The sequence below is a fragment of the Rhopalosiphum maidis genome, chromosome 4 (genome assembly GCF_003676215.2).
Source record: "Rhopalosiphum maidis isolate BTI-1 chromosome 4, ASM367621v3, whole genome shotgun sequence".
NCBI classification, from domain to species: domain Eukaryota; kingdom Metazoa; phylum Arthropoda; class Insecta; order Hemiptera; family Aphididae; genus Rhopalosiphum; species Rhopalosiphum maidis.
The window spans coordinates 51,569,730-51,806,960 of NC_040880.1; the positions used below are offsets into that span (position 1 = coordinate 51,569,730).

Below are 237,231 nucleotides of genomic sequence, written 5' to 3' on the forward strand. Positions count from 1 at the left end.
ACAATCATATCGAATGTCGGACCGAGACCCGCCGACAAGGTTTCTCGTATTATTTTTTATGTGTCTACCATCGTTACAATAATAGATCGCCAACCGGAGTGTACACATAATATGATGTATACGTATTACACCGACGCAACGAGTGATTTGTATTTTGTCTCATATCGTATCGTATCCTATAGCTGCTGCAGGTTATAGGTTTAGGAAAGTCTACATTTTTTTAACTCAACTTCTTCTACGTTTATATATAAGTGAGGATACTTATAGTTAAAGTGCCTACATAGGTTACAGAAAAATCCATTAGATAACAATATTATATAGGTCTAAAGAGTGGACTTTTAAGTTATTAAAAGTTTAAAATATGATGCCATATAGATAATACCTATATTGGTTCTCAAAAAACAAATCTTAAAATTTTTCTTAAGAACTACTCATAAAATATGCATTCATGATTTGGATTGAATTACTATTATTTAATTATGTACCTAATTAAAGTATTTTATATTACTTCTATATATTACTCCCGGGTTAATCCTGGTTTGAATATTAGGTCGTACATAAACCATTAAGGTAGTCGAAAATTTTATGTATTTCTACAGTCCTGCATGAGTGACAAAGTTTATCGATTTAGTTACAAACTATACAAACCATCGAGATACAGATATACATTAAATATTGATGATTTACCTATACAAGTTATTACTTAGGTTAACCTAACACGGGAAATGAATAATTATGATATAATTTATATAAACAATAATACAATTTAAAATATTACTCATCTGAATCCCGAAATCATACTTAAAGATTATACAAAATAATTTTTTTTTACGAATTCTGTAACAAACAAAGCGTCTACATTTTTTACTTCCACTAAGCTCAATCCCAATAAATATATTATAAGAAAACCTAAAATTCCACAGATACTTTGTGCAATTTAACAAATTTACAATATCTACACCGATTTAATATTTATCGAGTCAATAAAAACATCAGGCTTTAATTAATCAACTGACGACTGCACATAAATGTATTATATATAAGTGTATCTATGTTCATCCTTATTCTTCGCCTACACAGCATACGTCGAAATATAATAACGATTTCGCCCCCTAGACGAAATCGTTATTATTATTATTATTGTTGTACCATGGGTCAGACGCATCGGCGCTAAAGTGCCGATCTCCAGACGGAGGAAATAGAGGGAGCGAGAGAGTGAGAGATGAGACAGATGAGAGAAAATGAGAGCGAAAATGAAAATAAAATTGGATACGACAACCGCAGAGATCGCGTATCACACTACACGCATGCACGCTCCACCCCTAAACCCGCATACCGTATACAGCGGAGGTGAATACCTATATAATATGTACAGGGTGCATCACCCGTCGCCGTGTTCGGAACCGTCTTTTTCGAAATAACATTTTTGAATAACCATGTTTGGACACTTGTGATGTTCGTAATTCCGGAATCTGTATTATAGTATCTGTTAAATTCGTGTAGGTATCTCGAGAATTAAATCGCCGATTTCCGCGAGTAATATTCAAATGACGGTTATAGGCACCCGCAGCAATATTAAAGATTATAAATAAACAGAAAGCGGTTATTGAGTATAGGTATAATCATATAGTAGGTAATGTGCACTAGTGAGGGCGAACTTCCTCTTGAGGCATCCTGTACAAATAATATTTATACCGTTCCCGGGGATCGATCACCGGCGGCGGCGCTTCTTCACCGGATACACCGCCCCGCTGGTGGTTTAATTCGCCCGCCGTGTATATGCGCGATCGCGTATCTTTATCGCTCGCCACCTCTAGACCGCACGCCCGCCGTGCGAGTTTGTTTTTGCCAGTACAATTATTTTACATACATATTATTATTGTCGTGTCGCAAGTACGTGATAAATCGTGTACGGATCGTACTATCTGTAGCAGCATCGGTCCAATCGACCGGCGCAGCCATGGCTTGAACGCATAACGTATAATATTATATATTAGGCACGCCGCGCGGACATCCGTTCCCACTATGGAACAAGAACCGGAAAAGCCGAAAAAAGTGAGTGAACTATTATAATATTAATCATGTGCGTTATGTGCGCGCGTATTCGCAGTGTTATATTATAGGTACGTATACGTATGCGTGTACACGACCATCAGCTGGCGTGTAGGTTATAGGTATATTATATAGGTACTTCATTTGCACAGCGAATGAGCGAAAATCACTACACACTCGATATGATGTTGGACATTCAGCATCGTGTAGCATCCCTTGCGTTGTCGTTATGAATAAATTATGAGAAATGATGAATAACACAGTGTGTATTTAATATTTATGACGAACAGCGTCGGCGCGGACGCGTTTCTATATAGTATAGGGCGTATTCGCGAGAACGACCTACCCATATGTAATGAACGATTTAGGCACCGTTTGTGTATGCGAAGTAATTTAATTAAAATAATTTAAAGTTTTTCAGTTCTGTACATATACGAACGTGTATTAATTGAATTATCGAAATGAAATAGTTATTAATTAACAATACGAATGTTGAATGTACTGCACACGCGTACAATATCATGCGCTTAGGTACACGTCTTGCTATACATTCATTATCATTATACGTATAAGTACTACACAAGCAAAACAATGCATTCTATATTATAGTAGACTCTGTAGTTTATGAAGTAAATTATAGGATCCGATTGGGATAATATTTTATTTTAAGTTTTTTTTTCTTCGCAACTATTACAGAGTTTAAATGTAAGCGATTCTGTTTAAACTTTTAAAGACTATATTATTATGTAGAGTGTTAGTAGAAATAAATATATCGTATTAAAAAATCTTTTTCTTGTTGTGTGGCTATAATAGTAATATGAGTAATCATCACGTATAAAATATATCAATGTATTTGTCATCTCACTATTATTATAGCAATATATGTAGGTACATAATACGCATTATGTAGTACACGGTCTAGTTGGTCTAATGGTCTACCCTTATTATTGCTGTGTTTAAGATATATTATATTTATCCAGACGACATGTATAATATACTATTTTATATACGTGACCTATACTTGTACAAGATGGGTCGTGATTACGCTATTATTAAAATCTGAAAGATTGAAAAACTGCGGTGCTATATATTAAGTACCTATAATATAGGTAGAAAGAGTGGGTTCATTTCTATTGCGGTTTCTCCCTGTTGAAATATCCTGTTCTAGTCGAAATGCCTTTCATTTGTACACGAGAATTGAAGTACTTAACCTACAATCAAATTGGGTAGAATGCAGGATCATTTTATCGAAATCTCAAGTCTGTTTGTTACTGTAAAATCGCGCGTACATGATAGTTGCAGAGTGTGAAAATTAAATTTTGGAGGAGTTTAAAACTGCTGTTTATATTTAAAGATAAATCTTAGTAAGACATAAAGAAAAAAATAATTTAGAATTCAACGGTCGGTAATAAGAACCACTGCAGAGTGGTTTAAACCTATGATACAGTATATAATATATTGTTCTATATATGGCCGCCTCAATTCAAATTGAATGCATAATGTATATAAATGTTTAAATATACATGAAAACAGATGTAGATAATATGGTTTATATACATTATATATACGTATAAGCTTTTATATTGTTTTATATGATTATTATTATATGTTATATAACTTCATCCACTACTGAATTCTTATTATTTTTTTACAAATGTAGAAATGTCAACACGTATACCATACACAGATTGTATTTTTGATTAACTGTTAGATATACTTTATAACATTAAATTTCAAATTATTATTTATTTAAAATATATATCATTACATAATACTACTATGTATTCATCTTATCCAGTGAAATATAATATAATGTGTGTATAGCTAATACAGCTAGTATGGCTATTTGTACACAATTACCTAGGTTAGGTTATAGGTATAGGTATACATTTATTGATAATTATTATTTCATGTAAAGTAATAAGTAATAACTTATAACAATAACATTTACAATGTATTGTTTATTATTGTTTTAAGATTTTAATCGTATATAACGGCATATCGTAACTATATAATACACAATGACGAGTTGGACTGGTTAAGTTAAAATATAGAAGGGGTATAATAAATTAATAAATAATTAAAAAAAAAAATTTGATTTATAATAAATATCTTTAATTTTGTGAGTTTTGTATAAACGACGATTATCCAAGGAATTTTTATTTTATTGACGGCGGTTGAGGAAATTTCGACCATTACGGTTTCATATTATAGTATATCCACGATTGTATATCTAGTTTTGGGATCGGGTAATCGCTCTAATCTTTATTGTACGGTCAAGTCGGTCTTAGGAAAATATGATTGTTTATGTCATTAGTTTTCAAATGAAAAAACAGAAGAATAAAATAATATAGTTATAAAGTTTATAAGTTATAACTCTACACATTGTTCAAGACAAAGTTGAAAAACTATTAACACAATATGTCAATAAAATATTATTATTATAATTGAATTAATGTTAGTTTATAGTTATAGGAAAATCTGTTGATTTTTAACAAAAATAAGTTGAAAAAATAATCATAAAAGTTATGCTGCCGTCTTTTGTAGTTGTGCTTATATTTGTTTAATTCTTTCTTATTACATCCATTTAAAATAATAGCCTAGAAATTATCATTAATATTTGTATCCAATTTAAATTAACTAAGTTTATCAATAGGTATATTGTGTTATATGTATACTGTTTAAGGGGAGGTTATACAAAAATCGTTTGGTCACAATGACAACGCACCGAAAAAATTCACGTCAAAAGACGATGTGTGGAAAAAAGGATCGTTGCAGGTGGCGTCAACGTGAACTAAACAATAAAATAGACAATAGCGAGGGTCGGAAATAATATGTTTTTTTTTTTATTAAAAAAAAAATAATAATAATAAAAATAATAAAAACGAAACGCGCAGACGGCGAGAGACACATCGTACACGTGTACATACGCATACAAACGCAAAATTATTTATATGTATAATACGAGGAGATCGATGTGAAACCGTCAAAGGTAGACTTGACGATGATGAACATGGACCATATTATGTAAGATGTAACAACCAAACGATATGCACGGCCGTAGTCTTAATGACCAATTTCCAATATGTTATTATTCATCTTACATGATTTTGAACTGCATGTATATTGTATATTATTTACCGATGAGATATATATTTAATCATTTATGTATGAATCAAGTTTCAAATTTTGATCAAATGAACTCTGGATATGTTGGAAAATTGACTTCACGTGCAGTATACAAACTATAACAATTCAAATTTTCAGAGATCTTGGCCACATGTAGAAAAATCAAAATTAATTTATCCGAAATCTGCACATCCTGCGGAAAATAATTTAATATCTGCAGCATTGCACTATTGCAGCAAGTAACTTGGCGGCGGAATACAGTCGATTATTAATAATTACTATAATAACAGTATAATAATTAGTTTTATACTATAATATACATCGCGAAAACGAAAGACACAATCGTTATATAGATTGATGCATCAGCTATGGGTAAATTATTTATAAAACTTTTTTGGTCCCACTTTGTCGTTTAGCCTATACTCGCTCGCACGTAGATTAGATGTTATGAAAAGTAAAAGAAATCTGCATTTCGTCCGAATACCTATATATTATAATAAAATATGTATATCTTCTGCGTCTACGTGCATACTATTATAATTGCAGCAATGCAATCTTCGTTTAGGGCCTAGACGGTGACTGCGGCGGTCGGGCACGTTTTCCTTTACGACGTGAACAGGTCCTCGAACACATAAGGTATAAAGTTTATATTTATCGCGACCACGTTTAAACAACTAACAATTTTCAATTTTAATAAAATAAACATTAAAATGTCGTCCTCAAACACCTTTGTGTATACTGTTTTTCGTTTATTTTAATGGCGATCATTCTGAGAGATTGCACGACTGTCATCGTTGTAATTTTCCATTTTTTCGCCGTGGAGCTTATAGATTGCGATGAAAGTGATTTTTGATATAATTGCGTCCACAATAAATCGATTTTTCTCGTCGGCGTCCATAAAAAAGTTGGCGATTGACAATAATTATACTCTTTCAAGCGGGGCACCTAACTATAGCCTCACCATAGTACCTACTACCACCTAAAACTTTATACAGCCATATAGGTATTAGATACTACTTATATATCTATTATTTAATACGCACATCTACAGCAAGGTTTGCGTGCATATAATATTATAATTTATTGTGTTCGTCTCGGCGACGGCCGGACACGTCTTCCTCTCCGACGTGGTCCCCGAATACCTAAGGCGTAAAGTTTATATTTATCGGTCTATTTTTACGGACCTGCGTGCACCAGCGTCGCGCGCGCGCGTTCACGCACACACGGACACGGCTATGTCCGCGCGTACGAATATCAAGGAGAGGAATATCGTCGTTGTACGTGTATATAAAATTATCGTCAAATACGCTTACACGAATCATCTGTCGGACTCCCGAGATTTCCGTCGCCGGACCGACCAAACGATCAAATGCGCATGCCGCGGGTGCGTTGAACGATTGTCGCGAACCACGTAATATTATTTACCATTATTATTTTCGCAGCTAACCTGCAACTGTTATTGATAGTGAATCGGCGAAAAGATTAACGGCGATAAATCGATTCCCGTCGAAAGCGGTTTTGTTCGGTTTTAATTTTTCGTTCCGTTTCGCGTTTTTTCAATCTCAGACCGTCCGCCCTCTTTTCACTGTCACGCGTCGCTCTCTGACGTACATACACCCAATAGTAATAATAATAATAATAATATATACAAGCGCGCTCGGATATACACCACACACGCGGGCGTTGACATTGACCGGGCGATTAAATATTAATAATAATTATTATTATGAGCAACAATAAGAAAATCCCATCCGTTCTCAACGTCAATGTAAGTATACCTACCACAATAATACTTAGCATTAATTCATGATATCGCATCTTTATAGCGCTTAAATATCTAATACTTGTTTTTTACTTAGCCATTTTCACACGAAGTTTACGAAGGGTTTTTGTTGTGATTAGAGTAACCTACCTATATAATGATATTATAATATTATTGTTTATTATGGGTACATGTTTCGCGTATTATAGATCGATTTGATACATTTTTTTAATTTTAATAATTAATATACCTAATATACTATAGTATACTAACCTAACATGTTATACAAGGTGTAACAGCACTATCACAATGTATTACGGTATATTGTGTCTATACGCATTAGTCCGTACGAATATTTTGTCATCACCGAAAACGCGCAACAGTTGAACATTATTATGTATACGGATGTAAAAAATATGTTAAATAAGTAACCTACACATTTAATATGCCCAAGCCCACCGTGCTCGTGTTTTTGTGTTGAGTCGTGTAATTTTAATGCGTTTCGAATTCCGCCGACAATACTCATCGTAGTCACCTGATGATTTTTATTGTGCGTGCACTTGTACGTCGTTGAATATTCGATTTTCACATATCATGTTTCATTGATGTGTACCTACCTCACTTATAATGGCTAATATCTAACGATATTATAATATGTATATATTTGATATATTATACTATGCGTGCAGTAATAAGATATGGCTTAGCAGTCAGCATCTATATGGGATGATTTTGAAATTCTATAATAAATCAAAACATAAATCTATTGATCAATAATAATATTGTAATATTATTAAATTATTAATTTATTTATTAGTCCGTTATGTAGTATACATGTTATGTCGTTGAATTTAACACATTTTATGCATATTTCTATAATAATGTATTCAAATGATTTTTCAAAAGGTTTTAATGTCTTATTTTAATATTTTTCCTATTTACATTATTTTGAATGCATTTATTCAACATAATTAATTGGAAAAAAAAAATATGAATATTAATACATTTCTTGTATATTATGAAACAAACAGAAGGACAAAAACAACGGGAGATAAGCAAAGCGTTTTATTTTTACATATAATATTATACTGATTAACGTAACAAACGTTCAACGGTATAAACATTTTGAAAAAAACAACATTCTCTTACTTGTCGTTCATAGGTAATAATCTTTTGTTTTGGAGTAGGTACTGTTATATAGATTATTGATTGTCACCTGCAATTCGTTAAGGAAAAATTGATTAGATTTGTATTATACAAAAATATGGTTTAGAACGACATGATGCCGAAAATTTTAACAAAATCATATTACTGATATCAAATTGTAAATAGCTTATGAGTCATTATACGTTCTCTAAATACTGTTAACATATTTTCGTCTAATATTCGTAGTGGTTAGATCAACGCGCAATAAGCATTTTATTAAGTAAATATAAAACTACCGTAGAATTGTTTGATGATTTTTTTATAAAAATATATAAAATTATTATTCAAATCGATAAAATTTATTTTAAAACGATTTATTTATGAACAAGAGAAAATTCTTAAATATGTGAAATACAATGATTTAACTATACTTAAATTAAATATATATTATTACAATCTACACTCTACAATATTAAAATTAATAAAATTAATTTTTTTCTGTGGTTTTTTATTAAAATATAAGGTATATGAGGTACACATGAGTATATAATATATATACCTTAATGTGAAGTGTGAGGGAAGTTATAGTTGTTAATTTAATAGTAATGTTTTCAAGTTTTCTTTACAACTTATCAAATTTGTTCCACTTTTTATGTATACACATACCGTACTTTACGAATACAGAGAATTGTTTATTGATACATTTTAGGCATGCATTATATTTATATACTTTTAAATTACACAAAACATACAGGTACTATATCTAGCTATGCAGAGGATATACATATATTATTGTAAACACACCTGACTGTTAATAAGCTCTTCATATAATATTAACTTCAAAATTATTAAAATTTTTATTATAATTTCTTCAAATTTTAATATAATTAATTATAGTTTTATTATTTTTCTATTCTATATAGTTTTAAGAATTTTTTTATTTATATCTATATCAAGTCAAGGTAAACTAGAAAAGTAGATACTACTAAAAATGTTTCTATTAAAAATTGTTATTAACAATTGAGGCGCAATATAACACGATGATAATTTTCGAAAATTGTATTCCAAAAAAATAAATTAAAAAAATTAGGTCCTTAAAATAGATAAACGTTTAGCACATACGTTATATAATATAATAATTATATTAGGTATATTTGTTTTATTATCAATATTCAATATGTTATTTATATATTTTATTAATACTGTACACGAAACAATATATTGATGTCTACTCTATGTACATTTACCAGTCGTCTCTATATAAAATGTATTGATTTATTATCGAGCCGCAGTAGCCTTGATACGTAAGTGTTTGTTGTGTTTTGTTCAAACGATTTTAAGATTCTCACGCAAGATTATATTTACCCTCAAGTAGTGGCAGTTAACCCTATGATATATGTGATACCGTGACGTAGGTACTTATAATAGGTACAAGCTAAATTTTATTGAATTAACTTGGTAACAAAAATACGAAATTCGTGTATTCTCTCATATAGTTGATCGAGAATAATTTTATTACAATATACATATTGACATATTGTACACATTATACATTACGATATAAATATATTTTTTAACTTTGTATAACGATTAGTTTCGACACTTAAGTATTTAGCGAGAAACATAAAGAGTAAAATATTAAATAGAAGTTATTTACAAAAAGAAAGGGAATAATATAGGTAAAAAACTAAATTGCTGTATGATTAAAAAAAGATAATATCTTTGATATTTTTTTGTTGAATATTATAATAATTTAATAATTTATTATTTACATATGTATTTAAATAAACTTATAAGTTATTACTTAATGAAAGTAGTTTAATAATTTACTTTTATAAGTAAGAATATAAGAAATATTATAACAATAACATTCTTACATATTACATTTATATCATTTAAAGATCAATCCAGTTTATATATAATTTATACAAAACTATATTTTAATAGAACATAAGCAGTATTTTAATACACTTTATAATGGTTTCGAGCACGTATGTTTCAAAGTTTAATATAGGTAAATTCTCTGGAGAAATTAAGCACAGAAAACATTAACAAGAAAAAAATGTCGTTAGTTTTAAATTATAATAGAATTGAATGTATTTTACAACCTGAAAACACGAACGCGATTTTTTTTCACAAAAACTACCATGTTACTCAATACTTACACCTAATAATATTATAATTTTATAGTTTATTGTGTTTGAATGTTTGAAATAGTAAATTAATGTTTGTAGATTTCATTTAGATTTTTTGTATATTGTATGTATAATAAAGATCAGTGGCGTATGCAGAATTTTTTAAGGGGGTGTCATATCATAATTATATGCTCGAATTGACCTTTTTTTTTAGTCCTTATTTCATAATTTGAACAGATACTTATTTTTAAGGGGGGTGTCATATCTCCCTGATACCCCCCTCCCCCCTTGCGTACGCCACCGATAAAGATACTATAGTGTACTGTACAATTATAAATATATTATTAAATACAATAATTGCATTATTATAGAAAAACATTAAAATTTAAAACTAATAAAAAATAAATTCTGAATAGTGTCTACAAAACAATTCAACTCATAAGTCAATGAGTTAATGTTTTGATTTGTTTATCATTGATGATCTTATCTAAAATTTGGATAACTTGTATTGATCAGACTAAAAATCTGAATATTGATTTTATACCGTTTTAAAATCATTCGTAGTGTATCTAATTTTGGAATGTAGGAAAACAATTGCCATTTTGGCTTTGAAACACATAACTGTTAATAGGTGACGAATGATGCTGTAGTGACATTTAAGTGAACATTCTCGTATTTTAATAAAGCTCGTTAATCCATGTTATCTATTGACAAAACGCAGTTACTTATTATTATTATGTTTACTCGTAAAATAATATTGTTTATGAAATATTTTTATTTGTTAAAATTTCAATTTTCTCTTTTTTGTATTAATTAAATTTATTTCACAAGTTTTAATATTTCTATACAGTGACCCTGGATCTAATCCAATTGTATCTAGGTACTTACAATATGGGTTTAAATGTAAAACAGAAATATTATATACATAAAAAAATATAAATGGATGTTAGGTATACCGAGACGCAGCTGTAAATTACTGCTCGTATGTCCTATTTGACCTTTATATGTTTTGTTAAGGAAATCAATAGTTTCCACTAAAAGTAAACGCGAGTTTGCCTTAATACACCAATGTAGACAAAAACATTTTAAGTATACTGGCATGAGAGGTGAATAAATAATTTTTTAATAACAGAATATTAAATTTTTAGTTTGCGTTAGATAAACGTGTATTAAGTAAGTTTGAAATTTAAGTACATAACCACTAACCAAAACTTATAATCATAGCCCGTAGATATTATATAGTAATATTATAGTGACTGAAAATCAAAGACTACGCGGGTTGCTAAGTGATATGATTAATTGATATTACATTAACCTTTAATCGAAATTTGTAAATTTAATAGTGTCAACGTCATATAAAAATTTGATTGTGCACATTTATCGCAAAAAATTATTAGTTTATTTTTTTAAAAGGTTAGGTTACCTAATTCTAAAATATCTATAGTTTTTATATTTCTATTATTTCCAAGTGTATTAAAAGTCTTATCTGTGCGTGTTGAGAAAACACCAACTGTCGCCGAAATATATTTTATGATGATATCATGTACATTTTTGCTGTAGTCTGACAGTAAAATGGTATTTTCGATTTGAATTTATAAATAATTTTTTTAGTCATAAGCTTGAATACAGAACTATGAATTTACAGTTATGTTTTAGATTCCAAACTGAACGAAAGAAAAAAATATATTTTAAAAATTATGTGTGATGTCTGTTTTTATACAGATATTATTTTCCAAAATATAGAAAATATATTTTACTTAGCCTCAATTATAGTTTCAAATACAAATGACACTCAAGTGTCAACGACTTATTAAAGACGAGTTAAAAAAATTACAAAACGGTGAAGTGTATCAATAAACTAGATCTTATAAATATATTATTCATTGATTTGTATTATACGATTTTATAAATTTGAATTTTGAATTTAACGCAATATTTTTTATGTACCCATAAAGTAAAATGTAAAGCACTCAAAGCATCACTTTTACAAAAAACACTTAGTTCCTATTTATTACTAATTTATTAGTCAATAATTAATTCACCGATAAAGAAAAACACGTGTTAAAATAAAAGTTGATTTTAATTAGTGTTCGAGCATTAGAAACTTACCTATATCTCATGTCTTGAAATGATATAAAGAAAATATAGTATAATTTATTTTTAACCACATTACATAAATCACAATTTTGGAAAATATTATTTCGACCTCTAGTGTTACTACATATAATATTATAAAATCTAATACCTAGTTCTAATTTTTATATCTTCTCACATACATTTCTCTCATTAAACATCTCTAAAATAGGTTAAAATTGTATATTCGTTAAACGTTAATGGTTATGAATAGAATATATATAATATATTATTTTCATTGTTATTCGAAAACTAAGACTACGTGAAAAATTAAATATACTTCAGGTCTATACTTGACCGTGAATAATTGTAATCCATAGTTAAGATATTTGGCTAACACTTTTTGTCCATCTATTATTAGCGTCTCAATAAGTGTATTTGTTTTTAATAAGTTCCAAGTACTCGCACCAAACAACGACAATATGTAGAATTTTAAATAATACATGAGTTTGTCAAGGTATAATTATTATGCAATACAAATTGCAATAAACAAAATTGAAATTAGTTTAAAATGTGTAAATTGAAAATATAAAATCTAGATTTTTACAAATAAGAACTTAAAAGTTATGTTAAACTAAAAATCACACGAAAATAAAACATGGATATGTATTTATTACATTTATTTTGGTGTCTAGATTTACCGAGAAAAAATCATTATTGTTTAAACAGTTTTACCGATTAACAAATAATTGTATGTAAGTATTGCTCTAGCCGTTTAAACGAAAATACAATACATATACACGTAAATATACAATTTTGAATATTCGAATATTAAAGGGAAAATGCGGTATTTTATATTTATTATTGAATAAATACCTGCAGGTTTCCTGTATGATACGTTTTCTTTTTATATTTATCTTAAATTATCTCAAATTCGTCATGCTTTTATACTAATTTTATTACAAGAACATTATATATTATCTATAATGCAATATTGAATTTCAATGTGAGATTGCGTTGTAAGTAAAATAATCCATGAACATATAATGATTAATGGGACATAAGAAACAAGACTACGATGTTAATTTATCATAATTATTAAGGTCAAATGCCCACAGTCACACGAATCGGATTTTAAAATGGTCACGTCAATATCGTCACAATCGTCAAATTAAATACATATTATGATGTGTGTTTGCCTTCTGTTCATGATTATTCTATACAGGACATATTAGATAGTTGACACAATGAAGAATCATCAGGTAGCGTTCGTTATCGCCGATTATATTACAATGCAATGTAATTTTTCTAAGTGGTGTACCTCCCATTGATATCCTACTGTATCCGATACTGTATACCTCAAAATGTCGAAGCAAAGTGCTAACAATATTTATTTGACACGAGGTGACATTAAACTTATATTTTGTAATTTTGTAAATGGAATAAAATTCAATTTTTTCGGAGCGTTAAGCTGATATTATATTATATAAATCGTACTGAGCTCAAAGTAAGTATTGATGTTTTTCCCTGGACCTCGATTGAAAATATTGCTGGCATTAGAACATTTTGTTATATTGTAAAATTAACTTAAGTATGGGTTTTCGGAAAAATTTCACAACAATCTTTAATATTTTAATATATTAAAAATATAAAAGACTGCGAGACCGTTGTGACGCCATATGTCATAATATTTAATATATCATATTGGACATTGGTACATGGCAGGGGTCACCAATTAATATTTTTGAAGGGCCACATAAGGATTGTGAATATTTTTCGTGGGCCATCAAAATTCTAATTACATATTTACATTATTTAAAAACCAATAATATTTAACAAAAATAATAATTTACAACAATAACACATATATAATATATTATGTCGTATAATAATATGTGTTTTTTCTTCATGGTCTGCGGGCCGAATAAAATGTGTTCGCGGGCCGCAATTTGGTGACCTATGGTATATGTCATATGGTGTTCAAAGGCTTGGCCGACGAACGGGCCATTGCAAAGTATAGATAAGCTATTGTTATGTTTTAACGCGTACCCTAAGCGCCTTCACGGGAATAAACATCGATAAGTATTCGATTCTTGTGTAGGTACTTACAGCTTTAATATTTTTAAAACCACGACGGCAATGAAAATTCAACGTTTTCACAATTTAATGGAGTTTGAAAACTCGTTGTTTATTTATCGCAAGTTATAATATTTATAAGCCATCGCGCACTTTGGTCGTGTGTGTGAAATTACGTATTGTACACACACACATATATATATATATATATATATATATATATACTATATATTTTATGTGTATACATAGCTCATACGCGGGCATCAGAAAAATCGCACTCCGACGTTGCCAGATTTGTGCTAATAAAGAGAGTAGGGTAAGTTTTCGTTCGTTCCCCGGGCCCGGGGGTCTGCCGCCGCACCGGATCTAATCTGCACACCCCTCGCGCGGCTGCAGTGACTGCGGCAGCGGCGACGGCGGCGGCGGCGCGTATTGATTTTGCACAGTCCGCCGCGGCTGGCGGCGCCGCCGTTCGATATACAAACGCCGTGCTACACACACCTACACCCCGACCGTCAACGTCACTGGTTTCGTGTTTTTATTGTACTCTCGCACGCATTACCAACTTAAAAGCACGCGACCTCCACACTGGTATACGGTACACGTATATATACGTATAGCCATACTGGTAAAACGGCGGAAACCGTTTGTCGAATTATTGCACAATTTTACCGACATTGAGATACGGTATATTATTAATTGGTATATACGTGAAGGAGAACGAAAGAAATTATTAAATCGAACTCGCGGTGTTGCAACCTTTGTCGTATCTATAACAGTAATCGTGATAAATTTGATTGCGCATCGTTGCAATATTATAATATGAATTATCATCAAATTTATTATTATTATTATTATTATTATTAATTCCAATATCTTTAACGTTTTGATGTATTAAAAACATATCGGACTGTATGACTGCGGTATGATGACCGTCACGACGTCATCCGACCTAATATACCATACCTGGTAAATGGTGTCAATTATTATTATTATATTAACGTCGTCGTGTCGTCTATGGAATATTTCCGTGTAATAGTAGGTATACCTATGTCCTATACTATGGTCGTATTTGTATATAAGTGTATTATAAGAGCGAAATATTTAATAATATGCAATTCGTATAAGATCATCGTGAAATTGCGAACGTAAAGTTCTCAAGAGTTCAAGTTCGTTTTTATACGAAAATTACAAATTTGTTATTGAAATCTCAAAATTCTTATTGGACATTATTATTAGACCTGTTTAAATAAGCCGTTTTTACATACTATAATTAACAATATTAAATTGCAAGTAGGTTTCTACTCGTAGGTTTATTCCAGTTGAATTACAGGTATTGGTAAGTACCTATTTCATAAATTCTAGCTATTGTGGAAATGAACGGACATTGATTGCGATTGAAATTATTAAGGTTTATTATGAAATTATTTCAGTAAAGTAGACATAATACATTTAAGTGTGTCGCATTCATATCATATTTTTTTTAAAGTTGTTTAATAAGTTTATAATTTTATATTTCTAATATAATTCATGAAAAATGAAAATATTTTTGAACAGATATTAAACGTTTAGTAATTTAAGTTTTTTCTGAGAATTACAATTATTTTTATAAATAATTCGTCATGAGTATTTAGGGGTGAGCTATATCATTTTAAAAATAATTATCTTAAAATTAAGTAAGTTGTTTTAGTGAAACTAAATAAAAATGTATACATAGCTTCCCTGTGTTCACGTTTAAATCGATAAGTTAAACGTTTCAAAAGTGAAGTTTAAAATAATAATAACAATAATAATAATATTTATTTTTTTAATTTCTTCCAAATTGTTTTGTATTATTCTTTGATAGTTTTCTTTTAATTCTTCTAGTTTTTTCATACGTTAGCAATAGGTTAAGCCCGTATATATACATAATAAATATTGTATATTATATTCTTTCCTTATATATGCAGGTCATATATACGCACGCACATACACACACACACACACACACACACACAGGTGTATGTGGCATTTGCAGCAAGTGCGCGCACCAGTTACGCCCGCGGGGGTTGGCAGCATTGACCAGTTAGGGGCTTTTTCAATAATGACATTTGGGTGAGGGCGTCGCACAAGGGAGGTGTTTGCTGTTTCGTCGCCGGCGATAAGCTCGAAGGGGCCAGTTCAGTATCGGTGCCGTACGCGGCAACACCGGCACATAAATGGCGTAATTCTGACACAATTTACTTGTTGTTATAATATTATTAGTATAGTTGCACTAAAACAATTCGTTAAGTAGTTAAGCACCGCGGTCCGCGGCGTGGGTGGACATGGTCACCGAAACCGGACAAGTAAGAGTTTTGATTGTGTATATCTTGTTAAGAGAATATTGACGTAACATTATTATTATTTCTCCATATATTTTATTCACACACACACACTAATATACGAATGTTAAAAACAGCCTTCCGAATTTATAGTACTGTAGCCAAACCATAGGTACAGTAATAGTTACCGTTTACAAACAATTTGTATTAACATATTATTATAGCGGCGTACAGCTAGGCTATTTTTGATATTTGAATTTTTTAAATGATTAACTGATAGATAATGATTATTACAGTGTTTTTATTAATTTGAATATTGAAAGCTCTATTTGAAAGGACAATAATTGCACAATAGTTTTGTATTGACATCCTCATAACATGTTTAATATTTTATTTTATCATCTGATGGTGATACTAGTCGGGTGCGATTTATGTTAAATAACATATAACGTCTTTAAGATTTCGGCATGAAATAAATACGTGCTGATGATGGTCATCAGTCATCACACCCTACATAGCTATATACAAAGCTTAATATTAAATTAGAAACAAAAATCAGAACTACGCGCGTTTAACGACTGCTATAAATCGTTTGGTATTTTATATCGCAGAAATAACTTATACACTATTGTCATTATCATAATTCAGTAAAATAATATATTATTATATATTTAATATCTCGTATAACAATAATAGGACTATTGTGATTAATAGTACTTACCTATCGCTAACAATTAAACTGTTGATAAACATTATTTTTCTTATGTTCATTAATGTTATTATAATACAAGAAATAAATTAATATTACATGGAATTAAAATTTCTCGCTGTTTTTATATGAATGTATTTTTTAATTAATTGGAAAATAAATAAATTATGTATTTGTACATAAGCGATAACTATGTTCAATTTTTAATCAATTGGTATGGAAACATAGACATTTGGAGAAATGTAACGGCTCCAAAAAACATATTCTTGCAAACAAAATTATAATATTTTATTAAAATTGTTTTGAATTATTTATCTATCTATCTATCTATCTATCTATCTTAATTTTATAAGAGGGTTATGTATGATTTACTTTCTTAGTGGGCAGTTATTTCTGAGTCTATTAACTATTCATTTTAAAATAAGTTTTAGCTAGTATTGTCTATTTGTTTATAGAGTTAATAATTTATTCTATATCCTAAACTAATATATAGTTATGTAGTATACTACTAAACAAAATGTTATACTATTTATATAATTGCGTCTAAATGTCTTATTAACAAAATTAATGTTAATACATTTTCTATTGAAGAAATATTTTATAGACCTTTAATTTTTTTTTTATTTATTTATTTAGAGAAAAGTTTATTATTACATTAACACAATAATAAACAAAGTATTAATTAAAATAACAAAAATTATCTACACCTTTAACCTGATCTTGTGGTAGTAGTGTAACGTATTATATATTACACATAAGATTAAATAATTTTACATATAATAATAGTTATTAATTAAATATATAAGTCATACAACATTATATACTTATAGAACTACCAAATTATAAACATTGACTTATTTTACTAAAAATAATATAATTTATACATTTCTTATTATTCGTTTTATCATTAAGAACATTTTTTATAACATTCTATGCATGTTCTATGTTAATTTAATATACCTAAGTAAATTATCCAGTATTTTTTTTTTATGTTTTCACTACTATTATTAGTTACTTTTATCTATTTCATTAATATAAAATGTATAAATGTATATTATACATTTTTGTAGATTGATTTAATAACCCAAATTGAATTTAATATAAACATGAATAGTATGCAAAATATGCAATATTATGTATTATACAATAGGTTATTATACATAATTAAAATATATAACTATTTAATTTCTTTGTAATATTTATATTCGTAGTTATATTCAATTATACGATTTATAAATATATAATGGTGTATATAATTTTACAGGCGGAGGGGAATACCTCTTCGTTTTTAAGAGCGGCACGATCCGGGAACCTTGATAAGGTTATTGAACACTTGAAAAATAAAATCGATATAAATACATCAAACTCTGTAAGTATTTAGAATAATTTGTACCTCTTGTATATTTTAAGACTATAACAATATTGTTTATTTTAAGAACGGTTTGAATGCCCTGCATTTGGCTTCAAAAGATGGTCATTTGGAAATCGTAAAAGAGTTATTGAAAAGGGGCGCTAATGTAAATTCGGCAACAAAAAAAGGAAATACTGCACTTCATATTGCTTCTCTTGGTATATAATAAATATTCCATTTTTTTCAACAATTAACATAAATGATGTATTTTTAGCGGGGCAATATGATGTGGTGGTAACCCTCGTGGAACATGGCGCATTGGTCAATGTGCAGAGTCAAAATGGTTTCACCCCTTTGTACATGGCTGCGCAAGAAAATCATGACAGAGTTGTTAAGTATTTATTAGCAAATGGGGCCAATCAAAATCTGGCAACTGAGGTATGACGTGTAAAAAAGGGTACGAATAAGCTATGTAATAACTGATATACGGTTTTTTTTTTTTAGGATGGATTTACACCATGCGCTGTTGCAATGCAGCAAGGTCATGAAAAGGTAGTAACTGTGTTATTAGAAAATGATACCAAAGGTAAAGTGCGTCTCCCAGCATTGCATATTGCAGCAAAAAAAGACGATTGCAAGGCCGCAGATTTACTCCTTCAAGTAAATATTGATTTAAATTATAAAAGTATTATATAAAATCGAATTAGAATAATAATAATATATTTTTCCGAGCAGAACGATCATAATCCAGACGTAACATCTAAGAGTGGATTTACTCCATTACATATTGCTTCGCATTATGGAAACGACGGTATTGCTAAACTTCTCCTTGCTAAAGGTGCTGACGTCAACTACTCTGCTAAAGTACGATTTCTATTAATTATTTAGGCTCCAATGAATATACATTATACATAAATTAATCATAATTTTATTTTACAATAGCACAACATAACTCCTTTACATGTGGCAGCGAAATGGGGTAAAAGTAACATGGTATCTTTGTTGCTTGAGAGCGGCGCAAATATTGAAGCTAAAACTAGAGATGGTTTAACGGCCTTACATTGTGCTGCAAGATCCGGACACGATCAAGTTATTGACATGCTTTTACAAAGAAATGCTCCAATTAGTTCAAAGACCAAGGTTGGTGTAGATCCTACCCTTTATTACTTATTTTAAATATATTATATTATACAAATTAAGTGCATAATATTATATAAAATAATAATTAAAAATATGTTTTTAGATGATTTTTTATTTAATTTGAAGTATAAATAAAAATTAAAGTTGTATCTATACAATAATTTTTTTTGTTTGTAGAACGGTTTGGCGGCATTGCACATGGCGGCACAGGGAGATCACGTGGAAGCTGCTAAAGTGTTATTGTCCAATAATGCTCCCGTTGACGACGTGACCGTAGATTATTTAACCGGTCTTCACGTAGCCGCCCACTGTGGACACATCAGGGTGGCTAAACTCTTATTGGAGAAACATGCGGATCCCGATGCTAGGGCGTTAAATGGTTTTACACCGTTGCACATCGCATGCAAGAAGAACCGTATTAAAGTTGTGGAATTGTTACTCAAGTACAACGCGAGCTTGGAAGCTACTACGGAAGTGAGTATACACATATGCCTATAAATACTCATTTAATATAAACGGCTGTTTGGTCAACAATAGTCGATTTGACAGATCGAAAATACTAATAAGTATATTATCGATATTTATAACGGTTATTGTTTTTTATTGATAAACAGTCCGGTCTCACTCCGTTGCACGTCGCCAGTTTCATGGGCTGTATGAACATCGTGATATTCCTGTTGCAACATGAAGCCAATCCGGATCTACCTACAGTGAGAGGAGAAACGCCATTGCACCTGGCTGCCAGAGCCAATCAGACGGATATCATACGGATATTGCTCCGTAACGGAGCTCAAGTGGATGCCAGGGCTAGAGTACGTGTGAATCGTATGCTGGTTTCTAATCCCATGAACGTTATTTATATTTGTTTGTTGTGCAGGAAAAACAAACACCGCTTCACATAGCTTCCAGATTGGGTAACGTGGACATCGTAATGTTACTGTTAGCCCACGGCGCGGCAGTCGATTCGACCACGAAAGATCTATACACCGCTCTACATATCGCCTCTAAAGAAGGCCAGGAGGAGGTAAGAGCACTGATTATGAAACGCATTATGGATCACGTGGACACAACATATTTGCTTGATAAGTTTTGGTCTGTTAGAAGAGAATATTTTATTTAAAACAATTAAATATTGTGAGTCTTTCCTTTTAATATCTTTATATCATATTTGGTACTAGAATTCAACGTACGTCATTATAATTGGATCGAGAAAATTTGGTGATATTTAATCGGTAAAATATTTTATCGCCTTCGGAAATACCTAATGTTTTTGTTTAAATTAAATTTTGACCAATCAGTTATTTAGACCATAATAATTTTATCAATATAATTACGTCTAAAAGAATTCTTAAGTTACTCGAGTAATTTTAATATTCGAGTTGAAAATATGCTACAAATTTAATTATTCTAAAATAATTTTACTTTGTAAATTAAAAGCAATTACGTATTCAAATTAAAATTTCGGTGCCAATAATGATTTATGTAAGCTTTAAATACATTTTTTTAATTTTCGTTGGTTATAAGAATATGAATTAAAGTGTCCTTCTAAAATGTCGTCGATTAAGTACTTTGAGTATGACGTAATTTATTTCTGAACAAAGGATTCACTGCCATATTATTTTCATCGAAATGTGTTCGTATTCTTCGTAAATAAAAATAAATAATCTAATTTTTAATACATATAAATTAAAAAGCAATAAGAAATTAGGAAAATATACGTACCTACTGTGCCAAATCAGCCATTTTTTTATTAATTTATGACATTTATAAATCAGTATTATTATATCGTATTAATTGTGTCATAATAATCGTCAATCCTAACCTATTATAACCTTTTTTTTATGTAATAAGAAGGTTTGAGATTCAATATATTTATCATCAAGTCTATATTTCGATGTATAATTTAATACTTTAAAATTTGCTAAAATATTTTAATCCAAATTACAATTAAATGAAACCACCTACATAATTGTATAATATGGTTCAGTGGTTCACTATATTATACGTAGACCCAAAACTAAATTCAAAATAAATATTTTTTTTCTTTTAAGAGTTGTTTATAAATAATTAAACTATATAATATGATTATATTATATTATTAGCAAATTTGCACTTATAAATTATTGAATAATTGTTATACGGTTTAATTATTATTACTATGAATGTTAGAATTTAGAAAATATAATAGATTTACATTTATATCTTTAAAATGTTGTCATATTAGATGATGATGATATATTATAATATATTGAATATAGTGCTGTTAGTTTTTTTTTTAAGTTTCATAAAAGTTTACATGACATAAATGTTATATTATAGCATTATTTTGATCTCTTAATCGTTGTTAAAATTCAAAAGACATCTTTTTATAATAGTTTAATCACCGTTAAAAACAAAACTAGAATATGGATGTGAATATTTTATGCTTAATCATTGTCATTGTTGTTTTCTTAAATTAAAAAAAAAAATTAAATATTTATAAACACGTTTTTTTTCGCTTTGCCTATTTTTTTTTTTGTCAAGCCACCGCAATTAAAATGTTATTTTTCCATTCTAAATTTATTTTACCTTCAAAAATCAAGCAAGTCACTTGGTACTTGGTAAAATTGATATTCATTGATTAGGTAAGTCCTGAAATTATGTTATTCTTATAAATATTTTCCATTTTTCCTACCATATCTAAATGTGGCTAAATATTATTAGCCTAACTATCCTAACGCAATAATATATTTACTATGACTTTATATTGACTTATTGGCTGTAAACTATTTATCATGGGCACAGGCTTTAGCTTCACAACACTGATGCAATGTATAAACATATTTTAAAAGCTTGAATTTATTATAGAAAAAATATCTAACAGCATTAATTATTTTTAACAAGCTTTAACTTTGTAAAATATTGTACAAAAATTAATAAGTTGACATGACTGATAATGAATGAGAAACACTGGACTTTTTTGTTGGCAGGTTGCATCAGTGTTGTTGGAGAATGAAGCCTCAGTGACAGCAACCACTAAAAAGGGGTTTACCCCACTACATTTGGCATCAAAATATGGCAACATTAAAGTCACCAAGTTGCTATTACAAAAACAAGCTCCAGTTGATGCACAAGGAAAGGTTAGTAATGATTTTATAATCAAATTATTTTTAGAATATTTACTTTTGAACTTTTTTGGAAAAATATACTACATTTCAACATATATATATATATATATATTAAAAGTTTCAGTATAAGTTATAAGTACATATTTAATAGAATGTGATTAAGATATCATATGTATAATTTTAAGTATAAAAATGATATTCCTCCATTAAGGTAGCTCGATTTTTATTTATTAATCTAATAACAATTTAAAGAGGCTATAAAGCAGAGGTGGTCAAAATGCGGCTCAAATCTTAAAACAAAGACACAAAACATTCTTATAAAAAATATAAATATTATTTAATACATTTATACATAATATATATTAATATGATGACCTTTTTTCATTTTGGATATTACCTATTTTAGTTATTTATTAATATATTGAGCGACTTGCGTGTCTTTTCTCGCTGACCACCCCTGATATAGATGAGTTATTTATATTTTTCATATAATTTAATGATAAGAACCAATAAATAAAATATATAACTTTATAACATTATTGTTAAAATTAGATTGTTTGGCTTTTGATTAGAATCATATTATAAATTATATATTATGATATTCTAATATGATATAATATGTTCAAGTAGTGTATTTAATAATATTTTTAAGTTTTGTAATTTAAGATGGTAACTAATAAAAATATAATTATTATATTTATCTCAAAAATTAAACTGGATAGTTACACTCAAATTATGTTGTGTTAAAAACACTGGTAAAGTTACAAATATCAAGTTTTGAGCACTCATCGTGCTTGTTACGTTATATTATGATAGCCTCAGCACGTCTTATAGAAGTATATTATGACTATACGATTTTCAGTGCTTCCAGTATAACTGAAATTTAAGATTAAGTACTTAAGACGCTGTTTTTTGTAAAATAGTGACCAATTATAAATGAAAATTTATAAAATAAATTTATTGCCATATTATTATTTTTCCTACTCATTGTCCACCAACAAATAAGCTTATAAAAATATCAAAAATATTTATTATAATGTAACAGAACTATTTAGTATTTAATTGTTATTAAAATAATTATTTAAATCCATTTCACATATTATAATATATTATAAAATATAGTTGTATAGAATTTAATAATCTTAGAAATATCCTATAACTTAATTAAATTATGAATGAAATTTTCGTATAAATTAATTAATGTAAGGAGGTATAAACATTTTATAAATAACTCATTTTGGCGGTTTTGGATGTAATTGATAATCACGTTTATAGATAATTTTATTAACTATAGAAACCCGTAGCTTAAAAAAGTGATAATTTAAAGATTTGGTTAAAAATGTGACTAAATGGAAGTTCCAAGACTGGAGTTTTTATAAATAAAATTTAAAATAATCATATTTTAATTCTTTAGAAATATTATTTTGATTGTTTTGAATTACGTCCACATGATAAGCCTCATTGTTTTATTGTTTTATTTAAGTAACCGTATTATTAAATAAAGTTATAAAACTAATTTTCCATCTTATTTAGTTCGGTACCTATCTAACAAACTTTAAGAAATTATATAGTCTAAAAATGTATTCATATATTTTTAGTTTTATAAGAGATATTGTTCTACGAAGATAATTAATATGTTATACATTTTATTCATTCCACTAATTAGAAATAACATTTAGTTTGAATCGACATTTAAGTAACGACATATATATATACAGTGGATTCCGTTTAATGTGGGTATGTTGGGACCAGCTTTGTTTGCCTACATTAAGCGGTTACCCATAAAAACCGAAATTGGTGAAAAAAAATTATAATATCAAAAAAGTCAACAAAGTCCCTTTTTGCATAATGAATTTTTATTTTTTTTCCGATTAAAATGTTAAAAACACCAGGATGATGGGAAAAATGTTTAAAAAAATATTCAAGTGAAACTACCCTTAAAAATTGATCAAGGGTTAATTTGGGCACAAAATTAGTTTATGATACATTTCAATAAGTATTCTACTTAAAAATCTATACTTATTTTTAAAATATTCCGGACAAAAAGTACTAAAAGATGGTATTTTTTTTTTACCTATGATCAGTAGTATCATTAGTATCAAATTGTTATTGTTGTAACTTAAAGTGGATAGTTTTTCATTTTGAACAACAATAATATTTTCAGTCGTTTATTTTTCATCTGAAGTTCACAATATTACCGTTAGGTAGATGTATCTCACATCAAAATTGTTCGCCTTTTTGTGTCGAATCTACAGTAACGTTGTAACTTTATTTTCAACAATAGAAACTACGAAAAATTAATTTGTGCCGTTTTTGCACAATATGCAGAAAAGGGTTTTAAGGTTTAAATGGTAATGCTTTTTATTACTTTCGATAAACACAATCTCATAGATATGATGAAACCTGACTAAATTAGTCGTTTTTAAATACATATGTGTATATTTTAACACTATGATAAAATAAAAATTTCCCATAAAATCGAATCGAGTGCATATATCACGCGGTTTTTTTTAACTTTGTTAATATAAATATTACATTTATATTGGGACCAGACCAATTTGCCCATATAAGCGGATGCCCACATTAACCTGTGCCCACATTAGGCGGAATCCACTGTATATTATATTGTGTAATAACGTTAATATATTTTTTAAAGGTTATTTTTTTTACAATTCAAAAATTAAGAACATTTTTGCAATTACAAAGAATTGTACTATACATTTTATTATTTAAACTAGATTTACTATTATTAGATTTTATTCCAGTAAGTAATAGATCATAGGTACTAGATAGATATTATGCGTACCCATGTATTATTTTTAATTTTTATTATTTTTCTTATTGTTGATAATGTAAAAAAATTATTCGATGAGTAGATATTGGTGAGCTAAAAGTTGTTCTAAGGACGAAGTCGACTCTTCTATAAACCACCAAATATTTTTATTCTTGTAAAATATTTTACATAAAACCAACATATTATTAATTCTAAAATCCAAAGATAAGTACAAGAAGCTAATTAGTTAATTAACTAATATATATCAATTTTTGAAAGAGAAAGTGAATGTTGAAATTTTACTTGTAAATCAAACACAAATAAGACCTCAAGATGTTTATGTCTTATAGTTATTATTAATTAATTAATAATAATGATAACTATTTAAATATTATAGTTGAATTATTAATAATATCTTAAAGTTTCATTATTCATGAATTTCACTGTTTAATACTTAATAAATTGATCTAAATATATAAATATATACCTAATTAGTTAAATAAGTAATTTGACAAAGTTGGTAGGTATACTCAGTTATAAAAAAGTTTATTTTAACAATAAATATTTATTATCTTAATAAATCATTATATATATATATATATATATTTGAAACAAAAACACTTGTCAACAAATTGAATGCACCTATAAATGTATTCTTTTTTCTGCCAACTAATAATTATTTTAACCAAAGAAAAATAAAGATATAATATTAAATTAGTATGTTAGCTTATATTAGTTTAATTTTCCCCATAATTTTAATCTTTAGAACGGCGTAACACCATTACATGTAGCAAGTCATTATGACAATCAAGCTGTTGCATTAATGTTGCTTGACAAACAGGCATCACCTCATGCCATAGCAAAGAATGGCCACACACCACTTCATATAGCGGCAAAAAAGAATCAGGTAATTTATTACATCACATAGTAATACAAGTATCATACATTTTCATAATTGTATTATAACTAAATTACTATATTATATATCACTGGTAAAATAGTTTTAATATTGAGCTAGTAACAATTGTAAAATATAAAATTGAAAAAGGTGGGTTAATACTTAATACTGCTTTGCTGTACGGTAGGTGTCAACTGGGTCATTTTGGTGGATATATTAAATTTGAATTCAATATGATATATTAGATAGACAAAAAAAAATATGATAACATAATCATTTATTAATGTAATATACATAATTAATTAATTTTAGTATAATGAAGGAATTTTCCGAAATATTTTACAAATAGAAATACATTTTATTATATCTCCAACTGTTCATAAGTTGTATTATTATGACTAGCTATATATAAATAATTTTCTCCACATTCATTAATTAATCAAAATATTTATAACATAGTATGATTTATTTTTTTACCTGCACTTATGGTGTATTAAGTGTATTATACCCATATGGTATTACATACATAGCTACATTTAACTATTATTGTATTAATGAATACATTTATTCTTATGATTTCAAAAAAAATGTTGAGCAAGTGGGTACTTACCTCTCTGCTGTATAATAGGTGTCGAGTGGGTCCTATGATTGATGTGTTAAATTTAAATTTATGTTAAAATATCATTTTATACAAACATAAAACAACGATTCTGAGCGAAGACGGTCAATCAGCCTGTAAATATATTTCATGATAATTTTGTGATATTGATACTAAATCAATTTAATTTCAAATAATTATGAAAATAAATTGTACCTAGGTATTTTAAATATCTACAAAAAAAACGAATGTGAGATTTTGTTTTAAATTTTCAAACTTTTTGAACAAGCCAAATTTTTTTATCAATTTATTATATTAAAAAAAAAATTATCATTAATTATTTGTTTAATTAAACTACAACTCGTATTTTAGTTAATATTAAGAATATTAAAGCTTAAATTATAATAGAAAGTTAAAAAATGCAAAAGTATACTTCAACTTATCATTTTTTATAGTTTTGATAATACTTAATTTGTATTTATATAAATTAGTCAAGTTACATATTACATTAAAAAAAATGTTTTGAAATAGAAACATTTTCTGTCCCACTAAACCCCTTTCAAAGAACTAGTTCAGTTATATAATTTAAATAACTCTGAGCTATTTAATATGAATCAATATTTATTTAGTATTAGGTTGATCGTTCCAAAAATATTTTCTATTTAATAATTAAATATGAAATACATATAATATAAGGGATATGTGTTTTAGATGGATATTGCAGTAACATTATTAGACTATGGAGCAAAAGCAAATGCTGAGTCAAAAGCAGGATTTACTCCTCTTCATCTTAGTTCTCAGGAAGGTAACGTCGAAATGACTACTTTACTTTTGAACCATAATGCCGATCCTAACTATAAATCAAAGGTAAATTATACAGATAATACAATATATGAATAATATAATTATCTTTTTAAACGTAAAATGTATTTAACAGAATGGTTTAACACCAATGCATCTCTCCGCACAAGAAGACAAACATAAAGTTGCTGTTGTGTTGGATAATTATCATGCAGATATCAATCCGGAAACTAAAGTAATAATTTATTAATATGCCTATCCAATTCTGATATAAATATTAGTGTGATCAGCGCGTAAACTAATGAATAAAATAAAATTGTAATATTTTAATACAAATCTATAAATTAATATTTTTTTTTTGTTTTTATAAACTTAAAAAGTCAACTTGTCATTTTGTTTATTCTTTCAGTTATTAATTATGACTAAAAAAAAGTAGTTTACTAAATGTATATAAATATAAAATATTTAAATATTAGGCCGGATTTACTCCCTTACACGTCGCTTGTCATTTTGGTCAATTAAACATGGTTCGATTCATAACTGCTCGCCAAGGAGTCAATATTAACGCGACTACAGCTTCGGGATATACACCACTTCACCAAGCATCTCAACAAGGCCATTCTACCATTGTAAGCCATTTATTGGATAAAGGAGCTGATCCAAATTTATTGACAAGTGTAAGTAAATATATATTATATTTAATGTTGTAATAAACATTTTATTTAATTGGTTATAACTTGTAAGTCACCGAAGAGTAAACGTAGTCCTATGAAAAATGAAAATTATAATTTAAAATACATCTATCTTATAATAAGAGTACAATTTTTGATTTATGAAAAGGATATATCAAAAATGATTATATAATTCAAAATATTCTGAAAAAATTATTTTTTATAAACGAGAGAAAATATTTGGAAAATGAATAAATTAAAGTAATGGTTTAATTAATTAAAAAATGGCTTACTTAAATATATTAAATAATAAATGTCATAAACCGGATTAAAAATCTAATACTTACTTAAGCAAAAGTTCCAAGTATGTCAAATCTCAAATAACTCAAATAATTAAATTCTTGTAACACTTCAACACATTTTTTTAATATATAACGATATAATTTATATAAACATACAGAAATATATAAAATATACAAATATTTCAATATCGAATTTATTTAACTGAAAAAAAGTATTTATATTTCTAAATAATTAAAAAAAGGGTTCAAATACAAATGAATCCAAGACCAAGTAATTAAAAACATATTCTGAACACATTTGAAAACTATTCTTAATAATAATGTTTATTTAGGTAGGTATTTAATTATTAATTTTTAGAACAAGTTATAGAATAAGCTTATTTACTTATATTTTCGATAAAAAGCATCAAAGTAATGCCTGCAGTAAGATAATAGGTAGTGAAAAAATTAATGAAAACAATATTAATTGAATGTTATATACGTGTAATATTATAATTTATAACATACCATAAAATAACAATAACACAACATTTTTAAATTTATTTTTAAGTGTTTTGAAAATGTTTAGAGTTATAAGTATTTTATTATTATTTTATACAGCAAGGACAAACGGCCCTGTCAATTTCTCAGAAATTGGGTTACATAAGTGTAGTAGAGGCTTTGAAGAATGTTACTAAAGCAGTACCTTCATCGACTTCGGACGAAAAATACAAAGTAATTTCTCCAGAAACTATGCAAGAAACATTTATGTCAGACTCAGAAGATGAAGGAGGTACGTAAAAAAAATTATAATAATAATATAAAATCTAAAATTAAATATATTACTGAGGGTGATTTTAACAGGTTATGTATTACTGTATTAATAATTAATAATAATAAAATTAAGAACAAAATAATTCGATTTCACTGTAGAAAAGTACTGCAAGCAATTAAAAAAAAGGCTTTTAATTTGAGAAAATATATATACATTATATTAGGTAAATATCATACGTGTATCAATGTATCAAATATTAACCATAAATCTATTGGCACAAAAATTATAATTGAGGTTTTATAAGAGAAAACCTTTAATAAGATAATAATTCTTTTGAAATTATGTATATCTACATCAGGATACTTGTCATACCATATTATATGTTCGATAAGTATTAAATACGTATTTAAACATAATTCATTTATTTATAGTACATATATTACAATATTAGTGTCACTTAATTACAATAGCAACAATTAAAACACAATTTCATCCTGTATGAATTCATACAAAAGATACAAATCTTACGATACTTTTTAATTTTTAATCAACTATTTTAATTAGAAATTGTCATAAATATATGTATTACAATTTTAAAATGATAGAGAATATATTAAATGTATTGAATACTATTAGAAATTAATGATAAATTAAAGCCCCATATATTATTTATTTTATTAGATATTGTAAAATAATTTGTACATTTATCATTAATGTTACGTATAAATTATTCACCAAAGAAAATAACGAGTATAATAAAATGCAATTATAAAATGAAATTATTCAATATTTTCTTTATGCAAAAATTTCATATACACCGCTATTACTATTGTTTTTAGATAAATTAGGTATACGTAGATAAAAAACAAATACAGTTATTAATTTCAACATAAACATATCTACTAACACAAAAATAAATTGTATACTTCACGCCAGACTACTAAATAATAAAATAGGTAATAAAAAGATAGATAAATAGATAAATAGATCCGGCTAAAATTGAATATACGAGCACAATATTATTTTCAGGATATACTATAATGATAATTTTATCGTTTATATATATTATTGCAATTCAGATGTTGATTCAATAAAAAAATATTTTTCATTGTTATTTCACTTAATTGTATTTGTTTTCATTTAATTTTCTACCATGAAAAGTTAGGTTATAGTATGCTCATTTTTCTATTTAAAAAAATACGAGAAATATTAAGTATTTAAAGAAAAATATTATTTCGGTTTTAACTATAATTAAAATATATGTATAAGTAAAATACATAATATTTATATTGGAGTGTTTTATTTAATAAAAAGGCCAATATATTAATATATTTAAAATAACAAATAATGTAAATATTGTTCAAAAATACTTTAAGGGACAGCTATATTAGCATTTGTTTTCTCTGTCTATCTCCCACATAATATAGGAATAAACATACTCCGTATTTCCATGATTACGACTCTCTGGTTCATTTTAGGGCAAAAGCACATATTATATATTTTATAAAGAAGAATATTTACTGTGCATTTACTAGATAGATTTTTAATATTTACATTTTTTATAAATATAAGTATGTTTTAATTTAAAATAATTTCGATTATTTTTAACCATTAATAATTTATTCAAAATTGTAAATATCAAAAACCTATACGGCCAATGCACAGAAAATACTTTTTTTATAAAATATATAATAGGTGCTTTTGTCCTAAAATAAATCAGAGAGTCGTAATCGTGGAAATACGGAGTATCTTTGTTCCTATATTATGTGGGAGATAGACAGAGAAAACAAATGCTGGTGTAGCGGTCCCTTAAATAAAATATTATTCATATTAACATAAAAATCAAATAAATAATTTATTTTCACGAATTCTTATAACTTTTTAATTTAATTATTTCTACCAATCGAATAAAATTTAAAGTTTTTTTTTCTAAATTTTATTTCCCAAAGTTATTTGTACCAAAATTATAATACAAAAATGTAATATCCATTTGCAATACAAATGATTTTATATGTGTTTTGATTTGCCATTTTCAATGATTATTAATTGTGGAATAAGCCATAGGCGCAACTTGAGTCATAATTTTATTAGGGGTGGGGAACTACAGCCCCAACCAAATAATATATGTGTTGGGCGTTGGCGAACATACTTTGTCTTTAATATATTTTTCGCAACAAAACATTTCCGCCTCCGAGCTATTAATATCAGTTTGAAATAAATGTTAAAATAAAACAACAGTATAAAGTATGAAATAAAAATTCTATGATATCAATAGTAATACCTAATTTATAGCTATATTATGATTTTTTAACAAACAAATATTTTCTTAGTCAACAAGTTTTTACGGCATTGAAAATGTAAATAAAAAAGAATTACAAATATTTCGGAGGGCTCAGCCCTTTTAGACTCACCCCCGCCTCTTAGTTGCGCCACTGGCTACAGCACAATACAATATTAGAAAGTGTGCCCGCTTCCATATATAGTGTTGCGCGAGCGTGGTTTCACTAACAAATGCTTGTAGTATGTGATTGGGATGATGATTGGCACACAGGTGACGTTTTGCAAAGCGGAAGCGTCGAGTATGGTCTCAACACTAGAGCTCAACTAACACAAAATGTTATCGTTTCGTCACGTGAGTTTTGTATAGTAGAAAAATAAATAATAAACAAACAAAATTTGGACCTAAGGTATTAGTCAACATGCATGAATTAATAGCCAAGTTCAAAATTCATGATTGGCTGTCACCCAAAATAAAGCCTCTAGACAGTCACGGTCCATTCGGAATATATTGAACTCGGGTCGTGCAGAAAACGAAATCGTTTCACGCGACCTACTACCCGGTTAACCCGGTGTCAGTATATTATGAACGGGATTCACGTAGACTTACCATCAGTGTGCTTCCATCATCATCAAAGCTATTACCTGTAGTGTTGAAAAACAAACGATAACATTTGCACAGTGTAGAATGAATGTTACGTTGAATGACCATTGCATGCGAGTAATGGTAGTGTGTAGTACACCTATACGCGCACCTAAATATGATTTGTTTTATTATTTTTTTTTTTTTTGTTAAATCCCGTACGTTACATATTATAGAAAGTTTTTTTTAGACCAATCATAAATATGATATTACATTGTATGGATTTAGGGGTCATTAATACTGTATGCCATTACTATATTGAGCGTCGAGTGTCGACTGAGATATTATTATATGCATAAATGTCGAATGTTCCAGTTTTTCCGAGTAATACTTGTAGTGTCCGTTTAAAATTAAATATGACCGGCCATCTGGTCAGTTAACTTACTACTGTTTGGCACTTTGCCGATCGTTTCGTCATTGGCTTTCCTCATTTCGGATTTTTCGCGCTTTGGCTTCACCAGCATCATAATAATGGATCAACTTTAGAGAGGAAAAAATTGATAAAAATAACTTTTAAGTTTTAGTTGTCGGCTGTCTGCCTATTCCGACGGTACCATAACTAGGTCGCTGTATTCGTTTATCTTAAATTTTTCAAATTAATTATAAAATTATAACAATAAATAAGAAACAAAATAATAAAAAAAATTGTCACCATGTGTAAACGGAGATTTTGCTGTTGTTGCTGTTTTAAAAAACAAAAAGAAGAAGAAAATCTTCCAGGTTAGAAAAACACATACATTTATAACGTTTTATAGTTTTGAAAATTCATCATCAAATAAATAAGGAAAACTTTAACATTATTTCCATTTAATAAAGTCATATTTGTATTGACTAAATGTATAACATAATATAATGACTTTAAAATAAAAAACGATGTATAATTTTACATAAAAAACGATAAATAAATTAAAATTTTTATTTTTATGCACTAATTTAATTCATATATTTTTTACAATCAAATAAGTAATATTTATGGCACTTTATTTACTTATTTGATTTATTAGTTTGAGTATGATTCTTCTATTTTGGGTTTCTACAATACTGACTTAATTTATAGTATATCGTAATGGGTTTGTTAAAAGGTGCTTGGTTCTCACTGTTGGTGATAAATTGATACTTGTTATTTAATATTATAGGTACATAATTATTATTACTTTTTTTTCTATTTATTGGTTATTTTAAAATTATTGTCTTAACTATAAGTTATAACCATGATATTATAGAGCCAAAATTATAAATAGAAGCTTAAGCAAAATAAAAAACCAGTTTAAATTACTTTAAAATAATTATATAAATAATAAAAATTGGTGTAATTTATGCAGAATTCAAATTCATGTTAAAAGAGATTTTTTTTTAAGTTTTTATTTTCAATCTATTTTAAGTAACACAATAAGTGAATTTATTCAAAACAGAAGAAAATGATATAAAGATCACATGCATAAAGAAACTATTCTTTAATATAACTTTACAATATATATAATAAATATATATACATAAGTAAAAATAACACTATAGAACAGAATCCAAAAAATATTTATTTTCAAAATTTTAAAAACCAACGAAATTGTGTAAGTAGATTATATTTTAGAAGTGAATCATATTTCTGTATATAATTAATTCCATTGTTTTCATTTAAATAATTTAAAAATACAATTCATACCGTCGTATATCGTTTCATCTGCTTGTTTCTTGGATATTATTCAAATCTAATACTGTGCTGTTCATTTTTGTTATACAATATGAAATAATAAATAATATGTAATTATAAAATTATTATTATTTCATGGACAGTTAAAGCATGTATTTATTTTTAAAAGCATGTGCTTTTATAATTTTTGAAAATTTAAAATTGTAGAAACACTCTTATTTTTATTCATAGAAATGTTGGATTATTTATTTTTTTTTTTATCGTTTTTAACTACATATTTATATGTTGTAATTTAAATCTAATTTTATTGAACAGGCGAAGAAACAATGATAAACGAACAGTCATACAGGTATTTAACAGGAGAGGAAATGAAGGGCTTCGGCGACGAATCAGCTCCTATCGATGTCACACGGGATGAGAGATGTGACGTGAATACTGGTAAGGAAAAACATTAGATTATTTCATTGTATAATAAATGGGTATTGTGTTGGATGAGCGAAAATTGGCGACGGTACACGTGTGACATATTTTATTAATATTTTGTTGTTTATATTTTAGTACCTCCCACATCTATTGACGAAGCTATCAGTCCACAGACTGTCTATGACAGTTACAGCGGCCCTGTGGATAATGTCGAAATCGTTAAATATCCACCTCATGTTGGGTAAGTAGACAGGAAATACACGTTTTTACCGTTTAAGCCGGCTAACAAAACTATCGTCAATTATCTAACAAAATTATTTATTGTTTCTATATGCGTGCTTTCGGACAGACGTTTGCAATGGAAAACGTAAGGCTTTTAAATATCTATATATTATGATGTTATAATACGGTTAAATGTTTTCATGACCATATAGATTTTTACCAGTAGTGTTGTTTTGAATGCTTATAATAAATATTTCAAAGATATAGTAAAGCATCTTAGTTAAATAGAATAATATAGTTTTAGATATAAGGATATAATATAGATGATCCATAATAATTATAAATTAAAACTTGAGAACGGCTATTAGGCTATTATACCAACTAATGCTGCACATCGTTTGATCTATCAATGACACCACACTCTTCACACTGAATGTTTGAAAGATCATCGACGTTGTTCAGTGCTAGTTTTTATTATTGCATAGTTGTTCAAAAGTAATAATTCGATTTAATTAGCATCAATAACGTATTATTTGGAATCATTACAGGTTTTTGGTTAGCTTCTTGGTAGACGCTCGCGGCGGAGCGATGCGCGGATGCCGGCATAGTGGTGTCCGCGTAATCGTTCCACCCCGACGAGCTTCTATGCCTACAAGGGTAACTTGCCGATATTTAAGACGTGAAAAAATGGTGCACCCGCCACCGTTAATGGAAGGCGAATCGTTAGCCAGCAGAATACTCGAACTCGGTCCTGTGGGAGCTAAGTTTTTGGGGTAACTAACCTACACTTCTATAATTAGGGATAGATCTATTTAGTAATGTGGTGATGCTCTACCATTGGATGGTATTTAATGAAACAATATTGCTTATCGTTTGTAGACCTGTTATGATCGAAGTACCGAATTTCGGATCACTCCGAGGATCTGAAAGAGAAATCGTAGTTCTCAGATCGGAAAATGGCGAGACGTGGAGGGAACACACGGTTGAAGTGACCGACGAAATCGTCAAAGACATACTCGGAGCGAACTTTGAAAAAGAAGGTATTTATAAGTTTATAACTCAAAAGTATTTTAAAAATATACGAAATGTCGAGGCAGCTATAGGCATCATTATTGAATTCATAATCAAAGATATATGGCTAGTATCTCAACAATACAAATAATCAAGACTAAAAAACTAAAACTTTGAATGGATAAAATATTGTTTATGAAGATTTTTAAACATTTGTAGAACGTACAAATTTTGATTGAAAACAAAACATTTCAATTCTATAAAATATATTACCTTAACTATAATTATAATAATAAAAAAAATATATAGTCTACGACACACATTTTTACACTTAACTAAGTAACACACTGTAGAGAACTTGGTTGGATTTATGAAAAAACATTATGAGTATATATTTTATAGTATACGAGTATTATATAAATAGAATAGTCTGATAACATACAACTGTATACATGTCGAGTTGAAGAATGAAAAAATTGCACTTTAGTAATAACTAATAATGAATTATGTTCGTTTTTTCAGACCGCGACCCGTGGCATTCCGGTAACCGTCTGACGCGGATCGTGACGACGGAGTTTCCGCATTACTTTGCCATCGTATCCAGAGTCAAGCAAGAAGTACACGCTATCGGTCCGGAGGGTGGAATGGTCTCTTCGACGGTGGTGCCACAGGTGCAGGCGGTATTCCCGCAAGGAGCGCTCACCAAGCGTATTAAAGTCGGCCTACAGGTAAACTTGTTTAAACCGCGAAGAAATGTGGCCAGCACGTGCCTAAAGAAAATCTCCGTTAACCATGTGCCGAAAAAAAAACGGTTCTCGTTAATGTGGTGAATGCACCCTTGACACAATTATTTCGGTGGCGGTGGTGGTTGTGTCTCGTCTTGAAAAAAAAAATGAAAGAACGAGGAATTTACACAAGACTTTACATATTTTTTTTTTACCCAACGCTTCAAACACACTCACATATTGCGCATAACACATTAAAAAAAAAGAAAAAACTGCGATTTCTTGATGTTATTTTTACTATTATTTTTTCTTATTTTTTTATTTGATAATTATTAATTTATATATAATATTATACACATTTCTAACATTTCTAGTCACTAACTAATATCCACATTGATATTCGATAACTAATCTAGTCTTCCCCCTAGTCAATCTTGTTTTATCTCGTTGTACTTACTTATTTTCTCAAGTATATAACGTTATTTACTATATTAATTATAATCAATACTCGATAGAACACGTACCACATTTTACAATCGAATTATTAAAGTATATATAGATGTTATATTATACATTCTATTATTATAAAATATCGATTTTTTTTTAAAAACTAATATTTTATTTTAATAAATTTACAAAAAATCAATATTTTACTATTTATTCTAAGAAATATTTTGTGTTCTATAAGTGTTTGTTCTTGAAATATTTAAATTCTATACAATAAAGTTCAGTTTTTGATGGCACAGTTGGTTTAGTGCCAAGAGTTTCATTACATTTTAACGTGGCTGAAAAGTATATTGTACAGTTACTAAACATCCTATTTGTGTACTCATAATATTATAAAATATTTTTTTTTCATTAAAATTGTAAATGTATTTTTTTAAATTAAGTTATAGCTTATAATATCATTTCACTCACACAGATATTGTATACGATTAGCACGATTTTATTATTATTATTTTAATGTTTTATTTATCATTTGAGAAAAAAATATTTAATTTTAAATGCCCAATAAATATAGTATAAATAATTTTTTTATCAAACTAACATGTTTTTGTCATTTGAATTTGTTTCGAGCTCAGATAGTTTTATTTTTACATAAAGAAAAAATATATGTGTACACTATGTTCAAACATAATGCACTACATAATAATCATTAATCATGTACATGAAATGTCACCAATATATGCTGTTCATGACTATATTTCTATTTCAGTACATTTAAAATTGTTTTGTGGCGGATAAAACTATACGAGTTCAAACCTCATAATCTCAGCTCAGTCCTTTTGTCTTATTAACAATCCAACTAACCAAATATATAAAAATAAGAAATTATATAATAATAATGTTTATAGAATATATTATAGTAAAGTAATTAATCGCTATAATCAAAAAGCTACTATTTATTGGGCCATCATTTTGTTTTAGTTTGTTTTAGTTTTTTTTTTTTTTTTTTACCTAGTAATCTTTTACAATCGATTTTTTTTTATTTTTATTGTTTTGCTTAACCGTCATAATAAAATATTCTGCTTTTGGACACACCGCTTCTGAACACAATTTGCTAACTCACGAATACGACCGACCACACCTATACCGACTACTGCAACGAGTTCACGCGGGCACACGTCCATCACCACCCAGGCGCTAGCTGACGTTATATTTGTTGACATCACGACTGCAGTTGTACTACATTACCTACACGATTATCATTTTATTTTATATTATTATTGATTATTATTTTTTATGTTTTGTGATGGCCCTCGGTAAAACAGTACCTATATATATTATTATAGTGCTGTAGTAGCTATTTGCGTAGTCTACTGGCGCAAATGGTCCGTAATTATTATTGAAAACTAGTGATTGAACAAAACTAAATGTATTGATTCGTCACATTCTCCGATTTCATAGGACTCCCAGATTAAAAATATAAAATACAAATATGGGATATTTGTATTAAGCTTTTAATTATTTAATATAAAAATTGTCTGCTATAACATAACAATGTATGCAAAAAATAATTTAATAGTTATAAAAACATGATTAGAGTATATTATACTTAAATGGTTATTGAGAAAAGTTTAATCATAAAAATATTAGAATTACAATATTTTCAATAAAATAATCCCCCGTTTAACACTTAACACATTATTAAAATATCATACTACAGCGCCGTAAGAAGTGTAACAAAAATTGTAAAATAAATGTATTAGCCTTTTAGTTTATAATACCGTTAATAAAACGTAACGAAAAAACTATAATAGTATCTAAATATATAATAATATTATTGTAATATTTTCAAGTAGAAAAAAAAGTTTATAGGATTTTGTACTTTAAGGCGATTCAAATGTTTATTGTTTCACATAAAGATAAATTAAAACTCAATGTCGATCGATAAGTATGGAAATAACATTTTTTTGGGTGTTGGTATATAGACTGATAAAAAACTTGGAGTGCAGTGCAGTGGTTTGAGCTTTTATATTATTGTGTAAGCATTTAGTTTTGGTTAATTAACTTAATCTATGAAGTATGAATACCTATCCCCAATAAATAAATAAATAAATAATAGCAATCAGACGAATAAAATACGAACAAGTATAATGCGTGCGAAAAACGTCGGCGGCGTCTGAAACCAAACGTCAGTATTTATATGCGTCCGCGGTGATGTTCGATGACGGTTAGTGACTGACGTGCTAATATTAGCAACATTTATCTTTGAAATAACCCTATACGGTCAAACTGTACACATCGCACTGTGATTTTGTCAAGTCCAAAAAATCGCGTTACGAGTAGATTGCACGTTACATCGGTTATATACGTACTGCGTCAACGGTACGAGCGAGGTCGATCCCAAATCTCAATGGATACGCGTTTTATTATCAGATACGTATGTATGACGGATAAGGAAAAACGGTTTTAGATTCTGAGTGGAGCAATGGATGTAATGATTTAACAATTTTGTTTTTAATTTTTTAAATTTTTTTTGTTTAAAGCTATTTTTCTAATAAAAATGCTCCAATCATCAATATTGAGAGAAATTTCTGGTATAGCAATTTGAATCTAGTTGATGCTTTGGTGGGTCGAAACTTAAAAGTAGAAATTTCTCAGTATACTTATTAAAATAATTTACAAAAAAAGTCATTAAGATTCGCTTTGCTATACAATATAAGAGTCGAATGCGGAATGACGAATATACCTTGTCATTGAATAGGCTATAATGGTATGTTAAATTTTAATTCATTGATACATTGTTGTATACGATGAAAAAAATGATTCTAACGAAGGTCTAAGAAGCTCCAACTTTTACCTTGATTACTAATCAATTATTTTAATAATATAATATTAAAATTTTAACAAATCTTTAAAATATTTTTAACTCAATTATTTTAAAAAGTACTTAGAATTTTCAATTTTGACCTACCTAAAGTATTAACTCTATTCAATTTTCTACAAAAAATATTTATAAAAGTTGAGGATCAGAGAATTTTTTAACTAAAAAATATTATCTTTATACACAATTATAAGAAAAATTAAAACACAACACTGTAAAAATCAATACATTTTCGTTCAGTTCAGAGTTTAGGTACGACAATTATTGTTAAAATCTTAATATTATTATTAAAATAATTGACCAATATCACGATATATGTGTGTATATCATTAAATTCAAATTGATTACATCCATAACAGAGACTCAGCAATCAATGATGAAGTACACTTGACACCTACTGTATATCATGCGGAGTGTATATCTGTCGCTCTTTCCTACCCGCTATAAACTTTAATAATATATTGCCTATGCGAATCGATTTTCCCGCGCGTCAAAATTAACGGAATAAAAAACCAACATCCAAAATGTTTATGAATTTTAATAAGAATTATGTTGCTGATAACGCGTTTTTACAACAGAGGATTTATTCGTAGACACTATGCCGGTACCTATGTGAAAACGGTAGGTATACAACATATTATTATGTTACATAATATTATATACGATACCGGAGTAAGTGTAATATCATATTATTACACACGTAAGACGTAACTATATAATAATTCGCGTGTTCCACGCTCTGGTGATCGTGGTGCGAGAATATTATTAAAGACGTAATTGTTTCAAGTGTGGATTTGATCAGAAGAATGTGATTAGTGGTGACTGGCGGTGTACTGCACTTGCCGTTAAAAAAATAAAAATAATCGTTTTAAAGGTACTTAACACGAAATATTTCTATCCAGTGACATCGAAATTGAAGTGGGCCTTTCTGACAAATACAAAAATACACTTTTTTTGACGATTTTCAGGTGTTTAGTTTTTTTCACGTACGAATAGGCAATATAACTTGCATTTTTTTTAACGGGAACACGTATTTTTAATAACAAGTTTGAGTAGACTGTTATTTTTAAAGTTACCTTTAAACTTTAACTGTGACTTGGAAACTAAAATCGAACAAATATTGACCAGCTAAAGTTTGTTTAAAAATACGCAAAATAGCATGGTAATTCGGCAAAATCATAGAATAATAATTCAATAATTTAATCTTTTAAATTGAAACTTATTTACTTATTATAATTTATTTAATTTTGGTTTTAAAACTATGGTTAAAAGGTTAGACTAATTTTAAAAAATTGATCCAAATCTGGTGTTGAAAATACATGTTGCTATTCAAAAAAATGCTTGCTGTATTGTACATGTGCACAATGAAAGGGCTAAAAATGTGTAAGTCGTGAAAAAATGTGTCAATTCACTGAACAGAAATATATTGTTACCTTTGAAAAGAAATGCATAGTACATGAGCGAAAATAAACAAAAATATTTTTAATACTTCAAATGTTAAAGATTTGTGCGAATTATTTGACACGAATGACTAAGGTTATTTTGAATTAAACATATAAGTTGTTTTTAATAAAATAGGCTACAACTTTAAAAATGACTCTAACATCTATTTTTAACTCGCTTACTTCAGTATTGATAATTATAATCGATATTGTATTAAGCAAAGCTTTTGGTTTTAAAGAAGTTTTTTTGAGTGGACGGTCAAAGGATTTTGACTCTGATAATCGACTATTAAATGCTATTTATGTTGTATTCTTTAATGTTAATTGAATAAAAAAATAAAATAAAATGTTTAAGTTTTAAAAACTACATCGACTAATTGGTGATCACTATAATTAATTCTCTCATCGACAAATAAAAAATGTATAAATGCCTTAAATCATCTGCCCAAGATGAGACTATCGAAATAATGTTTGTATTAATAATAGAAACAAAGGTGTCTACTATCTAAAAAAATATATAATATAATATAATAATACATTACAAAATATCAAAAATAAAATAAAATTTTAATGATTAATGTCAAGTATTACAGTATCGATTTACTTGCTAAGTGCACTTGACAAAATTGTTTTATACTAATTTGTTATTAATCAAATAGATGTAATGGAAACCTTTAAAAATTAATTGACAATGTAAAAAGGGACAAGGAGTTATTCGGCTTATTATCCATCATAATGTACACCATACCTAATACCTGTTGAATGTTTGTTTATGTTTCAGTAAACGTATGGAACAAAGCAAATAATATGTTATAATCACATAAATAGTAAATCAATTCCATTAAATTTACCACTAATTAACAAATATTCCAATTAATCCTACATTTAAAACTTTTCAAAATTATGAATCAGAATTTATTTTTTTATACCAATTCTATATCGATCGTGCCTATGCTTGATTGTAAGTTTTTTTTCGACATAATTATGTTTCTAGACTGGGGATCTACGCAGAAAATTTTAAGACATTTTTTATGTAATGCGTCAGTTTAAATTCTATTATCAACAATATATGTTTTTTTTCTTATCTACTGTATGAATTGTTATTCATTAGTAACTTTGTCATTTTTTAACGTTGAAAATATTATTAAAAATAGCAAATTTCCACCCACAAATAAATCAATATCGTCATTATCGTGATACAGTTTAGCAATTTCAGTTCTTTTACTATAATTTTTGCTTTTGATCACATTATTTTCATTTTTTCCGCTCATACGCTTTATGCTAATATGTATATTGTATAGCGATCTTTGCCATGATAATGTAATATGATTAATTTACGATTTACTCATAAATAATCGTAGCGATTTAATTCGAATTTAATGATGTGTAATTTAACACAAAGCATAAAAACATAAACATATTTTCTACGTTTCTAGCTTAAGTTCAAGATTTCTTTGATTTTTTTTTATAGACAACATAGTTGTATATTATAGTTATACTATTCCAAAATATTGGCTTTAAGACAGACAACATTTTTTGTTTATAAGAATTTAAAGTTCAAATGTATACGAAATATATGTCAAAATCACGAAAATTTGCAAGGAATTTTTAAGTTGAAAATTCATAACATTTTTGTGATTTATATCTAAGTTAAAAACCCAATACAAGGTTTTCCTTCAAGTAACTGTAAAAATAGTGTAGGTGTCAATATAAAAAACATTTTATAAAGTATGAAATTTAAATTTTTACGAAATCACGTAAAATAACGATATATCCTAAAACGATTTAAAATATTTGTTGTTATTTAAGAAGTATAAGTCGTAAAAACTTGAAACTTTCACCAGTGTTGAGAAAAATAAATGAAGTGTAAAAAAAAAATATATTACAATTTAAATATATGAAATAATACAATATATCCTAGGATCCTAGAGTCTTAGACTGACAAAATTATCTCCATTCTGAATCGTGTTTCGTATACAATGAAACCTGTCGTTGCATTTAAATTTAACTCATCCATTACAGTAACCTACTAAATCATTGAAAATGTCATTGGATGGCTAAAATTATTTTTTGATGAAAAATGCGTGTTTGAGATACAAAGTATAAATCGTTCAATTCGTGTCTTGGTGAAAAAAATTTAAAATTTATAACATAATTGTACTAAACTGTTATTCAAAATTAACACTATATATTTTTTTTTGATTTAACAAAATAAATGTTTGATTATTTGATAAACTTATAAATGTAACACTAAAATTAAAAAAAGGTGAGCAAGTGGATATCGCACTGCGTATAGTAGAAATGGAGAGTAGGTCACTATAATGGATGTGTTAAATTTGAATGCAATGATAGGTATCATTGTATACGAAAAACGATTCTGAACGGAGATGATTTGTTAGTCTAAGATAATTAGTAGGATATATTTTATTGTTATTTATATTTAAATTGTAATATATTGTTATTTTACTCGATTTCCTAAAAAAATAAATTTCATACGCTCATTAATTTTTTTCTATGTTGACGCTGGAGTTTTTTATAACGGTAATTTGAAGAAAAAGTTATGGAGAACCTTGTGTTGGGTTCTTTAACCTTAGATATAAATTACAAAAATCTTATGAATTTACAACTTTAAAATTTCTTGTAAATATTCGCAGTTTTGACATATTTCGTAAACATTTGAACTTTTATAATGCTTATAAACAAAAATTGTGACTTACAATTTTTGTTTTTTTTTTACTAAAATAAGAACAACTTATAATAAACATTGAATTCAATTTTAAAGATGTTTTGGAAAGCCAAATTTTTTTTTTATCAACATTTCAAGAGAAAAAATTTAGAAAATTTAATCGTAAATAGATAATGCTAATATAAACATTTTGTGAACATTTCAAGTATTTACAATAATTCGTTTTTGAGTTACAGCAAAATCAAAAAAATCGATTTCGTCGAAAAGTGGTTATGCGTAGAAATCCTCGTTTTTCTGTTACGTTTTCAGGAGTTAAAAAAAAATAATAATCAAGTGTGTTATACGCATGATAATTTTTTAGTAAAAAACTAATTAAAGGTATTTTAGTTAGCTGATTTTTACATATATTTTAATTGAGATTGGTTATAATGAATTATCGATTGGAATGGACAAATATGTATAGCCCTTTGAGATCCATTGTAACCGATTTCTTCTTATTATTATTCTTTATCGTTTTTTAATTTTAATCTATAATACGTATATATAGGTAAATAAATAATATAATTATAATTTTTAGTTTGTTCTTCACTAAGTGCACAATTGTTTGTTATAATTGAAATACTCGTTAGAATATATTCTACATTTTTATAAATATATGATATAAATTTTTCAGACAATTTTTGTATAGAATTTGCTTAAATTATAATTATTCATTCTAAATTTACAAACAATAACGATCCTAAAAATGTAAATATAAATTATTTTTTATTAACTTCAAGAAGGAATTAAGGGTTGTTCTAAAATATTGTCATAAAATGGAATATCTTTAAAATTATTACTTAAAAGTTTAAATCATATAATACATACCTATAACCTTTATTAATATTTTATTGGGTACCTACGTTTTAAGGTAGGTTTCGATAAAACATTTAAGAGTTAACATATATTTTCAGTTTAAATGCGTTTTATTTTTTCATCAAACGGTGTTTAGTATAACTTCTCCACTGAGTGAATAGCCAGTACATTCGTTTTTTGCGCGTACTTAACAACAATAACACTTAATTTGCAATAGAGAAAAACAATTTAATTAGTCGTGAGAGAGTTTTCGAAACGTAGCATGAGACAAGTACGCGCTGGAAGTATTCAGTTATACATACACAACCTGAGGCACCAGTTATCAGAAGCATACACAAATACCTATCATTCACCACCCCCCCCTCCCCTAATCACCAAATTGATGGCGTTCAATTCAACAACAGTAAAAAACGATAATATTTCTGCATTTAATAATAAATTAATGTACATTTCTTAAGTTTTTAGTTAGTCATAATTTTTTATTTAACAGACGTAAAGTTTTCGCATAGATATATTCATGCAATTAAAAAAAAAATTTTAATGATAATATAATGACGTATTACAGATATATTAACTAATGATGACGTACCACTAGTCAATTTTTAATCTTATTTAGTGGTTTTGAATTTAACGCACATACGATAAAATAGAATTTAATTTATTAAAGGGTTTTGAATGATCTAAAATTATTCTTTGTGTAAAACACAATTTTACCATTTTTGGTGCCTCTGCTGTACAGATAGTAATGTCATATGATTGAATTTCTTTAAGAAATGGCATTTTTTTACTACAGGCACAACCAATCCCATCTGAGCTGACGGCCAAATTGCTGGGTAATAGAGTGGCCGTATCACCCATTGTCACCGTCGAACCTAGAAGGCGAAAGTTTCACAAGCCTATCACGCTCACGTTGCCCTTACCACAGGCCTCTTCTAAGGGGATGATCAATCACTACACGGGCGATGCGCCCACCCTCAGGCTTTTATGCAGCATCACAGGTGAGCAAAAATAATTTTAAAAATGCGACTAACTAACACGGTTTACTCTCTATATCTCTCTTTATTTCTCTCTCTCTCTCTCTCTCTCTCAGACACACACATGGTATTTCGACGACCAAACTTACCATAACTTTGCACCATAAAATTTTTATGTTAGGTTGAACATTACAATTTATAATTTTACATTTAGTAAAAGTTTGGGTTTCTTTTTAAATTCTAAGTCTAATGATTTGAGTAGTCTGATTAATTACATGATATTTTTAATAATAATATTATATTATTATATCAATTAATATCAATGTTACACTCTTTTATTATATCGGCTGCAAACGAATTGAGTTCCAATAAAACGTTTTAAGACGAATTGAGTCCCAGGTTGTTGTAAGACGTTATACATACTAATTGAGTCTTGCGAAATTTTAAGTATAATATTAATGGAGTGTATGTTTTAATACTAAGTCTTATCAAACTTAAAAACATCTTCCTTTTAGTTTTTACAAATTGTCTGTAACAAAAAATGCTACAATTAGTTAAAAATGTTTTTTTAAATATTTTTTTATAATTTAATAATGTACCTCCTATATGGTTATAATATAATATGAATAATTTAAATGTTACTCGTGTTTAACTAAATTAATTTAAGTGATGATAAAATTACATTTTCTATATTGGTAAAACTGTATGTGATATATATTGTATAATGTATATATATATATATTCGAATCATGTTATTTTCTTTGATTGCACAAAAGCTGCATTTTTTCTTCGATTTATTTTTGTTTGTTTTTGATATCATTTCTTGTATTAGTAAAACAAATATTTCTAATTTTGATAATTTTGGGATGGGTTGAATAAGACATAGCATTAAATTTTGAATGGAAGGATTCACAACTGTTAGTATTTTGTATATATGTATACTAAGGTTGGTTTTATATTTTACTCAAAATAATTCTTGGACTCAATTAGTATATTATTTCTTCTCGTGCAGGTATTGGGACTCAATTAGTATACAGCAATAATCTTTCAAAAAATAATTTTAGTTATTTCTTATTAATTTATATAATATACGGAATTTCAATTTTTTCAAGTTTTAAATCGATATACATTTCTTATTATTTTATTTTTCTTATTTATCGTTATACTTTCCGCTGTTGATCTATATCATCTCTAAATTTCTTTGGTCGTCAAGTATATTATTCTTTCTGTCGTGTACCCATCTGTATTGTGGTGGTACGACACTTATAACTTTATATCAATTAGCAAAATAAAAAAATTGACTTGTTTTATTTTTTACATAACTTTTTATTTTTATAAAATCAACTTTATTTGAATTTTTTCGATTAAAACCGTTTTTTTTTTGGCTCTCACTGTTGCGTAACACAATACTGCACTGTTTTGACAGGGTTGTTTCGGAAAAGATCTCGCAAAGGTAAAGAATTAGAAATCAAATAAATAATAATAAATGATTTCACTTGATCTTTTTTTCTTAATGTCACTCTCGTTTATTTTGTTTATTTCTTCAAGCTGACGCTATTTTATTATTATTATTATTATTATGGTTTAGATTTTTAATTATATAAAAAGTTTATTAAACTCGAGTGTTTTTGATCACGGTAATTTTTCATGTCATTTGGTTATCTATATATACCTATAAATTATACACTTAATCGGCATAGTATATACATTTAAATTTATATTTAATCACACCTATTTTAATTTTGATAGCCGTAGTGGGCACGTGTTTTGTATTTTTTGTACATCTTTTTTTCTTTTTTCTTTTTATTCTACACAACAATTTTTAGATGTGATATTTTTAAAAAAAACTATTCTTTTTGAAAATATATATTTAAAAAAAATATAAAAATAATTTCCGTTTAAATATTTAAGAAACGTGATCTTTTCTGAAACAAATTATTAATAATTTAAGCTTAAACGAATAAACAAATAAAACAATACTAGTTTCTGCTTTGCTTAAAAACTTGTAGTTTCAAGTTCGCTTTGTATATGATGTGGAATGAAGATTTATGTGTGGTAGAAATATTGGCTTTTGTGGACCTCACCCAAATTATCTCATTATTTCTGTGACATCTAACTTCTCTTACTGAATTTCAAAAATTATTTTTCACAATACACAATGCAAATATTCGAGTTTTGGATATTTCTTATCGCGTGCGTACATGTTGCTATTGTAGGCGGAACATCCAGAGCACAATGGGAGGATGTTACGGGCTCGACGCCTCTTACATTTATCAACGATTGCGTATCGTTCACTACAACTGTTTCGGCACGATTTTGGCTGATGGATTGTCGAAACGTGGCGGACGCGTCTAAAATGGCTACCGAACTATACCGGGAAGCTATACACGTACCATTTATGGCCAAGTAACGAAAATCGCTTTTTTCGGGGTGGACAGTGTAATGAATTCGTTTATAATGACCCCCCCCTGTTTTTTTATATTTCAGATTTGTGGTGTTTGCTAAACGAACAGACACGAACGAAGCTAGAATACGATTGTTCTGTATGACGGACGATAGGGAAGACAAAACCTTAGAACACAAAGAACATTTTACCGAGGTCTCAAATAGTAGAGACGTTGAGGTACGTTAATAAATAAAATGTATTATACATACGCGCTTAAGATAAAATATATGCACGTATCACGTATGTAATTGTTATTTTTAGATATATTATTTTAGCATACAATAATAATATAATATATTATTATATAAAATCATTTGAATCTCATATTTTTTTATTATACATGGATAATGTTTGATATCCAACTGACGTGAAATTTTTTTAATATAGGTTCTGGAAGGCAAGCCCGTATACGTGGAATTCGCAGGAAATCTCGTGCCAGTCACTAAGTCCGGCGAACAGCTGAGATTAGTGGTACGGGCGTTCAAAGAAAACAGATTACCATTCACTATGCGCGTAAAAGACCCCAGTGCCGAACCACGTTCGTGGACTATAATAATGAAAGAACCAAAAGTATACAATTTTTTTCGGAAAATAAAATTAACGTTATTTATAATAAAATTACTATACTCATATTATACAGGTTTCTAAAAATGAACCCGCTCAAACGCCAGTTTGTGTTTTACAATTCGGATTGCCCGAAAACATTGTACATGATACAGATGTCAATGTTGATGAACATTACAATTACACATACACCCATGATTCAAGTAAATATTAATACATAATTTTTAAAATAGTTATTAATAATATTGCTTTAATATTTTTTGTCTGCGTATTTTAGACACCGAGACACACAAACGTGCTGAACTGAGAATAACCGATATTAGTAATTTTGTGTCCGATGATTGGATTAATTTGGCACACGAATTGGGTTTCCAATCGACAGATATTGCTCAAATCCAAAGAGAATATCCAGATAGTAGCGGTCAACAGTGTATGAGTATGCTTAACTTATGGATGAACGAAATATCTGGCCAAGATTCCGGTAATTTTTCAATATCTTTATACATTTGTGCATTATACAAATAAATAAAATATTTAGGTTTTAATTTTAACTAAACTGTCCGAGGAAGATTTATGAAATTTTTTTTGCCTTTAAAATATTAAATATACCATTTATAATAACTTATGGACAATTAACGTGCTTAAGTATAAACCTATTAATAAACATAAATGTCTAGATGAACTTAATTTCACTTCAAAATAATTATAATAATAATCTTCTACAATTACAAATAAAATTACTCTCATTCTTATTTTATATAATTATATTATTGTTGAATGTATAATATTATAAACGATTATTGATTGCAAAATGTGATATTATTGCTAATAAAAATACTATTTTAGTATAAGACAAATATTGTTGGTTCTTTTTAGTGATTACACCTAATAATATAAAATATACTGTAAATGAAAATTTTTATGATATCAAAAAATCTTCAGCCTGATCGATAGTTACAATTATATCTTATTTTTATAATAAATTAAAATTTATAGTAGGTTCAATAGGTACATGTGATTGATATTTTATTGATTATATTATTATTTCTATTAATATTAAATAATTTATTTTTATTTGAACAGTCATTGCTTTAGAAAGAGCTTTAAACAATATAGGTAGAGTTGATGTTGTGGAAAAGTGTAATTTTGCGGAGATCGGGCACTATCCTTCGCAAAATGGCGTTTACGTAGAATCAGAGAAACATCAAAGTATTAATAATTATATAACGATTGTAAAATACATCCATATAATTACATGTATATAAATGTGTTACTTAGGCTCTCAATCTCCGAACAACAAATATGCTGCCGAAGAGAAGGCTGTGATTGAAGATGAAATCGTCAAAACCGTGACTGAGAGACGAATGGAAATCGAACAACGGTTGAACGGTGAACCAGTGACCATCGAGAAGAAATATGAACCATACACCAGGGGAGACGACGTGGTCCAAATGACATCCAAACCCACGGAGATGCCCGCTGTTGAACCAATCGAACCCACCGAGGTGTCATTCGAACACAAACGTATGTCATTCGAGAGAGGCGTGTCGATCGAACAGGTACTCCAAGAAGACATCCCGGTTAAAGACAAATTAGTCGTGTTGGAAGAGAAAAAGATGATGTCGATCGATGAAAAACCTATCGATGTAGACATGGATGTAGACGCAACAAGTTTGACGTTTCATGAAAAGCGATTGTCGTTCGAGCAAGGCATACCTGTCAAGGAAATCATTCAAAAAAAGGTGGAGGACACCACCACTGTTTCTGGACACGGAAAAGAATCGACAACGGTAATTGAAACCGAAAAGTCAGTCGTAAAGAGCGATACAACGTTGGCAGAAGGTAATATGATAAAAACTACATGCTGCAGAACAAGCTAATAATTTTAGACGTAAACCGTTAAATTATATACAGATATGATATCTAGTTGCTTATTTTTAATATAAAATAATAAGCGAGAAAAAATATGTAAATATGGCAAATAATTAAGGCGAACATTAAACATGTTTTTAAATCCAAATAGTGTAGGAAATAGTTTAGTAGAAATAATTTCACCGTATAAATTAGAATAATAATAATAAAATCATTTTTATGATATGGCTGTAATTTTCCTTATCACGTATGGTTTAAAAATAACGTATTTGTCAAATTAAAAAAAAAACCAAAGAATTCGCTTTGCTGTATAGTAGGGTCGAGTGGACGTCGTCCTTAAATCAACAGTCTATCGGTCAATATTATTTAGCATATTTTATTATATTATACTATTTATATTGCTATTAGTGATTTATTTAATATAATAATACAGTAAATTAACTAATTTTTGATAAAAACGTCACATTATTACATTTCTTATATGATTAATTATTTTAATACAATATCATGTTATAATTAATAACTTTAAGTCAATATCGACTTACCCCATAGAATAATATAAATAGGTTCGTGGTATAAGTTGGCTATAACTTAAAGTAATTTTAAATATTTTTTAATATCACTGTCATATTTATTTTTATGTATAGTGAAATATAATAAATATTATAAAAAAAAATATGTATATTAATTTACGTTTGAAAATTTTAAGTTTCTATAAGAAATTTTTATAAAATACTTTTTTAATTTTTAATACTCAATTATTAAAATTGAATAATTCATACATTTTTAATTTTCCAATTTTCGTAATTTTGAATGAGCTTTATGAAAATTTAAAAATAAAACAAATTTAACTAGGATGATCCAAAAATAATCGTGCTATTTATTTTTAATAATTTTAAACTAATATAAGAATAATTAATGTAAGATTTTTAAGCTTTTTATCAAAAAAAAAAATACCGATACTAAATTTGACAATACAAATTAAACATATAAATATAATGTAATAATTACATATTTATAATCGTGATTAAATTTTTTTTTAAAGGGTGGGCAAGTGGATATCGCACTGCGTATAGTAGAGATGGAGAGTAGGTCACTATAATGGATGTGTTAAATTTGAATACAATGATAGGTATCATTGTATACGAAAAACGATTCTGAACGGAGATGATTTTTTAGTCTAAAATAATTAGTAGAATACATTTTATTATTATTTATATTTAAATTGTAATATATTGTTATTTTACTCGATTTCCTAAAAAAATAAATTTCATACGCTCATTAATTTTTTTCTATGTTGACGCTGGAGTTTTTTATAACGGTAATTTGAAGAAAAAGTTATGGAGAACCTTGTGTTGGGTTCTTTATCCTTAGATATAAATTACAAAAATCTTATGAATTTACAACTTTAAAATTTCTTGTAAATATTCGCAGTTTTGATATATTTTGTAAACATTTGAACTTTTATAATGCTTATAAACAAAAATTGTGACTTACAATTTTTGTTATTTTTTTACTAAAATAAGAACAACTTATAATAAACATTGAATTCAATTTTAAAGATGTTTTGGAAAGCCAAATTTTTTTTTTATCAACATTTCAAGAGAAAAAATTTAGAAAATTTAATCGTAAAAAGATAATGCTAATATAAACATTTTGTGAACATTTCAAGTATTTACAATAATTCGTTTTTGAGTTACAGCAAAATCAAAAAAATCGATTTTGTCGAAAAGTGGTTATGCGTAGAAATCCTCGTTTTTCCGTTACGTTTTCAGGGGGTTTCCTGACGCTTTTGAAAACTACTGGACATTTTTTAGTTTTGACCAAGGTTAAGTTAAGTACCAACTAGATTCAATTTCTTTTTTAAAGAGGGGCTAAAGTCAAAAATCAAAGCATTATTTCTACTCAAAAACGTGTTGACAGAAAAAAAAATTTGAAATTAAAAAAAAAAAAAAACATTATTGTAAAATCAATACATTCATCACTTCGTTCAGAATCTAAAAACATTTTATGATAGATACACATATTAATTGAAAAAAAATTAAAAAGTCGAAAATTTCAAGTACCTATAAATATAATATAAAAAAAACCAAAATATTTTAAAATCGTGACATTTCTATCTATGAGATATTAATAAAAATCCTAAGCCAACTAGACAAAATTGGTCCCATATGCATGGGAAAGTAGTATTTTCTTACAGTTATTCGTCAATTTTAATTATATATGTATAGCAAATATAAAAATTACAATTTTGAGTAAATATAGAAAAAATAAATATTCAATGTACCTTCATATTTTTTTGTAAATTTTTTGATTTTGATTTAATACACCAATCAGCTTATAAAATAATAAAACTTGTACTGAAAAATAAAAATATTTATAAATATATAATGTTATAATTTTTATAGTACATATTTTTTTAAATTTAATTATTAACAATAATTTAATAATAAATTATGTATTTATAATTTATGTAAAAAAGTCATAGTAATAATAAATTTAAAAAAAATCTAACATATTACATGTTTTATAAGCTAATTACTATAATTGTCTATAATATTTCTATAAATCCCTATAATAATGTTTTTAGACGCAAAACTTTCCGATACAAAAGCAGTACCAAAACCTAGTATTGAATTGACTAAAGACACAGATGAGCAAATAAGACGCGATTCAATATTGTTTGAAGAAGTTTCCCAAGGTTTGGTTAAACTAGATTCAAATGAATCAAAAGTAGAAGACAAATGTAAGTTGTAAAATGAATTATTAGTATCTATCATTAATAATATTATAATATTTAACAATAATTACACAGCCAATATTAATAATTATTTTTCAGCTGAATTATTATCACCTCAATCATCTAAAACTCCTCCACCTAGTCCTGCAGAGTTCAAAGAAATAGAGCAACAAAATGAATCTAAACAACGCCAGACAGAATCTATATCTGCAGAAAAAGAACCGCAAACAGGTTAGTGAAAATTGTTTTGTATTGGACCGTTTTACTGTATTGAAAGTGTACAAAAACGCAAGCCGTAAACGTTTTGGTTTTTTTTTGCCATGGTTACATTATTTTTATATTAGTATTAACAGTGTAAATATACACAAAAATAGGTCGACACGAGTTTAAGGTATCGTTTAAGGTTTCTTCTTAAAACAATGGCTTCATTCTTCGCTAACGAAATAATCACATTACACAGGAACAAATGTTTTAAATAGGGTGGGGAAGCACCAGTCGACCTGTAACGGAGATAGCTACAAATATTACATTTACTTTTTCGAAACAGACTTGAAGCTTAGTTTTGTGTGCCCACAATACAAAAACAATTTAAGTTTGAAATTCATTAATAAAAAGTTGTCAGAAGGCCGTAAGTACCAATTTATATATTGTATTTGTAATTAATTTCAAAACATAAAAATGAGATCAAAGCTATACCACATTATTAAATCACAAATCACAAGATAATAAAAAATGAATAAATAGGTATTCGATTTTATTTATTTTTCGTTAAGTTTTTTACGAATTATAATATATTTTCTATTTCACTTCAAACTGATAACAAGTATAGCTACATAACTAAATTCGTTGAAAGAAAAATTAATTTTTATCTTCCAAAAAACAAAAACTGTACATCGGCTTGCGTTTGTTAGATACACATTTTAATATAGATTGAAGTTTAAACAGTTTCAATTAAAATAATTAATATAGCCTATGTTTTTGTGTATGAGTGACTTGAATATGTGATAAATAATCCTATTTATTATTGCTGCGAACAACGAAACGAGTAAAAACAAATTCTATTAAGTTGTGACACGTGTAATAAGTTAAAGTTATTACTAATAAATGTTTGAATTGTTTTGGATTCATAACAAATCCAGTCAAATAAATTCATTGATCACTCTTTTCTTGTTTAAATTAATTTGTGTTAATATCGTCAGTAGGGTACGATGATAGTTGTTTGCAGCACAATATTTTCCTTTGATCCATTTAATCATCATTCAAATGGGTTTATTTATATCGATCTCATAATAAAATAATAGAATAAATATTTTTATTTTTATGTTTGAATTTATTATTTAAATAATATTTTTTATGGCTTTCGCGGTGATAAGGGTCGTTGGCTTTAATTTTTTTTAAGATACTGAATTTAAGCTTTGTACTAACACTTAAATGACCCACATTGGATTTTATTTTTAAATAAGTCTCCAAATTGTACTAAACCTAACATTAGAGCCCTTCTATAAACCGCTTTTATATTATATATTTTTGTATAACTTTTCTGTTTTAAATATATTTAAACTTTTTTAAGGTGCTTTGATTTTTGTTCTATTGTTTTTAATCGTAAATAATAATAAGCCAATTTCATAAACAACACGCACAAAAAGTTTAACTCTTTAACTGCAGGCTATTCATTGATTAAATAAGCGGCACGTGGTTTAATGGGATAAAATATTTTTACAACATATTTTATAATTTATATCCTTTTTAAATAGATGGACTTAAAATCATGAATAAAGAAATAGTCGTTGATAAAATTAGTTATTTTAGAAAAACTGATTAAAATTAACAATTTATTTTATGTTCATATTTTATTTCATTTGTACAAGAGTAAATATTTAATACATTTAAATGCATGATTATAACCCTATACCTACCATACTATTGTGTAGAATATTAAAACATATCACGGTAAAACAAACATTAAAATAACAGTAGTTAAAATCGATGTTAAAATTTTTTTTCTCCTAATTATTAATTAAAGTGTATAAAAATACGTTATACTCATTTTAGCAATGAATCTATGAATCATTAATATCGGATATAGTCTTGCAATTCAAATATTATTATTTTAAAATAGATACTTAATTCATACAATATTTAACTAAAATTATTTTATTATAATTTAAAATATTAATATTTATTATTTTATAATTTATTTAAATCACTTGAATCATATAAATTTATAAAAGTAATAATATAAGCAAATATTAAATAATATATATTATTTTAACTAAGAAAATAACTTATAATACATAAAACAAATATAAACTCTAGAACTTTTTTAAATTTACCTATGATTTAGTTACAAATGTTAATAATATAAATAAAATAAAACAAAAAAAAATCTAAATTCTAAAACAATTTTATTCAAACTTTAATTTAAAGTGTCAATTATAAATCATAAATCATTGAAAATAAGGTTAATTTCTTAAAAATATAAATTTGGATAATAAAGTTAATTATTTTATTAAAAAAATGTTTGATTTGTTCTAAAAGAAAATAATAAAAAAATGTTCATTTCTTATAAAATACTATTGAAAAACTACTTTAAAATATATAAAACTTACTTTTAGTAAAAAAATAGGTAACTAAGATGTTTAACTTTAAAATATCCAATTTAATATCGTGTTTTGTTTTTCATACATACGATAGGTATCATTAAAATAAAATACTCCCGTTATTTATACAAAATAAGCATTTTAAACTGAAAAAAAAATAAATTCAATTAAATAATTTCTTTAAGAATAAGCGTTAATATGTACAGTAACCCATATACCCTTAGGTATAAGCACCTACACATATGCACAAACAATAAAAATTTAAAAAATATTGAAAATAAGATGATTAAGGTTTTATTTATTTAAAAATTGGAGAATATAAAAACGTAACTATTCATTCAATTGTAAGTAAAGCAGTTTTAAAAAAGTTAAGAATAACATTTGCTATGACAAATTATTTATCTAATACCTATATTCATCGAAATCAAAGCACCACCGGCACACAAGATTACAACAGAAAAGTGAACAAACAAACCACAGTATATTAATTGCACATTCAAAATCGCTGATGCTACATTGTTAAGTAGAACCTTGCTTGGGAATGAAGAGCTATAATACTATATTGTCTCGCTTTTTCGCGGTTTTCTATTTAATTACACAAAAATACACACAAACATCCACACAAACATAAAACTTATATATTTATCATTTCACGTCAAATCCTTTGGAACAATTTGTTATGGACCGACTGACAGTTTAAATGTTAGATAGTTAAAAAAAAAAAAAAAAAAAAAAAAAAATTAGTCATATGTTGATTTTGGTCGTAGCATTGTGGTCACAGGACAATGATGACTTGTTGGACACTCATGGTTTCGGTGAACATCTCAACGGCATTGAAACGCCAAATTTATCGAAGCCAAAAATTCATAAATCGTTGGCGGACATTGATGAGGAATTTGAGGAACGATCGGTTGTATTGCATCCTTTTTTTGATCAACCAAAAAAAGATATTCACGAACAAGTACAATTTGTAAAACATCATGATGATTCACCTGCATTTGAAAGCCCATTAACAGATAAAAGTGTATCTCATCACGATACAGGAATAAGTCTAACTAGAGAATATTCTGATACTTTAACTAGTTCAGGAATAAAAACAAAACCTAAACATACAGATACAGCTTTTGATGAAGAAGCAGAACTCACTGATAATGGATTAAGTCCAATTCAACCTGATGAAGTCGGACTTACAGCTAATGAAATAATAGAAATAAAAAAGAAAATTGGAATGTATGATGCTGGAAATAGCCCAATAATATTTATGGAGTCAATAGCATTATCTCCTTTCGAAACGGTGACAAGTGATGTATCTACTATTACTGATGATGTGAAAAAAATTGATGTAGCAAACAGTCCAATAGAATCAAATAAAATTCAAAGAAACATAGACACAACAGTAGACGTAAAAAAAATGATAATGAAATTAGAAAAATCTGGTGCAGGAGTGGAAGACGCGACGTTCCAACAATCACCAAAAAGAAAACCACCAGTGAAAACACTTTTATCGGGATCAGTACTTCCAGAGGAACATCAAACTTTATACATCGACATTGAAAAAAAGCATAAGAAAAATGATACAAATACAATGAATATACAATCAAAACTAGATGAAGTAATTAAAACTGAAAAATGCGTGTTGGAACATTTAGAAAAAGTTGTAAATCCATCCGAAAATAATTCAGAGCTAGAAAGAAAATTATTGCAAATTGTTAACATAGAAACAAGTATGTTGCATAAGTTCGAAAAAATAATAGATAAAACCGATGAAAGTGTTAATAATTCATGTTTAAAAAACTTAGAAAAAAATATTATACCAATTGAGAAAACTGATGAGAAGCTTAAAAAAGTAGATACTATGTTGGATGCATTACAACAATCACCCAAAAATGTAGTGAAGATAAAATTGAAAAAAAATATATAGATACGGGATATAAAAAAGAAGAAAGTATCATGGAACCAATTAAAGTTACAGGTATTTCTAAAGAATTAAAACAATTAATTGATGATGACGAAGAAGAACAAGAAAGAATGTATAGAGTACTAATGAATGAAAATAATACAGATAAAAATATATATAGCAATAAAACACCTGTAATTGAAGAAATAATAACTCCTAAACGTGTAAAATCAACTACCAAAAAAGATAATACCATAGATGATTCACAAAATATTGAATTTAATAAGATTAACACAAATTCTAAAGATTCGATATTATCAACAAAGGAAAAAATAAACTTTAATAAAAATCTAAATTTAAAAGAGAATGAACAATTAAATACAGAAACATATAAAACTGAAATAAATGAAAGATTAACAAAAGATACAAAAGACCAAAAAATAAAATATTTTATGAAGAAGATGATGAAGAAGAATCAGATATTTTTGAAAATTTACTCGAGAACATTTAAAGAAGTCTATAGATCTATCACATATGGACATTGAAAAGGATGATAAAGATAGAAAACATGATACAAAAGATAAAGATTTTGATATTGTAGATGAAGAAAATGAAATAAATAACACTAAAAAAGATAAATCAATATTATTTATTCCTAAAACAATAGAAAAAGGTTTAAAAGATATAACGATGACACTAACAAGTATTGTAAAAAAAATGGATGTAAATGATATGTCAGGAAAGAAAAATGAGAGTGAAGGAGGAGATAAAGAAACTAAAGTAATAATTGAAAGTACAAAGCAAGAGGGTGGAGAAATAGAGTCAAATAAACATAAAAATACTAAAAAAACTAATACTAAAAAAGATCTAAAATCTAATATAACCCCACAAACTCCAATTTTAAAAAGAGATATCTTAGCAATAGGCAAAATAAAAGTGATAATTTAAAAAATGACAGTATAGAATCTTGTAAATATAATATAGAAAAAGACATTAAAAAAGAACTAGTTGATAAGGAAACCGACAATAATGAACAATTAAAGATAAATAAAGATATAATTGAAAATAATCAACTTGTAACTTCGGCTAATAACACGGTAAAAGAAATAAACAAAAACATACTAAAAACAGACGACTCTAACATAAATAAAAACTATAAAACAAAAAATAATGAAACAGACATAGATATTGACAAAACTCTAACTGATAAAAATAAAGAATTAAAAACTGATAAAAAAAAAATTATAAAAAAATTACCATTAAATTCAAAAGAAAAACAAATTCTAAATCAAAATGAAGTAGAACAAAACTATGATTTAAATATCAATAATTCGAAAACACAAATATTTGAGCAAAAACATAGTGAAAATTTAAATGACAAATTAGACATTGGTACAAATATAAAAATTGAAAATAAAACAAAAAGTACATCTTCATGTTCCTATGAAAAGTACGAAACAACTGAAACAAATGCAAAAACATTCATACACAAAACAGAAATTGAACATACGGAAACAAAAACAACAAATAATAATCACAAAACCCACCACAAGGAAAAATTAATAAAGGTTCAACCTACGGATTTCGAAAACATCAAAATAAATGAGGGAGGTGGGATAATTACACAGGAAAATGAAAAACTTAAAATACCAGAAGAAAAATCTATACTACAACAAAATGAAAGAGAAGACGAACAATCAAAAACAGAAAGCAACAAATCAAAACTATACATGGAAGGTATTGAAAGCGACAAAATACATTTTGATGAGTTTTATAAATGGGTAGATAAATTGGTAGAAGAAAAAAATGAAAATGTAACGAATAAAGAAAACGAAGGCATAAAAAAAGAATATTTAAAACACTTAGAACAGCATCCATTGACAAGGAACATATAGAAGACGAATCAAATACAGTTAAAGAATTTATATCAAAACAAATCATTACAAATACTCAAATGAAGAGCAAAAAGATATACTAACACAACTAACCAAAAACAAAACAAACAATAACAGAAACTGCTACCATATTGAAAACAAAAAGTAAAGTGATCACCGAAAACAAAAAAGCAGGCAATTTAAAAAAAATGTTGAAACAATTAAAGACGGATCAAAAACGGAACAAAATAAAACAGATAGCGAAAGCCAAAACCTAGGTAATACAACAATGAAAAACAATGTGGTTCATAGAAATGAATATATATAAATGTAAAAGATGATCCTATGAAAGTAAACAATTGAACCAATGATACTACCAAAATACTAATAATTCGAAATAGTTCAACAGATAAACATAGAGTCAAAACCAGAATCATACACAAGTGAGAAGACATGAAAGGAATTATTTAACTGACGATAATCATACAAAAAAAACTATTAGATAACAAAGAATTGACTAAATCTACCCAAAAGAAACAATTAAATTAACACCCGTTGAAAAGGACATCGGTGTGAAAGTCTAAAACTGATTTAGTTCTAGATAAACTAAGAATCGAAAAATCTGATACTATAAAGACAATATAAAAACAGAATCACAAAAAAAAATAAATATTGAATCTAAAACTACCGAAATTATCAAACATGAAATAATAACTGATAAACCAAAAACTGATAAAATAGAATTGACTAAAACTGACTCAAAGAAACATTAAATTAACACCCATTGAAAAGGAAATCCCTGAAAGTCTAAAAACTGATTCAATACTAGATAAACTTACAATCGAAAAATCTGATACTGTTAAAGACGATACAAAAACAGAATCACAAAAAAAAATAAATATTGAATCTAAAACTACCGAAATTATCAAACATGAAATAATAACTGATAAACCAAAAACTGATAAAAATAGAATTGACTAAATCTGACTCAAAAGATTCGATTAATCAATAGCTAGTGCAAAAGACGTGAAGGTATTATTAACTGACGATAAAGATCAAAAAGAACCTACAACTGATAAATAAAATTGACTAAATCTGACTCGAAAGATCAATTACATCGTTATAGTAGTGAACTTGACCTGAAAGGAATATTAACTGACGATAAAGATCAAACAATACCAAAAACTGATAAAATAGAATTAACTAAATCTGACTCTTTAGTTCGAACAAATCAATAACTAGAGAAAAGACGTGAAGGTATTATTAACTGATGATAAAGATCAAAGAGAACCTAAAACTGATAATATAGAATTGACTAAATCTGACTCGAAAGAAATTATTAAATTAACACCCGTTGAAAAAGACATACCTGAAAAGTCTAAAAACTGATTCAGTCTAGATAAACATCAATCGAAAAATCTGATACTATTATAGACGATATGAAAACAGTATCCAAAACATAATAAATATTGAATCTAAAACTACTGAAATTATCAAACTGAACTAATAACTGATAAAATAGAAGTGACTAAATCTGACTCGAAAGATTCGATTAAATCAATAGCTAGTGAAAAGACGTGAAGGTATTATTAACTGACGATAAGATCGAAAATATCCTACACGGATAAAGTAGAATTGGACTAAATCTGACTCAAAAGAAACAATTAAATTAACACCCGTTGAAAAGGACATCCCTGAAAGTCTAAAACTGATTCAGTTCTAGATAAAATACATCGAAAAATCTGATACTGTAAAGACGATATTAAAACAGAATCACAAAAAATAATAAATATTGAATCTAAAACTACCGAAATTATCAACATGAAACTAATAACTGATTTACCAAAACAGATAAAATAGAATTGACTAAATCTGACTCTTTAGATTCGAACAAATCAATAACTAGAGAAAAAGACGTGAAGGTATTATTAACTGATGATAAAGCTCAAAGAGAACCTACAAACTGATAAAATAGAATTGACTAAATCTGACTCGAAAGATTCGATTAAATCTATAGCTAGTGAAAAAGACGTGAAGGTATTATTAACTGACGATAAAGATCAAAAAGAAACATACAACTAATAAAATAGAATTGACTAAATCTGACTCAAAAAAACAATTAAATTAACACCCGTTGAAAAGGACATCTCTGAAAGTCTAAAAACTGATTCAGTTCTAGATAAAATTACAATCGAAAAATCTGATACTGTTATAAGACGATATTAAAACAGATCACAAAAAATAATAAATATTGAATCTAAAACTACCGAAATTATCAAACATGAAATAATACTGATGTTCCAATAACAGATAAAATAGAATTGACTAAATCTGACTCAAAAGATTCCATTAAATCAATAGCTAGTGAACTGACCTGAAAGGATTATTAACTGATGATAAAGATCACAAAATACCCAAACTGATAAAATAGAATTGACTAAATCTGACTCGAAAGATTCGATTAAATCTATAGCTAGTGAAAAAGACGTGAAGGTATTATTAACTGACGATAAAACATCAAAAAGAAACTATAACTGATAAAGTAAAATTGACTAAATCCGACTCAAAAGAAACAATTAAATTAACACCCGTTGAAATGGACATCCCTGAAAGTTTAAAAACTGATTCAGTTTTAGATAAAATTACAATCGAAAAATCTGATACTATTATAGACGATATGAAAACAGTATCCCAAAACATAATAAATATTGAATCTAAAACTACTGAAATTATCAAACATGAACTAATAACTGATAAAATAGAATTGACTAAATCTGACTCGAAAGATTCGATTAAATCAATAGCTAGTGAAAAAGACGTGAAGGTATTATTAACTGACGATAGAGATCAAAAAGAAACTATAACTGATAAAATAAAATTGAGTAAATCTGGCTCGAAAGATTCAATTACATCGTATAGTAGTGAACTTGACCTGAAAGGATTATTAACTGACGATAAAGATCACACAATACCAAAAACTGAAAAATAGAATTGACTAAATCTGACTCGAAAGATTCGATTAAATCAATAGCTAGTGAAAAGACGTGAAGGTAATATTAACTGACGATAAAGATCAAAAAGATCCTACAACTGATAAAATAAAATTGAGTAAATCTGTCTCGAAAGATTCAATTACATTGTATAGTAGTGAACTTGACCTGAAAAGATTATTAACTGACGATAAAGATCACACAATACCAAAAACTGATAAAATAGAATTGACTAAATCTGACTCAAAAGATTCGATTAAATCAATAGCTAGTGAAAAAGACGGGAAGGTATTATTAACTGACGATAGAGATCAAAAAGAAACTATAACTGATAAAATAAAATTGAGTAAATCTGACTCGAAAGATTCAATTACATCGTATAGTAGTGAACTTGACCTGAAAGGATTATTAACTGACGATAAAGATCACACAATACCAAAAACTGATAAAAGGAATTGACTAAATCTGACTCGAAAGATTCGATTAAATCAATAGCTAGTGAAAAAGACGTGAAGGTATTATTAACTGACGATAAAGATCGAAAAATATCCTACAACTGATAAAGTAGAATTGACTAAATCTGACTCAAATGAAACAATTAAATTAACACCCGTTGAAAAGGACATCCCTGAAAGTCTAAAAACTGATTCAGTTCTAGATAAAATTACAATCGAAAAATCTGATACTGTTAAAGACGATATTAAAACAAATCACAAAAAATAATAAATATTGAATCTAAAACTACCGAAATTATCAAACATGAAATAATAACTGATGTTCCAATAACAGATAAAATAGAATTGACTAAATCTGACTCAAAAGATTCCATTAAATCAATAGCTAGTGAACTTGACCTGAAAGGATTGTTAACTGATGATAAAGATCACAAAATACCCAAAACTGATAAATAGAATTGACTAAATCTGACTCGAAAGATTCGATTAAATCAATAGCTAGTGAAAAAGACGGGAAGGTATTATTAACTGACGATAAAGATCAAAAAGAAACTATAACTGATAAAGTAAAATTGACTAAATCCTCTCAAAAGAAACAATTAAATTAACACCCGTTGAAATGGACATCCCTGAAAGTCTAAAAACTGATTCAGTTCTAGATAAATTACAATCAAAAAATCTGATACTATTATAGACGATATTAAAACAGAATCACAAAAATAATAAATATTGAATCCAAAACTACCGAAATTATCAACATGAAATAATAACTGATTTACCAAAAACAGATAAAATAGAATTGACTAAATCTGACTCAAAGATTTTATTAAATCAATAGCTAGTGAACTTGACCTGATAGGATTATTAACTGATGATAAAGATCACAAAATACCCAAAACTGATAAAATAGAATTGACTAAATCTGACTCGAAAGATTCGATTAAAACTATAGCTAGTGAAAAAGACGTGAAGGTATTATTAACTGACGATAAACATCAAAAAGAAACTATAACTGATAAAGTAAAATTGACTAAATCCGACTCAAAAGAAACAATTAAATTAACACCCGTTGAAATGGACATCCCTGAAAGTTAAAAACTGATTCAGTTTTAGATAAAATTACAATCGAAAATCTGATACTATTATAGACGATATGAAAACAGTATCCCAAAACATAATAAATATTGAATCTAAAACTACTGAAATTATCAAACATGAACTAATAACTGATAAAATAGAATTGACTAAATCTGACTCGAAAGATTCGATTAAATCAATAGCTAGTGAAAAAGACGTGAAGGTATTATTAACTGACGATAGAGATCAAAAAGAAACTATAACTGATAAAATAAATTGAGTAAATCTGGCTCGAAAGATTCAATTACATCGTATAGTAGTGAACTTGACCTGAAAGGATTATTAACTGACGATAAAGATCACACAATACCAAAAACTGATAAAATAGAATTGACTAAATCTGACTCGAAAGATTCGATTAAATCAATAGCTAGTGAAAAAGACGTGAAGGTAATATTAACTGACGATAAAGATCAAAAAGATCCTACAACTGATAAAATAAAATAAAATTGAGTAAATCTGTCTCGAAAGATTCAATTACATTGTATAGTAGTGAACTTGACCTGAAAAGATTATTAACTGACGATAAAGATCACACAATACCAAAAACTGATAAAATAGAATTGACTAAATCTGACTCAAAAGATTCGATTAAATCAATAGCTAGTGAAAAAGACGGGAAGGTATTATTAACTGACGATAGAGATCAAAAAGAAACTATAACTGATAAAATAAAATTGAGTAAATCTGACTGACTCGAAAGATTCAATTACATCGTATAGTAGTGAACTTGACCTGAAAGGATTATTAACTGACGATAAAGATCACACAATACCAAAAACTGATAAAATAGAATTGACTAAATCTGACTCGAAAGATTCGATTAAATCAATAGCTAGTGAAAAAGACGTGAAGGTATTATTAACTGACGATAAAGATCGAAAATATCCTACAACTGATAAAGTAGAATTGACTAAATCTGACTCAAATGAAACAATTAAATTAACACCCGTTGAAAAGGACATCCCTGAAAGTCTAAAAACTGATTCAGTTCTAGATAAAATTACAATCGAAAAATCTGATACTGTTAAAGACGATATTAAAACAGAATCACAAAAAATAATAAATATTGAATCTAAAACTACCGAAATTATCAAACATGAAATAATAACTGATTTACAAAAACAGATAAAATAGAATTGACTAAATCTGACTCGAAAGATTCGATTAAATCAATAGCTAGTGAAAAGACGTGAAGGTATTATTAACTGACGATAAAGAACAAAAAGATCCTACAACTGATAAAATAAAATTGAGTAAATCTGACTCGAAAGATTCAATTACATCGTATAGTAGTGAACTTGACCTGAAGGATTATTAACTGACGATAAAGATCGAAAATATCCTACAACTGATAAAGTAGAATTGACTAAATCTGACTCAAAAGAAACAATTAAATTAACACCCGTTGAAAAGGACATCCCTGAAAGTCTAAAAACTGATTCAGTTCTAGATAAAATTACAATCGAAAAATCTGATACTGTTAAAGACGATATTAAAACAGAATCACAAAAAATAATAAATATTGAATCTAAAACTACCGAAATTATCAAACATGAAATAATAACTGATTTACCAAAACAGATAAAATAGAATTGATTAAATCTGACTCGAAAGATTCGATTAAATCAATAGCTAGTGAACTTGACCTGAAAGGATTATTAACTGACGATAAAGATCACAAAATACCCAAAACTGATAAAATAGAATTGACTAAATCTGACTCGAAAGATTCGATTAAATCAATAGCTAGTGAAAAAGACGTGAAGGTATTATTAACTGACGATAAAGATCGAAAATATCCTACAACTGATAAAGTAGAATTGACTAAATCTGACTCAAAAGAAACAATTAAATTAACCCCGTTGAACCCGTTGAAAAGGACATCCCTGAAAGTCTAAAAACTGATTCAGTTCTAGATAAATTACAATCAAAAAATCTGATACTATTATAGACGATATTAAAACAGAATCACAAAAAATAATAAATATTGAATCCAAAACTACCGAAATTATCAAACATGAAATAATAACTGATGTACCAAAAAACAGATAAAATAGAATTGACTAAATCTGACTCTTTAGATACGAACAAATCAATAACTAGAGAAAAAGACGTGAAGGTATTATTAACTGATGATAAAGATCAAAGAGAACCTACAACTGATAAAATAGAATTGACTAAATCTGACTCAAAAGATTTTATTAAATCAATAGCTAGTGAACTTGACCTGAAAGGATTATTAACTGACGATAAAGATCACAAAATACCCAAAACTGATAAAATAGAATTGACTAAATCTGACTCGAAAGATTCGATTAAATCTATAGCTAGTGAAAAGACGTGAAGGTATTATTAACTGACGATAAACATCAAAAGAAACTATAACTGATAAAATAAAATTGAGTAAATCTGACTCGAAAGATTCAATTACATCGTATAGTAGTGAACTTGACCTGAAGGATTATATTAACTGACGATAAAGATCACACAATACCAAAAACTGATAAAATAGAATTGACTAAATCTGACTCGAAAGATTCGATTAAATCAATAGCTAGTGAAAAAGACGTGAAGGTATTATTAACTGACGATAAAGATCGAAAATATCCTACAACTGATAAAGTAGAATTGACTAAATCTGACTCAAAAGAAACAATTAAATTAACACCCGTTGAAAAGGACATCCTGAAAGTCTAAAAACTGATTCAGTTCTAGATAAATTACAATCGAAAAATCTGATACTGTTAAAGACGATATTAAAACAGAATCACAAAAAATAAATATTGAATCTAAAACTACCGAAATTATCAAACATGAAATAATAACTGATTTACCAAAAACAGATAAAATAGAATTGATTAAATCTGACTCGAAAGATTCGATTAAATCAATAGCTAGTGAACTTGACCTGAAAGGATTATTAACTGATGATAAAGATCACAAATACCCAAAACTGATAAAATAGAATTGACTAAATCTGACTCGAAAGATTCGATTAATCTATAGCTAGTGAAAAAGACGTGAAGGTATATTAACTGACGATAAACATCAAAAAGAAACTATAACTGATAAAGTAAAATTGACTAAATCCGACTCAAAAGAAACAATTAAATTAACACCCGTTGAAATGGACATCCCTGAAAGTCTAAAAACTGATTCAGTTTTAGATAAATTACAATCGAAAATCTGATACTATTATAGACGATATGAAAACAGTATCCAAAACATAATAAATATTGAATCTAAAACTACTGAAATTATCAAACATGAACTAATAACTGATAAAATAGAATTGACTAAATCTGACTCGAAAGATTCGATTAAATCAATAGCTAGTGAAAAAGACGTGAAGGTAATATTAACTGACGATAAAGATCAAAAAGATCCTACAACTGATAAAATAAAATTGAGTAAATCTGACTCGAAAGATTCAAATACATTGTATAGTAGTGAACTTGACCTGAAGGATTATTAACTGACGATAAAGATCACACAATACCAAAAACTGATAAAATAGAATTGACTAAATCTGACTCAAAAGATTCGATTATATCAATAGCTAGTGAAAAAGACGGGAAGGTATTACTAACTGACGATAGAGATCAAAAAGAGACTATAACTGATAAAATAAATTGAGTAAATCTGACTCGAAAGATTCAATTACATCGTATAGTAGTGAACTTGACCTGAAAGGATTATTAACTGAGGATAAAGATCACACAATACCAAAAAACTGATATAAAATAGAATTGACTAAATCTGACTCGAAAGATTCGATTAAATCAATAGCTAGTGAAAAAGACGTGAAGGTAATATTAACTGACGATAAAGCAAAAAAGATCCTACAACTGATAAAATAAATTGAGTAAATCTGTCTCGAAAGATTCAATTACATTATAGTAGTGAACTTGACCTGAAAGATTATTAACTGACGATAAATCACACAATACCAAAAACTGATAAAATAGAATTGACTAAATCTGACTCAAAAGATTCGATTAAATCAATAGCTAGTGAAAAAGACGGGAAGGTATTATTAACTGACGAAAGATCAAAAAGAAACTATAACTGATAAAATAAAATTGAGTAAATCTGACTCGAAAGATTCAATTACATCGTATAGTAGTGAACTTGACCTGAAAGGATTATTAACTGACGATAAAGATCACACAAAAACCAAACTGATAAAATAGAATTGACTAAATCTGACTCGAAAGATTCGATTAAATCAATAGCTAGTGAAAAAGACGTGAAGGTATTATTAACTGACGATAAAGATCGAAAATATCCTACAACTGATAAAGTAGAATTGACTAAATCTGACTCAAATGAAACAATTAAATTAACACCCGTTGAAAAGGACATCCCTGAAAGTCTAAAAACTGATTCAGTTCTAGATAAAATTACAATCGAAAAATCTGATACTGTTAAGACGATATTAAAACAGAATCACAAAAAATAATAAATATTGAATCTAAAACTACCGAAATTATCAAACATGAAATAATAACTGATTTACCAAAAACAGATAAAATAGAATTGACTAAATCTGACTCGAAAGATTCGATTAAATCAATAGCTAGTGAAAAAGACGTGAAGGTATTATTAACTGACGATAAAGATCAAAAAGATCCTACAACTGATAAAATAAATTGAGTAAATCTGACTCGAAAGATTCAATTACATCGTATAGTAGTGAACTTGACCTGAAAGGATTATTAACTGACGATAAAGATCGAAAAATATCCTACAACTGATAAAGTAGAATTGACTAAATCTGACTCAAAAGAAACAATTAAATTAACACCCGTTGAAAAGGACATCCCTGAAAGTCTAAAAACTGATTCAGTTCTAGATAAAATTACAATCGAAAATCTGATACTGTTAAAGACGATATTAAAACAGAATCACAAAATAATAAATATTGAATCTAAAACTACCGAAATTATCAAACATGAATATAACTGATTTACCAAAACAGATAAAATAGAATTGATTAAATCTGACTCGAAAGATTCGATTAAATCAATAGCTAGTGAACTTGACCTGAAAGGATTATTAACTGACGATAAAGATCACAAAATACCAAAACTGATAAAAGAATTGACTAAATCTGACTCGAAAGATTCGATTAAATCAATAGCTAGTGAAAAAGACGTGAAGGTATTATTAACTGACGATAAAGATCGAAAATATCCTACAACTGATAAAGTAGAATTGACTAAATCTGACTCAAAAGAAACAATTAAATTAACACCCGTTGAAAAGGACATCCCTGAAAGTCTAAAAACTGATTCAGTTCTAGATAAAATTACAATCAAAAATCTGATACTATTATAGACGATATTAAAACAGAATCACAAAAATAATAAATATTGAATCCAAAACTACCGAAATTATCAAACATGAAATAATAACTGATGTACCAAAACAGATAAAATAGAATTGACTAAATCTGACTCTTAGATTCGAACAAATCAATAACTAGTGAAAAAGACGTGAAGGTATTATTAACTGATGATAAAGATCAAAGAGAACCTACAACTGATAAAATAGAATTGACTAAATCTGACTCAAAAGATTTTATTAATCAATAGCTAGTGAACTTGACCTGAAAGGATTATTAACTGATGATAAAGATCACAAAATACCCAAAACTGATAAAATAGAATTGACTAAATCTGACTCGAAAGATTCGATTAAATCTATAGCTAGTGAAAAAGACGTGAAGGTATTATTAAACTGACGATAAATCAAAAAACTATAACTGATAAAGTAAATTGACTAAATCCGACTCAAAAGAAACAATTAAATTAACACCCGTTGAAATGGACATCCCTGAAAGTCTAAAAACTGATTCAGTTTTAGATAAATTACAATCGAAAAATCTGATACTATTATAGACGATATGAAAACAGTATCCCAAAACATAATAAATATTGAATCTAAAACTACTGAAATTATCAAACATGAACTAATAACTGATAAAATAGAATTGACTAAATCTGACTCGAAAGATTCGATTAAATCAATAGCTATTGAAAAAGACGTGAAGGTATTATTAACTGACGATAGAGATCAAAAAGAAACTATAACTGATAAAATAAAATTGAGTAAATCTGACTCGAAAGATTCAATTACATCGTATAGTAGTGAACTTGACCTGAAAGGATTATTAACTGACGATAAAGATCACACAATACCAAAAACTGATAAAATAGAATTGACTAAATCTGACTCGAAAGATTCGATTAAATCAATAGCTAGTGAAAAAGACGTGAAGGTATTATTAACTGACGATAAAGATCGAAAATATCCTACAACTGATAAAGTAGAATTGACTAAATCTGACTCAAAAGAAACAATTAAATTAACACCCGTTGAAAAGGACATCCCTGAAAGTCTAAAAACTGATTCAGTTCTAGATAAAATTACAATCGAAAAATCTGATACTGTTAAAGACGATATTAAAACAGAATCACAAAAATAATAAATATTGAATCTAAAACTACCGAAATTATCAAACATGAAATAATAACTGATTTACCAAAAACAGATAAAATAGAATTGATTAAATCTGACTCGAAAGATTCGATTAAATCAATAGCTAGTGAACTTGACCTGAAGGATTATTAACTGACGATAAAGATCACAAAATACCCAAAACTGATAAAATAGAATTGACTAAATCTGACTCGAAAGATTCGATTAAATCTATAGCTAGTGAAAAAGACGTGAAGGTATTATTAACTGACGATAAACATCAAAAAGAAACTATAACTGATAAAGTAAAATTGACTAAATCCGACTCAAAAGAAACAATTAAATTAACACCCGTTGAAATGGACATCCCTGAAAGTCTAAAAACTGATTCAGTTTTAGATAAAATTACAATCGAAAAATCTGATACTATTATAGACGATATGAAAACAGTATCCCAAAACATAATAAATATTGAATCTAAAACTACTGAAATTATCAAACATGAACTAATAACTGATAAAATAGAATTGACTAAATCTGACTCGAAAGATTCGATTAAATCAATAGCTAGTGAAAAAGACGTGAAGGTAATATTAACTGATGATAAAGATCAAAAAGACTACAACTGATAAAATAAAATTGAGTAAATCTGACTCGAAAGATTCAAATACATTGTATAGTAGTGAACTTGACCTGAAAGGATTATTAACTGACGATAAAGATCACACAATACCAAAACTGATAAAATAGAATTGACTAAATCTGACTCAAAAGATTCGATTATATCAATAGCTAGTGAAAAAGACGGGAAGGTATTACTAACTGACGATAGAGATCAAAAAGAGACTATAACTGATAAAATAAAATTGAGAAAATCTGACTCGAAAGATTCAATTACATCGTATAGTAGTGAACTTGACCTGAAAGGATTATTAACTGAGGATAAAGATCACACAATACCAAAAACTGATAAAATAGAATTGACTAAATCTGACTCAAAAGATTCGATTAAATCAATAGCTAGTGAAAAAGACGTGAAGGTATTATTAACTGACGATAAAGATCGAAAATCCTACAACTGATAAAGTAGAATTGACTAAATCTGACTCAAAAGAAACAATTAAATTAACACCCGTTGAAAAGGACATCCCTGAAAGTCTAAAAACTGATTCAGTTCTAGATAAAATTACAATCGAAAAATCTGATACTGTTAAAGACGATATTAAAACAGAATCACAAAAAATAATAAATATTGAATCTAAAACTACCGAAATTATCAAACATGAAATAATAACTGATTTACCAAAAACAGATAAATAGAATTGATTAAATCTGACTCGAAAGATTCGATTAAATCAATAGCTAGTGAACTTGACCTGAAAGGATTATTAACTGATGATAAAGATCACAAAATACCCAAAACTGATAAAATAGAATTGACTAAACTGACTCGAAAGATTCGATTAAATCTATAGCTAGTGAAAAAGACGTGAAGGTATTATTAACTGACGATAAACATCAAAAAGAAACTATAACTGATAAAGTAAAATTGACTAAATCCGACTCAAAAGAAACAATTAAATTACACCCGTTGAAATGGACATCCCTGAAAGTCTAAAAACTGATTCAGTTTTAGATAAAATTACAATCGAAAAATCTGATACTATTATAGACGATATGAAAACAGTATCCCAAAAATAATAAATATTGAATCTAAAACTACTGAAATTATCAAACATGAACTAATAACTGATAAAATAGAATTGACTAAATCTGACTCGAAAGATTCGATTAAATCAATAGCTAGTGAAAAAGACGTGAAGGTAATATTAACTGACGATAAAGATCAAAAAGATCCTACAACTGATAAAATAAAATTGAGTAAATCTGACTCGAAAGATTCAATTACATTGTATAGTAGTGAACTTGACCTGAAAGGATTATTAACTGACGATAAAGATCACACAATACCAAAAACTGATAAAATAGAATTGACTAAATCTGACTCAAAAGATTCGATTAAATCAATAGCTAGTGAAAAGACGGGAAGGTATTATTAACTGACGATAGAGATCAAAAAGAAACTATAACTGATAAAATAAAATTGAGTAAATCTGACTCGAAAGATTCAATTACATCGTATAGTAGTGAACTTGACCTGAAAGGATTATTAACTGACGATAAAGATCACACAATACCAAAACTGATAAAATAGAATTGACTAAATCTGACTCAAAAGATTCGATTAAATCAATAGCTAGTGAAAAAGACGTGAAGGTATTATTAACTGACGATAAAGATCGAAAATATCCTACAACTGATAAAGTAGAATTGACTAAATCTGACTCAAAAGAAACAATTAAATTAACACCCGTTGAAAAGGACATCCCTGAAAGTCTAAAAACTGATTCAGTTCTAGATAAAATTACAATCGAAAAATCTGATACTGTTAAAGACGATATTAAAACAGAATCACAAAATAATAAATATTGAATCTAAAACTACCGAAATTATCAAACATGAAATAATAACTGATTTACCAAAACAGATAAAATAGAATTGATTAAATCTGACTCGAAAGATTCGATTAAATCAATAGCTAGTGAACTTGACCTGAAAGGATTATTAACTGACGATAAAGATCACAAAATACCCAAACTGATAAAATAGAATTGACTAAATCTGACTCGAAAGATTCGATTAAATCAATAGCTAGTGAAAAAGACGTGAAGGTATTATTAACTGACGATAAAGATCGAAAAATATCCTACAACTGATAAAGTAGAATTGACTAAATCTGACTCAAAAAACAATTAAATTAACACCCGTTGAAAAGGACATCCCTGAAAGTCTAAAAACTGATTCGGTTCTAAATAAAATTACAATCGAAAACTGATACTGTTAAAGACGATATTAAAAAACAGATCACAAAAAATAATAAATTGAATCTAAAACTACCGAAATTATCAAACATGAAATAATAACTGATTTACCAAAAACAGATAAAATAGAATTGACTAAATCTGACTCGAAAATTCGATTAAATCAATAGCTAGTGAAAAAGACGTGAAGGTATTATTAACTGACGATAAAGATCAAAAAGATCCTACAACTGATAAAATAAATTGAGTAAATCTGACTCGAAAGATTCAATTACATCGTATAGTAGTGAACTTGACTTGAAAGGATTATTACTGACGATAAAGATCAAAAATATCCTACAACTGATAAAGTAGAATTGACTAAATCTGACTCAAAGAAACAATTAAATAAAACCCGTTGAAAAGGACATCCCTGAAAGTCTAAAAACTGATTCAGTTCTAGATAAAATTACAATCGAAAAATCTGATACTATTAAAGACGATATTAAAACAAATCACAAAAAATGATAATATTGAATCTAAAACTACCGAAATTATCAAACATGAATTAATAACTGATAAAATAGAATTGACTAAATCTGACTCGAAAGATTCGATTAAATCTATAGCTAGTGAAAAAGACGTGAAGGTATTATTAACGGACGATAAAGATCAAAAGAACATACAACTGATAAAATAGAATTGACTAATCTGACTCAAAAGAAACAATTAAATTAACACCCGATTGAAAAGGACATCCTGAAAGTCTAAAAACTGATTCAGTTCTAGATAAAATTACAATCAAAAAATCTGATACTGTTAAGAAAGCGATATGTAAAACCGAATCACAAAAAATAATAAATATTGAATCTAAAACTCACCGAAATTATCAACATGATGAAATAAACTGATGATACCAAAAACAGATAAAATAGAATTGACTAAATCTGACTCGAAAGATTCGAGATAAATCAATAGCTAGAAAAAGACGGGAAGGTATTATTAACTGACGATAAAGATCAGAAAAGATACCTACAAACTGATAAAGTAGAATTGACTAAATCCGACTCAAAGAAAAATTAAATTAACACCCGTTGAAAGGACATCCCTGAAAAGTCTAAAAACTGATTCAGTTCTAGATAAAATTACAATCAAAAATCTGATAGTATTATAGACGATATTAAAACAGAATCACAAAAAATAATAAATATTGAATCCAAAACTACCGAAATTATCAAACATGAAATAATAACTGATGTACCAAAAACAGATAAAATAGAATTGACTAAATCTGACTCTTTAGATTCGAACAAATCAATAACTAGAAAAAGACGTGAAGGTATTATTAACTGATGATAAGATCAAGAGAACCTACAACTGATAAAATAAATTGACTAAATCTGACTCAAAAGATTTTATTAAATCATAGCTAGTGAACTTGACCTGAAAGGATTATTAACTGATGATAAAGATCACAAATACACAAACTGATAAAATAGAATTGACTAAATCTGACTCGAAAGATTCGATTAAATCTATAGCTAGTGAAAAAGACGTGAAGGTATTATTAACTGACGATAAAGATCAAAAAGAAGTACAACTGATAAAATAGAATTGACTAAATCTGACTCAAAAGAAACAATTAAATTAACACCCGTTGAAAAGGACATCCCTGAAAGTCTAAAAACTGATTCAGTTCTAGATAAAATTACAATCGAAAAATCTGATACTGTTAAAGACGATATTAAAACAGAATCACAAAAAAATAATAAATATTGAATTTAAAACTACCGAAATTATCAAACATGAAATAATAACTGATTTACCAAAAACAGATAAAATAGAATTGACTAAATCTGACTCGAAAGATTCGATTAAATCAATAGCTAGTGAAAAAGACGTGAAGGTATTATTAACTGACGATAAAGATCAAAAAGATCCTACAACTGATAAAATAAAATTGAGTAAATCTGACTCGAAAGATTCAATTACATCGTATAGTAGTGAACTTGACCTGAAAGGATTATTAACTGACGATAAAGATCACACAATACCAAAACTGATAAAATAGAATTGACTAAATCTGACTCGAAAGATTCGATAAAATCAATAGCTAGTGAAAAAGACGTGAAGGTATTATTAACTGACGATAATGATCAAAAAGAACATACAACTGATAAAATAGAATTGACTAAATCTGACTCAAAAGAAACAATAAATTAACACCGTTTGAAAAGGACATCCTGAAAGTCTAAAAACTGATTCAGTTCTAGATAAAATTACAATCGAAAAAATCTGATACTGTTAAAGACGATATTAAAACAGAATCACAAAAAATAATAAATATTGAATCTAAAACTACCGAAATTATCAAACAATGAAATAATAACTGATGTACCAAAAACAGATAAAATAGAATTGACTAAATCTGACTCGAAAGATTCGATATAAATCAATAGCTAGTGAAAAAGACGGAAAAGTAATTATTAACTGACGATAAAGATCAAAAAAGATCCTACAACTGATAAAATAAAATTGAGTAAATCTGACTCGAAAGATTCAATTACATTGTATAGTAGTGAACTTGACTTGAAAGGATTATTAACTGACGATAAAAGATCACACAATACCAAAAACTGATAAAATAGAATTGACTAAATCTGACTCAAAAGATTCGATTAAATCAATAGCTAGTGAAAAAGACGGGAAGGTAATTATTAACTGACGATAGAGGATCAAAAAGAAACTATAACTGATAAATAAAATGAGTAAATCTGACTCGAAAGATTCAATTACATCGTATAGTAGTGAACTTGACCTGAAAGGATTATTAACTGACGATAAAGATCACACAATACCAAAACTGATAAAATAGAATTGACTAAATCTGACTCGAAAAGATTCGATTAAATCAATAGCTAGTGAAAAGACGTGAAGGTATTATAACTGACGATAAAGATCGAAAATATCCTACAACTGATAAAGTAGAATTGACTAAATCTGACTCAAAAGAAACAATTAAATTAACACCCGTTGAAAAGGACATCCCTGAAAGTCTAAAAACTAATTCAGTTCTAGATAAAATTACAATCGAAAAATCTGATACCTGTTAAAGACGATATTAAAACAGAATCACAAAAAATAATAAATATTGAATATTAAAACTACCGAAATTATCAAACATGAAATAATAACTGATTTACCAAAAAGCAGATAAATAGAATTAACTAAATCTGACTCGAAGATTCGATTAAATCAATAGCTAGTGAAAAAGACGTGAAGGTATTATTAACTGACGATAAAGATCAAAAAGATCATACAACTGATAAAATAGAATTGACTAAATCTGACTCAAAGATTCGATTTAAATCAATAGCTAGTGAAAAAAGACGGGAAGGTATTATTAACTGACGATAGAGATCAAAAAGAAACTATAACTGATAAAATAAAATTGAGTAAATCTGACTCGAAAGATTCAATTACATCGTATAGTAGTGAACTTGACCTGAAAGGATTATTAACTGACGATTAAAGATCACACAATACCAAAAACTGATAAAATAGAATTGACTAAATCTGACTCGAAAGATTCGATTAAATCTATAACTAGTGAAAAAGACGTGAAGGTATTATTAACTGACGATAAAGATCAAAAATATCCTACAACTGATAAAGTAGAATTGACTAAATCTGACTCAAAAGAAACAATTAAATTAACACCCGTTGAAAAGGACATCCCTGAAAGTCTAAAAACTGATTCAGTTCTAGATAAAATTACAATCGAAAAATCTGATACTGTTAAAGACGATATTAAAACAGAATCACAAAAAATAAAAATATTGAATCTAAAACTACCGAAATTATCAAACATGAAATAATAACTGATTTACCAAAAACAGATAAAATAGAATTGACTAATCTGACTCGAAAGATTCGATTAAATCAATAGCTAGTGAAAAAGACGTGAAGGTATTATTAACTGACGATAAAGATCAAAAAGATCCTACAACTGATAAATAAAATTGAGTAAATCTGACTCGAAAGATTCAATTACATCGTATAGTAGTGAACTTGACCTGAAAGGATTATTAACTGACGATAAAGATCACACAATACCAAAAACTGATAAAATAGAATTGACTAAATCTGACTCAAAAGATTCGATTAAATCAATAGCTAGTGAAAAAGACGGAAGTATTATTAACTGACGATAGAGATCAAAAAGAAACTATAACTGATAAAATAAAATTGAGTAAATCTGACTCGAAAGATTCAATTACATCGTATAGTAGTGAACTTGACCTGAAGGATTATTAACTGACGATAAAGATCACACAATACCAAAAACGATAAATAGAATTGACTAAATCTGACTCGAAAGATTCGATTAAATCAATAGCTAGTGAAAAAGACGTGAAGGTATTATTAACTGACGATAAAGATCAAAAATATCCGACAACTGATTTAAGTAGAATTGACTAAATCTGACCTCAAAAGAAACAATTAAATTAACACCGTTGAAAAAGGACATCCCTGAAAGTCTAAAAACTGATTCAGTTCTAGATAAAATTACAATCGAAAATCTGATACTGTTAAAGACGATATTAAAACAGAATCACAAAAAATAATAAATATTGAATCTAAAACTACCGAAATAAATGACTAATACATGAATTAACTGATTTACCAAAAACAGATAAAATAGAATTGACTAAATCTGACTCGAAAGATTCGATTAAATCAATAGCTAGTGAAAAAGACGTGAAGGTATTATTAACTGACGATAAAGATCAAAAATCCTACAACTGATAAAATAGAATTGACTAAATCTGACTCAAAAGAAACAATTAAATTAACAACCGTTGAAAAGGACATCCCTGAAAGTCTAAAAACTGATTCAGTTCTAGATGAAATTACAATCGAAAAATCTGATACCATTAAAGACGATATTAAAACAGAATCACAAAAAAAATAAATATTGAATCTAAAACTACCGAAATTATCAAACATGAAATAATAACTGATTTACCAAAAACTGATAAAATAGAATTGACTAAATCTGACTCGAAAGATTCGATTAAATCAATAGCTAGTGAAAAAGACGTGAATGTATTATTAACTGATGATAAAGATCAAAAAGATCCTACAACTGATAAAATAAAATTGAGGGAAATCTGACTCGAAAGATTCAATTACATCGTAAGTTAGTGAACGTGACCTGAAAGTATTATTAACTGACGATAAAGCATCACACAATACAAAATGATAAAATAGAATTGATAAATCTGACTCGAAAGATTCGATAAATCTATAGCTATTGAAAAAGACGTGAAGGTATTATTAAATGACGATAATGATCAAAAGAACATACAACTGATAAAATAAAATTGACTAAATCTGACTCAAAAGAAACAACTAAATAACACCCGTGTGAAAAGGACATCCTTTGAAAGTCTAAAAACTGATTCAGCTCTAGATAAAATTACAATCGAAAAGTCTGATAGTGTTAAAGACGATATTAAAACAGAATCACCAAAAAATAATAATATTGAATACTAAAACTACCGAAATTAAAAAAATGAAATAATAACTGATTTACCAAAAACAGATAAAATAGAATTGACTAAATCTGACTCGAAAGATTCGATTAAATCAAAAGCTAGTGAAAAAGACGGAAAGTTATTATTAACTGACGATAAAGATCAAAAAGATCCTACAACAGATAAAATAGAATTGACTAAATCTGACTCGAAAGATTCGATTAAATCAATAGCTAGTGAAAAAGACGTGAAGGTATTATTAACTGACGATAAAGATCAAAAAGATCCTACAACTGATAAAATAGAATTGACTAAATCTGACTCGAAAGATTCGATTAAATCAATAACTAGTGAAAAAGACGTGAAGGTATTATTAACTGACGATAAAGATCGAAAATATCCTACAACTGATAAAGTAGAATTGACTAAATCTGACTCAAAAGAAACAATTAAATTAACACCCGTTGAAAAGGACATCCCTGAAAGTCTAAAAACTAATTCAGTTCTACATAAAATTACAATCGAAAAATGTGATACTGTTAAAGACGATATTAAAACAGAATCACAAAAAATAATAAATATTGAATCCAAAACTACCGAAATTATCAAACATGAACTAATAACTGATAAAATAGAATTGACTAAATCAGACTCGAAAGATTCGATTAAATCTATAGCTAGTGAAAAAGACGTGAAGGTATTATTAACTGACGATAAAGATCAAAAAGAAACTATAACTGATAAAATTAAATTGAGTAAATCTGACTCGAAAGATTCAATTACATCGTATAGTAGTGAACTTGACCTGAAAGTATTATTAACTGACGATAAAGATCACACAATACCAAAAACTGATAAAATAGAATTGACTAAATCTGACTCGAAAGATTCGATTAAATCAATAGCTAGTGAAAAAGACGTGAAGGTATTATTAACTGACGATAAAGATCAAAAATATCCTACAACTGATAAAGTAGAATTGACTAAATCTGACTCAAAAGAAACAATTAAATTAACACCCGTTGAAAAGGACATCTCTGAAAGTCTAAAAACTGATTCAGTTCTAGATAAAATTACAATCGAAAAATCTGATACTGTTAAAGACGATATTAAAACAGAATCACAAAACATATTAAATATTGAATCTAAAACTACTGAAATTATCAAACATGAACTAATAACTGATAAAATAGAATTGACTAAATCTGACTCGAAAGATTCGATTAAATCTATAGCTATTGAAAAAGACGTGAAGGTATTATTAACTGACGATAGAGATCAAAAAGAACATACAACTGATAAAATAGAATTGACTAAATCTGACTCGAAAGATTCGATTAAATCAATAGCTAGTGAAGAAGACGTGAATGTATTATTAACTGATGATAAAGATCAAAAAGATCCTACAACTGATAAAATAAAATTGAGTAAATCTGACTCGAAAGATTCAATTACATCGTATAGTAGTGAACTTGACCTGACAGGATTTTTAACTGACGATAAAGATCACACAATACCAAAAACTGATAAAATAGAATTGACTAAATCTGACTCAAAAGATTCGATTAAATCAATAGCTAGTGAAAAAGACGTGAAGGTATTATTATCTGACGATAAAGATCAAAAAGATTCTACAACTGATAAAATAGAATTGACTAAATCTGACTCAAAAGAAACAATTAAATTAACACCCGTTGAAAAGGACATCTCTGAAAGTCTAAAAACTGATTCAGTTCTAGATAAAATTACAATCGAAAAATCTGATACTATTAAAGACGATATTAAAACAGAATCACAAAAAATAATAAATATTGAATCTAAAACTACCGAAATTATCAAACATGAAATAATAACTGATGTACCAAAAACAGATAAAATAGAATTGACTAAATCTGACTCGAAAGATTCGATTAAATCAATAGCTAGTGAAAAAGACGTGAAGGTATTATTAACTGACAATAAAGATCAAAAAGATCCTACAACTGATAAAATAAAATTGAGGAAATCTGACTCGAAAGATTCAATTACATCGTATAGTAGTGAACTTGACCTGAAAGTATTATTAACTGACGATAAAGATCACACAATACCAAAAACTGATAAAATAGAATTGATTAAATCTGACTCGAAAGATTCGATTAAATCTATAGCTATTGAAAAAGACGTGAAGGTATTATTAACTGACGATAATGATCAAAAAGAACATACAACTGATAAAATAAAATTGACTAAATCTGACTCAAAAGAAACAACTAAATTAACACCCGTTGAAAAGGACATCCTTGAAAGTCTAAAAACTGATTCAGCTCTAGATAAAATTACAATCGAAAAGTCTGATAGTGTTAAAGACGATATTAAAACAGAATCACAAAAAATAATAAATATTGAATCTAAAACTACCGAAATTAAAAAACATGAAAAATAACTGATTACCAAAAACAGATAAAATAGAATTGACTAAATCTGACTCGAAAGATTCGATATTAATCGATAAAGCTAGTGAAAAGAACGGAAAGTTATTATAACTGACGATAAAGATCAAAAGATCATACAACTGATAAATAACATTGAGTACACATCTGACTCGAAAGATTCAATTACATCGTATAGTAGTGAACTGACTCTGAAAGGATTATAACTGACGATAAAGATCCACACAATACCAAAAACTAATAAAATAGAATACTAAACTGATCAAAGATAGATTAAATCAATAGACTAGTAAAAGATTCGATTAACGAGAGTCAAAAAAGAAAATATAACTGATAAAGTAGAATGAATAAATCGACTCAAAAGAAACAAGTAAAATTAAACACCCGTTGAAAAGGACATCCCTGAAAGTCTAAAAAACTGATTCAGTTCTAGATAAAATTACAATCGAAAAAATCTGATACTTTTATAGACGATATGAAAACAGTATCCAAAACATATTAAATATTGAATCTAAAACTACTGAAAATTATCAAACATGAACTAATAAATGATAAAATAGAATTGACTAAAATCTGACTCGAAAGATTCGATTAAATCTATAGCTAGTGAAAAGACGTGAAGGTATTATTAAATGACGATAAAGATCAAGAAATATCCTACAACTGATAAAATAGAATTGACTAAATCTGACTCAAAAGAAACAATTAAATTAACAACCGTTGAAAAGGACATCCCTGAAAGTCTAAAAACTGATTCAGTTCTAGATGAAATTACAATCGAAAAATCTGATACCATTAAAGACGATATTAAAACAGAATCACAAAAATAATAAATATTGAATCTAAAACCCGAAATTATCAAACATGAATAATAACTGATTTACCAAAAACTGATAAAATAGAATTGACTAAATCTGACTCGAAAGATTCGATTAAATCAATAGCTAGTGAAAAAGACGTGAATGTATTATAACTGATGATAAAGATCAAAAAGATCCTACAACTGATAAAATAAAATTGAGTAAATCTGACTCGAAAGATTCAATTACATCGTATAGTAGTGAACTTGACCTGAAAGGATTTTTAACTGACGATAAAGATCACACAATACCAAAAAATGATAAAATAGAATTGACTAAATCTGACTCAAAATTATTAACTGACAATAAAGATCAAAAAGATCCTAAAACTGATAAATAAAATTGAGGAAATCTGACTCGAAAGATTCAATTACATCGTATAGTAGTGAACTTGACCTGAAAGTATTATTAACTGACGATAAAGATCACACAATACCAAAAACTGATAAAATAGAATTGATTAAATCTGACTCGAAAGATTCGATTAAATCTATAGCTATTGAAAAAGACGTGAAGGTATTATTAACTGACGATAATGATCAAAAAGAACATACAACTGATAAAATAAATGACTAAATCGGACTCAAAAGAAACAACTAAATTAACACCCGTTGAAAGGACATCCCTGAAAGTCTAAAAACTGATTCAGCTCTAGATAAAATTACAATCGAAAAGTCTGATAGTGTTAAAGACGATATTAAAACAGAATCACAAAAAATAATAAATATTGAATCTAAAACTACCGAAATTAAAAAACATGAAATAATAACTGATTTACCAAAAACAGATAAAATAGAATTGACTAAATCTGACTCGAAAGATTCGATTAAATCAAAAGCTAGTGAAAAGACGGAAAGTTATTATTAACTGACGATAAAGATCAAAAAGATCCTACAACTGATAAAATAAAATTGAGTAAATCTGACTCGAAAGATTCAATTACATCATATAGTAGTGAACTTGACTTGAAAGGATTATTAACTGACGATAAAGATCACACAATACCAAAAACTGATAAAATAGAATTGACTAAATCTGACTCAAAAGATTCGATTAAATCAATAGCTAGTGAAAAAGACGGGAAGGTATTATTAACTGACGATAGAGATCAAAAAGAAACTATAACTGATAAAGTAGAATTGACTAAATCCGACTCAAAAGAAACAATTAAATTAACACCCGTTGAAAAGGACATCCCTGAAAGTCTAAAAACTGATTCAGTTCTAGATAAAATTACAATCGAAAAATCTGATACTTTTATAGACGATATGAAAACAGTATCCCAAAACATATTAAATATTGAATCTAAAACTACTGAAATTATCAAACATGAACTAATAACTGATAAAATAGAATTGACTAAATCTGACTCGAAAGATTCGATTAAATCTATAGCTAGTGAAAAAGACGTGAAGGTATTATTAAATGACGATAAAGATCAAGAAGAACATACAACTGATAAAATAGAATTGACTAAATCTGATTCAAAAGAAACAATTAAATTAACACCCGTTGAAAAGGACATCCCTGAAAGTCTAAAAACTGATTCAGTTCTAGATAAAATTACAATCAAAAAATCTGATACTGTTAAAGACGATATTAAAACAGAATCACAAAAAATAATAAATATTGAATCTAAAACTACCGAAATTATCAAACATGAAATAATAACTGATGTACCAAAAACAGATAAAATAGAATTGACTAAAACTGACTCAAAAGATTCGATTAAATCAATAGCTAGTGAAAAAGACGTGAAGGTATTATTAACTGACGATAAAGATCAAAAAGATCCTACAACTGATAAAGTAGAATTGACTAAATCCGACTCAAAAGAAACAATTAAATTAACACCCGTTGAAAAGGACATCCCTGAAAGTCTAAAAACTGATTCAGTTCTAGATAAAATTACAATCGAAAAATCTGATTTTATTATAGACGATATGAAAACAGTATCCCAAAACATATTAAATATTGAATCTAAAACTACTGAAATTATCAAACATGAACTAATAACTGATAAAATAGAATTGACTAAATCTGACTCGAAAGATTCGATTAAATCTATAGCTAGTGAAAAAGACGTGAAGGTATTATTAACTGACGATAAAGATCACACAATACCAAAAACTGATAAAATAGAATTGATTAAATCTGACTCGAAAGATTCGATTAAATCTATAGCTATTGAAAAAGACGTGAAGGTATTATTAACTGACGATAATGATCAAAAAGAACATACAACTGATAAAATAAAATTGACTAAATCTGACTCAAAAGAAACAACTAAATTAACACCCGTTGAAAAGGACATCCCTGAAAGTCTAAAAACTGATTCAGCTCTAGATAAAATTACAATCGAAAAGTCTGATAGTGTTAAAGACGATATTAAAACAGAATCACAAAAAATAATAAATATTGAATCTAAAACTACCGAAATTAAAAAACATGAAATAATAACTGATTTACCAAAAACAGATAAAATAGAATTGACTAAATCTGACTCGAAAGATTCGATTAAATCAAAAGCTAGTGAAAAAGACGGAAAGTTATTATTAACTGACGATAAAGATCAAAAAGATCCTACAACTGATAAAATAAAATTGAGTAAATCTGACTCGAAAGATTCAATTACATCATATAGTAGTGAACTTGACTTGAAAGGATTATTAACTGACGATAAAGATCACACAATACCAAAAACTGATAAAATAGAATTGACTAAATCTGACTCAAAAGATTCGATTAAATCAATAGCTAGTGAAAAAGACGGGAAGGTATTATTAACTGACGATAGAGATCAAAAAGAAACTATAACTGATAAAGTAGAATTGACTAAATCCGACTCAAAAGAAACAATTAAATTAACACCCGTTGAAAAGGACATCCCTGAAAGTCTAAAAACTGATTCAGTTCTAGATAAAATTACAATCGAAAAATCTGATACTTTTATAGACGATATGAAAACAGTATCCCAAAACATATTAAATATTGAATCTAAAACTACTGAAATTATCAAACATGAACTAATAACTGATAAAATAGAATTGACTAAATCTGACTCGAAAGATTCGATTAAATCTATAGCTAGTGAAAAAGACGTGAAGGTATTATTAAATGACGATAAAGATCAAGAAGAACATACAACTGATAAAATAGAATTGACTAAATCTGATTCAAAAGAAACAATTAAATTAACACCCGTTGAAAAGGACATCCCTGAAAGTCTAAAAACTGATTCAGTTCTAGATAAAATTACAATCAAAAAATCTGATACTGTTAAAGACGATATTAAAACAGAATCACAAAAATAATAAATATTGAATCTAAAACTACCGAAATTATCAAACATGAAATAATAACTGATGTACCAAAAACAGATAAAATAGAATTGACTAAAACTGACTCAAAAGATTCGATTAAATCAATAGCTAGTGAAAAAGACGTGAAGGTATTATTAACTGACGATAAAGATCAAAAAGATCCTACAACTGATAAAGTAGAATTGACTAAATCCGACTCAAAAGAAACAATTAAATTAACACCCGTTGAAAAGGACATCCCTGAAAGTCTAAAAACTGATTCAGTTCTAGATAAAATTACAATCGAAAAATCTGATTTTATTATAGACGATATGAAAACAGTATCCCAAAACATATTAAATATTGAATCTAAAACTACTGAAATTATCAAACATGAACTAATAACTGATAAAATAGAATTGACTAAATCTGACTCGAAAGATTCGATTAAATCTATAGCTAGTGAAAAAGACGTGAAGGTATTATTAACTGACGATAATGATAAAGAAGAACATACAACTGATAAAATAGAATTGACTAAATCTGACTTAAAAGAAACAATTAAATTAACACCCGTTGAAAAGGACATCCCTGAAAGTCTAAAAACTGATTCAGTTCTAGATAAAATTACAATCAAAAAATCTGATACTGTTAAAGACGATATTAAAACAGAATCACAAAAAATAATAAATATTGAATCTAATACTACTGAAATTATCAAACATGAAATAATAACTGATAAAATAGAATTGACTAAATCTGACTCAAAAGATTCCCTTAAATCAATAGCTAGTGAACTTGACCTGAAAGTATTATTAACTGACGATAAATATCACAAAATACCTAAAACTGATAAAATAGAATTGACTAAATCTGACTTGAATGATTCGACTAAGTCAATAACTAGTGAAAAAGAATTAATAGGATTATTAACTGACGATAATGATCGAAAAGAACCAACAACTGACAAAATAAAATTTAGTAAATCTGACTTGAAAGATTCGACTAAATCAATAGCTAGTGAAAAAGACTTGAAAGGATTATCAAAAATAATAACTGTTGATAAATTTGATTTATGTAAACCTGATTCAAAAGAATTAATTAAATTTAATCCTGTTGAAAAGAATTTACCTAAAACTTTATTAGACGACGCTACGATGATTAAACCCACACTCGAAAAATCTGACACTTCTAAACTTGATACTTCTGATATGTCTCAAAAATTGATTAATAATGAAACCAAAAGTTCAGAAATCTTTACACGTGAAATATTTACCAGTAAACCTTTATCTGAATCTACTGTTGTAACAAAATTCGTCTCTAATGATTTAATCTGTAGTGAAAATAATTTTGATGAAATCGTAATAAGCAATCCTGAGAATTTTTCGAATTCTAATCTCAAATTATGTGATTCTTTAGACCCAGACATATCACTTGATATTCATAGGAATAAATTTGATGTTTCTTACTTTGATAATGTAGCTACTTCGTCAAATTCTTACCAATTTGACACTAAGACTATTTCTGAAACTAAAAACACAACTCTTTTGTCTGAGATCAATAATTCCGTTTCATCTCATTTATCTTCTAATGAATATAATAATGATTCCTTTGTAATTAATGATGACCATGGTAGTACTGAGATAAGTTGCTTGGATAATTTAGAAGTTTCCACATCAACATCTGTAGGAAGAGATATATCCTTAAATAATTTAAGAGATACATTATTCGAAAAGTCAAGTATTGAATTAAGTGATAATCTTTGTGAGTTTATGAACGTAACATCTACAACTTTAGATCATTTTGAATTTGATCATAGTTTGAATGATTCCGAGAATGGTGAAAATAGAAGTGTAAAGCTTAAAACAGAGGAAAAAACTGGTTTTTATAATTCCAACGTTAGTAATGAATTTATAGAAAATACTTTATTACATCATAAATTGAAAAATGTTGACTTTCTTGAAAAGTCCTCCGACAGTAGTACTAAACCTGAAACTGATAGTACTCTATCAAATAATTCAGTTGATGTTATTCATAGTAATACAAAAGCGAAAAATGTAAGTAAAAAATCGTATGGACTTCGAAAATCAGATATTACAATGTCAGGCTTCAGTTCTTCTAAAAAAGCAAAAGATTTAGATAGTCTTAAAAATGAATATATTAAAAAGAATACTAAATCAAAAGAAATTGTCAAACCCGAAAGTATTGGAGTTACACGTAGTTCTTCATTACGTTCTTATACATCTACAATATCCAAATCATCTATGGCATCTAATAAATCAAAAGTTACGAGATCTGAAAGTACAAAAACTATTCGTTCATCTTTTGAATCCAAAACATCGATGCATAATGTTAGTGTATCGAGTCAAAAAAGATTTGCTAGTTCCAAATCCAATTTAATAAAATCTTCAAGTACTTTAAGAACAAAAACTGATACTGAATTGACAGATTTCAAATCATTTAACTCTTCTAAAAAAATAACACAAAATATTTTATCATCTCTTGGATCTGAAATTGAAACGGTAGATAACAGTGAATGCAAATCTTCAACTTTCATATCTAAGAACCAAACTTTAAATCAGTCATTTACAAAGAAATCAAATATTCGTCAAGAATTTAATCCTGAAAGTAAAAACAATCAAAAATTACGTGAAAATGTAACTTCAATAAAAGTTGCAACTTCAACTAAAATATCAAACGAATCATCAACAAAATCAATTAATACCGTAAATAAAAAAAACTATTCAAAAATTAATCAACTTTCAAATACTAAACTATTAGATTCAAAACGTTCAACAAGTAATATTTTAACAAATGTTTTACATCCACCACTTGAATCACAAGGTACATATAATAAATTACCAGTCACAAATAAAATGTTAAATAAAAAATTTAATAAACCAGAAATAGAAAAATATCGTAAAACAACTGTAAATGAAAAATTAAAAAATAAACAAGTGTTGGAAGTACCCGAAACTTCTCCCAAATCTAAACTAAAAAGTTATATGGCGTCTACTGAATCTCGCAATAGAAAACTTGAAAATATTTCTCATGTTCACAGTAAAACATCTGATGTTTCAACAAAATATCAGCGTATAATATTTGATAAGCAAAAAAAAGTTCCCACGTCTCCATCAAGAATACCTATTAAAGATAATTCAAATAAAATTACAACTAAAAAGAATTTGTCACTTTTGGATACACGATCAGCATCTGTTTCGGACCCAAGAGTCTTAAGTGCTCCGTCACAAAGAAGTGGTTTTGACTTTATGTCTTCACCTAGAAAAATAAGTCCAACATCATTACCAGTAAGTCCGGCTCACAGGTGTTTAAAGGCTGATAAAAAAATCAGTTCAGTATTAATTACATCAGAAGTCTTCTCAAGCTCCTCGGATCGAGTTTCATCGGTAGAATTAGTATATGAGCAACCAAAACGTTCTTCTTGTTCATCAATGTCCGAACAACAACCTGCTTCTATAACAGAATCAGTATCATTAGATGATGAGGAAACTACTCATTCTTCAACCTCAGACACCAATCGAGATTCCGAGGTATATACACAATTAATTTTAAAATAAATCAACAAGTAAACACAATTACTACAAAATGTTCAATTCACATAAATATACAATTAAAATGATTTTTTTTTAAAAATTGTAATTTAAAAATTTACAATACGTAAAAACTTGTAGTTATGTAATTATTAATTAAGTTAGGTTTAAATACATAATTTAGAGTTGTACACTATATAATGTGTACAAAACTGCTGTAAACATTAAAATTAGTGGAGTATACAAATTTGCAACTTCCTCTATCATCAACTTCCATCCCCTATTGTTCATACTACGATATATGTATTTTTTAAAGCACAATAACTTATTGTACAAATTGTGTGTATAGAATGTTTTTCTTTTCTCTAATAATAAAAAAATGTTGCATATTCATACATACATACATACATACATACATACATACATACATACATACATACATACATACATACATACATACATACATACATACATACATACATACATATATACATACATACATACATACATACATACATATATACATACATTAATAGGAATTGAAAACTTCCTTATTTTTATATAGCTATACATTTTAAATTTCCAAATAATTATAACCTAATATAATAATGCCACTAATTATAAAACAATCTCTAGTGTACAAATATTTACATATTTTATACTTTATGTATTTAAAGATATAACAGCAGTATTGTACATTTCTAAAATAGTAAAATGTATAATTGGAGATGTATTAGTAATCAATAATATTTTAAGTTTAGAAGAGCAGAATATAAATAAAAAGTTCAGGGTTAATAAAATATTTTGACTTCTACATCAGTCCTCTGTAAACTAATATATCACAATTTTCAACATATGGGTACTTTCTTCTTTAATATGTAAGATAAAAAATTCTGTGCCAAGTGTAAATCGTACAAGTACTTCCAGTTTATAGGAACTGCTTACTGCTTAATTGCTATTGTTTTCAAGGCAATAAAAATCACAAAAAAATAATATAACCTTAATGTATTGACAAATGGCTATTTTTCTAACTTGTTTTAAAAAGAACCTAGTACTAAGTTGGGATTACTTTCGCATCACTTCGCCTCGACCCCTATCGGTTTTTTAAAAGAATGAAATTGCACGCCACTTAATTGACTTTCGTAGGCGCAGATTTTAAAAATTACTAAGGTTAATAAATGGCTATTTAAATGGACAATCATATTCGTATTAATATTATGATTATTATTTTATGTCTTTACCGTATATGTGTTAAGAACAAAATGCAATTTAATATACCATTTTAAAAATATGTTGGTTAAATACATAAAATTGGATTTTATTATTCCTAAAAAGTATGTACAGAGAATTGTTTTTAAATCAAGTATTAAATCTCAAATCTTCAAAAATGTGAAAAAATGACTCAAAAGATCATTCATATGTCGTATATATTGTATATTAAAAATGATGTGATACATAATAAAGTATCATATTCGCAGACAATGTATAATGAATACATTTGAAAAATGCAAAATTATAAGTAGTACAGAATATTAAATAGAAAGAAGCAAACAAAAAAATACTTTAAAAATCTATATATTTTCAACATATTATTTAATGTATGATTTATTTTTATAAACTACCCTGAACCTATATTTTAGTATTTCTTTGCATTTTATCTGTAAATGATTAACATTGATTGAAAAAGAAATATAATATATACACAAAATATCTAAAAAAAATATATTATTGCCCTAATATATTAATTACGCAATAAAAATTTTGTAGAAATATGTATTTATTTGATTTATTTTTAAAAACTGAATAAGTATTTCTTGAATATTAAATAACATTTCTTTAGAAAAAAATCCTAACAAAACCAAATTTATTTAGATCCACATTTTCAAAATCTTCTAAATGTTTTATTCCTATCTTCTCCAAACAATTATAAGCTTAGCCTTTTCTTAATTGTATAACTTATACGTGACAATAATATTAACAATTACGGCTCTATGATGGCCGATAGGAACCAATTAAAAAAAAAAATAAATTTTTAGAATGTGGTAAAGTTTTAAAATCTCTTTTGATAATTCCAAGTGTTTTTTTTAAACTCATGATTTCATTTAACCTCACATTATTTCCACAGATAAACTCAAACATTTTTGACGATTCATCAATAGAATTGAATTTAGTTTTGAACAATTCAACTCAATTTTCATTATTTAATGAAATGTCAGAAGAAAGCAAAAAAAACTTACCCCAGATTGCAATAACTGCATATGAGTCTAATGAGGAAGATATTGAAGTGACAAATCTATTAAATGGAGCTAATGAGCAAAATAATATTAAGATACAAGAACCACGATCAGTTTCTCCTAAACCGACCAGACATAAATCAAGAATTATATTGAAATCACCCATTACAACACATTTACAAAAGTCACTTTCTCCTTGTTTGTCAGATTTGAATAGCTATACAGATGTTGAAGTAATATCAGATTCAGATGATGAAAAGTATTATATTCGAACTCCTAATCTTTCGCCAGGACCTATAGATTATTTCATTCTGACAGATGTCGAAGACTTAAGTGAAGATGAAGGATATGAAAAAAACAATAAGGTTATAGATGAACTTACTGATATTGAACATTTCACTGATGATAAAGGTATAATCAATGAAGTCGAACACACAGCACCTTCTTTAGAATCAATACCTTATTTTCCACAGCCACACAGAGAAATTTTGTTTCACTCAAAAGATGGGACAATAAGTGCATTATCATCAACGGAACAATCAAACCCTATTTGGCTCAAATCCCCAAACGAAGAAGTTAAAGGTTTTGAATCCGAAGAAGAAATTATAACAGTTGAAGAACACGGAGACACAGAATCATGTTTCAATAACAATAATACATATTACCATGATATAGATGTAGGCGTAGTGGAATCTATAGAAACTGTCAAACAAGATCGATGTAAACATAAATATAGAAATCGAGTAATGGCATCAAAAAAAAATATAACACCTGAAGCAGAATTTGGTAAAAAACGATATCGATTAAAAAATCGATGTAATTCAGAGATAGAAGAAAGTTTTGAAAAACGTTCGGAAGAAAATAAAAAAAAAACATTATCAAAATACATGTCTGAACCCACTCTAAGCAATGTGGCGATTCCTAAACAAGATCAAAATATTAAGACAAATAAAATCAAAAACCAAGAAAATAATACATTTATAATACATGACAACAGAAATGGTTTTAGTATTTCTATTGATTTTCAAAGTCAAAATTCGGTATTATTAAGCGTTGGTAGGGATTACGGAAATTTATCAATGAGATGGTTTAATGATGGAATAATGACAGGTAGGACTATATCGGATTATAATAATGAAAATATTTTAGAGCCATTAGAACCCGGTTATTTTATTAAGAGTAGCTCATATGATCCAATACGACAATTTGAAGTAGATTTATTCACGTATGGAACAACTAAAACCTTTCAAAATAAATATTTTACGTATATTGCTGTATATCTATTGTTCAACCTGTAAACATAGTACAGTTATATATAAATAGACCATTTCAAACACAAATAATAATGGTCAAAAAACCTCTGGTAAAAGTATACTCCCTAAAAGACAAATTTACAAGTACAGAAAGATTATACCCTTCCCCTATAACACGACTATCGGCGTTCAAAATATTTAATCAAAAAGAAACGAAAAAACAACCAGAGCAGAAGAAAATTGAATTTGAACCTATAAAACATGTCTCTGACGTAATAAATATTTTTGAAAGTATGTGCGGTAGTCCAAAATTGAAACGAAAATTCAATTTCAAACCATCATCAACTTTGGATAGTAACATAAAATTATATGATTTAAATCAAAAAAATAACTGTAAATGTATCAAAAAAAAATCCCATATAGGTAATTACCAACTAAAGTATATTAAAGGTGACGGTCAAAACTAACATTTAAATAAATATTATGTAAGACACAAAATAAAAAATAATTAAGTCACAAAATAATCAAAAATGTATGAAAAGCATTTATAAATTTAATAATAAATGTTTTAATAAAAATTAATAATAATAAAATAGTTAGTCTACTAATAATGGGTTGTACAAAATTTAATACATATTTAATTGTCAATAAAAATGTATAACTACTTTGTATATTTTAATGAAATTTTAAATGTTTAAATGTTTATTAAATCATTGTGCGACCCAACATAATTACATTCATTTACCACAGTAATATACTAATATTATTTAATAAAAAACCATTTTTGTTTTTATATTTTGATTTTCGTAAATATTAATTAGTTTTAATTATTTTGTAGGGAATGAAGCTAATCAAATCCAACAACAAAATGCAAAGTCTATAAATAATTCTGGTAAGCAATGAATTAATTTAATATAATTTTTAGTATAAAGAAAATTAGATACCACACACTGATTACACAGTTTTAATGTAAACTTACAAAAAAGATAATACAAACTTTATTTCCAAGTGATACTAACTAACCGCCAATTCCCTGCTTTGCTCATTTTACTGGTATTTATTTAATATAATCAAAAGGCTTTTTTAGAATAAAAAACACTATTAATGCTTAAAAATAAATATTAAAAATGTAAAATTTTGCACTAATACGTTTTGTTATACGTTGTTTTAACAATAGAAAATAATAAAAACATTAATAAAACAAAATAACAAATTATGTTTACACAATACTTGGAATTATTTTTTAACTGAATTGAATTAAATTTCGATTTTAATGAAATATATTTTATTTGTATTTAGATAATAATATATAATAATAAAAATATTTTATATAATGGTAAAATTATATAATTAATAATTATGTATAAATGGTTTGATTTTTGTTTTTTTTGTTATGTAAATAATTTAATGAACATAACATGACCCATAGATTATATTTCAAATGAATTATTCAGTCAAAAAAAGTCAGATTATTTTGACAATTTATTGATCAATACCGCAATTAGCGATAGCAGAGAAGAACTAGCAAAATTGGTAAAAGCTGTGGAAATTTTGGAAAATAAAGTAGAAAAACAAGAAAAATTAACAAATAGTTTACAAGCCGAAGTATCAGAATCAGAAAGCTCGTCTAATGGAGTTGGTAGCATAGACAATGTACAAAAAAGAATCTATCGACTATTAAATGATGTTCAAAATCAAGAAAACCAAATACGACATTCGTTAAATGACATTATGCAAACAATAAATCATTGTGGATTTCCAAAATCCGATAACATACAAGAAGTTCAAGGACCAAGTTTCCGTAGTAATTTTAATACCGCGAGCTTGCCTTATAGATGGTGGAATAGGTCTATGCCTTGCTTGCCATTGTCAGAACGACATATATTTTTATCAGGTTCGCAAGAATCATTGACTGAATCATTTCAAATATGCTATTTTACTCCTAAGAAGAATAAAAAATCAGTATCAAAAATGTCAAAGAATCAGAATTCTGGTTATTGTATATGGCTACCACATAATAAAACAGGTGAGGTGTGTTGTTTTCGAGTATTATACTGGATTGTTTTTTATAACAATAAGCTACTAACTGCTAATTCCCTATTTCCTTTAAAATTCCTCACATTAAAAAAATAAAATAGAAAATAAAAATAAGAAAATTGATATATAATTAATGTATAACTTTTTTGAGAAATAATCGTTTTCAGAAAACGATCGTACTCAAATAAGACCATTAATGGTTAGAACCCCTTCAGAAAATACTGTACCTGACGATTATGAACACTTAGATGAATGGAAATCTGTTGATTATTCAAAAATATCTCCAGATACTGTACAAGAAAAGTTAAAGACAATGTTGAGTGATCCTGGTAACCACGATGAAACTCTTACTAATTTGCTCATAGATATGTTAATTGAACAAGAAACTGCTAAATTAGCAGCTTCTGGAGAATTATCTTCCGGGTCCTCTGATTCAGATCCTCATGAAACTCTAGAAGTCGAACAATTATCAGATTGCCCTTCTCCTATCCCAATAATATCCTCTCCGAAAATTCGAAGAAATGGAGTCGGTGGTTCTCAAAGATTATCAACACATCAAAGACCAACATTTAGAGAAATTCACAAAGATGATAGTGAATCTGATAATGATTATGAATACATAGTAACTGAACCTCCAGAGAAATTACCGGGTAGAAAAGTTACATTTCGTTTGGAATCAGAAGATGATGAAATTGTTTATCCGGGACAAAGTGACAGTGATAATGACATAGACGACTGTAATATGTCAATATCTGCTATTAATCAAACAAGTGTCATAGAAGAAATGAAATTTGAAATGGATACAGATGTTGGAGAAAAAACTTTAAAAAGGGTAGAGAGAAGATTTGAACGCATGGCTTCAGAAACATTAGAAGATAGCCCAATCGCCAAACAAGCAGTCGAAGGCGAATATCATAGAATAATTTCTCAGTTATCAAATGAAGAGGTCGATGTTGCCAATCAAATATGGGATGGAGCTGGTAAATTTAATATCACTTAGAAGCTAAATAGAATAATAACGCTTCTTTCAATACTAACAATAAAAAAAAATAAAGGTATATTAAACTTGGCAGTAAAATGTATCTTATGGTACTACGATTTCTATGAAATAAATTAATTTATGTATTTGTTTTATTTTATATTATAATATAAACCAACGTATAACAAAACAAAATAAAGCACTATAAATTCAGGCTTCTTTGTAGACAAACATCTACAAACAATTTTTTTTTTAATTTAAATAGAAATCCATAATACATAAATATCCTAGGACTTGATCTTTTTGGCGAGTTTGTATTAGTTAGTTAACCGTTGTATAAATAACCAATATTCTAATCCTGTATTTTGTTTGATTGTATTGTGTGTACAGAGCGCAGCCCAGAATTAACAACTAACGCCAGCAACTTAGCACTACAAAACTCCATAGATAAAATCCCACCTAAACCAAATCCTAGACATTCCATTGACAGTAGTGTTACGGCTTCTTTAGATGAAGATGATGTAAACTATACAACAAAAAAACTATTTTGGGAAGAAATAACCAAAACTAATCAACCTCCGCTACCAAAACCTAGATATAGTATTTCATTACCAATAAAAGATTCAAAAATATCTGTAACGAACAATGCTTCTTTAGAACTCTTCGAACATTCATTCGGTGCTTCTGATAATACAGAAGTGCCTGAAATGATCAAAAAACCAATGACAAGTAACCAAACTACAGAAAAAACTGTAGTTTCTGAGTTCACTTGTCTGAAGTCGGAATTACTCGATGAACATATACCACAACTAGAAACAAATGATGTTAAAGAAAATAAACGATTAGATTCTGAAACTGAATATATTATTAAATATGGAGAAGAATCATTAGCATTTGAAAATGAAGGGTTTCAAGAAGATGTTTTTGATGATAAAATTACCGCTAAAACGGAATATTCTCAGGGTTCAAATAAAAAAAAAATAGACACAAAAAATAGATCAATGTCATTACCATCTCATCAAATTGAACATATTTCCTCTAAAAAGTATATTCAGCAAATTAAACCACAAATGGAAGGTATACAAATGGAACAAGAATCCTCACCTGAACATAAATCTTTGAAATCTACAACACATCAACAATCTCCAAGCCAAGAAGTTCTTATTAATCGCCAAATTCATAAACACATTTTTTCTAATGAATTAGACGAGCAAATAGATTCATTAATACCAGAAGAAAAATATTTAGGTTTAAAATGTGAAAAAAGTATTTCAATAAACTCAATACATTCGTCATCTGATAAAATTTCTGGAAGTACAAGTGAAAAATCAATTACAAAAACCGAATCTGCTGAATCATCTGTTCTTGATGATTTACCAGAAGAAATTAAATTAAACAAAGTAATTTCGAAACAATCAAAAGACAAAAATTCATCAAGTTTAACTCACGATCATATTGATGAAATTCCTTCTGACACTTGTTCGTATATTGAAGAAAAAGAAAAATCCATTTTACAAACTGAATCAATTGACTCTTCAATGATTGATGACGAATTACATCATGAAATAGAAAACGAAAAAAAAATGAGTTCACAAATCATACCAGATCGTATTATTCACACTCCAGAAGAACACATTCCAGATACAATATGGGAAGTTACACAGCTCGGAACAGATGAACAAGATTTAGAGAACATTGATGTCAAAGATCAATGTCTTTTCCATCAAAATTTTGTTCAACAAGTTAATTCTATAGAATCTCTTGAAAACACAAAAAAAGAAATGACTGGAGAATTGGCAAGAACTATAGCTGAACAATTAATTAATGAAATTGAAGTTGAGCTTACAAAACGTCACGATGTGTTGGCCAATTTACATCATTTAATGATGTCACCTGATCAATTTCAACAACTAGAAAACAGTGGTTATTTAGATATGGAAGCAGAAGATTTGAAATTAAAAATTATGGAATCAGTATTAGCAAAAAAATCCAGGGACCAATTAAAAAGTATATCAAAACATGATACAATTACTTCAAGCATTGAAATTACAGATGAAGATTTAAAAAGTAGTGGTTTTGAAATCGAATACGAAGGATTATTAAAATCGCATATCACTGAGCATACTATTCCAGAAAGTGATTACGAAAAATCTAAAACAAATCCCTCCAATAAAGACCCGGGTATATTTAATGAATATGGACAATCTTCACATGATGAAAAAGAAGATTATTATAAAGAGGCAAACGATAATTTAATTATTGAAGCATATATAAAAGAACAACAAAATGAAAATGATAAACGAATAGAATCTCAACAAAAAGATTATTTTTCGGGTGGACAGGTTGATCATAAATTAATGTCTCGTAATTACTACAAAGATACTAAAACTGATGTTCTTGAAAATAAAATAATTAATGATAATGATCAAAAAATAGAAACACAAGAACTTGGGTCATATTACAATTCCAGTGATGATAATAGTGTACACGATATTCTTAATTCGAGTAAAACGTCAGATACTGAAAAGGGAAAAATAGTCAATGAACATTTTGTAGAAAATGATAGTCATAAATTTCACTCTAAAGAATGTTTTGAAGTGAAAAATAAACAAGTCATAAATGGGAAGACTGGAAATATTATTAACAATGAAAAACACGTTGATACATTGATAAAAGATTTCGATGATGAATTGATAAAAGAAAAACAACACTCGACACAAATCACAGATGATGGATTGGAAATCTGTAATATAGACAGAAAAGAATACCGAGCAACATCTTGTATTTTGAAAGAAACTGTGAACGATTATAAAAACGAAGTAACATTAATAAAAGAATTCGAGCCATGTTCATCAAAGTCACTGATCAAACAATTAAGCACGGAATCTTCTCCTTCAAAAGAAAATTCTGTACACTCACCAACTTCCCCATCATCATCTTCGGTTGATATTCGTGAAGAAAAACGAGTGAATTTTGACACCGTTGTCCTAAGAAAAGCTGATTCTATTAATATAAATAAATTATCAACAAAAAAACCTACAGATTCCAGTTCAAGTGATAGCCATTATCATTCATTTGATCTCACGTCATCTAGCAGACCATGTTCGTCAGATGTGGATGGGCTTTTAGCTGGATCTTCTGAATATGAATCTGCAATTTCAGTACCATCAAATGAGTATCACACAGCAATAAGTTCACTGAGCTCAAGAGAATCAATGAAATCTCTAGATTCAGAAAGCTCTGGAAACCTTGCTTCAGTGGAAAACAGTGAAGCATCTGAAACACTTATTGCATCAACTGGAGATTTAGATTTTGACCAAGAAGGTACAAACTCAATTTTAGAAGATGAAGATAAAATAGAACCATACGAACAAGAAATACCTATGCATATAATTAGAGGAGAATCCTTACCAATTATAGCAGAGCTAACTGAAATGGAGTACAGTTGCATGTATAAAACTCAACCATTTTCTCAGCCAGCTATTAATAGTGAAAAAAACATGCAAAAAATGAAAAGATCACATGAAATGACTTTTCATCCTATGCCGAAACATATAACTAGTGACAGCTTATCCGATTCGTCATCACATGAAGAAAAATTATTTTCTAGTGAAGATGCTAGTATGAGTATATCAAGTACAGAAGGCCAAGCAATTCAAACTGTTGTTGAAGCAATGAATGGATTTCCTGAATCTGGAACATGCAGTTTTAGTTTCAGCGATGAAAATACAAAATCTGTTGAAACTTTGACTATACAAAATGAAGATGAATGTCATGACAATGACAACAAATGTGTAACAATTCTATCATCCTCAGTACCAACAGAATATGGTATTAGCCATAATGTATGTACTCAAATGACTACAAAGTCAGAAGATGTACAAAAAAAAGGACACCGAAGAAATAGTAGTTCATTTAGTAAAATACTAATGGAAGATTTGGATACTATCGAAAACAAAGAAAGTATAGATACAGATGCATTGAAAGAATTTAAAGTTTATAACCAACATTCAGACCATATTCAAGATGTATCTAAAAAAAAAATTGAAAATATATCATCAAAAGATGCACATGTTTTGGATTTAGAAAAAGAAATTCCTTTAATACATGATAAACACAATTTTGATATGCATGGAAATATATCTGATAAACACAGTTTTGATCATATTGATGATATTGCCGAATCTGATGCCGCTTTTCAAATGGTACCTCATGTATCACCAGCAATACCCGCTTCTTTACCGCCCACAATACCAGAGGATCCCTTTTCAGAAGATGAGGATGATTTAATAGACAATTCTACAGATACGGTTCCTAATATTATGATAACAGAACATATGGCTCCTTTGATTGATCGAGGTTTTCATTACCCTGACTTAGACCTAGAAGCTAAGGAACTCGAAATCAAATCATCAACCCCACAAACTCCTGCATCAATTAGTAGTAAAGAATCATCAGATACAGATCAGGGTAGAGAATACATAATAAATGAAGAGTATGACCCACATGAAGAACCTTCATGGACTGGTGAGGAACAAACAATTCTTGAAAATGTTGAAGAAATAGAAGAAAAAGAATCTGTTTCTTTAAGTGAATCTTTCGAATTAGTTGATAATATTGAAGAAAAACTTGTAGACAGCTCAGAAGATGAATTTGTAGTTATAGAAGAAATAGGAAAAGAAGCTATGGAAGAAGATTCTGAAGGAAAAGCAATACAAATTGAAAGAAAAACTAAAATCATTCATAAAAATGTAAGCATCACTGGTTCACCTCAACATGAATCAGACTCTGAAAGTCCAGGATCAAAAAGTCAACTTGAATTAGAATTTACAAATCAAAAATGGGTGGAACTTCAATTTGAAGATGACAACACTATAAATGAAGTATATGGATATAATATAGAGTATGAAAGACCCCCTCTTGAAGATATCAAAGAAGAAGATACAGACGATTTGCAAAGCAGTAAAGTTGGGAGTATTGGCAGTCAAGTCAGTCATTCAATTGATAGTTTTGGCAGCATGAAAGAATCGTTTAGCAGCACTCCAGAAAGCAAAAAATACTTAGGAAAATCGTTAGAAAATGATAATATATCTGTGAATTCCCTACAAGAATTTGAAAGGTTAGAACAGTTGGTAAGAATCGAATCAATGAAAGCTAAGTCTTCGGGATCTTTAGCATCTACTACAAGTTCTTCTAATAGTAGAAAGGATGATTTATCATTAACTTCTCTCAAAGATTTTGAAACAATAGAAGCAGCTTGTTTTAAAACTGAGTTAATTGAAAACAAGGCTTTAGCTACTGAAAAATCATTAGATGACGAAGAGGGGATGTTTAAAATCAATGAAATAATCAAAGAAGCTGAGATAAACTTAGAACAAAACGAAGATTATTCTGAAAAACATATATCAGAAGATGATAATTTAACTAGTACAGAATCTCTTGACTTAAAAACAATTGTTACTGAAATGAAAGTGTCAGCTTCTCTGGAGCATATGCCAAATATAGGGTGTGTTGAAGGGAAACAAATTGATTATGATGACTGCATGAACTCAAGTGTTTCAAGTCGTGGTTTTAGTAGTCCAATTATGGATGACCATTCTAAAGAGTCATCATACAGAAACAGTTTAATTTTAGGTAGTAATGATTCACTAGGACCAATAAGTTCCACATCGACAAATGCCACTTACCACTGTGAAACTGGATCTAACATGTCTTCTAGTTTCACAAGTGGAGGTTCCAATACTATGGTATCTAGTATGGAAGGCCTAGACAAAACTGAAAACAAACACGATTGGTTTGACGAAAATGAAACTTTCGAAACATATAAAAAGGATTCAGATAGAACAGAATTCACTCACAAAATCATACGATTGCCTGCTGAAATACATAAAGTAACGGCAAAAGGACCCGAAAAAGAAAAAATTATTGAAGATTTTGTAGAATACTTTAAACCTGGTGAATTTCAAGAGGATATAGAACGTACAGACGAGCATGGAAATATATTTGTCACACGAATTGTACAAAAACGAATGGTTTTTAATACTGAAGAACTAGCAAATAAAGGTGTTTCTGAAGACGAATTAAACGAATGTTTGAGAAAACTTTCTAAAGATGCCCCTAGTGGATTTGAAATCAGTAAGAAAACGTCAACACATATTTCAGGTATTATGTGCATTAGATATGTAATATAGGTCATCTTCATCTGTACATAAACTCATTGTATTTTTCTCTACTATTCCAATACTATTTTCTTCATAAACCTATATTTTAATAACCATTGCATGCCTTTAAAACAAAACTTCGATTGAATGTTTGAATTTTTAATAACATCTTTTCAAAAATAAAAAACTTTTATTAATACTTTAAAATATGAATATTTTAGATAAATAATATAATTTAAATGTTATAGGTTCGTCTGAAGAGATAACAGAAGCATCAAATAATGATACAATAAAAGGTAAATAATTTGGCTAATAACAAATGCATGAATCAAAAATAACTCACAAAAAATCTAGTTAATACCCAACAAAAATTAAAGTATATTTTATTTATAATTCATTATGTGTAGCTCACTAAGTTATATAAAAACAGGGGTGTATTCAAGAGAGACAAAGAGATCAGTTGCCTTTCCCAGACATAATAGCTATTTAAAATATTTCCATAATTTCTTAGTTGTTGTTAATAGTTCATTTTTTTGTTACTGAAATGTTTCTTCTTAAATTAATATTAATAAAACTACAAATGAATTATGAATTACTAATAATAAATTAAATGGATAATTTGTGATACATTTATACTAGGTGTATATATTTGATGTCTTAGTAATAAATTAATATGTAACTACATAAATTATTTATCCACAACCTTTTAAAAGGACAACATACCTATTAAAATATGGTCTTTATCTTACTAAAGCATAACACAAAACATTTTACGTTATAATCCATTTAACACTTGCTTTTATTGTTTTATTACTCAATTAATTTGACTTATTATAAAATCTAAATAAGTATATGAATATTATTTTTGACCAACACAATGTTTTTTATGTTTTTTTTTTTTTAAACAAATTATGATAACATTTTAAAATTATAATTTTTTTTATCTTCTATACTCATAATTTGCTTCAAAATTAAAATACATATCAACAAACTCCTACTTAGAATTATCTTTAACTAGAAATTTGATAATACTAAAAGATTAAAATAACGAAGTAAAAGTAAAATGGATTATTATTAACATACAATTTTCCATGTTTTTTGTAAGTAAAACACTTGTGACCTACTTATAAACTTTAATAATTATATTAAAATAACTATAATAACTAATAACTAATAAGCAATTATAAACTAAGTATATGCAAAAACTATGATTAAATCATTACTTTTCGTCTCTCTCTCTCTTCCAAACATACGAATTAATATGGGGGAGCTGTTGTATGATATAATTTTTGAAAAATATCTAGTACAATATAAAATATAAATAGGATTCACATGTGTATATTAAGTTACATAAAATAAAAATATTTAAAAAAACAGTATTAGATAATGAAACTATATAAAATCTAATATAAGTTAGTATTTAGTACTTAGATTTTAGTAATACTTATATTAGTAATTAGATTTAGACGCTTTTTTGTGGTGATTGGTAGAGTTGCAAGTGGCTGCATCAAAACCGGAGTTGAAGTGTGAAATTAGTATGGACGACGATACAGAAATAGATCTACGCGAGCATGACTGGCGCTTTCAACATCAAATAAATACTGGTTAATAATCAAATTATTAAATAATAAGATTTAAAACAAAAAAAATATTTTTAACATTTATTACCTATCCAATTTTCAAACAATACCTAAGTTAATTTTCTTTATGATTAATTATATTATAAAAAACTCAATATCATAAAAGTATAATACTTATCAAGCGCAAACATTTTATATTATCTTAATTAGTAATACGAAAATTCTTAAAAACATAATAGAATATTCTTTGTATAAAGCATACTTACAAATAATATAATTAACCTAAGAGATTAAAAATACTTTTGTATACATAAGGGTTATTTTTTTTTAGAATGCTCAATAGAATGCTCAACCCATTTGTATGCTTAAATTCAGTTCTTACAGAAGTATTTTTTTTTTTTTGTAATTAGTACTTACCTAATTTGAGAATTGTATAGGTTTAAATAGGTATCGATACATAATATTTATAATTGGCATACCGTTTTTATAGGATTTTAAGACATACTGATGATAATACAAACTTCTATTCTCTAAAGATAATAATCTATATCTATGTTAATTGATTTAGTATTTTTATATAAGTTAACTTATATCAGCACTTATAACTTGAATATACTTTATTGTATTTAGCATATAAATATAAGTCATACACATGTACCTATAACCTATAATACCTATACATAGCAGGGGCGGCTTTAGTTCTTTTCCTAGAGGAGGGAGGCCAACATTTTTGATATGTATGTATTTAAACTATAATACAATTAGTCAGTAAGTGTTTATATTATAATATAGCAAAAATTAGTGCATTAAGTTTTTATTTAGAGTAAAAATTAACTGTGTATTTACTATTTATATAATAAATAAAAAAAAATATTTAAATATTAATATTAATGAAATAAAAAATAGGTTTATTATATATGTAACCTTGACTATTGACTATATATTTTTGGAAAGTTCAAATTCTGAAATAAAATGATTAAGAATTGTGATATTACTTTTGTAGTTTTGAACATCATAAGATTTATATTATACATTTAGATTACCTTAATTGTTGTTACTTAGAATATAAAATATAAATTTCTATTTTTCATGCTGGCAAATCGATTAAATATTTGACAAAATAAAGAATAAGATATCTAGGTGGGGGGGATGGCCCTTAGGTGGAAATGCCGCCCCCGTTACATATTATACATACTTATACAACGTATAACATGATTTTAAAATAAATAGCAGCACCATAATCCTTGACTACCTATATTAGGTACATAGGTAGGTAATAAGAAATGTTTTAAAAAAAATTAACTAGTAAATTAACCTTAGTTTAACAAAAAACTATAACAGTTTCTTATTTTCTGTTTTAGAATAATTCTTTATAATCAATAGACCTTGGTACCTCAGACCAGTTACTGCTCTGTACTGCTATTATTATACAATGTAGCTTTTATAAATTAATTATAAAAGAAACGCTATTTTATAATTTTATGTTACCTAGTACCTACTATTATAGGTAGTACTAATCCTGGTTGTAGTTGTAGATAGCTACTATAATCATACATTCTTACTTTACATAGTTATAATTTGTGATACAATTACACCTAGTAATATACAGATAGCTCATAGGAGGTATGCTAAGCTAAAAAAATTGTTCATATGAACATTTTTCAAAAAAATAAAAAGTTCTTAAGTGGTAGGTATATGAACATTTACAAATGGGTAGGAAGTACTTGAGTATAAAAACGTTGAGAATTTCTTATATATAGGTATAGATAAATTAATTTGTTTATGCTAACTACTACTTACTGTGGTACATTGGTACCTGCCAATAAAAGTGCTGAAATATATTACCTATTTACTTAATTAATAAATTAATGAATTAAATTTTAGAATAAAGATACCTATACCTACTTACTAGCAACAACTAATTAAAATAAACTTTTAAGCATTTATTGAAATTATTTAATTATTTATTTATAAATAGATAATTTTTTTTTTTAATCTAACCTTGGTCAGAATATACATATTATATCTACACATTATAATTTGCAGATTTGTTTAATAGTATAGGTCATATATAAACAATTAATACATAAATTTATGTAAAAACTGTAAGCTGAAGATAAATAATTTTTGTTTTAGAAACTGATGATATAACAAAGCCAAGTACATCTGGATGGTATGTATACAAGAATATAATATTACAATATTTAAATTTGTGCCTAGTTAAAATATTACCTAAAATATAAACAATGTTACTTACCATCATATGCATAATATTTAAAATTATAAAAAAAACAAAATTTAAACTCAAGTAAAAAAATTAGATAGATTAAACATTAAACACAAATACACAATTATTGCCCCTTAATAATTGGTAGTACAATTTTTCAACATTTGATGTTCTAATTTCTAAAAAAATTTTCAATTTTTATGTTTAATATTTTTTAATTAAGTAATAAGAAAAAAATAAAGGTTTTATATTATAGTGTTACTTACTAAATACCAGAGTTATACGATTGAGAACGTTTTACTTTTTTAGTAACACGATTGAGAATGATTGTCGACAAATCAAATAAATAATATTTTGTACCTACCTTATATTCAAACGATTTAGAACGATTTTTTGAGCAACGATGTCGTTTATCTGATTGTTTAGCAAGCATCTTCATGTAATGATTTCTGTTTTGAAGGAAACTCAAACACAAACCGTGACAATAATGAATCGATCGAAAACAAAATTATCAAAACCATGGACAGTAATGACTATGATCATATTATTTCTACGATTAATTCTTACTAAGAGTTTGAATGAACTAAAGATATCATGACTTCTTGCAGTATCTAACAATAACTGGAAATAAATACTTGGAAAAAAAATTTAAATTGTATCTTAAACTGACAAATAATTGATATTTGTAGTTTGTACCTATATTTTTTAAATGACTAAAAAATCTATATCAAATATTAATAATAATATATCATATTAAAATTTAATATCAGATATACTATTTTGTATTTTTAATCAATGCGCCAACATTACATAAAAGTTAGCGTTCATAATTGTTCTCAAATCTCAATCGTGTTCTACCCATACAATATATGTCTATGGTTCTACACATAAAAACAGCTTGGCCAGCTTGCATAAAATATTATATTTTATCATTATTATTATTATTATTATTTCCGTGGGATTATTTTTACCAGGATATACTTTTTTATCTGCAGCCTTTTTTACTGAAAATCCCCAGCGCCCAGTACCCTTATAATTAACTTTAAAGCAGACAGCAATAATTCCTTATCTGGGTATTACCACTCGCGACCTATAATAATTATCTACCTATCCTATTTAGAAATTTAGAATCACCAAAATATCACGAATCACGTTACCAATTCGTATAATTGTGTAAGCATTGCAATCTTTCATTTTCACAACAACACCTATATATATTTAAATAATTATGTTAAAACTGAATTCCTACACCAGGCACGCATACAGGGGGGGTCAACCTCCCCACACTTTGTATACGTGCCTGTCCTACACATAATTTTGATACGAGACATAACAGGTGTTCAATATAACGAAATATTTTTAGAATAAACCGCGATGCAACGTCACCGATCAATAGTAGATATTAAATAATATTATTATGTTAAATACAAATAAAATATGAACATGCAAAAATAATTCATAAATAAATGACCATATTCTATGACTTTATGTAAACTTGTTGTATTAACTATATAAAACTTGGTAATGAAAAACGTTTTATTGTTTCAGGACTGGAAAATCAAAACCGAAAGAAAATGTTTCTGAACTGTGAAGACAATGTAATATGATTTTGAATTTTAATAATAAATTGTTCATCACTATTATTATTAGAAAATATTATTAATAATGTAAAAACATTTAGTTGATCAATCTGAAAAATATATATAAATGGAAAGCTACATTCCAATGAATATTTGAATACATGTACTTACTTAAAACATTAATAAATATAATAAGTTATCATCATTTAGGTACCTACTACCAGTACTACCTATACCTAGTAATACCATTTCATTTCATTTTGCAATTTAATTAATTTTAAGAATAGGTACATTCTTGTTTGTAACTACATAATTTGCATATTTTTGAATATTTATTTTTAAAATAATGAATTATTATTTAGATAATTATTATTTTATGTATTCGAGTATTTCATATGACATTGAAATTAACAATTTTTATTTATGTTATATCGCTTAACATTTGTCTCGTTTGTCTTACAAATACTTTACTATATATACTATATATACCTACCTACATGGCTACATATAGAAGTTAGTCAAACCTATTATACCTATACTTAATTTTATATATATATAATAAATATGTATATATAATAATATATATATACATATTATTATTATTCATATTATCCCATTATTATAACTTACTATTGATATTTTTATTTGAACTACAAAATAACTCATTGTTACCTATTTTATGTCATACTTAATAAAATTTTGTCATCTTGTATAAAATTTACTTTTAAATAAAATGACAGCCCATTGCAATTAAAATGAATAGGCAAAAACATATTGTTATTGTATCTATATAGGCTGTGCGTTATTTTTGATGAATGAATATGATGCTTTTAATAATCATTAAATGTGTTTATTTATTTTGTTTAAGCCTATATCCTGTCATCAAAACAATAAAATAGATCAAATGAAAATAATTAAATAAGCTAAATAAATACCAAAAAATTAAGTGGGTAGTATAATATCGGTACGTATGACATAGTCATACACAATAGAAAGTGCAAGAAGTTGCAAGCTACCTCTGATACAAGATCTTTTTTCTTTCGAGTAATTTTATACCTACTAAAATTGTTTTTCTTAATTAATTTAAAAAGATTTTTTCGCAATTTTCCTGTTAAAGTTTATTCCTATATACCTTTTTTTTCTTATAAATCACTACATGAGAGTCGAATTTTTTTTACGTTTTTAGCAGGCGCGGATCCAGAGTAATTATTAGGGGGGGCCATTCGGCCATTACATCATAGGCGCAAATAGTGTTTAAGATTTGGGGGGAGGGCTGAAGTCCTAGCTACTGAATGAAGCATTGAAGCATTTATACAAGTAATTAACACCTAAAAAATTTTTTAGTACAGCATATAGGTATATCATATACTGCTTACTTAATTACAAATATTGCAATACTGAAAGAAAATAAAACTTACTAAACATTTTTTTAAATGTGCTATTTAATCTAGTCATAATAGTTGTCAAAATTATATTTATAATATATAATATACATTATACATTTATACACCACTAACTTTTAGGAAAACAGTAGGAATTATTACTGTAAGTATAACTTTAGAGCAACAAGTAACAACAAAATAATATAATTATAGAACATATTTTTATATAAAAATATGTACCTATACATTTTTAGAACTGTATTCTTCGATTAGATTGAACCTATTAGTTATTATAGTTTAGCTCGTATAATAGGCATACCTATAAAATATGATGTATAATAGCCAAATGGTACATCATTATATCAATATGAGCTGCAACATTAGACTCCTTAATAAGAATGCTTATTATTCTTAGTTCTTGGTAGGTATTATTTTTTATGGCTACAAGTCAACAATGTACAAAAATATTAAAAATAATACCACGATAAATAAAATTTGTTCATTTACGAATTACCTGCATAATCTTAAAAATACAAAAATTAATTTTGCATCATAAACTATAATACTGATAAAGCTAATCTTAAGCTTAATAAAAAAAACTAGGTAGGTGCATTGAAAATAACACTCTTTATTTAAGAACAATTAGTAAAAACTATTAAAAAAACTATTGAATATTAATAAACCAACAATAATTATAAAGCAAAATCTATTTTTTTTTGTTTTTGAAAAATATTCGATATTTGTTAGTATTTATTGATTCGAAATATTCGATGTTTGTTTGAAGACATTTTCATTGTAAATGTTGTCTATACAACTATCTTTGCATTTATAAAATGGAGTAGGTCTCACACTTAATCACTAATGATTCAAAGAGATACAGGCGTTAAATAATAATGAAAAAATTGGTTTGCGCGGCAATAGGTACAACGCGAGTCGCGAACTCAATAATTTTACTAAATTATAATTTTTAATATGTATTCAACAACAAGATATATTTCATTTTAAATCACACCATATTCTTAAGCACATAAATATACTTAGGATTACGAAAAAAAATCCTGATACTTCGTTCGCATCTGTCGTGTTGGCCATCGCTCTCATGCCTGTATCCACGCCTGTTGCTTAGTCCCCATGCAGCATCATTTATTGAAAATTAAAATAATCATACAATTTATACAATATGGTAAACCCTCAAGGGTACTGAAACTACCTTCCTCAGCGAACGCTGGTATGTATATGTAGAACACGGCCCAAGAGAGCGAACAGGAAATTACAACTTAAATGGGGATACACGGGACATGCCCCGCGTTATCCCCTTACAAACAATGACAAAATAAATACATACAACGGCTGCGCAGCAATGTCTTCTCGGGCCGACCTAAGTCCACCGCCCTTGAGATCTCATTCGGAGAGCCTCTTGGCGGACCAGCTTAAGCCAGCCATCTTATAGATGTCTCGTCCTGAGCTCCTCTTCTCGGGTCGGCCTAAACCCGCCACCCTCGACGCACGTTCTGAATCTTCACCGTCCATTGGCCTCGGCGGCTTGTCGCACCCTTTCCTCCTGCTTTTTGAGCAGTCAGGATCTCCACCACCATCTTATAGAAAAACCTGAACGTTTCTTCCGCCTCCCTTAGTGCGAGACACTTCTCCTATTGGTCTACAGCTAGGGAGGTCCTCGAAAACTGGCCCGTAGAGGATGTAGGCCAATGGAACAGGGTGTACTCAGCGGTGTCCGACATGCACCTTGTGCTGGGAGCTTTGCCCATGCAGTGGAGATAGTGTTGGAAGCAACTGTGGTCGAAAGGGCCTGTGTCATCTGGTAAGTCCAGGGCACCTTGAGGACCGTCCGGCTTATCCACTTGGCAACTGGCAAGGTCCGGTATGAGCCGAAGGGTCCACGGCACTTTCCTTGAGCACATTCGCCTACTGTTCCACTCCTTGATTGTGACCTTCCTCTCGGCCTTCTTCATGAAGCACTTTGTAATTGATAGTCAGATAGTCTACCTAAATAGGTACACTACCTACAATGCAATCTTGAATCTAGTAGTAGTAGGTACTCCATGGCAACAGAGCGATGCCGTTAATATTCGCCCCCTATTTTATTTATTATATATATATTATACCTACATTATAAAAAATGTTGACGTCCCTTTTAACCATACGCCCAAGACGCATGCCCCCTAGCCCCCCTCACACACGGCACGGAACTGCATGGCAAATGGAAATCGTCATAATTTGTCGGAGAAGAGAAACAATGAATGTAAATTGAAGTAATTGAAACACTAATAAAAAAAAAAAATAGTACGTTCTGTTCAGTTTTATTTTTTACAAAATATTAAGTTTTTAGTTATAATCTAACTCGTTAGTGGTGAAGTGTTTTTAATACTTTAGAGGCACTGAGCACTGTATGTGCATTTTTCTAAACCTAGCATAAATAATAAATGTAATTAAATTAAATACAGACAAATTTAGAAATACAAAAATTAGTAATCTCTAAATTAAATGACAGTGTGACACACGTTGAAATTTCAGGTACCGATACTGTGAATAAGCTGTAAAAAATAGTTTTAAAGTAATTGTTCTAGCAATCTGAATGTAGTAAATGAGGCAATAGCTAGGTAATTTTTTAATTTTAAATTAGTAATATAATTATTTAAATTTAATTAATTTTGTTAAAATTGATTTTTTTCTTTGACATGCATTCAAATATTAGAAAAGAAATGTTTACTGTTAATTTATTCGTATTACGAAAAGTTCTTTTTCTCTAAAGGTAATTAACATCTTAACAAATAAAAAATTAAAAATTAAAAAACTTTTAAAAATGTTTGCTTAAAAGTTGACGAGACTATAAACTTTTAGATATAACATTTTTCTTTTAAGTACTTTCTTCATTTTCTATTATACGAGACTACCTTATTATTTGACAAATGCGGCTGCGACGTCCTCTTAATATAAATAAAAATAAGATAGTCTGTGATAATAAAAAAGTGTGCAAATTTTGGTAGTCTTAGATAACGGAAGTGGTCTTGGGTGATAGTCGCGATATTGCGATAATAACTGTATTGTCGTATAACCAGAAAGTACCTTCTGTATCTTATGTCATAGTGCACATAATTTTGTACAATTGTAGTCTTATAGATGAATAGTATGGAATATTGAAAAATCAAGAAAGAAAAGGTTAATATTTAATTTGAAGTGGCAAGTTATTTATCACTATTACAAAATGTTGAAGTATGTAGTTGTACCAGCAGCAAAATCGACTTGATATTTTTAAATGGTAACAACTACGTCTAATTTTTTAATGGATACTAATGGATCTTTTTTATCTGAAATTGTTGATAGTGAAACCATAAATTGTGGTTTACTAATTTTATTAATTACAATGCTTTTGAGTTTAGTAAATTCATTAACAGTAACAGTATTAATTAAAACATTTAAAAATTACACGACGTTATGAAAATAATTATAAACTGTACATAAGAAGGTATATCATATATTTATTAAAGTATATCAAAATTAATATAGATTAATATTTATATTAAAAAAAATGTATTTATTAAATATTTAAACAATTACTAAATTATATTAAGATAAATTAATAAAAATTATGTTTTAAAAATAAAAAATATAAATAATTATAGATTAAGAGCAGACATAAATACAAAAATAAAATGTGTATCAATAGTTTGCTTAGCCAATAAAAATGATGATGCTAGTCCTTGTTAAATGTTGAGAAGATTATTGACCAGGAGCAAGCAATGATTTTTCCATAAACTTCTTACGAGCAAAACACAACCACCATTTAGATGGTTTTCCATCGTCAGTTGAAAATACTTTTTCACAAACTCTTCGGCCAGTTTCCTTTCGTAATTGTTCCAAATATTGACGCATAACATCTATTTAAAAATATTAAAAACAATTTTCAAAAATGATTATATTTTGAAAAATAAATGGTTTAACATCAAAGTACCTGCTTCACCAGTTGATGACGGTTTAGCATAAACTGAGTTTAATGGAAACCCAGCCTCTCCAGGTATATCAAATCTATAAAGTGCCAATGAATACATTTCAGACATTCCTTGATCTTTACTTTGACACTTTTGAAGTTTTTTTAAACACTCTGTTATGTATAAAGTAATATAAATCACAACACGATCAGCTTCACTCTAAAATATAATCAAAATCATTAAATAAATAATTGTAATTTATACTATATCAATTCATGTATTTTACCATAAAAATTATAGAATACCTTAACTTCGTAGGATCTGAAAAATACATTTGCTTTAAAAAAAGATAATGCCTCATCAATTATATCCATGTCTGCAATTGTTGGGCTGAGCAAAGGTGCAGGACCTTTGTATTGTGACTTTATTGGAACTATTGCCATATTTCCAGTTAGTTGTTGGTAATCTTTTATACTTGAATGATAGGCCTGATAAAATAAATAACAAATAATTGTACGATTATTTAATTGTATTCTAATCTATTTCAATAATCCTGAATACTTAAAATATTTATAATGGAGTTGATAATCTATTAATGTATAAATAGATAAGGAAACATAGTTACCAATCTTCTTACATAAAACGAAGTTAAAAGTTTATGAACTTTAAACAAATTATATACTTATTGAACAATCTTACTACAATAATATAAATAAAAAATTATTAAAATCCAACAAACATTTTAAAATTTAATTTAACTAATTATTCAATTCATATATAATTAGTATTAAAAACTCTTGACTCTCTTTAGATTAGAAAGCATATTTAATACATAATAATAGTGTAAGCAATATGTGTTTTTTTTTAAGGGACTCACACCAGGATGGGATTTTGTTTTATAAGTAATTAACAGTCATGCTATAAATACCCTGTGTAAAACTTGTTTAGTTAATAATTTGAAAATTCTTTTAAATATTTAATAAGATATTATATAGAATATAATGGTAATCTTTAGAAGACAACCCAAAAGTTAACAGACTCTCTATACTTTATACAATATGTTCAACAATCCACAGCATTAACCTGTCTAGTATAACATTAAGTATCAAAAAAATTATAGATAGCACCTAGGTAAAAATTAATTGGTTATACTTACTGGCATGATGCTACACCGCTTCAAAAACAAATATTATCGGGTGACTATTGATGACGAATAAAAATTAGTTATGACTAACACAAACTATATTTTATGAACATAGCTAATAAATAATTAAATTATTAAGTTAATATTAATATCGATAACATATATATATATATAAGTTAACAGAACTTACAGTTCTCTCTAGAAAATTGTAAATTGTATATTATCTTTAATCTTATCAGTTATCACCAATCACCATTTTTATATACTACTCTATGGACGAAGTTCGTACCACGGTTTAAAATATACCTTAATATCTTTAATAGTGTTTAAAACACATGTTTTTATATGATAACAATTTTCAAATCTGTTATCTCTATATTAATATTTAAAATACCAGAAATATGACACAAATTGATAATTAAGAAATTGTTATCACTGTTTTAAGTACATTTTTTGAAAAAGTAGGAATTATTTTGAACTTTTTACTCTAAAGTGATACAATTATTTAAAATTACAAAATGTTATTAAGAAACATAGTAAGTTCTCAAACATATAACTTACAAAATAACGTATATTTATTTACACAGACATTTTTTACATTAATAGTTTTAATATATTTTTAATAATGTTGTATTTATTATAATATAATATACCTAGTATTATATTTACTATAATTTTGTACATATATTATTTGTTTTTATTTTTTATAGCTGTAGTATTATGTGGAGCAATTACAAAAGATTATTTAATGGATTTAGTGTAAATACAATTATTTGTGTAGCTTACAAAAGTCATTATGAAGCACTTAATATCTCTAAAACTGCCACACACAAAGAAATAAAAGATGCTTATTACAGGCTATCAATGATATATCATCCAGATAAAAATAAAGGAAGTGAAGAAGCTGCAAAAATTTTCCGTGATATAACTTCAGCATATGAAGTCTTGGGAAATGTGCGTCAAAGAAAATTATATGACAGTGGTGCTAACCTAAATCAAAAATCTTCTCAATTCACTACCAAGCAACAACCTTATGAAACAATGAAAACGAAAAATGATATTTATAAAACCAATGTCCGTAGCAGGGACTATAATTTTGAAAAGTGGTCTAAGTTTCATTATACAAATGCATTTAGGCAACAATATGAAACCCGAGAAAGACATATAAGAAATAAAAAGAACGAAGAATATGCTACACGTCTAAATTCTTATAATTTATTAACAATTATGATTTTTTCAAGTCTTTTTATATTAATTACAATGTTTGATCATGTGAAAAAAGTACTAATTGAACGTAAAAGAATAAATGAATATAATAAAAAAGATGAACAAGATGATTAACATAATAATTTATTTTAAATTTCAAATAGTTAAATTAGTTTATTAAATTTGATTGAAGAATCAAGTATAAATTCTGTATACATATTTATTAATATTGTTATGTGATTATTTTGAGTCTTAATTAAATTGTGTGTACCAATCGTATATCTGTTATTCCAGGTTGATTATCTAATAAGTTTCAATCTGTTACTAAAATAATAAATAGTAAATTATTTATCTTAATGCTTTGGGCCCCTTGGAGATATTCATCTGTCAAAAAATTGATGCATTCACTATAAACCTATGAATTTAAATTGTATTTTACAAAATTTTATTGATCTTAAGTAGAATTGATAAATATAACTTGTTTTAGATAATACATCTTATTGCTCAAATTGTCTTCATTATTTACTCCCTAACCTTCTCACAGCTGTTAAATCCATAAAAAAAATATTGATACTTTAATCTTTCTTGGGCAATATCACAGTTTAAGATTCTATCTAAAACCGTGATAAAAATTCACTCTTCTCGAGACTTCAATGGACATTATGATGCTCTCATATACCAGAAACTACTTTTCATTAAACTTTCTGTCTCCAAAGTTATTTAAACTTTAATTTCAAAAATAAAACTTTCTTCGTTTTATTATTAAATTGTTTCTAGATCCACTTAGATACAGAATGCTAAATGGCTTACGACGCAAATCAAGAATAATATCACAGAAACAATTATAAGACAATCATTATTTACATGACAATTATTGTTATGACTATTTATAAGTAATTTTTAATACTAAATGATGATTGATAATTATTATTTTATCATTTCTTTCATTTTCTATAATTCTATTTTTTTTAATGAGTATTATAGATAAATATTATCATGAATTATGATATAAATGGTTTGAATAACAACGTATTATATTATCAAAAAAAAAAAAATGTAATATTTAATATTATCACAGAATAGATTAATAGATATTACAGATAATCTGTACCATTGATTAAATTTAATGAATAACATTACAAAACCGACCAAACACTGATCAAGCAAACAATAACTATAAAAAAATTGTTAACTGTACGTTGTCTGTTAATACTTTAATAGACTTTTATATGCTAAATCTGAGTGAAAAACTTAGTCACCGTTATCATAGAACCAAGTTTGTGTTTACTATTTAGTACTTATAATTATTCAGCAGTACTCATTAACTTAAGTGAAATGAACTATAGAGTGGTTTGAATTATTATTTCTTCATCGTCATTTTATAGCTTATTTTTGAAAATGAATCTTATATTTAATAGATTTAACAAATGTGTTACACATTATTTTAAGTTCACAGCACTGTACTCAACTCAAACACATTTTGGTTTTCAAACAGTCGACGAAGCTGAAAAATCAAAAAAAGGTATTTAAAAATCTTTTCTAAGTGTTAATTCTCACATCATCTAGGTCCAGTTATGAAGAAACATAAGATATTACGTAATAAATGGAAAAAGATTCGTCGTAAACTTCAAAGACAAAAAAAAGCAGTAAAACGAGAAGAATTATTTAAAAAACAAGAACAAAATCGTTTAAATTCTCCAACATACCAAAATTGGCTAAAAAGTCAAGAAGAAGTTGAGGAGTTTGAACGAAATGAAAATGAACGAATTGTTGTTATGCAATATAATAAATGGGTTGAACGAGAGCGTGAAGCTATTGAAGAATGGAAATCTCTACAGAATAAGTTGGAAAAAATCAAACAAGAAAAAGCTCAAAAAGAATTATTAATTAAACTAGAATGGGAAAGAGAACAGAAGAAAATTAAAGAAACAGAAGAAAATAAGAAAAAAGAAGAAGAACTCAGAGAAGAAAAAAATGCTAAATTTATTGAAGAAATTGAAATGTATATCAACAATCTAGGTCCGCTTCCTGAATCTATTAATGTTAGTACAAGTACAAGACCAGATCAACCACTTTGTCCTTTTTTTTCAAAAGTTGCAGCTTGTCGCTTCCGTGAAAATTGTTCCAGAAATCATGTTCGGCCAGGTATTAGTAATACATTGTTAATTCCTGCTTTTTATAAAAATTTTGAATTGAACATGCGCTATGAACGTGAATTTGATATTGATATTAGTTTGGAATGTGATGAAAAAGAGGCATATGAAAAATTTTATGAATTTTTTGAAGATATTTTAGTTGAACTAAGAAGTTATGGACAGATAATTGAACTTAATGTTTGTAGAAATCAAGAAATACATCTAATGGGCAATGTTTATGTCCAATATAGAAGTAGACGGCATTCTTTAAAAGCATATAGAAACTTGTGTGGTCGTTTCTATGGTGGCCGCAAGATAACTGCTGAATTTTGTAATATTCCTTCATGGTCTGAAGCAGTATGTGGGTTATTTTTTAGAAAAATGTGTCCAAAAGGAAAAAATTGTAATTATTTGCATTTATATAAAAATCCTGGGGGTAAATATCAATCAAAACCTCAAAGAAATCGAAATGAAAACTCAAATCATAGAGAAAATAAAAATATTTCTATTAAAACAGAACGAGAACTACAGTTAAGAACAAGTAAAGAAAAAACGAACAGTTCACAAAGAGAGAAGAGGTCAATAGATAATTCATCTCAAAGAGAAAAATTGAATACACCAAAATGGGATAACACTCCAGATCGACAAAATAAAAGCTATAGATCACTTAACTGGGACAGTGATGATGATTAAATAATTTTAATTGATCTATTAATATTGACCAATTTAGTCATATGATAATAAAATTGTTGATCTTACATGTTTCAAATTAGTAAATTTGTGGCGGTCCATTAAAATCTTATTGAATTATGTAACAAGTAATTAAATTAAAGATTATAATAAAATATTTTACATGTGCCTATATTATGTAAGTTATGTATTTAGCTTTTTAAATATATAACAAAGTACCAATAATTTAATAAATTTATTGTAGTATGAATAAAAATTGTATATTTGTGGTTTTAATTATAATCTTAAGTAAATGATTAATATTTGTTGTATTAAAATTCCAATTACCTAATTATAATCTAATATGATCAAATAGACTGATATATATTTTTGATAAAATTTAAATAATATAAAACTACATTTTTTTCATTAGGTACCTTGTAATATACCATGAAACTTGTGTTTTTTTTTTAAATAATAAATTTAAATAAATTATTTTTTATTTATATACGTAAATCATATTTTGTATTTCAATATATTTTATATTTTGATTAAAATGGATGAATAAATAGTTTAGCAAATATTAACTAAACAATTTTATATTAATTATGGAACTTAAAAATCATAATGACGGTTTTAGTGCATCAAGTTTTTAAAAGTGTTGCGGATTCATATGATGCTATGAATGATGTTATGAGTTGTGGTGTACATAGATTATGGAAAGATGAATTGATGAAAACATTGGATCCAAGTCCACGCACACGATTACTGGATGTTGCTGGTGGAACAGGTACTTTATTTACATAATACAAATAGTCTATTTTTATTTTAATAAATGCTAGTACTAACCGAAACCTATTTAGGGAGTTTATATAACCTAAAATTAAACAATTGTTACATTATTAAAACCAATTTTTTCATTTAATATACATTAATTCTTAATATCAGGTTAGATATTGAAAAAAATGTACATGTACAAAAGTTAAAATAAATTAATATACTCTATTTAAAGTATGTTTCTAAACTTAAGTATTAGAGAACAGAAATTTAGTTTAATTTTACAGAAATTAGTTCTTAAGTTAAATAATGTAATTAAAGCTATTTTTATCTTAGTAAACCTGATACATTATTATTTTAGGAGATATTGCTTTTAGATATTTAAAATATATATCTGATATGAAAGGAGATGGACATGTGACAATTGCTGACATTAATGGTTCAATGTTAGAAGAAGGAAAAAAAAGAGCATTAAATTTGAAATTAAACCAAGACAGTATATCATGGGTAGAATGTGATGCAGAAAATTTACCAATGGAATCTGATTCCTATTCTGCTTACACAATAGCATTTGGTATTCGTAATGTGACACACATTGATAGAGCTTTAGATGAAGCATATAGAGTACTTGAACCAGGTGGTAGATTTCTTTGTTTAGAATTCAGTCAAGTTAATCCAGCAGCTTTAAGATGGTAAAATATTCCTTTTTTTGTGTGTGTTTTGACATTATGATTTATAAACATTTTTTTATTAAGGTTATATGATCAATATTCATTCAATGTAATCCCTGTTATGGGCCATGTAGTTGCTGGACAGTGGAAACCTTACCAATACTTAGTGGAAAGCATTAGAAAATTTCCATCTCAGGTAATAATCTGCTTGCACCTTTAGATATTCAAATCATAAAGTATGATTAAAGGTTAGATGTATTAAAATTAATTGAATCCAGTTATTAATCATACATCTCTTAAATTTATGGTTTAATTTTGAAATCAATTATAGACTCAAATATAATACAACACTTCATTATTCATATTTTTTTTTTACAGGAAGATTTCAAATATATGATCGAGTCAGCAGGCTTTAGATGTGTCACATACTCAAATTTAACATTTGGTGTTGTAGCAATTCACTCAGGGTTCAAGTTATAAAACTTATAATTAAATTAAAAACAATATTGAAATAATTAATTATGATACTATAATTAAGTGAGAATATAGAACTGTTAATTTAAAATTTTATTTTAGAATTTATTAATCATTAATGTTAAGACGCTACTTGAAACATTCTTGTTTACACCAGTCAAAGAACACAAAATAATTTCCATATATCTATGTTGCAAAAAAAAAATAATAATAAATAAACCAATTATTTAAAAAAAAAAATTTCAAAGATCTATAAGTATCATAAACATATTAATAAAAAAAAAAAAATTATACATAAGTAAACAATAACAACATAATCGACTTTTTAACTGTTATCTATGTCGGTGACGTGTTCTCATTCCATTGAAAATAATGTTATATTATTATCTTTGTAATGCTGGACTGCATATAATTTACAAAACATTTTAAAAACTGTTTATCTGGTTACAAAAGTTTTCTTAATATTATGAATATACATGCAACCCAACATAATCTAAGTAACTATTTAAATTATACACAATACAGTCCCAAATTTCATTACATATTTGCTTTTTAATGGACTAGAAATAATTACAATAATAATATACTTGAGGACATGAAAATACTAATAAAATATTTGTTTACTGTGTAGTTAACATATTTTTAATAAAATAGTAATGCAAGAATGAGAGTAGCCTGTTATGAAGGGAGTTAAAAACGGCGAGGGGAATAAAAAGAGTATAAGCCATTGTTGATGATGGCACACTCATATATATATAATATATATTAAAAGCTACTCGCACATTTTAGTTAAAAAAAAAAATAATAAAAATAGTTAGTAATGAGAAAAATTGTCAAGCCCTTCCAATAAATATCGTCATTTAACTCTTATAAATAATAAATTTAAAAAATGCACGGGGAATGTTATAAATATTGTATAATTTTGGTAATCAAAAAATAAAAAAAAAATAAAACGAGTGGCTAATGCTCATAAAAATATTTATTTTTGTAAGAGTAGGTGGTGAAATATTTGTTTTATTTTTTAATTAATTTTTGCATATTGGAAGGGGACATGTGCAATAGTCAATTAAAGTTTAACCGCTCTTAAATAGCAGTATGGCCACCTGGCCCAAATAGAAGTATATGAAGTGCCTCGTTTCATGTGTGACGTAACTTCCAAAATTGCGGCCAACGATACAATGCCATGTTGGATTATATTTTTTGTCGAATTCTTTCTTAATATACGCAGCAATGTCCTATTTTAAAAAGAAAGTTTATTATTATTACTATCAAGAAATCACAATCGATTTACCTAAGGAAGAATACTTAAAATTAAATTAAAACATTAATACATCACATCTTAATTATTTACACATTCTACTAAATTGTGTATTTATTGTTATAAATAACTATATTAATTTTGGATTTAAACAGTTTTTACACTTTAAAATTTGTAAGAAATTATATCTATAACTCGGATATGAATTATAATCATTTAATATCTTTATTTTAAAATTTGAATCAGATAATTATCATTTAAAAAGTTCTGATTGTTGAATAGTTTAATAAAAATGGCTAATAAATATAATTTAAATCTACTAACTCTTCATTATATTGTCAATCTGGTTAAGTACAATCATCTATCTAGTGGAAATAAAATTATTAAACATAAATAGATATATTGATAAATTCTATATGCAAACATAAATTACAAATTTCGAGTAGAAATATCAAAATATTTCTTAAATGTATATAAATTCTACCTAACAATAACACAATTACATATATTAACTGAATATTTACCAATAAAATTAATACAGTTTACAAGCTTGTAGTATAAATTATCATAATCAAACACAAAATAAAATTATGTTAATTATATTTTAATTTATTACAATTTAATTATAATAACTACCTAGTTAAAGAAAATTTTTAATTTAAATGATTGATCACTGTCTTTTTATTTAATATGTTCTTAAATAAATATATGTTAGATATCAATCATCATCCAGAACTTGAATTAGTAATTTTGCATTTCAACAAATTTAATAAATATTAAGTAAAGTTCTAGATAAAAACAAATACACTATGATAGGTAAATTGTATTCATAGAAAGCAATATATTTTAACTATTAAAATTTGGTATGTAATTTTAATATATTTAATTTAAAAGTATAGAGTATCAGTATTATGATTTAAGTATGTAAATAATTAAATGATTCAAACTATTTAATAACAAATATCAATTCCAGACTAAAATCAACATCGGTATTTAAACAAAAAAATTAAATATAATTAATACAGTACAGAAAATTAAAACTAATGAAATATCAACAGACATATATCAAATTTTAATTTATATAATAAAATCTTACCTTTTCAATATTGTATTTTTCCAGTGCTTGGGTAGCACAATCAACAGCATCTTGCTGCATCTCTTCAGACATATCAGCATTTTTAATTACTGCCTTACGATCAGACATCTTTAGTATGTATTAGAAATCAACTAAAAAAAAATAATGATTAATTTAAAACTTCAGTGGTGAAAACCATTTCAGACGATTAGCAATTTTAATTATATTATTAGTAACATAAAAAATTAGATAATTTACAAATTAAATTGAACATTCAGAACGCTTAGCAATAACATACCTTTAAACGAAAAAATCAAGGAACTGTTAGGTGCTTTCGCACTAATTCGATGAATTCCTTCAACGGCTGAAAATCCTAGATGAAACTGTTTGCAACACCAATATATTTTATCGTTCGGTTACAATAACTCCCAAATTTCGCCGATAAAATGAATGTCGGAGTAGTAATGTTAACAACTCTGTTTGAGCAAAACTCTCGGCTGTCATTGGTCGGCAGACCGCGGTTTCTATCAGCCATTCTACTATCGTCGAACCATCGACCCAGCGAATCGATAAAGTTTTTTTTCTTCCATGACGCCTCCAAAAAAACAATCTCAATTCTTCTATATGACCATATTATATTATTATCGAATGAATGCACGCATGTCAAAAAAACAAAAAACATGAACTTTGTAAGTTTTAATAATTATCGAATATCGATACACAGTATTATAGTATAGCATTTTCTATCAAATATAATTTTGCCATTTTGGATTAATAAAATTAATAATTGTATTCAAATCTACTGATTACTCTACTATAGTTTGTAGTTTGACACTAATATAGTAATATGCATTTATAATTTAAGTTGTCGTTAAATTTGCTTTATATCCACGAATATTTAATATTTTTACCACGGTTATATATATATTATAAGACCGTAATTTTTACAATAGTAAATAAAATAACTATCAATAGGAAAGCTAGAATCTAGGAATTTCAAACCATTTTAACCACGGAATGAGGTGATCTTAGTTTGTGGTTTTAACGGTAGAATCTTAAGAATCAAATTTTCCCCTTGGTTTTAATTACATGATTTATGAATATTTTTGTTTAAAAATTATTGTAGCTAGATTACACACACACACACACATAAAAAAATTGCCATTTTGCGTTTAGTAAATAAACAATTTAATCTCCATTTATTCTTCATCGATGTTGAAATTATCAGTCATTACCTCACCGGTTACCAGTACAACTTTTAGGCATATCGTTTATTCGTTCAAACTTCAAGCCACAGATTTCTATATACAATTAATAGTGTAATATCTATCGCGGCTAAAAGCTAGAAAAAATAGTAATTACGTATCTACGTTCCAAAGTGAAAACAATAATTATTAATTAATATATTCCTTGAACATGAAATTTTTTTAATGCTAATCTAAATCCTAATAGTGGAAGCGTAAAACGATTATAACATATCGAACGTGATTACACGAGGTCCCTAAAAATTTCATTATGAACATCGATGTTGAAATATCGCCAACGATCGTTATCGATAATTGCTCGAACGTCATAAATAATAAGTAAAGTTGTAGATTGTAATTTATGTAATTGACAATAGTGTATCAAATAGGCCCTATACTTTTATAGTTTTCCTATTGTCGCTATATAATATTAAAACTATTTTCGGAAATTGATTTATTTTTTTAGTATATACTCAGTTTTGCAATTTGCTTTTACGGCATTATCTCTATCAAGTGCACCGCGCACGTTTACTTCGCCTAGTCGCATCACCGACTGCTGCAGTGCTGCTGCTGTCAAGTGTCAATATCAATCGTCTTCTAAAAGGCGTTAAAATTATTATTTTAGTTATTCATAAGGTTATTACATTCCTCCGCGCATAACCAATATCGGAACGGTTTTTATCTAATAAATCGCACAAGGCACGAGTGATACATTTTGATAACTTGTGTTCCATCTTGGGAAAATGTCCAACAACGATTGTAGGATTTACGTGGGAAACCTGCCGCCTGACATACGCACGAAAGACATACAAGATTTATTCTACAAATTCGGTAAAGTGTTGTTTGTGGATTTGAAAAATCAGAGAGGACCACCGTTTGCCTTTGTCGAATTCGATGATCCTAGGTAATATTTCATTGAATTATATAAAATACCTATTTACAGTACAATTTCGGTTTATTGTCAGCATGTACATTTGTATTGCTTATTTTATTATGTTAAAACTAAATTTCCACATTTATCATTATTTTTGTTAAATTTAAAATAAATACCTATTATAACTATTTTACTACTTATTATGTTTTTGATGTTTAAATAAGTTATATCATAATGCTTTGAGTTTTAAATTAAATACTATTTATTCTAATAATTTTTAACTTATTCAACATAATAACATTTTATTAAACTAAAACGTAGAAGATAATACTTTATTATGTGGACAATTTTTCTTAACTACTTATTGTTATTCAAAATAAATTCGTACATACCTATTAAATTCAGAAAAACCAAGAGCTAATTTTTTATGGTATTAGAAGATTTAATAAACTTGATTTTTCTTAAGAAAAAATACCAGGTATTCGCTAATGCCCCCATTTTGGCACTTGAGTGCCAGAAACATTATGCAGGAATTAAGTTTGTTTAAAGATTTGATCTAATATTAATTATAGGCAGTGGTGCCAAAGTTTTTAAAATGTGGTCGGGCAATTTCAAAACTTCTCGGCTTCATTACTCATTGGCTTAAAAAAAATATTCAATTGAGGGAGGGGTGTAAAAATATACATTTACCTGAACATTTACTCATAATAAAGTTATGATGTTAATATAATGTGGCCTACTGGCCACATTTTTCAAAAAAGAGGTCGGGCCATAGCCTGACCTTAACACAGGCTTTGGTGCCACCGATTATAAGCACTTGAGTATAGAAGTTCACACCCTGGCTAAACTAATAAATAGCACCAACATTAAAATTCAAAAATTATTTGAAATGCTTATTTTTGGTACTCATTTTAACTATGATATTTTATAATTAATCTGAAAAAAAATAAAATTGTAAAAGTGTTAATTAACTTATCATAATAAGCATAAATACATGAATATAGATCATTTAATTTAACATTATAAATAGATTTTACTTATTTAAAATGTAAACAAAAATTATTTTATGATTGTATTTATATTATTTTTTCAAAACATTTATTGTTTAATTAGTTATAACGAATTAGAGTTACTCTCAAATGTATCTTATGTTTATAGAGTATTTAACCTAGCTAGTCATCTAGAGTCTTCAGGCGATCATTAGCGTGGTAATAATTAATAAAATGATTATGAAAGAAAAAATGCAATGTTATTTAATCTAACCAAAATAAACTGAAACGTCTGAAAGTAAAATTCTTGATTTTATGGAAATTTTAATGTCTTGCAATTAATCTATTTTGTTCTGTATTTATTATAATAGTAAAGAAGAATTTTTTTATTGAAGTGGTAGAACCTTATCAATACATATGCCACTGGAAAACACTTCTATATTTAATTTATCCTGCATCAGGCACACATTAATGATAACTTTACTTACTATACATAATTAAATTCATACTAATAAATATACTTATACTAGAATATTTATTATTCACAAACCCAAATACTAATCAATTGAGTAAGGATGAATGTATAGATATTACAGTTAATTGTAAGCATTCTTCTTATAGATTTAACTTTCATTCATAATAATTAATCACACTATAAAATAATTTTATAACTTGAATAATTAAATTAAATAAAGTAAAGTTAATATTTGAAAATAATATGCTTTCATATTTTTTTTATTTGTTTATTGAAGTACCTATACTACAAATATTTTTATCAATGGTTTGTGTTTTTAATTTATTCAGTTCTTAAAATATGTTTTACAAAAATCTAACATTTTTATTTAATTTTCTTAAACAGTATTTTTTATTATTAAGTAATATAAAATATTTTTCTAGTAAAATTATTATTGGTATACTTTTTTTTTTATACCTAACCTCCTAACCATAAAAATAATACACCAGATAATTTCAAGATTTTGTTATACATTAAAATAATATATTATATATTATATATATTATACATAACCTTTATCTTTTTGACTAATTAACCTGCTGTGGTTATTAATTACTATCAACAATTTGTAAACTAAATTTTGAATTAAATTTTATTGCATGTGGATGAAAAAATATCTTTCTAACTATTGTTAATTTTATGGTACATAGTTAATACTGGTATATTCTTATTTAAAATGGTATACATACAAAATATAGTATAAATAGTACTTCTACAAATTTTTGGTTTTATGCTGTATTATTGTATTAAGGACGATTATTACTGTAATATAACTTATGTATAATAAAGATACTTCATAGTATATTGAGTATTAAAAAGATTTATTGAAAAATAAATTGTAAACAACCTTTATAATGTCATTATTGTTAAATTGTTTTTAGTGATAATTTAATCTTTTTTAATTAGAGATGCAGAAGATGCAGTTCATGCAAGAGATGGTTATGATTATGATGGCTATAGATTACGTGTAGAGTTTCCACGTGGTAATGGTCCACATAGAAGTGGTGGCAGTAGTAGTGGTGGTGGAGGTTACAATCGAGGAGGTGCTAGTGGTGGAAGTGGAAGAAGCCGAGGTCCACCGGCTAGGCGTTCTCAATATAGAGTACTTGTTACTGGTAAGTATTTAATTTGGATTTTTTTTTCTTAATTTTTATGTGATTAAATTACATTGTGTATATTGACTATTAAAAAAAAAAAACTTATGAACATTTAATGATTTTATTCATTTATTTTAAATTTCCAATTTCTTTTTGAAGAGTAAAACTATTTATTTTTCTTACATAACAACCTGAGTTATTATTTATTAATTTTAAGATATTAAATTATTATTATCTAAACATTTAAAGGATTACCAGCATCAGGAAGTTGGCAAGATTTAAAAGATCATATGCGTGAAGCTGGAGATGTGTGTTATGCAGATGTATACAAAGATGGATCTGGGGTTGTTGAGTTTTTACGTTATGATGATATGAAATATGCAGTTCGTAAGCTTGATGATTCGAGATTCAGATCTCATGAGGTTTGTTTAATAATTATTATTCTAAATATTATTTTACATTTTGTGTGTCAAACCTATTAGACTATTGAAGTATGGTTCTCTGTGACTATGGTTTTTACACATTTACTGTAAATCAATTGTATACAAGTTTACATGTGCTATAAATCTATTTTTTTTTCTTTTGCATTTGTTGGTTCTTAGTAAACTTATTGACATACAACTTACACACATATTAAATAATATTTCTCTGCAACACTATGAAAAAATAAATATTTTATCATAATACTGATTGAGTTACAGTTTGTTTGCTTAAGGTGCAAATGACACCAATTAACATCATCCACAATAAAACATGTTAAAATAATAATTGGTTATTTATTATTTTATTCTATAGAATAATATAATTTATCTATTTATGTACATAGATAAATGTTTGTTTATAATTTTTTTTATTTGACTAGGGTGAAGTAACATATATTCGAGTAAAAGATGATTATGGCGGTGGAAGCAGTCGTCGAAGTCGTGATTATAATAGTCGTAGTCGTAGTCGCTCCGCAAGCTATTCACCTAGAGATCGTGGAACACCAACATATTCTCCAGTTAGAAAAAGTCGTAGTTATTCAAGATCTCGTTCCCGTTCATAATATTGAGGATAACCAAATGGTAAAGCATGCTACAATACATAATTGACCCTCATTCCATTATTATAGTGTTTTTTCTTATTATTTTTTTTTATTTTTGATTAGAAACATTTTTTGACAAATTTTAATACGAGGGTTAAACTAAGTTAAAAGTGTTTTGTCATTTTTTATAACATTAATATTGTAGCTGATTTTAACTGGATTGAAAATTTGACACAAATAAAGGACACATAGCATTAATTACAAAGGATATCTAATTGATTTTATTTGCCACCTATTGTCGTCAAAATTTGGAAAATAGATGCTCATCAAATGGATTTAAATTAGAAAATGTTATTTTATTATGTGAAACAAAATGGACCATTATTATGAGTTTAAAAAACTCCTGTTATGGATAAAAAGACGTATAACTATTGTGAAAAATAACATTTCTATTATAATATTTACCATATTATATGGAATTAGTCCCGTTTGCCTCACATGATGGATGCAAAAGGCATGAATGTGAAGGAAACAACCTTATTTAGGAATACAATGCATACAACACATGTGTGAAACCTTCTATATGTAATACTTGGATTTTGGATTTTCAAATTCAAATTCATCTCCTTATACTAATTATCGTGATAATGATATATGTAGGAATATAAACACACAATATATTTAAAAAAAGATGGATGATATTAAGTACTATGTATTTGTTTTATGAATTAAAAACATTATTCAAATGGACTTTCTACCCTGGATCTTTTGTTAAAAACTGTTGAAAACGAAGACATCCAGGAAACACATTCATGTAGGACACAATCGTAGGATTTATAGTTTTTTTTTAAACTAACAAATGGAATTATTTTATCATTGGTGGATATTCATTATTGATTGGATGGATCAGGATTTGGAACATCTTTTTATTTGGACATCCAGGACCTAGGAAGTATAACTATCGGGGCAGAGCATTATAGTTAAAATGGATTATTCTGAAAGTGCATAAATAATGGATTACGAATGGATTTATTAAAAGGAGAATATTGGACCATAGGACAAAAAGGAATTGTTATGGATTATGTGCTGAAAAATATTCTACGTATAGGCATTACATAGTTCTGCTTAACTAATTGTTAAAATATTTAACCATAATATAATAATTATGTAATGGCATAATTATGAATATTTTATAAAGCTATTATTTAATATTTAAACGCAATTCTAATCAATACAACTAAAGATTTTATTTAAAAAATACTGATACTAGAAATACTAGAAATTCAAAAAGTTAACGTTTCAAAGTGTACCATGTATATTGTATATAATATTAAAAACTGCATATAAATTGTATTATAATGTGATTCAATTTATAAAATATTAATCTAAACATAGCGCTATAAATTAAAAATCACATTTATGATTATAATTTTTCTGGTTTCCAAATTACTAAAAGGATATTGTAACTGCGTGTGTTATCTCCACCTTACTGATACAAAATAATCTTTTAACTGTAATTTTTAATATTAGTATAACTTGTCCCTATAATGATAATATTTTAATTAACAAAGTAAAATGAATTATTCTAAACGTATAATATACTATGTTATAAAATAGTTAAATGGAGATGCATGCAGGTATGACATCTTATTCAAATATTAAATTTTATTTAAATGCAGGAGACTAATTATGTATAAATATTTATGAATTATTAAACAATAAAACAAAAAAATATTAATTACATAATAATAATAAAAAAATTGAAATTGTATGAGTATAAGAACCTATCAATATTAATTTTGTATATTTACTTGTAAAACATTTCAAAATATTAAAACTTATTTTAACTAATAAGCATTGGTAATTGGCTCAGAAAATAATATAATCAATTAAATTCATTATGTTATATTATTTTATGTATAATAATATTATTGTAAGTAAAAAAATTGTAAACTTATATAAAATATATACTAAAGTTGATAATTATTATAAATTAAAACAAAAGACAACATTTGATAAATTTCAGATTCTTAAATAAATAAATAATAAATAATACTATACCTAAAATATAAATCATTAATTTATTGAATTAAAATTCTTCTATATTTTAGGTAAGTTTTGTTATATTTTAAAAATTAAGAAAATTATCCAAAATATTTTTTTAGGTATATAAAAAAAAAAAAAATTTAAATATTCAAACTAAATATTGCTGTTTATACAGTTGAATTTGTTATTTTATTTATATAAATAATATTGGTGTTTAATATAGATGCTAATTAATCAAATTATTGTAATTTTACAAATGAAGAATAAAGTGAAAATAAAATTTAAATATGTTTAAAAAAATTTTGTTATCAGTTATTATTATGATTTATATGCTTTTATAATTGAAAGTAGTGTTGTTTATAAAATGAAATTATACTTAAATTAACAACATCATTAAACATTACATATAATGTGTTTATTTGGTTCTCGTCTATATTATGTAAGTATTATGTAAGTATGTTTTAATTAATGAAATGTGTTTTAGTTTTTAAATAATTAAAATATATTTATGTTATTTTTTTTTTTTATACAATTATGGCAGAATGTGCTAAAATTAATTAATTTTACAAAACCAATATTTATATAAGCTTAATTTCTCTAGTATACAATAAGTTTTAATTTTGTATAAGATTATTTTATTACTAATAATATATTATTATAAATATTATACTGTCAATTTCGGTTATTCAAAATTCAAATGGAATACAACAGAAATTGAATTATAGAACATTTTGATTCAAAGAAAAATCAAGTGTGAAGAAATTGTTTTTATTTTAAGAAATTGAAAATTTCAAGTAATAATATTTAACTTGTAACGAGTCAATTGTTTTATTATTTTGTTACATTAAATTGTAAATAGCATTAATAATTATAATAATATTAATTTATTTTTCAGTTAAAAGATACAAAAATTTACACTATATCAATAATATATCTATTAAAAAATTAAAATCATTGTAAAAGATAATGAAAAAGTACTTCAATTGAATATTTGTTTTTATATGATACCAAAACTCTCAAGTGAAATAAAAATATATTGAATATGTTCTTATAAGTTTAATTGTTTATGGTTAAATTAATTATGTTTCTTTAGACTGCCTGTCTCAATTCATTGGCAAACAATTTTCTGATGATAAAAATGTATTGCTTACTATACTGGACAACATTCTTGTCCTCTTGTTTTTAATTGGTGGACAAAAAGCAATCCATTCACTGTGTCGATGAATATCACTATACACTGGCCATCTGATCAATACATCATAATTTTATTGGTATTTTTCTTTTATAAACATATCTTGCATGATACAATCATTATAAAACCTCCTTTTGAAATAAATAAATTATCAATATTGAATACTGTTATAATCATACAAACCCATTTTTATAAATTTTAATTTACCTAATCTAGACATAATATGTGATATTACTTATACATATTGAAACATACCTTGGGAAACTATAATGAAGATTCATAATTATTTAAATTGTAATACAGAAGTGAACACAAATTATAATTGTAATTGTAGGATAATTAATAGTTATACTAGCATAGTTACCCTTTTATGTTTTTTATTTCACTTATGTTAAAATAATATTAAATAGATTTTAGAATTTAAAATTGTTTACGGGTATTAATAAATAATTATCTATTATAAACTTTGTTGCATCACTAAGTATCATTTTAACTTTTATTATTTGTTCAGATAAAACCCTACAATTAATAGGAAAAACTACAAATTATGTAAACTTTATTAAATTATTTTTGCCTGAAATTGATTAATTCATAGTTGTTCATAATCAAGCAACATTTGATTAGAATATACTACATTCATTATAAATTATAACCAATATTTTCTAAAACTCATTTTTAGTAGATTTATGGTATTATTTGGTCATTCCAACGAGCTATCTAAAAATATATTCCAATGCATTATTTACCTCACTTAAATATTTTAACTCTTATAAAATATTTATATTTATAGATAGTTTCTTATAATGCCGTCAGTGTAATGGGCCTTTCATTTTTTTAGACTATGGATCATTTAAAATATATCTAGCTTCTTTATTCCTGAATCCTGATTCATAGTATAAAAGTATTTGATTATTAAAATTTACATGTTTCAGTATTAAAATTTCAAATATAAAAAATAAAATATATACCTACTTATATATTGTATCATAGGCCTTAACTGTTTGTAATTATCTTCACTATCTTGTTTAAAATTTATTTGTATAAGTTAAAATGACATAATAATTTTATATTTTAAAATATATTAAATTGTTTTACTTATACTTAAAAAACTAAATAGGTATACGTGTGCACACAGGAGAATCATGTACAAGATTTTCTATCAAAATAAATATTTAAAAAATAAATCAAAATGCACTATACAAACTAAATACTAAAATTATATTGTATTATAATATATATATATTTACTAATAACTTGAAAGCTTCACCTGTTTTATTCTGTAAAAATTATGACATACTCAACCATATAAATTATTCAAATACACATATTATACAATTTAAATATCTGAACATTTTTATTTTCTTATTTTTTATGAGATACAATAAAAACTATAGATACTTTAATGTAAACCTAATTGTTTAAATTATATTTAATATATGATAAAAGGTTTAATAAAATTACATCCATGATTTTGTTAGGATTAATTTTATAGGTTGTTTACGCATCAAGATTATAGCAAGGAAAAATTTATAGTTGGCCCAGGGACTCCTATATTCATACCTTCCTTGACAAAAGAACATGTGTAAACTTATATTGTTTGATATTAGATTTTATTAATTATTTTTAAATACTATATGGAATTTAAAATTATTAATTGCAGAAAATATTGTATTTAATAATTACAGACAATTTAGAAGATACTAGCATAAATAATAAAAGAGTAATATTTCTAATAATCTGGATGAAGATTGTAATAATAGATGCTGCAGATTCCTCAATTTTTTTTAAAACTTCTGTTCTCAAAATTATTATTTCATTTGATAAAATATATCTTATTAATATTAAGAACATGAATTTTCGATTATTATTCACATTTCACACATAATATACATACCATAGTACTACTCTTCTATTTCAAATATCCCTATTATTAATCTTATAAATATTTATATATACAAAAGTTTTATTACTGATTTGTTATGCTTCCGCCTTAACCTAATAAATTAAAATATCTTTGATTACTTCTTCTTTTTCTTTGTGAGTTTTAGTATTGGATATTACTTAAAACAAACCAAAAAACATGTTCACCTTTTTTATATAGTTTATTTATTTTTTCAGCTCTGTTGTTACTTGCTACCACAGTACCATCTGGCAAGAACAGAAGAAGCTATCTTCAGACAATATTGATATTCTCAAATTTTATTTTATAAATTTCTTTTTTTTTATACCTTATATATTTTTGAATAAAAATAACTTATTAAAATTGGTTTAATTCTTTCTTTTGACTAAACATTTATTATGTATCATATCAAAATCATCTAGTTTAAAAACAAATGGCTAAGTGTTAACACTGACCTAGAAAACTAAAAGTATCTACCTATTATATGAAAACATCTTAATTATTTACCTTATCTTCAACATTTATAGTAATAAAATAATCTTAGAACTATGAATGTCTTTTTTAATAAAAAAAAAACGGGATTCACTATAAATTCACATATGTACGCTTGAAGTAAGCCGAATATATCACAGCATACTCCATGAAATGTACATCAAATTGAAGACTCTTGTTTAAACACATAATACTTATTTATAGTCTTCAAATAATTACCTCGAAAGACAGAAATAGATACTAAAGAGATGAATTACAAGTTCAAACCGCTATTAATATTTTTTATAAAAATTAACTAACAAAAATGTACACGTATTTTAAATAACAATAGTTTGTAATTAAAATATGGTATTTTTTTTTTAAAGAGGATCCATTTATTTATTTATTTTTAATTTTTGCATATCCTCCAAATAAATACTAAAGTATCACATACCTATGCACACATTGTATAATAAATTGTTTTATATTTTTTACTTCTCAGCATGATAATTAATTTTCAGCTATCACATATACATTCAAATTTTAAGTTGGTTTAAGGTGGACCAACTAGTCCATTCAAATTTATATAGATATTTATTTATTTTAATGGAATCAAATCATTTTAACACTATTATAGACCATAATAGATTTAATATTCACAGTAATACTAAAATTATTGAAAACCTTATACATTTGAACAATGTTAAAAATTTATTTTTTTATGAAAATCGCATACCAATAGAAATTGAATAAGAATTTTAATATTGAACAATGTGTTCTAGATATACATAAAACATTATCAGATGTACATTTTAGATTTAGAACGGAGTGATGAATGTATTGATTTTACGATGTGTTTTTTTTTTTTTGTGTCTGTCATCACGTTTTGGAGTAGTAATAGTGCTTTGATTTTTGACTTCTGCCCCTCTTTGAAAAAAAAATTGAATCTAGTTGGTACTTTGAGGAATCAAAAGTAAAAATTTCCGGTAGTTTTCAAGAAAACCCTTGAAAAAGAAACGAAAAAACAGGAATTTTTACGCATAACCACTTTTTGACAAAATCAATTTTTTGATTTTGCTGTAACTCAAAAACTAATCATTGTAAATACTTTAAATTTTCACCAAATGTTTATATTAGCATTATCTATTTACATTTAAATTTTCAAAATATTTAGAATTTTTTCAAACTATTTTTAGGCCATTGAAATTTTCTTTTTTTTCTTGAAATGCTGATAAAAAAAATTTGGCTATTCCAAAACTCTTTAAAATTTAATACAAGGTTTATTATAAGTTGTTCTTGTTATAGTAAAAAAAATCAAAAATCATTAGTCACAAGATTCTTCATGACTTGATCTTCAAATAACAGTAAAAAAACTCCAGCATCAATATAAAAAAATTTATGAGCGTATGAAATTTATTTTTTTACGAAATTGAATAAAATAACGATATATTACAATTTAAATAATAATATAATACATTATATTAATTATCCTAGACTTACAATCGTTAAAATCGTTTAAATTGTTCGTCGTAGACAATGATACCTGTCATTTCATTCAAATTCAAATTTAACACATCCATTATAGTGACCAACTCATTTCCGTGTCTACTATACAGCAGAGCGATATCCACTTGTCCACCTTTTTAAATTTAAACTTATTTTTTTCTTGAGGTAATCTTAAAAATAATATAAAGACAATTTAAGAAAAATAATTTATTATTTATTACCACTTTGTACTTAAACCATATAAATAAATCTAATTAAGAATAAAAATATAATCTTACATATCATACTTATAGTATACAAAATAGTTTAAGGAACATAGTATATGTAAATTTGAAAAAATATATTTAAACAATACATTTTAGAATATTCTATAATTTGTGTTTTCTTAATAATTAATATTTATTGATTAAATAAATATCTATTTCAATACTCAATATTAAAAACAATGCAAGATTTTATGTTTTATCTATTAAAATAATATACTGATAAATACCATAAAAATATAATATACTCCCAAATACCTAGTTAAAAAATAATGATTAATATCAATTAAAGTTCCAAACATAAATAATTCATATCTATAATTTTACTGAACAATAATTTTTAAGTAAGAATACTGTTAAGCCCACTTTAATACACAAGTTATAATGATTGAAGTTCTAAAGGTAACATTACTTTATTATTAGCAGCAAATCTTTTTAGCATTTCATATTGTCTAACTGTATTTTCAACTTCAGACCTAATCATATTATTTGAATGTTGGAGATCGTCTAACTCTTGATATTCTTGAGATTTCTCTGTTTCTAATTCATCCTTTTGTTCAATTCTCTTGATTCGGCAACTGCAATACATAAGGAAGTAATTGTTATGTCAAAAGTAGGTAACAAAAATCAATACTTAGATAAAGTGTATGACTATTTAATAATAATTTTACAAATGATAGCAAAATATAAAAACTAGACAGATAAACTAACAATGAATTTGTTGAATTTTTTAACAAAGTATGAAATTATATAATGTTATCTTACAAACTTAAAAAAATTTACCTAGCAGCATATCCACGATTTTTTAATGTCCGTCTACGCTGTTTCATACGTACTATCTGATCTCTAGTTAGTCCACGCATCTTTAGTTGACGGTTTAAATCACGTACAGATATTGTGACCAACTCATCGTCGCTTATATCCAAAACTGGACTTGGCGATAGCGGTGGTGGCTGTAAACCAATGCATAAGGTAACAAACTTAGTTTTGCGAATATTATTCAAGTAAAATTTGGATCTGTCAATAAACTCACCAAGTATTCTCTTTTTAAAGGAGACATGTTCATTAAAATTGAAATTAATTCGACCACAAATGATAATAACTAGACAATTAATATACTATTTTCTTTTTAAAAATGACTAACTTAAGCTGAGAGAGGGATATAATTAAACGCAACTACGAAATATTAATAATTTGTTTTTATACTTGCAAGTAGTCCTAATTTTTCCTTTCTATTTTTCGTCTATACATAATTTATAGTCATTATCATTACACACACAATATCGCGGTCTATACCACAGAGTAAGAATTATACTCAATTGTGTATTGTCTATTCCTTATGTGGTTGTAGTCGGAGTGGTGAACACTGAAACAATTTTATAATGGTAAATAGTTAATAATGTTCATGAGTTAATACTACAATAGCTTTATTTGCAAACATAGATAAGGTTTATCTATAATCGTAGTGAGTAGTGACAGGTGACAGTAACTTTACTGCATTAGTGTTAGACGAAGTAAAAAAAAAATAACAAAAAAAATAGAAAGTACAAAATCGCGGACTATCTACCTTTGTTTTATAATAATATTATAATAATAGCTTTTACCGTTTACCACATTCTATTATATTTTATTACCTATCTTTTTAATCAAATGTAAAATAAGGCAATGAGATTACAGATGTTCACAGTAAAACTTACAAGGTCCTTGTGAACTGATGTTAGTAACAATTATTCCGATAATTTCATACCGTCATTTTGTAGTGGGTAGTGCCGTACTGCCGTAGTGTTCAGGTGTTCAAATCCATGAGTCAATCAACTTACTAAACACGAGTTTTTTCCCTATCGAAAAGAGATTTTTAAAATTTATAAACTATTTACAAACATTTTTGAAAATCTACCATGTCTGCTATAAGCTTGTTAAATCCCAAGGCGGAATTTGCTCGTGCCGCTCAAGCGTTGGCGGTGAACATTTCGGCTGCAAGGGGCATACAGGATGTGATGAAAACCAATTTGGGACCAAAAGGAACAATGAAAATGTAAGCCCCTTAAATTTTAAAATTATATGCTAAACATTATGTTTACCTTAAATTTCTCATGGATATCGTTATATTCATATAGTTTTTACAGGTAAAATTTAGTTATAGGTTATTCACAATAGTTTTTAAATCATATTAGCCCTCATATCAATTATCTGCTAAACTTGCAAATATTATCCTAAGCTCATAAAGCTTAATCTCAGAAACTTTTAATTTTAATTTTAATTTATATCAATATTTATAAAATAAAGTTTTATAGCCATAATATGACACTCGTTACCCAGGTGTATAATATAAAGAAGTTAAGTATCTATTTACCTATTCAAATTTTGGTATTAAGTATATTAAATAAAAAATCAGAATTTGAACAAATACTTAATAATAAAAATATGGATGTATGTTTAGTGTACAGTAAATTATTGATAAATCCATAAACTTGTATAACCTAAAAGCCATAATATAAAGTGAATGAAATGTTATGAATCTAAATTAATAATTGAGGTATGAGAAATTGTATCTTATGAACTAGATTTGTTGTTCCATTAGTATTTTTAAAATTTTAAATAAACTTTAATTACATTGTAATTATTATTATTTGTTTATAGGTTAGTCTCTGGAGCTGGAGAAATTAAAATTACCAAAGATGGTAATGTGCTCTTACATGAAATGGTAATATAATTACTTTTAATCTAAGGTTTACTCTGTTCTTTTAATTAATTATTTATAACATTAATAGCTTATACCTATTAATAATGTTTAATTAAATAATTTTCCAAATTTTAGATGATAATTAATTACATATTTTTTGATAATATTTATAGTCTGATTATTAGTATAACTGAAAATTAAACAGCTAATATTCAAACCTCTTTACAATCTTAAAAGTGAAATATTTTGGTTAGAGTTGTAGCCCTCCCAAAATGTCAACCTTAGTTATGTTCATTGTATTTAAAACATATATTTATTGGTATACTAGCAAATTCAACATCCAACTGCTAGTCTCATTGCCAGAGCTTCTACTGCCATGGATGATGCTACTGGTGATGGTACAACTTCAACTGTTCTCATCATTGGTGAACTTCTTAAACAAGCTGAAAACATGATCTCTGAGGTATATATTAGATATATAAAATAAAACTTTTAAATAATTAAACTTTTATTTTAGGGTGTACATCCTAGAGTGTTGACAGAAGGCATGATTAAAGCAAGAGATAAGGCATTGGAACTTTTGGAAAAAATTAAAGTTGAAGGAAAACCAGATCGCCAAAGACTGTATGATGTAGCTACTACATCTCTTCGTACTAAAGTTGATAAAAAATTAGCTGATCAAATGGCAGATATATGTGTTGATGCTGTATTAAATGTGCAACGTGAAGATGGAATTGATTTACACATGGTTGAATTAATGGAAATGCAACATAAGACATCTACTGCAACAACTCTTGTTAGAGGTAAATTTATTTTACTCATTTAAAAATTAAATTATAAATAATATGTACCTAATAAAATTATCTTGCCTTAGGTCTTGTTCTTGATCATGGTTCTAGACATCCAGATATGCCAAGAAAAGTTGAGAACGCTTATATATTAACTTGTAATGTTAGTATGGAATATGAAAAAAGGTAATAGTTAATTTATTATTATTTTAATTTTTTATTTATATTGAAATATTGTTATTCAGTGAAGTGAATTCTGGGTTCTTTTACAAAACTGCCGAAGAAAGAGAAAAATTAGCATTAGCGGAACGTGATTTTATTGAACAAAGAGTTAAAAAAGTTATTGAATTAAAACGTAAAGTTTGCCCTCCTGGATCTGGTAAATCATTTGTTGTCATAAATCAAAAGGTAATTTATAATATATTGAATCTAATTAATTTGTTAAATAATATATCTATATTTGTTTTACTTAAATGTGTTTTACTTTATTAATTTGAATTTTAGGGTATTGATCCATATTCTTTGGATATGTTAGCAAAAGAAGGTATAATTGGCTTAAGGCGCGCCAAGAGGCGTAATATGGAACGTCTCTCATTAGCATGTGGAGGATCTGCCGTCAACAGTGTTGATGATTTAACTGAAGATATACTTGGTTATGCAGGATCTGTTTATGAATATGTTTTGGTATGTATTATTTTTTTTTATAATTATTATTTATTATGTAATCTGTATATTTAAAATTAATTCAATAATAATTACATTTAGGGTGAAAATAAATACACTTTTGTTGAAGATTGTAAGAATCCTCTTAGTGTCACCATATTAATAAAAGCTCCTAATAAGTACACATTAACTCAGATCAAAGATGCTATTCATGATGGTTTAAGAGCAATCAAGAATTCCATTGATGATGGTAATTATTAATATTTATTATCTTATTTATGAATTGTTTCAAATAGTAAGTAAGGTTATAAATCAATAACAAAAACAAGAATTTGCTATTAGGCTTCCCAATACTATATGGTCTATCTATTTATAACATTGAACAAACACAATCCCATGTAGTCATTATTTCCTGTACATTTCATCTAAAGTCTTATTTATTTTAACAATAATTAAATAAATTCCAATTTTTAATTTACATAACTAATGGTGAGCAAATGTGCAACATAAATTAATAATTAAGCTAGTTTAAAATAGAAAGATGATAAAAAGAATTAAGTAGGGTTCAGAGTTCAGACTAGGTTTTTAATATCGACTAAGTGTATACAGTTTTTGAGTTTTATGAGTGGTCAATTATCTAATAAAGTATAGTAGAAAAAGTTGATTTTTTTAATATTTCAGAAGTTAGGAAATTATTTAGTTTCTTTAACACATCTGAATATTTTTTAAATTTCAAGGAATAAATACTTATTTATTTTTTAAATTGATTTAAATACTCAAAATTATTGTAATGTAACCGAGAAACTTTAACTTAGCTTCAATAATATTTTGAATTTATTATACTTTTATTCTCTAAACTACTTTGTATTAATAAATTATCCTTGTGATTTAATGTAATAATGAATCTGTATTTCATATTTATATGGTTTTTATGTTTATAATTTATAAATATTAGGTTTTTAAAAGATTTTATTAACATATTTCTACTTGTCTTTATCCTAAAGGTCTGGACTCAATTTATAAATATCAGTAATATACTATTATATATTTTTAGTGATCATTGTATTTTAGACTAAAAATATCTTGTATTCATATGTTTTGAATAACAGTTATTGTAGTCCATAGAATTACTTCAGATTTTTGTTTTTATTGGTTTTAAAATAATTAATAATTATGTTCATAATATCATATATTATAAATTATAATACCTATAGATAATTACATATTTTTACAATAATCTAAAAAAATATAATTATACATATTATAATTATTAATTATTTAAATTGCAGGTGCTGTAGTACCAGGTGCTGGTGCATTTGAAATATTTGCTTGGCAAGAACTTCAAAAATTTAAAGATGAAATTAAAGGCAAAAGCCGTTTGGGAATTCAAGCATACGCTGAAGCTTTGTTAATCATACCTAAAACTATTTGTAAGTATATATTTGACGAACTTGATTTGTCTGATGTTGATTGGTTATTTTACCTAGCTTTTAATATTATGATTTAAACATTTTAGCAATCAACAGTGGTTTTGATGCTCAAGATATGATTGTTAAATTACAAGAAGAGTGTAGAGAAAGTGTAGGTCCAGTAGGAGTAAATGTTGATAGCGGTGAAGTTCTTCAACCAGTTGATGCTGGAATATTTGATAATTACTGTGTTAAAAAACAAATCCTGAACTCTTGGTAAGATCATAATATTTTATGTAAAGTTTAAATTTTTTTCTTTCTAATTTATTTTCTTCATTATTTTTTTAGTACTATTATCGCTAGCAATTTGTTGCTTGTCGATGAAATAATGAGAGCTGGTATGTCGTCACTCAAAGGATAATAATGCTTATTTGTTTGTTTTTTTCCATTATGCTTATACACCTAATTTTTATATTACTAAAAAGTTTCTAACATAAAGTTTCTACTTTAATTACAATTTAATTCTAATAAATTTTCTAAAACATTATTTGTGTTTTAATGTCATTATTCATAATAATTTGGAAGAATGTGTTATATTTATTTGAAAAATCATATTATTCAAAATTAATTAATCTTATGAAATATATTTATTACTAGACAGATAAAATACAATACTAAATTTCAAATTTTACTCTTAAAAATTAACAAAATGTGTATTTTAGTAAGACTATAACAATTGCAAATCTTTTTTTCAAACATTAAACACTGTTGTAAAAAAAAAAAAAAATGTACATAGAGATTTGATCGTTTAAGGACCATGTAACAAAAAAAGATATATTTATTTGTACTTTTATGCATAGCAAAAATGAATTCTAATAAGTTTGTTTTTTCAAAACAATTATCTCTAATCACACCCCTACTTCAAATAGTAATCTGTATATACGTGACATCAATAATTTGGAGTGTTTGACCAGAATTACGCCATTGTATGGTTTTATATAAGAGATGTTTACATGATTCATTATTAATACTTATTTAAACATAACTAATACTCTTAAAGTTTTGAAAAAAATATCAGTTTTAGGCTTCTCCTTTGCGTGTATAAAATTAAAAATTCTTATGCTTCTAAATAATTAAACTATATAAAAACCCAACTTATCAACACAGATTATGTTATTTCCGTAACTTTTATAGTAGATAATTCACATTCACTAATTTTTAAAGTAGCAAAGCTAAACATAAATTTGCTATAGAAGATTGAGTCAACATTAATTGTAGCGTCTTTCTAAGTAAGTAACTATTTCTTGAATTACTCAAATATCAAACAATTTATATTAAAATATTAAGTTTATTCATAAATATTACTAGGAAACTTGACGAAAATTACTTATTGTGAAAACCAACTTTAAATTTACATATTTGGAAATTCTCAAATTAAGATATTAATATTAATTACATGAACCATAAACTTAGACCAAGTTCTGCACACCAGCAATAACATAATGACAGTATACTATAAATAGTTAATTGTCTCATTCAGTTAAGACATTAATAATCTTAAGCATTTAAGTGTCAACTTTGTTGTACTATTATTTTAAAAACTATCAGAACTACCCTAGTAATCTAGAATATAGAAACAAATGACATTCTCAATATTTAATTTTATTACTATATTGTGTATTTTAAAGTCAATACTAATCATTTAATATAATACATTTATTGATCTTATCTAATCCCCCAAAATAATTAGTTAGATACTTTTATTTCATTATTTGATGAATAATTGGTAATAACATAAGCCAACACTTTAAAATAGTAAGCCTAAAAGCATTGTAGAACAGCTTTTAAAAAAGAAAGCTAATTATGTACTTTTTAAAAGTGTATGGTGATTGTTAGACTTCTATAAATATGCTACAATATTTGAAGGACTGTTAAAAGTAAGTACCAAACTACAGAAATACACTTTAGACAAATTTAAAACTTAATCCTTTCGGTATGCGCAAACGTAATACAATTTAATTTATTCAGGTACAGAATTGTATTAAAACAATATTCACATAAAAACACTTATTTATTTTTCTGAAATAAGATAGTCAAATATTGAAGGAAATTAAAATATACACTCTACGAATCTTAAGTTGAGATTTAATAATATTAATATATTTTTTGAAGCTTCTGTCATGATGTCAAAAATGTTATAAAATTCTATTGATGTTGGTAGTTTTAGTATTTGCCGCCAGTGACGACGTACCGTTACGAAACCACAGACTTGTAGTCTATCATCAGTTGGTTACCATGGTATATAACAATAAGAATATGGTTTATTGATAACAATATGTGATAACCAATCATCCATTAGACATCAGACATGGCGTCCTAGAGTTTTTAAAATAACGGAGTTCGACAAAATATACCAATTGGCAATTAGCATTATAAGAAACCATATCATAGTATTAAGTTCTTGGTGTTGTCAAATTTTTCGATCGTAGGTAAATTGTATTTTGCAAGTGTTGATCAGTTATTTTTTCATCTACACATTTTTTATTTTACTATTTTACTGTAACTACGAAATGGAAGACGATAATACATGTGAAAGTTTTGCTAAGCGTCTGAAAGAGTCTGAGAACACGTACAAGGTATTTGGTTTTTCACACATCATTATTATCGGTTCCATAGCGGACATAATGGACACGTCGATTCGTGCTATCATTGACGGTATGTACCGTAAGACAAAATTACACTGCAAAACCGATGAAGAAGTCGAAGTGTATCGTCAACGGCTGTGCAAGCTGTATTTAACCTACTTGGAAAAAGGTTTGGTCAACATCGAACGTCTAGAACCCAAGCTGTCAGACATATTAACCGTGAATGTGGAGAAACCTGTTGGGATTTCAAATGATAGACTAAACGAGTTGAGAACAAAGGTTGCTGAGCGAACGAAACGTCTTCAAAGTCTGTTAGCATTGCAGAGCCGTTTGAAAACTGACACTGTTCTAGCAGAGTGGGTTATTTCCAAAGTAGGACCATCTGTACATGAAGCTGAAAAAGATCTCTCCAACATGAAATGTGTCTCTCTAAATGATGTTGAATCTATACTGAATAGTTTGAACCGTATGAAAAACTCTTTTCATTCTTTAGAATTAAATTAAATATCAATTTTTGTTTTTAGTTTTGTACAATTTATTAACAGTTGTTTTTTGCAGTATGTATCTTAATAATGAATTCATTGTGAAATGTTAAAATATAAATTTATTTTTTTAGTATACCCAAATTTTGTATTTTTGTTCCAAACTATAATCCTGCCCAAGGTTAAAATCAAATTTCCAATATTTTAAGTTGGTAAAATAAGAAAATTATTCATTTGATGTGTTACCATTTGATTATCAAATCAAACCTATTGAAAGTTTTACCCTTCTCTACACCAATGACATATCCAGTTATTAATTTTTGTTTTTTTTTGGCGGTGGGAGGGGGGGGATTAAAAAAAATATATATAAATGAAACAAAAAACCTAGGTTATAACTATATATACACTATACTGGACAGGACTTGTATATTATTTTAAAATTGAGTTATTAATGATTTTGCCACAAATTATATTTATTATATTTTAATTTTCATATACTCTTTAATTTTACTAATACACATTTAAAAAAAAATTTATTTGATACATGCAAATAAATTTCATTGTGAAAATAAAATTTTAATATTATTTAATATAGTTTATGTTACCTATGTAATAATACATAATAAAATAATAAATAGTATAATATATAATAAATATTTGTAATCCTAAAACATCCATCTATTTGATTGTTTATTTTATTTAAGTGACATAGTGACAATGATCTCCCACGATAGAGCAGTAATTCTTTTAAAGTCATGCTTCAAATATTTAATTATTTTAAATGAAATAAATAAAATTGTTTTGTCTTTTTTCGGCATTTAAGTATTTAAACCGTTGAAGGTGATCAATTTTTATTAGACTTAAAATATTATTTACTTTACAACAAATAAAATATTTCAAGTATAGTTACAATTAACTATACATATTGCATGATAAAATATATTTTTTTGGTCTTAATAAGAAAAGTATATAAGACTTCATTCAATTGATCGAATAGAAAATTAAATTACCACTTGAAATATTTTTAAATACTTAAAACTGATAATATAAGTAATACATATTTTTTTTTAGATAATTAGGTCCAATAAAACTGCATAGTATTAAGCTATGTATAATGTATGTTATATGTTTGTCAACCAAACAAAATTCAACTAATTAAGAATTTAATATTTTCATTAAAAAATAAGAAAATATAAAAATATGATATAGTTTTAGATCATAAATAGGTAGTATATATTTGTAAATATAAATAAAAAAAGATATAAAAATAAACTTTAATATAAAAAGCACATAATATTATGGAATAGTTTATGTAGTGTCCAAAGTATATAATATAATTAGGAAATTAATAATATAATATAAATTATAGTAAATATTTTATCATTAAGTTTGTTATTTGAATGTTTTCATTACAAAATTGATTCATTTTAAACATGGCTTGAAATCAATTGTTTTATAAATATAAGTTCAAATATCATATTCTTTGGTCATAATTATTAACATGTATATAATTATTTAAATTCAAGTACAAAAAAAAAATAAATATTAGAACACTAAAGGACAGTATTATTAAATAATACCAATATATATTTAAAAATTGTAATAAAATTTTTTTAATAAAGGTTAAATTAAATATTATTTAAATTATCATTAATCAGAAAAAAAGAAAATTACTTTAGATAACAAAAAAACCATAGAAATGTATGAAAAAAAAATTGTTCTTCTTAATGGCAATAGTCCTTCTAATGAATTTTTAGCATTTAGTAAAATTTAAAGTTTAAAAATTATACATAATAATGGCAATACAAAAAATTATAAAATAAAATAGTTTACTTAATACACATGCTCAACTTGAAGCAATAATAATTTTACTTTTCCTTAGTTGATAAATATGAATAAATAGATTATTAATAATGTAACTGCAGATTCATGGATTTAAATTAATTTGTAGCTCCATCACCGACTCTTAACACCTTTTGGCTGCTCTCAACAAAATCCTATTGAAAAAAATTATAATTATATTATTAGTATTGGTCTGTAAACACTATTAATAATTTAACCTACCATTAATTCTTTACTCATGTAATATTCTTGAGTGACTCCATCATTTAGATTACAATCTTCGCAGAAACACATAAATATTGTGTCAATCACCATCTACACATTTAATAATGTTTAAATACACACATTATAACAATTTAGTCAATATCTTACCTCATATACAGAAATAAAGCAATGTGCAACAAAATAAGCGAAAATTCCAGCAACTGTAAGTGGAACCCACAAATGAAGGATTCCAGGTTTAGTCTAAAAAAAATTTTAAATGTTAATATACTAATCTATTGGTATAAATAAAAGTCATTAAGCTTTATTAACAATATCATAAAAATAATTAATTAGTTATAAAACTTAAAGTAACTTTATAGAAAATTTCTAATTAATCTTAGACTTTAATAGATTTCAATATCCAAAACAATACCTCAAGCATTTTGAACCCTAATAATACAGTTGACGTGACTACAAGTACTTTTCCTAAGAAGAGCACAAAGTCTCCAACAGAATTTATGGCAGCAACGCGTAATACATTTGAAGTTATCATTTTAAAAGCTTGTTGTCCAGATCTGCAGAAGTTATCACCATAAATAGCTAAAAATTAAAAATTAAATAATTAATTACTTGAAGATAATAAATTTAAGGCTTATATAATATATAATAATCAAAATTTTAAAACCATGTCTAACAACAATTATTATTACAAACTAAAATATTTTATAATGTAACATGCTTAAATGGTCTTCAACCATAAAAATTGTAATAAGCATGAATTTTATGAAATTAAAATTAAAATTTTATAAAATTTCTTACCGATTTCAATGTAAGCATTTCTTGTCAAATATTGTAAAAATTGCTGGAGACAACTGAATAAACATTGAAATACATTATACAACGACTTAGCTACTTCATTTTTAGATTCCTTTAGGGTTTCATCAATGAAATTTAAAATAGCTCTAATTATTTGGAGAATGGCTATAATGAACGATCCTAAAGCTACAGATCCCAAATGATAGTTGAACAAGTAACTAATAGATGTTGAAATTGGAGATGACATGTTTTCTTTGTTCCTAGTGAAGAACCATGTAGCAACAGAACCAGCAATAATCATATGTTGACAGCCAATGATAAATTCAATAACCCAAACTAATACCAAAATATTATAAATTCTGGCAAATTTCATCAACTGGTCCTTTTTATAGTAGACATTATGGCTCAGTGGTTCAAATGCAGGGGATCCAGATGCTTGAATGAGAACAGCAAAATAACTCCACAGAATGATGGCCAAGCACAGGAATAAGAATGTCTGTATGGATAAACATAATATTAAATATAAGTCATTTTTATTTATTACACAAATAAAATACTTATAATTGACTTAAAGCTTACCACTATTGGTTGTATGAGTAACAATGGCATGCTTTGTATAGCTTTACCAGATTCCTTAAACAATTGGACGACAAGAGCAATACGGCTTCTCATTGCCACAATGATTAATAAGATAATTATCTAATATAAATAAAGTCATACATTTTACATAATATTAATAAAATATTGTATCCAAAGACATTTACTCACTGTGGATATTGTGGTGATTAACGCAAATGCAAAGTAAGTATTAACGTCTTGTTGTGCAACTTGGTCTCTAATTTCGGAATCAGACTTTTGTTTCCAGGTAACCCTACATAATAAAATGTTTATAGGAGTCCCATTAAAATGATAATGCATAGGTGGATTTTATTTCATCCTATATGTGAAATATATTACCATAAGAAAATAGATGTCGAGATGCTCACCAAAACAACGCCAATAAGTACAAACCAAACAACAATACCAGCTACAAATCTTATCAAAAAAACAATGACAAGTGATGTGACTGCAAGTAATCAAAATACAAAACTTAACTTAGTAATCATATTAAAAATTGGGTCAATTAACAAAAAACAATGTACAAAAATAGAAAAATTCACAAAACTGAAATAAATATAATATTAATACAGTTGAATTATTCTCAATTAAAAAAATCAAGGAAAATGTTGACATAAAAATTATAAAACATTGCACTTTTTAATGTTAAGAAAAATCATTTAGTTTTTATATTTATTTTTGATTGATCCTAGATTTTTTCACACAAAAACATTTATTTTTTTAATTTCAATATTTTGTGAATTATCAAAAAATTTAGGTGCTTCATGGAAAAACTTTTTAAAAATATTTTTTTATTAAAAAATCTTAGAAATAAAATAAAATTTGTAAGAAAAATATAGAAAAATATTATTTATATTAACTTACTAAAAGCAAATATGCAAAGATATATTATATCCCATTTAGTATGTTGTAAATCTTGAGTCACCTCCTGTAAAATAAAACAATTCATTTTTATTGTTTATATAAACTAAATAAAACTATAAATACTGAAAAATCAAAACATTGATTAATTATCCATGTTAATGAAATTGTATTTTGTAAATTATACAGGCCAATATTTAAGGGAGGGCTTCTGGCGACAACATTAAAACTAGGTTTAGGTGCAGCAAAATATAAAAATATTTTTTTTGGGCGGGTGGAGGGCAGCAAATTGTATTTTGCCCCTGATGGCATTTTTTGTAAATACGGTCTTGAAATTATATTAATATTTATAAGTATAATTTTTTTCAACAAATAAATAGAAACAAAGACTATTTAATTTAAAATATTTATTTTAGACTTATTAAGCTTGGATTGTCTGAATAATTTACTGTTTTGATCATTAAAATTAAATTAAAACTTAAAAGTAATATGTGGTAGATAATAACTGAAAAATTACATAATTTAATAGAACTTACTGTAAACAGGCTACCAATTGTTGAATTTTTTAAAATATTGTTGATGGTTGATTCATTACCTTTTGGAATACATCTATGCAAGAATTCTTGGCTAAAATTATAAATTAAATAGTAAAATTAAAATTAAAAATAATAAAATGGTTATGATATTTTTAAAATAATCATATATACATACTAATCTTTATAATCTGAACACCTTTCTACACATTCTCTTTTTACATATTTCAAATCAGCTACTTTATAAATAGGAGCGTCAATTTTTAAGAATCTAAAAAAAAAAGTAATTCACGTGTAGTTAATAGTGATAATTTTAAAATAATACTGATTAACTTACGGTTTACTAGTCATGTCTTTACCAGTACAAAATTTTGGATCTAAGTTTTTATTTTTAAATCCACAAATGTCACCACATTCGTCAAATCCATAAAATAAGCGATTGACATCTCCATTTGAAGTACAGTAGATGACTAATCCAAACTAATACGATAACATAAAATTAATAATTTTAATTAAGCAACAATAAAGTTAATAATATAAAATATGAATACTTACCACAGATATCAATACAAACAAAAAGAGGACCAAAAATGAGCAATCTGTACAAGATCTTCCTTTCACAGGACCTTTAAAATTGGCCTATAAAAAAGTAAAAATAATATCAGTCTACAAAAAGTTTAAATTGAATCAAATAACTAATCATTCAATCTTATTCTGTTGAAATTAATTAAATATTAGGTACCACTAAAATGTAAAATAAAAACATTTTTTGTTCAGCCATAATAATAATGTAAATTAGTTGCATTAGTCACAAACTCACAACACAGTGAAATTTCAACAATATATCACACTGAAAGGACTATGTGAGAGAGAATAAAAAGTAGAATAAACAAAATAATTTCTGTTTGTATTTTTTTTTTTTTAATAAAGCATTAACTAAATAGTAATATAGTATATTTCTAATCAAGCACGGCACTAGAATTATTTTCCAGGCGAGGCAGAGTGGGACTAATATTTTTTTTACATGGACTAAGGTTTTTTCAACTATCAATGAAGTTATTTAAATAAAATATAAATATTTTCTTATCATATAACATAACATAATAAAGCTATTAACTATATAGTACAAACTTTTGAATAGTTAAATAATAAAAAATGTATTAAGAATAATGTCAAATATTTTTATGTACTTTATGTAAGGAAATTTTTAATCACAGACCTTTAACTATATTAACAATGATGTATAAAAATGACAATTTCTTTATTACTTTAATATTACATACTTTTGTGAATGAATGATTATGTTTTTTTACTTACATTTCATAAATATAAATTTAAGTAATTGTGTTTAGTAATGAACAGATGAATTTGTTTGACTCAACTTTAATGATTTTAATGCAATGATTTGGGATACATTTGTTTGTTTATTATCATCCAGTAATTAGTACTCAATAAAGGTAATAATAAAAAATAAAAGATGTTTTCCTTATTAGGCGATACTAGTAGATTAATCCATGATAAAAAGACCAAAGATGTTATTTGTTCAAACTTCATTAATTCAATTATTATAATAATTTATAATAAATTCAATTTATTCCGTAATTTATAATGTTTTATGACTTTATTATATATAATACATATTTTTCAGTGGGGGTCTGGTGAGGGGGCTGAATTGTTTTCTGGAGGGGCTAGAGCCCCACCTTGCCCCCATGCCTGTTTCTAATTATACTATTATATAGTATTATTAAATCAATGGTTAGTGATAGTATGTGAAAAGTGACGCTTTCCTCCTCTAAGAAAATAAGCAGTATCAGTGTAGTGTACAGTTTCAGTAGCTCAAAAATTAGAGTCGGGAGACTTTCTGAAATTAAAAGGGCGTCATACCCGCATGTGTTGTCTCTGTCTTACACAAGTACGTAACATAGCAAATTTATGCTTAGCAGATCACGTTTAGCTCCATTAGTTTAAAAATTAGAATGAATCGACCTATTATGAAAATTAATGGTAAGAAAATTATCTGTGTTTGTATGTTGGATTTTTACGATAGTTCAATTTTTTAGCAAAATATGCGTATATAACATAGCGTAAATTAAAAATGCTCATAACTCACTTGAAAACTTAATAACCGTAAAAATCCAACATACAAATACAGATAATGTTCTTACCAGTCAAGTTTCATAATAGGTCGATTCACTCTAATTTTTAAACTAACAGAGCTAAACATGATTTGCTGAGCATAAATTTGCTATGTTACATACTTGTAAGACGGAGACAACACATGCGGGTGTTGCGGCCTCTTAATACTTATGATTTGTGATCTATATCACACTACCTTTAATTTTTTACAGGGTTGCGACCAATGAATTTCTATGCAAGTGATTCCAGTTCACAAAGAGTAAGTGCAATCTAAGAATTTTAGAATGCTTCAGAATTATTAGAGATAGTTTTCTCAAGTCAATAGTTATTACAGAAGATATAACAAGAGTTTTCTACTATACCCCAGAAAATAAAAACTACTTATGCAATGACAATATAACATCCTTAACTGTAATAAAGTTCAAAGTTGTTAAATTAACCAAAAAAAAATCATGTCCTCCAAATTTTAGTTCACATAAGCAGAAACCTTTGTTTAAGTTTTTTTTACAAAGAAAAATGATTAACATGCATTGGTACTTGGTAGTGTGAAACTTATCCGGACAAACGAAAACAAAAATAATAGGAAAATATACCAAAAAAAAAATTAAAGAATTTGATTTATATGCGTTACTTCAACAACTCAAATTTGATAGTTATTAGGGATAGCTGTAATATGTGTACAAAACTGTAGATGTTAAATTTCACATTTTAGCTACATTATACTAAAATAACAAACAGCTATTATATTATATACATACTTTAGCATCAGGTGACGATGGTTCAACTCTGTCCGAAGAACTGCAACAACTAAATAAGTCTCCCATTTTATGAACTAAAACAATAAAAACCAAAAATAATTAGTTTCATTAAAATATTTATTACAATTATTAAGAATGTATTTTTTAGTTTACCACTCTAAAATTAATGATAAAATGTTTCATAACTCAATTGTCTAAATAATTAAAATCCAATTATATTCTTGATATATACTATGTTAAACTTATTTTTTTTGTTTTTCAGATGTATATTAAACTAAATAATTCTGAAATACAATTATTTAATTATAGAATAAATAAATTTAAATAAAATGTTGATTTTATAATATGAAATTTTAATGTAAAAATGTAGGAATTCATCACTGATTGGGAAAGGCTAAAGATAACAGGAGGGGTAGTTTAAGTCTAATATAATGTCAAGCAATAATCATAGCTATGTAGGTAATAAATTTAAAATGGTCTTAATATATTTTTTGTTTAACCACATATATTATATAACCCATGTATAACCGTTAAATTAAACTAATTTAATTAAACAAACTATTTATTTTTTTTGTTATTTAATATTTCTCGAGTTAATAATTTGGTGGGTATATAACAGGTATGTCAAACTCAAAGCATTTTAGGATAAAATATCTGTAAACAAAAAATGTGGGCAGCAAAAAAAATATATTATCCTATAAATAATTAATGTTTTTACATTGTTTTCAATTTGGTTGAGTTGCATAAAAATAAATTATTAGCCATGTTTGACATGCTTGATATACAAAAATACAGAATTTCATCAAAATGGTTACCTAATTAATATCTACATAATATAAACATTTCAGTCACCAAGTACAACTCAAGTGGTGATTAAAAAATTAAATAATTAACTTTTTTAACTGTCTTTTTCCATAGTAACTAATTTTTAATTTATGCAATAATATATGTTCATATTATTAATTTATATTATTTTAAACTAAAATAATATTTACAATATGGTTTATTTATTATTTTATTGGACTCTCCCCAGGTCTATACTTCAGTAGGTACCAAAGCACTTCTTGTATATATTTACAACTAAATGTTTCATAGAAATTAATATTTAATTAGATATTTAATTTGATTATTTATGGTAATACTAATATTATATTTATATATTATGTTTGCAAGTATAAGAAATAATACGAAGAAATATTTCTGTTCATAAATTAATTAACAAGAATAAAAGATAAAATATAGAATATTTATCAATTACCGTGAAATATAAAAGATAAGGTTTTATCTACTTAGCTCATATAATTGAATTATAAACATAATTTATATGTCTTTTCAATTACTTGATATATATTTTATTTTAATAGTGACATAAAAATTAAAAGATAAGCTGTTCACATTGATTTATTATGTCTGTTGATAAATGTTGACATTTCTAAAATTGTATTATTTATTATTAGATTAATTATTATAATTTATAATATTAAATACATATTAAAGATAAACATTAAGAACCATTAATTAGATATTTTATAGGATCAATTATTATTATTATAAAATGATTATGAATTATATATTAGTGATCAATTATCAAATTAATGTTATTGATATAACCCACAAAAAATTCAAATAAAAAATATTTTTTATTATTTGATACATGGACGATGGTATTGAATTCGCATAAAATTCGCGTTATTTTTCAGCTTCTTGTAAGGGGATGTCAACATTATATAATCCAATTTAACCTTATTCCTTATCAAAGTGACGACACTACACACTGTGAAAAATCATATTAACCCTGGTTAAAAATTAAACACCATTAAATCACCTATAACCTAACAAGTTGAATAGATACTTTCTTAATGACCGGTACACTGTACACAGAAGATAAATACATAATAATATATCCTAATACATCACCGTGGTTCTATATTAAAGCCACGGACTAAGATATATATATATCTTAGTCCGTGATTAATACTAACCTAGATCATGTGTTCATAAGTATATTAAAAGTAGTATTAGTTATTATTTATTAATATTATAAACAATAAATTAGGGTTTACAGTTCTAAAAAAAAAAAATACATAATGCAAGAAGTAAGGGGAAGTTAAGTTACGATTGGATTTGTATTTTGTAAATATTTTTAACAGACTTAACTCGCATAATTATACTACTGGAATGAGTGGAACGTACATATTTTTTTGAAAAAATGGTACATGATTACATCTATATATATAGAAGATAAGTAAAAAGGTTATTATACTAGCCTCGGAGAAATTTCGGCGGGGTTACAACCACTTAACCCCCCCCCCCCGCTGGTTGCACCACTGACGGTTATCAGATTTTCTACTGTGCAATTGGAAATTTGAGAACAAAGTATAATGAAATAGAATATTATTGCTATGTTAATTAATATTATCGATTAGGTTTTGGAGGTAAATACTAAGTACAATGTTCTAGTAATCGTTATAAATTATAATGCCATTAACCCTACCAGGATTTCAAATACTTTATAGTATAACCACCGGTGTGTCACGTGTGAAACCCAAGTAAAAGTGACTGTTAAGGGTCAACAGTCAGCCTTTGTGCAGAAATATACAGATATGTAAATGTCGAGGAATAATATAATTGTAACAATATTATATTATAACTAAAATCGCGTGAGCATAAAATATTCATAAATAAAAGTACAATTCTTGTGCAGCGTCAACTACCGGTTCGAACACTCCGAACATACAAAATACTTAAGTAGTAAGCACTATGCGTTCTAATGCGGCATCATGACACCGTGTTCAACTGTTCACTGTTTAACTGAAGTCTCTAGTCCCGACGGACACGGCGCCGAGCTCGGTAATGTTTCTCTACCTACCATCGACAGCAGCAATAATAATACAGTGTATGTCAACAGGTAGGTCTAAAATTAACTGCAATTATATGTGTAAGGATAAACGCTAAGACCATCATTATAATAATAAACATATCTATATTAAGAATCGAAAGTGTCTCGTGTCTCGAAATAAACTAGTCGACATGAACCTAACCACGTAGGTACAATTATAGAAAGTCGAGTAGAAAGTTAGCGTCGGAACTCGTCGAATAGCTTATGAGGTAAAAATTAAAAATACCTGTACGTCCTGCAGTGGCTTCGAGACGAAAATAAGAATAATTATATGTTTTGAGAACTCTATAGCCTTTGCCCTTTCATTGAACCCAAATAATAACATTTGTACAGTGTCATGGCGCAGGCAATCGTTGAGGTTCAAGACGAAAATTGTTCAATGCTCCCTCGCCCTCATCTGAGATGATCAGCCCGTTATTACGCGGCGTGGCCATGAATAATTTTTTTTATTTATCCGACGCCACAAGACAACGACCTTCGGACACTAAGTCTCGTAAGATATATTATAAACTATAAACAGAAGTCCACAGAATTTTAAATATCGAATCGCGATGACACTTATATGGTCAGTGATCGACAAAAGATTTTCACGACACAGATCGCTCTCAAAACATAATGCTTATAAACAACGCATAATTTAGTTTACTGTAAAATAAATTTCATTCGCTGGATTAACTACAGATAACTGTCAACTGTGCCATATTGACAACTAATACTTAATAGCTTTAATGAGTTGTCCGTGTTAAATAAGTAGTTAAGACCTATCACCATAATATAGGCACCGATATTTGATAATATATGATTGTAAGCATTATAATAATATTATATTATGGACACAATAGATGAAATTTTATCTGTTCAGTGCATTGTGTTATAGCCGTTATAGGTGACTTAGCTGAAGTATATCGATCTTAGAAAACGATAATCGCGAAAGTAAAATGCTTAAAAACGTGTAAAAACTGAAAATGAAAACAATGAAATGGAAATACAGTAATACCTATTTAATGCTTATCGAATTAAATAATAACATGATTCACTTACCGTTGGACTACACGTCCAAACACATGCACACGACGACGGCTTCAGAGGTGATGCCCGTAAATCGACGGCGAACCGGTTTTTTGATCAAAACACCGGTTGACAACGTCAACACAATACAGAACAACAACAACAACAAAAACGGATAGAACAAGGCTTAACAGCGACGGGACAGGGCGTGGTGGCAGCAACAGTGCGACTGGGCCACAGTGCCACAGTGTCGAAAAAATAAAAACAAATCGGCGGCGGCGTCCACGTCTCCCACCACACGAGGAGCCCGCGCGTGTACCGCGGAACAACCAAAAACGCGACCCGCGAGTAACGACGGCTGCGGCGGTTTGTATACAAAATACAAATAATAATAATAATAATAACAGACGACCGCGACGCGACGGCGCGGAAAACGAGACCGCCCATCAGCCGCTGACGTCATCGCGGCCGTGACAACAAGAAATTCGTCAGACAACGAAGACAGACCGCCGCCACCCCTTACGCATCCCCTTCCCAGTCGAAGATTTGAGTAAAAAACGTTGCTCGCGAGTCGGTGCGCGTCCGAGAGATGCATTGTGTTCTACTGTAGTATGTAGTCCAAAATACAATAAAATAGTCTGTTCACGTGCTGTAAAGCGTCCGCGGTGAGCGGTGACCTCGAATAGACGCCGCGGCGGCACCGTACAGTATACGCTATGTGCCGCCGCACACGCGTACCGTGAAATAACTATTGGACTATGAACGTAATGCGTATATTGAATTGTTGGATATCATGCCGATCGCCTCGATGATGTGCCGACAAACATAATAGACGCGTATTTTATAAATAATAACGATGCGAAATCTTCAAGACGCCCCGAGTCGTTTGAAACGGGTCCGCCCGTCTTGTAAAGTCGTAACACACGATATGTCGATATTATAATATTATGCATTATTCATTTCTCGTTTGGAAATAGGTATTTTTGGCCCTGTTTATAAGAGGCATGGTTATAATACAGTATACATTGTTTTCCTGTTTCCCACAACATTATTTGTCATCGCTTATCGTTGAAAGGACTTCATACCCGCGTTTTACGAACGTACGACATGGAAAATTTGCGTTCATCAGAATTAATTTAATGCTGTCAACTTACCTATTTACTTATTATCAAACTTAAAGATAATATATCTAGTATAATACTATTATCTAGGACATCTCATAGGCTTTTATTGATATTTTAATTTTTAAGTAAGTTACAAGCATTTTAAAGTTTTAATATTTTACTTAACCATAACTCACTTAAAAATTAAAATATCAATAAAAGCCTATGAGATGCCCTAGATAATAGTATTATACTAGGTATATTATCTTTAAGTTTGATAATAGATATATTGACTAATATTAAAGCTAACAACAAAACATTATGATATGATTGATAATTTTGTTTCAGTTTGAATCTTAAAAGTGTGCTGATCATTGATGTGTCAATGAGTGTGTGTGAAGTGTGGACGTGTACTGTAGCCCAATAGCCCTAAAGGTATACAACTATTCCTGTAAAATGCATTCACATAAAATATTTGTTCAAAATAAAATATGGGAACCTTACCCAACTATGTATAAAATAATAATTTTATATCCCTCTTTATATCCCCATTCATAGTCTAAAATTAGTAAAATTCGAAATTGTAATAAGTAGAGTTGATAAAAATGAATCTTATTCAGTTAAACTGTTAAGTGATGGCACATATTACATAATATATGATCGCTAAATAATCTGATCTAACACGCATAGTATAATAATGATATAACACATTTTTATACAATATAAGTACATTATGACCTTCGTATTCTGATTAATATTTGCTGCGAACATTGAGATATTTAAAGTCACCTCCTTAGAATTTAAAGAAGCAAATAAATCTAGAATTGTATATCTATACTGCATGGCTACGACTCGGTGCTCACCCTATTTTTATAAGGACTTGTCCATGCATGATGAATATAAATATAGGGATGGAAGATAGATGCCAGCCGAAACATGTCATTATTACAGTGCCGTTTATATTATTATGTTTCAACCACGACTACTCTATAGAATATAGACCAGCGGTTCCCAAACGTTTTTAGTTCACGCCACCCTAAAAATTAAAAAAAAATAATTGCGCCTCCCATAAAAAATTAAATTACAAATTTATAGTATTTAAATATACAAACATTTTTATTTTTATGACAATATAAGTTAACAGTAAATATTTACCACGCGACTCGCGCCTTCCCTGCCAAAAGCTCGCGCCTCACAATTTGGGAACCGCTGGTATAATATGCCTAATATTTGATGACGGAATTTCGTGCGTCTCGCGTCATGTGTAATTATTTTTAAGCTATGTATAATGGTGCCTATTTGACATATTATTATGCGTACTACAATATATGTAGTCATTAGTCATTATAATACTTGACTTATGTTATTATCTATATCATGTACAAACAGGAAACGCGCAGGACGTATGGATAGTTTAGATGCACCTTATTTGTCATTTCAGTGGATTATTATGTCATCCGGCCATCGTACCGTGATTAATTATTATATTATTACTTATTTTTATGTTGAGGTATGGTAAGTATTAAGTAAAGTTAAAACTAAAAATAGTATCGAAATATTTAAACCTGCACCAGGGATAGTATAGGGAAGTAGGTACCTAATAGGTATGAGGTATTCTTTAATGTATATATTATACACTATGTTTGACTATTATTATGAACGAATGTACTTTTTCCATTCAATGGTTGTTATTTTGAAATAAATAATAATTATCAGATTCATATTCACCATTTCACTACTCAACTGGGCTAATATACACCGTGTTGGTTGGGTTACTTTAAAATGTAGACATAATTTATAATAATAATATGATTATTTGAAATTTATTATATTTATCAATCTATCATTTATAAAATATAGTAATGTACAGGACCCAGAATTTTATGACCTAAAAATGTTTAAAAAAAAATACACACAAAAAAAATATTAAAATGATTTATAAAGATCAAAAAATGACTCAACATTTTTAAAAATTTACGTTTTACAATATTCATGTTTTATGCAATTAATTTATCATAAATCGTAATTATTATTAATTAAATTTTAACACACGTGTGCACCGGGCTTAAAATAGTAACTGCCTATAGTTTATTAAAAAATCATAAATTATGACAACAAGTCAACAAACGATAAAGCTAATGAAGTCGACAATCGACAAGCTAATAGAAACTGAATGCGTTACAATAAAATGTAACATTCAACAAGAAAAATGTATATATTTGTAAAAAATTTACAAAAATGAATAAAATTCATCAAAAATACTAAAAAATTACCGTAAAGCATAAAATTCCCTATAAATACAAAAAATGCAAAATAAAAATTATTTCATTAAATTTTATACTTTACGAATCAAATTTTTGTAAAGACTAGCCTCGAATGTGAGTAATGCGTGACTATGTGAGCATTAGAAAAAAAAAGATGCAAATTCATCAAGTTCCGAGCCCTAGTAATGTAATACTTACTTAAAAGTTAAAATACATAACATTTTACATCAATGGCGAAATATAGCCGATATAAGTAATCAGTGGCACACACTATAGTTTTAGGGTATCACTGTATCAGCTGCTACTCCTGAATTTTTTGACTTGAAAGTGTAATGGTACTTTCGTGCAAAAATGATACTCGCATTGAGTACTACACAAACATTGTAATTAATACATTTGCCAATAATAGAAGCGTATTAGAAAAAGCGTTATTGTACTAATTTCCATTTATTTTTAATTTTTGAAAGTGATTTGGTGGGTGGGTGGTATATTTTCCATTGAACGTACTACCCCTATTAATAATTGAGCGTGCGCCACTGTAAGTAATATTTTTCTATTGAAATTTTCTTGGAGTAGATTAGTCGCGAAGTGCAAATAATCATTTGTTTATTATAATAATAATATTTTAAACGAGTGTATATTTATTTATTATACCATTATATTATGTGAGTAATTGTGAGATACTAATGTCTAATAAGATATTCAAATATTGAAAGTATGTATTAAAATATATATATACATATATGTTGCATCCTTATCGTGTTTTTTAACGTTTTACGAAATGGACTGCGGTTTCTCTACTACGCGTAATTACTCAATAGGGATTAAATTTCGTGAATTGGATACCTAAACCGTCGTCAATGGAAAACTTGTTCCATCATTTGGATGTCCTTATTAACAATCTAAAATACTTTAATTGTTATAATTTTAAATTTTATTCCATCTATTCAACTAAAAATCTTTTATTATTAATTTTACAAATTTAGTTTTATTATTATTTTTAAGAAAATATTTTACAAATAGGTATTTTAAAACAAATTATTATGTATTTAAAAATTTAAATTGTGGGTTTTGGAATAGTGTATTAAGTATTTAATGACTACCTACAGAAATTCACAACTTTACATTTCCACATAACCTAACCTTTCATACAATTCTTCATATTAAGCAACTTTAAACCTAAATATAAAGATTCATTGATGATTATAGTATTGCCATGTAGCCATATAAGGTTATTTATAAAGTTTATCGTTTTTTTCATGATATAATTAATAACCAATATGTATTTACCTACTTAAATTCCTCGTTGTTTTTGTCCTTTAGTTGGGTAAGTTTAGTTATCATGAACTGTATTTCAGCAATGATCAAGACAACAATTTTTCCCGAATGATAATATTTATGCTTCGTTATCTTATTTCTTATTGTAAAATATTATTTTTTAATTTAGGACCAAAAATATTTATTATGATGTACAATGATCTAATTCTGTTGAATTGTATTGAAAATACATTAACTTATTTAATTTGGCTTTACTAAATATTAACTCATAGAATTTATTTTGTCGAAACTGTATGGCTTTTTTGCGGGTTCATCTTCATATAATACAAATCGAGTATTTTATTTGTAAAATTAATTTTTTCTTCAAACGAAATTATTTAATTTATTTATATTAACAAAATTTAAAATTAAAAAAATAATATAGGTAAGTATACTAATATTACTAAAAATATTAAATCTTAGTAAATATTATGTTCACATTTCATAAGAATATACATGTTTAGATACATTTTAAACTTTAAACAATATATATATATATATTTGATGCAAAATGAACTATTTGCCATAAATATATTTATGATTAATATGATTAATGATATCTTTAAGTAAGCATAATGACAATGTGAAGTCTAGTAAAAGTACTATACATGAAGATATACGAATATAAAATATAAGTATATATATTTATTTTTTTTATACAAAGGGTCAATGTTCTGAAACATAACCTTTAAGTTTATTGCTTGTTAAAATAGTCAAATTCGTTAATTTACTATTGACTATAACCTATAGGTATAATAGCGGTAATATATCCACTCACCTATAAACTAATGGTTATTACCTGTTATTTGTTAGTATCATTTGAGTAACACTTAGAAAATAATTAATATTTTACTTTAATTTAAAAATATCTTTTTTTATCATAAAAACTAAATTATTATGAACAAACATTTTTCAATACCTATTAATTAAAAAAAAAAATATTTTATTTTCTATATAGAATAACAGTATTATTGATATTATCAAGTATAATTTTAATAATATAATTTACTACATAAGATTTGCAAGATAATTAATTAATAATAATATTCACAGAAAGCTCTCTATTAGTTAAAACGTTATAAATTATAAATAATTAATACGAACGTAGTATAAATAGTATAATGTACATTATACGTCATATACAGTGCATTGTGCCTACTTTATAGATAATATAGATACATTTCCCGCTCGCTGCAATATTGCATGCATATATACTTATAGTCTATTGTACATAGGTTATATGTACAGGTAGAATGAGGTAGACAGACAGGTAATTTATTGATCAAGGCTCTCTAAAATATAAGTATTAATATGTATTATAATGTACATAGTGCTTACATACTCATTATTGTAATATAAACGTTCGATTTATAAAAAATTTTTAATTAAATAATTTGTACAAAACTTTTTTTTTAGCTGAAGTTAAAATATAATATAATTAACTAGTTTTACAAAATATTCATTACGTATTTTGAACGTTGAATTATATAAAATTATAAACAATTCATATTTTATTTTATTTGTTTATTGTAGACCAAAAATGGTTTAAATCATAAAATACCTATAACCCACATACAAGTGATTATAGTTATATACTCTTGAACAGACAGCCTTTGTCATCATGAAGTATACGCGATGTCAGATTTATAGTCGATATACGGTAAACAGCATACTGCAGTAGTATAATAATAAGCTACACTGCAAATTGCAATACTGCGTAGGCACCTATATCATAAATTAAAATATATAATAACTTTAATGGACTATATCATTCAAGATAAAATAAAAATGTACCAAGTACAATTTACCATCATTGATCGATTTGACCGAAGTCCGTAGGTACCTCTGTACAATGTTAAATAGATTTAAAAACTAATTGATTAAGGTTGCCAAATGCCAATATCACCCATGTTATACAGACGCATTAACTTTAGTACACACATTTATGCTAAATAACCGTACTTGAAAAATAATAATGAGTAATGCATTCATGGCTTACCAACTGTTTTTTTTTAAATATTTTTTTCAATAAGTGTGTAAATGTGTAATATGCAATAATAAAATACGTGGCTAACAAATTTAACAACATTTTTCAATTAGATAAATAGTCATTAGAATATTGTAAATGATTTTACAAATATAATATGAATTAGTATTATAAATAATAGATAATTTAATCTAATATTATTATGTTAAATTTACAAAAAATAAATGGAAAATTGTATTGTATTTCCTTACTGCGAGAAACTAAATTTTGAAAATTCAATAAGGTCAAAAAGGGTGACATGTTTTTAGTACCATATATAAAACATTTTACCCGTTGTATCCGTCTTTTAGTCACGCAATTATGATATTATTGAAAGAAAAATTACTTTCTTAATTTCAGTTAGTATCCGATGAGCGTTTATTCAAATTGCAGTCAATCAGCATTATATCTTTTAGCTTGTGGCAAGACGTTGTTATATTTACTTTAATTTTAAAAATATAATTTTCGAAAATTGATAATGAAAAAGAAAAATGTTCACTTTTATTAAATAATTCTAAATTTATACAATATCGTCGTCTAAAAACGGAAAAATATCCTCGAGTTGCTCTACTAAAAATTGTAATGTAAAACTATACACTATTGGCAAATCGCGAATAACATATGTTTTTAAAAACGAAAAATGATCATACAAACCACGAATTAGATAAGTACTCAAATATTAATTAGATAGAATGTAAATTACTCTGTAAAAAGGAAAAAAAAGAAAAGGATTCACATAAATAAATAAATAAAAATATTTTTATTCATTGAGTTTGGAACTTATCACAAATAATATAATATATTAATATTGTTATTTTTTAAATGTATAATAATACCAGTTATAATTTCAATAAAATATAAATAAAAAAGTTACTAGCAACTTGGATTTTGTTTTTACCTATTTTGATCCTGACTGCAAGTTATAAGTACAACCACACAGACACGTATTCAAAAAAAAAAATTCGGATGGGGGGGGGGTGAACCCCCCTCCTGTCTACGTGCCTGCAACCACATAATATTGTACCACATCAGATATTCAACAGGTATAGTTAGTATAAATGTATAATACTACTTTTTTTTTTATGTAGTGACACACTAACATGTGATGGCAGTATGGCACAATGGTTTTTACAACGATTTAAATAATTTTTTAATTGTATATATATATATTATTTGTATTTATAACCATGAGTTAATAAATAGTATAGTAGATGTTTATAAGTATGATATAATGACAAATGAATAAATAAAATTACATTTTTTATAGTTTTTAGTTGTATCTGTATTTTAAAAGAAGGGAAAAATAAAAAAATTAATTAATTAATAATATCTTAAATAAATAAAAAATAAAAATATCATTGCGGTACTTATAGTAAAATTCATAATAATAATGTTTTTAAGTTCTCGCAAATAATATTTTTGAATTGTAACAAAATAATAAAATTACTCTATAATTTATTGATTTCACGCTATGTAATTGACTGATTTTTCCTCATTAAAACTAATTATTATTTTACCATGACTTTTAAATCATTATATCAGGTCTATTAAGTTTAGTATATAATATATTATACAAAAAAAAATAAGTCACTTGCATTACTGAATAATTTGATAAGCCATCTTCTGTTACTTACTTACTTCTATCGAAAGATAAAAATACGAGTCGATAAATATTAAAAATTAAATCATATTGTGTGGAATCAACACTGTTGGTCGGTCTTAAATACGTATTGGTATAAGATAATTTAGTAGTAACTAACTATATAGCAACTAATGCAATATTAATTAAACTTAATACCTTTAGTTAATACAAATTATACTATTTAGTATAATATGTATTTTTAAAGTTTCTAATTTCTGCACATTATAATTAATAATGTAAGGCACCACTGCGTCAGGTAAGTTCGTCAACCTACTTCCCTGATAGTAAAATTTCGTAATTTTTTTTGAATTAGTAATCAATGTGTGATAATTTGTAACCATAAAATCAGAATCACAAATTTTTACAAATTGATTACTAACGAATGAAACAAAATTCAAAATTTCACTTTCGGGATGCTTGCAGGCTGAACTTATGCCAGGGCCAGATGGTTATTTTTTCAATAATAAAAATATGACGAGAATGCTGAGAACGTTTATTTCATGTAGTTATAAGTACTTAGTATATAGTATTGTAAATAATTTTAATATTAATTTTTATATCATACTTATTTTCCCTTATTACTTGCCATAGGCGCAACTAGACCTCTAAAACGTGGGGTACTAAAGACCTTTTTGCACCCCCCTAGTTGCGCCACTGTTACTTGCTACTTTGTTCAAAAATAACTATATGTTTATAAATGGTATTAAAATAAAATATTAATTATACCTTTTGGCTTTTTAACTATAGACGTATAATATATAACTACTTATATACATACATACACACACACACACACACACACATATATATATATATATATGTAAAGAGAGTATATATATATAAGAGTATACTCTTACCCTATGCGAACTGCTACCATCTGTGTTCAATTTACCATCGTTAGAGTGGGTATATTCTGACATTTTTGAAGTATTCTTTCCATATGCTTATATTATATTACAAACAGACTGTATCACACAGCCAGTATTATATCATACATAGATTGGGTACTTAAATACAAAATCTGCTAATGTAAAGTAAACATTAAACTTCAGACATTTATAATAAATAAATAAATAAATGTATCAATTTTAAACAAATAACAATACGCTAAAAATTATTACTTATAGTTGTATAATAATAATTATTATTAATAGTAAATTATAGTATATTACTATAAACTATTATTCACCTAACACGGCGGGCATATAATATTATATAATACACATAATATTATTATAAATATATATACCTACATTTTTTACATTATATTCATACAACTTATTTTTAACAATTCTCAAAAAATATATCACTTAAATAATCGCTATTATAATGTAAATGTTTTCCTTTATATTCCAATCTTCATAGTTCATTCATCAGACACCATATATTATAAACTTATAGAATATTGTATTGTATTTGGTATATCGTATATCTATCGAAAATTAATAATTTAAATTTAAAAAAAATATTTAAAACCTTTAAACCCCTTAATAATGAATATTATAAAATATTATACCCTTAACATAGTTGCACCACTACTTGCCCATGTTATTAATATCATATAATATCTATTTTATATTAGTTGAATATAATTTCACAAAACACAGTGTATATAGTATGTTTTTATTGTAAGTATAAAATGTATGTTTAATGCAGTCATGGAAACGAGAGGTACAATATAAAAAATACCACTATATAGTAAAATCTATATATAATAATAATAATAAAACGTAATAAATGTTGCAAGGTGGGTCAAAGGTTATCAGAGGGTATTCAAAAATAATTGGACTTGCATATTATGCTAAAATAAAGTCAACAAAATGATTCACTATACTTAGTACATTTAATATAATATTTAAATTTACTTACGCATCATAACATTACATGTACCAAGTGTTATTCTTCTCGCTGAGTTTTTTATCGCAATATAATAGTTATAATAATAGTTATAACGTATAACTCACAATCTCACATAATACTCAAATAATCACTAAATTTGATACTACACATGGGCGCAATTTGAGTTTTAAATTAGAGGGGCTATTATAATCTGCATGTATGTAGTGTGTGTATGCTCTCTGAGACATATAAAAGTGGAAGAGGATATAGATGATATATACAAAACATTTTATTTTGTTATTTTTTATTTTTTTTTTTTAGGGAGGGGGCTATAATTTATTTTAAGGGGGCCTAGCCCCCCCAAGACCCCCTTAAATTACGGTTTTGCGCATAGTATTTTAATATACAATTTTTCCCAACGGGAAATTAATGGCCGGCGTTAAAATATTTTATGATAGTAGACGATAGTAGACCTTGAGTTATGAAAAAAACCTTTTAAAGAGGGGGGTCTAACTCTTTTATTCTTTTAATTATGGGCATTTTAACTTTTTTTTAACAAAACCGAACTTATTACCGCATATTAATTGTTGTCTAACGGAGACCAACTAAAATTTAACAAACATTCGGCACAAAATTAAGTATTAACTAATTGTGATAATATGATATCAATATGTCATAAGTCATAACCAACCACGGAATAAAAAATGTCTAATTTACCCAGTTCATAAATCGATTAACGATTCTGAACATTTAAACTAATCACACATAATAGATTAATAGCAGCGTATAACTCGAGAATCATAGATGAATTAGAAGATATGTAAACAAAACTTTTAAGGTATTTTAGGTATTATTTAATATAATAATAATATAAAATATGAAAACTATTATAGGTATAGTAAACACGGCGTTATTTGTATTTTGTAGAATTATTATTTATGATGCAATTTACTTTTAAAAATGTTAATTTTTTGATAATTTATTTTTAATATTTTTAACTTAATAGGTAAACATATTTTTTACATTTGTATGTTAGTTTATAGCATATATTAAACACCTTAAACATTAAAAAAAAAATTTTGAAATAAATGTTTGAAGATACATCATCAAATTTGTACCACATGGTTTGATTTTGTTTTAAAAAAAGTTAAATTTCCCATAACTAAAAAAAATAAAAGAGTTGGATTCACCTTCTTTAAAAAAGGTGTTTACTATTTTTAGGTACTATCATATGACGCCAAACGGTCACTGCCCCTGGGACACAGTGTATTGCGAGCGAGGCAATTATGTAGTCAAGATAATAAGATGTAAACATCCTAATTTCTAATATACCATATATCTACCTAATAACCTAATAGAATTGGTCTATATGTAATTACTAATTAAAAATTAGAAATTATGATTGTATAACTTACAGTTCATAAATTGTATATACAATAGATAAACATACATAAACGGTTATTATTATCACCCGCTCATCAATGGCGTGTTTTTTATTCGTGTATTATAAAATTAAAGTGATAACTTAATACGATAACTCGCTCATGTATGTTCAGTTTTTCAAGGCCGAAACTGACAGGGTTTTTGGGGCACGCGTGTTATAGGTAACCAAACAAAGTTTAAAGTATTGAAGTTTAGGTAACAATTTAAAGCAATAGTTCATGTTAAGTAAAAAAAAAATAGTAATAGTATTATTAAAAATATTAAAAAAAAAATAGAATTATTACAATTTTAAAACTTTTATAAATAAAAATTGATTTGTTTGGTCTTTTGTAAAAATGCGCTGCAACTTCATTCTCAATTAATTAAATGTCATAAAGCAATTCATTGTGAAGGGTTATTTTAAAGACAATAAGAGTGGAACGTTAATTATTTTGCGGAGTTTTATCTTTTGAAATACTTGAATTTTATCTAAATTTAATTTTAAGTAAATTATCATAGTGATATATCCTGTTTGTCCATGTTGGCATTAAAGTGACTTATAAATTAGCAAATAGCAATAGAGTTTCTAATAGTAGTTAATACTTAATAGTTATTATGTATTGATAAGATGACTGTCAAATCAAGAGTATTTTGGTTTGTAGGCTAGTCGAAAGCATAAATTTTGAAAAGTGAAACGGTAAGAAGTATTACTTCGCGTATTCGAGTTACCTATACACTAGTATTAATTACACCTATACCAGAGGACTGATGTTGATGACCCATAAACAGAGCCGTGCCGTGGGGGAGGGTTAGGGGGCGTGGTTTAAAGGGGCGCCAATAAAATTGAAATGCATGAAATGCATACTAATAAATAAAATAGGGAGCGAATATTTTTAATTTTGCCATGGGCACCAAATCTTAACGGCACGGCTCTGCCCATAATGTTTTGATTTTGGATATGCCCAGTAAATATGTTTACGTATATTATACATTAAATATACGTTTATTATTCGTCAATGTAGTACGTACGATCAACATAGAATAAACGTAGTTTTTTAACGAAAAATATACGACTACGTTTATACCTATCGTCAACGTAAAATCAACCTATTTTAACGTATATTATACCATTATTAATTATTATACGAATAATAACTACGTATATACATACACCAAAGTTATCCTTATTATATACGTAGTTTATACGTTATATATTTACTGGATGCCGATCTGTATAAAATACGCTTTATAATTAAGAGAAAGATAGTATAGGGGTAATCATTTCTGAAGTTTGTACAGATGGCCTTCATGTCATGGGTATTGTGTCAAAAGCCAAAAAGCTAACTACACACGGAGCGGTTTGACCACGCGCGGTCGCGGTTTTTATCCGCGGCGGAAAACCGCTTACAATTAAACACGGGATAATCAAATAACATATTCATACGGGCGAATCCGCGCCGCTGTCCGCCGCGGACGAGCGCCTGTGACCGCTCATGTCCAATTTTCAGGCGGTCGACCGCTTCCGCTTATTAAAATTAAACAATGATATTCCAATAGATCTGTTCACACGAGCGGTTTGATCGCCGCGGTTCTTTCGCAGCAGTTGCAGCAGCAGCAAAAATTGGCGCCAAAAAAAACTATTTAGAACCGCTTTTAAAACCGCCCATGTGTGTAAGCAAACAGCAGAAGCGGTTTCTGATCACAGCGGATCATAATCCGAAACCGCGCGCGGTCAAACCGCTCCGTGTGTAGCCAGCTTAAGTAAAAATAATGCACCGGCGAAGCAATAATAAATTCATTTTAAGTGATATGGAAATAGCATTGACAAAATGACAACTCTAAAAACTTTATGAACGTGTTATGGTTTGACTATCTACCCAAATAGAGATGGAATTATTGTGTCCAAGAGTATGTTTGTAGAAATTCGTTAAAGAATTATTAGTCTTGCACAATATAATTGAGAAATATATGGCAAGAGATTATTATTGCGTTCTTTATTATTATATTGAGAATTTAAAATGTCTTATGGTTTTTACGAAATGTCCAACTTAGAAAATTTTCAGGGTAGGAATTTGGAAAACAAATTTTAAGCATCTATCTTTTAACAGTATCGATATATAAGAATATATTATGTATGTTTAGGGACATGAATATATTCATTATAAAAACTAAAATTTTAGGTGTAGCATCAAATTTAGTGATTATTTTAGTATTATGTGAGTTTGTGAGTTATAAGTTATAAGTTATAAGTTATAACTATTATAAAGGAACCGGTGGGTATAATTAATTTTTTGTGTGCTACAAATACTATTTGCTTAGAATTTAGATACTATTACCATAAGTCTAAACCAGCTCCACGCGAATGTTATAAATAATCTAACGAATTATTATATAACTAATACTCTTATAGTCTTATATTCTTATAATGTATTTAACTATAAGAATTAAGAGTATATATACATATCGTATATTAGTGCCCAATGGATAGCGTCACAGCGGCACATATATAGACATTAGACACACAATATACTTATTTGTTAGTAAATCTATATTTGTGTCTTATATAGTTGTATGTAATAACTAGTAGGAAGTTGTCTTGTACATAAGTATATTGATCCATTTCATTTTGAATATTGTGTTGACCAAATGTCACATATAATTGACTTACAAATTCAAAAATATTGTCCAAATTGTATGTACCTAATTGGCTTATTATTAAGACGTACCTACTACTCGGGTTTACTATATTACAATATAGAAGTTATTATTTTGTATAGGTACTTACTTCGTAAATAGCTGTTGCAATTCGCTGTTTATATATCATTGTTGTAAGTATATAACTATATAAGCTGCTTGAATGCTCGTTAGGTAAGTATACCTATGGGTATAAATGTAAAAATATGAAATAAATAATAACTATTTGTAGTTCGCTGTGACGTAAATTCATAAAGTGCCTACAGCCTACTTGCTACTATAGGCGTTGTGGATCTAGAATTAAAAAAAAAAAATAAATAAATAAATTAATTAATTTTTAAAATGTATACTACAAATTATACAAAGTTTTTAATACCTACTTCAATTATTTGAATATTATAATTAATTATTAAAAAAAATATATTTCTATCAATAAATACATTTATATTATTGTATTGTATTTATTCGTAGTAAAGGCGACTTAAGCTTTTTAATTCCCCTTATTGTATCTACTCTATGTCTCTATAATATGACTATAATATTATGGATATGGAACTAGCCATGATCATATACTTCTATCTTAGATACCTATGCTCACTATGCCCTAGTAACTATAATATTTAAAAAAAATTTGATTCACGAACCAGCTATAAAAAAGGTTGGTGACCTCTACCTTAGAGTGTAGCCAATGTAAGTGTACGCTTATAATTTCAAATGGGCATTTGATGATAAAAGGATAAAACTAATATGATGCTTATTACTTACCCGTTTACTTATAATATGTACCTATCGGCGGCTATCAGTATCACCTATGAGTATATAATATGAAAAATCAAAACTTTATTATTGTATATTTTTCAATAATTTTTCGGAATTAACATTTTTAAATTTAAAATCATGCTTCAAGTCTGAAACAGTTATAAAATTTTAAAATATAACATATTTCTTTTTCTTTTATTACTAAAGTACCTACTTTTATAGTTTTATTCTATTTTTATGCTATACAGTAGGTTATAGTGGTAGTACATATACCGCACATTACTTGAACCAAACCGTCCAAACCAATGTATTGATATCTTATGATTATTATATTCAGATTAATAATAATCAATCTTATTATAGCTATGAAATTTGACTTTTGCCATTCGTACTTTGGAATGAAATATTTAAATGTTTAAATCAAAATAAAAAAAAGTAGTTTTACGACTTGAAATGTTTTAAAATATCTACGGTTTGCATGCACTGAGGCATCCGCAGTGCATCAAGTTGGAATTATTTATTTGCCGTGAGTATGATAACTGATAAAGATAATAATAAGATATTATTCTCTTAAGGACGCATTTGAAATGTAGTAAAAAATGGCTATTGTTAATTTTTTTAAATTATATATTAATATTACTATTTACTTAAATTAAAAATTAATGTTTTTAATTGTTAGATGTGAATTATATTTATTTACATAAAATGATACCACAATTTGAATCTAATGCGTTTGTAGTTAACAGGTCGATTAGCGCGGAAAATAAAGCAATATTCTAACGTGTGTTTACTTTAAAAAGTGTTTATTTTTATATTTTTTTTTTTTTATATACATCTAATTCAAATATGTCATTAAATAAATTGACCATCTAATGGCTGAGCGACTTGCAATGATGAAAATACCATCAACGAGCCAACGCTCGTATTACTACATGAGGCGTCTGCCTCACGACCGCCACTGACATAATCATGTTCATTCGTTTAGCATGTTGCCGTCTATTGAGACACCGAAAGTTGATCTACATTTCTATATTCATTTCATTTCTTCTGTCCTTTGTGTATGTAGTTGTTCTACCACATGCAGTTAAGCTCCTCCAAAAACCTAAAATTCAAGAAGTCTATCAGTATGTTATCCCCGAAGATAGTCCGACTGTTCCAACAAACTCTCGTTGTACATTCTACGATTGTTTCAATATATACAGGTGTGGCCATAAGTTTAATGGGGATTTTAAAGTTTACGTTTATCCTATGGCCAGACACGTTGACCAAGATTTAATACCTATTGGGGGGAAAATGTCCAAAGAATATCATAACATACTGAGTGCAATAGTAGAAAGTCAGTACTATACAAAGAATCCAGAAGAAGCATGTGTTTTTGTGTCATCGATCGATACATTAAATCAAAACCGGTTTCGCGTGAAAGAAACATCACAGGCCCTTGCATTATTACCACAGTGAGTTAGATTTATAATTATAATAGAATAACTATTCAACTAATTTGTTTATATTATTTAGTTGGAATGATGGTCAGAACCATTTAATATTTAATATGGTACCAGGAACAGCACCAGACTATAAAACTGTTGTTGAATTGTCCATTGGTAAAGCCATGGTTGCTGGTGTGGGTTTTGATTCTTGGACATATAGATCATCTTTTGATATTTCAATAGCAATTTATAGTAGCTTAGCAATTTCTTTAAGTAATAACTATACCTTTAAATACAGGTAAATAATTAAATTAATTGTAATAAATACAATAAACTATTTAGATTTTTAATATTTTTCAGAACAACATTTATCACCACAGTTCAAACAAATCTTCATGACGATTTCATTACTTCTTTGAAATCAATTGAGAAACAAAAATCAATGATTAGAGTTATAGAACCTTGCTCACTTAGTGGACAAAACAAAACAATAGTTTGCCATAAAAATATTACTTATAACTATGCAGACATTTTTACTGTTAGTATTAGTTAAACAAAATGTTTATATTGTATAAAAAGAAAAATATATCAACTTTAGTTGCTGATTTTTGTTTTCAATTTTTGTTTTTTATTTCAGGACAGTGTGTTTTGTTTGATATTACCTGGTCCACGGTTAATGGATACAGTTTTAATTGATGCACTGGCTGCAGGATGTATACCAATAGTAGCTATTAATCATGTTGTATTACCATTTTTTGAAGTTATAGACTGGAAAAGGTTTGTATTTACTGTTATAAATTATTATTTTAATAAAACTAAATGTTTTTATTTTTCTTTGATAGAGCCATAATTATGTGGAGTGAAACTGAATTAAATACTTTACTAGACGTAGTTTCTGGTATTCCTTTGGACCGACGGAAAGATATGTCAGCTCAAGGCCGTTGGCTATATCAGACATATTTATCATCGTTAAAAATAATTACCATGACTGCTCTTAAGATATTAAGCCAAAGACTACATCCACATAGTTCAGAATTTTATGAAAATTGGAATTTAAGACCAAATCCTGTATGTTGACTTTAATAATTTAATAGCTATCAGCAGTTTTTTCATATTTAATTTATTTAGGTATCTGCTAGAAATCCATTATTCCTTCCATATATGTCAGATTCTTCAGGATTCACGGCAATAATATTATCTTATGATAGAATAGATAGTTTGTTTACACTAATAAATATGATCAGTAAAGCACCAAGTCTCCAAAAAATTATTGTTGTTTGGAATAATCAATTAAAATCTCCACCACATTGTAAGTATTTGAAGTTTCAATATATTTAAAAAATAATGATCTACTGATCTATAAAGTGTTTACTTAATAAAGTTTCAGAGTGGCCAAAAATTGATGTATCTCTCAAGGTTGTACAAACAACAGCAAACAAACTATCAAATAGATTTTTCCCGTATAAAGAAATTGAAACAGAAGCAATTTTATCTCTTGATGATGATATACTTATGTTGACTTTAGATGAAATTGAATTTGGATTTCAGGTACCTAAATAACTATTTAGAATTTCAGGTAAGATCTTTTAATATTTGCTGTCTTTAGGTTTGGAAAGAATTTCCTGATCACATAGTAGGTTTTCCATCTAGAACTCATGTATGGAATAATAAAACTAATACTTGGAAATACGAATCAGAATGGAAAAATGAAATATCCATGGTATTGACTGGAGCAGCATTTTACCATAAAGTAAAAACAGTTGTTATTGATAAAAAAAAAAGTCATTATTTAAAATTTTATAAATACATTTATAGTATTGGAATCAAGCTTACACATATATCATGCCTAAAAATATCAAACAATGGGTTGATGATAATATGAACTGTGAAGATATTGCAATGAACTTTTTAGTGTCTAACACTACAAACAAAGCTCCAATTAAAGTAATATTATTATACATAAATTATTTTTACTTTTAATTTCAATTATTCAAACTTTCTTATAGGTAACTCCTAAAAAGAAATTTAAGTGTCCGCAATGTAAAAACACTGAAATGTTATCAGCCGACCAAGGACACATGGCTACAAGAACATCATGTGTGAACATGTTTGCCGCTATTTATGGTAGAATGCCGTTAAAGACTGTGGAGTATAGAGTTGATCCAGTTCTGTACAGAGATATATTTCCAAAAAAATTGAAGAGATACAACAATGTTGGAGAATTGTGATCATTATTGTGCTATATTGACTTTTGAGACTTTTGATCAAATCATGTGACATTTATTATTTTAAGTTTTTTATTCTTTCTTTCTTTTTTCCATCATCATTTTAAAGTCAATCTATAATATATTAAATGTTTATTATTATATATTTTATTAATATATTTAATCGATCAACATTAGATATTATTTAAAATTTGTAAATTAATTAATTTTATGCATTATTGTATTTTAATTTTAATGAGTTTAGCATTTATAGACTTATGTTACCATTAAGATTTATTTTATTCATATTATAACATTTTTTTTATTTAAAAAGAATACATAGCCTTACTTTTCTTGTTGGTTGTGTCATTAAAATAATCCACTTGTTATTTATTTGAATGTTTTTAGGTGTGTATATTTTTTTTACATAATACCATTGTAAGTCATGTCTCAATTATTCAGCCATCACTAGATTGTTTTCCTATTTTATACAATATGTTATTTAGATTATTTAGATAATTAATTGTTTTTAATTTGTTTTTGAAAAACTGTGTTATATTTAATAAGCATAAATATGTAATTATATATGAATGAAACAAAAACAACTTATGTAATAAATAATATACTACAATAATTTTAAAATTGTAAATGTCATTCCATGTAAAATATCACAAACTTAAAATGAGTATTTGTACAGGTTTAAATTTTTTTATAATAAGGCTATTATTGTTTTAAAAATGTTTTTATTTATGTTTAAGATTATATTGTTGAATAATTTGTAAACAAGACTAAATATTGGCCATGAGAAATATATTATAATATATTTTAGCAAAAAATGTAAGTTAAAAATTTAATACAGAACAATTGTTTTTTTAGTGTTATTTAATTATTTATAATAGTTGAATATCTGTATTTTTATTAATCAATATTGTCCAACAGCTATAAATTATTATAGTAATTATTAATTTTCAATCAAGTACTAAACTAAAAATTGAATAATGAATTGATCATTGATCAAACCAATCATAATAGTAATTAATAGTAGTACTGTTGTCACTTGTCTTTCATAACAATTATAATTATACTTTACAACTTAATTAAGTAGATGTTATTCAACAAACATATTTTACATTTTATCTGAATTATTGAACATCATTATAAAATATTAAATAAAAGTAAGTAGGTAGTTGCTTTAACAAAATATTGCATGAGGTAAAGGTAACTGTATACATAGTATAACGTATAACATACCTATGCAATTGTATTTAACCCAGGTACCTAAGTACTCTGGTTGCAACCCAACTAGTGCAAAACATATAAATATATATTGTGACTTCTCAACATTCGAATGATTATAATTATATAAAAGTATCTAAGTACAGATTACATGGGTATATTATGTTATAAGGACATAATTTAAGTTATGATAAGAATTAAGCTTTTAATCAGTGGTGGTATATTATATCGTGTTTAAAATAGAATAGCCTATAGTACCTACCTATACATAATGCATATTTCATAAGTACTTCCGGCCTTGAGTTCCATAATACTATTATAACATAAATTTTATTATTTCAAATATAAGATAAAATTAATAAAACGTTATAGAAAATATAATGATAATTTTATAGAAACCAAGTTATATACCTAGGTATATGAAAATGCTGAATAATCGTATTTTTTGCTGCCTATTAATATTGACTCGAGTATAAACTATAAATTATTTTAGTTTATTGAAAATTGTTATTCATTTCCTGTAGGCATCAGTGTTTAGGTACTGTTTAGTGTTTATGCATATCTTATTGTTTTTGAAATTTATAAGGTTATTTAGTTATTATTTCTTATTTGAATCAAAAAATTCTTTCTCAAGTAATCTATTTATTAAATTACTATAACTAAATTCATAACAGTATATTGAAACGTTGAAAGTATAGCTTATCCTGCTTATGTATATAAGGCCCTTATAATAAGGGTAAGTATTGACATCGTCGGACATCAATTAGGTACCGAGAAAATACAAGTTTAGTAGGTATAATTGTTTTATTCTATAATGTATAATACCTTCCCAATTTTTACAAATCATGCTTACGTTATTTTGGGTTGTTAGATATTAGAACTCGTCTACATTCAATTAGCTATTACAAGGCCGTAACTGGAAATTAATTTCAGGGGGGGGTTGAACCCCCCCTAGATACGGCTTTGAACTATTAAATAAATAATAATTCATTTTTTTTATAGTTAATATGTAAACACGGCATTACTTAATTTAATAATATTTTATTTTAAAGATTATATATTTATTTTCTATCACAGTATCTGTTGATGATTTCTGGCACATTTTTAAGCATAGTAAAGAAAAATAGATTTTGCTTTATTAATAAAATTGGGTCTTGCTTTAACATTTTTTTACATATATATTGGGATGGATTGACCTTCTTTGTCCCTGTGGTGAACTGGTGAACCTTCAAAAACACTCGTAATATATGCACCGAAAAATAAAAAATATATAGGTACCAATGTCCAATACGTTATTATACAAGACGGAATAGTGGATAAGTTGATATAGGTAACCGTGGTCTGACGAAAATCCTACTTTTTTACACACCAAACCTAACTGTTAAATCGTAAGTTCCTACACGAGAGAAGCAGGTAAAAAATTACATACGTTCATTCCTACATTTGTGACGTGTAAGTTTCTATACGGTATAAATAAAGTACGTATGTTAGTTCTCACACGACGAAAGAAAGGTACGTATGCAAAAAGAATAATAAACTTTATTTTATATAATATGTGTTAATGTGTTATCAAACTTATGATACTTTCATAAAAAAATAAAAATATCATAATGCACTTAATTTTAATAAATTTTATTATTTTAGTATAATATTTCAATACTATTTATTGTAATTCTCAAACTATTTCAAGTAAAGACCCATAAAAATAAGAACTGCCAGATACCTATTGTCACATAACAACAAAAATCAGTTAAAAATATGCCGTAAAAGACAATTTTATAAATGAAAAAATTGTTAAGTATTCAACAACTAAAAATAACCAATGCGATTATGTTAAACATTTATAAGTTTCCAAAATAAACCACATAAAATATAATTTTATTTTTATTTTTTTTTTTACCATATTAAAATATATAGCAATATCGTCAGATTGATAAATTATAGTATTTTTACAATTATTGAATAATTATAATACATGTAATGTAGCCATGTATGAACTTACATAATTAATAAGTGCCTTATTCCATCGTGTAGGAACTTATATTCGCTCAACTAACCGATCTCAATAGCAGGGTACCATATCCCTATAGGACAGGGATGGGCAACTCAATGCTACTATAGAGGGTTAATTTTTTGAAAGTAAAAATCTAGCGGGCCAAAAAACAAAACAGAAAAAAGGTCAATAAAATTTATAATTTACATTTATAGTTCAATAAATAGGTCAATAGATAAGAATTAATATCAACGATGTCAGTTTTATAAATATAATAAAATAAAATATCAAAATATCCTATCATTTTATATTTTTATAAAGTATGTTATTTGAAATGTAGCATGGGCCACCGAACCAAATAAAAATGGTACACCGGCTACCAGTTGCCCATCCCTGCTATAGGACATGGGTCATGACATATTGACATCCATATAATATGTACAGAATCTGTGTAGTCTTTCGCTGGGTAGAGTACTAGAGTATATAAAGGTTACTGAACTACTCCGAGAAGCAGACAAAATTCGATCAATTTGAAACGAATTGAACTTTTATTCATTTAAACTATGGATTCTTACCATTATACCTGCAACATTTGATTTATTAAGACATTCATTAATGACTATTCATTTTATTATTATAACATACTATTATCATGATACGATCTGTCATCTGTCGATCTCAGTTACACGAATAACATACCGATCAACCATAAAACTTCTATCGTATGAATAAAAATAGGTTCTGTTTCCTACTATATTCAGAAAATAATGTTGTTAGCTGGTATATATTATGGTATTATTGGTATTCTAATATTATCATAAACTCATGAGCGACATTCATCTGCCACTTTTTCCGGATGCGGTACGGCCGATACGTGTATATTTATTATTTTTATGAATGAACACTAAGGTCTAAGGATTAAGACTATATAATCAGTAATCGAAATATCTATATGTATACAGTGTACAATATCTATAGTAATTCTATACAGCCTCAAACGATATCATATATGTTATATATAGTTCAATGTACAGCCTATGCCCTATGACAAGGCTGTCCAACCAGTCGATCCCGACACCCTTTCGCATTTTCTTGAATTTTTGAATTTTTCAGAAAAAAAAATTATATTTAGAAAAAAAGGCAATAAATCAGTATGAAAAACGAGATTATACTACACAGATATCGAATAAAAGACGTGTAACACGAATGTACATATTATAATATATTTTTTGTTTTTTACAGCCTTTTTTTTTTTTTTTGGTCGATAGCGACAACCTACCTAGAAAATCTCGGAGGTCGATCGCAAGTCTATTAAAATTGGCCACCCCTGCGGCATATGCGATATTATATTGTAGGTATATTATATTATATATTATTATCTAACTATAAGTGTGTTAGGACTGTTAGGAGACACCACAAAGTATAGAACTAACTCTTTTCGTGTATTAAATATTATTACTATACATACCTGATACCTACGTCGTACATTTAGATAAAACAGTTCTTGATATTATCGTGCCCCTGTAAAAACAAGTACCTACATATAAAGAATCTATACAAGGAACAACAGCCCCGATTGCAGTATGGTTCGCCCTAGTACCCCGTTGTTAGCTGCAGTAGTGTATATATTAATATGTATTATGTAAAATATAGCGTCACTGTTAAATTGTTATTCGTCCAGGAACAGATTATTTAAATCAAACTCATATATTGTATTATTAAATACATGTATATTTACATAACAGGCAGAACATTGGTGTTTATTTTTAAAGCAAAAATACATATTGCACGAATCAAGTACCTATCAACTTTGGAAGTTTTGTCTTTTGTGTATAATTTTAATTTATAACAATATGAAAATGCATTATTCATTAAGTTGCTGCCGGAGCAATGACCCGTGGGTACTTAATTATATTGGGTAGTTACCCCAATTGCGTCGCAGCGCTTTTAACGTTTTTCTCTATTATATGTATATTATCTGCATATACAACTATTATACAAGGTTATTCTTATAAAAGTAAACACTAATTTTCATAAAAAGTATTTTTTAAATAAATAATTTGGTCATTACGATTTACCAAACAAATTTTTCAATTGTCATCATTATAATAACATATCATTTTAATTTCATGTTACAAATTAAAATATTTTTCTAAGACTGTGACTAAACTTATTACTTTTTTAATGAAGAAGTTCAAATTATGTTAAAACAGTATTTACAAAAGTCAAAAGCCAAAAGGTTAATACTTTTCGGTAAAATTAAAGAAAATGTTTATAATATTTAAAAGAATTCTCCTGCATCATATTTATATTTCAGATTTACACACGTAAAGATATTATAATGTAATAAGTATTATGTATCTATACTTTATTTTTATTGTGCTCGAAAAATCCAAGTTAGTAACGGAACTCATATATTTTATGTGTATTATAATTTTTGTCAGTACCTATATGTAAGGTAGGTGTCGAGATGGTCACTGTAAATTGTAATAGATTAATGGATGTGTTAAATCTATACAAAAAATGATTTTGAGTGGAGACGGTCTGTCAGCCTATACGCCTATATCACTAAATATTTAATATACCAGTATTATAATGTTTTTGTAGATAGGTACATATTATTTCTATTGAACAATTAAAGTAATTTATTTTATACTAAACTAGAATTACGGTAGGTCGTAGGTGCTGATTTAATTGTTGACGAAAATATTTAATTTAAACATATTATTATTTAATTATTTTAATTTATAATAATATTAATTGTTATCACATTGTATTATTATTATTAACGTTTGAGTCAATATTATACTATTATAAATTTATCGAAAAACAGTGTAAATAGGTTCATGCAGTATAAAGAAGTATTATCTATATTCTACAAATTAATCTACATATTTTGAAAATTCCATTGCGCATAGTAAAACTCATAATGTACGTGTAAAAGTATTAATTCTCCACCATTAATGTTTTTGAATTATAACTTAATAATTAATAATTAACATCATTAATCATTGTTTATATACTTATATGTATTTTTGTTTAAATTAGAACTTTAAATTATTATAAAAATAAATTTCCCTATGCATTTTAAATATTTTTATATAGCTAAAATAACAACTTACGTGAGATCTTGACTTGTATATTGATTATTCAAGTTTTTAATTAAGAAAAAATATTTTTATTAACATTTATAGAAATAATACTAAAAAAATTATGTAAAACAGTCAAGAGAATAACTGAAAAAAAAACAAAACATTTTGAAAATATTATCATGCATAGAAAATATTCATACAAACATTTAGTCAACATTTCAAATATATTCATTTATTTGTTTTTGAATCACAGCAAAATATCAAAAATTATTTAACTATAGAATTAGTTATATTACGGGTGAATATATAATCTTATAAAACTTGAACAATCGTAAAAAAATAATATATTTCCTGTAATTTTCTTCTTTTTTTTTTTATGTTTATTTTAGATAAATAAAACTCATCTTATAAGGAATCTTGTATTCAATTTTTTAAATCTTAGGTATAAAAAGAAAAATGTTTACGAATTTCTAAGTATAAAAAAGTTAGCAAATTTTCGTGTTTTTGATAATTGTTGTGAAGATTTTAACATTAAACGTTTATAAAAAAATATTGTGACTGTATTTATAATATTATTTAATTGTTAAAAAAAATATATGTACTATAAAAAATGCATTTATTACTTGTACAAATTTTAAGTATCTACAATTATTCGTTTTTAATTAAACCAAAAAACAAAATCAATTTATAAAAAAAAACGGTTTGACGTAATAAATCTCGTTTTTCTTTATTTTTTTGTTTGTTTTTCCCGATTATTTAAAACAATAATATTTTTTTTAAATTTGTACTCATAAGTACAAACTAGGTTTAATTTTCACTCCGCTCAGAGTCTAAAATACATACTTTTATGTTCACAATTCATTCATTGAACATTGAACCACAGTTTAAAATGATATTTTGTTAGTATAAGTACAGAGTGTATGTACCTATTAAATTACGTTTTGTTGACATTGCCAGGAAGGGGAAGAGTGACATACTGATATGTCAAAGTTTTTGTTGAAAAAAAAACAGTTTATACGCGATAATATATTCATATACCTACCTATTAACATGTATACGTTGCAAAAACAGCATTGTTAAATAATAATAATAAAAAAAGGATTGAAAATATCAACCCCTATGTGGCTGTGCATATTTTTAATTATTACAGTTACAGTCCTTGACGCCAATCGATGGAACAGCGTAGTTTACACAAAGCCACTCGAGACAAGGAAGTTGTCTATATTATACTATAAAATAGTATATATATATATTTATATTGTATAACAAACATATATTACCTACCTAAATAAATTTATGGAATATATTTAGCATAATGTATACTAATATATACCTATACTAACTAAATCACTCGTGGTCACCGAGTTACAATTTTAAACGGTTATGCGCGTTGCTGTTTTTGAACCTAGCTATATAATAGCAAAGTAGCAACCAAACAATAAATTATTACTAAAAAGCAGAACTTATCGTAGAATTGTTTATCAATTATTATTATTATCATTTGCATTAGTTACAAATAGTGCACCGTGCGTGAGCTAAGCCATGCATGCATTGGCGGATGAAAACAAATACATAAAACATACTGTTGCATACTTGGTATTTATGTATATTGTATATACATATATTATATATAACAGGTATAGCTGATACCATTATGGTATACAGTCGATTCTATTTAGCGCAGAATTAAAGAATCGAATACAAAATATAAATATATTTATTAGTCTGCACCTGGTTACTTGCGGAAGCTAAACACACATTGCCTCTATACATATACTATAATGCTCTATATCCTTTATTCGTATTTTCATATATATATATTTATATTTGTGCATTACACACATCGTATCTATATTAGTATATTATAATATATTATAACGTCGACGTATTAATAGGAAGTAAAACAATACAATAAAAAGAGTAATATAATTCATACATATACATATATATATATATATACGTGTGTGTGTGCAGTTAACTATATCATGTAACGAATGCGATAAATGACAATAATTTGTATGCGTTCGTGCAGTCTGTCAAACATCAATATTATTCGTTTTTGTTCTCTTATTGACACTCAGGTGGTATATTATACCTATACCTATATATGTAATATATAACTACATCACAATATTATAAACTCACACTAAAACGACAAACACACTAGGTGCGCAGTACACTGTATAGTACACTGTACACACATAATAATATATAACATACCTAATATGACAATATATATCTATGTTCTATAATATTTATCATACACTATATTCTGCCGTGGACACGAATATCGCGTTTCGATATACTTATATGGTAAATTAGTAGTAGTCACCTCAAGGCCGTAACTGAAAAAAAATTTCGGGGGGTCCGGACCCCTAGAACCTCCCCTCAGTTACGGCCTTGAGTCACCTATATATTGCACAAAAGCGGTTCGTGAACGGATGTACCTATATATTATTATATATTTATATATAGTAAGAATTAGGGTGCGGATTTGTATGTATTTAGTATTTACATATTTGTCGCGAATGATAATAATCGAATGATTCCTTATAGAAATATGTTACAGGACTATCTTATTATTTTAAGCTATGGTTGATATTACATATTTTTGTTAAATATTTAGCTATTTACAAAATTAGTACTGTATCGCCCTTTTATATTATGTGTTTTTATCTTCTCCAGTCCGTATGTGTGATAATAATAATCGTGAAATGCAACTTTCCATAGTCCACACCACGCAATCATAAACTTAAACTAAGCTTGCGATACGCAAACTTCTTTTGAATTTAGTCTTACTGAATTAGAGGCTTTTAAATTTGCTCCTATAACTTCCGTTGACGTAAAAAACATATTGTATCCTAATTGACGTCGATTTACTTTTGACAACCTAAAAAAGTATATGATTGTCAATTGTTTTGTTGACGATGAAGAATGTCATAACTCCAATGAATAAATACTTAATTTGAATGCATTCCTAATTAATATTAATAAAATCATAATCTAATTTAGTGTTGTATAATTTATAATTACATACCTATACACTTATTTTTTAATTTTTTTTTCGAAAACATTTTTTTTTTTTTGCATATTTTTTATTTTTAATTGCTTATTTGGATAAAAATAAATACATATATATATGTATTTATATATTTTTGAATTTATAATACATATAACTAGTAATAATCACGCATGCGTCACAATTCCAGAGTCAAGATAAAAATAATGAAAATATATCATACTAAATAATGTCTCTCTTCCTTTTTTTTTTTTTAATATACATATAATTAATTTAGTAACAATGTCCCGGATGCAAGATTACAGCTTATTAAAATAAAACTACCTATATCGTAGATATTATACACTCACGTCCCACAATAATATTTAATCCATATATGTTTAGAGTTTAGGTTTAAAATATATTATCTAGACGTTGCGTCAATATTATAAGTAAAAACGTACAATTTAAAGTGAACATCGAAACTTTGAAACACTATCATATAGACATATAGTATCATATATTGATATATTCATATGTATAGTACTTATAAAATATAAATAGTATATTATATAATGCATTAATGCTTACAATTAAATGATTGAATAACTATATTATATAACAGATATAGTATATATAGGCACCAGGTACGTTTATCCGAAAAAATGGAGAAGTGTTCAAGGTGTGTTGTGGGGTACAGGTGGGCTGAGGTCTGTTTTTCTCACTCTCCAATCCATCTCCGACGTTGACGTAACAATATTATTAAACGAGGGGTGGGTGTTAAGGGATTTTTTTCTTATTTAAATACCTATTATATAAGTTTTAACTTGTAATAATTTATGATTTTTAACTTCGCTCCCTATCAGCGTTTGTTTTTCGGTATATACGTAACTGATAAATATAATAAAATTATAATAGGTACTCATATACCCATAAATAATATGGACGCACTCTACCGTAAAGATGATAGAAGCTGCCTGACAGTTTATAAATATGTAGTTTTAATAGTTGTAGTGTTGTATTGCTATATATAGAGGTAAGTAAATATGCATAAATATTATAAATTATAATTTATACAGAAAATTCGTTGTCACGTCGACATAATTGATTTAAGCCGAACTCGACTGGAAGGTTGTAGCCAGGTATAATCAAACTAAATAACAAAATTAAATTCGTTATTTCGTTGAAGGTATATTGTGTACACATATACATACGGCGTGTCTTTTTATAATATAATCGGCTTCTGATCAATACATTTTCGGCGCCCTTATAGGACCGCAGGGGTAAAAGGATTTAATGCAAAAATCGGAGAGAAATTGACGGGCCTTTTACAGCAGCAAGCTGATTTGCATTTACTAATTATAATATTTCAATCCCTGCCGTATGTATAGACCAATAGAATCGCCTTTAAGAAATGGGTTTTAAACGAAATAGTTGTTATACGTCCATAAATATATTCTACGTCGGTTTTTGACTACCAACATCCAACGACCGTATTACAGAAAAGCATAAAAAGGAACGTTGATTAGGTATACCAACAAATTTGTTATATGCAGCTTAAATTAAAATTAAGTCGTCCATCATGGTTATTACACGATTGACTTAACCATTGTGACGTATCTCCTCTGCTCAACAATAATAACAATAATAATATAATAGTAATTGGACGATAAAAGTAGGTACTTATTATATGTTTTAATATTACCTACATGGCTACACAGTTATTATGATTACCTTTTGATTTATACTCAAAAATTGAAAACATAATTTTTCATAATTATCCTTATCCCTAATATAATATTCATATACACATTATAGTGTCATCAGAAAATTTCTAATAAATATAGAAACGTAGCCACGTAGGAGTAAATGTATAGTAATACACTAAATGTGTTTTTATCCGATTAAAACGATCGGGTGCTCTATGAGATTGCGATTGCCTACAGCGAACACATAAAAGTCTGTGGCATATATGTACGTCCATAATATATATATATATATATTAATATTATTATGTCTAAAGAGCACAGCGACAGCAGGTTTGTGCGGGGCTATATAGGCAGGTACACATCTCAAGTACACAAGTAGACATCTCACGGATGCGCAGGTCCTGTAAATTGTTGTCGCCTTGTCGGTGACATTTTTCCAAGCAAATCCCACCCTCTTTCACCGCCACAAATAATTCGCATTTAACCGGCCTCAACTACACACTGTGAACAAGTCCTTTAAACACCATCCTGTTGGTCACCATCTCCACAATTCTTCTCCTTTTGAACGCGGCGGTGGAGGCAACGATTTCGCTGTTTCGGTTAAAATGTTGACCGGCACCCGTGATGCCCGTAAAAATAACGACAATAATAATCTAGTAGGCGGCCGCACATTTTCGGGCCGTTCAAATCGGTGGCACTGCGACCGCCGGCCGCCGCGACCCATAAGTCTCCACCATGCTAACGGGTGGACGATCGGTGCAGGGCGACGACCACCCCGCTCGCCACCAACCCCTTACATTGGCTGTGCTACCGGTGAGTGAGCGAGAGTTTCAAAAATCGAATTGTTTACGAGTATCGCTACCGCCGTCGCCGCTCACCAGTCACCGCTGTCTGTCGCCGCCGCAGCCAGCCAGAGCGCCCAGAGGGCCAGAGCCAGTTACCGTGCAACAGCAGCGCCGCTCTTCGGGGGTCCATAGCGACGAAAAGTTTATACTCGTTAAGTGCCAATAATAATAACGGAATAAAAAACATATTTATCATCATTCGTCGCACACGCTCACACACCGCGTACGGATTCTTTGGCTTATGTTCGCTGTGTTTGGACCGTTGAAATGAAGCTGAAAACCATATCGGAAACTGTAAACAAGGACGAACTGTTCAAAAAGGTAAATCGAAAGAAAAATGATCTCATCGGCTTTATCGCTTGTATGTATGTGTCCAGCTTGACCCTCCGCTTTTAACTACCCCTATCATGTTATAACGTATCCTCTCGCTCTGTAACACTTAGATAGGCGCCACAATGGAATTTCGTTTATTATGCTTCAAAATTTCTAGACATCCTGGGTATCTGCCCCTTCATAACACTTTTAATATATTATCATATTCAATATAAATTATTGATTACAATTTTCAACAAACTAACAGCCATAAGAATGATCAACGAAAGATTTTAGTTACAGCTTGTAAAAATAAATTAAATATATTTGTTAGTCTAATCAACAAATTAACTATTAATTTCTGCGTTATATTGTTAATAACTATCGCTGTAAATGTTTCATAATCAAAATGGCCAATGTGGTGACATACATAGTTCACATATTATGATAGACAGGGTAGTTACACCGTAGTAACAAAATTAATTTAATACTTGAAAAATCGCCTGTGTCATATATTATTATTTAATTTATAATAATTAACAATATTTTACTAAAGCTTGTTTTTGTTTTTTATTCTGATATATTATTTTGATGTATAGGTGTGGAACCTCTCTGCAGATCATTGTATGGATGTTGTATTAATGATGTTTTCACACGCAGAAGGTACAACACTACTTGGCACACACAAGCTTGAACAATTTATTGTGACTACTGAACTTTGTCGTTTTACCTCGATGATGTTTAATCGTCCACCGTTATACCGTCCTGCTCTAGACTGCACAGTCGCAAATGATTTTGTTTCTACAGAATTTGAACGCTATATTGATTTGGTTGAAGATAATGTAAGTGCTTGTATAATCTGTATATTTATTAATTATTTTATGGTTTATTTGACTTCATGTAAAAAATTGATTTGGTATGTTGACAAATAAACTATCTAAAGAATGTTAATATTTACTATAATATTATGCGTTTTAGATTTATGTATTTAACTCGGTAGACATAATATCTTCAATGATTTTAAATAACGCTATGTCTTTGTAGATATTAGATTGATATTTAAAAAGAAAAATTGTATTTAATTTAAACTATAATATAGAATGTTGTACACTTTTTTCTGACTAAAACTATTAATAATTTTTGAAATAGGCTTATGAATTGTCAAGTGCTCCCAATAGTGAGGTACTTGTTATCATTGCAAACAATGAATGCCGCAAATTTATTTTTGCTTCTCCACGTTTACGTCCTTATATTATGTCCAAAGAATGCATCTCGGTCATCGAAAGATGCTTAGGCAAAGGCACTTTCTCTGCTGGTCAAGAATCTGATATGGATAAATAGCAATTAATATCTTTTGCATCACTACAAGTAAGCTCTTTAATCACGCACACACATTATTTATTCACATTGTATTGTGTATTAATGATATTTTTATTTTCATTACAGTTCTCAGTGCTGCTAAACGTCTCCTCGTGACATATGATAGTCTTCATGGAAAATCAGTCTAAAAGTACCTATCTTGATGCTTGTCTGTGCTATCTTTATAATAATAATACTAATAATAATAATTATATTAATAATTTTAATAATAATAATAATAATAATAATTATAATAATTATAAAAATAATAGTAATTATAGTATTAATACAATATTTAATGTTTTTCATAAGCATCGCTTATAGTATTGGGTCCTTTTTAATAGTGGTAGAGTTAAAAGTTACCTGTTTTCCAAGACTTATAGTTTTGTGTTTTATATTTTATAATATTTATTTTTACTTACATTGATTTAATTTAATATCTATACATTATGTACATTTTTTTTTTTAATTTAGTTAAATACAAGACAGAATAAAATTACAGCAAACAAATAAGTTGATGTTAGATTTCTAAACACATTTTTTTTTAAGTATTGATTTAAAAGGCTGTATTTACCGTATTAGATCTCATTTTGTTATAATTTTTTTTTTTTTTTTTAACTATTTATATTACTGCAATTGGAAAACAATACCTAAATGCTTAGCAATTGGGAAGATTTATCAATAATCTAGCATTTTTATATACACGAGTGAGACTGCGTAGTGATATAATTAGATTTATTTTTATTGTTTCTAATTTTTTTATTATTATTTTTTTTTTTTTTGTTTGGCAAATAATTTTAAATTTTATATATTTAAGACCCACTGTAGTTTTTTTTTTTAGTACTCATTAAACTTTTGTTTTGTATTGATACTTTTCAATGTTTGTTTGACTTCAATAAATTAAAACTATTGTATACTTAAATCTTTGGTATATCTAATTTGTTTAGTACACACTATAATATGATTGAATTGTAATGCTCTAATATTTATTTTTCTTTACCAATTTTTTATTTCATAGTTTACATGTATGCATACAACAGAATTTAGTACCTACCAATAAACTATAGATATTAATATAATAAGACCCAGATATGCCTGAAAAGTTACTGAGTTGAGAACATGGATATGTTAGTATTATTATGTCGTTTTTAATTATTCAGTGCCTGTTACATTATAGATCTATAGTTTATCAAGTTTCTATAATATAGTTGTAGACGATAAAGTGTTTTCACTTAGTACTATTCAGTTAATAGTACACTACTAATGTGCAATTATCAGGACATAGGAACTAGGAAGTAACAACTTGCTATTTTCAAACTGACTTCTTCACTCGATGTTTCTATAAGTAATATAAGTAATTAAAATATAGTATAAATATTGATAGTATTCACTTCCATTTATCATCTATCATTCAATAACAAAATATATGTAATATTATATTATATAGTTATGTATTAAATTATATACTTTAGAGCACAAAATTTTCTCTTATATTTAGTATTGATAGTTTTAAGTAGCATTTTTGTCTTTATGGCGTACAGACAGACAATTTAGTTATTTAAGTCCTCATCATTAAGACAAAATATGGAAAATCTCAGAACTCAATTCAGTTTTAAACCTGGTAAATTATTATAGTAAGAGTGAAGGAGACAAAAATCTATTTAAATACAATTTAAAAATTTTAGTTGCTTTGATCAATAATGTATTGATACATTAGTTTTATAACTAATAAAATTATAAAATTAAAAATTCCTTTTGATTTTTTCGCTTAATAATTATTTTAAATCGCTAAAATGTATCGTGTATTCTTTTTTATACAAAACCTCAACATTTTCAATTTAAATACCAAAAGCTTTTATAACTATCACATGTACGCAATGTACACAATAATAACAATATCATAAAAGTTAAAACTGTTGACATTAGATATACTTGCATTAACAAGTATAGTCAATTTTCTCAATAACCGTTAATAAATAAATAATAAAATATGGGTATCTACCCAATATTAATGAAAGTAAAATAAAAAAAAAATTCAAAATGTTTAAATGTATAACAAGAGTATGTTGAGTCAGTTTTTAGCCATTTAGAGAAGGCTCAGCGAGCCACAAGCTTCCACATAACAGGATTTCTTTTATATCCTATTGCTTGATAAAGCTTCTATCTCACTATAAATTTCTGATATATATTCTACATTGCTAAATCTATCCTGGCAATTTATTTGTATGACAATTTGATTAGCCAACAGTCAACTAATTATAATACGTAATAAGTAATACCTATAAGTTTTACTATGATCATAACTAATAAACATCGTGAAATATGTACACAGTTTTTCATATCTGTTTGTTTGATGCATTTTTTTTTTGATTTTGCATCACTATATGTTTATAATTATAAATAATACCTACATAATATAATATGCAATAGGTAATGACTAATAGATGTATACTATACTATGTACATATACTGACTTCCGGTTGAAAAGATAACATCGTCTATTGATAAGTATGTATATATGCATGGTGTACCTCCTATACAAAAAAAACGAATATCATTCAACAATAATATACTACAATTTATAATGTACGTTAAACAAACAAAAATGTTGAAATTTAAATGAAATACACTTGGCGGTCGACGATAAAGTACTCAAACGCGTTTATTCCATTTTTGGATCAAATGATATTTCTATTCCATGACATTGATAAACAACGTTTATTTTGTAGAGATATAAACCGCTTTTTAGTTTTTAGGTTTTTGCACTGTCGTCCTGTCTATCGAGGTATGGACGTCTGGTGACTTGTGACTAGTACTCAAGTATTTGGTTTTCAGTGTTCCACGTCTGTAGTGTAAACAACCGCACATCGACAATTTATGTCTTGCAGACCCGCTGAGTACAACGACAATGGCCTTTTGGTATTTTGACAAGGACGAGCTCCATCGGACCGCCTCTGCTCAAGACGGCATACCGCATGAGAGGGAGTCCAGGTACCGCCAAGAAGGAGCAAGGTTCATCATAGACGCTGGCACGAAGATGGACTTGGGCTACAACACGATGGCCACTGGTGTTGTTTACTTTCATCGTTTTTACATGTATCATTCGTTCAAAACATTTCCTAGATATGTAAGTAATGTTTGAGTAAATCTATCAACCTTTCTATTTTATTGATATTTCAGTTGTCGAAATAATAGATTAGAACTTTCAAATATTCTAGAAAACATTTATTGCTTGGAAATTGTAAATAGTATTTGTTTTGGCAACACTACCTGTTACTAGGAAGACGATCAATGTAGTGCAATGCAATTCTGTTCGATAATATCTCCCACATACATTGCTGCGATAGTGGTAAATTATATCCGGCTGTATTTTGCTGCCGCCCTGGTACTGAGGATGTGATTTACACTATTATGTTGTAGTATTTGTAAAGAATATAACATTTAGATAAATTGATTAAAAGTATAAAAAATAAGACATTGAAGTACTTAAAGTGTATTAAGTACATACTTTTATTAAAGCTTTTGGAGACCACCATGTGTTGCATTGGTATCCGAACCATATTGTTTGTTTTTAAATTTTTTCCCATTACCGTAGAATAATATTTTTTAGGTTATCACTGTTGCATTTGAATAACATTGTAATTATTAACTTAATAAAATAAATGCCAATTAATGAACACTATCTAACATATATTTGTTTGCACTAATTTTTATTATTAAATTATAAATTCTTGAGATAATGCTATTGGTTAAAAGGAAGTATACTGGAATGTGTTACAATCAATTACTTTTTAGTATGTCTTATTTTTTCATAGTTTTAAAGAATTTCTTTTCATTTAGTATAATATTTATATAATTGAGTTATATTATATGCCATATTTTATTTCAGCTTACAGCTTGCTGTTGTCTTTTTCTTGCGGGTAAAGTAGAAGAAACTCCAAAGAAATGTAAAGACATAATAAAGTTGGCTAAAGCAATATTACCTGAGGACAAATATGAAACCCTTGGATTAGACCCCAAGGTTAATTTTTATATTTAAAATAAATATTGTATATTGTACCACTTTATTGGTTGTCAATAAATATTCAAATATTTTAGGAAGAAGTAATGGTACTTGAACGTATATTGTTGCAAACAATTAAATTTGATCTACAAGTTGATCATCCATATCAATTTTTATTAAAGTATGCTAAATGTTTAAAAGGTAGGTAATATTTATTATTATTTTTTTTTTTTATTTATAGTATTTATATTGTTTTGATTTTTTATTTAACAGGCGATAAGACTAAACTAACTAAAATGGTTCAAATGGCTTGGACATTTGTAAATGATAGGTAAAAACAATCTATTCGACTTCAGGGATAGACTGAATATGGCATATATTTTTAATATAAAAATAATTTGTAATTTGATTGTAAAACAATTAAATGATTTTTATAAAACAAAATATTTTCACTAAATAGTACAAATAAAAATTAAAGTCTATCTCTGATTTTAATCAGTTAATTAAATTTTTTTTAAAGTAAGTATTGTATATTACAGCTTATGTACAACACTTTGTCTTCAGTGGGAACCAGAGATTATAGCAGTTTCATTAATATATTTAGCATGTAAACTGAGTAAATTTGAACTCAATGATTGGCAGGGTCGTACGCCAAATCATTTACGTTGGTGGGATATGTTTGTCCAAGGAATGAATATGGATTTACTTGAAGGTTTGTTACATTATATCACTAAAAATAAAAAATTTAAATAGTCAGAGTACAATAAAATCAATTTTAATTTTGAGTATAATGTTTTTAAGAAGTTAAATGCATATGGTTTTAGAAATAAAATCAAAAAAATTAATATTGTTAATCATATTTTAGAGTTTACATTATTTTTTTAAACAGTTTTTTTAAGTATAAAAAAATTTAAATAATCATGTGCACTTTAAATTCATCAATTAATTAATTTTAATCAAAAAAATCGTCCTAGGTTGTGTTTTATTTATGATAATTTGTGCATTTAGTTTTTTTTTCATATGGTTTTTAGGTTAATATATATTTTTTTAGTTTTATTTGAATTAAGTCTGAATGGTTTATGTTTAGTTCATTACTAGTTTATTATTTTTAAATAACCTTACTTTTATAAAAATAATATTGAACTATTGCTTATAAATAGAATATAATAATGATAAATTATTTACCCTTATTTTTAGAACCCGAACTAGCATGTGTGGAGAATTGTGGTCCATCTTTCTTTTTTTTGGAATTAGTAGTCTATATTAAATACATAAAATGTATTTATTAAAAATAATATAAACATTGTATACGATAATAATTTAGAACTTATAGTCTTAAAACTGGTGGCAAACCTTTAGTGGCATTAATTGTTCTTTTTGATGAGGCTGAATTTTTAAAATAATGATCGATATAGGAGCAGAAAAATCAAATCTTGCCTTTTTGTAAAAATTTATCAGCATCAATTTTGTATTGTCATCAGTTGTGAGAATTTTTGCAATATACCATGTATAATTTATTAGTTAAATTATAATTTTATATTTTTTAGATATTTGTCATCAAGTTCTAGATCTTTATTCAACACCAGACAAAAATGCACCACCATCACCTCCATGCCAAGAAAAATTTATTGTTCCAAAGAAAGTTGTACCTCCTCAATCCATTTATCAGAAACTATTATTACAAAAAATGGCTGCTAAATACAGTGAGTTTTTGTTTATGTATTTTTATTATTTTGTGTAATACGCTTTAAATGGATTATTTTAGGTCTATAGTGTTTGCGTATTATTTGTATCATTGTTTTTATTGTAGTGCTTACACCTGAACAAGCAATGCAAGCAGCTATAACGAAAAATGTGAAATTGATAACTACTCCAAATACTTCACCGGCCAAGCAATTATTACCCATGCCACCAGGAATTAAACCGTCAATTTCTAATGTTCCACAAAAGCCTCAAAATGCTCAAAAACCATTTTTACCACCACCTCCTACACCACCAAAATTGTTATTACAACAGCCGCCCTTAAAACGACCACCCCCACTTCCATCAACAAGACCCCCATTGCCTACAATGCCACCACCACCACCTCCTCCATCATTACCACCCCCTCCACCAGCACCAAACCAAATGTTAATGCCACAAGGTGTTACTCAATTGCCACCACCACCCATGCAACCACCACCACCAATACCACCCGCTGGTTTCCCCCCCATGTATCCTTATCCACCACTTCAAAATCCAGCACAATCGTTCGCGAACTCTATGTTTTCTCAACCTCCAAATATGATATCCTCAGTGCCTGGGCAATATCGCCCACATGAAACAATGGGTTCTATTCAGTTCATTGGCGATTCTGTTCCTCCAAGACAGCCTTATGGTGATAATTATAATCAAAGAGAAAACATGACACAGCCACCACCACAGCCGTTTGGCGAATTTGATATGCAAGATACATACGAAGAAAACAGACAAAAATACAACGAAAGTCGTGCATTCAATCGAGATGGCGCCTTTGTTGGTGGTAGCTATGGTAATGGATCTCAACATTTTGTTGACGGTGGTCCACATTATAGTAGTGAAAGTGGTCAGCATTATGTCGACGGTGGGAGTCAACATTATTCAGATCCAGCTTATTTACAGTTCAGGGGAAATACGCCAAATAAACGTGGTTTTAATACCAGAACTAATCGACCTCCACCTCCTCCACCACAATACCAAAACAGACAAGTTCGGCATCATCCATATCAAAGACGATAGTGTTGCTCTTTTATATATGTATATGTACAGTTAAAGGTAATTTAGCACTTAACATAGACAAATATTTTTAAGATTTCAGATGTATTCTGTAACGCATGTGCTTTGATTATTGGAATTTAGATATATTATATCTAATAATATATCTGTCAACTTTTCTCTCACTATTATAGGATACTTCTGTTTTAGTTAATGACTGAAATGTAAGTGACTTAATTCTATAATTATAAATTTTGTAAATAGGTTAAATTTACATAAATTTTTAATACAGTTATAACTGGTGTTTTTAAAATGTTTGTGTTCTTATACAGTTTTTATATATAATATATGTGTTAAATGGTAATTTACGAGCACGATTTTAGAAACATTTGTCTTTAATCAAGCTCATTGGGAAAATCATCCTTTATTAATGTTATTACCAGTCTGAAAGTATCTTACATGCTACAGTTAGGCATTAACGTTTATAGACGTACAATTAATTATATTTTACATAATAAATAACCGTGTTGATGGTGGTAGAGTATGAATTTGATGTAATGAAGTTTAATACTGATTACAGTTGAAAATATATTGTGTGCGTTTCATTGAATTCTGAGTATTAATCTTGTACGTATGATAGTATTTACGGATTGAATATTTTTAGGACTTTTATTATCAGAATAGCGTTTCAAATTATTTCGTGGTAATCAAGTGTTCGGGTATGCCCTTTTTCAGTAGTTGCACATTTTTCGTGTCCTATAATAGGACTCCTATTGCAATCTAACTGTTAGTACTGATCGTAGGAGTTTAGATGCGAGGATCGGATGACAAATTGGTTTGAACCACAATTATTATCGTCATTGCCGATATGTTTTAAATTTCGCTGAACGGTGTAGTTTTTTTTGCGTGATTTCCTTTTCTATGCAATATATGAAGTAATGAAATTATTAATATTGTCCGCATTAAGAGGACAGGACACGAATGATAACATGGATTTTTTTTTTCATAATTATAGTAAAAAATAATACTAAAATAATAATGACGAACGCGTTTGAATGCCGCGGGAAGATCTGCAGTCTTCAAAGATCTTGCCGTTCAGTTGGTCACACCTCCAAAACACGATTACTGATAATCGTGATAATATCATCCGCTCACTGATGCTATATCAGATCGAATATTCGGTTGTAATAATCTAATAACTAATAATATTGCCCGGTAGTTAGAACTCCAAATATTCTTGTCTTGAATTTGAATCTCGTTTAATATTAAAACTTGAAAATGTCGAGTAGCGAGAATACGTCAGGTGGCGTGTTTTTGGTCTCGGTCGTCGGTCAGATCGAGAAAGGCCACTTTTCAAACTACGACAATATGTATTGCAAATACGCATTCGTCTACGGACCTGATTGGGAAATCGTCACTGTAAGTTTTCCACATTCTTCCCATTTAGGATTTGACATTTTTTGTATCTTATTCGTCTGTTTTACCATAAAACAGGGTATCGAAGAAGGCATATCCCAAATCGCTAAAAAGAGCCAAGACGAAAGGCAACAGGTCGTATGGAATTTTCCATTAGACGTTTCTTTCAAGAGTACCAATCCTCACGGGTGTACGTGTTACGAGCAAGCGACTCCCAAATTATATCTGTTTTTCTTTTTCATGGGCACCGTAAACGTTTTAATGTGATTCACAACAATCACAACAGCACCACGCAACTGCACTGGATTAAAATCCAATTGTTTAGAATGTAAAGCTGAAGGCATAAATTCAAACACCAATGTCACCGTCACTTGGCATATCTATAGTATGATGGGCTTCTACTGTATATTATATTATAATAGTTAACTCAGAAAATGTTTGACTAGAATATTTGGCTTAGGATCAGTTATCAACAAAATGTACAACATATTTATTATATGTATTCTACTTATTTGGATTTGACAATATTATGATTAACTTACTTTTGTTTGATTTTGAATTATGACTTATTTTTCCCGTTTTTAGGGCCACAGTTAATCATTAGTGTTTATGGATTGGACACTTTTGGGAATGATGTTGTGAGAGGCTATGGAGTATGTCACCTCCCAGTTGTTAATGGACAATCTTCTGAAGAGTAAGTATTTGATTTGAGTCTTGACTGTCTAATAGTAAACTGTATTTTACTGTCAACATTGAAGTATTGTTTTAACATTTCAAATAATTATTATAATTTACAGGATGATTATGTTTGTACCTGAATCCAGTACGACATTACAAAAACTGACTTCATGGTTGACTGGTAAAAGACCAGAGTACGTGGACGCGCGGTTATTAGCCAGGGGCGATGGCAGGGAAGGTATAGTATTTATGTCGGGTTCTACAATAATTTTTATCTTTGAGTTTTCACAAACCCTTCTTTTTCATAAATAGATTGTTTTCTTTCTTATTAACTTATTCAAACAGAAACAATTTTTGAGCTAGTTAATATTTTTTGTTTAGTGACTAGAGTTAGAAGTCAAGGATGTGTTTGGATACAATTTAATGTTGTGTTCAAAGACTTTCATCATTATGGATTTGAGAACGATAATAACAGTTAAACATCTGCTATCAATGACAGTCTGTGAAAAAAAAGCCGCCCCAATCACTGCAAAAAAATCTACCAATATTTTAATTTTCCTCGTACCAACCTCGTAGTATGTTCAAACAATCACTATAGTTAGAGCTTACCAAACTAATAATGTGACTGAATGATAGGTAATTATTTGGATTTAAAAAAAAAAAAAAAATGTAAATTTCTGTGAATGAATCAAAATTGTCAGAAAATAAACTAAATCTTTGTACACATTTTTTCATAATATAAAGAAAAAAAGTGTGATTACATTATTTTTAATTTTATCTATTAATTAGTATACTAATATTTGTATAATGGTTAATTAACTACAATAAATTATAATTTTATACATAATTAATTTATATTGACTTTTCTGGGACTTTTTTTCCAATTTTCATCAAATACACGCCAGTATGAAAAATGATAAAACACTATTAAGACTTTAAGAATACTTTATTTTATGTTGTATTTGTATATTATATCATAAAATTTGTATGCAAATTATTTTATTTTAAGTCATGTTGTGCAATCACATTTATGCTCACCACTTACATTTGTACGTACATTGTACAATACAATACACTCACCCATAAATCATAATAAAAATTAATAATGTTATAAATAGTGATTTTTTTTAAAAATGATTACATACATTTTGTTTCATAATTTATAATAAAAAATTGTTCACACATTGTTAATAAGTACAAAAGTAATAATTTCGGTTGGTAATAGTTATTTTATAAGTTATAAAAATTAATCAATAATTTATCTTAATAATAATAATAATAATAATAATAATAATTAAAAACTGCTGTATATAAAAAGAATAAATAAATGCAGATAAAAACTACTTTTTTTCAATTAATTTTGATGGATTATTTAAAGTCAGAAGTTTAGGAATTTTAGTTCCTAACGATCTAAAATAGTAGTATTCCTTATTACTAAACTGTTTAATGTTTGGTATTCTATAAATGCGGTTCGTATGACTTGACCTTGCAGTGTGCAAGTACGTGCGTAAGTTTAAGGTACCTAGCTAGTTAAATCTAATTTAATGGTTTGTTTAAATTGTTATTTAAAATTTAAAATCCGCATTTATAAAATGTACAAATACGTTATCATATCGACTTACTATTAAGTATATATAATAATTAAAACATTAGGTGTTAAACTAGTTTAAAAAATTAAGGAACAGGTAGTTTGGTATACAGTTGTGTATTGGAAAAAAAATATATTGGCCCCCCAAAAAGGAATAATTGTACTCATAAGTAACCAAGTTCAAGTACACATATACTGTCAAAACAGGTAATTACTGTTTCAACTATTTAGTCTAGAGCTTGGTTTCCTTTAACAAAATGTACAAATAACTTATTTACATAAAAAAGGGGGGAATTGACTGATTTTTTCGTACGCTAAATTAAAAAAAAAATATATATATGTACAAACGGTTTTGTTAATGTTATATTTTCTATTTTTTTTTTTTTTTTTTGGTAAAATTGACACGTTCCAGTAATTTAGACACAAAACACCCCAATAAATATAATAATATTTAAAATCCCGCGTCGACCCATCCCTTATCCCACGTCATAATGCACACCCCGTCCCCCGAACTACTACCAACCCCCCTCCCATCCCAAATCATTATAATAATCGATTCCGATCTGGTTTAATTGGACTGCTGGGTGAGTAGGTTCAGCAGCTCTTCCTGATCCATGTGGATCAGTGATTCCATGTCAATTCCCAGCTCGGATGACAGGTTTGGTATATTCACCCCGAACGATTGCAGCAACTCGATGAAGTCCACTTCTTCACCTGTACGTAAAATACAATTGCAGTACGATTAGAATAATTAAAAATCCAACGGGTATTGAGGTAGAAGAACATTTTTTCTGTACCGATATCAAAACATAAATATCTATCAATATAATAAAAAATAATTATTATAATTTGAATAAAGCATGTAGAGTTGAGTTACATACGCATTTAGTTTAAATAAATCTGTCTATCGATTAAACAGCAGTGTCGCAACTAGTGATCAGGGAGACTAAGTGCAGGCAAAATGTATATATTAATATAATTTAGTGTCAAAGTCTTGGGACTCCTCTCATGAAATGATAAGGCTTTTTTGCCGTCCCCAACACCCCCGCTAGTCGCGGTATTGCAAAACAGTAAAACTAAACAAATCTATAATTTTTTCAATGTTAGGTACTTATTCAAATTTTTCCATTAAATTGCCTATTGAAAGAGAAAAATATTTTTAGATTTGACAAATAATTTTGTCCAAGTATTGCCTCAAAAAAATTAAAAATCTATTTAAAAATATTTTTTATGAATAAAGTTGAATAATCAACGAAATATAAAACTAATATATCGTGATTTTTAGTCGAAGACTTGGAATTATATGTATGACTGAATTCCGTTCGATGAAATAGCTAGTTGTCAGTTGATATTGATTTTTTTTATTGTATCTATATAATTTATTACTAAGAAAATGATATAAGCAGCCATAGCGTAAGCCGCAAGATTAAAAGATTATTTGTAGTATTTGTACCTATACAAATATTGAAATATTAGTCAATAGTATGTGGTGCTTGGTAGTGTATAATAATAATAACATTAATAACAATAATAATGACGATGAATGATGATGAATAATACAAATTAAATCGCAATAAAATACCTAAATATGTATTTAAATTGTTATTAATAATTATAGGTATTAATTTTTAGCATTTAATATTTGAATGCCTGATTGCAAGAAAAATCAATTAATTTAACAGTCCAGTAACATTTAATGGACTAATCACAGGCCACTAAAATCATGTTTAAGGGACCATTGTCTCACTCACTATTGATTCAATAACTATTTAGTGATTGTTTACGCAACCTGACATAATTAGTTTTTTTATATTTATTGTAAACTGTGTACTGTTTAAGTTTGGAAAATGAGAAGGAAAATGTTAAAAATAAATTTAGGCTTCTTAGGTAGGTATTATTTTTTTTTACGTAATCATTGGTTATTTTTTGGTCTGAATTAAGTGTAGATTTGGGCCCGTAGGAATACATGTCTCAACTGTAATACGTTTATTTTTGATGTACTAAGTCTTAGATATAAATTTGTTTTTGTAACATAAATTATACCTTTAATCATAAATACTGATAGATTAAGTTAAATTGTCTTCAATCAACGGTTACGGTTAGGTACAACTATAAGCATGTATTAGTACCTAATATTTATTAATGTTAAAAATTTAACTTATCCTATATCAATAGCCTTATGATAAATTATTTCGTACTAAATAAATATAAGTAATATTAAATATTAATGTAGTTAAAGCGATATCTATTGTTTATTAATTTAGATTTTGGTTTGAGTTTTTCTATTGATGACGTTTTTTAAAAAAGTTAACTGCCTTGAAAGGTTAATTCGTAGTTTTATAGACTATAGTTATAATTTATATTATTATATTTTATATCAGATTAATTTAATGATCTTACCCGTTGCTGGATTTTGAAGTTTCGGACATGAGTTGTTGCATTGCGGCCAAGTGCAGCTCTGTATGTGTTGGTGCCTGCAGCCACCATGGTTTTTGTGATGACGTCTGCGTTTTCTATGAACCATTGCTACGTAGGTATAACAAATTATAGTATTAGTATCACGTTAATCGTCGTTGTTATATTTATATACATATGTGAATGTAATAAGTATGGTTTCAACCCCATCCCCCATTACCGTAAAAATATAAATTGTCCTTTTCATTTTTGATCGGTTTTATATTTTTATTAAATATTTTATAATCTTATTTGTAATAATGCATAACATAATATATATTATCAATACTATTTTCTAAATACTTATAATACTATTTACTAATTTATCTATTTTATACATTTTTCCTCAAAATTCTTCCCCTATTATGAAATCCTGCACATGGGCCTGGGTACGTGTTAATTACTCAATGATTATTCTTATACATCATATACTTGTAGTACCTATGCCAATTCCAGTATTAATAATATTTCAAATCTGTTTGAATTGAGCTTTTCAATACGATATTTAAAAACGATAGGTACCTACAACTTTCCGCCACTCATTTCGCCCATTTCATTTTTATAATATTATATTACCTATCGAATTTAAAAACGAATTTTTTTACGTATAACAGGTAAGTACGTATTATATTTTATGTTATTATATATTTGTTTAATATATGTACCTCCAGATCGATGATCGTTGCGGTGCATTTTATTCTGTTTCCTCTTGGTAGTATTATCTGCTGCCGTCTGCCTATCTATTTTCGTCAGTCTCTTGTTATGGCCTCCCGCACCGCTGTTGCGGTTGCCGTTGCCGTTCGCACGGCCCGGTCTAGACTTGTTGCTGTAGTTATTGTTGTTATTGTTGTTATTGTTGTTGCCATTTCCGTTAATCTTTGCGAACCTCGTTTCGATTTGCCAACAGTGCAACGCCGTAGGCAGGGACACCGAGTCGATCTTGATGTTCTTCCAATATTTCTTCGTGAGCACCGTATGCGAAACACATGACGGGGCGAACACCGACCTGTGTATACACGAGTACAATAGTAAAAACGTACTTATATATATATATATATATATATACATATATAACACGTATAATATTATTATGTATATTTGACGTGCAGCCAGACGACTGCAGTAGGTCCCACAAGTCACAATGACACTGACACACGTGGAAGTTTGGCGTGTATCAATTTCACCTCTACATCTCGTCTGTTAAATGTGTACACGCTTGCTGCTCCGAATAATAGGTAAGAACATACATTAAATATACTGTATGTTGTATATTTAATCCATGGCTTAAGTATGTATGCATAGGACACTTACGTGACGTTTAGTAATGATTTTCGAAGCCCTTCGCCCATCTTGTGTATGTAGTCCCATTGCTGTTTGGTGACTGGTGTGCCGACATCGTTTTTCAGCTGGAACTCGTCGTATAGCCACTGAAATACGAATAACGGGACTGCAACAGCACAACAAACGATTTTTCGTTGATTATTTTAGTTATCACATAATTAATTTCTAAAGATTATTAACCATTAATAATGAGCATACTGCAACCTCGTATACAATCATGGCAACATCGATTTGATCAAATGCAGAATAAAATAAATAGTAGTGAATTAATGATTCGAAAAAATATTAAAATGTTTAGCCGCATTATGGAAGACTCAATTATAATGGCTTATGAATAATGTAATATGGATACAATTTAGTTGCATTAAAGGTTCCCCTTTCCTTGAGTGTTAAGTTTGGTAATGGTAAATATGTACACTACAGGTAAAAGTGTATAACCTTGTATTAGAATCTTTGCACGCGAAGATACAGTGTATCAAGCGAAATTCCTTGTTTGCAGAGGTTGAACTGCTGAGGTATATCCTGCTGTTTATATTATAGTATAATATATTATGCAGATATAATAATAATTATAAAGTACTCACCCGATAATGTAGGATAAATTTTGTAACCGATAAAACACTTGGAAGGCTCATTGATGTAGAGGTTCCGGCACCTGGATGGTATCTGACTGTGCCAGTAAGGGATGCCTAGTTTCACGGCTTCGATCGGCGATGTCGACGCACCCCCTTCGTCTTCAAAATGGTACGGCCGTTGGTCTACGAACCAACCGGAGTCCGTGATACCGTGAACTGACATACCGCTATACTGTCTCAACATTTTTTGAATGGGATCAAGATTCAACATGACTCCAACACCTCCAGCACTAAAAAATAATATAATTTGTTATTAATAAATTTAAGATAAAAATGTCTGTGTTTTCTATTTGGTACAATAAATTTACATCATTATTACATAATTAATTTATAAATAGTTTCCCAATATTTGAAAAGTTTATAATTTTAAAATAGTATAATGGCCACTTAGAACCATGACTGAAAAAAAATACTTAATAGTTAATATTGTAACTTATATACTGTATTTATATGAAATATATCAGTGGCGTATTTAATATGTTTAAGAGAGCGTCACACCTGCATGTGTTTTCTCTGTCTTACATGTACGTAACATAGCAAATTTATGCTTAGCAGATCACGTTAAGCTCTGTCAGTTTAAAAATTAGAGTGAATCGATCTTTTATGAAACTTGATGGTAAAAACATTATCTGTGTTTATATGTTAGTTTTTTACGATAGTTCAATTTTTTAGCAAGTTATGTGATATAACATAGTGTAAATTGAAAATGCTCATAACTCACTTAAAAATTTAATAATCGTAAAAAACCAACATACAAACACAGATAATGTTCTTGGCGTTCTTGCCATCAAGTTTCATAATAGGTCGATTTTCTTTAATTTTTAAATTAACGAAGTTAAACGTGATCTGCTGAACATAAATTTGCTATGTTACGTACCTGTAAGATGGAGACAACACATGCGGGCGTTACGGCCTCTTAAGAGACGGACGGGAGTGTACCAAATAGTAATAATAATAATAAAAAAAATAATCTAAATTTATTATTTATTTATAAATTATTGAAATGTAAAAATGTATAAAATAAATTAGACTAATGTTGGGGATTATCAATCACTATATAAATATATAATACATGATTATATTCCATAAAGACACTATTGCATATCTGTATAATATATTATAATGTTTTTTTTCGAGTCCAGATGAAATTTATATAATCTCGAAATCATAACATTATTTCATATATGCATTTAATATCTGTGGGTACTGCAATATTAAACATAAATATTAAAATGCTATAAAAAATGTAAAAATGTAAAATACACGTGTAATAAAAAAACATTTATTAGAAAATAATTTACAGATAAAATAGTTAAAATTATGTTTTCCTTGTGAAATACAACTTTAAAATAACACGTTAAAGTTGTGCTGATTTATAGGTATCTACTATATAGATAGATAACAATATAATACCTGCTTCCTGAGAGTATGAGAGCGTTGGCATTGGCCATACCTATAGTTAATAGCTCTCTGATGACTTGCTTAATCACTATGGAGCCCATAAAAGTGAATTTTGACCCGTGTTGTGGTTCTGCTCTTCGACCTGACCATATATCACTAGTACAATATGGTACAAAACTGAAATACAAAAATAAATTACGTAGCGAAATTAGTTTACTATTGAAATATATTACAAATTACTTTCATATTAATATCGCTTAAATGACTACAATCTAGCATCTATATAATATAAGATCACTTTCCAATATCTTCCCCTCATTGACACAATTTGTGATGTATTGTGTACAGCTGAAACTACTTCAAGTATAGACTTGTTTTAATAACTACATTTTTCGTCCTTTGAATTATCTTGTATAGATTTAAAAAATATTTAAAATTAATAGATACAAACATCTATATCAAACTAATAAATAATTTAGTTCATTCTTATTTTTTCGATATTTATAACCATCCTTGATTAAATAACCTAAATTCTAATATATTTGCATTAACTTTTAAGTATAGGTATTGAAAATAAATATGATATTTATAAGGTTCAATGACTGACTTCCTCCTACAATATATACGTAATACGTATATCAATACGTGACTACGTGCCTAACGTGCCTATATACGTACTACGTACTAATCACTACTACTAATAATAGGTACATTAATACCTATATATATCTAAAAGTTTAATTTGTACATATATGCGTAAATATTATACAATGACACATATGTAACTAGCTAATGTGAGTATAGGTACTCACACGTGATTTGCCTGCCACCAGTAAGGATTTTCAGCTGCATTATTGGACAATATTCCTCCGACTAGAAAGCAATTAAAAATATTTTGCTTAATAACATTTTAATGAAATTCTTCGTTATCGTGGAGTAAAATTTACCTGTTCGAGTTTCAGGCCATTCTTTTGATGACATGAGGTACTCGGCTCGTGACCACCGTTCGTCACAGCTCTGTTTGTCATAACAACACCAACCCTCTAAAACAACGGAAAAATATTCATATAAATATACGATGCAACGCAATTATTAAAACTATTGTGTTTTGAATGCATTTTATTATTCATTTGCGTATTACCTTCAAGAAACACTATCCACGTTTTGCTATAGTTTGAATGGCGCACATAAAATCTAGGGAAATAAAAATATTCAATTTTAATTCTATAAATAGATATTAATTTCTGTCGAAATCTATTCGTAGATTTTTAATCACCGTTTGAAATACAGCTTTTATTATAGCGAAGTAATCCTTATTAATACAAGTAAATTCGTTTAAATGTCATCGATATATTATGTATATATACATTATTTACCAAAATTTAATATATACTGGTAAATTAAAAAGCATATCATACAATTGTTAATAGTCATAGAAAAAAAAATAATATATTGATTTATAAATATACAATTTAATGCATTATAGTTTATATATAGCTAGGTATAATAGAATGAAGAATCGTCTTATATTTTAAGTTAAAAAGTTGATGGGATTTTAATGACACTTGGTTATATGATTATGGATATTTATTATAAAGATATCATACGTATATTGACAGTTATGATAACTTGTTATTGATTGGGTTGAAGTAGATTTAAATTATTTTATTATATTTAAAATTTTAGTTTGTAGTTGATTAAATTGATTTTATACACAAATATTAATTTAATGTGAAAAAACGAGGTAATACACTATCACAGAACGATAGTAACCGGTAAGTATACTAAATTGTCTAACCGGTAGACTAATTTTTCCTTATTGACGATTTTTAGATAAGTCTGACATTTTATTTACATACAAAGGTGATGACTATTTAAATTAGCGCTATCATAAATTCTGTTATCAATGTTTTGTATTTGGTGTTTTAGTATTTACCCTGCTGGGGATCCATCATTGCATGTTACGTCAGGCGATAGCATGTACTTTTTCAAAAACTTTTGCTCCGCGCTTCGAGTTTCTACATAATTACTGGTGTCCTATATTATACACATATAAAAATACATGGGTCAGACGAAAATTTGCGTCAATATGTTGATTTGCTATTTTTATATAGCTTGGGCTCAGAAATTCACCTGTACAATTCGGTCAGCAGACACTCGGTACGTCAATGACGAGTCATCTTGGGCGCCGATTGGTTCACAGGTTAGGAAAACGCCTGATACAACGAGTAATACCTGAAATAAAAAAAATAAACATGTACAAACATATAAATATATTATGATAAATATTACAGCATAAGACGTAATTCGTACGGTAAAGATTCTACTTCAAACGAGACGGCGTGATTTATGCGGATTTCGAAAACTTAAAAATATCATAAATAGTATTCGTCTTCTGACGCTGATGGCGGCGAAGGGTAGAGGTGACGCACGGTGTAAATTGTAACAAACGCTCTAGTACACAGAATATTATTATAAATTTACACACTATTTAAGTCGTCATTTGCGCGGCGTTAATATACTATAGGTACGCAGGTAATAGGTATATACAAAACGATCAATAGTGAAGTTGTGGTGTGCGGTAATACGCGTTCGCAGTGATTTGTTTATCGTAAATTATTTTTCTTATATTCGACCGACAACGAGCGGTTCCGCCGTATACCAACACGACACTGCTGTTGTAGCATTGCGTGCGACGACAGCCAGAGGGGTAAACGATTTGTGCGGAATGCAAAGAATATGGGTACCTCTATATATGTATAAAAAAAAAACAGAACCAACGGACACAAACGGAACGGTCGCGTATCGGAAAAATTCGGTTTATTTTGTTGTCTTTCTTTTCGCGATGCTACGTATTTACCATTGTACCGCGGTCATTGCGCGACAGGCGCCGGCGATACGACACAAATACCACTGCGGTATACCACGTGTCGACCTGTCACTGCATCGCGGTCGTGGTATATCGCCCATATGGACTACCGTGGTTCGCTGGTCACGGATATTCCCGATCGCTCGGCCGCAGGTTTATATACATCTAAATCGCGAATAAGACGAATAATATTATTACAGTATAGGAATTCGGTTAAATAAATCTGTCAGTGAAATTAAGAACATAAATCCGGCGGAATCGTATATACGAGATGAGAATTTTATAAACAATTCTCTACGGCTGCGGACGCGTTGCAACAAGTACACGATGAATCCTACTTAAAACGTGATTTATTACAATATTATCATGTCGTACGCGTGCTATATTACACGAATGTGTTTGCGGTGTCGGCGACGGCGTAACTATAATATTATTACTATTATATACATATTGTGAAGGATTGGCGGTGACCCCGCGCAGGCGGCAAAACATCAGACGAAAACGCCGCGACCTCCGCGGGTCCGTGACGCGCCGCCGCCGCCGCGCCGTTAATTACACGCCTAAACGAATCGTCGCCGTAGTGGTCGCGCGCGCTTGTTCTCCGCGCGGTTTCTGCGGCGCGTATTCCGATTTGTACGCGCGCGCTCGACATAATTCTCTGCAGTGGCGACCTAACCGACTCTCTTGAAAACAACGCACGTTATTATTATCATATTATATTATATTATATTATATTACTGGTGCAGCTGGGTGCAGGTGCGACGTGAATGCCCCGAAATGGATTGCCGACAAGACGTATCCCGCGGAGCCCGGAAAAAAGGGGCAAAGGGGTCTTTTGAACTCGATTGTTCTGTGCACTTCATTGTTTCCGTTCGCACGCCACTCGGTTTGGTAAATAGTAATATTCGTAAGTTGTCCAACGAGCCCTAAATTATTATTAAAACGTCGGATGTCGGGATGTGCATTAATAAATTAGGTAAAATAATATATAATAGGTATAATTTTATGCCGGTGAGAATTTTAAACACGTACATAATCTTTGCAAATAACTACGCATAAATCGTTCATTCAATGTATATTAAGTATCCTAACTAATCTTCAAACGTATAGGCACTGGGCAGCCTCGCCCTTGCAACCGAAAATCGAGTTTAGATCTGCCAAAAGGAATAGGCGCTAGGCGCCCGCAATAACTATATATGGCATATTATATATTTATATATTATGATCGATATAATGTCGACAGTAAGAATAAGGGTACATTTAGGGAGATCGAGAGAGTCGCGAAATGTATAATTATCAAATTTAATCGATTTCGACGAAACTTTCAGAATAAATCGATCCCGAGAGTAAAACGTTTTGTGGGTATTACGATAATGGAATTCGTAAATCGATCGGTCAACACTAGTTTTCTCAGAGCATCCCTTAGAAATGTCTATAAGGGGGGGAAGAGCAGATTTTTCTCAGACTTAAGTGTAACTTTGTAATTTGTATAGTCCGTGACTTCGAGTGACCTATTCCTTCTTAATTCAAAAACTGCTTGCGCGTACACTCCTCTTGTTTTGCAGCAAACGAATTTCGTGTTTTTTTCCCCATCCGCTTTGGAATTTGTCGTCCTCGTTTCCCGTTACCGACGGTCACGCGAGTGCACGCGCGTAATTTGTCCGCCCGCGGCAGTGGCGGCGGTACGAGTGAAAACCTGCTCGCACAACATAATAATATAATAAACGCGCGCGCAATGTCACCGAATAGATCTCTGTCGGTGATCATTAACGTCGTATAATAATATATACGTATCCACCACCGTCGTGATATCAACCATGCACGCGTGCGCTCACTCGATTAAAAGACATAAAAAAATAAAAATAAAAAACAGAAACAAAAACGGTCATTTGTTGTTATTTTTTCCATCTAATGCCGTTCTACTTATAAAGAAACACACACGTTACGATATGTATTGCACTTTGCACACGACTGTAGTGGTAGTGTGGTGAACTTTTCATCAATTATTCGAACAAATCTCAGGGTGCTCAGTATTTACGTACTACAATATAAACAAAGCGCGAAGCTGACACTGCCCAGTGCCTACAAAATATTCATTATTATACGTACCCTGATAGGGTTTAAATTCCATTAAATCTTTTATATTACATTATTTTTTCTTCATTCATGTATTAGAAAAATCAAAATCAAAATACAAATATATTGAATAAAAACGATGGTATAGATCTCAAATACCTTCTTCTACTATGTCATTGGCACGCCACTAGGAAATAGTGATAGTATACACTTATACTAATATACTAATATATATATAGGTATGTATTAGATGCAAGTGTATAATTTATTTTATATTGTAACTACACGCGTGCGTTGTTGTTGTTGTTGTTGTTGTATAGTCATTCTTAATGTATTATAGAACCACGAACTCTAGACCGAAATATAATAACTTATTATTATTATCATCATCGTCGTCATCATTATTATCATCACCATCATCATCGTCGACCGCATGTGCAACAGTGTTGTAATTATAATTTTTATTAGGATTTTCAACACGAAAATAGTTATTCCCAAGGCTGTATAATGCCTGCATATTATTTTTGTATGGAAAGGTATAGTTTTTGTTAGAACATATTTTTTTTTAAATAGGTCACTTGAGAATCCAAGTAGATACTTGTGTATAGTAAATAAAAATAGGAAAATCGTCAATTTAAAAAAAAAATTATTGGCATTGTCAATATTTAAATAAATAATGTGTTTAGCATTTCAATTAATTGAATTGGGATCTCAATTTGGAGTTTTAGTTTCAAAAATACACTACCTACACTACTATAGTATAATATAATTATAATTTATATTAAATATGTACGGCAATTCTATTGTGTTTATAATAAACTATTACGATGGTCGATAATTGAGTTTTGCTTGAGAGTGTACATATTATTTTAAGTACTGTAACAGTATTAATGTGTTATTATTATATATTTTATGTTTTAAGTAAAAAAATTCTTCGAAAAATGGCTGTAATATTAACCATAATAATATGTTTCTTATACACTTTACTATACATATATATATATATATATATATACATTCGATGTTATCGATGAGTTTATAGTAACATAGGATACATTTTACTTTATATTATATTCTTTGAAACTCGACACTAAATTTTTTCTTTTTGAAATTTTATTATATCGTGTAGTTTTATTAACTTTTAATGTTAACTCGTTTTGAACCTTTTTGTATTTTTTCTTTATTGGGGTTGTTATTTCATACTGACTACTACAATTCCTAGAAGTGGCGTGGATTTTTCCCTGTAATCCACAAGTGATGAAGAATTACACTGTAAACACTTAACAACGCTGGGATTTATCGTAGTTGTGTGAGTTGTGTACGACTGTCGACCGTATACAAATTACTGTGTTATAATAATATGTATAACAAAACTGTTAAATAAAAAAAGTATGGCTCGTTTAGGAATTCGAAAAACAAAAATTTACAAAAACACATAATTCCTAAGTCTTAAGTTACTTTAATCACGGGCGCTGCGTGAACTCGACGGCGGCAGCCCTGCACGTGGAACCCGAAATCGTCGTATTACACTGTAGGTGTATACTATATATATATATAGCTGTAATAGTACAATATACAATATATACGTAGCGTATATTATAGTAGCGGCTATACACACGGCCGCACACCGGCGGATACTTCAAAGGGTGTAATTTACAACCGATTCCGAACGAATTAGGTAGGAGCGAGAATACCACCGCAAGACTACAACGGCGGCGGCGACGACGATGATGAGAAGGTGGTGGTAGCGGTGAAACGAGCAGGAGGTATAGAAGAAAACGAAGAGGAGAAAAAAAACCATTCGATTTTTAAGCGCTCCCGGTACATTGTGTCGTGTTAAATTCAGTAGCAGACTCGGGAGATCGTAATTTAGCGGCTAATTGGGTACCAAACAGGACCAACCGAGGTAACGCCCACCGTCGTGTACTACGCCGCCGCCGCCGTGCATATTATGCGTCTATACTATATACAGGTATAATATAATACATAATATACACTATACCACAACACACGTCTGCGGCGGCGGCCTATCCAAGTTACTACTATACACGTAAATAATAATAATAATAATAATAATAATAATCGAAACGTGTATAACGCTCATTTTGCCGCCAAAGTCATTAAGCGCATTCATGGATATAACGTAGGTATAGAATAACAGGCTTGTGTCGGACGCGAGCTATTGCAGCTGTGGAAAAAAAAAGAAAGAGAGAGAGAACGACGAAAAATAATATCGTGCGTCATGTACGAAAAAAACAATTTCGATGTGACTTGTTTGACACAGAACCGTCAACATTATACAAAATAATAATGACGATAACAACGACTTCGTGTAAACTCGACAAATTACTGGTGATTCCATTTACACATTGAATAACTGTGTTCATTGAGTAAGCAGTGGCGTTCAGAATTTTGCTGCCCTAAGCGGACCTTTTTTTAAGTTTGCTTCGTCCGATTCTCATGTAGTATAATGTACTCGTATATTAAAAACAGTAATATTTACCTATTAGTTAATGTATAACATTATGTAAAAATATCATTAAATTTATACTATTTATAGAAAATTAGAAGTACCTACCTATGTCATAACATTGATGTATCAAATCTTCAGAAAATTAGTTTTATAACTTTCCTCTTTGTGTCCTGGCCTCATGGGTCGGTTAAGAACTGCACAATTAATTTTACTGGTTTACTTTTATTTACTACATAGTACATACCTACCCATACGCCGTCGTCCCAAAAGCTCGTCGACGTATTTTGGACATCTGAAAACCATTCTTTTCTCTTTCGGCATATGGATTGTATAATACACGACCCAATTATTGTTAATAACTGTGGTAAATCGTCACGAATTGATACAAAAGAAATATATTAAAATATACTATATAGGTACCGACGCGTGCACGTGCACACTATTGTAAAATCAAATATATTATTATAATACCAGTTTAAGATTTTTTTTTTAAATTTTGGTTTCAACGTAAACAAGAATATTACAAAATTCCACGCGTGACTACAAATGTCCGTCAAAGAAACGCGCGAGGCCGAGCGTCCCGCAAAAAAATGTGGTTCAATAAATTTTATGGATCCACTATATAATACATTGGACCGCAACGTTGTATTGTACTGGAGATTATGATTTTAGCCTTTTTTCTCCTGCAGTTTATCATCATTCATCAGAAACGTCCTTTAACGTGTGTTTAATACTGGTCCCGCCGAAAGGTCGTAAAACGCGGGAAAAAATGAACATGTACAATGTAGTGTGTCGGCGTGTCACAGTCGAAACTCGAAAGCCGTTTTACCGTTTTATATTAACAATAAATATAATCATAAAACACAATAGTACTGTGTGTATATATGTTGTGTTATGCGCGTGGATGAGCGTTTTTCGTTGTATTCTAACAAGTAGTCAGTTTTTAATATTTTCGGGTTAAAGTTATGAATTTTCAAAGATTTACCAGATATTTTTCGACAATAGAGTGTAAGGAAAGTAATAAAATAATATTGTGATAAATAATGTTTATTGGATATAAGTAAAGTAATTCGTAAATAAAAATACCAATCTCTCAAATTTTGTGTTTTTTCTATTCATACGTACAATTTAAATAAAAATACAACTATCTGATTTTCCAACGACGATATATACTTTTATTTAGCAAAATATAAAACAGATGTGAATTTCACCGAACAGGTATAATAATTTAATTGCAGGAGTCTGCAAAGAGTTAAAATAATTTTATATTATATGGGTACACCGGTACATATAATATATCTGCAGTATATTTTGCACCCAAGGCATGAAAAAGAAGAGAAATATAGTATGTCGTATATAAGTTATATCGTTACTTTTTCTTCTCAAGTGGAAAGCGACGTAATAAACATTTTTTTTCTATATACTCCCGTAAAAAATATGATATAATAAACACAATTTGCTATATACGTGTGACGTAAAAACGGAAACCTCGAGTGCATAAGGTAATATCTATATAATTTTTTTCACTCTTTCGAATATTTTATTAGTACTTCAAATGTGACTTTCAACGCCTGATATAATGTAAAAAAGAAATAATAAAAAATACACCCGAATGAAAATATATTTGTTTATTGCACGTTATTTTGCTCCATGTCGATATTTATATTATTATATGAACAATAAACGTCGAGATTTTTAAAGATGTACTCGGGATGACAGGAACGGCATACAAAATAAATTCAACTGCAATATATACTGTTTATTTCAATCGTTCATATATTGAACGTTTAAAAATATGAACACCAAAACACTAGTTATTTGAAATTAAAATAATACGGTGCGTATTTATTTGAAAAATTGTTGAAATAATATTTGCACAATGTAAGAATTGGAAAGTTTCTTAGTTTTTTAAATGGTGTTATGACAAAACTCTAAAAATAGTGAGGGGGTTAAGCTTGTCTTGCTTATTCCAAAGCTTGAAAATCGTTTAAAAACTATGACAACATTATTTGACAGTCACCCTTATATATATTATTTATGTACACACACACACACACACACACATATATATGGTCCTGTAGAGATAGTAGTGGCTACACAAAATGTTTTGTGCTGATCATAAGATAATAAGTATTATACAGTGCATCCTGCAGTTGTCCGCTGAGTTAAAATCCATATTATTCCGCATCAGTAGGCGAATGTGCTATAGGTATATATAATGGATAAATTATTATTATACAATAGTTATAGATAGTCCTATGTCCACTATCAGGCATAATCATATTATTAATTTTTATGTTAAAAATACGTAGTTCGTAACAATATGTATAGAGAGTTTTTAAAATAATCAAAAATTATATCGAGCACTGTACCTTTTGTAGAGTATATACAGGTGCATGATACGACGTACACGCAATTATTATGTAATACTTATATGTATAATATAAATGTACGGCCTTTATCATTGCTTATGAGCTTAATATATAACTATTTACATCGTCTTGTGGTTTTAAATTTGTGATATAAGACAAACTTTTAACCAAAATATTGTACTAAATCAGCATAATTTTCTTTTATTGTAAGCAAAAGTACCACCAATCACCACTATAATGTTTTTAAGCCATTAAAAAACATAGCAATCATTATTTTTGTTACATAGGTAATTCAGTTAAAAATATATATTTCATTAATATACTTACAAAAAAATACGAGCTATATTGGAATTACGTGTATATACGTTTGAATTTGTTCGAACAGACGTTATTATTATACAGACATATCATTATAGTATGTACTATATATATATTATATAATATTATATATTATACCATATATAGTATAATAGGTATATACTATGTTAAATGAACATTTTATTGATTTTATAAATAAAAATTTAATTTGATGAAATCAAATGGATAGCCAACATAAATTGCACTTGTATGGGATTTGTCATAAATTTCGATCTCGGGCGGCACTTCAGACTCTGATGGCTATTATGTACTGTACATGTACGCTTACTATACTATACATAAAATATTTATTACAAAATTATAGGACCTATAATACCATGCATACGGTCGTATAGGTATATATTATGTACACTATAGATCAAACATTCAAACGACAATAATAAATAATAATATGGTAGTCATATCTACTCCGAACGGTATATTATATAAGTGCAACGGATTTTTATTGTTTCGGACAACACTGGGTCGGCTCGGCGTGTTTGGACGATTCGATGTGGTGCTGTAAGCGCGGGTGGTTTTCGCCATCGGGTTTTGTCACGGTTCGTGATCTCGGAGGACATCGGCGCCTTCCCGCTGCGCGATCACATTTAAAACGCCCGCGCACGCATAGAGGATTCCAGATATGCGTTTAATATATATTATGAAGTTTACGGCGTGTCGAACGGACGATGCGAGGTTGACAGGGATCGGGGACTGTTTAAATCGCCTACGAGCCGACAATTTATGTGCGCTCATCTCAAGTGCGACATCGAAAAACATAAAATGGTTTAATATACCTTATGTTAACATATATAAGTTTTGGAAATTACATTTTTATAATATTGAAGTATTCTTTAAGTAAATTACAGTTTACCACTGTTGATTGCTTCACCTATACATATAAGCATAATACTATTAATACCACAATGCCTGTGTCGATAAATTATTATAATTATTATTATTTATTTATAAAATTAATTAAATACTATCAATACTAAATGTAGCAAAATACTATTAATACCTATATTGTCTAGGGATTGAAATGGTTTGGAAAGGATTCTGTTGTCATAACTCACAAGTCCTCCCTTCTACTTACATATATGCGTAGCTGAAATTATTATTTGAGTTCGGTAAGGTTAGGGCTCGTGGGTTTTAAGGATACGTGACTTTAAAGTCGTCTATATTCAATGCGACATTAAAATTTTTAAGTCTGATTTCGGATATCCTAAATGTATGCTTAACATTTATAATTTATACGCGTACAATATATAGATAGATTATTTGTTCGCATGGATCATCATATGGGGGGGGGGGGGGCATCAGACAAGAAGAAAGTCTTAGCGAGCTGCACCCGCCCGTCTTCGAGACTTCTATTGAAGATACGTTGCGGTATACAAAGCGAGTAGAAGAGATAAAATCGACGAACGCTCGATGTACCAATTTACATTATTATTGTATTAAACGACTTCACGGTCGTTCTAGCACTTGCATGAGAATTTGGACAAATTCATTATTAATGGAAAAATTTAGGTAAGTAATCGTTTTTAGTGAGCGGCCGCCACTAATGTGACCGACCATCGAGAATGCCGATTTTACACTCATCGTCGATCCTGCAGCAATGCACGCACGCACAGATCCACAAACCACACTGTATTCACGCACGTACGTAAAGACGTAAAGATTATGCTTACACACTTATAGGTGTATACTACATACCCGATACCGTATGCATATTACGCCTCGCGCGTAACTTTATTTACCTCTGTGTACGTCACGAGACTTGCAGTCTAATATAATATATTATATATACATCGTATGCACTGCACACCATTTGTAATGGTGGTATATCATGTATATTAATTATTAATAAAATGGGACGGTATATTTAGGTATACGTCACCCCCTACCCCCTGGACGACCGTCGCATCAGATATACGGGGTGAAACTGCGGTGGCCACGACCCAGGTGTACGTATTTAAGTCATCGTCAAAGTATACGATCGTGACGTGCATCATCGGTGGGCCCGGCGAGGGGTTTCACGGGACATATTCGAAATCCGACGCAAATGTACATGATATAATATGTAATGCCTGTAATAAGTATAGTGGCCGCGACAAAGGCGTGGGCGTGACTCTATATCGCGCGCGGGCATTACGACGAGCGGTTATGACACATTATTATATTACGTGAGATACGAAACACATATCGATAGGTGCCTACCACATAAAATAGGGACGCTGTACGCGGACACGTGTATTATACCACGGTTCTGCGGTACGTCCCGCGATAATATTGTATGCCGTCGATAATATTGTAACGTGACGTCGGCACCGCGGCGTATTATAATATGCACGAGGCGTATAAACGGTTTGATATATCATTTTATTATATATATATATATATATATGTACCTCTACCTGTAGTATAATATAATATATATAAATACAAAAGAATATAATGTGGGACGTGGGCATTTATATGTATTATTATTATGCGCGTACGGGAAGAAAATCTCCTTTTATAATATCGTGTGCGTGCGTGTGGTGTGCAGTGCAGGGTGCGATGGGAAAAAGAGCTGGAAAAAAAAACGGACGGCCCAGTGAAAGAGAGAGAAATATATTATAATGGTTAATATGATCGTCACATGTGTGTGTATGTGTGTGTGTGTGTGTGTGTGTGTGTGTGTGTGTGTGTGTGTGTGTAATATAAAGAACAATAAATATACGCGCGCGCGCGCGTGTGTGTATACCGTTGGCGGCGGCGGCGGCGGCCGGCTCCTTTCGGACGTGCAAAATCACAATTGGTTCGCCGCCTTTGAATGCGTGCCGCCTATGTAAACAAAATACGAACGCGCCCGCAGGGGTCGCCTCGCGCCTTTGATGTTCTGCCGCCTGACAGCTGTGCCCTCCACGGTCCACACGCACACTGCAAGTATATATATATATATACTTTATGTATATGTACTCGGTGTTTGCGATGCGTATAAGTATATATACGCACTATATATAACGCGCGTGCATACAAGTACGACGCTTGAGCGTACGCCGGCCACCACCACCGCGCGAGCGATCCGGACGAGAATTATTTTGTTTTTGCAAAATTATACAGAAAACACGAAATATGCGTGATGGAAAACACCCCCTCGCGACAGCCTCCGCCGCTGCCGACGACGATGTCGACGAATGATGCGGCGATTGACGGAAGTAGGAAATCCGGTTTTTTATAGGTATATCAAACCCGTCATGGAGTCATTATAAGGTAACTATCTGTTTTGTTCTTCTGCAGGCATAACAACGATGCTCTGGGCTCAAATCTGCCGTGGAATAATTCGAATATTCAAACCCCGGGCGATCGATCAATGGTCAATCCCACTACTTTTTTCAGTTTAAATTTTTCATCCCTTCGCTTAACTTTTTCTTAAATTAAGCGTAACTTGTAACATCAAAACATACTATGCACGTATAAACATATTTGTTTAAGATGGAAAAACGGACGTAGAGTATTTATGAAATCTAGATATCCCTCATTTATCCGGTGCCACTTCGAATGCTTAACAAATACAATATATGTTGTTACTAATAACAATATTATTTTTATTTAATTTTTCGTTTTATCCGGTGAATTTTACTAACATGGTATATACATATATATATATATTTACATTCACATACGTATTTATGTATTCATTAACGTGAATAAAAGTCCAGCAAAATTCTTATTAGGGCATGACGATTTTATAAATCATATCACAATATAATATAATATAATATAATCAAGTCGTGTTTAATATAGTTTATGTATTAATGAAATTAATAAAATAAACATGGCCAAACATTTAATAATTTGATAAATAAAAAATAAATACAAATATAAGACTAAACATATATGTTTCATGTTTAAAAATATGACGTAAGACTCAAAATGCATTTTTTTTCACATGCCCTCAACCTAATTACGTTTATGAATACATAATATACACACCTGCAGATAAATAATTGACTTGATCTGCATAACACACACACACACACACACACACACACACACACACACACACACACATACATATATATAATATATATATTATATTATAAAAGAGACACCGAGTACCTATCATTGAAGATATTCGAAAAATGTTTTATCGAGAACCGCACAATAAAAAAAAACCACGGGAGGAGACCTGTTGATGTTTCAATGTCGAAATTTTCTCGATAAAATCGGTTGTGCGTGCATGTGTGTCTGTGAGTGTGTGTGTGTATGTATGTGATGATGGACTCGAGCCAAACGCGAAATACGTATACGAAATAATAATCTGTCGGAATGTGTGGCACACAGAATCTTGCGCGTTGTGCGGTGCGACGTGTAACACGACGCCCGAGATTCGGCACGCGCAAAGGCGCGCGACCCTCGACGACCCGAAAACGATTATAATTATTATTATTGTTGTTAACGATCGCGGTCCTCCACGCACACGATATCGTGTCGATCGCGCGGGCGTTATTGATGCATAAAAGACACACACACACTCACACACACACACATTCATATACACCGCCTCAGCGGACCGCGTCAAACGAATATTTTTGGGAAACCGTTTCGAGCCGAGAGCCCGTCAAAGCAGCCGCCGACAAAACCTTATTATAATATGTACGTGTATATGTATTATATATTTTAACATATTTTATTGTACATAATGTATATTACCTACCTCGTGATATTATTATATCATTATAATTTATATATATATTTTAAATTCAGTCATCGGTGTAGTGAGCGCGTTACAAAGTGGTTAAAAACAAGTGTGGCGGAGAGGGGGTTAGATATGCAATATAATAATATGTTAATATTCGACGATTTCACTTCGATGATAGCTGACTCCTGCTGCTCAAATCCCTACACTGTAGCAGTTCGCATTGTAAATTACCACATTAAATAGTAACTCATGATGTGAAGGAGGGGTGTAGTGTTAGTGGAATCTTCGAAGAAAATTTTAAGCACCCGTATTGTATATATGGTGTGGGGGATGAAATATTAACAGTTAAAATGAGGTGGAACGACATCGCTGGAATTTTACCATACTGAACTTATATCACGCGATGCACAATTTATATCACCAACGATCAAATGATAATAATATATGATACGAGCAATACGTGATCGATGTCTGCTGTGAGTATGAAAATTTCAAAAAATTCCACAGACAGTTCTGCAATCGTTGTGGGCCGTTTTTGCAGTTCTCCGATCGCGCGCACGGTATATCATTATTATTATTATTACTTATGTATAATATACATACACTATAAAACGAGTACCCCTTTATAATTTAACACGCGGAATCGAAATATCATATTATGCGTTTCATATAATATTATGTATACACCTATAGATAGATTATAATAGACATGCCGACTGCTGTAGTTATAAGAATAATAATAACAATAATAGTATAATAGTATATATATGAAACACCGTGGTACACAGCACGTATGTCGTACATACATATAGAGAGAAGTATATACTTTAGTCTATAGCGGTCGCCGACAAGGCGGAAAAGAAAAAAAAACCTCTACAGACAAAAAGCCCCGTACACTCGTACGCATCAGCCGGTTCGTTTATACCGCCGCCGCCGCCGCCTAGCTATACACACTTTCCGTTTCTCTTGGAGATTCGTATCGACTCGGACGTACGGACGACGGTCATCAATCAGAATAAATAAATAATAATAATAAAAAAACAGTCTAGGTAAGGTATTTTAACATTATTATTATTACTAGTAAAGTATTATCTGTATTCTGTATATACGCTTAACAGTCGTACGCTATAATAATAAAATATAACAGTACACTGCTATACGTCTCCATCGTCATTCAAATTTGTGGCCGCAACTCGACGAGTTCTTCCTTAGCAAGTATATAATATAAAATATAATATTACCCAATATATTTATCATTATATTACGTTATACCGTAAAAGTATATTTATACGCATGACGGTATTACGTACGTGTATCGTATTATATTATTATTGTAATATAGTACAAACTATATACAGAGGTTGCGATCGACATTATTTACATATACGATTATTTAACGATTTTTAAAAGCGCCGTATAATTATGAAATAATAAAAAAAATTATCAATCATTAAAAATATTGTGGGAAAAATTCCTTTTCGTAGGTAATTAGAGACCAGTAGGAGCAGAAGCCGCGTAAAATACATTGTTTACCTTTTTTTTTTTTAAATCTCGACACGTATCTACAAATATTTACACAAACATACAGTTTGTTTTGTTGAGTGGCTACTGCAGCCGTCGTTGCGGTTCAAAAACTGATTTTTACGAGTTAGTTTGTCGAACGCACATACTAATTGGTACATATAATAGATTTTTTTTTTAAATATCTTTATTGTCGTTTTCGAATCATGTACGCTTAAAAATAATGTAAATATAAATTAATAATATTGTCTATTGTGTGATGAATTTTACACGGAATATTTTTGAGATAAGCCCTTAGACATTAATTATAAATCTAGTACATCAATCATGTACCGGTAACCCCAACATTTTTATGCATTATCCAAATATTTAATTTATTTTCAAACGGTTTTCAAAGCACAAGTGGTGCAAAAATAAAATGATACACTGAACGTATTTTCAAAACGATTTTGATACAACAAAGTACAAACCATAAATTGAATTATAATACTTTTTATTAAATTAAATGATATTATAATTGGCCATTTAACTTGTGAATGCGTATATATTATATCGGTCTGTGCGTGCAGTATATTTATGTTATATATATATTTTATTATACACTACAAGAATAGTGAGCGCTCGCAAGCTGGATTCAAACGCGTAATATATAAAATATTATTAATTACCATTCTGTTTACCTGATATTTATTATTGCGTGCGTTATTTACAACATGTTTACGCATTGTCTAAAATATTTATATATTTCTTTGATCTTTTACCTCGTAACGATCGCAGTGGTTAACGTATTCCTATCTACTGATATTTTTTAAATAGTTTTTAATACAAATATATTATATACACAATGATAGAATTGTTGCACTCTCAAATTTACGGTTAAAAAAAAAATTAAAACGTCCGATATGTATAATAACGATACGCTTGCAGCTGTGTTCGCGTTGCAAGACGAAATCGTTTCCATGTAATAACAATAATATCAAATACCTATTAATATATATATATATAATATAAACACACACACGCACACATACACATATATATGTAAATGGCTATACGTTAAAATTCCGATTAACAAAGTTGTCGAGACTTCGGAGATACGCGTCAAACGATATATTATTATAATTGTTATTAATTATTGTAATTTATGTAATAGAGTCGCCGCTAAAACGCATTATTAAAAATACGAGAAGGTAAATATACCTATTATAAGTCTGGATATATGTGTACATATGTGTATGTAGTAGTGTAGGTACAAGTGTGCGCGGCTATGTTCCGACGACTGGCCGCCGCGCCACTGTTTTCCGCAGAGTTCGTCGGACGAGATAAATAATAATACTTACATTTCTTTTGTATTTTACCGACGCCGATAATTACTCCAATTATGAAAAATTTCCCTCCACCCATCGTCCATCCATCCCTCACGACTACAATATTATTTTGTACATGTTTTATTCGATAACAATAATAATAATAATAATATGATAATAGTAATAATTAATCATCGGCTGCGGCGGGCAACGTCTATTGTGAACAATATAATATTATATGATTTTGCCGCCAACATCCGCTCGACGGTTCACTCGTCTACCCTCCCTCGTCATAATCATCGTGATCGACACCACACTGCGCGCGCGCGCATTTATTGTACTTTCTTCTCATACTTAATGAATGACGCGATACCATTTTCTCGTTCCCTCCGGCAGAAAAAATACTTGAAAAAAAAACCAACGATAAAAAAATGACTTTCATCATATACACATTGCAGTGGAAAAATAAATAATATGATATAGAAGAAAGAAAATCGTCTTTCATTGTGTTCCGATCTACTGATTAACACACTCGCACACGCACACGCCTGACACACTGTACAGTGCTATGCTTACATATCCGCGACCGATGACGACAATCGTGTTATTGTACAAATTGTACATGTATACATAACACATGCTGTATAGCGTTTGGTCATTTTATATGATGCATAATCATATCATCCCGCACAAACGTATAGAGCGTAGTTGGCGTGTAACTACTAACTGATAAGTGTAATAATATAATATTATTTTATTATATTATGACGAAATGTGGACGTTTGTGAATTCAAGGTTTAAAATAAAATAATATTTTTATAGTGCGACATTAGTGTGTTTCTTTTGAACGTTTAATATTACTTCGACAATTCTGGGCCCCTTCCAGTGGAGAAAAGGGATTCACAATCGATTGGCGCGATCTCGGGAACCGCCAAATATAGTCATGTGTGCGCGCGCGCTTATATACTGCACAGTGTGACGATAATACCACCTGTATAATATATATTTTATAGGTACACGGAGAAAAGAGCGTGCGGTCGGCGACTACAGCAGCAGCAGCCGGTCGACGAACAGAACGACGGCGGCGATGTCGGCTCACATCAAACAAAATTTAGATCTCCCGCTAACCCCGCGGTCGCAGAGGCTAATAGAGGACCCCCCGAACCCCACAACACGCCCCCGCCCAGTGAATACACTCTGTCCGTCGTCTCATTACGCGTACATACACGCGCACAGGCAATACACAACTGACACACGAAAACCGAGGAAAACGCATCAGACACCGATGAACATGAATAAAATATACGTTTATGTATATTATGGTGTATAGAATATTGTATTTACCCATAGGCTTGAATATCGGGGGGTTTATTAAGGGCTTAGCTTATCCAACTTAAGCATAAGTCTCCGTCCATTCCCTTAAAATTTTAAATATCATGTTCGCTTATATATCAGCATTGCCTACGATTGATTAAATTTCATACATAATATATAATATGTGCAACTGAATTACTCGATTATTCGTGGTGCAAATATATAATACATCATTGTAAACTTAAAGCCCTTATAAACATAAATCATTTAACGTGCACAATATTTATTCAGGATCTGACGACTGACGTAATGCCGATGTACCTATGCGCCAGTGAAATTATTGTACCAAGGCATAAGGCGCAAATCTTCAGTTCGAAGTTTATCATAAAACTTCAGTGTTATATTCAATTCACCGACATTGTTTCCAAGCCAAAAAATCCAAAAAAAAATATTACGGCAATTCAGATGTATAGACTTTACTACTTATACTCGATAACTTAATAACGAGCAATGACTTATGAGAACTAGTTTTATTTTTGACTGGAAAATTCGTAGGCAAATGGTTCAATAAGTATCTAAACTCTTAAGTAATATCTATATAGTAATTGAAACTTGCATAATAACGAAATTAGTTTTCAGCCATAATAATTAATGATATAGTAAACGATTATTAATTGTAGGCCGTTGGAACAAACTTAGATCACACTTTAACCAGGATTTTCCATTTTATCGCGCGCTCTGCTACATTCGTTTTCTCGGTCCAGTTTTGAACTTATAATTTTATATTATATTTTGAAATTGGAATATTTTTATTTAATACCAACAATATTATAATGTTGCTGTTTCGCGTAGGATGGTTCATTAATGTGCGGATCAAGTTTCTATTAGTCGGAATCGCGTCTTCGTTAGATATAAAGATTGCAGATGAGATTTTGATTTAGAAATCAAGTACACAAATATTCAATTACATTAATGTTATACAAAATTATGTTGTGAAACTTATTTGGTATATATTTAAAAACTGCGGGAATTCATAGAATACATACAAAACTCGGTCACTCGGATATACGTTTTTAAAATTTTTAAGAACATTATATATTTATAATTCATAAAAAATAAAACAAAATAAATACTTAAAAACAACGTGATGTAAGTATATGATGTGGTTTTGATTAAGTAAAATTCTCGTGTACTGCACGCCGTACGGAAATAATTTTCGAATTCACAATCAAATTTCGAGTACCTACCTACATATTGTGGTTAGAAATTGTAGGTCGTCGAAGTTCGCATCCGACTTAGGACGAACGAATAAATGAAAAATGACGATGATTGTGGAGTGTATTGAGACTGATCGATATTATGGGTATAATAGGCTCGTGGAAACAACAATATATATAACGTCAGTTATCGATCTACGTTAGTGTTATCTGCGTCGCGGTAACTTATAAGTTATAAATGTTATGTTGTAGTTGGGCGGATGGACGGTGGCGCGCGTGTATATGGTTTTTCGACTTTCTACGCGGTTGTCGGATTATAATAATAATAATAATAATAATAATAATAATAATAATAATAATAGTAATAATAATAACAATAATAATAATAATAACAACAATAAATAATAATAAGTAGTAAAAAGGAAGAAGAGCGGCGGCGTTTGTGTGGCGTTGGCGCGTCGGATATATCTGTTATCTTATATATGCGTGTGCGTGTATGTGTGTGTCGGTGGCGGCGCCTTTGATCCCGAGCGCGTTGCCTCTGGCCCGAAAACCGGTTGACAGTGTGTGTGAGTGTGTGTGTGTGTGTGTGTGAGTTGTGTTAGCGGGGCCGGTTAGATACTTATATACGTATATATACATATAATAAGTGTATTATACGACGGACGCGTATCTCCTCGGCCCCGGACATAATTTGTACCGTGACGCGCGGCCCGGCGGCGGCGGTTCACCGTAAAGATCTTTATATATATTATATAGATCTTAACTTATAAGTATATACATATATATTATATATATATATACACACACACACACACACACACACGCGTGCGCGCGCGAGCGCGCGTATATGTATGTCTGTTATTATAATAATAATAATGTGTATACGAGCGTGCGGCGGTGCTGCTGGCGGGCGCGACAAGCGGATTGTCGTCAAAAGTGCCGTATCTTTACATGTGTATTAAATAAGTAGTATATATGAAGTCGCTTTATTAACCGTCGATCGGCGTCATGTCTCACAAATATCCCGACTTGCCGCTGCGTGCTGATTTCCGTTGAAAAGAGCCGCGAACGGATTTTTGGAGGGAAACGAACAGCTTTTGAATTTTGCGACGCTTTGCGATGGATGAACGAAAAAAAAATAGTGCGAGCTGCAGGCGATCCACGAGAAAACAAGTGCGCACCGCACGCACTTCCGCCAGCCAGCCGGAACCGGCGGCGCCCCGTCGCGGAGACGACGCCGCTGCCGCTGCCGACGCTTTGATAGTATACAGTATGACGCTTCTCCTTCGTTCTCCCCCTGTCATCCCACGTAGTACCGTCCCGCCACTTCGTCCACTGGATCTCTTTGAGACGCACCAACGTTATTTTTAAAAATATTACCACTCTACATAATAATAATAATAATAAATAATAAATAATAACACACGACTGTATACGTACGTATGCGTCTCGATTTACTAGCAATATAATGTACATTGCACGTCATATATACATGATATACCGAGTTATTGACGATATAGTAGTAGTAATAATAATAATAATAATAATAATAAAACCATAAGTATATTAGACTTTGTATATTATAAGTAAAAGTATGCCATACCGGCACCGTCGCACCGACATCCCTCCTCGTCTCAAATGATTTACCAATATATTTTGATATATTTATACGTAAAAGAATATACCATTTCTCATACGTATACTATATATTATAAAATATTTAAAACGTTCGTTCATATACATTGCTACGATCGAAATAATTAATGTTCGACATAATTCCTACAGACATAACATAAAGTAAATATTTTTTATAACCTTATACATCCGTAAAAATACAATTCAATGTATAAAATTAAATGAATTCTCATTTTATAAAAATTGTTGGAAAATAACGTTAAAGAGATTAAATACTAAATAGTAATATTATTAATTATAATGTGAAAAATCCTAATAATTTTTTTGAATGAATTTTTACACGATTGTTTAGATTTTTGTACTAAAATATTTAATAATTACTGTAAATAAATATTGTATGGTTATATTATCATATAACTTTACTATTCTTTATTATAAGTATATTCATTTATATTTATTTTTACTGTTGTTGATTTAAAATGTAAAATATCAATGTACTGTGTATTCCATATCTATCGTATCTACACGGAATATGAATAATGCCAGATTTTCAATTAAAAGAATTATACTACGCAATGGCACTGGCTAGATAAAATTAAAATTTGTGTAACTTTCGTACAGTCATCTAGCCAGAATTTCTAGTATAATACTCAAAGATTATCTATTGACCAAAAAATACTTTCACAAATTGATAGTTGTCAAAAAATACATATAACTACTAGATATATATTAATTTTTTTCATATTCAAAATTCTAAGTAACACTAAATCATAAGATAAATAAAACTAATATTTTACATAAAATTATTTATAATTAAGCTGAATGACGTCTATTTAAAAGATTATATCAGAAAAATACATAAATAATACATACATAAAAATAATATAGTACTAGCTTAAAAAAATAAATTTATCATTTTGAAAAATTGCGTGCACATTTTTACTATATTGATAAATTCTTAATAATTTTTTAGCCAATAATACTAACGTTTTGTACCATCATTTACATAACATAAAATAATAATACACCTACAGATAAAATTAACAATAAAAAGCATAATTATTATGATTGCTGGTAATTTTATTGTTAACGTTTTAAAAATATGTATAGAATAAGCATATTTTGGTACGATTGTCGGCTTCTTTTTCTCAAAATTGAAACAAATTTATAATTTATAAAACATATCATATTTAAAGTCTTTTTAAACCGTTGTTAAAATATTCGAATATATGAATAAAGAAAGAAAGGTGAATGAAAAAATAGGATCTGCATGCATTTATTATTTAAAGTATTGTTTCCGTTCTGGAAAATTACTATTTTAAAATTTAAACAGACTAAAATTGTGATAAAATGTTGACTTTGTGTAAAACGAAGCGTCATAAAAATAAAAATAAAGTTTTGAGAAAAACTTTGCTAAAATCTAATATTTATAGATTACCAATTATTTCTTATAATACTTATACCGATCTTAGGTTTGTAATTTTGTATATCATAACACTTTTTATTAGACGAGCGCTTACTTGTGTGATATCCATGTGTGGGCGATGGTTCTCATTTAAGCATCCGGAAAAATGGCACGTGCTCTTGACGTGTCGTTATGGCCAGGCGTAGTTGAAAATCGGAAAATCCAAGGGATGAAAAAAAAAATAATAATAACAATAATAAAAATAACCCGTTAACGATGCACTATTATTATTGTATAAAATTATATTAAGTCAAAAAGTTGACGACTGTAGCTGTAAAAGTATACGCGTCGCAAATCGTCGGATATAAATTAAAAAAAAAATAATAATAATAATAATAATAATGTTATTATTATTATTGATTATATGTGCACTCGCAAAGAAAAAGAAAAAATGAGAAGAGTCGCGGTCGGTGTAATAAAAAGTAATAATATTATAATAATAATAATAATAATAATAATAATAATATAATATGACGGATGAACCGTGAATGCCAGCGTACCACTGGAACACGCGGACGTCTGGTTCGAACTGGTATAACGCGCGCGCGCGGTCATATGGGCGCGCGGAGTCTGTACACGAGACCTACCCCCTCCTCGTCCGATCGACGTCGTGTTGCGGCGGTGACGGCGGCAAATCCCTCTATACATAGGTACATAATAATATAATATTATAATGATATTGTACGTGTAAGTATATATTATTATGTAATGATATTATACGTATAAACACACACATACAACCACAAATCTGCCGGTTTGTACGACGTTTTACTTTATCACCCTGTGTACCGATTGCATTCATCGTTAATTTGTTAATATAAAACAAGGACTAGGACGTCGGAGTATATTATGATATTTGCATTTACTGTGACTGCATTCTTTAATTGAATTAATATTATTATTTCAAAGAGTCCACTTTTAAAGCTTCAAACACTTAATAGCTAAGCTCCGCGTGAAGCAATTTACTTTTACTTTAAAATTGTTCAATGGCTTTGTCGGAATCTATATTATTTTTTTGCTAGCTACCATACAAAGTAAGAAGCTTTTAACTTTATTAACAAATTTCACAAGCAATAACTTTTAAAATTGAAAATTGTCTAAGCTATTTATTTTTAAGACGAATATTGAAGCAAGTAGGCACTAGCTGATATATAATAATAAGTATATTGTAAAAAAACTCAAGCCACTAAAATATTTAAACTATTATTTAAAAAAACATATTTTATTGGAGGGTTTCATCGTCGTTAAATTAAAATTGTCTAAACTTTATACTTTTATGGTAATGGTTTTTTTATTTTATTCGAACTTAAAGAAAAATTTAATAATTTACTATTTATAGGTAGTAATATCTTTACTAATTTGTACCGAGTAAGTTTTAAGTTAAGCACAAAATAAAAAGCATAAATAATTTTCTGGAAATAAATTTCAACCATAAAAATAATAAGTAAGAAACATGCAATATAAATCTTTATGTAATCCTTCTCTTTAATATGCTTTCAAAAAATGTATTCATTGTAGTATTGTATATTACTTAGGGGCATTATTATTTATTGTAAATTTTCCTCTTTACAATAAAATTATTATTATTATTGTTCTGGTAATTTTTGTTATCGTAATGGATTAATTATATAAATATGTATTATAATTTTAATTTTTAATCGTTAAATTTGGTTAATTTTGTCGTTATGAATATAGGTATATGTTCAATAGGTAGTAGTTACATAATATTGATTTGTTTATAATGTATTTGTGTATATAAAATACAATTTTACAAAAAAAAAAAAATGTGAATAAAAAATTTAAAGATAGTTTGGTTTAATTTAATGATGTATAACACTATAACGCTATATCCAGACATAATGTTCACAAGGCTTAAGTACTCCAAGGCATAAGATGTATCTGAAACTTTTGTTAGTGCCAAACTTTAATGTTCTTGAAATATCAAAAAAATTAGTGATGAAAGCTAAACACTTCACGTGTCATAAAAAGATTAAAAAATAACCAAAAATAATAGTTATGTAATTTATTAAAAATTATAGTGTATGCGTGAAAATATAAAATTCCTTAACAATTATGTAATTGAATATCATCTTTATAAAATATCTTGAAAATCCATAATTTTCCCAGAACATCGACAAAATAATTCTTTTATTTGGAAAAATGTATTATTTTTCGTTTATTCGAATATAATTAACGACAGACGGTTAACGTGATAAATTATCTTACATACAAAAAATTTAAAATATTATTTGTTATAAATATGACGTGATTAGTAGAATGTTCATCGATAACGTTTTGTTATTGCAGTTGGATTTTTCGTATTTTTTGGGTATGAAAACCAACCTCCCTTTAGCAGTCATTATTGTGAAGAAACGAATTTCGCACGCATAATTTTATTTATATGCGACTATACAAGAAATAATTAATAAATATTATTTTATTATAATATGATAATTGTTTGAAATTTAACATTGTTCTTTTCGTTAAAGAATATTAAATTTTATTTTTATATTTATAATATTAATATTAATTTAACATTTTTGATAATCTGATTATTTACATTTAAAAGTACTTATTGAAAAGTGAATACTAGCTAATTATGATGGCAATTTTGTTAAGTATTTTTACTAATTGTACCTACTAGGTTACTACTACTACTAAAATAAAACTATTTATTAACTAATTAATATACTTACTTAACAAAGAATATATTTTAATTGTATATTTATAAAACAAATTATTTATTTATCAAAAAATAAAAATAAAAAAATATTTTTGTAGAATGTTTATTGTTTAGATAAAATATATGTTTACAGCAATAATGTTAAATTATAAACGGTAACTGTGTACCGTAGGTATATGGTATATTATATACTAAGTGTAACACATTTCTACATAATCAAAAAATGATTTGAACTAGTTGAAGCTAATTTAGAGTTTGGGTTACTTATTTGATATGACATATACAGCAATTTGTACCTATTGGATATAATAATAAAAAAAAATAAATAAAAAAATAAATCGTTATTAAAATATTATAAAACATATGATCCTTATTTATAAATTTAGTTTAAATTGGGAGTTGGGCAAGTAAAAACATTTTCTAAAAAAAATAATATATATATATATATATATATATAGAAAATAAGTTTCAATAAAAATAGCCAAAATATATTCAACGACTAGTTTTGATATCAAATTCATCTGGTGGAACGAATGAAATAAACAAAGATAAATAATTTAATGAAGTAGATATAAGTATAGGTTCATAGTTAGTTATTATAATGTTAATAATAACATATTAGTTATCAGTTTATCACGCATTATATGGTATTAACGAGTCAATTTCAAATCGGTATATATATTCTTCTGTTATACTCGTACAAGTGGTCAGATTCGATTTATCACTGTAAACAAGCCAAATACGCTATACGATTTACAAACAGCACTATTTATGAGCATTTAAAAGTAGCAGGCACGATACATTATATACGCAATTACACGATTGTCCGATTTCAAGTGCATTAAAAACACATAGATATAATATATAGAATACGAAATAAATATTGCTTATTGATTTTAGCACAAGACATTTACAGTGCAGTTTAAAGAGTGCCACTTGAATAATTTTTTTCTGTTTACTTTCGAAACGTTGGTTTTTGTTAAAAGGGTTTGTGCTTTTAAAATGATTGTATTGTTCGTTTTAAATTATATTTGTTTATGACAATGGAACTTAAATCCTAAGTAAGCACTTTGGGCGCATTAATTTATTCACTGAATACTAAATATTTTTGTTTGGATTTAAATACAAAATCTAATGCGTATGTACGATACATTTACATATTATATAAAAATAAAATAAAATATCTATATATTTGTTTTTTATTGGTTCATGAGTTTCTAGTGTTTCAACAAGTCCTGCACAATTTAAGTTAAACACTCTACTGCAAATTTAGCATATGTACCTATTCTGAAGCTTCCGGATAAAACACTGGCCACATATAATCACCCTTTTACCGGTATCCAAGTTTATTTGCTATCCATTTCTGTAAAATTACACCAGTCATTTGTTGATTTATATGTTTCATTGTTCAGAAATTAAACTGTAATTGCGAAATGAGTAATGGTATTAAAATATTTTAAAATATTGACTATTTAGTTTATTGATATACGAGAATGAATTTCTGTGTAAATAGAGTTGTTAAAAATGATATATTTACCTATATTTTTCGAAAACTATATTATTTTAGAATTATTGTATTTTATTGAACTAATATGTTTATTAATATTAATATTTATTTAATTAAAAAAGACAATATTTTTAAGGTTTTGTATAATTTAAATTAAAAATTACATTTAAGATAATTAACAAATAAAATAAAATAAAAAACACTTAATTTTATTATTAAATGTATTTCCTTAAAATAATAAAATCGCATAATTACTTGTATCATTTTTAATGAAATATTTATTAAAAACGGTACAAATAATTTATTATACGTTTTTAATTTATAAAATTTAGTTAATAAAGCATACTACAATATAGATACAGAGAATTGATTATGAAATAATTTTGAATTAACGGTGGTTATAATATCAATTACAAGTTTTGCTTTACGTATAAATTTGATTAAAATTGATTTTGTATTTTCATTTGTTAAGAATCTAATTTAGATATACATTTAATATGATACAAATTATATTAATTTATGCCTCCAGTATAATTTATTTTGCAGTAAATAGGTGATTTTTTAATAATAGTTATTAATATTTTTGCGACTCTCATAATCGTTCTTATTACTGTGTTTTAGATCTTTGGAAATATATTATCAACCATTTTCTCGGCATATATAGAGGCAATTGTATTATGTTACCTCACCATTATGATATTTTATATATTGCAGTCTATGTGCATTAATACAGTATATCTACTCTGGTTATTATATAGTTAAACGATGTGGACTTTCAAACCATTATCTTGATTAATATTACATTAGCGATATCGATACGTTAAAAGATTGAAATGGTCTACATATTATTATTGTAATATTATACCTATCATGGTTGTACACTTGTACATACTATCATTGATTATAAATAATAGTATTTATAATCAATGATATTATGCATTTTGGCGGTAGTGTGTTCGGCAGCGACGGTTGACCGCGATAAATAATAATATGTATATACTATATTATTATGTAGTATTTTATTATTGATACGTACATTGACGCATCAGCGATGGCCGTTTCATATAATAAATTACAACTAGACATTCCTCCCATTCGTCAACTGCAGGAAACTGCACGTTTGAGAGATTAAATTCGTAAGTTTATTTATCTCCGAGAGTTGTGTACAAAAGACTGACAAAACTTAGCACTTTATTGTAATATGTAAATGTATAAAATATATGTATACGCGCGTACGTGATGACTGATGGTAGATTAAATTTTGCGCGCTCGAGTTAGATAATACAATAACATGATGAATGCGTGACAGTTTTTAGTATATAACGGGAAAAAGTATAGAATTCGGGGCCTATATAAATTTTAACGAAATAATATATCGAGATTATGGTTTGAGTTGGTATATGAAATAAAAATAGCTCACTAAAGTATAAAAGGCTTGCCGCGTACACTATTTATAATATGATATATAGGCATACGGCTGTCAGTGAAATGCATTATATTTTGTTACAGGGTTTTTATCAAAGACTGGACACAAAAACCTAAGTAGGTCTGTTTTTCAAAAAAAAAAAAAAAAATAGGATGACAAAATGTTAGAGGGGTGGCCCTTTGGCCCAGTGTACGCCACTGCAGGATATTTTATACTATATAATAATATATAGTCTCTGCGATGTATTCCAATGGGCATTTATAAGTATAATACAAGTGAGCACGTTTATACGTATATGTATAGTACAATGTATTATAATAGTGTTGACAATAAATCGTATTTTAAATTGATTCTGAACGGTGCGACGAATGTATTAATCTTAAGATGATAATATGTTTTATTATTATTATTTTATTTTTGTTTTTACTTAAATGTTCGAATCTTCAACATTGACGGTGATTACTAGTAGAAAATTAAAAAATTAAATCTGATTGATACTAAGAAGGATCAAAAGTAAAAATTTCCTAGTACTTTTCGAGGTATTCGGGAAAAACTTTTAGGTTACGAAAAAATGGCACTTTTCGTACAAAATTAGTTTCTATCATAGTTGTTTTTATGTTGTAATAAAAAAATAATAACTGTAGAGCTTTGAAATTTTCACAAAATATTTATATATTATATTAGCATTTAAGATAAGCACAATCTAATTTAAAATATGTATTATTTTTTTTTTTTAGTGCTGTTTATAAATATTGCGATAACATGTTGTTTGTGACTTTATGAATATAAAAGCTTGAAATTTTAATATAAGATTTCTTACTTATAGTAATTAAACAATATCGAAAATAGGTACATAATTACAATTTTCATTTTAAACGTTTAAATGTTTAAAACAAAATGTATTAAAATCATGAATTACTTAATAAAGACCTATGTAGATTAATTAACTTAACCGTCTCCGCTTCGTTATTAGATTCAAATTAAACACATAAATTTGAGAACGACGTATACTATAACGACAACTACGCAACACTATAATATACAGCAGATCGACATTATTTTACACTATTGTATTAACTATTTATACATTTTTAATAAACCAATATATTTCACGACATATTTCGAGATTAAACATCAGAATTAAAGTTCTTGTTAAAATACGACTTGTATATTACATTAATATTTTTATTATTATTGCGTTATTTATATATGCAAAAACCATAAAAAGAAATTCAATTCATTTAGTAGTGGTTAGGTTTATTTTTTGTACGATTTATTATTTATGACTCAATATTATTGTTTATTAGAGTCACTATACAAAAATTGAAAACCAAAATATATTGGTTTAATGGGTTGTATTGTAATATAAGGTAATAGTTAATACCTGCTTTTAATTAAACCCATTTGAACATCTACATACACGATACATAATATATAAATATAAAATATAACTAATATAAGTAAATACAACTGAAAAATATTTATCACCATCGCATACCATTCTAAAATGAGCGTAATAATAGTACCAAAGGCAATAATTCAATTCACAGCTTATGTAATATTATGTGCTTATGGTGCTTGATGATGACTGTTGAGGTGTATATATCAGAGTTACACTCTCATATTGAAATATACGTCTCTAAAACGTGGTCATCTGTACAACATAATGTATTGGTAATTGAGAATGAAGACTTGATTAAAAAAAAAAAAAATTATTATACCAAATCGGCGTGCGCGCCTTGGCGCAATGGCGTAATGACAACCGCCTATATAAAAGACACATATTATTTTATATATTATAGCCGCTTTCGCGGCAAAAGAATCGCTGCGCTTTTTCTCCGTGGCGCGACCTCCGTAACATTATGTATATACCGTATAATATACACCATATTATTACAGTAATATTTATCGTTTTGTTTTGTCGTCATAAAGCGCACTGCGTTACGACGAGGGACAGGTGAATAAGATCGGCGTCGTTTCCCGCGCGGCACGCATAACATTCGAACCGGGTAGATGTATAATATATAATATATATACATATATACCTATATATGATGAAAAAATCCGATACGCGCGGGGAAAAAAAACATCACACAGGGTCTAAACACAAAAGGTAAATCGAGAGGATGGTCTAAAGAATATTTAAGATTATTACCTGTCCCGTATTCTACGTTTCTTTGTCGGCCCGTCCGCAGCATATGCCGTCTCGTCCCCGGCACTCTCCGGTAGTTAATAAAATAAATAACCCGATGACGACACTAATCCCGCAGAGAGAAGCGGCCTTTCTGGAAATAGAAGAACAATTATACGATTACGATCTCTTGTAGTCGTTGCACGCGGATTATAATAATATATTAATACCCCTTTTGAAAGGAAAAAACATAGACGCACACACAAGCATCCGTACTATATATACATATCATATATATATATAGGTACGTGTTATTATACATATATTATATTATACATTATTATATATATATATTTATATAAATCATTAATAAATGTGGTCGGTGGTTGACACGAAAACAGTCTCTTAATCAAATATATAGGTATGCCGATTGTCATCTGTGGATGCCGTTAAATGATTTCACTTAAACTTATTCTATGATAATACTTCATTACCACCTTTGTGTATATTTAATGCGAATAAAACATACATATATATATTTATATATACTTAACTGTATGAGGTTTTCACTTATCCTGCTCACTTTGAGGAATTCCATAATGCTTCTATGCCCTATGGAGTACAAAAATTGTAATAAATAGGAAAGTAAGACATTTTTTTCGGAGAAGTGTTTATATAGTATAAATATCGCATATAAATATTACTTATTAGTACTTAATTCATATATTATAGAGTCTTTACGAGTCTATATGTAGATTTTTTCCTCAAATTCATCATAATTTGTTTAATACTTGCTCCATAAAACCATAACTCTGTAAATTAAGTAAAATATAAAATCTATCATTAAGACATAATTACCGAATTACACTATATTATAGATCTATACTACTATTGTTTTAATTTTTTTTTTTTGTATTCAAGAATGAGTCTTATTTGAATTGCTTATACTATAAAATTCCATTTATTTTGTTAAAATAGATTAATTAGTGGTTAATAATTACATACATTTTTTTATACTGAAAAATGTGTTTAGTAAGAATTATTTTAAGACATTTTTTTTGTGGTGATGTTTTTGCCAGGTCGTACTGAATTATGCAGGTGTTAGGGTATGTTCAATGTTGTGTACCTACTTGAGTTGTAGACAGTTATAGTTATACATATTTTGCGTATGTGTTTATTTGTTTCTGGTAAAACTACAATATTTGAACAAAATTATTATTTCTTTATTCATGCCTAAGCCTTAAGGGCGATATGTGATTGGCCTTTATTAATTCAATTTATTATTACTTCAACTTTTTGTTGCACGGTGATGGTTGATGGATAATATTTTCCAGTACATTTGATTTTTATTAATTTATTATTTATTATTAATACTTAGATACAATGAAATTTACAAAACTAAAAATTCGTCGAAATTATTTTTCATTTTGTTTTAATTATATGTCATAATACACCTGCTTATGTTATGCGCCTATGCCCATGCCCCGTAGGTCCGCTTATGAGTAGCAATTAAAAGAAACGAACAAAAAAGTAATTACCCATTAACATAGCGTAGAATAATTATTATTATTATATTTGTTTTCGGTTAACTGACGTGCATTTTGTAATGGATAATAGTCAATTAAAAATTATTAATATTGTCATTATTTTTTTTCTCAAAGAACGTAAAAACAATTATTTTTAACAATAAAAGTATACCTTTGATATTTATAATAGGCCCGAAACATAATTAAAGTTATAATATATTATTGGAGAATGTGCTTCATGACATAGTTTCATAATAGAATATTATACCTTTTTTGGTTATTACAGTTTTTATG

General features: G+C 27.9%; 15 protein-coding genes across 22 annotated transcripts; 10 read left to right on the plus strand and 5 right to left on the minus strand.

Annotated features, from left to right (window-relative positions):
• Nucleotides 1–1,792: 1,792 nt before the first annotated feature.
• Nucleotides 1,793–108,315, plus strand: LOC113558821 (ankyrin-2-like). 7 transcript variants are annotated; one of them, XM_026964375.1, is made up of 39 exons: nucleotides 1,793–2,055; nucleotides 18,650–18,754; nucleotides 18,822–18,954; nucleotides 19,011–19,174; nucleotides 19,241–19,396; nucleotides 19,472–19,600; nucleotides 19,679–19,876; nucleotides 20,054–20,350; nucleotides 20,491–20,688; nucleotides 20,754–20,900; nucleotides 22,846–22,995; nucleotides 26,523–26,663; nucleotides 27,964–28,119; nucleotides 28,190–28,288; nucleotides 28,530–28,730; nucleotides 29,627–29,798; nucleotides 32,332–32,412; nucleotides 34,664–34,786; nucleotides 34,907–35,012; nucleotides 35,121–35,138; nucleotides 35,542–35,766; nucleotides 35,873–36,033; nucleotides 36,527–36,732; nucleotides 45,834–46,038; nucleotides 48,231–48,420; nucleotides 48,502–48,637; nucleotides 48,848–49,030; nucleotides 49,101–49,227; nucleotides 49,302–49,505; nucleotides 50,108–50,233; nucleotides 50,303–50,866; nucleotides 53,487–53,642; nucleotides 53,736–53,867; nucleotides 93,947–94,000; nucleotides 96,515–102,286; nucleotides 102,534–102,581; nucleotides 103,776–103,889; nucleotides 106,002–106,038; nucleotides 107,641–108,315. In XM_026964375.1, exons 1-39 carry the CDS (start codon nucleotides 2,026–2,028, stop codon nucleotides 107,681–107,683), a joined length of 11,487 nt encoding a protein of 3,828 aa, XP_026820176.1. In that variant the 5' UTR covers nucleotides 1,793–2,025; the 3' UTR covers nucleotides 107,684–108,315. The 7 variants fall into 7 exon arrangements, with proteins under 7 accessions (XP_026820176.1, XP_026820175.1, XP_026820182.1 ...); XM_026964374.1 differs by lacking the exon at nucleotides 1,793–2,055 and adding an exon at nucleotides 6,503–6,949; XM_026964378.1 differs by lacking the exon at nucleotides 1,793–2,055 and adding an exon at nucleotides 16,514–16,700.
• A 4,360-nt stretch (nucleotides 108,316–112,675) lies between these two features.
• Nucleotides 112,676–114,320, minus strand: LOC113557265 (actin-related protein 2/3 complex subunit 3). The gene is made up of 4 exons (XM_026962687.1): nucleotides 114,158–114,320; nucleotides 113,307–113,489; nucleotides 113,025–113,220; nucleotides 112,676–112,950 (listed from the first exon to the last, which is right to left on the minus strand). The coding sequence occupies exons 1-4, from the start codon at nucleotides 114,161–114,163 to the stop codon at nucleotides 112,793–112,795; spliced, it is 543 nt and encodes a 180-aa protein (XP_026818488.1). The 5' UTR covers nucleotides 114,164–114,320; the 3' UTR covers nucleotides 112,676–112,792.
• Nucleotides 114,321–114,619: 299 nt separating this feature from the next.
• LOC113557207 (dnaJ homolog subfamily C member 30, mitochondrial-like) lies at nucleotides 114,620–116,208 on the plus strand. The gene is made up of 2 exons (XM_026962589.1): nucleotides 114,620–114,681; nucleotides 114,856–116,208. Exon 2 carries the CDS (start codon nucleotides 114,866–114,868, stop codon nucleotides 115,484–115,486), a length of 621 nt encoding a protein of 206 aa, XP_026818390.1. The 5' UTR covers nucleotides 114,620–114,681; nucleotides 114,856–114,865; the 3' UTR covers nucleotides 115,487–116,208.
• Nucleotides 116,209–116,458: 250 nt separating this feature from the next.
• Nucleotides 116,459–120,173, plus strand: LOC113555484 (2-methoxy-6-polyprenyl-1,4-benzoquinol methylase, mitochondrial). Its single transcript, XM_026959810.1, has 5 exons — nucleotides 116,459–116,873; nucleotides 118,796–118,945; nucleotides 119,294–119,624; nucleotides 119,688–119,799; nucleotides 119,982–120,173. Exons 1-5 carry the CDS (start codon nucleotides 116,750–116,752, stop codon nucleotides 120,081–120,083), a joined length of 819 nt encoding a protein of 272 aa, XP_026815611.1. The 5' UTR covers nucleotides 116,459–116,749; the 3' UTR covers nucleotides 120,084–120,173.
• On the plus strand, nucleotides 116,880–118,364 carry LOC113555483 (U2 small nuclear ribonucleoprotein auxiliary factor 35 kDa subunit-related protein 2). Its single transcript, XM_026959809.1, has one exon. The coding sequence runs from the start codon at nucleotides 116,926–116,928 to the stop codon at nucleotides 118,177–118,179; it is 1,254 nt and encodes a 417-aa protein (XP_026815610.1). The 5' UTR covers nucleotides 116,880–116,925; the 3' UTR covers nucleotides 118,180–118,364.
• LOC113555485 (dynein light chain 1, cytoplasmic) lies at nucleotides 120,072–122,877 on the minus strand. The gene is made up of 3 exons (XM_026959811.1): nucleotides 122,709–122,877; nucleotides 122,432–122,562; nucleotides 120,072–121,312 (listed from the first exon to the last, which is right to left on the minus strand). The coding sequence occupies exons 2-3, from the start codon at nucleotides 122,537–122,539 to the stop codon at nucleotides 121,151–121,153; spliced, it is 270 nt and encodes an 89-aa protein (XP_026815612.1). The 5' UTR covers nucleotides 122,540–122,562; nucleotides 122,709–122,877; the 3' UTR covers nucleotides 120,072–121,150.
• A 1,112-nt stretch (nucleotides 122,878–123,989) lies between these two features.
• Nucleotides 123,990–133,647, plus strand: LOC113557116 (serine/arginine-rich splicing factor 1A). 2 transcript variants are annotated; one of them, XR_003405574.1, is made up of 6 exons: nucleotides 123,990–124,558; nucleotides 126,938–127,146; nucleotides 127,378–127,550; nucleotides 127,991–128,192; nucleotides 131,292–131,469; nucleotides 133,509–133,647. XR_003405574.1 is itself a non-coding variant. In XM_026962429.1 (4 exons), exons 1-4 carry the CDS (start codon nucleotides 124,398–124,400, stop codon nucleotides 128,171–128,173), a joined length of 726 nt encoding a protein of 241 aa, XP_026818230.1. In that variant the 5' UTR covers nucleotides 123,990–124,397; the 3' UTR covers nucleotides 128,174–128,420. The 2 variants fall into 2 exon arrangements, 1 of the variants encoding a protein (XP_026818230.1); XM_026962429.1 differs by lacking the exons at nucleotides 131,292–131,469; nucleotides 133,509–133,647 and having other exon boundaries at nucleotides 127,991–128,420.
• A 2,111-nt stretch (nucleotides 133,648–135,758) lies between these two features.
• Nucleotides 135,759–137,117, minus strand: LOC113557054 (transcription factor MafK). Its single transcript, XM_026962337.1, has 3 exons — nucleotides 136,564–137,117; nucleotides 136,314–136,483; nucleotides 135,759–136,108 (listed from the first exon to the last, which is right to left on the minus strand). Exons 1-3 carry the CDS (start codon nucleotides 136,594–136,596, stop codon nucleotides 135,910–135,912), a joined length of 402 nt encoding a protein of 133 aa, XP_026818138.1. The 5' UTR covers nucleotides 136,597–137,117; the 3' UTR covers nucleotides 135,759–135,909.
• Nucleotides 137,118–137,288: 171 nt separating this feature from the next.
• Nucleotides 137,289–141,620, plus strand: LOC113557053 (T-complex protein 1 subunit zeta). The gene is made up of 11 exons (XM_026962336.1): nucleotides 137,289–137,565; nucleotides 138,171–138,234; nucleotides 138,542–138,676; nucleotides 138,731–139,016; nucleotides 139,088–139,187; nucleotides 139,247–139,409; nucleotides 139,506–139,685; nucleotides 139,767–139,914; nucleotides 140,954–141,094; nucleotides 141,181–141,349; nucleotides 141,422–141,620. Exons 1-11 carry the CDS (start codon nucleotides 137,429–137,431, stop codon nucleotides 141,492–141,494), a joined length of 1,596 nt encoding a protein of 531 aa, XP_026818137.1. The 5' UTR covers nucleotides 137,289–137,428; the 3' UTR covers nucleotides 141,495–141,620.
• A 4,190-nt stretch (nucleotides 141,621–145,810) lies between these two features.
• Nucleotides 145,811–156,227, minus strand: LOC113556469 (choline transporter-like protein 1). Its single transcript, XM_026961428.1, has 15 exons — nucleotides 155,909–156,227; nucleotides 151,969–152,042; nucleotides 149,630–149,713; nucleotides 149,412–149,554; nucleotides 149,253–149,345; nucleotides 149,078–149,168; nucleotides 148,545–148,608; nucleotides 148,020–148,128; nucleotides 147,831–147,933; nucleotides 147,642–147,761; nucleotides 147,066–147,558; nucleotides 146,680–146,846; nucleotides 146,415–146,507; nucleotides 146,265–146,357; nucleotides 145,811–146,197 (listed from the first exon to the last, which is right to left on the minus strand). Exons 2-15 carry the CDS (start codon nucleotides 152,032–152,034, stop codon nucleotides 146,141–146,143), a joined length of 1,776 nt encoding a protein of 591 aa, XP_026817229.1. The 5' UTR covers nucleotides 152,035–152,042; nucleotides 155,909–156,227; the 3' UTR covers nucleotides 145,811–146,140.
• A 15,307-nt stretch (nucleotides 156,228–171,534) lies between these two features.
• LOC113556757 (exostosin-2) lies at nucleotides 171,535–174,740 on the plus strand. The gene is made up of 10 exons (XM_026961885.1): nucleotides 171,535–172,395; nucleotides 172,457–172,666; nucleotides 172,729–172,906; nucleotides 173,006–173,145; nucleotides 173,211–173,436; nucleotides 173,497–173,677; nucleotides 173,750–173,916; nucleotides 173,975–174,118; nucleotides 174,184–174,312; nucleotides 174,375–174,740. Exons 1-10 carry the CDS (start codon nucleotides 171,911–171,913, stop codon nucleotides 174,594–174,596), a joined length of 2,082 nt encoding a protein of 693 aa, XP_026817686.1. The 5' UTR covers nucleotides 171,535–171,910; the 3' UTR covers nucleotides 174,597–174,740.
• An 11,839-nt stretch (nucleotides 174,741–186,579) lies between these two features.
• On the plus strand, nucleotides 186,580–188,338 carry LOC113557371. The gene is made up of 4 exons (XM_026962850.1): nucleotides 186,580–186,766; nucleotides 187,357–187,599; nucleotides 187,907–188,125; nucleotides 188,204–188,338. The coding sequence occupies exons 1-3, from the start codon at nucleotides 186,713–186,715 to the stop codon at nucleotides 188,096–188,098; spliced, it is 489 nt and encodes a 162-aa protein (XP_026818651.1). The 5' UTR covers nucleotides 186,580–186,712; the 3' UTR covers nucleotides 188,099–188,125; nucleotides 188,204–188,338.
• A 2,686-nt stretch (nucleotides 188,339–191,024) lies between these two features.
• On the plus strand, nucleotides 191,025–195,122 carry LOC113556978 (cyclin-K). Its single transcript, XM_026962225.1, has 7 exons — nucleotides 191,025–191,243; nucleotides 192,006–192,137; nucleotides 192,215–192,320; nucleotides 192,393–192,450; nucleotides 192,659–192,831; nucleotides 193,667–193,822; nucleotides 193,930–195,122. Exons 1-7 carry the CDS (start codon nucleotides 191,025–191,027, stop codon nucleotides 194,874–194,876), a joined length of 1,791 nt encoding a protein of 596 aa, XP_026818026.1. The 3' UTR covers nucleotides 194,877–195,122.
• Nucleotides 195,123–195,251: 129 nt separating this feature from the next.
• Nucleotides 195,252–197,561, plus strand: LOC113556980 (B9 domain-containing protein 1-like). The gene is made up of 5 exons (XM_026962226.1): nucleotides 195,252–196,271; nucleotides 196,347–196,458; nucleotides 196,854–196,962; nucleotides 197,066–197,184; nucleotides 197,328–197,561. The coding sequence occupies exons 1-5, from the start codon at nucleotides 196,131–196,133 to the stop codon at nucleotides 197,423–197,425; spliced, it is 579 nt and encodes a 192-aa protein (XP_026818027.1). The 5' UTR covers nucleotides 195,252–196,130; the 3' UTR covers nucleotides 197,426–197,561.
• A 1,288-nt stretch (nucleotides 197,562–198,849) lies between these two features.
• LOC113556191 (palmitoleoyl-protein carboxylesterase NOTUM) lies at nucleotides 198,850–228,180 on the minus strand. The gene is made up of 12 exons (XM_026960998.1): nucleotides 227,720–228,180; nucleotides 206,499–206,600; nucleotides 206,302–206,402; nucleotides 205,507–205,559; nucleotides 205,313–205,408; nucleotides 205,178–205,238; nucleotides 204,378–204,542; nucleotides 202,914–203,194; nucleotides 202,300–202,435; nucleotides 201,654–201,994; nucleotides 200,935–201,060; nucleotides 198,850–199,248 (listed from the first exon to the last, which is right to left on the minus strand). Exons 1-12 carry the CDS (start codon nucleotides 227,732–227,734, stop codon nucleotides 199,103–199,105), a joined length of 1,623 nt encoding a protein of 540 aa, XP_026816799.1. The 5' UTR covers nucleotides 227,735–228,180; the 3' UTR covers nucleotides 198,850–199,102.
• Nucleotides 228,181–237,231: the final 9,051 nt, after the last annotated feature.

What these genes read in the sequence shown, in the direction of transcription:
- LOC113558821 (XM_026964374.1), top strand. Translation starts at nt 6,908, where the DNA reads ATGAGCAACAATAAGAAAATCCCATCCGTTCTCAACGTCAAT. An exon ending in ATATCAATCCGGAAACTAAA is followed by an intron (nt 28,289 to 28,529) that starts GTAATAATTTAT and finishes TTTAAATATTAG; the next exon opens with GCCGGATTTACTCCCTTACA. An exon ending in GCTTTTATGCAGCATCACAG is followed by an intron (nt 46,039 to 48,230) that starts GTGAGCAAAAAT and finishes TTGCTATTGTAG; the next exon opens with GCGGAACATCCAGAGCACAA.
- LOC113557265 (XM_026962687.1), bottom strand. An exon ending in TCAGATCCTACGAAGTTAAG is followed by an intron (nt 113,221 to 113,306) that starts GTATTCTATAAT and finishes ATTATATTTTAG; the next exon opens with AGTGAAGCTGATCGTGTTGT. An exon ending in GTCATCAACTGGTGAAGCAG is followed by an intron (nt 112,951 to 113,024) that starts GTACTTTGATGT and finishes ATTTTTAAATAG; the next exon opens with ATGTTATGCGTCAATATTTG.
- LOC113557207 (XM_026962589.1), top strand. Translation starts at nt 114,866, where the DNA reads ATGTGGAGCAATTACAAAAGATTATTTAATGGATTTAGTGTAAATACA.
- LOC113555484 (XM_026959810.1), top strand. Translation starts at nt 116,750, where the DNA reads ATGAATCTTATATTTAATAGATTTAACAAATGTGTTACACATTATTTT. An exon ending in AGCTGAAAAATCAAAAAAAG is followed by an intron (nt 116,874 to 118,795) that starts GTATTTAAAAAT and finishes TGACGGTTTTAG; the next exon opens with TGCATCAAGTTTTTAAAAGT. An exon ending in TTAGAAAATTTCCATCTCAG is followed by an intron (nt 119,800 to 119,981) that starts GTAATAATCTGC and finishes TTTTTTTTACAG; the next exon opens with GAAGATTTCAAATATATGAT.
- LOC113555483 (XM_026959809.1), top strand. Translation starts at nt 116,926, where the DNA reads ATGAAGAAACATAAGATATTACGTAATAAATGGAAAAAGATTCGTCGT.
- LOC113555485 (XM_026959811.1), bottom strand. Translation starts at nt 122,539, where the DNA reads ATGTCTGATCGTAAGGCAGTAATTAAAAATGCTGATATGTCTGAAGAG. An exon ending in AAAAATACAATATTGAAAAG is followed by an intron (nt 121,313 to 122,431) that starts GTAAGATTTTAT and finishes TTTTTAAAATAG; the next exon opens with GACATTGCTGCGTATATTAA.
- LOC113557116 (XM_026962429.1), top strand. Translation starts at nt 124,398, where the DNA reads ATGTCCAACAACGATTGTAGGATTTACGTGGGAAACCTGCCGCCTGAC. An exon ending in GTCGAATTCGATGATCCTAG is followed by an intron (nt 124,559 to 126,937) that starts GTAATATTTCAT and finishes TTTTTTAATTAG; the next exon opens with AGATGCAGAAGATGCAGTTC. An exon ending in ATATAGAGTACTTGTTACTG is followed by an intron (nt 127,147 to 127,377) that starts GTAAGTATTTAA and finishes AAACATTTAAAG; the next exon opens with GATTACCAGCATCAGGAAGT.
- LOC113557054 (XM_026962337.1), bottom strand. Translation starts at nt 136,596, where the DNA reads ATGAACATGTCTCCTTTAAAAAGAGAATACTTG. An exon ending in CTTTAAAAAGAGAATACTTG is followed by an intron (nt 136,484 to 136,563) that starts GTGAGTTTATTG and finishes ATTGGTTTACAG; the next exon opens with CCACCACCGCTATCGCCAAG. An exon ending in AATCGTGGATATGCTGCTAG is followed by an intron (nt 136,109 to 136,313) that starts GTAAATTTTTTT and finishes TATGTATTGCAG; the next exon opens with TTGCCGAATCAAGAGAATTG.
- LOC113557053 (XM_026962336.1), top strand. Translation starts at nt 137,429, where the DNA reads ATGTCTGCTATAAGCTTGTTAAATCCCAAGGCGGAATTTGCTCGTGCC. An exon ending in TGCAACAACTCTTGTTAGAG is followed by an intron (nt 139,017 to 139,087) that starts GTAAATTTATTT and finishes ATCTTGCCTTAG; the next exon opens with GTCTTGTTCTTGATCATGGT. An exon ending in CAAGAATTCCATTGATGATG is followed by an intron (nt 139,915 to 140,953) that starts GTAATTATTAAT and finishes TTTAAATTGCAG; the next exon opens with GTGCTGTAGTACCAGGTGCT.
- LOC113556469 (XM_026961428.1), bottom strand. Translation starts at nt 152,034, where the DNA reads ATGGGAGACTTATTTAGTTGTTGCAGTTCTTCGGACAGAGTTGAACCA. An exon ending in TACTCATACAACCAATAGTG is followed by an intron (nt 147,559 to 147,641) that starts GTAAGCTTTAAG and finishes TTATCCATACAG; the next exon opens with ACATTCTTATTCCTGTGCTT. An exon ending in TAGGGTTCAAAATGCTTGAG is followed by an intron (nt 146,508 to 146,679) that starts GTATTGTTTTGG and finishes AATTTTTTTTAG; the next exon opens with ACTAAACCTGGAATCCTTCA.
- LOC113556757 (XM_026961885.1), top strand. Translation starts at nt 171,911, where the DNA reads ATGTTCATTCGTTTAGCATGTTGCCGTCTATTGAGACACCGAAAGTTG. An exon ending in AACTATACCTTTAAATACAG is followed by an intron (nt 172,667 to 172,728) that starts GTAAATAATTAA and finishes AATATTTTTCAG; the next exon opens with AACAACATTTATCACCACAG. An exon ending in GAGCAGCATTTTACCATAAA is followed by an intron (nt 174,119 to 174,183) that starts GTAAAAACAGTT and finishes ATACATTTATAG; the next exon opens with TATTGGAATCAAGCTTACAC.
- LOC113557371 (XM_026962850.1), top strand. Translation starts at nt 186,713, where the DNA reads ATGAAGCTGAAAACCATATCGGAAACTGTAAACAAGGACGAACTGTTC. An exon ending in AGGACGAACTGTTCAAAAAG is followed by an intron (nt 186,767 to 187,356) that starts GTAAATCGAAAG and finishes TTTGATGTATAG; the next exon opens with GTGTGGAACCTCTCTGCAGA. An exon ending in TTGATTTGGTTGAAGATAAT is followed by an intron (nt 187,600 to 187,906) that starts GTAAGTGCTTGT and finishes TTTTTGAAATAG; the next exon opens with GCTTATGAATTGTCAAGTGC.
- LOC113556978 (XM_026962225.1), top strand. Translation starts at nt 191,025, where the DNA reads ATGGCCTTTTGGTATTTTGACAAGGACGAGCTCCATCGGACCGCCTCT. An exon ending in GAATATGGATTTACTTGAAG is followed by an intron (nt 192,832 to 193,666) that starts GTTTGTTACATT and finishes TATATTTTTTAG; the next exon opens with ATATTTGTCATCAAGTTCTA. An exon ending in AAAAATGGCTGCTAAATACA is followed by an intron (nt 193,823 to 193,929) that starts GTGAGTTTTTGT and finishes TTTTTATTGTAG; the next exon opens with TGCTTACACCTGAACAAGCA.
- LOC113556980 (XM_026962226.1), top strand. Translation starts at nt 196,131, where the DNA reads ATGTCGAGTAGCGAGAATACGTCAGGTGGCGTGTTTTTGGTCTCGGTC. An exon ending in GAGTACCAATCCTCACGGGT is followed by an intron (nt 196,459 to 196,853) that starts GTACGTGTTACG and finishes TCCCGTTTTTAG; the next exon opens with GGCCACAGTTAATCATTAGT. An exon ending in CAGGGGCGATGGCAGGGAAG is followed by an intron (nt 197,185 to 197,327) that starts GTATAGTATTTA and finishes TTTTTTGTTTAG; the next exon opens with TGACTAGAGTTAGAAGTCAA.
- LOC113556191 (XM_026960998.1), bottom strand. An exon ending in CTGCTGACCGAATTGTACAG is followed by an intron (nt 206,403 to 206,498) that starts GTGAATTTCTGA and finishes TGTATAATATAG; the next exon opens with GACACCAGTAATTATGTAGA. An exon ending in ATGGCCTGAAACTCGAACAG is followed by an intron (nt 205,239 to 205,312) that starts GTAAATTTTACT and finishes ATTGCTTTCTAG; the next exon opens with TCGGAGGAATATTGTCCAAT.